Consider the following 227626-nt stretch of genomic DNA (forward strand, 5'->3'; position numbering starts at 1 on the left):
CCCAAATAAGTCTTGCTTGGAGGTGCCCATGCTGCTTGTTTTAGTGAAACATCAAGCTGTTTGACCTGTGAGGATGAAGCAGAGGCTTGTGAACAAAATCTCTTGGAGATTTTACTAATATGGTCTGAATAATAAGCAGAAATCACATCACCATACAGCTTTCCTTTATATTAGCCCAGCATCTCTGCTTTTAAGCTTTGTATCAGGTTTTTCTCCATCACGGCAAAGCTCCAGTTTGCCTTTCCAGGGGATGTGGCACTCCATGGGGTGCAGACAGGTTGCTTCCTCGGGGAACAACTCCTCCTCCATCTTGCCATGGGTTACTGCATTCCCTCGCTCCTCCTCAGCATCCTTTCTCTTGCAGCACGGCTGCTGACAGAGAGGATGTGCAATGCATGCCTGCTCGCTTGCTACTGAGTGAACTTCCTGTGGTTTTTACAAAAATGTGTATCTATTTATGGGTAATCCAGGAAGATCTTTCCTGCTTTGCCTTCTCTGTAGTTACCTACAGAGCATCAGCTCCCCTGCAGAGAGGACCAGATGGAAATCACTTCATTTTGCCCCTCCTGCTTATGTTAATTTTGATAAGGCTGGCTATATGGGTTATCCTTTACAAGGTGGTGCCTGCAGGTCGCTGCTCCCCTCTGCCCTGGGACCTATGGTCCTGGCCTTGCAGGACACCCCAGGGAGCATTCTGGGAGCTGCACTGACCCTGCCTGCAGCATAGCACCTAACAGTGTCTCCATGCAGGGCTGGGTCCTCCTCCTTCCCAGCTTGTACTTATAATTTATTGCAGACTCTTTCATCTACAGAAATCAGTGAAATTCACGGTTGCGTGGGCAAACTATCTGCTGCTAAGTCCAGCTTTCCCCAGCTCTTCTGCATGGAACTGCAGAAACTGGAGCTTCATTTTGCACCTAAAAAATTACATTTGTCATTGCAGCTGCCAAGGAAAAGTAAGAAAAGTGAGAAAAAGAAGTAGGAAAGACAGACATCTTTAACAGGGGGCACAATCAATCACTGCAACAACTTCCCTACGGCAGTGGTAGAGTCCCCATTGGTGGAGGTTTTCAAGAGACAGTGGGATAGGGTGCTAGATAATCTCATCTAGGCTCTTTCCCTAGATCAGGCGATATTTCCAGGTCCCCTCTAGCCTGGGCTGTTCTATGGACCTATAACCTCCTAAGCACAAATTGTCTAAACTGAGTCCTTGCCTCTTATAATCAGCCTCCAGCAGAGCTCCAGTCAAGTATTCACAAGCCACACTCTTGGCAAGCCACAATTTACATTAATGCTATACTAATATGAGGTTTGCATCAATTTAACTGTATTAGCTGTGCTAATGCCAAAGTCCTCTGTCCAGGTAAGGTCTGCTCAGCAGTGCTGATGGTCTGAAACAGTGGCTTTGTCAAAACTTTGAGTCATCCCCATTTAATTGTGCAGCCGAACAGCTCTAAACCCAGCAACTCAAGTCAGTACTATCAGCCAATTTAGCGGATAACATAGTATTAACTTCAGGAAAGGAGAGAAGATTAAAGAATTTCAGCAAAAGCAATAAAGCTCAGTGAAAGTAGCAGAAAGCAAAGAACTGTGTCTGAAGGAGCACTTGAAGTGCTGTGTTTCTGCAAGGAAACAAAATGGATTTGGGCATGAAAAGCTGAAAGCAGCTTTTATACAATAAGCCACCTGCTGCCAAGTTTTCTGTATCTCTTTTCACTTATCACCCATTGATTTGGATCTTAGGGATAATATTTTATCTCCTGAACCTGCTCCCAGCAATTTTATGTTTGATAAAGATCCTACAGGCTTTGGTCGGAGAGAATCAGACCTTCCAGGAGAAAACACTGTTATTTTACGTTCTTCTAAGGCACTGTGTCAGCATACACCCATTAAACAAAGAAAAGCAATACATAGGATCACCAAGAGAAGGAAAATTGAATGTCATCTTCCTCTGACCTTCAGTTCCATCTTCAAGTTACCTGTATATTTGGAAATGCTGCTACAATCAGGTGGTGAAGATATTGGTGCAGTCTGCCTGTGTATGCTTACAGAGGAGGTTTGAGGCAAACCAGGCTCTCTGCCTCCCTTGCTGGCTTGTTTCCACTCAGAATTCAGCAACTGGAGAACTATTATTGGATATTTCATACATAGCAGATGGCTTTGCATTTGCTGAATCCTAAATGAAAATCACTAAGCCAGCAAGAAAATACTATTCAATTTTTCACTGTCCTTGGACTTGCTCTGGTCTCTCTGGGAAGAAAGCAGAGCTTCCCCAGGGAGGCCAACCACACAATTCGGAAAGTGCTGTGACTACAAGAACAAAAGGGATGGAAGAAATAGTAAATATTTCTCTGACGTGAAATGTTAGATTAATTTGTCATCTGCATGGGCAGAGAGAGCGCTGCATGGCTGTAGCAGCAGTAGTTCTCTGATGTAGAAGATCAAGTACAAAGATGAGAAACCAAACCTCTAAGGGAACAAGGAGGTAGAGTTAAAAAAACCAAGAAACCAACAAAAAAGAACCTGAGACATGCCAGGAAGAAATCCTGACACAGAGAAAAATCTCTTCCCTGAGCTATAAAGCAACATTCTGATGTCAGGATCTTAAAGCACTATGTAAATACAAATAAAACTTGTAATCTGGTACTTCAGTAGGTGTTGTTATCCTCAGTTCCATCAGTGAGGACACAGACACAGGCAAGCTCAGCGACTTTCTCAGACTTCTAAGTCACGTCTGCAGTGTAGCTGTGTCTGCAGTTCCCATCCACAGCTCCCAGCTCCGTCCTTCCAACACAAAACATACCTGGCTTCTGCAAGTGGGTTCCTCAGCTCTTAACAGCAAGAAAATACCAGGAGGCTCCTCCCAGGGCAACCTCTGCCCTCCTTTGCTGAGCAAAACATGAAGGACCTCTTCCCCCCCCGCCCCCAGCATACACACACACATGTAAATGGTTATGAGAAAAACCTGGAGACCCAAACTCTGCAATCTTAATGTAGGGAATATCCTCTACCATAATTCTCTAGCACCAGAATTTCCCAAATTATCCAAAACTGTGTTTATTAAGATGGTTTCAATGGTTGCACAAAACTTTGGGGCAAAGAGACACTCAATAGATGGACACTTCCAATGGTACAGTGCTGGTTTTATAATCTGTATTTTATATTTTCTAGTCTATTCATAGAATCATTTAGATTGGAAAACACCTTTAAGATCACTGTGTCTAGACATATTTAATTTTGCAGCCATCAAGGTGTACTTTCCCACATGGAGGTGTCACATGAGTAATGGAAGTGCATCAGCCTTCATCTACGCTAATTTCTCTGTCTTTTCAGCAAGGTAAACCCTGCAAAACTGGCCAGCAGAGAGTAAGGTTATGCTTTCTAAGAAGTCAATCAACAACTAGAAACCAGCATCCATGGCCCTTGGCAGATCTTCCCAGCAGTGGGGTTAACGGAGCCAGCTTTTCAGAAGGAGAAAGAGAATGATGTGCCACTTCCAAGAGCATCTCACCTCCTCCCAGTCTGCTGTTGGTAGTGCTGCTTGATTTGTTTGCAATGGCAGAGCCAAAACCACTAATAAAACTTGCATTAAAAAAACTGAATAAAGAAGTGGAAAGTCTCCATAAAATAAAGAATCACTTTATGGTCCCTTTGGGTTTTCTTTCTTTTTGCCTTTCACTTCTTTGTGGAGAATGTTCTCCATGAGATGTCGTTCTTTTCTGACTGACCTTTAATTCTTCTGATTTCTCACTATTCCTTTTCTCTGCTCTCTTTCACTTCTGTCCTCCTCCATGTGTCTACCAACACAGTGCCTGAATGCCTCCCAGTCATTTCTGTATCCATCCTTACAACAACATCCCTATGGAAAAAAAATTCTCTTGCCACAGTTTGCAGGTGTACAACTTGGAGGAACTGAGGCAGGGATTTGTGTCCTGTGGTGTGGAGATACCTGGTGGTGGCCTGAAAATTAGAGACTTGGCTGCACGTTTCCCTGGGAACCTGTGGGAAGACCCCAATGTGGCAGCTTGTCCAGGGCCTCTTGGCATTGAAGGTGGATGGGACAACTTCTTAGGAAGCCTTGGTGCCACAGTGAGTGCTAAAATGGGATGGAATGGATCTGGGCATATGCAACTACTCCAGGTCACACACAGTTTCTGCTTTTAAATGAACACACAGAATAATAGGATCACTGGCAAATGCTCTGACCGCACCACCCAAGTCCTGGAAGGCAGACGCAGGGACTGTGAGAATGAAGACCCTAGGCCCACTGCAGGAGAGGATCTGGTCTGAGACCATCTTAAAAACCTAAATGTACACAAGTCCATGGGACCTGATGAAATCCATCTACGGGTCCTGAAGGAGCTGGCAAATGAAGTTGCTAAACCACTGTCCATCATTATTTGAAAAATCATGGCAGTCAGGTGAAGTTCCCAACGACTGGAAAAAGGGAAATGTAACCCCATCTTCAAGAGATGACCCAGGGAATTACAGACCAGTCAGTCTCACCTCTGTGCCTGGCAAAATCTTGGAGCAGATTCTCCTGGAAGGCATGCTAAGGCACATGAAAAACAACAAGGTGCTTGGTGACAGCCAGCACGGCTTCACCAAGGGGAAATCCTGCCTGACCAATTTGGTGGCCTTCTATGATGGGGCTACAGAACTGATGGACAGCGGTAGAGCAGTTGATGTCATCTACCTGGACTTCTACAAGGCGTTCGACACTGTCCCACACGACATCCTTGTCTCTAAATTGGAGAGACATCAATTTGATGGATGGACCACTCGGTGGATAAAGAACTGGCTGGATGGCCGCACACAAAGAGTTGTGGCCAATGGCTCAATGTCCAGCTGGAGACCAGTTACGAGTGGTGAACCTCAAGGATCAGTGTTGGGACTGGTCTTGTTCAACAACTTTGTCGCTGACATGGACAGTGGGATTGAGTGCACCCTCAGCAAGTTTGCCGATGACACCAAGCTGTGTGGTTTGGTTGATACGCTGGAGGGAAGGAATGCCATCCAGAGGCACCTTGACACGCTTGTGAGGTGGGCTGATGCCAACCTCATGGAGTTTAACCATGCCAAGTGTAAGGTCCTACACCTGGGTCGGAGCAATCCCAGGCACAGCTACAGGTTGGGCAGGGAAGAGATTCAGAGCAGCCCTGTGGAGAAGGACTTCGGGGTGCTGGTCAATGAGAAAATGAACATGAGCCGGCTTCAGTGTGCGCTCACAGCCCAGAAAGCCAACTGTATCCTGGGCTGCATCAAAAGGAGCATGACCAGCAGGTCAAAGAAGGTGATCCTGCCCCTCTACTCTGCTCTTGTGAGACCTCACCTGGAGTATTGTGTGCAGTTGTGGTGTTCTCAACATAAAAAGGACATGGAACTCTTGGAACAAGTCCAGAGGAGGGCCACGAGGATGATCAGGGGGATGGAGCACCTCTCGTATGAAGATAGGCTGAGAAAGTTGGGGCTGTTCAGCCTGGAGAAGAGAAGGCTGCGTGGAGACCTCATAGCAGCCTTCCAGTATCTGGAGGGGGCCTATAGGGATGTTGGGGAGGGACTCTTCATTAGGGACTGTAGGGAAGTTTAGATTGGATATAAAAATGAAATTCTTTCCTGTTAGGGTGGTGAGGCACTGGAATGGGTTGCCCAGGGAGGTTGTGAATGCTCCATCCCTGGTGGTGTTCAAGGCCAGATTGGATGAAGCCTTCGGTGGCATGGTTTAGTGTGAGGTATCCCTGTCCATGGCAGGGGGGTTGGAACTAGATGATCTTAAGGTCCTTTCCAACCCTAACTATTCTGTGATTGTATGATCATGGAATGGTTTGGACTGGGAGGAACCTTAAGGACCATCGAGTTCCAAGCCCCACGCCATGGGCAAGGACACCTTCCAGTGGAACAGGTTGCTTAACAGGATCTCCAGTTTCTCCTATCCCTCCTTATTCCTATGGTTCCTCCAATCTGACTTCATTTCTTTCTTTAGCTTCCTTTCTGTTGCAGTCATTCTCCTTCAATAAGGACATCACCTGCCTCTTTCTGAATTCCCATTTCCTTGTCTTTACCTTTCTCTTGCTCTCCCACCTGTTCACTGGCACGTTTGCATCACAGGACAGCACTGGCTCCCTGAACCCAGCAGTGAAGCAACAGCCAGAGAGCTGGAGTCTTGCATTGAAACTGTTAGGAAAGTAAAAGCAAAGAGTAAAAATAAATAGTCGTTTTTCATCTTGACTACAAAGCTAACATCACTGCTACTTAGAGCTCTGCAGTGTCTAGTTGTTAAGGCATTTATTAAAAGCCTGATTGGGAGATGTGCAGTAAAGACAGGATTTGCAGCTGAGGCTTGGTTTGGCAGTGTCTAGAGAAAACACAGACATTTCTCAAAGGAAAAGATGCAAATCAAAGCAGCAACATGGTGGCATGTTGCATTGGTAAGAACTGCAGTGGAGAATGCACTGGGGGGAAAACTACTCCTCAGCTACATCTTTCAGGAAAAGGACAAGCACATCATTGTAGACAGATCTGTGAAGAGCTCTGCGTTGAAAGTGATTTAGAAAACAAGCAAGCAAATTCTTCGGTTACAGAAAAGATAGCATGTAGGGGAATTATATATAGCAGCTTTGTGGAAATTCACAGCTGTGCGTCTTTAATCCTAGCTCAATCAGGGTATTGCAGAAAGGAAGGGGATTGAGAGCTGCTCACGGCAATGAGCGTGATCCTCCTAACAATATTAAATAGCATGTTAGGGCAAACTGATGCTATTTCATTACGAGATGAGGAGAACAAAAGCTGACATTTAGGCCCAAATAGGACAATTATATGATGCAAAGCTAACTGCAGGCGGCTTTGGGTGACCAACTCATAAACTAACTTCATAGAAAGATTTTTTTGCTGACTGCCAGTTTGTTAAGCTTTGGTTCCTCACTGTACTTGTTGCCACTCAGTTTAAGTTTACACAAGGGATACCATACTGTACAGTCTTGACTGAACCAGAAGGTGAACACTGCATGTGTTTTACCCCTTTATCTGCATTAGAGACACTATGCACACATTTCACTCTGGGGTGTCAGCTATATGGTAGGACCCCTACCAAAGTGGATGCAGAGAAACAACATAAAGATAGCTCCCATCTCCTCTGTCATGTGTCTGAGAACCATTAAATACTAGATGGTGCCATGCACATGTAGTTATTCCCTCAGTGGGAGCACAAGATCTTTCAGACTGCATTTAGTAGGACCTATTTAACTCCATTTTCACAGTGTGTTTCTAAATCTGTTAGTATACTGTCACCAAACTATTGAGCTTTAATATTGACTAGCCACAGCAACTGATAAATCATCTGAGGTAATGCGAGCGCAGTTTGCCCAGACATACATTTTCTGGCAGTCAGGTTTTGATTTCTGTTTTGTATGCATAATACCTTAGCACACATCTCTTAATAATGTGGTCCCATTTAATTTCCAGGATTGAAACTTAAATCAACCTGGACATCAGTTTTTATATAATGTATATTTATGGGGATAGGTATTTTTGAGCTAAGAGGCTGTTACTGAGAGAGCCTACTGAACCATCAGTAGTCTCAATGGAAAACAGTTGCACATGGGAAAAAGCTCTAGTTTTTAATGCTAAAAATATTATTCAGTTTTAATGCCTTTTTATTGTAAAATTAGACACATTTCTATTGCTTTTGATCCTACTTATAATCCTAATACAACTTAATTAAATTTTCATTTGATTCCTCAATTTGATATTCCATGTCATAGAACATGATACGTGAACATTGAACATGATGTGCTGTACCCCTGATTTAGGCAGTTCTTGATTAGAGTTTCTATGCCGAAGGAGTTAAAAACTCAGCTTATAAAACACTATCACTCAGCCCTCTCACAATGTTGTATACCATTACACCCAGCCCAGTCATAAGTCCATGCTGTAAATACTTCCTCTACTTAGAGGCTACATTTTTGCTGGGTTTTGCCATTGAAAAAGAAAATAAAAATATTTTTTTTTTGTGATGCAACAGCAGGGCATGCCACTGCCTTGTTATCACTGAGGGGAAGTCTTGTGTTGCTAAACCTACAGGTTTCTTTTGCTCATGAAGGACCCTCAGTTTCAAAAGGAGAAAGCTACGATTCAAATGTGTCTAATTCCTGGATTAGTTATCACTGTATTCTGGGATTTTACACTCATAGATTGTGGTATTCTTCAACCACATCTCAAGTTGCTTAGATATCCAAGCTCTTTGATAATTCCTCTAATTTACACTAATTTTCAACCAGTTGGAACAGGGATAACCTCTCATACTTAGGGTATTACCATCTTTAACCTCAACATTGTACCTTCCATGAACTCAGGACCTGCAGCATCCTAAGTGTTAACAATGTTAGCGAACTATTGCGACAACTTTCCCTTGTCTTCAAAGGTGTGGAAGGGTTACAATTATCCATATGAGGAGGCACCTGCACCAACAGAAACAGAGTTTCCCATGTTTGACACTGGAATTGCTTCAAAATTTTCCCTGCCCTTGCTCTGGGCTTGTTCTTTTCTTGCTTCTAACTCAGCCACAGCAGTTGACAAACAAGGAAAGACATTAAATATACAGAAATGGTGAAAGAAAAGCAAGCAAAGCAGAGGAACCCAGCATTTAATACTCAGTGACTTTTCATTCTTCTTCTGCACTACTTGTGGAGGACAAAGTGGAGAAAATTTTGCTTGGAATCGATAAATTTCAGGTTGTGCCAAGGTTGCTCATCTTCCCTTTGTGTTCTGAACTCACAAAGAACTCATCCCCTTTAACTACAACATGACTACCAGTTTATCCTGCATTCTGTACTCCTGAAGCACCACCTTTACCTCTTTCTTATCTCCTTGACTGCTTCCCAAGGTTTTTCTTGCATTTCTCATCACTTCTGGTGCATCTGTTATCCAGGTTAATGCATCTGCCTCAGCAGGGGTCTCTGGTACAACTGAGAACCTAATTAGCTGCAGAGGATTTCATGGAGTCCAGGAGCATAGCAGACCCCAGGCAGGCTGAGGCATTTTCGAAGATAACAAGGTACCCAGGACCCTCACAGTGAGGGCCAACAACAATTTTTGGGAAAAAAAAAACCAACACAACATATTTTCTCTTCCACCTCATGCTTGAAGGTGCAATACCACTGCTAACAGGAAAGACGTGGTGTTAAACCTCTGTTGACAGGGAGAGATGCAACAGAAACCTGGTGATTGCCATGGTGATTTCCACACCGTTGGTGGGAGGGACCATGGTGGCACCATGCAAGATCCCCAGTTAGCTCTTCCTAATGCACTGAGGGGAGGCAGATGGAAGCAAGGTGTAGGAGCAGGAATAGAGTGTTACATGCTGTTGGAAACAATGGGGTGAAGTAGACAGATTAACAGGTCTGTCTGATGGTAGGTCTTCTGTGCTTCATGGAACTGCTCATGGGTTTAAAAGTAAGCACTTAAATGCCTATTGGCTGCACAAGGGCTTTAGTGCTCTTCAAACTAGTGAAGCAGATGATACTTCAAAGGCATTAAAAGTAGGTTAAGGAAAAGTATTTCACAGACTGAGTAGATATTTGAATAAAATTGACAGCCTTTAAGTGTAGATGAGGAAATGGAGGGGGTTCTCAGTGGGATCATCTCTATAGGGTTAGAGAATAGCTCTGCTTTATTCCCTCTTCAGCACTTGGTCTCCCTGGCGTGACTGCCAAAAAAGGACAAGTTGTACCAACTCTGATGGGAGTTATCATTCCACTTACCAACAGACTGAGACAAGCGATTCTTTTTTACACAGGCCACCTAGAAACCGCCAACAAAAAAAAATACAGCAAAGGAAGAATGAGAAAACACTTTTTTTTTTTCCACTAGTCAGTATTAGCCAGTTAGCTGGGCATGTTCTGAGAGGGCTGAATCGCCGATACAGGCAAACGCAGGCACTGATAACAATGTGATCCAACCCAGCACAGCTGATCTGTGCAAGGGCTTGGCACCTTCACTGGGCTGAAAGGAGCTGGTTAACCCTTACCCCTTCATCATCTAGAAGCAACTCCTTCACATCTGATTTAATGAGTCCACTTTAAAGGGCTCTGAAGCATGGTTAAATGCATTTAATATACATTTTACTTCTGTGATTAGTAATACTTCAGATGACTAAAACTGAAAAATTGTATTTTCTACCCCCCCCTTTTTTAGCCTTTTGCTCAGATGAAGTAACAAAATAAGGTTACATGATTTCCCTTTAGAGTTTATAATCAGCAATGCTATTTTAATAATCTACATTTAGTTCCACTTTCTGTTTCTTAAATGCTAGTACAATGCAGCAGTGCTTTGGTTGCAGGCTCAGGAAGACATTTCGAAAGCCAACAAACGTGATCACCACAATTTGTTTTGGGTTAATATTATTCCTTTTAAATGTCATTAAATATTTCTACCAACACTGGTGTGGTTTAACCCAGCACACAACTAAGTACCACACAGCTGCTCACTCACATCCCACCCCCAGTGGGATAGGGAGGAGAATTGGGGGGGAAGGTAAAACTCCTGGGTTGAGATAAGAACAGTTTAATAATTGAAATAAAGTAAGCACTGTACCAGCTACTAAGAAGAAAATTAACTCTATCCCAACCAAAAGCAGGACAAACAATAAGTTTTGTAAATCTTTTTGAAAGTAATTAGATTTCTGACCTTAAGGTGTCTCATGTCAGGCAATAAAAATCAGCTTTAAGAAAATGCTCTGAATTAGCTTTAACAACTTTTCAACCTGTAAGAGATCAGCAGCTCCATACGATCTGATAGTGTAGTGGTAGCATATTTTTGCAATTCCTGGTATTCCTTGTGGCAGTAAATATGAAGCTTTGACATCACTATTGGAAAACAACAGGTTATGTTATGTAAACATAAGTGTCATCCACACTGAGCATACCTACACGAAACAGGCAGTATTCTTACAGTCAGCACAACTTTATAACCTTATTTTTGAAACCAGCCATGTTATTAACTCACCCAGTGTTATAAGGAATGAAATATTTATCCTATGAAAGGTAGAAATTAATAACAGTAACAATAATAACTTTAAAGTACATAAATATAAATGCATTATTAATCATTAACAGAAATCAGGCCATTAATATTGCTTCAAAGTTCTCTAGGAGAGGAACTGTAGGAAACTGAGGTTTTTCCTCTTTATCTTATACATGGCAACTTGTCCTCTATTAAACAAAAAAGTGATTGCTTAGGAAAAAAATCTGTTGTTATTTTGCATGACTGTCCCTCTTTTGACACCATCTGTGGTCAGATTAAATGCTGACATCTGAAGCAGCATCTCTGTGTTTAATCTCTTGTTGATACTTCTGCAGATTGAGAGGTAAAAAAATAAATAATAAAAAATGATTACATGAGGCTGACCAGTAGTACTAGTATGAGTTATGCCAGTGCCATCCTAATGAATTTCTTAAGTCAAATGTAAATATGACCCTGGAATGTGGAAACATACATTTTTCCTCTCTGAGGTCTAATAAAAATACAAAAGCTTTCTGTGTTGTTCAATATGGCATTAGAAGTGCTTCACAACATATCCCCAGACCCTTTGCAGCTTCTGAGGCTGAAATTAAAGTAAGCTGAGTTTCCTGCAGGACATGAAGTGTTTTCCTTTTAATTGTTTACAATTTGCTCTCTACTGTGCCTGTGCTTGGAGCCGATACCATAAAAAGCCACTGACAAATCTGAAGCGGCTGCTTTGCAGCCAGGAAAGCAGAAGAAACGTGTGCAGGGCCTTTCCTACTGACAGGCAATAACTCCGCGGTAAAAGACCCAGCAAAGTTACAAACCACATACTTTTGTCCTTGCATGGAGCATAAAATAGGTCACAGCAGAGAGACGCTGTGGCTTTAAGTATTGCCCGGCCTGAGCCGGATTATCATTAGGTTACGTAACTGCTGATGAGCTGCTTTTCATTAAGGCTTCCCCGAGTGGTGCTGGGAGCAGGCGCTGCCTCCAACAACCATCCTGGGGAAGGATTTCCTCCAGGCGTGCCGCCGTGCTCCTCCGAGCCCCGCAGTCTGCAGCTAGGCCGAGGTGATTGTGTGAACTGGCACATGCTAAGTCGCTTGTCTGAATGTGAAACAACCCATTCACCTTTATGGGGTTGTGCATTAATTTCAGCTAAAGTGTGTTTGCAAAGTTGTAAAAGTAAGAGGTTCAGAAAAGATGTTAAATCAGTGTGTTAAAAGCATCTTGGCTCCTGGCTTGGGGCTTTTTTTTTTCTTTAGTGAAATGCATCCTCTGATGCATAAAACCCCAGACCTTCATATCTTTTGGTGGTCTTGAACATGAGCAAAAAGACTGTTGCACAGGAAATGACAGAACAACACTGCAGCAAAACCACAGCACATCTACACCTCACACCTGAGGAGGTAAAAAAAAAAGTAGAACACAGATGGTTTTAAGCATAGAATCATGCATGCTTGAAGCACCACACAGTGTCCAGGTAGGACCCTCAGGTGCTGAAATGCTTGTGTCCATCACTGTTTCACCTCAGGATGAGCTGAAGACCAAGTGATGTTCATCCTCAGGTCTCAATTCTTCCATGTGCAGCCTTTCAGCTGTTGTAAGAGCTGACAGTGGTGATTTACCCTCTGGGAAGACCTTCCTCTGGCTCTCACAGGTGGCCAGGCCCCAGGCAGGCAGATGCATACTGCAATCCTGGCAACCTGCTAGTCCAGATGCCATCACCAAATGCCATTCTCGTACCCTTCTCCTACCATTTCCTCCTCCTGGTGCTCTCTCTCCTGGCATTCCTATTGAACCCTCCATTTAGACCAATTCAAACTTTTCTGTTGCATTTTTTGGGGTAAGTTGGTGGTGACAGAGAAGCTCAGCCTGAAACAGACTCAAGCCCATATTCAGCTCTAAAGAACCATACTCATACTAAGTGGAGGCAATACTATCATCAAACCATACTCATACTAAGTGGAGGCAATACTATCATCAAAGAAATTATTTATTACTTACTACAATGCTGAGTTTGGCCAAGAAATTTCAAAGTTCTGTATTATTAATCTTGCCTTCTTAGATTAATGACTGTACTCTGGCTACCTTGTGGTTTACAAGAAACTCAAAACTGGCTGCTTCATAATCTGAACTAAAGCCTGAAAATGGCTTTTAGCCCAAGTAAGTTGTAAGGAAAAAATGGGCTACAAGTGACAGCATCACACAGAGGGCTTATGGCAGGAAAGAGGACAACGAGGAGACCTTGGCACTGTTCTGGTTGGTGATTCCATCACTCGTTGCTTGACCTCTGCTTAAACGTCTTAAACACTGCTTTGTATATGTAAAATAAAGTTAATCATATCATCTTGTTTTACCAAGTGCTCAGGCTAGAAAAGATCTAACAATAGCAAATTATTTGTCAGATGAAGTCAGTTGGAAATTAAAGCTGCTTTCAGATAAAGTCTCACTCACCGCGAAATCACTTACCTGGTAGGAGAGGCCTTTGTTTTAGACTTAATTATAGTTAAGTTTTGAAGTAATTTAATTTTGCTGATGGATTTCATTTTTATTTCGTGTGTGTTTCAATGAGGCATTTAATCTTTTCTATAATACATTTTGAAGTCTCATTCATTTAAGTTGTCAAAGCCTGACAGCTCTGTAATGTGCTTAAACCCGGCATTGTTTATACCTGCATTCCATTTAAAAATTAACTTGTAGATTAAGTAATAAAAATGGTCTTATACTTCTCAGTGCTAATATCAGTGAAAACTTACAATGTCCCTACAGCGGAGATTAGCTCCTATATTACTTTCTCGTGAGGATTTCATGGAGGGGAATATTCTAACATTAAGCTCTGGTCGTGAAGGCTGAGCGTTTTCTGCCTGAATAAAACCAAAGTGGGCATAAACCTGCAGAGGCAGTGGAGAGCTGGCAGCTCAGGAAGACGCTGGGACTTTTACACAGCTTCCTTCCCTCGCTGCTGTCATGAAGTGAACAAGACCAGAAGGAATCTATTAGCACTTCCACCTAGATGTGTTGCAATGAAGGGTCATGCAGCAGCATGCAGTGGCTGTTAATGTTGCCTCAGCCCCTACCAAGAATGCAATTAAAGGAGAATCAGAAGCATTCGTTCCCTACCTTGTGGACAGCGTGAGTTCTGCAGCAGCAGATTTGTTGTGGGTGCGTGATCTCAGGTCACTGATCTCTGTCTTGCAGCTCCACTACTTCCCCGCTCATTCTGATGCTTTTGTTCACACACACAGGCCTGAAACTGTACAAAGAAGTTTACTATTTGTCTAGGTGAAGATGGACACAACATACAGCATTTTATATAGTATGCATACACAGTTAACCTGGCTGCAACTGATATAAAATAGTCCAAGAAAAGTCCTGCAGATCCCAAAATAACTAATAAGCCTGCAATCAGTGTTCCCTAGCCCTTTACCTGCCGAAGGGTTAACTCAGGCTTACCCTGCTCATTCCCTTCACAGGTGCTCCAGAGATAAGGAACCAGTTATGAAATACAGCTTGCGTGGGTTTTTTCTGGGAAGCAGAGAACCTCAGAGGTGACTGTGTGGACCCTAACAAAGGCGCAGATTTCCAAGGAAGACAGAAATTGAGATCAGAGGACAATGTGGGTGACCGCACTGGGTGGGTTTGCAACATTGTGTGTTTGACTAGGCCTTCTGAGGCCAACTTGTTTTGTTGTAACATAGGCACTCTCAAGCCTGAGGAATAAAGAGCCCGCATGGAGGAAAATGAGCCACCTGAAGCTCTGGTCTATTTTAGTTGTTAAACCCATTGAGTTGTTTTGCCTCATGACGCGTGAGGTGTTTGGGGATTTCACAGATCCACGCAGAGGGTGAATAATGTAACCAGATGCAACTTGAATGTGATAAAATAGTTGACAGAACAATTGTGGTCTGTCCATGTGCAGCAGCTTCGTGTGGAAATAGCCAGAAATGACAGTAAAGAAAGCAAACGACGGGTTGAGGTCTGCAGGGGACCATCTATCATCCCGTACTGCTTACTAAACTTTGTTTTGGTGTTCTGAGCTGACCCAAGGCACATTTCACTCTTTTTGATGCCTAGATTTAGAACGACACCAACACAAGACGAAGGCAGTAAGAGTCTTCTGTGAAGCCTTGGAAAACAAAACCCAACAGGTAACTTCCAGGACTGGATGCCTCTGCTCAGTGACAGCAGCTCCTGCCACATGAGCAGGGCAAGACCCTGTCACTTTAGGCTAGCCGAACATGGCCCCACAGCCAGGCGCTGCGATGTTGGGGGAGCCGGGAGAGGCTGCACCATGCCTCAGCCCGGGGAGGTGTGAGGGGTAGGGAGGGCTGGCCCGAAGCTGAGGCCAATATGGGGACAGGAGTGATGGCACCAGCGGGCCGGCGAGGTGGGCTTCCCGGCGGGCAGCGCCTGCCTGCGGCCGCTGCTGCCAGACCCCCCGGGCCACAACGGGCAGGTCCCGGCCGCCCCCCCTACCGCCAAGATGGCGCCCGCTCCCCCTACCCCTTCCCGGGGGGCGGCGGGCCCGCGGCTTCCCCAGCGCCTCCGCCCCGCGGTGCTGCCGCTTGGGTCAGGCCGGGCCGAGCCGATCGGCGGCGAGGGGCCGGTGACGGGAGGGAAGATGGCGGCTGAAACCGACTGAAGAGGAGGAGGAGAGATCCGACCCGGGCCGTGGCTGCCTCCTCCGTCACCGCCCCCCTCGTCCTCGTCCAGCTCCGCCCCGTCCCACCGGGAGGGAAAGCGGCGAGCGAGCCGGAGCCCCGCAGCCGCGCCGCGCTGCCCAGGCAAGGGGCCCCGGGTGCCCGGGAGCCCCGCAGCGGGAACCGGGGCCCCCAGAAGTGCCCGCCGCCGTTAGTGCTCCGGTCACCGCGATCGCCGCGGGGGCTGCTGCGAGCCGGCAGCCCCCCCGGGGCCGCCCCCGCCGCCTGGCCGGGGGAGTCGCTGTCGCGTTGCCCGTTGAGCTCGGCGGCCTCAGCCCCGGCGGGGGGAGGCGGCTGTCACCCAGGCAGCGGCGGCAGGTGAGTGGCGCCCGGCCGCGCCGCAGCTGGCGGCGGGGCGGGAGGACAGGCGGGCGGGCGGGCGGGCGGGCAGGCGGAGGGAAGGGGGGGGGGGCCGGCCCGGGCGCCCCGCCGCGCAGGGCGGGGGTGTGTCTGGCGGGGTCGGCACGCCGCCCCCGGCCCCCGCCGTAGCCCCTGGCCTGCGAGGAGGTGCAGCTGTCACGGGTGGACGGCCCGGCCCCCCGCCCCGGGGCTGCCATGGCGGCGGGCGGAGCGCGGAGGGGCGCCGAGGCCTCCCCCCTCTCCTCTCCCGCCCTCCTTCTCTCACGGGGGGCTGAGAGGGCCGCCCCGGGAGACCCTGCGCGGAGAACCTCTCCCGCTCCGGGCAGCGGAATCCCAGCCCTCCCTTTCCTTTATAACCCCTCACCCCTTATTAATGTAAAGTTTATTGCAAAAGTGAAAAAGCAGTTTTTTCCTCTTCTCGCCCCCCCTCCCCACCCCCAGCCTCTTCCCGGCTGGAAGATGGCTGAGGGGAGGCAGCGGAGCCGCGGCCGGGCCTGCGGGTACCCGCGGACTTCCCCGGGCAGGGAGGACGCTTCGTTTGGTGGCGGTTTAGGTGACAGCTCTTTGTCTGCGTTGTGGCATCGCATGTCCCCCCCCCTCGGTGTGTGTGTCTGTGGTCCCCAAAACCACCCCCAGCCACGGCAGGGCGGTTCTGGTTGTCAGAGGAGGCAAGTTAGTTGAGGGCTAAGGCAGCGGTGCGGCTGTCAGGGCAAGGTGGAGGTGGCCGTGAGGTACCGGGTGCGTCTTGGGGCCATCGAATCAGGGAACAGCCGAGTTGTCAGGCAGGGTGTGTGGGGAATTGGGCTCCCTGAGGGGTGTCTGAGCTTCCAGGTTTGGGGGGACGCTGCAGGAGGCTGGTGGCTAAGCTAGTGTCTGCCTCCCTGCTTCTAGCAGAGTGCTTGCCCTAAATTTGCTTCATTTCTCTTAGAGGCATGGACCAGCACCTGATTGCGAATAATCCTAAATACCTTTGGTGCATATGCAAGTGGTAGCCCTGGTTTGTGCAGTGGTGGGGTTCCAGCAGCTGAAACATGACATTTAGTGGTAGAAAAATCTGTTTGTGGAAGGGCTGTTTCCTTCCAATGTAGGTTGCTAGACATGCTTGAGCCCTCTGGTTTCCGAGGTGCGTTTTGACCTTTCAGTGGCTGAGAACTGGGTCGTGTGTGTTGGGTAATGATCTTCCAGTGTGTTTTGCACCCAAAAGATCATGTTTGCAAAGGTGGAAAGGTGTTTAGCACTGGCTGGGGCTGCTGCTTGCTTCCACTGGAAGCTTAATCAGCGTGCAGTAGATATCAAATGTTCACTACCCACATATGGCATAGCCAAAAAAAAAAGAGTGACACAGCAAAGTGTATTAAAACTGGAAATTTGGACTCATGTGGGTGGTGCTTGTATGTTCTTCACCCTGTCTCATGGCTTGTGTTCTTTGTGTTGCTGGTTTAGACTGAGGGAAAAAAAAAAGACTGGGTTTGTGTGGGCTGGCAGGATATACTTACATATGTGTGTGTGTGAGAGTTGCGTGTGTCTATATATAAGGAGTAATATACCTGCTGAGTTCTAGCAGCAAGATGATAAATGTGTATGAACAAAGAAGATGCTTTGTGTCCTTGTCTGGAAATGCGCTGTCCCACTGCGGTTTGGAGGTTGTGATCTTCTGCTTGCAGAATATTTCAGTAAACGTGTATGTGTTCTGAACTCTCTACGCTGTGCCCATTGGCTTTCTTACACAAGAAAAAGTAAAAAACACATGTATGTATGGAAGTACATGTAATATGTGGTACAGGTGTAGTTATGTACCTGGGCCTCTTGCAATGCAGGAGGGAGAGAAATGTTACAAACCAGGAAAACTTGGATACAAAGCCACAAATTTACAGGGAAGCTTGGAAGGTGATGTAGTTATCTGCAGCTTTGCAGAGCTATTTTGTGAAAATGATTAAAGTTCATGTTGCCACTTAAGGGGACAAACAGCTCTTGATGGTAGATAATAAAACAGTGGTAACTTTGGCAGTACTGCACCTGGCTCCAAGCCGATGGGCATGATGAGATGTTAAATCTCAACTTATTTGCTCAAGATGGGTATCTGTTGTTTGAAACGTGTTGCCAAACAATATGGCAGCACAAATCCTTGCTTCCAAAACAAATAGGCTTCCTGAGATGCGAGTGGAGGTTTGGCTCTTCAGAAGGCAAGCCTTTACTTCGTATTCTCTACGGGCCAACTTTGATTTTTTGTGTGTTTTCCTCAAGCCTTGCCCTCTGATAATGCTACGACACATGCTCACAACTGCATGACTAATTCATACAATTAGTCATACACTTCCACTGTAGATTTATTGGAGCAGTGTCACTGTTGTTCTTGTGTTGTAAAAGTCTGTATTTGGGAACATTGTGCCCGCTGTTGACTTGTCTTGGGTCTCTTGGTGGGGTTGTTGGGTGGGCTGTTATGAACATTTGAAGCCTTGAGGATAATTAAGCTTAATTATAGAAGCATATTTTTCAAGGAACATATCTGCTGGAGATCAGCACCTTGTTGCTTGTTAATCTGAGGGGGGTAATTTGCATGAGACTTTGCAATGATTGTTAGAAATGAAGGTGTGAGTGCTACTGCTAAAAATATCCCGTCTCCTACATAAATAGTTTGCCAGCTGAAAAACAGTATATTTTGTATAAGGAAACTATTTATATGACGAGTTATTCTTGTTTTGCTCGGTTGACTGTTTCTTTGAAGCATGGTTCTTATCTCTTTGATCAAAGGAATTAAAAAAAATAGTTTTTAAAGTTGGATTCTGCCTTTAAAGACAAGATTTTAAGCAGGAAGGGCTTGGACTAACAGATAAATATTTGAAGCAGGTATTCCTGAAAGGCCAACACAGTGTGTAATACCCCATAGCATGTGGCCACCGCTTCTACATAGGATCTTTAATTGCTGGCAGATGCAAACAAGCGATTTTTTTATTGGCGGTTCTATGTTATTTGTATTGCTGCAGCATCCAGGAACCCCAGGCATGGGCTGGGTTTTCAGTGGAGTAGGAGTGAGGCAAAAATGGAGCAAAAGTGCACTCCACTTCTCAAAACTTTCAGCCTAAACCTAGAGGCAGAGGAGCAGAGTTGTGAAGGGGAAGCAGCTGGCTGGTGGTGGTCAGCAGTAGACACAGTATCTGAGCAACCTAAATATGGAGTTTTGGGGTTTAGTTTTAATAATGTTGCAGCGAACAAGTGCTTTATCGTCTTCTGCGAGCTGACTGCCTGCTGTTGTGCTGCTGAAGCTGGGCTGAGCCCACTGCCAGGGCTGATCCAGCCCCTCAGAGCCACGGTGGGTGAGGGAGGATGCACAGGAGCAGCTCTGCTGATCGGTCTGAGAACAGCCAGGAGCTTTAACCTCTTCCCCCAGCACAGCAGGATTTGGAATAGGATGTTTGCCTGTAGCTGCAATATTAAAAATTATGGCTTGCTTGTAAATAGCTTCAACTCTTTGCATACCTAGCCTTGCACATGTGAGTCAGGGTGATGCAGAACAGGTTTTTACCACTATGGCAGCATCTCCATATAAAGTGTGACCATTTGAAATCCTGCGGTTTTGCTGTGGGACAAATTTTAAAGGACTCAGAGGCCTGGTCTAGGTACAAAGGATGTGTCAGCACCATGCACTTTACCTGGGCTCCTGTCATTTACAAAGGAGAAAAAGAAAACCAAAACTGCTGAACTGGTTTGGAGTTTCTTTAAGCCTGAACTAATTTACCAGGCTGGGAATGTAGGTTAGAAACTAGGCTTTGCTTGGCTTTGGGCTAGTGCCAGTATGCTCCGCAGGGAAGACACAGGCTAAATAGCTTCTGCGCTGATAATCCTGCAATACCGTTCCTACTGTTTCCCCTGAAAAGATAGGTAGGTTCTCATGCAGTTGACCTAATTGACTGGGAAGCAACTCCAACACATCTCAGCACAAGGAGCAGCAGGATGTTTCCTTTACATGCCCTTGGGTGAGTGGGGGGAAAAAGTGGAGATGGACTTTTGTGCACAGACCTCACCCAATTGCTCAGGTCCGAGGGATGAGGTTGCAAGGCCTAAACTAGGTAGATTTGTTAACCAACTTAGGTAAATCTGCACATAGATATTCTTAAATCTGTTTAAACCTGCTTACTGGTTTATTATGTTCTGTAAGCTGAGGCAAGCTGTCCTGGCAGTCGTGTTTAAACCAGTGTGTGTCTGCGCAGAGATTTGCTGTGATTTAGTGAAGCTGATGCAAGTTGCTGAGTTACAGGAAGGTGATCTAGGAAAGCAAAACAGGGCAGTGTGTATGTAAGTCAGCAGTTTGCTAGCTTGCCTTGGTTGGTGATCTCTATAGTATTCATATTTTGCTCTAAGGATCCACAAATTGTCAGCTTCTGAAAGCTGATCAGTGGAGGGGCATAGATGGGTTTTTCTGCAGAGAAAAAGCCCTCAAGAGTTAGGTTCTGTTTTAAACAAGCGTCAGAAATGTTCCAGTCAAGACTGATCCTGCAACTAGCTTTTTTGTAACACAAATCACTAAAATATCTATTTTGAGCTATTTATGTTTATTTTTAAGTATCTATAATGAAATATGCCATGAAACAAACTTAAAACGGTGTCTTTTTGGCTTACTTGCTCCCTCTTCCCTTTTTAATGTGACATCTGAAATCCCAAGAGTTCCAATTTTTTGGATTTTCAGAGTGTGAAGACTTCAAAAATAAGGCAATATGCCAGGCAAGGCAAGAAGTAGGCTTGTTTCTTGTATTCGTATGATGAAACTATGAATGAGGAACTGTTTAAAACCCAAACAAATCAGTAGCTTTCCCACAGATGTGGAATTCAGGTCCAGATTGTGAATGGAGGGGTAAGTTTAGATCACAACACTACCCTAGGATCAAATGGTATTAAACGGTGTCACACATACTGACATGGTTAGGTGTTGATAAAGTTATATACTTAAGTGTTTTCTCCTGTGTGTAGCATGTGCGGTCTTTGGAAATAAGGGCCTCAGAAGGGGAGAGAGATTTCAACCCACAGTCTGGCAGTCCTCTGTCCAGAAGGTTTCAGAACAGTATTTGATGTTTCAATAAGAATAATAAAAAAGTAGTAGTATATTTTTTTCAATAAAAGTGCACTGAGAGTTTAACAGTGAAAACTGAATATATTTTTCTCTTTTATTTTCCTTTTCTGTTAACATTGTGTAACTGGTGGATTGAGGAAACAGAAAGGAAAAGCCCTGAGCTTTTCAGACTGTTAAATCAGATTCGTGTGTAAATTGTACAAGAAATCTTCCAGCTTGGACTGTGTATCTTCACTTCCTTCTTATTTCTTGGGAATGCCATGCTTGCTACCTATCCCCCCTCTCTTCTTCTCTCCCCTGCAGCCCTTATTTTGCTCTTAATCTGAGACTTTGCATCTGGTTTTATCAATATACTTCAGAGACCTCGAATAAGTTCAGAGATGAACTCTTCAGTGGAAGCACTAGTCAGCCTCTGTCTTTGAAGTTGTTTTGTTTTTCTTTTTAACAAAAACCTGACTAACCTGAAAAGGATTTTGACACATGCTTGTGACCATTTATTTTAAATCCTACTGGAAAAATCGCGAGTGAAAATAAACAGCCACCTAGAGTTAAACCTGTTGTAGACTGGCTGTGTAAGCTCGATCCCTTTGTCTTTCACGCCTTTCTTAAATGTGATTGCTGACAAGATGAGTTCTGGGTCTTCCCACTAATTCTGTAAACAGCTGGCAGTTATGCTACCTGCTTCTTTTTTATGAGCAGAGATTTCCAAGCAGGGTGTTCACAGGAAAGCTTGGCAGGATGAGTTCACCAGACTTTCCTCCATGCTCCAGTTGCGAATGGCACTCAGCTGAGGGGTGCATACAAGACAAGTATTTTTTTTAATGATTGAAGATGCTGCGGTAGGATTGAAGGAATTATAACTGGACACCTTGGAAACATTTATAACAGAAACCAGTAGATCAGGCTGCATTCTTATACAATTTAGATGTTCAAATTTAATAATCATCACAGAATCACAGGATGGTTTATATTGGAAGGGATCTTAAAGCTCATCCAGTTCCAACCCCCTGCCACAGGCATGGACACCTTCCCCTAGACCAGATTGATCAAAACGAAATGCTGCATGCCTGTTAAGGATATGACATTTTGGCATTTACAGATGTTACAATTTTCTTATATCTCAGCTTTTGTAAAATTTTGTGACAATCTGCAAAATTGAGCACAAAATCCCAATATGTCTTGAAATGTAATTAGGGTGAAGCCTAATTTGCTATTGTATGAATAGTTAGAATTTCTTGGAATGGAACCGATGTGTACAATACATCTGTTTGTGTCGCCAAATGTCATTTTAAGAATGTTGGTTTATGGAATAAGTGAGAGCTGCTGGTGAAGGATCAGGTAAAGCACCATGTTATGTGGGCCTCTGACTCACAGGGTAGGAATAAGGCCTGAAACCAGCTCTGCCTTTGGCAGCACGTAACTCTTGCTTTATTTTAAATTAAGGTTATGAAACCCCAGCATTTTAGAATATGTTTTGTATTTATACTGTTTGCAAGCTTTCTTGGTACGTTTTCAACTATATTCTATTGTCCAACAAATATTTTTCTACAGAGGTAGTTTTTAAACGTTCTTTGTGAAAAAACTGCTAGGTGATTTATTTTTTTCCCCCTGGGTTTCTGAAATCACATTCCCAGATTCGTGTTCTATTGAATAGATATCTACTGAAGGCATAGTGGAAGTTGTAGGATCCCAGCACTTCTCTGACAGCTAGATTAATAGTTACGTCTTTAACCTTTAAAACAGTTCACCCAGACTTGATGGAGTTGGCATAAATTTCTGTGTTTCTGAAGACGCAGTGGTGATAATCCCTTTGAGGGCCCAAAATAAGTGAAAAGAAAAGCTTTAATGAATTTAAAAATGCCATTGAAAATAGCATTTGGCCTGATTTTACTTGGCTTTTATTGTTGTTGGAAATGGAAACAATACTGTATATACAAAGGTCACTGTATGGAAAATAACTGTCTAGTAAATATACTTTAATCTAGTTTGTTTTTCAAGTACAGTGAAAATGGGAAAATAAACTTTCTAAACTATTAATTACATCTGTTTCCATGTGACATAATGTGCTATAGTTTTCTGATGTTGTGGATAAGATGTTTCAATACAGCATAACAAAAAAAGTATGATCTGATATTGCAGACTAGCACTAAAACCTGGGGATTTCCATTAAATCAAAAGCTATTTTGTTTGTAAAGCTGGACATTCAAAAGTTAGAAAAACCAGATGCAACTGTAATTACAATTTTGTAGCCACAGGAGATTTTTCCATAGATTCTCTGACTTATTCACTGTATGGTTTGGACTAACAAAGTAGAACGGATTAAGGTTGCACAGATGATCATAAATCTGTTACTGTGTACTTTTTAGTGCTTGATTTTGCAACCTACTCAATTTTCTTCTAATGTTATTAGGTGATAAGCTGCTTTGTGACATTCATTTTCGATACGAATGGAGTGTCACACAAGTATTGGCTACTTTTTGCAATGCTCCTGCAAGGCAAAGAAATATTATTCCAATTTTTGCACTTTTTTTTCCTTTCAGGTGAATAAAACAGAATCACAGCTATTGGATAATTAGCCCAAGTAGCAGGGTGTTGCTGAAAGGTAAAAGGCATTTGACAGGTTATTCTCAAGTACCTGGTGCATTTGACTGCTCTGTCTGTATATGTGGATTTATTAAATTGGGTGAAACTTTCCTTGAATTTGCCAGCAAACCTCCAGAGGCTTGGCTCCAGTGGTCTCTGCATCACTGACAAGTAGTTCTGATGACAGGCATCTGATGGCTTTCGTTCTTTAGAGCAGAGTTTCCCCAACTGTGGCATGCATATGCTCTCAGTATGCATGCTGCTTTAGAACAGGGTATTTTGCGATGTGAAGGCAATTAAACTCCTGCTGCTGAATGTGGATCGGTTATTGCTCCATGCCTGGCAGTGTTCAGGACCAGTTTAGATGGGGCTTTGAGTGGCCTGGTCTAGTGGAAGGTGTCCCTGCCCATGGCAGGGGGTTGGAACTGGATGACCTTAAGGTACTTTCCAACCCAAACTATTCTGTGATTCTATGATTCTACTGTGGGGCCCTTGATGGAGGTGAGTCCTTGGGGTGGCACTCAGGAGTTGTTGGCAATTGCAAAGAGCCGTCAGATTGGGGTTTGCAGGTGTGCTTGTGCTTCTGATTGAGATTTTAAAGGAGCAAGGATGGAGATGTTGGATGAGGATGTGCAGTGAGTCCTATTTTGGGAAGCTGGGGTAAGCGTGGAAGATGGGGAGCAAAGGTTTTGGCATTTGGTGTTAGGGAGGTGGTGCAGTGTCATGGCTTGGTCAGGTCAGGTCAGCAGGGCTGGGCTGGTGCAGAAAGAGAATAAACATTGTTTTTATGTCCTGGTTCGTGGAGAATGTGGTGTGCTTTTTAGGTGGGGTGGGGACAGCACTGGGGTCCTCATTTTGGGGCGCAGAAAGATTGATGACCAAGTCCTGCCAGGGAGAAGCATTATCCAGTAGAAGGGCAGGAAGAGAGAAGCTGGTTTGGGAGGTCGAGCTTGTGTGCACGTTGCTAAAAAAGCAGTAACACATTGCTGGTGATGGCCTCCAGAAGAACTGCAGCCTTAGTTCCCAAACTTAGCACAGCCCTGCTTGTCACTGCGGTTGTTGACTTGCTTATAGGTGTGCGTGCATGGTGCTACGTGCAAGGAGAGCTGGATTCCTGAATTCCTGCTCTTACCACAGAATGTATGATTACAGAGATACCGCGGACTTCTTGAAAACAGCATTAAATAACTTCTGAAGGCTTTTTAAGGAGGTATTTTAAAAACAAGAAGCACGCTTTTACTGTTGGGTTTCCTCCTGGATGCTGGAATTCATACATTTCACGTGCAACTGGCAAGCTGGAAATAAACTCTTTGGGGTCTGCGAAAGCAGTTTAAACAAATCTAGTAAAACAAGATTTTGATTTCATTGCAGAGTTTTAAAGTGTAAGGGCAAAATACACAGAGCAGCCATTAAAATTTAAAGAAAGCAACAAACCCCCCAAAGAATACTAGCCTGGAAATGTTTTCTTCCCTCTGTGCTACCTATTAGTCTGCTGACAGGGGAAATGTTGATACTAAATCCACTGGAGTTGCTGGAGTTGAGTGTTCGGCAGCATAGCACTGTCAGGGCTATTGCACCACTCCATCTGCCCCTGGAGTCATGGCTTGCTGCAAATTCATGCACCTTTAAGAACTCCTGCTTGTTGGAACAAAGCCCCTCACTGCCCAGAGACTCCTGGGACTTTTCACAAGTGTAAGCACCATCTCTGGGGAATAGGAAAGTATTCCGCTTTCACAGATGGGCACAGGCTTGTCCAGCTCGCCACGGGGAAATTTGGCAATCCAGTATTTGACCCCCTTGTATCTGCATTTACTTTTGAACAGCTGGTCTGCAGTGTTTAGATTTTGGTTTAAATTGTCTAAATTGAATATAGCAATATAATTTTAATTTGTTTACCAAGAGAGTTCTTCAGATAGGCCTCCTGAAGTGCAAGGAATAAGAAACAACTGCTACTTGAAGACAGAAGAGCTGAGTTTGTTTCAAGCTGTTTAAAAGGCTTCAGCTCAGAGATAAGTGCGTATTTTACATCCTGATCAGCAAGTTATAATGAGATTTAGAGCACTAAACGAGTTCTCTCCTAACCCGCAGAATGATGCATGTGGCTCAGCACAGAGCTATTGTTCTCATCAGCCCTCTCTGGTGAAATAATTTAGGAAACTGTGATGCTGCAAACTGGATTTAATCAGTGAGTAGTTTCCACCTTCAGAAGATGTCTTCAGTAGATAGAAGGCATTTCTCAATGTTCATAAAGGTTTCTGCACAAGGAGGGTAGTTCTTGTGTTCCTAGCAGTGAGAAAGGGCTGTCTGGAACTTCAAACACATGAGCAGGCTGTAGGATTAAGTGTTCTCTGTTATGATGAGTGGAAGTTACGTCTTCCAAGTGCTGGAAGTTTCTAAAAGGCTGTTCTGTTTCTCCATCACTAGAAAGATAATAAAAGAGTACAGGCAAGGAAGGGTCATGTTAGAGAATACAAACATGGAGAGCAGGAGAGCTGCTTTTTCCCTATTGAGAAGTGAAAAGGAGATGGTCTTCACAAAAATGCTACTAGGATCCTTGTGGATAGATCCACCCCGTGGCTGGATGGCCATTCACTGGCAGGATGGGGTAGAACTATTTATTGATAATTTTGATACAAACTCAAATTGTTTTGATGCAAACTCGGATCATTTTGATGCTCTGAGGGCTGGAGCACCTCTGCTCTATAGACAGGCTGAGAGAGATGGGATTTGAGGCAGAAGTTCTTCCCTGTGAGGGTGGTGAGGCCCTGGCACAGGTTACCCAGAGAAGCTGTGGCTGCCCCATCCCTGGCAGTGTTCAAGGCCAGGTTGGACGGCGCTTGGAGCAACCTGGTCTAGTGGAAGGTGTCCCTGCTTGTGGCAGGGGTTGGGACTGGTCCCTTCCAACCCAAACCATTCTGTGATTCATATGATTAATGATATTCAAAGAATTTGACTTTTCCTTCAGGTGGTGGCAGAGGTTCCTCTCCTAATCCAGCAGCTACATTCAGCTGGTTCTTGAAATTCTTATAATGTGGTTTTGAGAGCAACATGTGCTGAAGATGGAATAAAAGAATATTGCACGTGGGGGAAGATTGTGCGATGCTGTGCGAGGGGATTAGATCACTTGCATAGAACCATCAGGTACTGGTGGCTATAATATTTATCATCAAGAATCCTTGTCTGAGCCTTGAGCTGTTTCCCTCCCCCTGTTTACAGCAGATTGTCAAAATTGAAGATGGTCTTTCTCCTCTTTTGCAGTCACTTGTGTTTCCAGAGATGGTTATTTTTTTTCTTTCCTTAAGTATCGAAACCAGGCTTTTTTTTGTTCCAGGCTCATTTCCTACTTTGCTGTATAAGGCTGCTACATACTCTGTTCAAGGTCCCTGAAAATGTTATGAATAGTCTTATCTCTGTAAGCTCCTTGAATACATCGCTGGTTTTGTGTACCTGGCTTTTCTGAACCTTATCCTCATTAAAAAGAAAAGAAAAGAAAAAAGCACTTATCTTTCTCTTCTTCTTCTTTTCTTTTTTTTTTTTCCCTTCCTGAAATGACCTATGAGAACTCATTCTCATGTGGGAGTGAATTAGTGTGCATGTACTGGGAGATGTGGCTGGCTGTGGCACAGGCACGGTTTTGCTAAAGCAGCACAGAACTCGGAAGCACAAAAGCCAGTTGGATTGAAATCACTTGCTATTGCTGTCTATAGAATAATTTCACTGGGTTTTTGTCTTTTGGTTTTGTGTTTTGTTGTGTGGGGTTTTTTTTTCCCCGCTGGTGAGTACAGCTCTCAGGCCTCATTTTTAGTACTGATTTCAGTCATTTATGCTACAAAATGGTACAAGAATTATCAAAATGTTGTCTACGAAGTCAGTACAGAAGGGCCTGAATGCACAGGTGATTGTGGGTATGATGCTGTTTGCTAAAGAACTTTTTAGGTTTCCTTGTTTTGAGATGGCTTGAAACAGGGTGGTATTTTTTTTTTTTAGCTTAAGTAATTTGCTCATCCTCCTCCTTGATTTTACACCTATCAAAAATGAACAAGCATGTCACTTCCCTGTATCAAGCATTAATTAGCTGTTTGCAAAGCCCTTTGAACGTAACTGTGAAACTATGAACATAACTTACACCAAAGCCCTCACTCTTTAAAAGGAGAAGAGCGGAACACACCTCTCCCTTCTCCTCTTCCTGAAAGGCTTTGCTTCCAGAGAGTTATCCTCATACTGCTGTGGGCAAAGATTCAGATGAATTATTTTGCACAATGAGTGCATCCTTCGGAAGGATTTCTGGTGTTCCGAATGACTGGAATTCTCCCTGGAACTGTAGTGCTTGTTTGGGAGAAGAAGAAAGTCTGTACAAAGTACTGTCTCTGCACTCACTTTGGAATCGCAACTGCTCCTGCTGGGCTTCTGAGATAGACTTGAAAAGACATCTTGGCTTGCATTATAGGTTAACCCAAATAAACGTTTAGTAAGTAATAGTAGTAATTAGTATTTATAATGAGGTAGTAACAGGCAACCTGAATTAGCCCAAGCTCTCATTGTGCCTGAAACTAAACAAACAAATAAGCTGCTTAGGGAGGGACTGCCATGATTCAAGCCTATTTGTCATTTCTTGTCTTACCTCTGAAATGTCTTGTCATGTGATATTTGGTACACTTTTTTTTAGTCATGCAAGCATAATATTTAATACCTGTGGTCTGCATTTTGCTTACCTTGGTTCCTGTTGTGCTGATACACCCAAGCTGGGTTTAAGTTCTGTCTTCGACTGCCTTTAAATTCAAATAACCTTCACTGCAATTAGTGGCATTACTTATAAGATGTCACGTAAGAACTGTGGGCTGAAGTCTATTGCTGGCATGCTTGTGATTAAGGATTTTCAGACTAAAAGTATATCAGCAGTTTTCATAGTCATGAAGTGTTGAGATAAATATTTGAGTAATGATAGAATCATAGAATAGATAGTAATGATTTAATGTGTATTTACAGTAAAAGAAAATCAGGGGAAAATAGCTGAAAAACCCTCATGCTTGCTCAAGTATGTAATTTTTCTTTTTTACCCTTTTTCAGCCCTAGTTGCACTTTACTGTTTTGGACTATGGGTCTTGTGCAGCTACAATGTTTTACCAAAAGTTTTTAGGAAATAATATTTTAAAATTCAGAGTTTTGTTATGAAAATCACTTTGGGTGAGCTGTCTGTGTTCAAAGGTAGACTCTTAGTGAAGTCAAACATGAGCAGGGCAAATACAGCCATCACTGTAGCAATATAATTGTAAAATGTGACATTTGTATTTGTGTTTTAATGGGAATTTGTTTAGTTACTACCTAGCCACTTCTTTAGTATGTGCTGCATATGTAAGTGGGAAGTATTTAATAGCCTACTTGAGCGTTATTAACTGTTTTTCATGTAAGCCTAATTTATTGAGGATGGTGATATCTATTAAAAAACATTAACTTGCAGCCTGTCCCAGATGAATAGTTTATGTTCATGGCATAGAGGTCTAAATATTTAAGGATGTACATAAAACTGTTGCTAAATGATATTACTACCCTTTCAGTGCAGAAAAGCCAGAATTTTTGGCTCCACTCTTGTACTGCTTTGATGCCTGTAAATACCGTTATGCAGTTTTGCAGCCCAGAAACCAGCCATGTCCTGGGCTGCATCACCAGCAGTGTGACCAGCAGGTTGAGGGAGAGGATTTTCCCCCTCTGCTCTGCTCTGATGAGCCCCCCCCTGAAGTCCTGCATCCAGCTCTGGGGCCCCAGCATAAGAAAGATGTGGAGCTCTTGGAGCGAGTCCAGAGCAGGCCACAAAGGTGCTCCGAGGACTGGAGCACCTCTGGTATGGAGAGAGGCTGAGAGAGCTGGGCTTGTTCAGCCTGGAGAAGAGAAGGGTCCGGGGAGACCTTAGAGCAGTTTCCAGTGTCAACAAAATCTGGAGAGGGGCTTTTGACAAGGGCCTGTAGGGACAGGACAAGGGGAAATGGCTTTGACCTGGCAGAGGGGAGATACTAGATGAGATCTCAGGAAGAAGTTCTTGGCTGTGAGGGTGGTGAGGCCTGGCACAGGTTGCCCAGAGAAGCTGTGGCTGTCCCATCCCTGGCAACATTGAAGGCCAGGTTGGACGGGGTTTGGAGCAACCGGATCTAGTGGAAGGTGTCCCTGCATCTGGCAGGGGGTTTGGAACTGGATGAGCTTTAAGGTCCCTTCCAACCCAAACCATTCTGTGATTCTATGATGATCTATGAATTACATACTGGTTTTGTTGCATCAGGACACTTAGAGCAGAGCGTGGAGTTTGCTTGAGTGGTGGTCAGTGGCTCGATTTTTTTTTTCCTGCCTTCAGCGTTCGTTGTGTGGTCTGATACTTGAGTTGTTGCTCTGAATTTGAAACTGTGTGTATTGCTCTTTTGGTTTTTTTCTATAGCCCTTGCAGCTATGGTAGTTGAGTTTCACAATCACTAAACTCATCTGCATTTATCTTTAGTATTTCTTGTGAGATATAAAAGTGCTACCACTTCTGTTCAATAGATTAAAGGCTCCAGGAGTTCAAGGACAACTCTGGAAACTCAGCTATAGATGTTTTTGTGGCTGTTGGATACACAGGCTTTCTGGGGCTGTTAGGTATTTGGTGTGAGGTTTTTCCTCCCCTCCCAGGGACTTCTTCAACTGAAAAGGGAAAAAAGTCCAAATCAGTGTTAGAGGCAGCAGTTTCAGCCATCAAACCTGAGCATATTTTCCTGAGAAAGCTGAATTACAGGAGAGTGATGAGAAGATGCTAGAATGGAAATACTTCACCCCTGTAAATATGATTTATAATTGTTTCTTAAGGAAAAAAGAAAGGAGAAAAGTCAGGTTGTCTAGAGGAGTGAACTCTAGGAATGAACTGTTTCATACATGAATTCATTTGGGAGTAATTATGCTGTATTTCGATGGTATAAGTAGTGCAATTCACCCTTATTACAGAATCACTCTCACATTCTCAAGGAAAAGTGTTTTTTTCTGGTTTGTCTTAACTGGACTCACTCAAGATCTATGTGGATGTTTATGGCAGAGCTTTAAACGGATCTAAGGTTTTTCTGGTGTATGACTCTTGTGTTTTAACCTTCAAAAGATCCTTTCTAGTCAGCAGTGATACTGGATCTTTTAATCCGAAGTTACAAACCTGTGGAGTGAGTTGTGACAGAGTAGCAAAATGTCCTTGCTGTTTTGTAGCACTTCCCCAAGAAAATGGATACTTACATGTTGAAAAAAATCTCTGCTGCTTGTTGATGTGTGTGTATTTAATAATGATACTTTGAAAAATGAAATATTGTAGTCTTTGGGTTGTGCTATGGCAGTATCTAAAGATACTTTTTAAATAAAAGAAACTGATGTTTATTTTCCTTGATGTACTGGCATGATTTCTGGTGTTGATGGAGAGCTCTACTTTCTAATGAGGCCATTAAGATGCTTCCGACAGTTAGCATCTTTGAAAATCTGGGTTTGCATTTGAATATCAGTTTATCAACAGGCACATTGAGAGAAGAGGCTGCTGGGTTCACTTCGGGAACCAGGGTGGAGAGGAAGGAGTTATTCTCAAGTGCAGCATAAGTAAAGTTGATCAGCTGATAAATTCTTCAAGGAGTGCGGATTGAGAAACTCCCCCGTGGTTGTGCACATGGAGTAGTAATTAATGTTTTCACCTTGCTCATAGCAGATGCTTTATGACATAGAAATATTGATTATGGCTGATGGAATTGTACCAGGGAAGAACTTCTAAGAACTTCTTCCTCAGATCTCATTTAAGTCTCCCCTCTGTCAGTTTAAAGACATTCTCTCTTGCCCTGTCCCTACAGGCCCTTGTCAAAAGCCCCTCTTCAGCTTTCTTGTTGCCCCCTTTAGGCACTGGAAGCTGCCCTAAGGTCTCCCTGAAGCTGTCTCTTCTCCAGGCTGAACAAACCCAGCTCTCTCAGCCTGTCTCCATAGTAGGGGTGCTTCATCCCTCAGAGCATCTTCACGGCCTCCTCTGGACCTGCTCCAACAGCTCCATGTCCTTCTTATTTTAGGGGCTCCAAGGTGGCGTTATGTTGCTCTGTCTTGTTTCATGCTGCAAACTTGTTTTGAAATTTATGAAATTTATAGGATGTTATTTCCCATTAGGCTGTATAATCAATCTCTTCATATAATTTGCAACTGCATTTCAATTTAAATTCATTAACGTGACTAGTATCAGATGATGCTGACACTAGACTACAGTGAGACCCAAGTGTCAGATTTGTAGCATGTTCTTGTTTTGGGTTTTATTTTTCCTTTGCTTTAATTGAATAACTGCATCTTAATGTTGAAGTTTGTAGGTGAAGCACCACCCAAGGCTTTATGATACAACACTTGCAGCACTAGACCTTAATAGTCCCCTTATCTCTGGGACTTACTTGAAGCACTGTCTTTGGGACTGTGGCACTGAGGAGATGAGCAATGCTGGATATGATCATGCACTATAACACTGCTCCTCCTGCCCAGTAAGTCCTGTGCCCTGAGTGAAGCATTCTTTTCTCTTGATATTAGAAAACAATTCCTGAAAGAATATCTACTATATATGTATTACAGTTACACGAGTGGGTGGATTACTATTGTAGTTTGTCAATTCTGGTGTAAATGTCTTTGTAAAACCCTTATGTCCTCTTAGTCAAGCTAAAAATATTCAGGGCTTTATTGTTTATGAAGATTTTTATCCTGGGCAAGGTTGTATTTGCTTCCAAGAGATGCACGTGATATCCATCTGTTTGGTTTATGTTTTGGCAACATTTGTTTAGGGTATTATACCCTGCTAGGGTCTCTGGAATTGACTGTAATTTCTCCTGAAATGGTTTAAATGACATTTCTGCTCCAAGTGTATTGGATACGCACATGCTGTGTAAGTACAGCGAATATTTCCCCCCTTTTTTTTTGCCAATTGCAACTCAAAGAATGACGTAAATCATTGATTTTCTTGTATTTGATATTCTGCTGAGAACATGACCTGATGGGTTTTTTTTGTTCTTGGGAAGGGGGGAAGTATTGCTTTGAACTTGCAGTGTAGGGCTGGAGGGAGCTGCATCGTGCTGCTGGGGATGAGTCACTCTGGGGAGCTGAGCGGGTCGTTTCTGGCATGGAGCTCATGAGCAGTTCATGCCTTGCCTCGCACTGCCTATTTGCTTCAAGCAAAACGGGGAATTGCACACAGCCTGAAAGCATGGAGCAATAGAAAAGTTTCCCAGTGGAATTAAAAGAAAAAAAGTTGCCAGCGCTGGCTCCTACCTATTTCAATTTGGATGCTAAAACCATAAGGTGAAGTTTTAGCACTTTCTGCAATGAAAATTTCAGCTGTTGTTGTGTCTGATGTGCAGGTTTCTGTAAGAAATGAGGTTTCTTGTTTCTCATGTAACTTGATGTTTGGGAGAAAAGCTCTTAGAAGCCCCTTTTCAGCTCAGTCTGGCCACGTTACTGCTCACAACTTCTATGAGAAATGTTGAAGAACCTGCTTTAAAAATTGGAATAGCAAAGTATCAACAAATTGACAGAAGAGAATTTCTTGCAAAGCCCAGAACAATTACTTTATAACTCTATATTATAGATTGTATTTTCAGATGTGCATGAGTTACTTTGAGTTTTTGCCTGTTTCCCTGTGATTGTCCCATCCCTGGAAGTGATGTCCCATCCCTGGAAGAGTTCAAGGCCAGGTTGGACAGAGCTTTTTAGACCACAGCTTGGTCTAGTGGAAGGTGTCCCTGCCTCTGGCAGGGGGGTTGGAACTGGATGAGCTTTAGGGTCCCTTCCAACCCAAACCATTCTGTGATTTCTGGGGAGAATATCTCTTCCTAATTTTGTTAATGCAGAAGCTTCTGCCTCCTTCTATTTCAAGGACATTTCAAAGACAAACCCCTACAGCTGCAATAGTCTTATCAACAGAAAAAAACTCAAACCTTATTGGCGAGAGTCACTGCAGCCAAAACGTGCATTAGGCAGGATTATGGATACAATGCGCTTTCACAACTGGAAATTCAAGTGGCAGGGCTGAGCTGCAACGCCCCGTGGCATGCTCCATGAAATTGGTATGTTTTACACCTGGGATTTCTAAAGGCATCACGTGTATCAGGCTGCCAGACTTGTGCCTCCACGATAGCTTGGAGGCAGACTTCTAATATGCCTCATCTGTCAAGAGGAGGCCGGAGTGGCTGACGTGTACAGTAACTTTTAGAGAGAAATTAATTACCAGCGTCATCTGAAAGTATAAAACTTAGCATGTAGTTGCATAGAATACTTTTTTTGCTTATGGTCTGTTGATGTCTATGTTCTGCAGACTTCACTAGCAGATGAGAAGGTAAAGGATGACTTGCTGGGAGAAAAGGGAGTAAGTCTAAGTGTTTTCTTGAATATAACTCTTCACACCCTTCCTTTGTAAAGGTTTTGTGAAATTACATATAACAAAGCTCCAGAAGCAGATAGGTTTAAAAATAATACTGATTCACTGGAATATTAGGTGCAAGTACAACAGATTTCTCAATCTGCCAAATGATTGTGCTATCCCAGGGGAATAACACACCTTGTTCATTGGCTTTGTATAGGAAAAGGGATCATGCTATGGGGTTTACAACACCAAGGATAGGTTCTTTCCAGCTCCCTTGCTTCCATTTTGTGTCAGCCAGCTTATCTCACCATCTGAGGATCACAGATGACATCTCAACTGAGCTCAGCAGCATGCAGCAAGTGATTTCCTGCCTGCTGGGTTGAAACGCTCTTTTCCTTGTTACTAGCCCAGCTTGACTGAGAGTGGCTTCTTCCTCTGAGTTGCTTGGGATTCTCCTTGGCCAGCTAGTTGGAGTGTGCTGCTCCATGGCTTCGGGAGAGATTCGGTGCAGTGGAGAGAGAGAGGCCACTCCTGCCAGTAGCCTGCTGGAGACAATATAGTTAGTGCATCCCTACTGTGACTCTATTAGGGTAATTAGATCCAGCGTGTGTTGTAGTGCAACAGAACATCACCTTCTAGTAAAGAGCAACTCAGCAGAGAGTGTTTGCGTTTGCTGGACTTTTTTTTTTCCAGTAATCTTTCCAAAAGGAGAACAAAGTCATTTATTCAGAGGCCACGTGTATACCTTTGCTGCTCTAGCTGTATCCTGTTCTTGGCAAAATGTTCTGCGTGTTAATACAGTTTACTCCGACTCATCCTCCACCCTGAGTAAAGTACACTCTGCTTGCAGGAATACCCTTTTTACTGCTGTAAGCCACATACAATACCTGGCCCGATGCTGCTAAACACCCCGGGCTGAGCGACGGTATCTCTACAGCCTCTTTGTTCCAAAGATTGCGCTTCGCACGCGTGCGTGGACGTGCTCTTGCAGTGTCACCGAACATTTCATTTTGCAGATGACTAAACGGAGTCACAAGCTTTCAGCAGCATGGCCAAGGACTTGCAGCTGCCTGATTTCAGAACTGGGGCTGGATTGCAGGTGTCCTGACTCAACAGTATTTCGCTTTTACTACGCGATTGACCTTTTTCCCTATAGGAAGGGTGGTATAATGCCTAACCTGGGTAAATGCTGTGAGTGTTTACTAGGTTCTTAGCATTAACTTGAATCATTCTCCTTTTCTGACTTGCTCTTAAGAAAATTAATTCACCCGCTAAGATGACAGTCTAAATGACTGCTTTTCAGTGCGTGAAGAAATGGGTTGACTCTTTTATCAGAGCCTAATTAGAATGAGGTTCAAGCTTTCTCGCAGCTTCTTTCTGAACACTTAAATGTTCATTGAGGAGTGGTTTATTAAAAATAATAAAGGAGGCATATGCTTACAAAGGGAGGCAATGAAGACCCTGAATTTAGTAAATTTTCCTCTTCTGAAAGCAAGACCAGCTTGCTACCTCAAACAGATGTTTACACAGTTTAATCTCAACCTTGGGGGGCAGGGGCAAAACAACTTATTTTCAAGTTGGTTTCTTAAGTATACTGGAAAAACATAACAAACAGGAAACCACAGCTCATAACATGAATTTGTGAGGAGCTGGGAGATGTCAGAGCCTCTGTAACTTTAACCAGTTATTTCCAGAAACCAGTAAAACTGAAATAATAATTTTTGAGAAACTTGCAGCAATAGCCCTGCACTAGCTTTGGAAAAATGAATATTTATAATGTGTTTACTGTCATTCTTTCCAGGGGATGCTGGTTGTGTAGTGTTTACTAGCTGGAGTTGGGCAGAGCAGCTTCACGTCCCTGAAGCAGGGGATGAACAGAGAGAGGAGCTGCTGTTTGTTCTTATTCTCGTGTGCCCAAGTGAAGAGATGCTCTTCGGCAGAGAAGCAAACTTCAGCGGTGTGTTTTCCTAAGCCGTTGTGGTCTGTAGGAGAGAAATTGTTGTTGACATGGTGAATAGCTCATAGCCTGTGTAATTGCTTTAAGGACAAGTGCTGTATGCATCATTGGAGAGAAGCTCTTGTCAGGAGAAGTCTCTGGCTTGTGTCAGCAAGGAAAAAGCAAATGGGAATTGCTTTCATGCAAGACAATGACAGCTGCTATGTCAGTGATGATCCTGTTTGGTTAAACCTGGGGAAAAACCTTGGTGATCTTCAGTGTCAGGGTCTTCTTGCCAGCCTAAGACTTGTGGATATTGGGCTATAAGGGTTACACCTGTACATAGGTAGTGGAGCTCCGGTGCTAATCATGGAAACTCACTTTCCATCTTGCTCACTGCCAGGCAAGTCTAGGCAGGTAGTGGTGCTCATCCCTGGGAGAGCCATCTGGCTTGACCACAGGCTGCCCGTGGTCCTTAACAACATCCTAAGTCCTAGCTTGCTTTTCTTCTTCCCTGTTTTCTGTACATTTTAATTTTTTTCTTTAGACTTTCTTTGCCTTATTAATGCTTTTCAGTCTAAGGCTTGGAGCAGAAGGCTTTTGGTTGCTGTGCAAAAGCAGAAAATGCTCCTGACCCTGTATTTTTACACATGCTAGAGGTGATTCTTCCCCTCTCTTTGGTGAGACACCCCTGCAGTCCTGTGTCCCGCTCTGTGGCTCCCAACAAAAGAAGGATGTGGACCTGTTGGAGCAAGTCCAGAGAAAGCCACAAAGATGCTCCGATGGCTGGAGCATCTGGAGAAAAGAAGGCTTTGGGGAGACCTTAAAGCGGCTTCCAGTGGAAAGCTGGAGAGGGGCTTTTGACAAGGTCCTGTAGGGACAGGACAGAGGGGAATGACTTAAAACTGACAGAGGGGAGATTTAGGTGAGCTCTAAGGAAGAAGTTCTTCCCTGTGAGGGTGCTGAGGCCCTTGCAGAGGTTGCCCAGAGAAGCTGTGGCTGCCCCATCCCTGGCAGTGTTGAAGGTCAGGTTGGATGGGTCTTAGAGCAACCTGGTCTAGTGGAAGGCATCCCTGTGCATGGCAGGGGGTTGGAAATGAATGAGCTTTAAGGTTTCTTCCAACCCAAGCCATTCTATGACATGATGGGTTTATAGTGAAAAATGGCATCAAAGTATCATCTGAGCAGATTTTTGGGGGTAAGCTACAGCTGATTACAGTTCTTTTCCTGCCACTGCTTTTTTCTGTACCTCCATCACAGCTTGAGATGAGATCTTAATTTAAGCCACTTTGAAAGTTCAAGTTTGTTAAAATGTTGACTGAAAACCAGTGTGTCCGAATAAATAAGTTTTTTTAGCCAGCAAAGGCTGTTACCTTTTCCGTGGGCTGTCTTGCTGTAAAACATTATAGTGAAAGATTTTGGGTGATGTTGTGGCTGTAGAAGAGAGCAGAATTCAGGCGCCTAGAAGTATAGAAATGGACATGTCTCAAACCACAGCAAGCAGGTTTTGCAACTGGTGTGTCAGGAATGCTTGTTATCTATACCCTGTCTCCAGTCAGATGCAAATTATATTTATTTAAACTGATTTAGATAAAAAGACCATTGCAGTACATCCACAGGCTTGGTTTTCCAGTTCCCTGTAGACGTGTAGCTAGATTTGGTCTTGAACGTAATCTTCAGCCCAGGAGCACAATGTACTGATACCAGACTGCTCGGAAACTATTGCAAGAGAGGTTAAACTGTTGAAGAACACTTATAGAAAAGTTCAAAAGTAGTTTTACTCTTTAAAGAGTAGCTGTCACTTTAAGTGGGATGTCTATTTAGGTTAAACTCGGTCTTTATTGCACTTAAGTATGAAAGTGCTGTCTGAAATGTGATCCAGCAGGCCTCTGGATGCTTTACTAAGCTCCTTGGCACACCTCAGCTGCAGCAGAAACCTGTTAAATGAATAGCCTGAGTGGCTAATACTATTTACAGCATATTCTCTTTGGTCTGAAATGCTATTTGAGTATCTTTGCTCTGCTCTTTCTACTTTTCAGTGTATAGCATCCTGGTGAAGGAATTTCATATAGGTTGCCTGTGCTGCAATCCGCTTGCTTTGGCATGGATGGAGGTTGGGTATGTTTCCTTTGATCTGAGCCTATTCTTTTTCTAAATAAAGTTTCATGGGTGTTACTAGATTTTTAGAAATATTTTTGGTACCCTGCAAGGTAAATTACTAAACCACCATAGCCTCTGTAATTAGGACCATTAGCAAGAGAAGTAAACAAGTACACAAACACTTTAATGTTGGCCCTCATTTCTTCCATGAGTTTTGGCTGCATTCTTTTTGCATTAGTAATAATGCATTAATAATGTTCAGGGAAAAAAAAAAGATAAACCTTTTTTTCTGTGTATGTGGTGGGCATTCAGAGTTCCTTTCATGTGCCACTGGGCAGGCAGGGTTTCAACAAAGCATTTCTCCTTTAAAAGCCCCTGCTGAAGGGAGCACCTTGCAATCCTGGTTACAGAAACAGAGAGTGAGCAAGAAGAAAAATTATAAAAACCATTGTAGGAATAGAAGGAGGAATATCTATAGAGGACAGATAATGGCTTTGATATTTTAGTATTTCTCTTTGTGGAGGAGAAATGAGGGACAATGAAAAGAAGGGATGAGGAAAACTGGACAGATAAAGGTATTAGAAAAGAAGAGAAGGAAGGTGGCTGGAATGGAAGGCAGAAGGCTAAAGGATAGATGTAAGTACTTATGCATGCTGATTAAGTTACTTAATTTTTGTAGAGAAATCTCTTATTGTTCCTTTCCTGGTGGGAAGGGAGGCTTTGGTACAGCGGTGCAGATTTTTGCCCGTGCTTAGATGTGTTAGGCAGCTAAATAGGACAGGTTTCTTTTGTGTTTGATTGAGTTGCCAAGTCAGCATTGCATTAATTGCTCAGTTTTGAAAGAATATGGTAATAATACAAATGTCTGTCAGAAAAGCAGGGTACTTGGGAAAAGTTTCTAGGCTGATGCAGTCCCATGCAGGTGGGAGGCAGAAATGTCAATCTTCATGTAGTCTGCTGTCATGCAAGTCTTCAGAGCTGGAGTGGGGAGAAGGGACTGATGTGATGCCTGTAGCAGCTGACATCTCTGCACATTTTTACCTCTGGAAGTTTTAATCCTTGAGCAAACTGTTATTTTATTGGAAAATGGTGATTCTCTCCAGTTTAGACAAGCTACTATGTACTTGTGTATAATAGTGGGCTTTGAGTCCTTGGATTTAGCAGCTATATGTGAGTATTTATCTTCCATTTTGGTTTGTTTGAGGAATGAGAACATGGGAGGATGCCTGTGACCTTGATGATTCACCTGATAAGGCAGTCCTTGTTGTTGGTGTCTCGGTAGGAAGAATCTTCTCACTTGTGCAATAGTTTGATGTGTCTGTAGTTAATGAGGAGCCTCACTGAGACTTTTCCTTGGGTAGGAGGCATTATCCTCAAACAAAGGCTGGAATTTCTGGTGGCCTATCTCTGATGCATGAATGGCATTCACTCAAGGCTTTTTGTGTTTTTTGGAATATTTTAGCAAGCTAGTTTCCCTTGAGGGTTGGATGTTTCTTCTGCAGCCTGCTGTAGCCTTGCTTTTAGAATTAGGGAATGTGAAGGGTCTACCTGTTTTAATTACCTTTCTGTAAGGTTTCATTAGGACTATGTAGCAAGACTAAATCGTGACGTAGGAAGCTGTAGTGAATTAAATCCAAGCCTTACTTCGTTACAGGAGGGCAGAATGTATTAATTTATAAATTTATTTTATGAATTATAAGTTTATATAATTTAGCAAGTTTTAGTCCTCTGCATTTTGTCTTCTTTTTGGTAACATCAAACCACTTGCTCATTTTCTAGTAGTTTCAGCCCTTTTTCATATACTTAATTTTATTAAAGGCCTTACTAGTTATTTAAAAATATAGTTAAATCTTACATAGTTTCAGTACAGCAACTGCTTTGAAAATTCTGACAACCTCCCTTGTCCTGCTTTCAGTCATGGTTTGTACTATTATAATTAGTCTTTTATTTGAGCATTTCAGTTAATAGTGATGGTAGAAGTCCTCTTGGATAAAGCAAGTCTGTTTTAAATAAAATAACGTGTGTTGAGGAAGAGCTATGGAATTCTAGGAGCGGTGGAAAGCGTGCAATCCTGACGGCATTGTTTTTCATTTTGTAATAGTTTCTTCTGACTTCACTAGAGACTACAGCGGTGATGTCAGCCAGGATACAGTTTATGTTCTGTCTGTCACCCAAGTGATAGATTGCACTGAGTCTTGCCAGAATCATAAATTGCCTGGGAGATTGTAGTAAGTTGTTGGTGGAATTCTGCAGAGTAGGAGCCAAGACTTGAGAACTTCAGGAGAAGCCTCTTGAAGAGCAATCTGAGAATGAAAATCTTCCTGTTCCCTTTAAGAGTCATGTAGAGTCCCATCTTTGGACATCAGAAGGATGAAACTGCTTATTCACACTGTAATAATTAATACCTCGTCACTGCTTCCAGTTGTGATGCTTTCAAAATGTCTCAACAGGTTGCATAATAAGATGATTTTGACCATTGTAACTATAATAAGGCCATAAAACTGTTAATTTTGGAAAAGATCTCAAAGGGAATCAAAAAAGGGGAAAGCAGATGTGATGCCAGCAGTGAATGGCATTTATTTTGATTTATTTATTGTTTAATAGTTGTAAAAACGGTGAATATGTTGTAAAAACTGTGAAGACATTGCAAAACAAGCACTGATTTATATGGAGGAAGCTACACTGCATGTGAGAAGAATGCAGTGTCCAAAACATGCCCTCACTGCTGATGGCATATTTCTTTTTTTATATAGTTTATAAAGTATAGCCAGTAGTATTTTCTCAGTGTAAGGTATTTCAGTGTGACCAACGCCGCAGAAGTTATTTCATAATTGTTAAATTTGTAAGCACCTGCGTGCTAAGCAGTAAATTACAGTGTGGAGCAGACAACACAAATCACCCGGGAAGTGGTGGATCAGGATGGATGAGGAGGTCTCTAGTAGGCAAACTTTATGGGGAATGAGAGCATTAGCATAGTAAAGAGAGATTTGAGCTATGGAGAGATAGGAGTAGAGGAGATGATCTCAGATGACATAAGTTTAGCCACTGGACTTAGTGAAACTATGATGGTTTGGGCTGATGGAGGGTGCATCCCAAGGAACTACTTCAGGTAGGGATGTGCATAGAGGAAGCTTGTACCTCATTGGGAAATGCTGGAAGAGGTAGGAGAGACCTAATAAATAAGAAGTGCAATGAAATGCTCATGTATCAGGAAGCTGAGGTAATTAGACTCCATGGAAGAACTTATATCCATTTGGAGAGTGGATTATTTAAAACCTGAGAATGATGAAGACCCTTCATCATCAGGATAAGAGCCACTTTGAGGGCAGCCAGCCTGTTCCTTATCCCATGAGTTTTGGAAGCTTGAGATTTCCACTCCCAAACCAGGAGATGCAGCAATAAGGATTTTCCAAGTTACATTGGATCTTGGTGTTGGACCTGGCTGTTTTGGTAGGAGTCGAATTTTCCCTGCAAAAGCACTGAATAATTGCATTTGTCAAGACTTGTGCTCTGAAGCCAAATAAATCCTATCATCATCTCAAGTAGTATTTTTAAAATAGTAAGCCTGGCCTTAAACCATAGAAAGTGTGAACTGTAAAGAAAGTAATACAGTAGGAAAACAAGATGAGGAAAACTAAGAAGATTAAAAGCAAGTATAAGATTTGGGGTAATAAGTATTTTAAAATAATTTTGGTCAGTTTTGGGTATTTGTCTGCAAGAATTTGTGGACTTGCAAGAAAAGAGTTCAGCTTGCATGGAGTAGCCTTCAAAAATGTTTAAATCTACACTTACAGTATATAAAGGAAGGTGGTGGGCACAGTTGCCCAGAGAAGCTGTGGCTGCTTCATCCCTTGCAGTGTTCAAGGCCAGGTTGGATGGGACTTGGAGCAACCTGGTCTAGTGGAAGGTGGCCCTAGCCATGGCAGGGGTTGGAACTGGATGAGCTTTAAGGTCCCTTCCAACCCAAATCATTCTGGGATTTTATGAAATGTCTCCAAATAGGCAGTTGCATTAGTATGGTGGCAGGGGCTTTGTTGCCTCCTTCAGCAAAGCACTTGAAAACAGACTCCAGGACCTGTCCTGCTTTTGGGGTGTGTGAAATGAATTCATGGAAATTTCCACTCTCACATCTGCTTCCTGTGAATTATATATTTCTGCTGTTAAAGAATATATATAAAAAAAAAAAAAAGAAAAGCTGTGAGGAAAGGGAATTGCCAAATCAAATAATTAAAAAAAAGCTTCTTCTTTAGTGTCCATAGCTGACCAACCACAATGGAAAGTCCTGTTGGTCCCCTTCTTCAGCTCGTGTAACACCTCCAATTGGAGGCATGCAAAAATCCCCTCATTTTTTACTGAGAAAAAAAATTCAAACCATCTTATCTCCAGCCAATATACATGTACCAAAGAGGAAACTGGGATTTAATTCTGCACAGTCAACTTCCTGCAATGTGTCTGAACTTCTGCAGCTCCAGCCTGCTGCGTAACCCAGATCTTTTCAGCTTGTTTGTGCTGACCAGACAAAAGAAGGCTCAGTTGCCTTCTTGCTTTCAGAATAAAGATGAGATGCACTGAAAAATGAGCAGCCAGCCAAGATTTTGAAATAAAAAAAAAAAAAAAGGAATAGGAAGCCGGTAAAGGGAATAAATTCAGATGTTATGAATGCTTTTAATTACTACTTCATTGCAATCTCTCTGTAACATTTCCTTTGACTGATTCAGCACTCCCAAAAAACTGATCTGGCTTCCAGCTAAAGGCTGAAATGTCTGCTGCTCGTGTTCAGACCTGAAGGATTCTGGAACAGGAAAAAATCTCCAGAAAGTGAAATGGCTGCTTGGTGGTTTGGTGATTTGACCAGCAAAATGGGGATGGTGTTGCCCAACCATCTTCCACGTCCTGAGGATCATGAGGACTGCACACGTCAGTAGATACCAGAGCTGACTTGTTGTCTCTTGGTTGTCCTATGTGATGCTGAGCACTAAACATATAAATATTTCGTGCTGCAATGATAAAGAGTACTTCACTGTCAACATCATCAAGTGGCTTTGAAAACTGCTTTTAAAAGCAGTTAAATTTTCAAGCTTTCCTACTCAAATCCCAAACACCTGCTTCAGCTACAGCTACTGCCCTGCTTAAAAAGTTCTGTAAGGATATTGTCTGTGGAGCCCCACAACAATCTAAAGGCTGCCAAATGCTGTTCTTGTTGCTAATAAAATAATGAAGACTTCAAGAGGTGGGCTTGTGCAAACCTGATGAAGTTCAACAAGTCCAAATGCAAGGTCCTGCACATGGGTTGGGGAAGTCCCAAGCACAAACATAGGCTGAGGGAGACTGGATTGAGAGCAGCTCTGAGGAGAAGTTGGGGGTGTTGGTTGATGAGAAGCTCCCCATGACCCAGCAGTGTGCGCTTGACCCCAGAAACCAACCGTGTCCTGGGCTGCATCACCAGAAGCATGACCAGCAGGTAGAAAGAGGGGATTCTTCTCCTCTGCTCCAGTCCAGTGAGACCCCCCCCCCCACCCCACCCCACAGTCCTGTGTCCAGCTCTGGGGCTCCAACATGAAGAGGATGCGGAGCTGTTGAAGTGAGTCCAGATGAGGCCAGGAAGACACTCTGAGGGCTGGAGCACCTCTGCTATGGAGACAGGCTGAGAAAGCTGGGCTTGTTCAGCCTGGAGAAGAGAAGGCTCTGGGGAGACCTTAGAGCAGCTTCCAGTGCCTAAAGGGGCTGACAAGAAAGCTGGAGAGGGGCTTTAGACAAGGGCCTGTAGGGACAGGAAAAGGGGGAATGGCTTTAACCTGACAGAGGGGAGATTGAGATGAGATCTTTGGAAATCGTTCCCTGTGAGGGTGCTGAGGCCCTGGCACAGGTTGCCCAGAGAATCTGTGGCTGCCCCATCCCTAGCAGTGTTCAAGGCCAGGTTGTATGGGGCTTGGAGCAACCTGGTCTAGTGGAAGGTGCCCTTGCCCATGGCAGGGTGTTGGAACTGGATGAGCTTCAAGGTTCTTTCAGCCCAAACCATTCCTGCTTCTATGATTCTAGAATAGCACTACTTCTGGTGTATTGGAAGAAAAGGAGTGTTAATCCCAGGCTGTTGCTCGTCCCTTTCAAAATAAAATGAAATAGTTTTTTACTAAGAATGCTGCATAAAAGGAATTAAAATTCCAGCAGAAACATACCCTACAAACAACCCTAGTGAGATAATTTTGTGAAATAATTACAATGTTTATGTCATTCTTAGACAAAAACGAACACTTAGAGCAAGGGTAAGAGTTAAAAAGAGGCAGGATGTATTTGCAGAAGGTCACGTAACCTTAACAAACTTGTTTAACTTGTGTGAGGAAATAAGAAAACCACGGTAAAAGTCTAGAAATAATTGGCTTTAATCTTCAGAAGGCTTCAAATTGTAACCTAAGTAATTCTTACATTGGTGTGATATGCTTAACTGGTTTTAAGAAAGCTCGTTTCTGAGGGATCTGGATGACTGATATTGAGCAGCGAGTGGGGAAACCATTACCACTGCAGCACGCACTACAAAAGGAGGAATTAAGAAGAGAGATGTTTTAAGCGCCTGAAATGTGAAGTTGTAACCAGTTGTTGCCTCAAAACTTCCCTTGACAAAATAAGGGTTTAAATGAGTCTGAACCCTATAGTGCATCGAAAGGAGGTGAAGTAGCACAGTGGCAAAGTCATGTAATCTGTATCAAGAAATACTGGTGCTGGAACTCCCAGCCCCATGAACCCTGAGTTATGTTATGCTGTTCCAGCACCCAGGTGAGGATAAAAAGGGTGAAAAACCCCAAAGAGATAAACGTCTCTTTCTGATAATCTGTGTTGGATAACTCTCAGCATCCAATATTTCTTCTCTCTGCTTTCTCAGTGTTGCAGATTTTTTGATCCACTGCTTGGTTTGCAGGACAGATCCTGCTTTGTGTTTAAAGCAGTCAGGATTATGTGGAGCGCAGCTCATTAGGCTGGGGAGGTCAGATGGGCACTGGAAGAGCAGGTACTGGGTGGATGTTGTAGGGTGCCTGAGGGTGGATGCACCCCTGGGGATGCTGCTGCTTCCACCCAGCTCCCTGCTGTGCTCCGTGCTGGTTTGAAGGAAAACGAGTTTTTCTGTACGTCTTTTTGACACTGCTTTAGCACATTCCTGTAGCTTGAGTGGTAGCATCTTTTCCTGATATCAGGCTTTCTCTGACCTCATTGGAGGATGAGTTTGCTTTCTTGGAGAGCTTTTGTTCCAGAATAGGAAGCTTGTGTTGCTAGGGAGTTGGCATTTATGTGGGGCTTGAACAGCTATAGTTTTCTGAGCTCCTGAAAATTCTGCTCTGCAAAACCTGCTCTTGCATTTGAGGGATGAGCCTGAGTGCTGAGTGATGTTTTACAAGACTCTTGATGAGTAGAAATGAACTTTTTGTCATTTCCAGGAGACTAACTCTCCTTTAATAGCAGCTCCATCTGTATCTGATATCTATGCACGTATGTAAATGCCTGCGTTAAGTCAGAGTGATGAAAATAATGGAGCCAGAAAATCCCCTCCTTCAAATTGGGGAAAAAAGAGTATTTCCCATGCTTCTGCAGCTTCTATTCATAGGGGTCTGGCTGCTCTGCTCCAAAGCAGGAATCAATTAGAAATGCCTGTGACACTGTCTTCTGGAGCTGTGTCTTGAGGGCTACCAGCCTCATAAATCGGTTTGTAGCCCAGTTGCCTGAACCCAGCCGAGGAGGAAGGTTGAGCGTGTGTTTGTGGTTCTTGCTGATAATTATAACCCAGAGGAGCACGAGGATGGAGGAATGCTTCTGGAGGCACGTGGAGCCTCAGCATCTCCTGCTGTAGGGATGGTGCTATAGTCCACACCTTATTTAAAAAAAATACAAATGACCTAGTTTATGAAGTATATGGTCACATCATGGCTCTCTGGGACCGTCTTCGTTCTCTATTCCTCATCTGGACTGGGAATCCATTAGGAAGAGTGTAATGTTGGATATAACCATCCCAAATCAATACTTCACAGGTATGTGCCACTCACCCTGAGAATTTACAGGCTTGTCCCATGAACAAAGGAGATGAGGGGGGTTGAAGTAAGGGTGGGAAGAGGCACACTTCTGTTTTGGCTATCTGTACTGGCCTCCCTCTGATTTGCCTCATCTCAGCCCCTTTGTTCCCTTCTGCTGAAGACCAGGAGATGCGGAATCTGGTGTGCCGGGGGATTTTGGGGGTGGTGGGAGAGGGCTAGCTTGTGCTGGAGATGCTGCAGGAACCTTAACATCGCTGTGAGCTCTGCTTTTGAGCATGCTGAGTCTTGCTCCTTTATTCCTTTAGCCTTATTTCTCTACCAGCTTATACCAAAAATAGATGGTGCTGGGAACGTTGGAGCTGTGCGCGTTTATCCTATCCAAATCGCCATATATGCCCCTCCGAAGCTGACATTTGCTTTTAGAATTTATTCCACTTTTCTTCATGCCAACGACAAACCCTTAATTGTTTGGTGAGCTTGTGTTTTTAATTGTCTGTATGGGTCAGCAGCATGTGGTAGAGCCTTTAAAGTATTGTTTCAAAATAGTGATCCCTTTGGGAAATGTCTGTTTTTCTCTGTTCTGCAATGGATGTCTCTCTCGCAAAGGCTTAGTTTACATAATATCTGAGTGCTAATGTAGAGGCCTTTTGTAAATACACTAAGATGCTTACTAAGCTGGTTGCCTGCTTGTCTACATAACAAAGCCGAGAGTTATGTAGTGGGTGTAGAGAAAGGGTGTGACATGTACTTTAACCTATTAGGCTTGCTAAATCTGGGGAAAAGGGCTTTTGCTTTATTAATTGGGATGGTTATCTGCGTGCTGGAGTTGTCTCCATGTACAAAACACGGAGTGTTTTGCCGGAGCATGGCCTGTGTTGAAGCAAGGTTTTCTCTTCTAAATAAATAGTTATAATGGTCTTTTTGGCTTTTGGAAAAGCTAGTGCCGAAGTCTTTAAGGTTTGGGTTGGTTTTTTTGACATTGCTCTGTGCCTGTTTGCATTATTCGTCCGTATTTGATTTTAAGCGTTTGCCTTCTCAATTTTGTTTTTGATGGTTTAATTTTATTTTTAAACCCCAAATGAGAAGCAGAGGAACTGTAAACCATTGAAAACTTTATGGTGTATCCTCATAGAGCATAACAACATGCGGCAGTAAGTGAGTAAATTGTACGTGGAGAGGGAGGTCTACAAAACTCAGTTTGCTCATATTGACTCGAGACCTTGTGGTAGGTATCTACCTTTAGCTTCAGACTCATAGTGCAAGGCTTTCTTTTTGGTAGCATAATTTGGTGTAAAATGACAACCTTTCAAAAATGACTGCTAACTTTCCCACTTCAACTCTTCCCCTTGTTTTAACTCTGTCTGAGTAATTTCATAGAGGCAAAGCCCGGGTAAAAGTAATTTATTGCTGAAGATTACGTGAAATTAGATCAAGGGTAGCTGCAGAGACGAGGCTTCTGAAATTAAACTCTCCAGTTGCTGAGTCAATTAGGAGGTTGGGGGGTAATTGCTGGAGGTCCTGGCATTTCGAAGGAAGAGCCAGTTTGTTTTGCTGGATGATACTGAGCTAAAAACAACTTACTGACCAAATAGAGTTGCTTGCTGTGCTGTGTTTCTATGTAAGAACCATCATGTGTTCGGTTGGGTTTTTAAAGCATGGGCGGTCTCGTTTTACCTGCTAAACCACTTCTCCTTGTGGCCTTGGGGCTACGCTTGGTATTTTTTAAGTGGATTTGTTCAATGATTTTCAAGATAGAAATATATATTGTGGTGTCCTGTACCTGAGTGCAGTTCTTCTGGTGTCTTTCCCTATAAATACCATGGCTCTGTAAAGGTGCGTATAAGTAATAAACTCACTTCTGGTTTATGTTAACAGCTGAGATCTCTTTTTTAGAACATGATTTAAAATATTCTGTTTCCTAGTAACACAAACTTTACTGGCATGCTGTAAGAAGAAACAAAATTAAAGTAAGTAAAACAACAAAAATAAGGAGACGAGATAAATGTATTTAATGTACCTGGTACAGTAATGAAATAGTCTAATTGCAGAGGCTTTGTTCCAGAGCACAAGTTATATTGACATTTAACTCCCAGGTGACTTTACAAGGCAGGCAGTTAAGAAAAAATAAAACTGACTTGCAGGCTGAGTTGATACTGACATTAGTAATTTTGAACATGAGGTTGCATATTAAATTCCTTTTTCTTCCTATACTGGAGAAAGAGTCATGAGGATTTCTCTCAGGGAAACTCAGAGATCTTTTTTCTTATTGTTGCACTGAGGACTTAGCACCGTGAGTGTTCTTCATAACCACATAAAATGCTCTTGCCATGGAGAGGAAGGGATCTGTTACTACACATACAACAAAGCAAGAAATTATCTCTTCACCAGAGTGATTCCCGTCAATCAGACAAGGGGGAGAAAGAAGTGTGCTGGCATGACAGGAGCTGCAGAGGTATTTGGGCTTCAGGATATCGTGGTGTTGTGATGTGCAGTGGGAAAGCGTAGCTTAGAAATGGGAGGAATAAGAGACTGTTGTGGGGCTTTAAAGCCATGATAGCTGTCTGCGGCATGGTTTGTGTCAAAGCCCCACAGCTGCTGGCACAGCACTGCAATTTTGCATGTGACTTGTTCAGCTAAGACTTTTTTTTTTCCTTCTCTTCTATAAGTGAAGTAATTTGAAACAGTATTTCATGGCCTTGAATGTTTGTTCCGTCAGAAATGAGCTTATTTTTCATTAAGCAGTTTGATCTATTATGTATTAGAAAAACATACCATATTGCTCTGTAGAACCGGTCTGCCATTGTACAAGGTTTTTCTTCCTCCTTTTCCATATGCTGATAAACTGGCAAGTGTAACTTTTGCTGTAGTTAAATTGGGCTGAGGTTTACTTGTATTTGCATGCTTTAGCCGTAATAGTAAGATGGTGTACGGGAAGTAGATGGGCATAGCATTTTTGTTCTCGAATAGCCTTGGTGGCTATGTCCTTTTGTTTTGTGAAATGATTTTGCTGTGATTTCCCTTTCTTGTTTCTTTGCTCAATGGCTCCGTTTTTGGGAAGACCAGTACATGTTGTGGTCCACAATTGAAGAGGCTCTCCCGCAGCCTGTAGCACTAGTGGTGGGGCTGGTCCATTCTGACTTTACCTAAAACCTCTGCTTTTTTGAGACAAGGTCAGTATTTTGGATCTTAGCATTGTCCCTGGTCTGGGAGTATCTCCTTGACATGTAACTTTGAGGTAGGACCTCAGTAGTCTACAAAAGGACTCTTAAAGTTTTCAGTGGCATAAGACAACCTGATGAGGCTGTGATGGGCTAATGGTGTGTGATGCATCGGAGGCAAAATATTGGATGGCTGGTTATGAATGTGAAAGTGCAATTCTGCAAAAATAAAAAGTGTAAGCAGCAGATTGAAACTGTGCAACTGGGAGAGCAGACATGGCTTTGCTATCCTTTGGAGTTATATGGCCTTTTATGTGTGTGTTTCTTTGTTTTAAGTGAAATGTGTTTGTTGCTGATGTTTTCCAGTGACTAGTTGTAGGGGTTTAAGTGTTCTAAAGGAAAAGGATGAAAATACTGAATTGAGGTTGAGGTGAGACTTGTAGATTGCTTCTCTTTTCCCATCTAAAAAGGCAGGTGAGTGTATGATGAAGAGAATTTAATGTATATGAATAACTAGAAGAAGTCAGGCTGGAGAAGGTCCAGAGAAGGGCCACAAAGATGATCCAAGGATTGGGCAGCCATTTGAAGCCTGAAAGAGCTGGGCTTGTTCAGCCTAGAGAAAAGAAGGCTCAGGAGAGACCTTATCCCCATGTTCCACTATTTAAAGGGTGGATGAAAACAGAGACTCCCTTTTTACAAGGAATCACATGAAAAAGACATGGGGTAATGGGCACAAGTTGCTCCTGGGGAGGTTCTGGTTGGATGCAAGGGGAAAATTTTTCACTGTGAGAACAACCAGCCATTGGAATAATCTCCCTAGGGAAGTGGTGAACTTCTTAGTGTTGGACACTGTTGAGATCTGGCTGGGAAGGGTGCTGGGCCATCTACTCTAGGTCATGCTTTGCCTAGAAAAGTTGGACCAGATGATCATTGAGGTCCTTCCTATCTGATGTTCTGTGATTCTACGATTAAGTCCTGAGGAAAGGATGACCTCAGAAATTTAGCATGTGTGGAAAATTTCAGGGTGTATTCTCATAGTGGGGAATCATTGCCTTCACCCCTGAGACCCCTCGCTGGTTGCGATAGCCAGAATCTCAGCACAGAGGCTGCTGGTAGCAGTGATCCTGGTTTCTCCCCTGCTGTCATTTGTTATAGCAACCTCAAACTGCTTCTCCTGCTTGACTACACGTAGTTGACCATAGAATACATCTATACAGAATTAAGTCAAAGGAGAAATTAGAGAGTGTTCCTGCTGTTGTCTTGCTTTTTCAGTTTTACAGTTCCATTAGATCTGCATTACTACATGTCCCTGTTAAACAGACCTGCTAGGTTGATATCATATTCTTTTATAGATAACAGTCTTTGAACAAGCCTAGGATTACTCATGATGTCAGATTGCATTTCGTTATACTTAGTATATACTTTTTCCTGCTCCCTGCAACTCAAAAAGGCAGAAAAGGGTCGAGCTGAAGCATTCAGTGATCTGGAGTTATTTGTATATTTGGAATGCAGAAGAATGCAATCATAAAATATTAATACTGCTTTATAAAATTACCCTCCCTCCCCCTTTGCAGTGGATTTAAAGCCCGATGGAGCAATCACGGTGTTCAGGCAGCTCCAGTTTGTTGGGAGCTGCTCTAGGCCAGAATTGCTTCTGCTCAGCTTTTACTGTTTAGCACTGAACAAATATTTGTGCTAGCGTTTATCTTTGTATTAGAAAATTCACGGTGGTTCTGTATCATCAGTAATAGTGCTTTTAAGTAGATTATGTTATTAGTGTTTACCTAGCGTATTTGTCCTAGAGAATTGGTTCTAGCTTGGGTAGCCTTTGGAGCAGTGTGCTGCTTGGCATCTCGTCCTTCTGACTTTAGAGACTCCAACACAAGTGCCAAGCTTGTCATGGAAACGGGTGCTTGCTCAAGGTACGGGGCTTCCCGTTTTATTTGGAGGAGGAGGAAGAGAGGCTGAATGGGCTGTGGGCCCTTTCCTTCCAAGAAATGGTAACAAGTAAGCTTTGTTGGGTTTTCTTTACCAGCTTTTTTAAAGGAGGAGAAGGCATTTTCAGTACAAAATCATGAAGGGACAAATAATCTTCAGCACCTGTCATGGCTTTTTAGGGAGAAGACCTGTTAGGACTGGAAGTCCCAGGAGTTTAGGAGTCCAGAATCCCCAGGTTCTGATAAATGGTGTAATTCTTTGCTTCATGCCAGAACTATTGGAAGCATAATACTAAAAAAATAATAATTTCCATATAGTAATCTATGCTTTGCATCCAATCCTTCTTTCCCCTTTCCCCGGCTCTTGGAGGGAGTTGTTCTCAGCTCTTGGAAGGGTCTGTTTAGGGACAGATCATTGAAATGGAAGAACTTGCCAAGTAGGGAGGGTCAGGTTCAGGCTGAGTTCCTCCATTAGAGCCCTTATTTTATATTCAGATTTGTAAGCTGTTTCTTGTGCTTAGAACCTAAAGTGACAAGTACTCATTCCTGTGCTTGTCTGCACAGAGAAAAAAATTGCAAGTTCTTGCTTAGAAAAAACTAATGTGTTGCAAACAGCTTGGAATTGCTGTTTTAGGGGTCAGTTTGGATGGTCTTACAGGCTGTTTGTGTCACAGGAAGGTTTAAGATTTGGAAGCTGGAGGCCACTGTTTGCAAGGTAGTGACATTTAGTCTTCCACTTACCTTAGTGGAAGACTAAACTTACACTGTTTGCAAGGTAGTGACATTTAGTCTTCCACTTTCCAGTGTCCACGAGGGCCTCTGTGGCCCTCATGGACACTGGAAATACAACATGAAAATAGCTCAGAGGTCAGCAGAAATCCCTTTGAAAGTAAATTCTTAATATATTCATGCTATATTTTTCTATAATTTATATTTTTATATATTATTAATTCAGAAATTCTAAATCCTTAACATGTTTTCCTCCCTCTCTTATACATCATGAAGATGACGCACCCAAAAGGCTTTATGTGAACGGGAAGGGAAATGCCTGTTTCACCAGCTTTGTGGAATAGTAGCACTTTTTGGGGAAAAATGTGTCTTGAGCACAGCAACAGCCTCCAGCAGCACTTCTTGTACTTGGAAGTCTGCTCCCGGTGTTTGCTGCGGGGGGTGTGAGTTAACCTGGGCTGTGGAGGACTGGACCTGAGGCTTGTCCAGTCCCCTGTGGCCATGTATTTAGCATAGAGAAGGGCCAAACTTGATATATGAATTAAGCAAAACGGTTTAAGGGCAGGAAGCTCAATGAATGGTCATTGAAAATGACATATTAATTGGAAAATAAATTTGCTGTAGTCATCTGAACCCTGAACACAGCTAAGAGAATGCAGTATGCCAAGAAGAGCTGAAGAATCACAGAATCATTGAATCACAGAATGGTTTGATAGGAAGGGAGCTTAAAGCTCATCCAGTTCCAACCCCTGCCATGGACAGGGACACCTTCCACTAGACCAGATTGCTCCAAGCTCCATCCAACTTGGCCTTGAACACTGCCAGGGATGGGGCAGCCACAGCTTCCCCGGGCAACCTGTGCCAGGGCCTCACCCACCCTCACAGGGAAGGGCTTCTTCCTAAGATCTCATCTACTAGCTTCCCCTGTCAGTTTAAATCCTTTGTTGTACAAAGAATGTGGCAAGGCAAAGCATTCATCTTGGGTAGGTTCCTTGTTGGTCAAGAATGAAACAGGCATTGCTGCATGGTCCTGGGCAGGTGGTGGATGCTGCCACACATACCCCACTCCTTGGTGGTGAAGCAGAAACATCTCCACTGACTCAGCTTCAGATCTGCTGGTCCAATAAAATGGTCAGGTCTTTTACACAAAATTAACTCTTTGTCTCACCCTGCATGCAGAATCCCTAAATACTCCTGAAAACATACTTTGGTGAGGGGCAGCACTTTCCAGTAGAGTATAAATGTTATTACTCAAATGGATTCTTTTTCCTCACATTCAGAAGGTTCATAAACTGGGAAGCATTAATGGGGTTACTTCAGTGAATTTTGCTACACACAAATACTAGCATTACAAAATCTCAGGCTCATGTTTCTGAGTGCATTTGTTAGATGTTATTTCTTACTGATGTCAATTTGTTATCTGTGTAATAAAAAAGTTCTTAGTTGCTGACCTCTGCTCCCATAAGAGAGGTCTCTATCTTTGCTTGCTCTTAGCTTAATTTTCACATAATTAATGAAATATCCATTTAAGCCTCGGACGAATATCCTTTGTCATCAGTTTACTGAAGTTCTTGGCTACAGGAGAGTTAACAAGTTACAGGTGTTTGTGTTGGGTTGTCCTGGTTTTGGCTGGGATAGAGTTAATTTTCTTCCTAGTAACTGGTACAGTGCTGTGTTTTGGCTTTAGTCTGAGAATAATGCTGATAACACACTGATGTTTTAGTTGTTGTTAAGTAGTGATTACTCTAAATCAAGGACTTTTCCGTTTCCCAGGTTCATGCCAGTAAGCAGGTGCTCAAGAACCTAGGAGGGAGCACAGCCAGGAGAGTTGACCCGAACTAGCCAAAGGGGTATTCCATACCACAGAGTGTCAGGATCAGTATAATAACTGGAGGATTTGGCCTGAAGCCACTGGTCACTGCTTGGGGATGGGTTGGGCATTGGTCAACAGGTGGTGAGCAATTGTATTGTGCAACGCTTGTCTGTCTTGGGGGTTATTCCTTGCTTTCCTTTTTTCCTTTTCATTACTATTGTTATTATTATCTTTTATTTTATATCATAGGTTCATAGAATGGTTGGGTTGGAAGAGACCTTAAGGCTCGTCCAGTTCCAACCTCCTGCCATGGGCAGGGACACCTTTCACTAGACCAGGTTGCTCCAAGCCCTGTCCAACCTGGCCTTCAACACTGCCAGGGATGGGGCAGCCACAGCTTCTCTGGGCAACCTGTGCCAGGGCCTCACCACCCTCCCAGGGAAAAACTTCTCCCTCAGATCTCATCTCAATCTCCCCTCTGTCAGGTTAAAGCCGTTCCCCATTGTCCTGTCCCTACAGGCCCATTTCAATTATTAAACTGTTCTTATCTCAGCCCACGGATTTTACCTTTTTTCTGTTCTCCTCCCCATCCCACTGGGAAGGCACATGATTGGCTCCATGGTGCTTAGTTACCACCTGGGGTGAAACTATGACATGGGTCCATCATTTGCAAACTTTGCATTACTACCATGTGTCCCATATGTATCCTTATCCTCTTCTTCCAAGTAACAAGTGATAGAACAGGAGGTAACGGCCTCAAGCTGCACAGGGGAAGTTTACACTGGATATTAGGAAAAATTTCTTCACAGAGGGTGGTCAGGCATTGGAACAGGCTGCCCAAGGAAGCAGTGGAGTCAGCATCCCTGGAAATACTAAAAAAATGTGTGGATGAGGCCCTCAATGACATGGTTTGCTGGTGTACTTGGCAGTGCTGGGGTAATGGTCGGACTTGATGATCTTAAAGGTCTTTTCCAACCTATCTGATTCTATGATTCTGTGTATGTCCATCATCCAGTGTGTATGTCTGTCATCCAGTGTGTATGTCCATTATCCACTATATGTCCCTTACCCCAGTTTGTCTGATAGAGTTGCATATTTTTGGAGAGTCAAACAAGTGTATCCGTTACCAAATCCCAAGCATGTAAAGGTGAAGCCAGATTATGTTTTTGATACATTAAAAGTTTTAGCATTCTTATGAGGCAAACTGGAAAAGATAACATCATCTCCCAATCTGTTATTTCCTATGCTGGGAATAAAGAGAAGAAACTACTGTTTCTCTAATCACATCCATAGGGACTAAAATCAGCACAGAGGAGTTTTGTGAGCTGTTTCCCATCTCTTTTCCTTAGAGGATAAAGTCCTGCTCCTGCAGAGCCAAGAGAGCTTTAAGAGGAAGTCTCAGATATTTGCCAGATGGACAGGATCTCAATCCTCTTTTTTAGTAAATAGCATTCATTCGCCTGAACCTAGCTTCTGGATTTTGATGTAGTTTGTCTGGCCCACCCTCCAGTGGGTTTTGCCTTTGGATTCCTATGGATGATCTCCATGTAGCCCCACTACGTGGGAGAAAATGCGTCAGGTTCATTATTACGGTATTTCTTCAAGGTGAATTTAGCTTGCTTCCCCAGCTTTGCCTACACAGTTGGATAGCTTCGCAGTTGATCAACTGGATCATCACATCCCTACATGGAAAATGAACTCAGAGATCACATTCTTACATGAAAAAAAAAATTTCCTTTAATTTTCTCATTTCAGGAAATGAGTACATTTTGTGTATAACCAAATCCTCCTACCTGGTACTTTTTTTTTTTTCCTGCGAGCAGATATTTGTAAGCATGTTAAAGCTTACTACCACTTGATCAACTTTTAAATACTTATTTATATTAAAGCACTCTCAAGGCATATTAAGTTCAATTTCTGTCTGCTGGGGCAGTCTCTGATCTCTGGTTTCTCCATGTTTTTACCCTTTATATCGCGCATCCTTAAGGACTGTGAAATAAAACTTCAGAGGGGAGTGATGTGGGCTTGGAGATCAAGACCTGGATTAGGACCACAAGGATATCTCCTAGATGCCAAGACCATCAAGTTTGTGGAGGACTTTTGGGCTAATTTCTGTGCATTTTGGGATCTTCTGGGGAGAGCTAAGGGGAAGAGAAAGGCCATTTGCTGCTGCTGAGCTGCACAGTGGTGTGGGTTACATTGAAAAGTGAGAAGACCACTCTAAAATATAAAACTACCTGACATGAAGAGTTGGTGGCCTCTGGTACTGGGTGTTTTGTGTTTAAGAGAGTGTGAATTTTTAACAGGCAGATGTAGTGAAAACTTCAGAAGAGGAGGGTGTGTACTGGCAAGAGAGAGGCAGATAACTGAGGGCTGGAAAGGGAGAAATGCACATTGCAGTTTTGCTAGCACCTTGCATCTTTTTATACGTCTGAGGCCTGGACTAACTTGCTGATGCTGTATTGAACCCTTCTAGGAGAACCAAATTAAGACAATAAATCCTTTTCCTGGAGGTGCTATCAATATTATGCTGATACCTGTGGGCTTGTACCTTCATCAGCAAAGCTCTTCTCTTTGTGTGGATGTTCTGCATGGACCCACCCTGAGTGCCCAGCAAAGCTTTGAACATTTCCAGGTGCTCAGAAATCAAGTGCCTCCTTGAGAGGCCTCACTTTGTTCAGGCTTAATAAAAGCATCATGTTTTCGAACGATGTGCTGAATCACCAGGGAACTTTCCCTTTCAGCCTGGCTTAACAAAGTGGGAAAAACACATATCCAAGATAATTTTACCTGGCTCACTCTAGGAAGCAGTTTTGAAATGGTGTTTGTCAGTTTTTCTGGGTTTTTTTGTTGTTGTTGTTCAAAAGCTTCCATGGTCTTCTGCTAAACAAGTTCTTCTGGAGAGAGTTTTCTAAAGCTGGGGAGGAAAACAGTTCTTTAGGCTTCTCTTCAGAAATGTAAACAGCCACGGTACTACAGTGGCACTTCGGAGCATCGCTTCTTGAAGCAAGAGCACGTTGGGCTGGCACAAGCAGCTACTTGTAGGGAGAACAGGAGGTAATTACCATGGAGCGAGTTCACTTCAGACTTCAAACACTGGGGAGTTAATTTGCTCTAGCATGACTGAAAACACAAAATGTTTGTAGATGGGCTGCTCCCAAGATGAAGAATTTCAGCAACTATTAACGTGCTTTAAAGCCATTTCTTTTAAAACACAATGTCCCTGTGCAGGTGTAGATTTGCATGGGTAATGTTTGGATTGTCTTACCCTTCGATAACACTGAGCCTGGCTTTGAGAAGCCGAGCAAAACTCCACCTGGAGATAGCAGAGGACGCGCATCTCTCATCTTGTGGTGTAAATGGTCTGGATCTTCTCGGTGGTTTGTGTCCTGCTACCTGGCCCACCCTGAATGGCGCTTGGGAACCTCTAAAGAAAGGAAAAGAAGGGGAGTAGATCCCTTTAACAAATAATCTAGGGCTGCTTCTTTGTTTAATTTTTTTTTTTTTCTGGTTAGATATCTTTAGATTCTTGTATGGTTTTGACCATGCTCTTGTTGAAAACTGATCTAAAAAAATTAATTCCTTTTTGAAAGCATAGTTTACATATGTTATTGCTTTGCAATATCTTTGGGGATAAAATAGTTGCCTTTAGCCTGCATGCTACTGTTCAGTAGAGTAGTTCTAAAAATCACTACTTATCTGTATCTCCTTCTCAAAGTGTACTGAGGTAAAGAAATTACATTTTACAGTGTCCAAACTAAAAGACAGACACTTTTAAAACTTCATGGAAAGCTGTTTTAACTTAAGGGAGCGGTTCCGTGGTTGAAACCTCCGGCTGTATGAGGTCCTGGCAATCTGTTGAAGCTTTTCTTGAGTGAGTGATAAGACCATGAAAAGAAGCCATTTAGTGACAAGTATCTTCATATCATATCCATGGATTCTGTGGCACAAGTCACAAAGAAGATGATGTCTTTATCGTATTATCCCAGATTTGCAATTTTCCTACTGCTCCTCCAGAAATCAAATCATCTTTACTGTTTCTTGGCAACATGCCCAGCAATGGCAGAGCTAAAATAGCAGATCTTAAGGGAGGATGGGGATGAATGGACTGGCTGATCCAGCACAAAGTCACACGTTCCCAAACGTATCTCCTCTCAGCGTTTGGGTATTGTTTTTCAACGACAGCTGTGGGGCACATCTGCCTGTCTCCGTGCTGTCCTCTCATTACGATGCCATGTGAAGCCAATGGAAATCCAGTGTGAAACAGGAGCTAGTTGGTTTTGTTGCAGGAGGCACAGGGCGGCCTGGCTTTGGCCAGTGTTGGGGTCAACCTTGGTTTGGTAAGCCAAACCCATGCTGCCAGCATGCCTGGAGTCCAAGCCAGGTGGGATGGCTTTGAAAATTGCTTCCCTTTCATTTTTAAGAAAGGATTCTCTTGAAACTGGGGATTAGGATGCCTCTGGCAGTTTGAGGAAAGATAAGTAGGACTGCAAATAACAGGGGTGTGTAACTCATTTTCTGTATCTTAATTCCATTATAACACACCCATAGCTCCAGTCAGATAGGACCAAGACCTTTTAAATGAATTATTTGTCTGCTCTGCCTTACATTTTTGGGGATTATTTTTATGCCCAAGAAAGGACAGACAAGACGTGAGTATTTGAGTGGGGGTAGAACAGAAGCTGGGTGTGGGATACAAAGCAAGGCTGGCTGTTGGATGGATATAAAATCCACCATGTAAATCTAGTTGTCATTTTGTCATATTTGGGCAGTGCAGGTCATGAAAGACAAGACCCATTTTGCTGATTTGAATGTCTATTTCTTATGGACCAGTTGGCTTTCCAGCTGGGAACTTCTGTCATGTGTTGGCATCCTGTGTGAAACAGTACTTACCTTTTTTGGGATAACATTGAAAATAAGTCTCACAGATGCTTATAAAAGTCCGTATCTCAGAAGTTTCAGTTGAAGGAAATGCTGGGATAGGTAGGTTTTGTATTTGTTGCTCAACTAGCTGGGTGACTGAGCTTGGTGTAGAGTATGTAGATCTGCAGCTAAATACTCTCATGTAGATCTGCATGTAGGTCTGCGTGCTCCTAGACTTGCTGTACTTTGGTTGTAGGTGGCCTTCTAGCAGTCGTGTCCTACAGCCTTGAATGTTTTGCTAAAAATACAAATCAAGAGATTCCTTCCAGATTCTTCCATAAGTGATGCTGAGCAGAAAAAGCTCTAATTAGATAATCTTATGGATTTTATTCTTTGGACTAAAAATGCCACCACTTTAGCTTGAGCTCCTTCAGTCAGGACACCAATCATTAATATAATGGTTTAAACACAGTTGCGTAGGTGTTAGTCATGGTTATCGATGCGAGCATGGCCCCTGACTTCTCTTCGAATGTCTGGAAAAAACAGTTTGATCCAACAGCTGTTTCATCTGGTAGAATGATAAAATACTATATTGTAGCCTTTAATTCACACTAGGATTTTGCTGCCTGTCAAGATTAGCTCGGCATTTTCTATAAACATATATCTTCTTATCGTACCTATCTCTAATGCAGTTCCTGTAAACTGTAAAATACTAAATGAAGTTTTGGTTGAGGCTTAATGCATAGTGTATATGATCAGAAAAACAGTGGCTAATGGTATGAAATACTTTGAGGCAAGAATGGAAAAAAATCTCTTAAATGCTTACAAATGGCTTTGGAAAAAATAAGTAGTTAGACCCATCTAATCCATAGTAACTTGCATGGAGGTAACCATGGAAATTTTATATATAAAGCTCATCTCCAAAAAAGCTTATTTTAACACCATCTCCTGCCGCAGTCCAGTGCTCAACAACACTCTGCTGGCATGTTGGGGAGGTTTTGGTGCTATGCCTTCCAATTTGGTGTGTTTGGGGAAAAAAACACCAAGAAGAAACTTCCAGAACGCTACTCTAGCCCACAGCTGGGGTTATGTGATAGTCCAGCGATTTTGGCTGCTGATATATGAGAATCTTGCCCCCAAAATGGAATAGGTTCCATTCTTTGTACCCGTTTGCGTTTTGGGAATGTGACCAGAATGCGTGCTGCTGAGCTTATTATTGCCTGTGTCGCCTTGGGAGAATCATAGAATCACAGAATGGTTTGGGTTGGGAGGGACCTTAAAACCCATCCAGTTCTAAGCCCTGCCACAGGCAGGGACACCTTCCGCTAGACCAGGTTGCTCCAAGCCCTGTCCAACCTGGCCTTGAACACTGCCAGGGATGGGGCAGCCACAGCTTCTTCTGGCAACCCTCTCTGAGGGGAAGTGCCTGCAGAAGCAATGAAAGACCCCAGAAGACCTATAATGACGTACATGGTTTTAAGGCTCAACTACTAAAAGTCAAGAATGCTGAGATGAGCAGGGTGATGCTTGAGGTGCTAAGTCCAGTTTGACCTAAACTATTATTTTGACTTAAGCCACTGGTGTTTGTATTATTTCTATGATTGATTTTTGCTAAAGAAAAGTCTATTTTCTCTGGCTGCAGAACCAGAAGCTAACTTTTTGATTAACCATTTGTTTGGATTCATGTAATTTCCTTTTCCAGGTCTGTGACACTTTTTCAAAGCTGATTGCGCAGGAGACATTGATGCTTTACAGGGTGCAGTAAGCAAAGCCCATAACACTAAACAAAAGGTGTCTGCATCAATAATTCCCATTTTACACCTGCAGGAACCAAAGAAGTAGGAAGCTTGCCCAGGTTTTCCAAAGTTTCCTTCTCCCTTCTGCTTTATGCTGTCTTGTTGAGTTGTTTGCTACTGCAATTAGTTATAACCATGTCATTGCTCAGGTGAGAACGAGGATTCATTTCTTTCCACCCTCTTGTATAGCTCAGGGTGGCACTGAAATTGAGAGGCCATCCTAATGGGTTAGAAGATAGTTTTGGTTAATACATGTAACAGACAGTGGTTTGTTTGGGGTTTTTTTTTGCTGGATTTGCAATGTTCTCTCCCTTCTGGCTGTGTTTCTATACAGCAAATCGCAGCTGGAGTGCTCTTGTGTGGAGTATAAACATTGCTGGAGCAATCTGGGGATTATTTATAAGGGATGCTTCAGTTGAGATCCGTATTTTCCTATAAGTTCTCTTTCTAGTTACCTGAATGAAGTATAATTGGAGATGATCAGAATTTCTGGGCTCAATAGAGGAATTAGTGTGCCAGGTACAGGACCTGTGGACTGCTGGAGACCTCAGGATGGTGCTTTTCCACCCTGGTATCTTCTGCCCAAATACGCCTTGGTTCTTACTATGGTGATTGCCTCTGCTTTTAGACATGGGTCTGCAATTTAAAAAGGCCCTGGCAGCCAAGGTCTGGTGGTCCTGTGGTGTGGGTATGGCATCTGCCAGGAGGGTCCAGCACCATGGGGTGGGCCAGAGGAGCATCCCTTTGGGGTGTGGAGAGCTCAGCTTCACTCGTGTTTTGGGCGCGTTGTTCATGCCCACCTGAAGTGTCTACAGCCCCTGGTTTCCTTAAGGTGACTTTACCCATAAAAAGTGCTGTTCTTTGATAGATCAAAGTGATTTGGAGCCTGCATGTTGTACAGGTTCTGAATGGATATTGGAGGTGACACTTCTGAATCCTTTGCTTTGCTGCTAGCTTGTTTGTCAGAAAAGAGTAGATCAAATTCTTCCCTTAAATGGAGACATGAAGGACTTATTTCAGGAGATTTGATCTTTGCTGAAGTTTCTACAATGGAGTGCATCTTTGTACCACCTCCAGTGTAGCTGTTTCTCATTTCCAGCCCCTTTTGGTTAATGATTCAAAGGAATATTGTCTCAGAAATTGCCAAATGCGCTGTGGTTACCAAGTTGCTATTGGAAAAGGAGAAGGAAATTCCCCACTACTGCAAACCAATAAACAGATTGGAGTTTGGAGTATGAATGTGAAAACAATATATTTCAGCTGGATAATGAAGAGAGATGTTGAATCTCAGCAAGAGTTTAGATAACTGTCCTTTGATTTGTTTACCATCTGCTTTTAATTCCGAAAAGGAAAGGCAGTGGTTTGGGATTGGTTTGAGGAGCTTCACAGAAAATGGCTTGTTCACGTTGCCACTAGCCACAGGTGGAAATTCTCAGCCAAATCCACTGTTGTTGGAGCTGGTTCCCCTGGAAGGATCAGAGCAGTGGTGAGCTTGGTCTCTGGACTGATGGATGTGAGAAGGTTGAATGTTAAGGGCTTGGTTTGCCTGCAGGATCTGAAGTTCTGCAAGAGGCATATTTTGCAGGAAGCACATTTCGATGGATTGACTTCAAGCAGTTTATAAACAATTCCCCACCACCCCTACTCCCCTCTTTTATAACATTATATCAAACTTGCGTGGCTATAGTCAACTTCTGAAAAGCCTCTTTCCTTCCCTGCCTTTTTTGATGGCAAACCGCACACAAAACAAGCAAGATGATGTATTTTCAGGGTTGCTCTGAACTGCCAGTAGAACACGATGGATGTGAGAGCAGAGGAGTGGGAGGATGTATATTAGCCCTGACACTTTGCTAGTCTGAGTGTGCAGCTGGAATCCCTTTTCTCTAGAATTACTGGAAAACAGGCTTAAAGGAGCGTAGCTGTGTGGTAGGAGATTTCACAAGCTAATTGAGGCTGCAGCAGAGAAAGGGAAAAGCTTTGGTTAACCCTTGACTTTTCTGTTTGAGTAGTTATTGTTTCTTTTATACAGTTGTCTGCCCACTGTCTGGAGCTGCTTTTTCACCCAGTGCCCAGTCAAGGCCAGTTTATAGCACAGAATAGGCATTATATGTGAAATTATGATGACAAAGTCTGATCTGGCAGCAAGTGCTAGTAGCTGTGAAGTGTGAAGAGGTTGTCTTGTTGTCTCGGTCCTGCAAGGATGGCTGTCTCATCATGGTTGTTGCAGGGGTGGGACATCCACCCTCAGCATCCCCTTGCTTACCTTCTGCAGCACTGTTGGTGAAATGTTTATGCTGAAATAGTACATGAAAGAATGGGGAGAGAATTTTCAATTTCCATTGGGAATCAGTTCAGGCAAAGCATTCAGATAGCTAAAGTTTTAAATACAGATAGGTAGGGCATCTCAGAGGGTTGTTTTGTTTTGGTTTTTTTAGTTGGTTGGTTGGTTTTGGTGTTTATTATTTGTTTTTTTTAAAGCATAAAGACATGAGAGCTTTGAAGCTTTTAAGTTCACTATAGCTCTTCTGTATAAACACAGGCCCTCTACTTCCAGTATTCCTTTATTTCTAAGGCATTATAATGGCTAAGTATTCAGGCTGATAAGCATGTCATCTTAAAAGCTTTGGCTATATATTTCCTTTAATGGTCCTCATCCATGGTGATACAGGTACTTTGGTGGGTGCAGTGGCAGCTTGCGTGTTGGATGCTCTTATATGTGGAATTTCTTTTGCCTGACACCCACCTTTCCCATCTTTGGTGGAACAAGAAAGAAGCATAAGCCATTTCCCATCCTTGGGCCTGACTGATGAAGCGTTCCAGAAGCATTCATACTTCTTCAAGTAATTTGTTGGGGGGGGTGTGTGTGTTTTTTTTTTAGTTTAGGTTATTTAGTTGCTTGCTTTTTTTTCCCGAAAGTCTCACTATTTTTTTTTTTAGTATGATACAGAAATAATTAAAAAAAGATAAAAATGCATTTAAACTCTTTGAACAGTTCTGTATTTTAGTGTGCAGTAACATAGCAGTGTTGAAGGATTTACTTTAGAGGATTTTTTTTTCACTCATTAGAGTCCTCGAAATTACCATTTTACTACTGAATTTTCTTTCTGTAGCTATAGCTACATATTAGTATATTATGCATATATGGATTTACACTGTTCTATAATATATGGAGTTATAACTTCAGCATAATTGTTTTCTTACTATTAATATGCTTTCTGTTATTTAATTGTCAGCCAGGGATTATAATAAGCACAGTACTTCTGTGTTGGTATCCAGTCTGTTTATCTGAGCTATCTGCATTGTATAAAAGTCTCATATAATGATGTGAGTAATGAGGGCAGTGAGGAAACAGTTTTCACCTCTTGAAGTGGTGGTTGTTTCAGAAGGTTGTCTTCATTTCTTTCTTCCCCTTCATTGGCCCAATTGATTTAATCATTAAGACAAGAAGCATCAAAGAACATCCTAAAATTATTTCGTTAGCTTTCCTTTTTAAAGAAACCTATTGAGTCAGCTTCTCAGAAACTTCTAAATTATTTCTAGATATAATGAATTTGGATTCAATAAAGGTGATGAGATACAGATCTGAAATCATAGGGCCTGAGGACAGTGACATTTTTATTAGAGCTGTGTACCTGTGATGATGCAGAATACTTTGCATCTTCATCTTACGCTTGCTGCCAAGCCTAGAATCATAGAATCACAGAATGGTTTGGTTTGGAAGGGACCTTAAAGTTCATCCCGTTCCAACCCTCCTGCCATGGGCAGGGTCGCCTTCCACTAGACCAGCTCAAAGCTCCATGCAGCCTGCCTTGAACACTGCCAGGGATGGGGCAGCCACAGCTTCTCTGGGCAACCTGTGCCAGGGCCTCACCACCCTCACAGGGAACAACTTCTTCCTAAGATCTCATCTCAATCTCCCCTCTGTCAGGTTAAAGCCATTCCCCCTTGTCCTGTCCCTACAGGCCCTTGTCAAAAGCCCCTCTTCAGCTTTCTTGTTGGCCTCTTTAGGCAGTGGAAGCTGCTGTAAGGTCTCCCTGGAGCCTTCTCTTCTCCAGGCTGAACAAGCCCAGCTCTCTCAGCCTGTCTCTATAGCAGAGGTGCTCCAGCCCTCTTGACTCAGCATGACCCAGGCCCTTGTGAAATTATATTTGAGGTCTAATGTAACTGAAATTCCAAGTTCATTGAAATCAAGAGAATTGGGATTTCACAGTGTCTAATGCCTGTCCTGTCATTGTTATGATGCCAGGACATTAGAGCATCTTTAGTGTTAAAAATGTAAGACAAGGATAATTAAGTGCTGGAAGTCCAGACAGGAATTAATATCGAAGTTGGACTCTGGTACACCTTCTCTGTGTTAAAATTTTAATGAGAAGTTTTGAACTCTGTAATTTTATATGCAATATTATTTATATATTTTATTTATTAAATTTTCTCCTATAGTCTTTTTAAATTACATTTTGTTGTGGAGGAAAACAAGACTAGAACATCTGTCCCAAACTGCTGGTGCTTGTTGTTTAGCCCATTTTAATGATGGACAGTAAGAAAGTAAACAGTTTAAAGTACCATACCACGTACTTGTAATCCAGTGTGCAGCTGTTCAAGTGATCGTGAAGGGTTTGAGGCCACCAGTGTCTGTGCATCGCTTGCTGCATGAGCATTTTTGTGCATCACTTATGGTTTACTTGGACAGCAGCTTGTTTCATGGTGGTACCTATACAGACCCATTTGTCATTGTTTAATCATTGTCACTGGCATTGAGTAGAGAGGAAAAAAAAGTAGGAAAGAATTAATAGTCAGTCTCTTGTTCCTAAAATCAAGATTGTTCTTTGCAGGAGGTCTCAGATTAGGGGTTTATTTTTAAAGTGTTGTAGGAGCTGAGTTTGTTGGAATAGGGAACCTGTGACAGCTTAAATTCCACCTTCAAAGATGCGTCTTCTTTCCAGCCTGAAGAATTAGCATTTGCACAGCTCTTCAAACCAGTTACTGTCTTCTGTTCGAGATCATCTCTCCTAGATTACTCAGAGATAGCTTCAAGTATAGTCCTTTGGAAACATCATGCAATTTCAGCCTTTCCAAGGAGCTGACATCGAGCAAGCAAGCGGTTATCACCCTTCGGCATCAGCCTGACAAAATAGTTTGCAAATGATGGTAGACACTTCTTAAGATAACTGTGAGGTGCTGGAAGGAACCTGAGCACTGCAGGAGTACTGAGCTGTGTAAATAATTATTTATATGTTGTTTAGCTTGAAACCAAATTTACCCTGATGAGAGAAACCGAATATTCTGAGAATGTGGGTTCTGTTCCAGAAATTAGTGTGTTTGTGCAGTTCACGTTCAGCCAGTGAGGGAGGAAAAAATGTTGGATCTAATCTATATCAGGAAGTTATTAAAAACTAATATAATGTGTGCAGTTAAGGTTGTTAATGACTTGAGAGTTTCTGGACGTAAATCTAATGATTCCTTTGGCTAGGAACAAGCTATGGAGTAATTTGGCAAAATGTAGTTAGTGGGTACCTGGGGAGCTGGGTTGTGTGGGGATAGAAAAATGTTTCAGGTTTTGATTTGGGATTTTTTTTTCTCCCCTTAAAGTACACTTCTGCTTTCGGGATGCAAACCAGGAGTCCTGCTTGCATGTGCTGTGGTGGGATAGCTACAGCTCTCTTGGAAAGTGTCATCTGCTAAAGAGCTTTCAGGTTTATTCTCCTTGTGGGAGTCTGCATCACTTCAGTGTTCCCCAGAGCTGATGATGGCCAAGTCATGGCAAGGGAGAGATTTTGGCTTGTGTGATTTCCACAGCCTGAAGCTCCTTAAGTGGTCCAGCTGAGAACTTCTGCCAGCAAAGTGCTATTCTGATTGCATAAATATCAAAATTGGGACCTCTGGGCTTTGTGTTGTGATGATACAGGGGAATGAAGAACAGGCAGTGATGTTGTAGGAGACCTGTGGCAGGTTGAGCATTCATGGCCATATGAGATTGTTTTGGAGACCTACTGAAAGAAGTTCTCTTGTATGTGGTATTACATACATAAATACAGCTTTTCCTTTCCATTGGGCTCTTCTCTTCCTGTGTGTCATCTGGAGATAGTTGGGTTTTAGGGACCTAACAGCCCTCCATCTCAGCTTCTCCTCATTGCTTATCTCTCAACTGGGAAAAACTAAATTATGTGGCAGTGAAACTCAGCCTGGTCTCTTCAGTCCTTCAGATATTCCTGAGGATGACTGCTGAACAATCTGTCAAGACCAGAAGACTTGAGTGGTAGTCCCTAAAATGCTTTTGCAGCTGCTTTGCTCCAGCCTTGGCGTTATTTCTGCACCTCTCCTTGCCTTCGATGACTGCAGCAGCACTCCCTACGAGCCTCTGTTAGCACCCAGAGCTGCCCTTGCCTCGAGTTAGCAAGCCTGGTAGGGCTCCTGGGCTCCATAATGAGCCTTTCCAGTCTGATGGGAGTACCTTGGGCTGTGGGAGCTGGCAGGTTAATTCCCTGGCCTTGGTCAGTAGTGGTAGGAGCAATTTGCAGATGTGACTTTAGTATCAGCGTTGTCTGTTGCTATCGATCAGGTAACTGAACAAACCCAATCAATTTCTCCTTCAGATGTTTTTTAAAACATATTTGACACTTTCTGCTTTTCAGTTAAAGCCCTGCAGCTTCATCTACGATGAGTGAGATCCCTGCAATACCTGGCACATGTTCAAAACCTTAGAAGTACAGAAAGCTGTTTATTAAACTTCCTCATGGGTAGATAAGACAACTCGCTTTACTGGAACAAAGTTAATACTTCTTTTTTTTTTTTTTTTTCTGTTGAGGTCTTAGTTGTGTAAAATTATTCTTTCCAAATACAGTGATTGTTTTTCTGACCTTTTAATTTGCATCAGTTAACTGGCAAACGGATTTAGCCCTCTTGCAAAATGGCTTTTCTCTTTGTATCTCCAGCAACTCTTATTTGGTATTGGGTATAAATCAGACAGTAGTACATGAAAAAGTAGTTAAGGAGAAGAACAGGCTTTCCAGATGGCCAAAATTGTGTGTAAGTTATTAAACAAAATCAAATTTAAAGGGAAAATGGAGTGAGAATTAGTATTGCCTTTAAAGAGTTGCCTGAATCATAGACTCACAGAATGATCTGGGTTGAAAGTGACCTTAAATATCATCCATTTCCAACTTGCCTGCCACAGGAAAGGACACCTTCCACTAGACCAGGTTGTTTCAAGCCCTGTCCAATCTGGCCTTGAATACTTTCAGGGATGGGGCAGCCACAGCTTCTCTGGGCAACCTGTTCCAATGGAACAAAGTGTTGTGGTGGAGAGACAGGAGAGGAACCTATGGTTGCAGCATGGAATGAAGTTGGACAAACCCAGAGCCATGTTGTCTTCATGTTGTAGGTCTGGATCCCACTCAAATGAGGAAAGCAGGGCTGCTTTCTCGTCCTGCCTTCATGGTGGACGCTTGTTCATGTGTTTTGTTATTCAGCAGTCACTGATGAAGTATTTAGAGCCTTAAGTAAAATAGAACAAGGGACGTATTGAAAGATGGTTGTTTCACATGCTAAATGATGACCACTTCAAAGGTGCTGTGGTGTTAGTTTGTCACAGGCTGTGTGAGAACTCACTTGCAAAGCCCTGTAGATCCATGGCTGAAGATGCAGTAGAAAACACATGACCTCAACGGACTGGAAAATCTTGTAGGCTAAAGATGAAAGGTTTTGGGTGAGATTTAGCTTGGATGAAGGAGGACAGCAAGTTGTTTCTTTTGGTTTCTGGAATGTCTGAAATGGTTTAGTGGATATATTTTACTGAAAAATGTACTAGCAGTTGACCTTGAGAAGAAATTCTTCACTATGACAGTACTGAGGCCCTGGCACAGGTTGTCCCAGAGAAGCTGTGGCTGTCCCATCCCTGGCAGTGTTCAAGGCCAGGTTGGACGGGGCTTGGAGCAACCTGATCTAGTGGAAGGTGTCCCTGTCCATGGCAGGCGGTTGGAACTGCATGATATTTAAGGTCCCTTCCAACCCAAACTATTCCATAATTCTATGAAACACCATGCTAGATTTTAGCTTTTTTATACTCTCCACTCATTTTTCAACTGATTAGTAGACTTTCAAAGCAGGTGTTCGGATGGAAAGGCTGATGGATTCAGCAAGGCTCTCCTGTGTGTGTTTGAATACATTTTTATAAGATAAAGAGAACTTTTGATGCACTGAATCTGCTCTACTTAATGCAGAATGGTTTAGATGGAAGGGGTGTCAGGAGGTCATCTGGTATGAACTTTGCTCAGAGCAGCTTCAGAGGATATGCTTACCAGGACTGTGGATAACCCATTCTTGGCCTTAGCTTCAACTGTTTAAAACCAGGATCCAATCTATTGACTTGGATGGGATATTTCTTCTTTGCGCTTTGCTGAGTTGAACAGAGCAACCCAGATGTGATGGGTTTGGAGGGAAAAACATGGATACACCTAAACCAAATCACTTCAAACCATTCAGTGAAAGCTGTCAGTAATTTAAGCAAAAACTGGTGAATACATGGTTTGGGGATAAAAAAAGAAAAAAGTCACCAGTCAGTGCAAGTTTTATTGAAAGGGCTTGGGTTTTTTTATGTTGGATGTTTTTAAGTGCATTTTCCTACTAATTAGAGGGCTTTCTTATGAAAGGGAAAAATACCGTTGGCTGTTGGTATATATAATCTATGGATACTTAATTCTTTTACCTGTCTTCCATATCTCTTTACATCTTAAACTGAAAGCTTGTGCACTTGTAAAGCATCTTTTATTATTGCCTCAAGGTACTATATTTTGGAAAGAAGGGCCAAGATCCAGCTCCTTTAGCTGGTAGTGGTCAGCAGACCAATTGCATAGTAACGACCTGGGAAAGCTTAGCAAAGTCTTCATATAGTTGGGAACAAGAAAGCATGTGAGGCATGGAAGAACATGTTTGAATGGAATGGTTCTGTCAGGGAATTATGTCTGGAATCATAGAATGGTTTGGGTTGGAAAGAACCTTAAAGCTCATCTGGTTCCAACTCTTTCCTAGGCTGAACAATCCCAGATTTCTCAGCCTGTCTCCATAGCAGAGGTGCTGCAGCTTTTGAAGCACCTTAGTGGCCTACTCTGGGTTCACTCCAACACCTCCACACCCTTTTCATGTTGGGGCCTCAGAGATGGACGTGGGACTGCAGTGGGGGTTCTCACAAGACGGGGGTAGAGGGGGGAGAATCCCCTCCCTCAGCCTGCTGGTCACGCTGCTGGTGATGCAGCCCAGGACATGGTTGGTTTCTGGGCTCAATCACACACTGCTGGGTCATAGTGAGCTTCTTGTCAACCAACACTCCCAAGTCCTTCTCCTCAGGGCTACTCTCAATCCAGTCTCTACCCAGCCTGTGTTTGTGCTTGAGATGATGATGATGATGGTGATGATGATGATTAAGATCTTTGGTGCTGTCTAAATGAGGTACGTTTCTCTCTGCCTTTCAAACTTGCTTTCTTCTGATGATCTCTGATGATCGTAGGTCATCGACCTGTGTGTCAATGTTTGGGATGATCTGTGCTCAGATCATCCGATGACCCTTGGATGGCATCACCACACTACTTCTCGTGTGACGGCGCTGCAGTCCAGGTTGACTCTGGGGCTGCCTGTGGTTCAGAAGCCACAGCTTCATCGTCTGTGGAAGAGGAGAGGTTGTTATTAGTACCTGATATGGTCACTTGCACTGCTCTAGGACCTCCTTGAGTTGTATTTGAAATAGTGTTGAGCTTCCAACACTCAGGAATTTTTTTTCATGCACGTGGACCCTGTAGTGCTGATGCCAAAGGAAGCTGCATGGGGAAGCCATGTGTAGTTGGTGGTCCATCACCACTGAGGTCTTTTCCACAGTACAGTATCCTCTTCACTTTGAGAATATAAACATAGTGGTGATGGATCTGTGCCCTGTGGAGCCTCCAGAAAGATGTGAGAACTGGGCAGACACCTTCCCAACTTTTCCACCCTCTGATCTTTCAACATCTCCAGGACTTTCCCAGCTAGAGATGATGTGCATTTTATTAGTAACCATTGTGGGTATCTGCTCTGTGACATGGCAAGTCTTCCCTTGAGCTCGCACAGATGTTTAGAGTGCACAACATCCTGCAGCAAGGGCTAAACCGCTTAAAGGAGTCATATGTGAAGAAACTGCTGTCTCTGGTTTGGTTTTGGACTCACCACCTGCTACTTTCATTTCTTGCCCCCTTGTTCTTTCACTGAGCAGGCTGCCGCTGGCTTCACAGGCTGCTGGTGTGTCACATCTCATCTGGATTGGGGAGGGTTCCTCTTCTCAAATTCAAGTTTGCGTTTGGTGGTAAAAACATGCAAGGTCTTTGCTTGTAGTCATGTTGGTAAGGGGTCTGTATCTCATGTCCTTCACTAACTGCAGCTTTAGGAGTCAGCCTGATTCTGAGTTGCAGTGGCTTTTGCTCAGGGGTTGCAGGGGGATGAGTAATGTAGGCACGAGAGCTGTTCCTTCTGGGATTTCTGTAAGAGCACGTGATTAATGATGGTCTAGTTGTGTTTTGTGACTTGTTGCTTGGCCAATTATTAATCTGTTTAATATATTCCACCTTATGTAATGTAATTCCAGTTACTTGAGAAATCATACTTTGCAAAGTTAAATGATTTACTGAGTTCTGAGTATGTTGCATCAGGGCTCTTACAGTTTGCAGCCAATCTTGTAGCATTAATAAAAAACACGTACAATTGATTTAAGACCTACATGTCGATAGTCATCAGTTATTTACTTCATAGAATTCCTAATTAGGTTTTATACCAGCATTTTCCTTTTCTTCCTGGGCTGTGAGCTCGACTGATAGCTTGTTGTTAGCTTGGTCATCCTGCTCATGCATTTAAAATATTGACACAGCAGCGTGTCCTCCAATGCTCTCAAACCTCCCAAGTTAACCCTTGCAGGAAGCTGTGATAAATGATCCAGAGTTTTTCCTGTCCAGCTCTTTTAAAGCCCCTGGGATGCAGTTGTAGATCTCTGGACTTAAAAAGGACCAGCTCTGTTAGCTGTTAGTTCACATCTGCCTGCATTGCTGTTTGGAATAGAAAATGTTTCCTGTGGCACGACTACACCATCTGGTTTCTTTCTTAATTAATGAACAGAAATATTTGTTGCATTCTTCTGCCATTCCTATAATACTGCTGGTGGTTGCTCTGTTTCTGTGCAGTAACAGCTCGGCCATTGCTGGAATTTGCTGTTCCTAGGTAATTTTTATAACCTGATGCTCTCAAACCTGTGAGTATTGTGGTTCTTCTCATTGTATGTTGCTTCTCTTGCTGTTTCACGTGATTTCCAATGCATTTTAATATACCAACAGTTTACTTTGTCTTCTCTTTGCTGTATATACATTTTCTTCTGATTGTTGCTTTCGCTTTCGTGAGAGCCAGGTTGAGGAGAGAGATTTTATTTTTTTAAAGCAGGAGCATCTTTCCCTTTTAGTTTTGGGAGCTTAAACCCTCCCAGACACACCTTGCCCTGGGAATCTGGAAACATATTCTTAAAGTTTCCAGTATTATTTATGTGGTTTTGGTTTTAATGCTCCTCAGCATTATTTGGTCTATTTACTGTATGGGTAATGAAAGCAGCTGGTCCTGCTTTTTTATAGAGATTATATGTATTGAATATATATACTTATGTATGTTACATATATATAACGTATATATTATTTAGAAATTAAAGGATTGTCTGCTACTGGTAAAATGCAACTTTCAGGCTGGAAGCTGGAGCAATACAGAAGTTTGTGCATCTTTTGTGTTCATTTATGTGCATGTGTGTATAATAAAGGGATGCTTAATGAGGCAGGCATTCTGTCTCCTGTAGGGATGTGCTCTAGTCATACCTTTTGGTTCAGATGTGGATCCATAAACTTCCACAGTTGTTCTTTGCCAGTGCCTTGGAGACAATGCTGCTGTCTCTGTTTCTTTCCTTCCTTTTGCCTGTGTGATTTTTTCATGAGTAAATTGCAAAGACTGATTTGTAAGAGTCTTGTGTAGCTAGTGACAGATACAATAGTAAGACAGTATACTAATGACCGTATCCATGTAAGTAATTTCTTTTATAATAGTATGAGCAGCAATAGGGACAAGCAGGTTTTGAATTCATGGTGCTACTCCTCTCATCTAACTTCAGATGCTGGAATTTAGCAGTATAAATTTAACCCAATAATCCTAGTAACCTGTGAGGGAGAGGGGAGTGCAATCTGGTCTAGTGGAAGGTGAGTTCCTGCCCGTGGCAGGACTGTGGAATTGCATTGTCTTTAAGGTCCTTTCCAACACAAACCATTATATGATTCTATGATACTGCAGTCTTGGTGTCTTTTTATGGCATATGTGTTTTGGGAGAGAGATAGTTACGCTTATCTCAGGTTCAGAGCTTACCTGTTTATCAAAGGTAATACAGAGAGTCTGTGGAAAAGGAGGAACTGGAGAAATCCCCTTGATCAGGTTCTAGCTTAATGCTTAGTAACAACGGCAATTTACTATCCATGCCTTTGTGAGGCAGGGAAGGATCTCGTTATCTTTGAGTTTTATGAGTTCAGTGGTGGTCTGCAGCCTGTTGGCTGTAAACACTGACTGTAATTTTCTGGTGCTAGTTTTTATCTCCTGTGTTGCGTAGATGCTGTTTCGCTATGGCAGATTTGCTGCACGATCTGTGCTGTGTTTTTCTGGAGGGTAATCTTTATTTCTTAGGAGTGGCATTGGCAAAGGGGGAGGGAAGAATTTGTTAAAAAACCAGTATTAAGCTTTCATTTACTTTATTTCCCCAGGTAGCTTAAAGCTTGAGGAACCTTGATGAGTTCTTTTCCAATGAAATAAAAAGATACCTTGCAATTGATAGTATTGAGAAGGGCAGCAAGCTATGAATGCTGCTGCTGTGAATTAATAGTTGACCTCAATTTTGATGTTTTTCTACTTAAACCACTGAAAATTCCATCGTGTGAATGAGAATTCAGAAACTGAAATGAAAGATTATGCAAGCAAACTGTCTTCTTCTCCGCAGGACTCAGTAATTGATGCTGGTCCCCTATCAGAAGAGTTCATGTGACGACTGCCCATGGAAGGTTGATGCTGGTGTTTGCTGAGGCTCTAGGATTCTGATGGTTTGCTGTTTAATTAACTGAAGAGTCCAGTTTTTCCCATGAACCATCTTTCACCTCGGGAAGACAGAGGTAAGGTTGTAGGTCTCTCTTTCTTCTTTCCTCTGGCAGAAAATGTTTAAACCTGTCATGGAGGTGGTTTTTTACTGGAGCACCTCTTCATGCGGAATTAATTATTGAGACTGCTGAAAGCACAGGCCACTGTTTTTCTCTGTCCTTGGCATTCTTTGGGTTGTTTTCGTTTGAGATGTGCAGTCAGTCTGCATTGCATATGTAGCTACAAGAGTTGTTTTAAAAGCTCATAAAGATGAAATTATTGCCTGAATCAACTGCTCTTTCCCAATATGTTTTGCAAAATTGAGTAGTTAATTGCTGCAGTGGCAGAATGGTATGCAAGGGATTTGTGTTAAAGAATAATACGTGGTTTTGGTAAGTCAGTGTTATGCTGTAAACTGGCTCATGGTGTTATCAGCTGAATTGAGTCCATAACTAGAGAATTTTAAAAGTCACAAACTCAGGAAATCAAAATATTTTATGGTAAGGGCTACTACAATTTCCAGAGCAAGAAGTGTGTACTCAGCATCCTGGTAGCTCTTACTAGCTGATGCATGTAACAACTTGAACACTTCTGTGGTTTGCCCACAGCCAGTCTTCTGAAAGGAAGATTCTTGTAATGGAGTGGTAACTCAGGAAGACAGTAGAATATATTTAGAAATGAATAAAATAGTAAAACAGGGAGCATCTGGGTGATGTGTTTGCTGCAGCTACTGCACAGCTGTGAGATTTGCAGCCTCTCCCCATCAGGACCAGGAGTACTTCTTGATGTGGACCTTGAAGACACAGGAGAGGGGAGGACATGTACCCCTGCTAATTCCACTGGAAAACCAACTTGAAGCTGACATGCCATAATTACATGTACAGCTGATTTGGTCTGATGAAATTTTATATGGCTTGTATCACAATTCCCTGTGTGAGATTGCTGGTGTTGCAAGAAACTTGTGTGTCGGAACTGGTTTTGGCTATAGTGCAATGGAAAATAGGATATTTCCCTCAGGATTGAGTGTCACTTCCTTCTATGCTGCTCTTCAGTTTGGTGTAAATACTGATCCCATTAAGATACTGGTGCTGTATGTCCTCCATAGGCTGCTTTGGCCACTGGGTTGTGTCCTTCAGTTGACTGCTTCCCTAAATTGTGATGGGAAGATTGCTGTGGTGGCTTGGAGATGTTGGTGCCCCTGTTCTACATGTCCTCTCCTCATCTGTTTGGTGGGTAGAAGGTAGATAATCAGGCACCTAAGATGGTGGTAGCTAGAGAGCCACCCCCTGCCACCAAACCCCCCCCCCCCCGTGCCCTGCTCTGTTTGTCTAGTGTTTGCCCTGTGTTTTTGGGCAAGGCTCTTTGCTCTCTGCCTTGGTATCTTTCATTTCTAGCACAAATGATGGCAGTAATGGGGCATGGTTGTAAAATCTGGAAATAATACCACTTCTGTGTTGCTGTGTGCTGTCCTGAGTGTTAGCTTGGAGTTGTCCAGGCAGAGAGGAGCTGGGGGGGGCTGCCTGTCAGTAGTAAGAAACCAGGAGAGCCCCAGTCCAGTGCTGGGAGTGCTGCTCAGAGTTAATTATTAAACTGTGCTTTGCTTTATAAATGGGATTCAGGGTTTTTCACTGCAAAAAGATCACCTTTCCCTCTGGATATAACAGCTACACTTTGATTGGAAGCGGGTAAGCCATATCACATGCAAACAAAATTATCTTAGCTCCTGCAAATCTTAAAATGTCTTTAGTTTTTTCTCTGGTATCTGACCAGCTTCAGCTTCTGAAGAGGTGACCTCGCAGGGTGGTGGTGGTTTCTCCCTGCTGCTGACCTTCTGCTTTCCAGGTGGGATGAATACCTGCCCAGGTTGGAGTCTGCAAAGCCAGGGTCTTGGGCTGGAGCATGCAGCAGGCTGGGCTATACACAGCATTTCTTCTTTATTTAGGTCTTCCCCCGTGTCCTCTCCAAAACAATCAGTACAAATCCTGCACTGGCCAGGCTTTACATGAGACATCTCTTAATGTCAGGCAGCTTGACGTTTGCAAGCAAAGGGTTAAATTCTTAACTATGAAATTGGATATCATTGCGAGGGGGAAGAGTGAGTTCTAGATTAATTTCAAGGGTGAGGTGCCTCCTTGGCTGCTCTGGATTTCCCCTAATTTAGGGGACTGATGAGTTAGCCCCTGAAGTTGTGTAGGGGAAGTTGGGGGGAGCCCTGCCTTCATCCCACCTGGCACCTAGCAGCATTTCCTTATTTTTTTCCCCACCTGCCTTATCAAGTTTCATTCTTTCCTCCAGCAAATGGACTTTTTGGCTTGGCATGTGGTTCAGTTGCTGTGATTGAGTTCCCATCCCCTTTATCCTGTGATAGGGCTTTGAGATGAAAAAATGTAAATGCAACCGCTGAGACGCTCCCTCCCCCACCCTAGCCCTAGGTCTTTGCTGAGCTGAAACTCCCTCTTTATGCCTTAATGATCATATTCCTTCCACTTTAAATACATTTCCTGCTGTTAACAGTGTTTTCAAGTGTTGCAACACTTTATAAATGATATCTCGTGAGATGTATTTACCATAGGTGAGTTTCCTTGAAGTAGTAACCTCTGCCTTGCCGTTCCCTTTTCCCGGGGGCTGCTGGCGGCTTAGGAAGGACACAGTTGATGGGCTTGGCAGTCACCATACTTCTAAATCATTCCACCTCTTTTGTTAGTTTTAGAGAGGGATGTTGTTTCTGCCGTGTGTTTGAAATGGAGTCCTGCTGATCAAGACAAAGATGCATACAGCACTTTTGGGGCCTTATGAAGAAGAAATCCTAGACTTGTTGTGCCGTGTATGAATTAAAGTCATTGGGGCACTCCTGAAGCCTTGCTTTTAAAAAGCAAAGAGCACAAAGAAACCAGGAACCCCCACCATGCCCACTGGAAAAGGCTCTCTAGGTTGCATGGTTGAGAGTGGACAGGACAGCTGCCATGGACCACGTGCAGGGAGATTTCTGAAGCTTCAGCTGCTTTGCAGAGGACACCCACCAGCATTATCACATCCTCAAGTCAGGCATCTTGTAATTCTGCTGGCCAGCCTGCAGCCACAAGAGCAGGAGATGTATTTCTCTTTTTAGGTTGCCAAATACAAACGCTGAAGAATTGAGTCTTTATGGCTTTTGGGGGTTTGTTTTTGGTTGGGTGGTTTTTTTTAGTCAAAAATTTAGAGTGAGCATGTGGAGGCCTGTGTTTCTTTCCATATTCATCAGGAAGATGTTAGAGCCAGCCATCAGGAGCAAAACAAGTCTCTATTACAAGCATTCACCCTGTTGAAGGTGTTCAAGTCTACCCTGTTTTGTTTTCATTTGGTGGTTTGATTCTGCTGCAGTTCTTGTTTGTGTGATGTTGAAATGCCTATTTATGTTAGATGTTTATATGTTGTGGCACCTGCACAGTGCTAAAAACAAGGTTTCAAGCATATTTTGAGAAGAAAACAGTCGATGGGATTTCAAATGTCTGCTGGTGACTCTGTTTTTTCTGTGTAAAATTAAGGCAGAACTGTTGTGATACGGGAGCTGGTTGTAGTTTCACATCTGAGAACTCTTTCTGTTCCTTTTTTCCAAAAATACCATTAAATGCTCGTTTCCATATGTAAGTCCTATAGTTGGACACTTAGATTGTGAGGCTTGTTTATACAGGAAGTATCTGAGACACGTGCCTCTTCCATTGCATAGAACTTCTGGTGCTTATCTCCTTCAAAAAATTGAAGTGTCTAAGTAAAGATTTGCTCATCTTCCATTAAACGTTGCTTTGATTTGATCTATTTTGGCTACTTTGGTTTAATACCCAGATTGCAGTTTTGCTTATCTTTTGGAGCAAGCCATCCATTTGCCTCACTCCTCCTAGAAATTTCAACAGAATTCACCTTTTCTTTAGGCTTTCACATTTCTATGCAAATACAGCCCAATTATTTGACTGTGATCACACACCAGCTGCAGAAAGCTGACAGGGTCTGAGATCATAGAATCCTAGAATCCCAGGTTCGAAGGAACCTCAAGGATCATCTTGTCCAGCCTTTCTAGACAAAGCATGACCTAGACTAGATTGTTGAGCACCCTGTCAAGTCAAATCTTAACAGTGTCCAACAGTGGGGAGTCACCACTTCCCTGGGGAGATTATTCCAGTGGCTGATTATTCTCATGGTGAAAAATTTTCCTCTTGCATCCAACCAGAGTCTCTCCTGGAGCAACTTGTGCCCATCACCCCTCGTCTTTTCCATGTGACTCCTTGTGAAAAGGGGATCTCTGTTTTCTTTCTATCCACCCTTTAAATACTGGAACATGGGGTTGTCTCCACTGAGCCTTCTCTTCTCCGGGCTGAACAAGCCCAGCTCTCAGCCAGCCCAGTGCTTGGATCATCTTTGTGGTCCTTCTCTGAACCCTCTCCATATCTCTTTTGTACAGCAGAGACTGTAAACAGTATTCCAGGTGTTGCCTGACAAGCTCTGAGTACAGTGGGATAATGACATCTTTATTTCTTCTGGTGATGCCTGTGCTGATGTAACCCAATGTAATCATCCCTCCACCATTGGTCACAACCTACATGGCAAAGATAGTGGCTTCCATGGGTCACCCAGCAGTGCAGTCAAGTCCTTCAGGCTGGGCTGAGACCTCTCCAGCAGCTCTTCAACCCAAGCTTCTTATGCTGAAGCAAGTGAGAAATGCTCATGTGAAAATGTGGCTGCAAGTGTGGGATTCTCCACAGACAACCTGGGAATGGGGACATCTTAATCTGCCACAGCCACTTTTGCAGCGATCATTTTAACATCGCCTTTAGTTTACAACATTAATGCAGGTTATACCCATTAACTCACATCTTTGGCATTTATTGAACAGTGGAAGTTTAATTCATTGTTTACTCCAGCCCCACCATGTAGGTAGTTTTTGCTCTGCTGAGGAGATGTGGTAGAAATGTGTTTGTATCTTGTCTGAGCAGGATTGTAATCAGCATCCAATGGGACAATAAAAGATCCCTGATGTGTTCATGGCTTTTTAGTCTGCTGGGTTCTTTGCTGCCCTCGAGGAATTTCTGCTTCCTGGGTCACAAAGATGGTGTATTGTTTAATTGAAAACCACACTTAAGTGAGTCTGTCGGTTTTTGGGACTTAATGATTTGGTGTTCTTTACCTAATGTAATATTTGCTGTAGAAGCCCTTCCTGTGGATGTAAGTGTGTAAACCGGTGCCTATTTACTTTCTTCTATTGTTTTAGCTATTTTGGTGCCTCTTTGTCAGTTTGTATTAGCTACTGCTCTGACCTTCTCAAGGGCACCTCTTCGGTGTCAGGCTTGCCATTGGCTGTCAGCTCTCTGGAGGTGAAACACTGGCAATTGCTGATTCTCCCTGCAAGCCATGGCTGTGGTCGCTGCCTCTGTAAGCCAGAGAAGTATGAGAAATTCTGCCTTTTTTTGTTGTTGTTGTTCATAGAAGATGATCTAGAGGTTACCAGGATTGGAGTCAGAGAATCACAGAATACTTTAGGTCAGGAGGAACCTTTAAAGCTCATCCATTTCCAACCCCACTGCCATGAGCAGGGACACCTTCCACTAGACCAGCTTGCTCAGAGCCCTGTCCAACTTGAACTTGGTCACTTCCAGGAATGTGTGGAGCATTCACAGCTTTGCTGGGTGACCTGTTCCAGTGTCTCTCCACTCTCATCGTAAAAAGTATCTTTTTTTATTTCCAGTCTAAACCTCCCCTCCTTCAATTTAAAGCCTTGGGCAGACCTGCTCTTCACAGCAGCTTCTGGGAAAACCGTAGCACAGCGTGATATCTGAAAAGGAGGTCCTTTGATTTTCTAAAAACAACAAATAAACCTGCTCAGAAGTGCCTTTTTGTTTGTTTCCCTACCTTTAATCTTGTCTTTGAAAGAGGAAGAATTTAAATGGCTCAAACCCTTAGTAAGAATCGTTTGCGTTTTTAGATAGGGAAGGCTTTTTTATCTTCCAGTTATCACTAAAACCATTTTTTAGAGCTGGTGGGAGTTGTGTGACCACTTGTCGATAACTCAGGAGAGTGGTAAGATCTGTTTCTGTTAAACTTGCAAGAGATAAACGCGAAACCCCAAAGCTAGCACTTGACTGACAAGAAAGGAGAAGAATTTTTCTGGTGATTTTCTACTCCTGTGCTAAGTTGTTGTGAATACCTTTCAATGGTGCCAGGGAGGTTTTGCTAAGTACATGGCTCTGCTTCTCACAAAGAAAACTATCGCTACCCGGTTCCTGTGGTTTGAAAGTTAAGGTATATGTGTTAAAATACATGCACACATGACTGCTGCCATCAGGAAAGGACAAAATTTAAAGTATTGCCTGGCAGTTCTGCCCAAATACTGGTTTAAATTATTTCCTATTAAGTCAGTGTTGTGAGCTAGGGACAGCAGCGTCATTTGCAATAGTAGAAATATTGGCAAATAATTTCCATTACAAGAAAGTTTTAGAAGCACAACAGCCATGAAATCCTCGTGGTTTGGAATGCAAATCTTAATTTTGCTCATCCTTGATCAGCATTCTGCTGTGGCATTCTGTCCTCATCTTCCCTGACATGCCAGCATCTCAAGACACCTCAAATGATGCTTAGAACTTCAGGGTACGTTGCTGGTAAGAATTATCAGCTCCAGGTGAAATTCAGCATCTGCAGAGAAATTGTCTGTGTCACCCTGTGTCCCACTGGAGTAAGGAGAGGGTGCAGAGAGGCTCTGCCCAGGTATGTGGCAGCAAGGTAGCTAATACATGTGAACAAAAGTGTCTCTCTGGGTGAAAAGGTAAATGATGTTTTCCCATAAAATGAGATTTTTCTGCCATATATTTATAACATTTCCTTTCCTCCTTGAATTTACTTACCTCCTGGAGTTGCAAGTTAGGAAAGAGGTAGCTGCTGCAAAGAGGATGAGGCAGTAGGAATATATAGGCCTAAATATGCAGGAGTATATAGCAAACTCCTCATAGATGCTTTTTTTCTTTTATTTTCATAAAGACCTTAGACTCCCCTTGCAGATTTCAAAGAAGCCTCATGAGGTTAATAAAGCCTCAGCTTTAATGTTCTTTCCCTCTCCACCCCTGCTTCCTCCACCTTGTTATCCCAGAGTTTCTTTATACAATGAAAGGCATACATTTGTTTAATGGAGCTGTCACCAATCCCAGCTACAGATGAACTGCAGAATGTATATTAAAATATATTTGGTGAAGTTAAAATGAAATTCAAAATCAAAGGAAAAATTGCCCCGTTGCTTGTTACAGTTCGTATCAAAATGTCACCTGGGAGAAAGCATATTCCTTTTAGAAGCGTGAATGGGTTGTTAAGAAGGGACCAATTTTATCTGTAGGGAAATTCTCTACTGTCTTAAGCCCAAGTATGAAGAGGGAAAGGCAAACTAATTAGCCAATTTTAATAACAAAGTAACGGCATATCAGATGGATGGTATGTCTTTTAGCACTGGATTTATACAGCTGAGTGGTTTCTGCATATCTCTGAATGTGTAGCAAATGAAGGGAAAGTCTTTTATTAAGATATTGGAATAAAATTCTGATGTAAGCAGCCTTAAATTTATGGCAACCCGAATAGTAAATAGTCCAGAGAGTTGACAGTAAGTGAAACTGCATACTTGAAGTGGAAAGTCTAATGAAAAATACTCAACAAACATTCCTGAATAAAGGCAGTAAAAATCTGAATGGGCAATTCAAACCCCATAATTGCACAAATGAAAGAACAGCAAAGGAAATGGTCGTTCTTGTACAAGGGAAGGTCATCCCAGATCTTGACAAACATGAAAACAGAATCCAGTGGTGTTACTGACAGCTTCATATACAAGAGTTGTAAACTATGGGAATTCTGCTCAGTGGAGGTGGAACAAGGGCGATTCAGGTGGATCCAAGGAAAAACTTCTTAACCATGAGGAGATGCCCAGAGCTAACCCAGAGAAGGTTGGACCAGAGATGTCCCAAGGCTCAATTTCAATTTTCCTGCTCTTGGCAGTTAGTGGACAACAGAAATGGAAGTTTACTAAAATTTGTAAGAAGTCCAGTCCAGGTCCATGAATGACTGTTGTCACAGAATCACAGTTTGGAAGAGACCTTAAAGGTATCTAGTGCCAGCTCCCCTGAGGAATGCCACTCCTCACTGATCTCCACTTGGACATTGAGCCATTTACCACAACTCTCTGAGTGCAGCCATCCAGCCAGTTCCTTTAATTGAGTGGTCCATCTGTCAAATCTGTGCCTTTCCAGTTTAGAGACAAGGATATTGTGCAGTATGGTGTCAAATGCCTTGCACAAGTCCAGGTAGATTATGTCAGTTGCTCTTGCCTTATCCACTAACACTGTCACTCTGCCGTAGAAGGCCACTGAATCTGTCAGGCATGATTTGCCCTTACCTAAGGCAGGGAGAAATTCCTTAGGGTGCACTTCGGAAACAAATAAAGGTATCGCTAGTGGTCATGTACATGGTCAGCAGTTGAATTTAATGACATTAATTTCTAGTAGAAATCCCTTTGTCTATACCATACCACATGGGAGCGTGTGGCTTTACTGTGCGTTTTTCATTTGGCATCCACTTTTAAGCTATTTAGAAATTGGAGGCCATTTAAAGTTGGTTGTGTTGCAGCTTGTGCCTTGCATGGCACTGAGTGAAGCTCTGCACACACATCTGAAGTGTAAAATGCTCATTAGGGTTTTCATGCGTCTTTATAACTTCAGAGCATTAATATTTCTCCCTGCTTTGATCCCTGCAGCAGAAGGGGAAGCGAAGCTGCCGAGTGTTGCGGAGTCTCAGCTCGCTCGAATGGGAGACTCCTCCAAATTTCTTATATTTGTTGTCTCCTCACATTCTGCAGTCTCGTCTTTAATCCTTCTCTCCTGTGTCTTTAATTCATGAAAGTAAGTAATTAGAGACCCAAGCACATGTCACAGTGATGATATACAGATACAGCTGCAGTGGTTTTTCCTTAAATATAATAGTATAATGTCACAAATGAGCTCCCTTTGCTCTATATTTCTCTGGACTCCATCTATCTTTAGAGGGAAAACGCAGCTGCACAGCAGTCTCCTGACTGAGGTAAAAATGGGAGGAAGCTTTTCCACTTTGTGTAAGTGTATTATTTATGAATATCCCTTGAAGAATGGCATTGCTGCATAACACAATGGTAATTCTATCTCATCCTCATTTCTCCAGCAGATGAAAATACTTCATTACAATTAGATGTTGTTTGCTTGTTGTTTCCTGCGAGGGTCTGCAGTTAACCTGAAGACCTTTTCCACCCTGCTGTTATTAATGTGAGTGTTGATAGTGAAGTATTTCATTAGTCATTTACTGTACAGTGTGTCTGGGCTTGGGATGCTGCAGTGGTCTTTGGAACTGATGGAGTAATAATGGGTGAATGACAGGGTAGAAGCAATCTAGCAACTCTTTTACATGTTAAATATGAAGGACAGATAAATTTTACAGCTGTTAGCAATGATTAGAGCATTTGCAGACAAGTGGGTAAGTCATTAAAAAAAATAAAATCACTCATATACCACTTACCCGTCTATTGTCAACACCATGACTGTACATGGAGTAAATAATTCCAGTAAGTACTGAAATCTTATTAAAATTTTTAATTAACTCATCAGCAGACTAATAAATATTTCATGACAGCTAACTAAATGTCTGCTCACTGTGTAAGAACGGCATCTTCCTTGACAGGAGACCTGGTGAGAGCCATTTGTCTTCCTCGTGAGCGTTGCAGGTGGTTGCAGTGAACTTTCCGTTGTGGGGAGGTGTCCACCCCTGACGTGTTCTCATTTGAAAGCTGTGGTTTTAAAGAGAAGAATAAAAATTAAAAGTGTTAATAACAACCTCATTCTTTATTATTTCTAATAGTGATTTAGGGAAGGGAAAGACTGATTGCGTTGACACAAGCATAATGTGGATGAGACTTGTCAATTAAATTATCAGTTCACTCCATGATATTTGGTCTTGGTGGTGCAGCATTTCTCAAAAATAGTTCCCTCCTTCTGTTTGTAAGAGGTATATGACTTCATAAAACACACCAGAAGCCCATAAGAGATCTTTTTTGTGTGCCCATATTACCACACTCTCCATCAGAGGATGGCTGTCACCTTCCATGTTGACTGCCCAGGCTGGCATTGCCCTTTGCTGAGGCAGCTATTATGTTCTGCTCTGGCATCTTCAACACCATCCTGTAGCTCTAGGAGAGGAATAGCCTCTTTTCTTAAAAGCCCTCAAGGTCAAGCATTTTTGATATTAATACAATTACTGTGATTCATCTGTGATTACCCAAGTGTCACATAGTTGCCATCTCCTAAAAGCAGCATCCCCAGCCTCAGCTTTCCCAGCACTGCTGTAGCCGTACAGCAGCTGAGGCTTTTCATTGCTTTATTTTCACAGGCTTTAATTAGGGAGGGGAAAATCAAGCTGTTACTTATATCACAGTGTGATGGCATGGGTATAAAATAAGCTGTATCCTTGCACCACTCTGAACTTCACGCTGAAGTGCTGGAGCTGTCTTCTTTGCCTGTATTGTTTGTGCAGCTGCAGGAATTGCACACACATCTGTTTTGCGGTCCTGAAACTTAGCCCCATGCACATTCACAGATCATTGTGAACTGGCAAATTTTTCCCTCTTTCTTAATGGTTTAATAAATGCCAGTTACTTTTTTTTTCAGTTGCTCTTACACTGGGTTTCATCTTCCCTTTTCCAACAAAACATTGCTGGCAGCTTCAGCACATTGCTGCAGAAATGTTTTTGCAACGCCGAATTTACAGTTGCACAGAGGATGTGTTTGTTATGTGCACAAGTCTTGTTACGTAAACTGGCCTTCAGTTCTAACAATTTGTGCTGCTAGATACTTGATCTTATACCAAATTCCAGGGATTTATAGGCAGGTAGGTTCCCCACACCCTCCTTTATTTCCCAGATGATGTTTTCTTTAAAAGACTGAGTCTTCTGCTTGTGTTTTCTTGTACTTTTGGGAACTGTTGAATTCATTCCTGATCCAGTGGCCAAAGCAAGAAGTTGTTTCTCTAGAGCATTTTTGCAGTGACAAATTTTGGGGGAGAATTCAACAGAAGTGACACTGGGTTACTTATGGCTCGTAGCCTTTTGTCACCTCAGTTTGATCTTTCAAAGGATGTTGCTATTTTTCAAACACATTATATGGAGCAGCCCAGCCATTTTGCTGTATTTTCTCAGGCACTTGCTTATTGTAGAAACAACCTTAAAGAGTGTTGAGTATCATCTATAAAGGATTTTAGTGTGGTTGCTTCTCCACAATGCTTCATGAAATGGCTTGAGCATCTCTTGCCCTCCATTTTAACAGACCAGATACTTGTGGTTCTCTTCCACTATTAATATCTGTGATTTAATAGCATCGGTTGGGACTTATTTCTTCAGTGCTTTCCTCCTGAAACTCTCCAAGGGCTGTGCATTTTAATTAGTTTGGCCTCACATTCCCTCCATGAGGGAGCTGGACTGCCCTGATCCCCTCCTGGTTTCCCCCTTTCCTCCATGCATTTGTCTATGTGCACTTGTGCTCCTACTGTTTACAACAGACATTCATTTTAACTTGATTGAGGCATGTTTACACCCCTTTCCATGCTGTGAGCTTACTGTTTTTCCCCATTTAAATATATCTGATCACCAGTCTGATGATTTTTTTTTTTAAGGCATACACTGTATTTAGGGCAGGGGATGCATAATTTTCCAGCAGTTCCTTGAAATATGGTATGGTTTGTGATGCTGCCCCATCCCATTTCTTTGGGCTTAATTACAAATCTTTCTATTTATTTTTCTTTCCCAAGCATATTTTTTAATGCCTTAACCCTTATTCTGCTAGTTTTTATTAATGTTTTTTGGGATTTTTTTGCAAACCTAAGGATGAGCAGCTAGGGAGGCAGCTTGCATCTCTGCCTGCAACACTTGTGCTTGCAGAGGATGCGGCTCTGGTCCTGCTGCCTGGCACTGGGCAAAGCAGGTGCAAAACAATGTTGATTTAGCTTTATTTAAGCTTAGCTCTAGCTTTAGCTTTAACTTAGCGAGGGGGCTCTCTGCACTTCAGCCTGCGGCAATTTCATCACATCAGTCATTCACATGCACGTGAAACAAAATGGCTTGTGGTGTTTCCATACAGCTTGGAGGTGATGCGAAGGAAAGGCGGTATGAAACAAAGCTCTAGCTCATTTTTCTCTGCAAATCAATATGGTTTTGGGGAATATTTCCCAGCGGGTCCTCCTGAACTTTTACAAGCTTCTTAAGGCAGCTCTGCCTTTGTTGCAGAGCTCCTGAGCTCTCTGCAGACTGCTTCAAGGAGAAACCCTAAAGGAGAATGTAAGTAGAAATTATATAACGAAGCAGCAGATCAGTCTTGCTGCAGTAAAGCAAAAAAAGAAAAGGAGAAATTGTGTATTAGATAAATGTATTGCTAAAAGGCTGCCCGAGCACATTTGCTGGGTACTTTCTCTCCCTAGGGAGCAGGTGCAAAATGGTATAAGCTTTTCCTTCAAAACCAGAAAGTGGTGTTTAGAAGTATACATGGTTTTGGGTCTGGGTTTGGAGCTGACTCTAGGGGCAGGTCTCTAAGGAAAAGGAACGAAATCCAATAGACCTGTAAAATCCTTATGTACCTGAAATGCATTGCTTGGTGAATCTGTCCAGATGGAAATGCGGTGCACTGGATGAATCAAGAAGGGGATAAACAGTCAAGAAAACGTGAGACGTTTCTATATTTGCGTGAATAGAATAATATTTGGAAAACCCGTTCATGAAGCAGGGTCTGAAACAACATTAAATCCAGGGTTTTAATTATATTTCAAAAGGCCAGTGTCCCTTCTATGCTGATCTACTGTACCGTAAGCACAGCTCGGATGCAGCACTTCCATGTGAAGTAAATGACAATGTTAGCCCAGGTAGCCTGGACTATCAGAGCATCCTGCTGGGTACCAGCAGTGCTCCATGCTGGCAACCTTAGAAAACACACTTCCTGTAGCTATGCTTGAAAGTTCAGTAACTTGAATAGCTTGAAAACAAAAGCAGTTGTTACATTGAGCAGTCTCTCCTTTTTTTTGGTGCTGCTGTTGTTTAGTTTTTACAAAGCGTGTACCTGAGGAAGTGTCTTTATTAAGGATTCATAGAATCATAGAATAGTTAGGGTTGGAAAATTCATGTGAGGCTGTTGGTTTCCATCTTTGGGATCACCTGTCTCATCCGCTTGGCAATTTGCACTGCACGAAACTGAAGTAAATCTTGGCTAGGGCACCGGGCGTTTACCCCGAGTAACCCCCAGCCAGTGCTGCTGGAATGACACCGCTGGAGAAGCTGGGAGAGGAGGAGCCTATCTTTGCATGTGCTGTGTTTGCTGATGTAATATTTGCTCTGCTTACGCGCATTTCTGTGTAGAGTGGTAAAACAGTATCAATAGTGGCAGGTCTTAATATCAACAATGGATTAATAACCCAAGATATTAGTGTCTTAAGCTTGCTCTTCACCATGGAGCTCCAAAGCATGTTGCAAATAGTGGTAAGGACTTCTCTGCTTTTGGTGGTAGGGGACATGTTTTAAGGCTGCAAATGTGATCAGAGGCCTTGGGCACCTCTGCTATGTAGACAAGCTGAGAGAGCTGGGCTTGTTCAGCCTGGAGAAGAGAAGGCTCCGAGGAGACCTTAGAGCAGCTTCCAGTGCCTAAAGGGGCCAACAAGAAATCTGGAGAGGGGCTTTTGACAAGGGCCTGTAGGGACAGGACAAGGGGGAATGGCTTTAACCTGACAGAGGGGAGACTGGGATGAGCTCTTAGGCAGAAGTTCTTCCCTGTGAGGATGGTGAGGCCCCGGCCCAGGTTGCCCAGAGAAGCTGTGGCTGCCCCATCCCTGGCAGTGTTCAAGGCTAAGTTGGATGGAGCTTGGAGCAACCTGGTCTAGTGGAAGGTGTCCCTGCCCATGGCAGGGGATTGAAACTGGATGAACTTTAAGGTCCCTTCCAACCCAAACCATTCCGTGATTCTATTACTGTAAGGGTAGATTTTTGGCTGGAGTCTTGGCTTCTCATAATGGTGACTAAATAAGAACATTTTGAGTTTCTTTCTGAAGGCAGAGTGTATTAATAGTTTCTTGCGCAGCCCTTTGGAGATTGGGAAGCTGAGCATCTTTGTGTCTTAGGCTCAGGAGATGCAGGTGGTACTTGGAAATTACTCAGTTGGGCATGTAAGCCCAACCTGTTCCTCCTCAGGGCAATATGTGATAGAGCTTCTGTGACATTCCTGTAAAACAAGAGCAGTTCTGCTTCTTGGTCATAAGAAACTGTAATTAATACTACATTAAAGTGATAAGTTTTTTCCTTCCTGCTGTGATTCATTTTCATTCTTTGAGCATTTATATGATGCTTGAGAGTATGTTGACAATTCTTGTTCCTAGCAGACTGGCATTTAAAAGCAGGATATTGCTCTGTGCAATCACATGGGGAGTCAGATGTTATCTAGAGATTAGATTGTCGTAATGTTGGGTCAGAAATTTGCTTTACCCCTGACAATACTTGATGTTGGGCAAGGAGCCTAAATTGTCTCACTGTGTTTTTTTGCTCTGAAAGGCTATGTTCTATCAGAATAGCAGAGATTTATTTGAATAGGAGTATGGGATTACTACTTCCAGGCCAATGTGTTTGTATGTGAGGGAGGCTGCTTCCCATCATGACCAACTTTATTTCGTTTATCATATCCCCTTTTAGGTCTTTCCATCCTAATTTTAAGTTGTCCACTTGTTTTGTGGTGAACGGGCATGAGCCAGAAGATGGCTTGTGTGGAGTTTCACTCTATCCTGGTCATCTTTCAGTCTGCAGAGCACTTTAAAACAGCCCCATTAACTTACTTTGAGATGTGCTCTTTGAGGTTGTGTTTTAGCACCTATTCCATGTTCTGGGAAGCAGAGTCCTCCTTGTAGCCCCAGCATGGGCAAAGCAACCTCCATATTTTTTAGGAGAAGGATTTATCTTCCAGTTCCCTTCTGGAATCTGCAAAGGTTGGGTTGTTAGGAAGATGCATCCCTCCCAGAGGTGTCATCAGCACTCTAGAGTTTGAGATTTCTCTATTGAACAGCTTGGGAAGGAGGAGTTGTCTTCTTTGCTCTGGGAATTTCTGGAGAAGGAATGAAGCCCCTTACACCAAAAAAAACCCCACCAGACTGCAGTAATTTCTTATTTGCTTTGTTTTCATTTACTGTTGGAGAAGGAAATACATGGGTTGAGGATTGCTGAGTTATCTGCCATTAACCTGAACACTATGTTCTGCTTCTAAAACGCAGGTTGTTGATTAGGAAAGTACATTCAGGTTCTTCCCTGTGTTTCTTGGCAGCTGTTGGCAAGCTAATCTCTTTATGAAATTCTTTTTCGGTACTCTTTCTGAAAGTAACACCTACTGGATAGGTGTGCTGTGAAGTTCAACACTCCTAAAATACTTCAACATGGTCACTAAGCCTATGAAGATGCAAAATGTGGCAGTGAACTTGCTTTTGGAGCTACAGCCAGGGAGATGAGGATGTGAATTTAAATGGTTAGAAATGACTTTGCTGGTTTTCTTCATTTAAGCATTGCTCCATGATACCTGCTGAAGACAGTTATGCTCTGTGGAGCAGCAGGGTGAGCCCTTGAAACGAAAGTACTTTGTCCTTGTCGGCTGATTGCCTGTCATTAAAACCCCTGACCTGCAGGATCTAGCCAGGGCAGCAGACCTGGAGCAGCCTCCCAGGAGAGCCAGCTGCTTTCCGAGCCTTCCAAATCCAGGCTTCAAAATCGGTTAGTTTGAAATGTGCTGGGTTTTGTGTTGCTTTGCTCTGGATCTGCAGCAAGCCCCACTCTGCGGGTGGATTTTTCCCAGGTCTCTACTGCCAGGCACAGCCACGCAGATGCAGAATTCAGGCTAAATGCAAGATCCTTGGACACAGCCCCTCATCAACCATGATTTTAGGACTGGCAGAGTGTATGTATTTAATGTGAATTCAGTTGAGAAAGAAACCAAGCTCACTTTATGAAAATGATAAAACCTGAACTGGGTCTCTATAGTTTGGAGAAGAGGAGATTGAGGGGTGACCTTATTAGTGTATATAAATATATAAAGGGGGAGTGTCACGAGGATGGAGCCAGGCTCTTCTCAGTGGCAAACAATGATAGGGCAAGGGGCAATGGGTACAAACTGGAACACAAGAGGTTCCACTTAAACCTGAGAAGAAACTTCTTCTCAGTGAGGATGACAGAACACTGGAACAGGCTGCCCAGGGGGGTTGTGGAGTCTCCTTCTCTGGAGACATTCAAAACCCGCCTGGACACGTTCCTGTGTAACTTTATCTAGGTGTTCCTGCTCCGGCAGGGGGATTGGACTAGATGATCTTTTGAGGTCCCTTCCAATCTCTAACATACTGTGATACTGTGAACAAACCATAAATCTCTTACCCACCGTACTCCTATCTCCTGAAATCCTCTTACTGCTCTTTCCTAGCACAGGTGATTTTTCTCCCCACAACCTCAGGTGTATGGCCTGTGTACCTGCAATGCTGAGCCTTTTTGGTTGCTTTAAATGTGATGTGGGATGTTTCCCAGAGTCAGGGGAATGCCAGGGGATTTTTGGTGTTTAGTGGAGGAGCTTCACTGAATGCTCTGCATCTTTTCCTACCTGCTGAGGGGGAACATTTGGCACAGAAGATGAGTGCAGTTCTGCTTAATATTTCTATTTCCAAGGTGCTGCTGAACCTCCTGGGAAGAATTGTTATCTCTTGGAGTATGGAATAATGCCTTGAAAAGTTTGGTTTATGCCAGGAGAGGGAACCTGCCATAGTCATTTGAAACCAACTTTGTTTCCACCGAGGGATCTATGGCTGTTTCCATTAGCAAATGCTTTTTGTCTGCTTTTTTTTTGTGTGTGAATGGTTGACCTTCCCTTATTAAATGGACTTTTAATCAGTTACTGTGGCTGAGTAGCAGCAAGCTTTCCTCTGCGGAAGACATTTGGGGATGTCCAGAAGTGCTAAGTGTCAGTGCTGGGAGAAGTGGCCCAAGAAACCCCCATGGGTTTCCATCGAGGCTTTGACATTTAGCTCTGGAAACTACTCTGCTGGATTCTGATGTCTGCACCAGATGGTGATTGACACCTCCTCCTACCACTCATCCAGGGCCGAGGGACTTGAGGGGGATGCAGCTGGGATGAGATGAGGTGGGATGGGATGTTACCTATTTTTACTTTGCAGCAAGACCTTCCTCAAAGTTACAGGCTAGCCCATATTTAATTGACAACATGAAAGGGGGATTTTTTGCATATTCCAAGGCCTAAGGCAACTCTCCCATTTTTTCAGTATCTGCTCCCATGAAATGCTGTTTATCTTACAGTATCAGTGGCAAATGGGGTATGTGCAGATCTCCTTTGGCTATCATCTTTGAACTCTGTTCTTCCTGGTGTGTGGCAGAGTGAGCACTCGGCATATGGAGGTCCCACTGGGCACAGGGTTGTCCTGTTTTGGCACAAGAAAGCAGTGAGGAATCAGATGTATTTTTGTTGTGTCAGAGTACATTATTTTTACTCTCTAATGATTTTACTGCTTGTGGTTTCTTTTAAGAGGTAGCACGGGCAGTCTTCCTGGTTGTGTTTTGAAGGCAGTGAGGTACATGTACAGCATCTAGCTTTGCTCTGCTTTGAGGAGCAGTGAACATGTCCTGGAATTTCACAAAGCTTTGCTCTCTGCCAAATCTGAAATTTCTTCAGGATTTAGCCCATCCCTCTTCAACTCAATTAAGGCAGCCTTTTAACCTTAACACCCACTAGCTAATTATTCAGATGTTAAAGGCTTAGTTCATGGGAGTGGTGCCTTCTGCCTGTGCGTGTTGGACGGGACTCTGCTCTGTGAGGAATGCATTCAGTAGTTCTCTGGCAAGAGTGAGTCTTTGCATGGGTCCAGATCTGGCCCTGGCAGAAAGATATCCTCATCTTCCTTGTAGTGCCCAAGAGAGCCACAGTCAAGCACTTGAACACAGTGTCCAACTCACAATGGAGAGTTCTTCAAAAAGTATTCAGTAGTATAATCCCAGTGCCAGGGTGAAATACAGAGTGGGAATTTGAAAGGATCATGATCCTAAACTGTAGCTCCTTCCCTGGCCTAAATAGATGGGCAAGACCAAAGGCTTGATGTTTTAAATATTACCCAGACTGCAGGTTAGAGAGGGGTTTCCACCATCAAATTAAGTGAGAACATCATTTTGAGTGAGTGATGGAAAAAAGATATTCCTGAAATTCCCATTAGATAGGGATTTTTTTTCTTTTTTGTCCCCTCTCCTTTTCTCCTCCCTTCCCTGCTCTCACCCCTTTCCTGGCTGTTTCTTTTCCTTCCCTCCCCTTTGCCTCCCCTTTCTCCCCTCTTTTCTCCCTTTTCGCTGCTTTTCCCCCAAATTTCACTCTACTCTTTACCCTTTTCCCCTCTTCCTGCCCCTTTCCACTTCTTTCTCCTCCTTTCCATGACTTTCCCACCTCTTTTCCCCTTGCTTATTCTCATTTCCCCCAGTTTTCCTTTTTTTCTGTTTTTCCCCATTTTTTCTCTTCCCACTTTTTTCCTTTTATCTCTTTCTTCCTCCTTTTCCTCTTACTTCCTTCTTTTCCCACTTTTCCCTCCTTTTTCTTTTCCCCTCCTTTTCCCTCTTTTTTCTTCCCTTTTCACTACCTTCCCCTACCCCTTTTCTCCCTTTTTTCCCTTTCCCTCCCCCCTCCCCTTTTTTTTGTGTCCTCTCCCCCTTGTTTTCCCGCTCCCCACCTTTTTTCTTTCTCCTCTTTTTTTTTTCTCTATTTACACCTCTCAACAACAGCCACTCTAATTTGCTCCACTGTAGATGTAAAATCCTTTACCCCACATCTTCCAGCACCTACGTGACCATTGCAGCTGGGAGACCATCACCTAGCCACAGGCAAACAACAGGTTACATCCCTCCTCTCCTTTGCTTGTCACTTCTCCTTCCCATGTCCCCACTGGTGTGTTGTGTCCATGAGTTCATGGCATACAGTATTTTCTAGTGCTGTTAGATCAGTGGATGCTTGGGGGAGTACTTACTAGTCATGGTCCCAAGGTGTAATTCCTCTTTGCAAATTTCTCTTGCTTTCACCATGTTGACAGCATGCTTGGATTAAGGAGAGGAGGAGGGAGATAAGGGGTTTGCCCAGCTCTTCATCAATGACTGAGCAATAAAACTTCACCTAATAACTATATTTTGCAATGGTGTGTGCTCTCCTTCAAATATGTTTGACTTAGGGTATTCCTCCTTAACCGATGTCGACAGTTTGCATTTTTGCTATGCTGCTGATTTAGTTAAATTTGTCTAAATTTATGGATCTGTTGGTGGCTAACATCAAAATTGTCGTGTGAATGGTGGACTTCATTGGGCAATCTCAATAAATAGTTAAGGCTATTGCTTTGGATAGGCTAGTGTTGGGGAAAAAACAAATCCTGACTTCCATTGTTGGGATTTTAATGTATGATATATAATAAAACCCCTTAAACAAACCCTAACTGATAAGAACAGGAACCTTCCAAAGTCTATAGAGAAAAAACAGCATTTTAGAAGAAGACTGTTTATTGTTTGAAACCTCCACCGCCTCTGAGAACTGGCTGATGATCAGTCAGTGAGGGATTTAATTTCTGTATGAGAACAAAGACTCAAAATGTATTTTAAAGTATTTGACAGATACTAAGGTAAATCCCCATGAAAGTTGATACTTATATTTTATTTCTATAATTTTTAATTTATTACATAGCAGGACCCCTGGTAGCTCCAGGGCAGGAGTGCTTTTCTGGTTCCTCTTAGATGTGTTTAGATGCTTGGAAATAATAGTTACAAACAGGGACAAGACCCAGGTTAAGTTAAAATCAGAGCTGTAGCCTCTACTGCTGCATTTCTCCCTGACAGCGTAGGAGAGTGCTGGAATTTAGCATCTGCTTTCTTCCTTCTTCATCCATCCAGCCAGCCAGCCAGCCAGCCAGCCAGCCAGCCAGCCAGCCAGCCAGCCAGCCAGCCATCCATCCATCCATCCATCCATCCATCCATCCATCCATCCATCCATCCATCCGTGTTCACATGTGAGTTCTGAAGCTCATTATGTTTAGGTGTACTTCAGAAAGAAGACTCATGTCAGGTTAGGTACTGAAATCCCCTGGTGTCTTAAAAAAAATAAATTGGTAAATGTGCTTTACAGTTTCTAAGGAAACTTTTCACTTTGCAGCATCAGCCCCTGTGGGCTCTTCTTCCACCATTAAACTTCCCTGGACTGGCCTCAATAGTAATAAAAGCCCCCAGTAAAAATAAAACTAAGAAGTGTACCTAGTGGGGTGTAAGAATTTGTCACCAAAATCAGGACCAGAAGGTGGCATCGGCCTGTCTGGTCTCTGCGTTTTGCCGTTTGTGCCAACACCATGTGTTGAATTTACATCCTTTGGATGTGCTAGATGTCTTGGTTGGCCAATTCCAAGCATGTGTCTGGTCAACAGTGGACAAGACCATGGTTCTTTGACCACCATTCCATGGTCAAACATCAATATTAAGCCCAAATGAACCAAATGTGCTCTGATGCTCCAGCACGTTATGATTACAGAGAAGAATATAACCAGAGTCATTGCTGGATGGAGCCTTAAGCAACCTGGTCTAGTTGAAGGTGTCCCTGCCAGTGGCAGGGAGTTGGAACTGGATGAGCTTTAAGGTCCCTTCCAACCCAAACCATCCTGTGATTTTATGATTGTAGAAGATTCATATCTTGAAATGTAAGAAGCCTTACAACAAACACTGAAAATCTAGATGATCTTTAAGGTCCCTTCCAACCCAAACTGTCCTGATTCCATGAGAATTTTCTGGTTAGAAAAGAAGATTTTCAGTTGAAAAAGGGATCTATGATGATCTTCTTGCTGCAGACCGCCAGACTAGCAACAGCCACTCTGTGCAGAGGACGTTTAGTAAACCTAGGTCAAGTTAAGCGAGAGCTCCTCTGTGCTCCCCAAAATAATGTAATTTCATGTTGGAAGGTGTTAAAAAGGCAGAGTGGAAAAGATGAGAAATAGGGAAGGAGAACAAAGTAAAAATGAAAGTGAAGGAAATGTGTTGAAATGAAGGTTCTAACTTGAGAAACTGGGTGACGGAAATAGGTCATTAAAAAAAAATATTGAGGGAATTGGAAGGATAGAGGATGGGTGAAAGAATGTGGCTAAAAGGTGTGGGGGGGGGTACACCAAAAATAGAGACTTATAAACGCCTCAAAGTTTTGATTTCTCTCCCCTTTTTAAAAACTATTTTTAAATAAGAGGTGTGTGTTCAAGTGCAAGGTCCTACACCTGGGTCGGAGCAATCCCAGGCACAGCTACAGGCTGGGCAGAGAAGAGATTCAGAGCAGCCCTGCGGAGAAGGACTTGGGGGTGCTGGTCGATGAGAAAATGAACATGAGCCGGCTTCAGTGTGTGCTTGCAGCCCAGAAAGCCAACTGTATCCTGGGCTGCATCAAAAGGAGCGTGACCAGCAGGTCAAAGGAGGTGATCTGCCCCTTTATTCTGCTCTCGTGAGACCTCACCTGGAGTATTGTGTGCAGTTCTGGTGTCCTCAACATAAAAAGGACATGGATCTGTTGGAACAAGTCCAGAGGAGGCCACGAGAATGATCAGGGGACTGGAGCACCTCCCATATGAAGACAGGCTGAGAAAGTTGGGGCTGTTCAGCCTGGAGAAGAGAAGGCTGCGTGGAGACCTCATAGCAGCCTTCCAGTATCTGAAGGGGGCCTATAGGGATGCTGCGGAGGGACTGTTCATTAGGGACTGTAGTGATAGGACAAGGGGTAATGGGTTAAAACTTAAACAGGGGAAGTTTAGATTGGATATTAGGAGGAAATTCTTTCCTGTTAGGGTGGTGAGGCACTGGAATAGGTTGTCCTGGGAGGTTGTGAATGCTTCATCCCTGGCAGTGTTCAAGGCCAGGTTGGATGAGGCCTTGGGTAATACGGTTTAGAGCGAGGTGTCCCTGCCCATGGCAGGGGGGTTGGAACTTGATGATCTTAAGGTCCTTTCCAACCCTAACTATTCTATGATTCTGTGATTCTATGAGGCTGCTGTGTGCACACATCATATATATTGTATATAACACTGTGTCACTGTACATAACAATGAATTATATACTTGGGTTTATATGTTTATACATGCTTGATACATCAGTCTATGTATTTATATATGAGTTGTATACATGAGTTTATATGCTTATGTATTATTTATACATTTATATATAATGACCTATGTACATGGGTTTATATATGAATGTATTGATACATGAGTCTCTAGGTTTATCATGAGTTATGTACAGTAATTTATTGATATATGATTAATATATATTTATATAGACACTTATACACCTAAGTTTACGTATTTATATGTTATTACGCATAACTCATTGTTACATACAATTATAAAGTGTTTGAGATGTGATGTCCCCCCAGTGACATCCAGCCTGAGGAGATCGGCACACTTTCCAGAGTAATTGTAGCTGAAGCCATCAAAAGCTGCTCAGAGAGATGATTGCTACACCTAATTTACATTAAGGAAGGAAGGTGCTGCCTTCCCAGGGTTGTCCCAGGATTGTGCTGTGGTTTTGAAACTCTCATGAAAAATTTAACTTCATTGTAAATCCCTTGCTCCAGTGGGTGGTAATGCATTAGGTATTTATCGTGCCACAGCATCAGTAGTTACCTGGCGTTTAGGGATATTGATTACAGTGTGAAAATGTTTAATTTGTTACATAATTATCCACTGTAATTTCAGTTTTTGCCTGAATAAACTGTTTAATTAGGACACGAGCTTCTAATATTTCAGGATGTACTGAACAGCAATATAATTGATTATACGCCTTGCCAGTGGAGCGGTCTTGAAGTTATTATGTAAGGACACATAACTGCATTTAATCAAACATTGGCTAACGCCAGCTGCTGGGTGCCGAGGTTTTTTGGCACAAAGTAAGTAGCAATTTAACAATTACCGAGCGCTGCTGAAAATAGCCCTGTAGTAGGGTGGACTTTCTCCTGTGCATGTCAACGCGGGCAAGGCTTGCCTGCAGGGGACCTGCACACTTGTGATGGGGTCTTGATTACAGAAGAGGGTTGCTTAACAAATCCATATATCCAAGTGATGTAATGGGTTGTGTTCAGCTGGGGTTCTGCAAGTTCTCCAGCCTATTTTTAGTGCCACCATCAGCTGGGGAGGGAAAGAGGCTCAGTGGCACTGGGGGAAGGGTGAAGACCTTTGAGCAGATGAAGGTTCACCAGCATCGTAGCGGCAGTATGGAGCACCCAACCAGCGTGCAACAAGTCCTGCAACTGCTGCTTCTCACCTGCACCATGCTCATACAGGTTGTCCATGTGCACCAATGTGCTCTTCTTGCTCTCTTAAAAGTTTTTGGAAAGCTGAGTTCACCTTTTGCTGATGGTTTTTTAGTTATTATTATTTTTCTTAACAAATGCATTTCTGGCAACTTGCTTGTACTGGAGAAAATTCAGAATTGCAAATGGGAGAAATTTTGCTGTCATGCAGGTGTTCCACAGGTTATGATGACCTTAGAGGGCGTTCCTCGCCTTGGAAGGAGCGGGAATAAAACTGAACCTCTGCTAAGAGTTGACTGTTGTTTGTTTGTGCTGACTTTGGATTAATTGCTGCAGAAATAAATAAGCTATATTAGTTTCCTCTATCCCTAGATGGAGAGAAATGCTTCTTCCTACAATGGACTCCTACAACAGCATTAAGAAAGGCAGCCACGGGGCTTACAGCTTGGCCAACCCAACCCTTATACCTCCCTAAATTGACATTACCGATAAATTACATTTTAAAGGTCAGAAAGTGGCCTGATTCAGCACATTGGCAGTGCTGGAAACCAATCAGTGAAATGTCTCATCCCAGGGGAAGCCTGGGGCAGAGGTGCCAGTAGTTACACTGTCTTGGGCTGCTGCACTGGTCGGTGCACTACAACTGCAAAACTATATGTTTTCATAATCATTTAGCAGTATCTTCTTTACAAGCCTGGCAGGGTGTGCTGCATGGGGAAAGCCTCACTTCTATGGTCCCAGTCGTATCAGATTCACCAACCACGATAAAGGTTCTGGTGTGCTTTTCAGTGCAGAGTCATGGCTGAGGCTCAGCTTGCTCAAGCATAACAACTCCAGGGGTAGGATGGTAATTCGGAAAATATCCAAAGGCCACAAAATTTGCATAGAAGCTTACAGACTCTTACATAAGCAAAGGTTATAAGTATTCACAGGTATGTTTGCTTGAACTTGTACCTTCCTTCTTAGAAGGAGCGTTGCTGCATGTTTAATTCCTGGGTAATGAATGCCATTCCTGAAGAATTAAGCCACTCATTCTCCCTCACCTATGTGTCCCATCTGAATCAATTGTGACCATGTCTTTCCACCACCTTCCCATCCTGTGCACCCTTCTACATGAAATGGAGATCCTGACCTGATGCAAGACTGCCCCAGCTGTTCTTTTGAGAACTAGATGATCTTTAAGGTCCCTCACGACCCAAACCGTTCTATGATTTGATGATTTGGCGTGGGCTCAGGAGTCTGCCTGTGGCAGCCTGCTTGGAGCTGAGGTTAACACAATGTGTTCTGTAAGGTTAGCAGCCTTTATCTTCACAGCTGTGTGAGATATCCAGCAGGAGTATCCAGAACATGCTGGTTTTCCAACTGGGCATTGATCAGGAAGATGAGAGTCATGTCTCTGAAGGTTCATGATGCCTGTTGTTGCTGGGGACCTACAATGATTATCTAGTCTAAATGTGACTAAAGGTGAGCTGTTTAAGGTTGCAAGAGCAATGGCCTGTTTCAGATGTTCACCTGTATAAGCAGGTGGACATTTGAAAACCATATCCTGGAGGGACTTGTTCCTTTCCAGGATTTATACAGGGTATCTTGGGTGAGGAGCTGCTGTGGGGATGCTTCAACTGAGTAAAGATGAGCCCCAGCTACAGTGCTTGGAAGGAGCCTTTGGTTAGGCAGTGCTTGGTTCTTCTAGTTGTTACCACCACAATGTACTCAATAGGTTGCAGACAGAAACTGAGCAGGCTGTTTTATAAGCATGTTTGTTATCTTTACAATGCTGGTTAGTATTCACAGTGGTGTTACATTGTGACTGACTGATTTCTTTTTGTGGAGGAAGAAATGTGGATGCCAGATTTCTACTGCCAATGTAATTGCAATTTGATTACTAGGTATGAAAACCACCTTATCCACCTTTCCCATCCCTCTAATTTAGATCTGTGCTGTCATAAAGGTGCACAGGAGGGAGAGAGCTCCAGTTCTTGGTCTGAATGATGTTTCTTGCAGACAAACAAAATAGTACCTTGCTTGTAAACTAAAGTATTGATTTGAAAGTGCTCCATGAGGCTCAGGGCTTAAGATGTGTTTTCCATTAAGTGTGTTTGTTGCAGAGGATGGATGACAATTCTGTAATCACTGTGAATTAGGGGTATCCCTCTACAGCCTTTTGATGCTGCAATTGCAATTCTCTTGCACCTCACATTAGAAGAGACCCTGGAGACCCTGAAATGAAGTTTGATCTCTCTAAGCTCAGATCTAAGTCCTGCTCAGGCTGTCCATAGCTCTGGGGTTTGCTGGGGCACCTGATGCTATAAAATTGATTACAGGGACACCTACAGAAGGACTCCATAGAAATCCCAGAAAAAAAAGTTTTGTTGCCAGATTTCTGCTGGAGCAGAAGATGTATCTATATAATCGTGTAATATTTCTAATTATAGGGCAAAAAGTCAAGAGGTGAGACAGTAAAACCTCCATTTCTTGGTATTATTCATTAGCTTTTAAGTCTTCCTTCCTCTCAGCTCAGTCTCTCCTTCTCGGTGTTGCAGGAAGATAACATCTGTCGATAACCAGCTGTGGGTTTTGCTGTGCCTCCGCTCTGCCCTGCTCATCCATCCGACTCGCGATCCCTTTGTCCTCGCTAAGCATAGTCCAAGGGCGCTTTATCATCCCCGGGCATCCTGACACCCAACAGGCAACTTGAACAGCCTTGCTAATGCACACTGAAAAGACACTGCAGTTTCTAACCCCTGTCTGGATTAGCAAAAAAGATGTTACACAATGACTTTACAGCCCAAAATTTGCAGATCACACTTTTTTCATGTGCAAAGCTTAATGCTGTGGCTAGTGCTTCACCCCTGTGCTGGAAAAGAAGTCAGAAGGGAAGGAGATGGAAAGGTCTTCCCTTGCCTCCTGCCCCAGCAATCCTTGCACAGCTCTACTATGGTTCTATTAATTGAGAAGATTTGAAGAATTAGATGGGAATGGAGGAGAGGTTTTTTTCTTAAAGGGGTGCTATTGGTTAAAAATAGCTTGTTTGAAGTAGGCCACATGTGGACATTTACAGTATTGACTGCAGTGTGTAGTGCTGGGGAGTGATTGCGGGTCAGTGTGCTGTTTACCAGATCCAAGGTTGTGGCAAAACACTGTTTATTTTTCCTTCTTTCTTTGAATGAGAAAAATCAACCCCATTTCTGATCCAGCTGCTTGTGTGGCCAGGACCTGCTGGTGCCTTGCCCACCAAGAGCTGGAACAAGGTGATGCTGGAGAAGTGCCTTGATGGCTACCTTGCTGCTGAGCCTGAGTAGCCTCACGTGCCTCATGCCTGCTCCCGGGACCATGGCCAAGGTGTGCAGTGACATCATGACCTATTGGAGTGAGTCCAGAGGAGGCCACAAAGATGCTCCGAGGGCTGGAGCACCTCTGCCATAGAGACAGGCTGAGAGAGCTGGGCTTGTTCAGCCTGGAGAAGAGAAGGCTCCGAGGAGACCTTAGAGCAGCTTCCAGTGCCTAAAGGGGCTGACAAGAAAGCTGGAGAGGGGCTTTTGACGAGGGCCTGTAGAAATAGGAGAAGGAGGAATGGCTTTAACCTGACAGAGGAGAGACTGAGATGAGACATTAGGAAGAATTTCTTGGGTGTGAGGGTGCTGAGGCCCTGGCCCAGGTTGCCCAGAGAAGCTGTGGCTGCCCCATCCCTGGCAGTGTTCAAGGCCAGGCTGGACGGGGCTTGGAGCAACCTGGTCTAGTGGAAGGTGTCCCTGCCTGTGGCAGGGGGTTAGAACCAGATGAGATTTAAGGTCCATTCCAACCCAGACCATTCCGTGATTCTGTGGCTTGTCATCGTGATGTTATCACCCAGCTCTGGAAGCCCCCCCCCCCAGTGATGTCCATGCAGGTGAGGATGCTTTGGCTCACCAGTGGCTTGGAGGGGCAATACACCAGCACTGGGGAGCTGAGCCCATGGGTCTGCTCTTCATCTGAAGCTTTTTCCTGATTTCCTCGAAACATGGGGAAAGAAGTGATGTCTCCTCCTCAGCGCTGTGTTGGCACGAGCTGTGGTGTTGAAATAATAACGCAGAGGGGAAATCATTTTCCGGGTTTGTAAATCTTGTGCAGGGAGTGGCTGTTTGCAGTAAAATAACTCTTCTGCTGGCGTGGGTTGTATCTTGATCACAGCCTGGGCTGGTTCAGCCATGCTGGAAGGAGCCCTTTAAGAGCTCTGACCACTTTTAATACTATTTTTTCCACTTTTAATACTATTTTTTTAGGTAAGGGCTTGAACATGTAGTGAAAATCAGGACTGCTTCTCTTGGTCACAGGAAGTGGGATGGTGAGGTGCTGTGTTGGCTGTCAGATAGGATACCTGCTTTTCCAAATATTAAGTGAAAACATACCTTGTGCTTCTCATGTGTGAACCTTGGAGTCCCCCAAATCTTCACTTGGCTCTTTACTGTGAGGGTGCTGAGACCCTGGCACAGGTTGCCCAGGGAAGCTGTGGCTGCCCCATCCCTGGCAGCGTTCAAGGCCAGGTTGGACGGGGCTTGAAGCAACCTGGTCTAGTGGAAGGTGTCCCTGCCCGTGGCAGGGGGTTGAATCTTTAATGTTCTTTCCAACCCAAACCATCCTGTGATTCCTTAAAAGTTTGTCTGTGTTGGAAATGTCATTGGAGCAGTGTGTGATTGCTAAAATCTATCAACAGACCTGTTTGAAGGGTCCAGCTTAAGCTAAAACCAGCCCCAATCTTACTAACTTGTAATACAAATGTACTTATATTTTTGTATATATAAGAATTAGTATGATATGGCTGGAAACAAACCCCTGCTGAGCTAAATTTAAGCAATTATGAGCCTGCTGTAATTCCATTGGTAGGATTTTTCCCTGTCCTGGTCAAGGAAGGAATTGTGTTGATCTGAAAACCAAAGCTATGCAGTTTGTGTCTGCTGTAGAAACTCCTGTACACTTGTGACTTTTGGTCAGAATGCAGAGATTTTATAGTGCAGCAACTGCTTGGGAGCCATTAAGAATATTTTGGGAAAAGGCTTCATCCTTTTTTTTTTAGTTTTTGTAGGACAGTAAGCACTTTGAAGTAGAGAAGCTCTTAAACATACTTTTAAATTTGAGCACGGCTTTGCTTCCCAGCTCACTTTTGGTTTCAGTTTCAAAACCTCGTGAGAAACGTGGTATTTTTGGACTTTAGCATTCCAGCACTCCTTACAGATGGGTTCGGTTTGGTTTTCTTCATGAGATTGGTCACGCTGCATTCCCACTTCTGTCGGCTTAATAAAGTTTCTAGAGATGAGCTAAATGCAGTTTATAAATGTGGTATAACTACACCAAGCAAGGAGATGGGCTGTACAACCTGGGGAGGGCACAGATGGCGTTGGTCAGTGGGGAACCAGAGTTCATCGGTGTCCAGCACCATGCAGCATTGCCAGGAACCTGCAAGAAACCATCAGAGGGAATGATGGAATAGCTTCTCTCCAGAGAAAATGTCTTTCTAATCCCTGGTAATTAATAGCTGATACATCCCTGAAGCAGGAGGGTTTGCTCTTCTTCCAAGTTGTTGGGATGAAGTAGGTTTGCTCCCTATGTGTGAGCAACTGGGAGATGCTTGGCCTTCAATAACTTTTTCCAGGTGCTCTTTAGCTCCAGCTTTGGTCGGTCAGACTGGACCCTGGATCTCAGGTGGGTCTCCAGTACTGCTGGGTTGTGCTTGGAGAAGTCCCTGCCAGTGGCTCCATCACTCTGCATTTCCATGCATTTTGGGGTGGCATTTTGAGGTGGCGTTTGGTTCTTCAGGTGAACAAAAACACCCAATGAAAGGCACAGTCCTTTGTTACCATAGTAGGTGCATCTTCCTTGTCCGTATCTTCCAAAGCAGTTTTCACTCGCAGTTGCTGGTTCCCAGCCTTTGCTGAGGAGTCTGAGCCTTGTGTGACTGAGTATATTTGTTCTTGCAGATACTGTGGTTATAACAATCTCCAACATGAGACCCGTGTTTTGGGAAAGCAGCTTTCAGTTTGTGATTGTTTTGACTGTGTGATTACAAAGGGCATTTCTAGGGAGAGTTCTTTATCATCTGGAAAGCACATGTTGGCTGAGAAATGCTGTCAAGGTCGTCATGGGGCTGTGAACAGTGCTGCTCCAATGTACCTATCCTAATGGCCAGTCCTTTCATACATAGGTTCGAAAACATAGCCTACATCTTTCTTCTCCAAGCCCTGGAGACTGCTTGGAGCACAGGACCACCATGCCTACACCCCTCGTGCAATGTGCTGTTTCTTTGCCAGGAGACTTGGCCCCCGAGCAATCTTGCTCAGCCTGGGGAAAATGTTGCAGGACCTGCTCTGCAAGTGAATGTGACTGAGCAGAGAGAATATCAAATTCTGAAGAGCTTAAGTTTAAACCAGACTTAAGTTTAATGCCCAGATCATTGCACAGGCCCCCTGAGAAGTGCTTCTCCAAGGGCTTCTCTCCTTCAACATCAGACTTTTGTGGTTGTGCATTCTGTAAGAGATTCCAGGGCAAAGGATCCTGCTCTCACTCAGTTGTATTGTTCCAATACGTACAGTTTGAACATGATGCCCTGTGTTTGTGGGCAGCATGGGGCTAACATAGGGCGCAATGACCTCATTCTGGCAGGACTGATATGAAAGAGCAGGGAGATACCTTCCCCATGGGGATTGTCATCCCTCTGCTTCAGTAGCTGTTAAAGCATCATCTCCTATACCTGGTGTTTAATCTATCTGTACCAAAATTGGCTAATCGTGCAGTTCCATGGACAAAAGATGCTTTTTCTCTCTAAACTGCCAGGATTTTTGCTGAGCTAACTGAGCTGTGGTTGGTGATGCTGGACCCCTTTTCTTGCCCTGAGTGCCTGAGGTACCACTCTCACTAGCGTGCTGCCTTTCGTGCTTGCTTTCACTCAGAAGTGATGCTCATTTTTTCCTGCACTTGCTCAGAGGCCTTTTCTGGTGTGTCCCCTGTCTGGAATGGGCTGTAGTTTCCCCAGAAGTCGTATGTAGTCACATCACCTGCCTTTATTTTCTGTTACATCAGCTGGAAAGCGCCGTGTTGCGTAGTCAGTAAATCAATGACCCATTTACACCCACGAGTTTCCTGAGACTGAGATCTGCCACATGCTTGATGACGTGGAGAACCCAGGGCAGGGACAAAAAAGAGGCACTGGTCTGTCTTCTTCTGGGGAGCGGGATCTGCACTGTGCTCTTCTCCAGCACAAGCAAGATGTCCTACTTCTTAGCAAAGGTGTGAGTTGTAAAATGGTAATTGTCTTTTTGGATTGGGGTTTAACATTTGAATTTTGGTTTATCAACATGACCATACAGTCACAGGGTGGTTTGGGTTGGAAGGGACCTTTGAAGGTTATCTGATCCCACCCCCTTGCCATGGGCAGAGTCACCCTCCACTAGACCGGGTTGCTCCAAGCCCTGTCCAACCTGGCCTTGAACACTGCCAGGGATGGGGCAGCCACAGCTTCTCTGGGCAGCCTGTGTCAGGGCCTCACCACCCTCACAAGGAAGAACTTCTGCCTAAGAGCTCCTGTAAATCTCCTCTCTGTCAGTTTAAAGCCATCCCTCCGTGTCCTGTCCTCACAGGCCCTTTTCTCCAGCTTTCTTGTCCCCCCCTTTAGGCACTGGAAGCTTCTCTAAGGTCTCCCTGGAGCACACTGTTCCACTAGACCAGGTTGCTCAGAGCTTTCTCCAACCTGACTGTGAGCACTTCCAGTGATGGCCATCTGCAGCTTCTCTGCACAACCTGCTCCAACATCTCACCACCCTTCAGATGTGGAGGTGCTGCTGAAATGCAGTCTGGTCTAAGTTTGGAGGTTGCCATGACTGCTTACATGAAAACTAAATTTTAAGCAGGAAACAAGAGTGCATGGCTTTCATCTTCTCAGCTGCCTGGTCACCAGACGGGTTCATAGACCCAGTGTGAAGTGGGTGAGGGAGAACCAAAGCATTTGGTTGTGGAGATCAGCTTTCCTGTGCAGTTTGGGCTGGCACAGCTCTGTTTTCCTTAGGGCTGTTGGCAAGACACTGAAATCTCTGGCTGGAGCTCCTGCTTATAAAATGGAGATGGACATTTATTTTTTTCTTTTCACTTAGTCTAATCTGTTCAGGTTTGACATCTGGGGCAGGGACAATCTAATTCTGTATATTTGCATGGTGCCAATCATAATAACGCTTTGCTCTCAGATCCTCTGGGTCCTGTTGTAATACATGGCTCGAGTGGGTTTGGAGCAGAGGTCTTGCTGATCTGATATCCCCTCTCTGATGGCAGCAGCTTAAAGAGGTGAAAAAATCCCTGGAGTGGCAGCTACAGTTTATCCTGCCCTGGGAAGTTCTTTTCTCCTAATCTCTGGTGGTGGAGGCGCACACTGATGTTCTGAAGAGGAAAGATGAAGATGCTGACTTTTCTGGTCCATCACTGACTTCAGTGGGAAGGCTCTGCAAGAAAACTAAGCAGGGGTTGATTCTGAGGGATTATACTGAACTCAAAAGGTCTCCTGGGCATAAAAAGGCAGCTGCCGGGCTACAGATAGTAGCTACTTGTAGGGAACAAGTGGTCTTTCATCCTTTCGCTACTAGCATGTCAGGAAGAGGCAGTCATCTATAGTTTTCCCACTTTGCAGCCTTTTAAACCATAGCAATTTGAGAATTAATATTTTTTGTCTGTTTGTTTGCTGAGAAACAGTTCTTATAAATAGGGCAGCCATGAGCTCTTTGGTGCTGGGTGTTTGGAGGTCATTCCATTGCCCCATCTCCTGAGCAACCCCCTGTCACACCAGCCGGATCCTGCCTCTGAGAGGGCAGAGGATCAGGATCCTGCTGTGGTTTGGAAGTTGGGGGCAGCATGTTTCAGAGCAAAGGCTTTGCTGAGCAGCAGGATTGCTGTAAAAAAGAAGAGGTTCCTGGTTCCTGCTGTGTCCATCATTCAGTGAGACCTGGTTGTCCCTGCTGCCTTTTTTTGTCTGGCCTCATTTTATGCTTTGCCTGGTGGAGCCTCAACGCTCAGTGCAGTGCCAAAAATGGTCAGGGCTTTTTCTTTCTATGCACAAATGAAAAGATGAAGCTTATGCACATTTGAATCTTTGGAACATAATGAGATTGAAATCCCTAAGGGTTAAGGATTTCAACATTTCCTGTGAGTTTTGTCCCTTTTTGCACGTGCCGCCTTCAGCAATCTCAGGGTACGCTCTTCTGTAATGCAGCTATTTTATCAAATTGCTTTGCTAGTAGTATATAATTTTGCTCTAACTGCTGCTGATGGCAGTGTGGAGATGATGATAGGCTCACAGATCTTCCTTTTAAAATAATTCATAATAGACCAGGCTGGGTTCTTCACATCCTTATGGTAATGGATGGGTGGAGGCTGGCGCTGATTTCCTTGCACCTTCAGAGATGGCTGCGCTGCTGGAGAAGAACTTTCTGCACAATGTTTGGGTCCATGGCTATTGATGACATGTGTGGTGGGAACTGAGACCACCATGTACCTTGTTGGAGACCAACTGGGATCTGTCTTGCATCCCCCTATTTCAGACACTGTACATACAATGAGTTTCTGAGCATGTTAGTAGTCAGACTGGGATTATTTTAGTTGTGATACTCATTTCCTTGTGCTGCCCCACAGTTCTGGTGGCACCATAGAAATGCCTTGTGATTCCAGCTGAGGATCTGGAGAATAAGATCAGCATTATAACTTAGTTTCCCCTCTGTGGTTAGTTGAAGACTCTTTTCTCCTGCTTTTCATGCTTGAAAGAGAGGAAGATTGGAGGTTACCACATGAAAAGTGTCCCATCCCTTTCCTGACAATCCATGGTTGATGATTCCTGATTCTGAGCCTTAACCCCAAACCCATCTTTTCCCTAAGTTTTCTAGGTACAAACTCTGTTGAAGAAGAAGGAAGTGGCATTGCATTAAAGCAATATTGTCATCATCGGTGCTTTCATTCAAAAACATAATGATCTTTTTGGGAGCTATGGCTTCCCAGTCCCTGGCAGTGTTCAAGGCCAGGTTAGACAGGGCTTGGAGCAACCTGTTCTACTGGAAGGTGCCCCTGCCCATGGCAGGGGGTTGGAACTGGATGAGCTTTAAGGTCACTTTCATCCCAAACCATTCTGTGATTCTGTGTTTGTTCCCATTTGGGAACAGGTAGGGTGCTCTGGATGATCCCGGCTCAGCAGAGCTGATTTTGTTGACAGGCATTGCTGGTACCGGGGCCGCTGTGTGCACTACAGACGCAGCTGGCTCACAATTAAAGTTGGTTACCTAACCCATTACAATTAGGTAAGAATAACAAAGGCAAAACGTTTATAAAAGTGAGGCTGAACCCAGGGTGTCTCTTGATTGTTTTCTCTTGTCATGTAATTGAACCCTTAGGACCTCTCTGCTCCATGGGAGGTCAGCTATTTTCATAACTGGTTTATAATTACTCCTGTTATTGAACCTCTTATGAGGCATTAAAGCTACAGGAAGAAGAGTGAAGAGGCAAGGGGAGGGTCTGCATGTAGCACTCTGCTCCCAGCCATGGTGTTTATGAAGCATTTTGGGGCTAGAAAGTACCTCAGAGTGCAAAGAACTACATCTTTCTGGCATTAGAAAAGCAAAGGTTGAAGAAGTGTTTCATTGATTCAGAAGGGATCACACAGCAGGACAACCAGCTTGGGGCCAATGCCATTAGCACACTGGTGCACCCCTCAGGGGTGGTCTCTGCTCATACTGGGCTGCAGGTTAATTGTGGGGCACCTTAATAGGCTCCTTTCCTTTGGGGGTATGTCCTAAGGTGCAGTTACATACATGCCACATTCGCTTCCACAGCAGCTGATTTAAGCAAGCAGCTCATGCCTTGTCCTGGGGATGGTCCATTCACAGACCATTTGAGGACATCTGTGCTGTTTGTGCAGCCTCCACCCACCATAGTGGAAGGAGCAGAGACTTCCCCAGATGCCCCCACAGCAACAAGACCATGGCTGCTATTGAAATCCTCATGTTCTGAAGCCTGCCAGTTACACAGAAGGGGAGAGAACCAGTGCAGTGTGTATGAGGATTCCGAGCAAGGTAAGGATGATCCAAGTTCTGCACAGCTCTGAGTAGGTTGCTGGAGTTCTGGGGACAAAACAGTGGGAGGTGTATCTGTATATATCCCCAATAAGGCAGGGAATTATAGAGTCACGGAATGGTTTGGGTTGGAATGGACCTTAAAGCTCATCCAGTTGTAACCCCCCTGCCACGGGCAGGGACACCTTCCACTAGACCGGGTTGCTCCAAGCCTTGTCCAACCTGGCCTTGAACACTGCCAGGGATGGGGCAGCCACAGCTTCTCTGGGCACCCTCACAGGGAAGAACTTCTGCCTAAGATCTCATCTAATATCTCCCCTCTGTCAGGTTAAACCCCTTTCCCTTTGTCCTGTCCCTTCAGGCCCTCGTCAAAAGCCCCTCTCCAGATTTCTTGTTGGCCCCTTTAGGCACTGGAAGCTGCTCTAAGGTCTGTCCAGCTCTCTCAGCCTGTCTCCATAGCAGAGCTTCTCCAGCCCTTGGAGCATCTCTGTGGTCTCCTCTGGACTCACTCCAACAGCTCCATGTCCTCCTTCTCCTATGTTTTATATACATTTTGCTGTCAGAGCTTCAGCTGCCATGAATTTGCAACAGCCACACGCATGCATAGACACATCCCTAAGCTTTGAAGCTGCTGATGCAGAGCGGGGACTAGGCAACCTCAAAGCCTCTCTCAGGTGAGCAAGGTTGGCTGAGTTGTGTTTTGTCACCAGTTTCTTCTTCAATATATCCAGTCTCTGGGCTGGAAGGGACTTCAGGCTTTTATACATCACAATAATGTGTCAGAGGCTGTAGCTCAGAGGCTAGAAAAAGCAAAGGTTGAAGAAGTGTTTCATCGATTCGGAAGGGATCTTGCTCCCCATTGTAGCTGGTATGCCTGAAAGTATGGGACATGCTTAATTTTATTTAAAGTTTGCTCTTTTGGACTGGAGTAAATAGAAACATTAAGTACTGACAGTTGCTTAATCTAGACATTTACCATGAACTTCATTTTGTAGATACAGAAGTCATAACCCATCCACTTTTCCAGTTTCCTATAACTTGTTTTAAGGGATGGAAGGAGCTGGGCTTGGAAAATGCTGATTTTGCTGGCTTTGGCAGCAAAAACGGCTTGAACGTGCAGCGTGGTTTTGTTGCTCTTTTAAACAAAACAAAGCTGTTTTGTTCCTCCTTTCCCACTTGTATCTTTACCTCGGATGCTCCTCTTTTGCTGTTTGCTACCTGGAGAGAGTAAGAAACCATTCTGGAACTTGGCTGTCATAGAATGTTAATGCAATCGTGTCGATTTAATCATCTTGGCAAAGTGCTGAGCCTGCCGTGTTTGTGCTGTATTTATTCTGCTCAGCTCCTGCACTGGTCCCTGGGCATGTGCAGGTGGGCCAAAGAGATGCTGTCAAAGAAAAGGAGGGCATCTGTTTATGGGGAGAAGCTGCAGGTTACTGGAGAAATTGTTGGCTGCTAGAGCATCAAGAAAATCTCATGGTGGAATGTTTGTCTCTATAAATAATTAGTAGATGATAAAGACTGGTGTTGATTGGGTAAGATATTTGTAGCTAGTCAATATATGGTGATTTGTAGGGTTTGTATGTAAAGCACAAGGCACAGAGTAGTGGAGGTAACTGATAGTATCTGATCTGCTCTTGTTGCCATGTCAGCTCTCTCGGTCAATAGAGGCTTTTGCAGGCTTTTCCAAGAGAGCCCTCATGGGATGTAGGTGAGGCTGGGAGTTATTTGAGCAGTTGTAAAACCTGAAGAACATTTTCCATTCCTTCACAGAATCATAGAATCCCAGGTTGGAAAGGACCTCAAGGGTCGTCTGGTCCAACCTTTCCAGGCAAAGCATGACCTAGAGTAGATGGCCCAGCATCCTGTCCAGCCGAATCTTAAAACTGTCTAATGTTGGGGAGTCACCACTTCCCTGGGGAAATGATTCCAGTGGCTGATTGTTCTCATGGTAAAAACTTTTCCTCTAATTTCCAACCAGAATCCCCCCAGGTGCAACTTGTGCCCATCGCCCCTTGTCTTTTCAATGTGAATCCTTTTCAAAAGAGAGTCTCCATCTTCTTTGTAGCCACCCTGTAAATACTGGAGCAATGTTTCATTCATCATGAAAATAATCTTCATTCCGAAGTTCTCCTCCTGGAGTGTCATCTGCTCACTGTGAGGCAGCTGTGTCTCAGATAAACTAAACCTCATTTTCCCTCCCTAACCTGGAATGACATCCATTGAGATGCTGGCTTTTAAAGGTCACTGTCGATTGCTCATTTTACCTGTGTTGCAAATACGCAGGGTACTGTGCTAGGGCTTGTCTTACTCCACATTCCTGTATATTACTTCTCCATCTCTTTGTACTCATTTAAATCAGGAAACTCTGAATGGTGGGAGTGGGGAATTCAGATTTGTCAGCATTTTATAACTCTGTTACATGCTGTTGCCCACAGCTGCACAAGATCAGGCTTGAGGTCTTCTGAAGGGACTCAAATTATACTATCACAGAATGGTTTGGGTTGGAAGGGACCTTAAAGCTCATCCAGTTCCAACCCCCTGCCCCAGGCAGGGGCACCTTTCACTAGACCAGGTTGCTCCAAGCCCCGTCCAACCTGGCCTTGAAAACTTCCAGTGATGAGGCATCCACAACTCTTTTGCCTGTCATCATGAAACCTCAGATCTGTCATGCCTGGAAATGCCAAGCAGCCAGGCCATTGTGTCCCATCCCTGTGTGATCTGTGCTTCTTCATTTCATCCTTGTGGTCAACAGTTGTTTTAAATTTCAATTTTGGAAGAGCTTTTGGAAGACACCCTGCGTGCCAGTGCTGTTGATATAAGATGGAAAGCAAAGAACTACGGTCTGTTTGGGGCTGCACGTGCCGCCTCTTCTTTCAAAGGCAAGCATAAAAGTCAACATTAAAGAAAGGAAAATCTGGGCTCGGAGTGCCCTGTGTCAAATATCACTACATAGGGATATTTGACAAGAACAGCCTTAATTTCTTTTTCATTCCTTTTCTTCAAATCTTGGTCCTTGAGTTGGAGATTTAATAGCAAGGTGGTGCCTTGTGATAGGCTTGGCATGATTTAGGTTATGCCAGCAGGTTTAGAGGGTAGAAGAACTTGGGAGGAAGGATCATTGACTTTAAAACTCGTTCTGAGCTGATTTGCTTGAAGTGAACCATTTGGAGCCTTTTAGCTCAAACCCTTGATTTAGGAGGAAACTTAAAAAGAACCAGTATTTGTATAATCATGTCATTGCAGAATTGAGACTGAGATGCTCAGTGGTGCAATCTGATGGTGTCATTGAATTGTCACAAGGTATGGTATGGTTTATTTTATTTTATTTTATTTATTTTATTTTTCATTTTCACCTTTTCCTTCCCTTCTCTTCCCTTCCTTTTCTTTTCTTTCCCCTCCCTTTTAACTTATTTTAAACTATGTAGAAAAGTTCTCAGTTTCTGGTGTTCTATTAGCAAATATCTTGGAGAAAGAAAACCATCTTGAAGTAGGTGGTTCTGTGTGTGGTGGTTCTTGTCGGTGGGAATGGCTGAAGGTCAGGCAGAGTTCCCAGCTCGCTGGCAGGCTGTAGCAGGGCGTGTGGTTGGGTTGTGGGCAGCAGACGTGTCCCTTGGAGAAGGTTTGCCAGTGGTTCGGGTGATGGATGAGCCACGTGCAAAGCTGGGGCTCAGTGCTGCCGGCAGGGAATCGTCTCCCCTCTGCTCTCATGTTTTCTGCAGCCTTTGTAATTAATCACTGTGCCCAGGAGAATGGGCAAGAAAATCAAAGTTGGGCTCCTTGCAGGAGCTCTGTAGCTTCTGCAGATTCTTTGTATTCCAAATTCTTTGTCTTATTTAACTCTGCACTGGGAAGTCAGGTTTACTAGTTTAATTTCCCTTTTTACAGTGATATTGCATCAGCTCTGCTCCTCCAATTCTTTCAAATCTCCTTGAAAGTGAAGAGATGGAGTGAAAAATACACCAAAGGCAGAACTGGGGTGTTAGACCCAGGTTAATGCTGATGTTCTCATGAAAGGCAGATGCAGCCAGGACAAAGGCATCTATTAATCACTCATTTAACACAGCAGCTGGAATCAGATCCATTGCTGGAGCCGGGCCATTCCAGCAAGGGTGATTTTTTGCTGCTGAAGGCATAAAAATTTGAACAGCTGAAGGGGTGGAATTTGTTGGTGAACTCTTGAAACTTCCCATATTTGTCGTTTTATTTTTATTTTATATTATGCACTTCCCGATTCATAGAATCATAGAACGGTTTGGGTTGGAAGGAACCTTAAAGCTCTAACATGAAAAAACATGAAAATGCTACTATCCCTGGACAAAAAGTCATAACATCATGGAATGGTTTGGCTTGGAAGGGACCTTAGGTCATCTTAGTCCACCCCCCTGCAATGAGCAGGGAAGATGCTACCTGGATATTAGTCTTTAATTCAATTATCCTGCAGCTGTATCTATATAGGTTTCAGTTCTTTGTGACTTCCTTCCATGTCTACCTCCAGCTCTTTTTTTCCTACCCCTTTTCCTCTCTTTTTTTTTTTTTTTATGTATTTAGGCTTTTATTCCTTGGTTATATTCCTTGATATTAATATAACACTGCTGCAGTGGCCCCAAGTGTTTTCTCCTTTGCTACCTTTTTCTGGAGCATCATTTGTACATCTCTCCAACAGCACACGCTGTTTCAAGTTTCTGGTTGAAGTTTCCTCCCTCCATGGCTTTTGAAGCACTTTCTCCTCCTGTTCTTTGATGTCTGTAGCTGTGCTGTGCAAATCCCATGATGGAAATGGTTTTGATGAAGAGAATTAGAGAACTGAAGTTCCTCTGAGCAGGGCAGCGGAGGAAGGACCTTCTTCAGGGTTCTTAAAATCAGATGTTCAGGTGCCACACTAATGGCAAAATCAGAAATATCTGGATCTGGATCAAAAGAGCCATTTTACAACCCAAACACCTTAAGGTTCCTGTTTACTTTTATTTATACTGTTCAAAAAAAGAATAACATCCAGACCTTGATGGTGCCTGTGATGTGACTCTTGGGATGAAGATACAGTGAGTCCCCATCCTCCTGCCTGGGCATTAGAGTGGTTGGGACCAAGTTCCCCTCTGGAGGCAGGTCCCATTGCTGGAAGGCAGAAGGGTGACTATAATTTGGGGACTTTTTCCCCTGAATTGGGTTCCCCTCCCCCAGCTCCATGGTTGAAAGCAGCTGATCTTTAAGGCCCCTTCCAACCCAAACCAGTCTGTGATTCTGTGCACATTTTAGCTGCATATACTGTCAGTGGTGCACATCAGTGCTGGGGAGAAGACCAGGGTGGGGTCCTTATCACCTCCAGGACGATGCACAGCCTGACCCTGCATTTATCCCATGGTCACCAGTTTCCAAGCCGAAACTGACATTCAGAGCAGCCCCTTTCCCAAGCTGAAGAATAAAAAAGCTGCTGCTTTTAAATGCAAAAATGTCCCTTTTTCTGGAGGCTGGGACGCGGGAGGTGCAAGAGGGCTGGTATGACTGAGGGAAAGGAATTTCTTTTGTACCTTAGCTTTTCCTCCTGTGAAATAATAATTATTCTATGGTGTAGAAGAGTGCTGTGAGGTTAAGTTTAATAACATCTGTGGCACATTCAGCAGGGATGGCACTTTATAGGAACACACGGATTAAAACCCTGTGTTGTGTCTGAATAATTAAATAAAAAAAGCAAAATTGCTTTTCATTTCATGAGGTGTATTATTTACTTTTTCAATGTAAGAGTCCTTGGGATGGGACCGGTTCTGTTTGCAGCCACAGCAAGCTGCAAGCATTGCTGCTCTCACTCACTCCCTTGCTGTTGGAGCTGCCTGGCAGGTGTCTTCAGTGCTCGCTCAGCGCCGGCACCGCGCGTTGTGTTTCATTAGCAAGCAGCCAGAGTGGGAATCGAGTGGGAGAAGCTGGTGGCAAGTCCTTTTTCCCGCGATGGCAGCAGCACCGTGTGCCGGCGGGCGCTGAAGGGATCTCCAACCCCACAGGGAGCACATGGGGGGAGCACACGGGAGCGAGCGGGAGCCGGTGAGCTTCACGGCAGCATGTTCGTCATCGAGGGGCTGTGCAGCCGGTGCCCAGGCTGGTGGAGCTGGGGAGCTCTCAGGTAAGGGCCGATGGCTCCTTCCCCCTGGGGTTGGCAGTGGTTTGGGGGATGATTTTGGTGGTGGGTTTGGAAGTGAGCAGTGGGGCTCCTGCTGTGACCCGGCTGGGATGTTGGATAGTGGTGGGGGGATGGACGGACCTTCGCTGTCACTTTATTCAGCATTTCTACAACAGCGCAAAGACAAGCCAGCAGCATCAGGGTAATGAATGGTATTTGCATTTTCTAAGGCTGCCTTCCCTCAGGCATTTTACTTTGGATTTCTTTTATGGATTGAACTTTGCTGAGGGTGTTTTTCGGTGCTGTGCCCTTACGTGCAGCGTTCCCAGCATTGAATACAGCCGCGCGCTTGGAGGAGAATGTGCTAAGTAGAAAATGACGTGTTTCAGCAGTGACCTTGAAAATCAATGTGTAAATGTTTAAGCAGGGTAGAGCTGGCAGGAATCCTCACGGCGACTTGTAGAAGTAAGGACATTAGTTTTCTAAAAAAAAAGAAAAAAGTAAATGCTTATTGCTTAATGTTCGTTAATCATTGATGAAAGAAGTAAAAGCAGCAGATGGAGTTAATGATTTCACATGTGTACGGGTTCCCTTTAGCAAAGCATTGCACAACTTGAAGGAGCTCTCCCCTTTTGAAGTTCATGTGGGGTTGCTGTGTCAGTGGGCTCCCACACGAGGTGTTATGCTTGAATTTCTCCTGCCCTAAACTTGCTCCTTAGGTCCGGGATGGTTCCTGCCTGCATGGGAGCTGCCTTGGAGTTGCTGGATGAATATAAATACAGGTGCTGCCTTGAGCCCTGTGCGTGGGGGAAGGTGTTGTAGGGCTTTCCATAGTAAATCCAACATTGAAAGTGTCTTCACTGGGACGTGAATCACTGTAACAAGCTGGAGTGAAGGAGAAGATTGTTTAGGATTTATGTAAACCTTTGAAACGCTGCATAAATTGTAGCTGGAGGCAGCACTGCACCTCTCTTGAGTGGCACGAGCAAATTCCTATTTCCAAACCTGCCTCTGTCATTTTTTTCTTCACTTCTTTTTGTCACTGGTGTCATCAACGCATCACTAAATAGTGCAAGAAAAAGATCCAAGCGTTGGGTATTGTGATGCTGCTTTTGAGTCTTCTGTCTCCATCTACATTATCAGAGCTCTATTGTTCACCCCTTTTAATTTTTTCGTGTTAACTGATGTAGGTCTTCCATCAAAAAGGGGCACTGTGGCACTAAAAGAACCTCTTTTCAGTTAAAAACTTGCCTCAGACTTAGGACCAGGTAAAGTAGCAGAAGGCATTGTGTGTCTTGAAGATGGGCAAATTGGTTGTAAAGATGGCACGGAGGGATGATGATTTGCCAAAAGGGTTGAGAAGAGCTGGGACCTGAAATCTCAGGCTGACAGCTGTCACAAGTTTGTGGTTTCTCTGTGATATTTGCTTTTTAGTTTTCTTCTCTGTGCTCTCTTACACCATCCTCTAGCAGTTTTATGGATGTGTTGACAATGGTGGTGACCAGGGTGAAATCTCGGTGAACAACATATTGTGGGAAATCATGCTTCAGCATTGCATCAGCGATGAAGCAAGTCTTTATGCAAGACCTTAAAGCAGGGGAAGGTGATTTTACTTTGAAATAAATCCAATCCAAAATGGATTTTAAGATCCATGCTTACATTCTCATATCCAGGGAGGTGTGGGACCAAGACGTGTGGTGGACACAAGCTGCTTATGTCTAGGTAGGATGGAGATGGCAGCTCCTGTGCTCCTCACATCTCTTGGCTTCTGAGGGTTTGCATGTGCCTCTTCATACCTTGGAGGAGCAGACAGTGATCAGTCCATCCACCCTGTCCCATCCCAGGATTTACCTGCTGGTTTTTGTCTCCACTACTGAGTCTCTTGACATACTGCAGGTAGATGTGTGCTAAAATCTTGATGATCTCTTACCTTGGGTACCATCGACATCTGCCATTTTTTAGCCCTTCTTCTGCTCTTTCTTCCTTCTAGTGCTTCCATAACCATCATCCACATTCACTCACACCAGTCTGAATAGTCACTCCATGGTTCCCAGGTTCTTTCCCAGCTTTGGTATGAGATGAAAGGACTTGACTGTCTTTGCTGTTGTTGTTGGTCCTATCTGGAAACACATGGGAAGAAACTTTTGTTTTGTCCCTCGTGAGTGGACAAACCCAGATAAGCTCTGATATTTGGAGACGTCACCCTGGACTTAGGGGGGTGAACCAAGCAAATTGTTTAGTTCATGAGCATGTGCTTTGCTTGGTGGCCAAGAGGACACAGGATCTATATCGCTGCCAGCTGAAGTAGATCATCTGTCGTAGCTTGGGCTTGCCATGATGTTGCCAGCCACAGTAGCAATGGTGATGTTGCTCCAGCACCACCAGCCCATTGCTGCCAACACAAATACAGGGCATCCACGTGTGCTGGCTCCCAGTGCTCCAGGTTTTCTGTGCTTGATGGTGATATTGAGACACTCTAGTTGACTTTAGATAACCCCATCAGCAGAGAAAAGAGGTAGTGAAGGACAAAACCCCTTCCTGCAGCTGGCCAGAGCTCCATCTGGGCAGTTTTGGGGTGGGAGGGTCAGGAATAAAAAATACGGAGCCAACTCATTGGTAGGTACCAGCACACTTAGGGTGTCCATGGTTTGGTGTCTGCTGGTTGTCCAGGACATCTTCCTGTGGCTGTTCAGGTAGCTGTGACAGCAGCATTGGGTTAATTCCAAGAAAAGCAGCTAGATGCCTGTTATCAAGGTGAGAGATGTTTTCAAAATTGATGGTTTCCACCATACCCTATTTTTGAGCGCTGATTTAATGCTTAAAATGAAGAAATTACATGTAATCAAATCAGCTTTTGCATCAGGGTTGCTCCCAGAGTGATAGCAGGAAAGCAGAGCTGGGAGCTGAGCACTTCCTAATAACTTGCCAGCCTTTAAAATGTTCACACTTTGTACTGTGGGCATGTTCGTTGCTTAATTAGTTTGACTTTCGTTATTCTTCCTGGCAAAAGCCGTCAGGATCCAAAGGTTGTTCAAAGGGCATGAAATGATGCAATTTTTTTTGCTCCTTTTGTACTTTTCCTAGCAGGTTTATGTCTGGAAATTAGGACTTGGGGGAGTGTGATGTCAAAACATCTTCGTGTACCTTGGTTTTGCTAGCAGTTGTTTTGGTGAAGTTTTAGCCTGGCTTGTCATGAAAATGTTGGTTATGATGCCGAGCATGGTGATTTAGGATTTTTTTAAGCATGCTGATCATCACCCACCTCTTTTACTGCCACTTGGTGTTTCCAGTGCAGCTACATAAGCTTAAAAAAAAGACGTCATTTCTAATGATGCTGCTCCTTGCAGTGATCCCTGGCTGTGTACAAGGCTCAGCCCCATCCCCAAGTGCTGCTCCGTCACCCTAGGCCTTAGTGAGTAGCGGTGAATTCCCCCTGGTCTCCTTGCATGGACTGATTCAACCCGTCAAGGCACTGAGAAGCTCCAGCCCTATTTCTTCCTCTCTCCATCCCTAGGAAATGAAGATCTCTGTAGCCAGTGAGGCTGCAGAAGAGGGGATTGCTTGGAAACCTTAATTAGCAAGACTGCATTTAATTAAATGGGTAGCTTCAACCATGGAAGTAAAATACTTGCGATTCAGGCTGTGGGATGTGATGTTACCTCCCAGATCTTCCCAGGTTAGATGTGGAATGTGTAGCACTGTGCAGAGGTAGTCCTTGTTGCAGTCAAGGTCTGCACTGGGTTCTCTGCAAGAGAGGCTGCTGGGCTCCCCATGGGGTCCCATGATGGTCCTTCATTTTGCAGGGCTCTGACTGCTCCTGTCCTCCTCTGGTCTTCACAGAGGAGCCCGCTCTTCTCCAGGCTTTATGCCAGCCAAGAAGCAGTTATCCAAGATAGTCTTGAAAAGGTTGTCTTCTTAGAAAAGGCTCTTGATGATGGATGTGCAGATGGATGGGTGGGAGAGCTCACTATAATCAGCCTCAGCTCCCATTTCTCTTTGTGGTGGTTTCCAGCCAGGGTGAGATCCAGCCTCAAACTGGAACAGGGTTGCATCTACATCATGAATTTCCTCTTCTCAAACCTGATCAGTGTGATGTGCAGCAGCGTCTTCTCACATCCCTTGCCTGAAGCTCCTGAATTACCCAGGTAGCTGTCAGCAGCTTTTAGGATCCCTTTCTGTGGCGATTTTATCTATGTTGCTCTCTGGACCTGTCTGGGTTCGCACACACACGCGACATGAAGTGTGCATCCATGTCTGAAATTAATAGGAATTATCTACTATGGAATGTTGTTCATGGGCTTGGGTCTGTAGTCAGAGGACTGGGAAGGGCACCAGTTAGCTGCTGGTCAGCATTACCTCCTACCATTGCACAGCCTGAAGGGAGGAGTGGACGTAGCAGCAGAGCAGTGCTCACAACTGCTAGATACTTGTCCTTGCGCAGCGTGATCTCCAGTAGCATTTTCTACCCGTTGCATTTTCACCCATGTCTGCTATCCTTCAGTTTGTCGATATTTGTCTGCATTATTGCAAAGCAAGTGCCTTTCTGTCTGCTCAGGCAGCTCCTGAAGTAGTTCCCTACCGGCTGAGTTTTGAGGGGCTGTTTTTTTGTGGGACTACAGACTCACAGAATGGTTTGGGTTGGAAGGGACCATAAAGCTTATCCAGTTCCAACACCCTGCCATGGGCAGGGACACCTTCCACTGGACCAGGTTGCTCAAAACCTCATTCAACCTGGCCTTGAACACATTTCCAGAAGGGCAGTAGGGTTTGTGATTAAGTTTCGTCCTCCTCTCATAACCCGTTTGCTTTTTAAGACCTGGAAAATATATTTTCAAAGTACTACTTGATGCTGCACTGGCAAAAACCTTAGTCCTGGAGGGTGATGTGGAAATAGGGAGGGTAACTAAAGTCATGTTGTGACTTCTGAACATGAGCAGAAAGGATGTCCAAGAAGGACAAGAGACATCGAGCAGGAGTAGGGATGCTACTTCGCTGCTCTTTGAGCCATTTTGAGCTATGCTGCCTGCTTGCTCCCATGGAGTGATTGTCTGAGCGAAAAGGGATGCTGACTGTAATGGAGGGGATGGAGACAGGAAGCTGGAGAGAAACAGGATGTCTGTGGGGTGTTTGGGCAGTGCTGGAAGAGCCAAGGTACTATCCCACTTGGCAGCATCATTAAGTAGGAAAGTGGTGGGTAAATGAGACTGGTGCTGGGGCTGTTCAGAGGTTATAACACCAGATGGCTTCCCAAAAATGAGCCCAATGGTTTGTGGGCACAACACAAGTAATGTAAAATAGGGGTAACCTCTGCAAAGCTGCTGAAGTTAATTGTGTCTTTCCCCCCCTCCTCCTCCCAGTACATTCCCCACTGCCTTATTTACCTCTTAATTATATCACATCTAACTGACTCTGTAAATACCTCAGGGCAGGGATCCTCATGTTTTGGAGACGTCTGCTGCAGCTGTGAGTGAAGGTAATAAGGGATTAATAATGATGCAACAAGCTACAGCTTTGCCTCTTGTGTGCTACCGTTGCTGGGTGGGTTGGTTTTATTTTTTGACCTCTTCCTCGATGTGGTTAGTCTAAAACATCAGCTGAGAAGAGAGGGAGGTGTTTTGAAATCTAACCCTGACACAAATTAAGATAATTGAAAATCAGAGAAAAAACTAATCTGCATTCCCTGCAGTTTGCCCAGTTCCTCTCTAAGAGGGGTCTCTTCAGCCTTGCGTTTCACCCTTCCTCGTTCTACTTGTCCCCCTTGTGCCTTTTCCTCCTGCTTCGCCTTAGCCCATCATTGTGTGTTGGGATAACTGTGACCTGTGCAACTTGGAGACAGAGAAAGAAAAACCTCAAGGAGGACTCTGAAGAGCCAGGTAAGCCTCTGCCACCAGACAGAGGATGATACCACCACAGGCTGTCAGCATGGTGATGTGGTACCCTCAAGGATGGTCCTGATCTGATTTGGTCAGGTTTAGACCACAGAGTTTAATTTTTGAGCATGACTTGAATATTGGTTGGTGTCTCAGAGGCAGGTCCTGGCTTGCTGTGTGATTTCAAGCTCACCATTTCACAACCCACGGGCAGTTTAACTATATAATGTGTTTTCCTTTGGAAATACTTCCAGGTAGCAGCATCCTCCCCATAGAGACTCCAGTAACGGGTCTCTACTCTTGATCAGAATCTCTAGGTGTTAATATAATGCAAATAAATAGTAAAAAATCCAGACATGTCTTACAGTGTTACCTGTCATTCATTGTTTCATGCATAGCTCTCTAGGAACCCCTCTGTTTTTTTTTTTTTGTACTTTACTTCTGAATGCCTGGGTATTTGTAATAAGCAGGAGCAAATGGCAGCTTCTTGGAATCTTGCTTGGGTAGAGAATCATAGAATCACAGAATCACAGAAAGGTTTGGGTTAGAAGGGACCTTAAATCTCATCCAGTTCCAAACCCCCTGCCATGGGCAGGGACACCTTCCACTAGACCAGGTTGCTTCAAGCCCAGTCCAACCTGGCCTTGAACACTGCCAGGGATGGGGCAGCCACAGCTTCTCTGGGCAACCTGTGGCAGGGCCTCACCACCCTCACAGGGAACAACTTCTGCCTAAGTTCTCATCTAATATCTCCCCTCTGTCAGGTTAAAACCCTTTCCCTTTGTCCTGTCCCTACAGGCCCTTGTCAAAAGCCTCTCTCCAGCTTTCTTGTTGGCCCCTTTAGGCACTGGAAGCTGCTCTAAGGTCTCTGTGGAGCCTTCTCTTCTCCAGGCTGAACAAGCCCAGCTCTCTCAGCTTGTCTCCATAGTTAGAGGCGCTCCAGCCCTCTCCCACATCAGTGGCAACTCTTGGGTCCCCTTGCTTCAGAGTGGCACAAGGTAAACTCAGCATGAGTTTGAAGGTAATGAAACCATAGTTCATGGCATTTGGTGTTGGCTGAAGTGATCCATGGTGCAATGCTGGTGGCATCCAAGGCGGATAGTCCTGCTTCCAGCCTGGGCACGACAGGGGGCTGCAGGTCAGGATGTTGTGGAGGTGTTTTGGGTCTTCTGCTGTAACACTAGTCAGCATTGCCGATGGTGGTGAAGTGGTTGATTTCTGAAGGAAACTATTCTGCATTTGCATTCATGAAAGTAAAAATAAACCTTTTGCTACCTATTCCATTCCTCTTCCTAAAGCAGCTCCGTTCCTTTTCCTGAAGGATCCTGCTGTAATTATTCTAAATAATTCCTGTACCTCTCTTTCCATCCTTCTTGGGAAGCTCCTTGATGATCTTGCTCTTCCAAATCAAGACTCATCATCCCAGGTTATTTCAATTTGAAAATCCCTCTGCTTTGCATTCACTGTATGGATCACATAGGGACCACACAGACAGGGGGGTACTGTATGCAATCCAGACCTGCTGTGTTCAAGCAGCTTCTCCTTTTTGCTAGGGTTTGGTCATACTACACCCACTTTGTTGTTTTAATCTTGTATTTCATATAATCTTATGTTTTAATCTTATAATTCCCTTTAATTACTTTGTCATTCATTCTGTTCTTTTAGGACCAATTGTAGCTATCTGTCTGCTGAGAAGGTGATCTCAGCTGTGTATAATCCTCTGTTTGCTCAGCTAATTACGTACAGATAGCTACCAATGCCTTCTAAAACCCCAAACCCTTCATTCTCCATGCTCTGCTGACCGTGTCCAAATATCCACGAGCACTGCTATATCATTGCTGCATTCTGCAAAGCTGCCATCCAGTATCTTGCTAAGTATTATCTGACTACTGTTAAATGCTAAAAAAAAACCCCTGTAACACCACCCCAACCCAGTAAATGACAGTAGGAGCCAATTCTCCCTGGGGCTGAGGTTATTTCCCTCTGTGGTTATTGATTAAAGTTGTGTTTGACCGAGTTTCATTTTGTTTCCTGCCTGTATTTTTCAACTCCCTGGGATGCTTCATAATCCGTTTTTGTTCTCAGCAATGGTTATATCTCTTCAAAATCTTGTATGCAAATTTCAGTAGCTGCCTGATCCCTAATTAAGTTAATAAATAGGGAAAGGCTTAGCAGATATCCTCTGAGCACCATCAGCTACCTCACCCCCACACCACTGAGTGGTTTAGGAGGTCCTTAGTGATGCTCTGCAAACCTTCTGTAGCTGTGGAAGAAGAGCTCATGCTGGTAGCACTCTCTTTGTATCTCAGTTATCATCTGCTTGAGAGCAAGATCTGGTGTGATACACTGCTTATTTTTTATACTTTCTGAAAACCCCACACCACTACATGTGCTCAGGAAACATCAAGGATGCAGCCATGTTTCTGTAAAGCAGTATCATCAGTAGGTGACAACAACCTTCATCCCTTTTAGCAGCAAAACGTCCTCTGGAGACGGGAGGCTTTTCTTCATCCCTCAAGGAGGAGGATGGTGTACCTTGTACCACCTTCTGCAAGCGAGAATGTGGTCTCTGCCCTGACTCAGCTGTGATGCAGAAGCCGGTGGAGATTCTCAGCTCACAAATGGTCTGTGTAGCTCTGAAACCTGCACAGGTGAAAAAAGCATACATGTGGCTTTGGTCACGCATCACCTTAACTTGGGTAGAGGACAAGGCAGCTTGAGGATGTTTCTTTAACACCAGTAATCCAATTACTCTCTGCTTAGATTTTCATTTGATTTTATAAGGGTTTGGCTTCATTTAGAAGAGGTTGGTAATGCTTTATTTTTTAAGCTGCATTTTTCTTTCTGTGTGGTTTTATTTTTTTTTAATATCACTCTATACAGGCTTTCAAAAGATTTATTTTTGGCAGAAAAGAAACCCAATTCTGTGTTTCGGGTTTTTTTTTTTCATTCTATCTTACTAATGGCTTTCCTTCTCTATTTAAAAAGCTGCAGCACAGCACTTAGCTTGTCTTCTGATATGGTTGGTTACCTGAGGGTAGGACATTAATTGTGAAGGTGAAGCACTCGCTTGCTTTGATGGATTGTTTGCTTTGGTCAGGAGTAAATTAATGGTCCCGGTGAGCAAAACCTTCTGCTTGTGACACCACATTCGCCATCCCTGTGAGCGATGGTAGGACCTTTCGAAATAGCAAAATAGAGGTTTATGTCTTCTCAAGTCTTTGAAATGCACTGAGAAAAAAAATGCCTTTCAGAAGAGCAATTAGTAACTTGTTTAAATAGTTGGGGTGTGCGGCTCGGAGAAGAGTTGGGTTGTGTTTTGGAGCTGGGCTGAAACCCCAAGCTCTCAGTGGTCACTGAAGCATGGCCAGGATGAATGTTTTGCACCAATGATGTGTCCATGCAGCATCCCACATGGTGGGGGGCTGTAAAATTGAGGGACTATTTTTAGCAAGAGAACACTGTTTCCAGTTAAACAGTCCCCTTGTGGCGTCCCAGTGGAAATGATGCTCTGCTCCCAGTGCTCTTGGAAGGATCCTCTGGATTGGAAGGTGTGGGGAGCTCTGGTTGACACCTCTGTCCCTGCTCTACACCCAGCCCAGTGTATAGTGCATCTCCACACCTCTTTCATCCTTTTTGTTGGGTTCCTGGGTGTCTGTGTGGTTTTGAGGGGAGAATTGGACCCAGAACCTTTTGGGATTGTCATGGTTTAAGTCCAGTCAGTAACTCAGAACCATGCAGCCGCTCGCTCACTCCCCCCCCGCCCCTTTCTCCCCCTGACTCCCAGAGGGATGGGGAGGAGAATCGAAAGAATGTAACTCCCATGGGTAAGAGCATGAGGTAAGAGCAGTCCAGTAACTAAGGTATCACACAAACCACTACTGCTGCCACCAATAATAACAATGGTAAGGGAAATAACAAGGGAAGAGAATACAACTGCTCAGCACCTGCCAACCGGTACCCAGCCTGACCCGAGCAGTGATCTAACCCTTCCAGGTAACTGCCCCCAGTTTATATAGTGGGCATGATGTGCTGTGGTATGGAATACCTCTTTGGTCAGTTTGGGTCAGGTGTCCTGTCTCTGCTTCCTCCTGGCTTCTCCTCCTCCCTGGCAGAGCATGAGGCTCAGAAAGTCCTTGGTCAGAGTAAACATTTGAGCACTAACTAAAAACATCGGTGCTATCAGCACTGTTCCCAGGCTGAAAGTCAAAACCACAGCACTGCACCAGCTACTAAGAAGGAGAAAAATGACTGCTACTGCTGAACCCAGGACAGGGATACACCTAAAATGTGGGTAGCTGGTAAAAGACTTTCAGGAAGCAGATGGATGCATGCAAGGTGCTAATGTAGGCGTTTTATGTTAAGTTTTTCTGAAGCTTTTTGTCTTCAGCAATCAGGTGTTTATTTATTTTTAATTCCATGAAAAAAATGTGTATGTGTTTAACCTGTAACAAAATCCTAGTGGTAGCCAACACTTTACCATGGATGGTTAAACCCATGATAACCCTGCCCTGTCTGTTAATCCTCAGCTGGTTAGATACCAGGCAACCTAAGTAGAATTTTATGATGAGATGGTGATCAAGGGGTTAAAAAATACACTCTCTTGTATTTTTATTTTTGGTGTGCTCATTGAATCCTGGTTAGCTCTTCCGAGCTGTCACCTTCCAGACTTCCTCCATGGCAGCCAGCCGGCAGCTTGCATCTTCAGCACTAGAGCCGTCAGTCAGGAATTTAGCATCAAGTCTAATAAAATTGATTAATTTATTCACAGAGAAACCATGGCAATCTTTTCAAACAAGCTCCATAATGCTGTGCTTTGCTAAGTGAAGAATTCTCTTCAGCGGATAAAATGTCATCTGGGGACAATGCCAGAACGGCTTTCCTCTGACTCTTGCTTTTCATGAGAGCTCAGAGATGTTTGGGTTCTTGCAGCCCAGGATGTCACTGTACCCATGCACAAACCTGAAGGGTCTCCTGGAGTTTTTCAGCCTCATGTTGCACGTGCCTCTGTGGTTTGACCTTGTCTCTGTGTGAGATCTCAGTAGACGGCACCAGAAGACAGCAGACTGTCTTCAGGAGGCTTGTCCAGTTGGAGAGGATATTGCAGCTTTGGCTTTTCCTCCCCCTAGAAAGCACCCATAGCTGATGAGTTCAGTAGGGCAGTGAGAGCTTCTCCAGACCATCATTCTCCTCTGAGATGTGCTGTTGGTGGAAAATTATGATGTCCCATCCCTGGCAGTGTTCAAGGCTAGGTTGGACAAGGATTGGAGCAACCTGATCTAGTGAAAGTGTCCTTATGCCCATGGCAGGGGATTGGACTAGGTAGTCTTCAAAGGTTCCCTTCCAACCCAAACCTTTCTATGATGGTATGACAAATTCACACCCCACTAAGATGAAAGGGTGTCACTCCTCTCAGTCCTGCCCTGGCTTGATTGACCTTGCCTTGTCTTTTTCTTTCCCAGTGAAGAGTGTTATTGAGGGTTTCTTCTCTCATCTCTCCTTTTCCGCCCACTTGAGTCTTTTCACATTCTCACAGCTCCCATTTGTGATCCTCAACATTTTGACTTTCCTCTCACAAACAAATTGAAGGTGGAGAGTCTGAGGGAATAAAATAAACCTATACTGCAGTGTGAGCACCAGAAGTCTTACGGAGAGCTTAGGAGAAGCAGACCAGAGATGGACAGTGGAAACCAGAGGTCCCAGATAGTGGTGAGAGGAGCAGAGGGGCATCTGTCCTGCCACTTGCGGCGACTTCTGTTGTACCTGCAGATATTACTGGTGGAGGAACCGTGCATGAGAAAGCAGAAATATTCCAAAACATTTGACTAAAAGGAGGAAGGATGTGAGTAAACAAAATAAAGCAAGAAATAGCAAAAGAAAAATGGGAAGATTTAAAACTGGTTGATGCAATAGCCCTCTTTTAGGTATCTTCAAAGCATGGCTAGAAGTTTAGTCATTAGATCTGCAGTCTCAGCCTTCCCACCAATTCACCTTCTTGGCATTTTGGGGTTTCTTAACGGGTGTATTTTATATTGAGTCAGCATAAGGTGTCTTCTCTCTGATCCACCACGACACTTGAGTTTGTTCAGGCTCCTCAAACAAAAACGTACAGCTTAATCCAAGAGTTTCCCCTCCCTGTAGCTCCTCCCCAATCTGGAATATCAGTGGGTCTTGCTGGGCTTATGATTGAAGCTGAACAGAAATGCAGACAGGAGGGATGGTCTCAGCTGCTGGATTTTAAGGACTAAATTTTAAACTAATTTTAGTTTGCCTCGCTGCATCATAGATGCTAATTAAGTATGCTTTGTGCTCAAAAAGTGGGGAACTGGTATGGCTCTCTGGGAGCTGTTAGGTCTGCCTTTTCACACCATGCCTTCCCTGAAACATGTTATTTGGATGCATGTCTGGAAGATGGGGTTGCTGGTTGTCCGTTACTGGCATTACTGAGGCTGGAGAATTTGCTCTGCAGCTGCAGGCCAGCACTGGAGGTTTGTTCTTTAATCCATGTGTTTGAGGTATCCAAGATATAATGCAAGTACATAAGAACATAACATAAGAAGGACATGGAGCTGTTGGAGTGGGTCCAGATAGAGCCACGGAGATGTTCTGAGGGCTGGAGCACCTCTGCTACGGAGACAGGCTGAGAGAGCTGGGCTTGTTCAGCCTGGAGAAGGGAAGGCTCCAGGGAGACCTTAGAGCAGCTTCCAGTGCCTAAAGGGGCTGACAAGAAACTTGGAGAGGGGCTTTTGACAAGGGCTTGCAGGGACAGGACAAGGGGGAATGGCTTTAAACTGACAGAGGGAGATTTAGGTTAGACATTAGGCAGAAATTCTTGGCTGTGAGGGTGGTGAGGCCCTGGCACAGGTTGCCCAGAGAAGCTGTGGCTGCCCCATCCCTGGCAGTGTTCAAGGCCAAGTTGGAATGGGGCTTGGAGCAATCTGGTCTAGTGGAAGGTGTCCCTGCCTGTGGCAGGGGTTGGAACTGGATGAGCTTTAAGGTCCCTTCCATCCCAAACCATCCTGTGATTCATATGATTCTATGAAATGTGTTAGGGTTGTGTCTGTATATATAGATAAATAAGTCCTGCAAATCTGTGAAAGAAGCACTTGTAGCCCAGCATCTCCCTTATAGCAAGACCATAACCAAACACAACACAGCAGGTTTACAGGGTACAGACCCTGATGCCACTCCTGAAAAGTCTTTTATCTCCACTCCATCCTGCTTCCTGCCTTCTGGTCAAAGGTGCTGGGGGTGGCTTTGCCAGGGAAAGATGGGGCTTGCCAAGTACAATCTCTACTGATGGGGTTCCCGTGCCATGGTCCAATGTAGGATGCACTGATGTCTTTGCTGCTTGTGAGTTACAGTGATTTTTATGAAGCCACATGTGCTTGTGCTGCAGTTTAATTTGTGCTACATGAGAACCTGATGTATTTGTACATTGTGCCAAATACTTTCTTCTCCCCATGGAGAAAATGGTGTAATTGCAATGTGTAATTCACGAGCGTAATATGAAACTAAGTGTGTAATGTTCTGTGACTGCGAGGGAATTAGCCTTATTTTTCCCTCTCAGAAGCTGTATAAATTAACCCACTTTTCCTATCAGTTACTGGGAGAAAAGGTTATGCTTCTTGCAGTTCTATTTTGTGTCTTATCTCTGCTGTAAGCACTGCCAAGCGATCCTTGTTGGCGTTGAGAGACGAGCAGCTCCATGAGGAAGACTGCTCAAGGATAGCAGCTAGATTACATATCTATTTCTGGGTTCACCCCAGTTTGTGTTTGTAACATATTCCCATTATTAGTGCAAAGTGATTGGAAAATAAAAGGAGTAGTAAGTTTTTGCATTGAAAGAACAAGGTTCCTGCTCGCTGTGTGATGAAAATCATCTTCTCCCAGAGATGGGACGGAGCTTTCGTAGTGAGTAAGGGTTGACCCCCATGCAGAGCCCACCACGAGCACTTGCTCTCATGTAAGCAGAGGATGGCCATTTTTACTATCCCCTAGCTAAAGTTCCCTCACTGTCGCTGGTCAGGGTGTGCTTGGTGGCCCTAAAAGGGGGTGGGCAACAAGAAAAACAATAATTTATTATTAAAATTATGCATACTGAATCTTGAATTGTCTTTTCAGCACATTTGCTGAAACAGCACATCACTGCTCTTTGTTTTCTTTTCGACACTGTATGTTCATCTATGTCACCTTGCTACCAGCCTTGCTGCCTCCAAATATATTAACCATGTATGAAAGTGGGGAGACTGAGATGAGATCTGAGGCAGAAGTTCTTCCCTGTGAGGGTGCTGAGGCCCTGGCACAGGTTGCCCAGAGAAGCTGTGGCTGCCCCATCCCTGGCAGTGTTCAAGGCCAGGTTGGACGGGGCTTGGAGCAACCTGATCTAGTGGAAGGTGTCCCTGTCCAGGACAGGGGTTGGAACTGGGTGAACTTGAAGGTCCCTTCCAACACAAACCTTTCTGTGATTCTATGAAATCTAAGCAGGATGGCACTTAAGCCTGGATTTTAGAATGAGACTTAAACCTCACTGCATCCATCACTATAGAAATTACTGCAACCAGCCCATCACCTGGCTGATGGTTCTTGTTCAGCCTAGGTGGGTTTGGTTTTCCCCTCCCATGGACAGCTCTCTAGCTGAATGCCTTTATTCTGGTTGTTGGATATGCAGAAATACATGGATGCGAACACTTGCAGAGTGCATGCTGGCATTCATGAGCAACCCTATAATAAGGCAGTTGGCGTGCTTTGGGAAAACATCTGGTGTAAGAAGAAATTTGAATTTCTATTGGGCTTCTAATGAGGATAAAAACCAAAGTGGTTTTAATACTCTGAGATCTTTACATGGTCTTAAAATACCTGATCAGAGTAATTTTCAAGGGAAAATGTGTTGTCATCTTTTTAAGTGGAGTTTTCCTATGGGTGTAGCAAGTGGTGGTGGTAGAATAACTCAGCTGAAATGAAGTCATGACCCATACAAACTGAAAATATGTAGTGGGTTCCCATTTTACCTGTCACCAAGGTATCTGTCTCTTCAATGTCTCTCATTGGCTTGTTGTGCGGCTGAAATGAATTGGGGCTTAATTTTGTCTAGGATCTTGGGAGAAGGATTGAAATGGAGAGGGGAAAGAGCCACAGCTGACAGAGGGTGGGAACCTATATTGGAAGGGAGCCTGGCTTCTCATGAAGAGGAACGTTCACCCCCTGCTTGCTCGTAGCTCAGTCTGCTGAACTCTGGTGAGGCTCAGGGCCTCCCCATCCTGTGCACTTGAAGATGGAGCTGAGTTCAAATAGTGAGGACATAGGGTAGTTGCCCCAAGGGTGTTCTTCCAGGGACATTGATAGTCCCATGGCAGCAGCATGATCCTACCCTAGTTCCTGCTAGCTGGTAGCAAATGTAGACACAGATCAGGCAGGAGCATCCTCAGGAGAAGGGGATGAACAAGTATCAAAGCAACACACAGACGAGTTTTGCCAGCAGTGCTGATCTCTTGAGCCAGGAGCTGTCTCGTAAGTGGACACCTTCTGGGGAAGGCTTAGAAGAAGCTGTAGGACAGTGTGTTTTAGCTGGAAGAGCTAATGCTTGAAGTTGCAGTAATTTAGCAGAAGCATTTCAGTGCTCCATAAATTAATGTGGAGCGATGAGGTGCAATATGGCACCTTCTGGAGGCTTTGCTGGAGCTGGTGGGCTCTATTCCCCTCACGCTTGGGCAGCAACATCAAGAATGGTGACATGAAGCAAGTCATCCTTCTTAGTTTTTCTATATTTTTTCTACTTGAGTGGGAGAAGTTAGTTTCCCTGTTTTCATCTTTCTTTCATGTTTGGTTTGCATTTGGCGTGGTGCCCTGATGCTCTTCCAAACACCCCCAGAGCAGCTCAGAAGGTGAATCCTAGAAAGTTAGGACAGGTTGCAGAAGCCGTGGGTGATCATTTACTCCTGAAAACCCTCCATGGTCCAAGTGTGATTCTTATAAGCTTATTTGCTTTACTTTTGGGGTGGGTTTGGGATCTTTTTTGGCTTCTTACTTTCTAGCTGTCATCTCTGCATTTGGAGGAGTGTCACTTGGCCATGCAAGTGCCATGGGGTAGGGTAGAGATGTTTGGATGGAAGTAGGATGCCAGGGGCTTAGAAAATCACATGCTGTGACAGTCCCTGCCCCTCCGAGCCCACAATCTAATTAAGACAGACAACAGATGGCTACAACAAACAGATGTGGGTGAGCACCAGGTAACCAGGGGATGATTGCAATTAGTGTAATAAGCAGCACATCAGTTATCTCCTGTCTGTTGTATTTTAGCTGAGGTGAGTTTTAAAGAGAGCTTGGGAAAATAACAGAGTGGTGTGGTGGATTTTCAGAGGTCTCCTTAGGCATCAAATATTGATTTCCCACAGCTGGATTATTCATTTTCATCGTACTAAGGCAAAACTCTTCCCCGTATTTTCCCTTTCATTTGTAAAACAAATTGGCTGCTGGAATTATCCCTGGGCTAAAGGGTAATGACTGCTGTGGGTCTGAGAGTTGCAAGTATGATAGAGATGATGGTTGTGTTAAAATTCACACCTTCTCTTTGGACCATCGCCTCACTAAGGAGGATATATAGTCCACAGGACATTGATTTAGGTACCCCTTTCCCTTCTTTTTTGTGTTTCCTAGGGATCATGTAGAGAGCAGGTGCTTTCCAGTGCTTTCATCCTTAAAGAATTCACTTGGATGCATGACTTTTTATTATCACGTGCAAAATTTCCTTAGCTGAAGAGGTTTGATTTTGTGGGTTGTACAACCTATGGTACCTTTCCAAAGCAACTGATTCTTTGTGGGCCCAAGGTGATGGAGAAGCCCAGATTTGGAGAGCAAAGCTTATCTTCTCTGTTGTGAGTATGCAGCAGTCTCTGGTGCTCAGAGTTAAACTTATAGCAATAATGGGGCCCCGGATGGTGGGATTAGCATCCTGTTTCTGTACCATGACACATCAGTATGAATTCACTCCTTCCCATGGCTGCTCTGCAGAGGACATGGATCTATAGGACCTCTAGGTGAAAGAGTTGATTTTTGGTGCTGGCTGACCCACCATGGGCAAACACCATGGGTGTTGTGAAGCCAAGGGCTGCTCTTACTTCCCACAGACACACCAGCCCACACAAGACGGGAATAGATCAGCTCTGTCACTATCTCCTTCTTTTAGTCCTGTAGAGAAAAGAGCCCCTGGGAGATCTAGTGTCAGGTCATGGACCACTGCTGGGTGTTCCATAGCTGGGTGCTAGCTGCTTGCCGGGGCTTGGCACTTCCAGGGTGCCCTTTGCAAGAAGGTTCAGAGTGGTTTGTAAGTAATAAGCCAATTAATTCCCGGGGTTTGCCAGCACCCAGAGAGCTGCTTGTTCAATAGTCAGTTTTCCATCCTTGCATATAAAAGAGGAAACTGTGTTGTTGGAGTCTGACCCAGTAAACAGCTTGGAAGAAATTAAACTTTGACTTGTTCCCTCCATCACATCCACAAAATCCACAGCCTGAGCATGTCCCCTTGCCAGGAGTGCTGGTGCTATGCTCCCCAAGCTGCAGCTGCTTTCCCTGTCATGAGAGGGTCTGGATCTGCAAGACTGATTTGTGCCTCTGCTTATCTCTGCAACCTGGGATGAGTCCCCCATCCCCCTGCTGCAACCCCCTGAGGGGTGGGATTAATGAGGCAGAGAAGTGAAATTCATCTTCAGAAACATTTTTAGCTGTCAGAATGTTAGATCTTTCATACCGTTAATCTTTTGCAGATCAGTTGAGTTCTTGATCAGTGGTTTTTAACCCACATTGCATCAGCAGTGTTTTAACTTATCTCCCTTGCAACACAGCAAAAGTGCAGTATTTGATCTTATGGTCCTTTCCAACCCTAACTATTCTATGATTCTATAGGAATGACCTGCCTGGGCCACCTGACCTACCAAGGTCCTGTCTCCTCCATGCTGGTGGCAGTGGAAAACCTGTCCTGAAGGGTGTAGGCATCGCATGCGTCCTCTCTTTTCCCTGCCCTGCAGGACCAGGAGGAGGGTGCAGATGCAGAGAATTGAGATGGCAGGCTTTCGCTCCACCGCATCCCCAAGCTGACAGCTTTTATTAGCCTGCTGCCTCCGCAGAGCCAGTGATAATTAAGATTTCTGCATGTCCCACTCATCTCCTGAGAAGGAAAGCAAACACCTTTCCTCCAGGCTGGATGGACATGGGGACATCTACTTCCCCCCCTCCCCAAAGTAAATCTTTATTCATCAGCTCCCTCCTCTTAAAGCTCTAATGGCTGCAGAGATGTAGGCTCAAGATGGGGTTGCTGCAAGCCCCCCTGGTGACCTTGAGTGTGTCCTATCCAGCCTTGACTCAAGGTTCATTGTTATTACCATAATGATGGAAGCATTGCTTTATGTCAAAAGGGAATGTTGAGGCCAAGACAAGTAATGGAAACAAGAGAAACCCAGTTGTCCATGCTTCCTGGGCTGTGCAATACTTGTTGGGTTGGACGTCCCAGAGGGTCCGTCTGAAAGCATCTGCACAAGGCTCAGGCAGAAGGTGACTGTTGATCCATGATCATTAGCTGTGATCGTATGGCGATTAGTACTTTGCATTATGATTCTAAGACAGAGGTCTCTCAGATTAGGTAAGAGGCAGAAGAAAACAAAGCAGGGAAACTGGGGTAAGGTACCAAGAAAAGAGGAAGGCAGACATCTCTGCAGGCTGAAGCAATGGGTTATGGGTACAGGGATATCCCCTCCACACCTAAGGAGTGTGGCACAAAGCATGTGATGTGGTTTTGGCAACTTCAGCCACAAAAAAAAACCCAACCTTTAACCAGAACTTTACATCTCCCTCCTTTTTTTTTTGTGTTGGGGATACAGTCAGAAAAAGCAGGTCTTTTTAAATAAACCCGCCCCCAAATTAACACCACAAACAGTAGGTTAACAAGTGACTCACTCTTTGTCACCCATTGCCTCTTCTCTATCCACATCACAGCTTCAGTGTTTCTTCTGTAATCTGTGGAAGTTTAAAAAGAATCCTGACCCTGGTGATGAGAGGAGCAGCTGATGATGCACTTGTGAGGAGAACAATGTAGACGTGTCCTTGCAACACTCCAAGTATGCTCTTAATTACCTCTAATTGAGACTGCGTGAGCACAGATGGGTTATATTTTGATGATAAATAGCTGTAATATGAGGGACTTTTCCAACATTGTTGTTTTCTTAAAAACAGCCAACTAATTGTGTTTTTCTCCAATAGATGTTATTTTGTAAGTGTTTTTTGGGGTCAAATTCCTCCAAAATGTGGGAAATACATTTTAGAAATGGGCAGTTCTGTTAGATGTAAGTATTTGGTGGCCAGCTCCATCTTCCACACTGTCAATTCAAATCACTCCGGCTATTTGTATCTGCTAGAGGTAGTGATGGCTGTCTTTGGGAAGATATTGGAAATCCACTGGTATTATTAGGAGAGCAGAAGCATTAAACCACAACAATTCACATCCTTTTCCTGGTTTTTGTTATTTTTTTATTAATGTGGAAATTGCATTCATATAATGATCATATTCATTGTGTTAGAATACCGATGGTGAGTGGTGCTTCATCCTCCATGTCAAGGCTCTGGTCTCTGCTAGGATATTCATTAGCATCCCAAGAAGCAGCATCTTCTTCAGGCAGACTTCAGACAGACACTACAGTATGGCACGTTGCAGGACTGATGGTAAGGGAGAGAGTATAGGGTCGGGAATCGGAGGTAGTTTCATCTGCCTGGCCATGGGCAGGTCACTTCAGCTTCTTATCCATTCCCCCTCTCCTTTGTTTTTTCCTTCTGATTAGTCTCTGGTGAGCAGATGCAGTGGTGCACCAGGGTGGTAGTAACAGCAGGGGCCAGGGACTAGTGTTCTCAAGTAAGAACCAGGTGAACACAATGATGTGGATATGGAGAACTACCTTTGAGAAGCTCCAAACCTGGGGATCTGGGGGTATTGGTTGACAGACAGCTGAACATGAGCCAGCTTGTGCCTAGGTGGCCAGTAAGGCAAGCAACATCTTGGTTTATATGAGCAATAGCGTGGCCAGCAGGATGTGGGCAGTGATTGTTCCCTTGTACTGGGCACTTGTGAGGCTGCACCTTGAATCCTGTTTAGTTCTGGGCCCCTCACTACAAGAGAGACACTGAGGTGAGAGAGCAGGTCCAGAAAAGGGCAACGAAGTTGATGAAGGGTCTGGAGCAGAAGTGTGATGGGGAACAGCTGAGGGAACTGAGGGTGTTCAGTCTGGAGAAAATGAGGCTCAGGGAAGACCTTATCGCTCTCTGTAACTACCTGAAAGGAGGTTGTAGCGAGCTGGAGGTTGGTCTCTCCTCCCAAGTAACAAGCAATAGGACAAGAGGAAACGGCCTCAAGTTGCATCAGGGCAGTTTAGATTGGATGTTAGGAAATATTTCTCCCCCAAAAGGGCTGTCAAGCACTGGAACAGGCTGCCCAGGGATGTGGTGGAGTCACCATCCCTGGAGGGGTTTAAAAGAAGTGTAGAGGTGGTGCCTGGGGACATGGGTGAGTGGTGGACTTGGCAGTGCTAGGTTAATGGCTGGACTAGATGATTTTGAAGGTCTTTTCCAACCTGAACGATTCTATTATTACCATCCACCATCTTTTATCTGCTTCTGTTTGCTTTCTTAAGCCAACAGAATATTAATGTTTCTACAAGAAGCCAGTGTTTAGAAATCAGGTTTCCGCTGAAATGGCCCTGAGCACGGGCAGCAGCAGGCAGGGCTGCCTGTCACCGGCAGCCCAACCCTTGCCCTCCACAGGGGACATCAACCCCTGGTCTTGCCCTGACTCAACAGGGCTTTTGAACTGAGTCATTCCCTTTATTTTTAGACTAAATGACATTTTTTGGCTTGTCAGCTGTGCCAAGTTTTGCCATAAAATAAACTATTTTACAATAAAAAGAAACACTGGATGTATTACATCAAGGGCTTAACTCAAGCCAAGGATTTCAGCTAAGGCTGCAGTGTTGTCCTTAGTTCACCTCTCTAGGGCATATGGTCACTGTTGCCAAGCCACAGTCCTGCAGTGGAGCATCTCAGTGGGACAGTTGACTTTACCTGCTGTATCCCTCCTCATTTTCACTTTTAATTCAGTTGCTGAGTTGAAAGATCAAGACCTGTAAGAGCAACACCACTTATGGAGACTCAGTGTTTTGGTGATCCAATGTTTTTGTTTCAAGAAGGTTTTAAACCCCAGGAAGCTTGTCTGAACCCTCAGCGAGCCCTTCTCACCCAGAGCAGATGATGCAGTGCTTTTAGTTTTCCAATCTCCAATTTTTTTCAAGAGTTTGCTTTTTTTCCCCTTCCTTATATTCCCTTTGGCATCATTCCCATTTGCAAGCATGCCAAAGACGTGGGGGATGAACTCGAATCCCTGGTCATGGTTAGCTTGCTGGCATCTGCTCAGAGTTTCTGACTTTGGTGGACAAGCCCTCATGCCCGCAGCATCAATCAGCTGTGCTAACATTGCTAAAATGATTTCAGGAACCTTGTTGGCCTTAGCACTGATGACAGAAGCGTTAGCAGAAATGCCTGTGTGCTGCTGAAAGACAGGCTCTTTCCCTGTAGCACTGTGTGCAGCGCATATATGTCACTTTTTTTGCTGTAGAGGTTTTCAAAGCTGAGCATAGAGGTGGATCACTGGGGAGGTGGTGAGCTGAAATGTGTAACACCCCCCTAGTCGTAGGGGATAATAAAGCTGATGACACTGGTTTTCATAGAATTATAAAATCACAGAATGTTTTGGGATTGAAAGGACCTTAAAGCTCATCCAGTTCTGACCCCTGCCACAGGCAGAGACACCTTCCACTAGACCAGGTTGCTCCAAGCCCCTGTGTCCAACCTGGCCTTGAACACTGCCAGGGATGGGGCAGCCACAGCTTCTCTGGGCACCCTGTGCCAGGGCCTCACCACCCTCACAGGGAAGAACTTCTGCCTAAGAGCTCATCTCAATCTCCCCTCTGTCAGGTTAAAGCCATTCCCCCTTGTCCTGTCCCTACAGGCCCTTGTCAAAAGCCCCTCTCCAGATTTCTTGTCAGCCCCTTTAGGCACTGGAAGCTGCTCTAAGGTCTCCAGGAGCCTTCTCTTCTCCAGGCTGAACAAGCCCAGCTCTCTCAACCTGTCTCCATAGCAGAGTGCTCCAGCCCTTGGAGCATCTTCCAGGCCTCCTCTGGACTTGTTCCAACAGACTCACGTCCTTCTTGTGTTGGGTGCCTCAGAGTTGGATGCAGGACTGCGGGGGGGGGTCTCATGAGAGCAAAGCAGAGGGGGAGAATCCTCTCCCTCAGTGTGCTGTTTGCACTGCTAGTGATGCACTCCAGCATGCAGTTGGGTTTCTGGGTTTTAATACAAGCACTGGGGTCTTCAAGCAACCAGGGAGTGGAGTTGATGCTCATAGGTGTGTCCATTCCTCTGCACTGAGGTTAGATGAAGCCTCTCTGTAGATGTTGTTTGAGATTCAGAGGACTTTCAAAAGCTGGTGAGGATTTAATCGTCACCTATCTGAGCACAAAAATTAGCCAGTGCTCACAGCTTTTGATAAGTGTGCCAGGCTGGGCAGTGGATGGGAGATGCTGGACCACTGAAGGTATCTCACCATGCTTTCAGGTAGGCTGAATAAAACATGGGGGTGTGGAGATCTGGCTGTGGGAACTGTGGACATGTCTTCTAGGGTTCATTTTATCACAATCCATCAGCATTTTAATGCTCATTAACATACCAATTTTTAGAAAGTAATAGAAGAAATGAAGAGAATTAATCTGAAGGACTTGGTCCTTCTACTCTCTAAACTACTAAGTTCTTGCCCAGGGTCCTGTTACTTTATTTCTGAGGAGTTCTGTCTTCTCACAATCATAAATAGTTTTAAAAATTAAAGGAAGAGTTTGGAGGGTGGCATTATCCAGTGTTGAACTGTTGTGGTTACTGGAAAAAATCACTGAATGGCTCTTGCAAAGCAAGGGAAGTTACATGCACGGCTGGGTTCTTTTCTGGAGAAGCTCTGTCCCTTGTTTTAACATGTTGTATGAGGTTATGACTATGCCCTTTAGATGTATGTAGTGCCATTTAGGTTGTTGGAGTGGACTGTCTAAGTTCTCAGGTCTAAGAGTGCCATGGTCTATGGCTAAAACCTTTTAACGTGCTTCAGGGTGAAGTTTCCAGAAAGAAGCCTTAATTGGCTTTCTTGCCCGTGTTGGGCTTACACAGCATTTTATTCAGTTAAATGTGAAAAATAAAATTCATTATTAAGGAGCATTAGCAATGTTACAATCCTCATGACTTCTGGACCTCCTTTGGTTGCTCAGGCCTCTCATGTGATATAACATGGACTGGTTCACCCAACATCTGTTGGTGAAACACTCAAGAAATAATGGTGAAATGTCCATATGTTGGAGAGAGCTGGGACCCCAGAGGTGCCTATTTCTGGGACCAGCCAAGGACTAGCTATGGTGGGAAGCTCTCTGCCAGAAGGTTGAGGCTGGGAGGACCATGGGTGGGAGGCAGACTCAGCGAGAGGTTGGGGAAGGGGTTTGTGGGAGGGTGTCACATCCCATTAAGAGATGAGTCAGTTTGCAGCTCTAATTAAAGCCCAGGCCATGTGTTGAGGGGAAAGGAGGTGGTGGGGGAGCAGGAATGAAGACACAATGCAAGGGGTGGAACATCTTCTGCCAGCCGTGAGTCAGAGGAATTGGGGAGAGATGGCAGAAGAGCCGAAGATGGTCTGAAGGAGCAGGCTTGCAGGAGAAGGGGATTAACCAAAAACAAAGCATAAACAAAGCATTGAAACAGGCTGTGTTTAGGTAGCTGCTAAAATGGTGAAAGGCCAGGAAGTCAAAATCTGTAGGGATATGTGGAAGAGCTCAGTCTGTGGTATAAGGATGATGGTGCTGATGGTGAGGGCTTGGCCAAATGCACACCAGAAGGAGAGTAACAAGATTGCATGTTGTCTTCCTTTTGCACTATTTCCTTCACAAACAAGGTGTTGATTCAGTCAGAAAGGCTTGCATTGGGTTAGTTACCTCTTCAGAGGTCACTTGGTCCATGTTTTCTGGCTCCGCTGTGTAGGAACCGTTCCTCCTGCAGCTGCAAAAAGCTTTAACCTGTCTTTCTCCTGTTCTAGGTGCAAAGTAGGTTAACCAACATGAGTGGCCTTGGGGACAGTTCAACGGACCCTGCCAACCCTGACTCTCGAAAGAGGAAAGGCTCGCCCTGCGACACAGCCCAGAGGTATGTGCACCACTCCCAATCCATTCCCTGCCATGGCTACTTTGTCATTCCCACTGCGTCGCTCCGTCCCGTCTGCTCGAGCAGATGGAGCCAGGTTTCAGCCACTCGGAAACGTTCACACTTCCCACCAGAACTTCGCTTTGCTTTTAGCGGTGGCTGTGGTGGAAGATGGAGCATGATGGAAATGCGGCTCCCCATCTGCTCTGCTTGTTGTTAGGTGGCAAATGATGATTAGAGGCTTGTTATCAAAGTTAATGTATTGATTTTGCAAATTGAGAGCACTCAGAGCATCAGGAAAGCTTTCTCAGGGTAAATTTGGGGCAGATACTTCTGCAAGGTCTGCAGGTCATCCTAAGCCTTCTGCCTCTTCACGCCAGATTCCTAAGAAATCCATGTTTTTGTAATATTCAGAAACTCCAGTGGAGACCCTCATGCTCCATGATGCAATCACAAAACAGAAAATGTTTCTGTCTGAAATATCTTCACTTCTGTGTTTGCTTCAAAGTTCAGCTCATTGCGAAAGGCACCTTTAGCTTATGACTGAGCTTTCCTATCCCAGCTACTTTGCCATCTGATTTAGGCTATAAAGTCCTGGATAGAGGCAGTTGTAATCTTCCACGAGCTTTTCTAGGCTCCCTGTGAATCCTGGGCATCTCTTTTCATGGCAATGCATTCTGTTGGTAAGGATGAACGTATGGTGCTGACTCCAAGTCTTTGCTGCCTGGGATGCTGTTTCGGTCATCATCGCAGGATATTAATGCACTGAGCAAAGCCCAAGTGTATTTTCTAGCACTTACCGCTCATACATGATATTCTAGACAATAAATGTAAAGGCTGCAGTGTTCCAGTAGAGAGATGTTCGAGGATTTCTGTTTATTCTGTTCAGTTCTTGGTTGCAGCATCTCCCTTCTGTAGTGTTCCCACACCTTACAAAGTGGTTCATAGCTTACCTGTGCCATTGAATTGCAGAAGACATTTTGATAGCACTTCTAGCTGTCTTATTCCTACCAGATACTCTGTAATTATGTGAAATGTTTCCCCTTCCTGGTTGAGTCATTTGAGTCAGAGCTCTTGCAGCCTTTGCTGCTGTCTAGTGGCTGGTCTTAGGGCTGGTCCTTGCTCAGGAGGTGAGCTTGGGTGAAACCATGGATCCTGGAGTCCCCATGACAGAGCCATGGGTAGCAAGGTGAGCTTGGACACCTCTTCTTGAGGGAACTGGTCTCCAGCTGAATGAACACACACCTAGCTTTGCTTCATCTGGTTTGCCTTTGGAAAATGAATCTCTTGTGGTTTGTTTCCTATCCCCTCAGCACCCCAAGAAAGCCTTCTACAGCTGACACCAGGGGTCTTTCAAAATGTATAGGACAAGAAATGAACAGATTGATACACTGGAGGGAAGGAATGCCATCCAGGGGGACCTTGACACACTTGGGAGGTGGACCAATGCCAACCTCATGAAGTTCAACAAAATGAAGTGCAAGGTCCTACACCTGGGTCGGAGCAATCCCAGGCACAGCTACAGCTTGGGCAGAGAATAGATTCAGAGCAGCCCTGTGGAGAAGGACTTGGGGGTGTTAGTCGATGAGAAACTGAACACGAGCCGGCTGCAGTGTGCGTTTGCAGTCCAACCAACCGTGTGCTGGGCTGCATCTAAAGAAGAGTGACCAGCAGGTCGAGGGATGTGATCCTGCCTCTGATTCCTCTCTGGTGAGACCCCCCTGCAGTCCTGCATCCAGCTCTGGGTCGCCAGCATAAGAAGAACATGGAGTTGTTGGAGCAATTCCAGAGGAGGCCACGAGGACGATCAGGGGGTTCAAGCACCTCCCATATGAAGGCAGACTGACAAAGGTGGGGAGAAGCCTGGAAAAGAGAAGGCTGTGTGGAGACCTCATAGCAGCCTTCCAGTATGGGAAGGGGGCCTACAGGGGTGCAGGAGAAGGACCCTTCATTAGGGACTGTAGTGACAGGACAAGGGGTAATGGGTTCAGACTTAAACAGGGGAAGTTCAGGTTGGCTATAAGGAAGAAGTTCTTTACTGTGAGGGCAGTGAGGCACTGAAATAGGTTGCCCAAAGAAGTGGTGAGTGCTCCGTCCCTGGCAGTGGTCAAGGCCAGGCTGGACAGAGCCTTGGGCAACATGGTCTTGTGTGAGGTGTTCCTGCACATGGCAGGGGGGATGGAACTTGATGATCTTAAGGTCCTTTCCAACCCAAACCATTCTGATTGTGGAGAAGCAGAAACTTCTGGATGAAGGATTCTCCTTTGTCCAAGCACGAGTTTTTACATTTACAAAGCACCTCCAAGCAATTTTAGAAGAGTTGACTCGAATACTTGTTATTGGGTTGGCCATCCAACCCCAAACACTGGAGCTAAAACGTGTTACCAAAATCCAAGAGAAGTCCTCACCAGTGCAGCATCTTCTTTCTCTCAGACTGTCTCCCAGCTCTCAGATGCAGTGGGGAGGGACCTTGTCCTCCTCCCTGGGCTGGCCAGAGTCCTCCATGATGTACTCCACAGCAAAGTGAACTTCAAAACTCCTTTCTTAAAACCTAGAAGGTTTAACTATTGCTTTTGATGATACTTAGGAGTCATAAAGAACAGCCTACTGCCGTAATATTCTCATGATGCTTTTATGTAAGGAAAATTGGCCAATTCTCCCTCCTACAATTTGAAAGTTGCCACAGCAACAGCAACATTAAGAGTTTTCATGAAATGAGCTCACCGACAACAGAGGGATTTTTTTTCCTCTCCCCTCTGCTATTGCTTTCTGCTTCACAGGGAGAGATAGGAATTAATTTAACCTTAACTTAAATACTCACTCAGCTCCTTTGACAAGCATTTGCCTGCCCATTGCTGGGGAGTGCGCCAGTGCTGGCATCACCAATACCTATGCAAAAGGAGGCTGAGGTCCATGGCTAGACCCTGCACTTCTGCAGCAGATGGACATGCAACCTACCTCTGTGAAGCTGTTCTTGCTGCCTGTGACCCCTTAGTTCTCATTGGGAGATGCCTGCTGGGGAAGTGAGGGCTCTTAGACTCACCCAAACCCATTGCAGAGGCGTTTCTAGGTCACACCATATGTATGCCATGGAAGGTCTCACTCATGGACTTCACGGTGGCCCAAACAGAAACGCAGCTTATGTTCTTCACAGCCCAGATGGGTTTGTCTTTAGTTTTTAACTTTTTTGATTCTAACTGTTCTATGATTCTATGATTCTGCTGCTCTGCAGAGTCATCCCTGTTGCTCCTCTGGGCAGTCACGACATCTGTAGAGACATGAGCAGGAGGAGAAGCAAGGTCATGGAGAGTGAGCTTGGGAGGCAAAGGGAGGTTCACCGTGGAGTAGTCACGATGAGAGCAAGTTTGAGCAGCAGAAAAATGCCCAAGAGACAATATCTACCTGGATATTGAGCTAATAAAGTGGAATTAGGAAAAAAATCAGGAAACATCTGTGCAGCCTACCTAAGGAGCTCCTTAGAGGGGAGTACTGGTGGTGTCTCATCTCCCTGTGGACAGATACGGTTTCTGAGAGTACCTCTGTAACCTTGCTGTTATCAAAGTATATTCATGCTTTGGGTGGCTTGCACTCTCAGCAGAGAAAATAAACCAAACCTCTTCTTAAAGACTTCAGCTGTTAGCAGAGCTTGTTTTACCACTTAGCACAACGCAACAGCATCTACGGTGGGACACAAATCACCTACTGAGCCAGACTCCAGCTTTTGTAACCAGTGTTTTCCCAGCCCATCTGTGAGTGGTCGGCCTCTTTGAGGACAGGAACATCTCACCATGCCTACAGGCATCTCAGCAACTTCTTGGTATCTAGTAAATGTTGGGGATTTTCAGGCAGTAATTCTTCACTAGAGTGCTGGGCATCCTGTGCAGGTTCCAACAAAATATTAGGTGGCTTATTGAAAACCAGCCTGATAAAAGGCATCGCAGGTAATGCAGAGCCATATTGGGCATTTTGTGATGTTCTCATTTCAGCCTGAAGTTGATGTAGAAGAAGGTTTTCGGGGAAAATGTGTCTCTCTCAAATGCACCTTTCATTTTGGTGGTTCTGATGCTTGCTACATCGTTGGTAAAGGAAGATGTCACAGTGTGGCTTCAATGATGGCTGTGCCGTAGCACATAAATAATATATTCTCAATTCCCAAAATTTACAAAGAGTTGATGGGAGAGCATTGGGCTTCTGCAGCTAAAAGAAAATCTGCTTTCGCTGGGATGAAAAGGTTGATCTCATGAATATTTTTCATTTTCCTCTTGTCACTGTTGATTCCAATTTTATCTTTCGTGAACTTTGGTGGATGCTGTTAGCTTTTATGCATGAATTTAGAATTGGCAACAGCTGGAATAGTGGCTGTAGGAGAATGGGAGGCTGTATGTAACTCTTTTATATTTATATATATGATTTATAACTATATTTGAGAGGAAGACAAGAGTCCTGAATGTTAGAGGTCTGATTTTGTTAGGAGTGTCTGGCTAGCCCTATGAATTAATTTTGAATATATGCATAAAAATAGACAAAGGCCTGAATGAACTCCCCAGTATTTTGAGATATTTGGATTATAGTGTGGTCATTGCTCCAGCCAGTGCTTGTATTTTTGGGTTCTTATCCAGTGCCCAGGTGTGACCAGATTGGGAAGTGGGAAAAAGTCATTAATGTGACTTTGAATTCTTTCCCCCTTCTCTAACAGCAATGAAAAGCGGCGACGGGAACAGGAGAACAAATATTTAGAGGAGCTGGCGGAGCTGCTATCTGCAAACATCGGGGACATCGACACTCTGAGTGTCAAACCTGACAAATGCAAGATCCTAAAGAAGACAGTTGATCAGATCCAGCAGATGAAGAGGTTGGAGCAAGGTAAGGCAGCAATTCCTGCCTTGGCTTGTCAGAAACCTTCAGAGTTAGAGCATTCTCCTGGTACCCTTCAGACACTAAACTGTAGTGAATAATCATGACTTAATTGACGGAGAATCATGACATAATCAGTCCATTGGCAGTAATGTGGAAGCAGTAATATGGAAGGGTGTGCTTTGCCTCCATTGCTTGGCTTGTTTGAGATGCCACCTTTATTTCTGGGTCAAGGTGGCATTTTACTCTGTGTTTATGATTCATCCTGAAATTACTCCATAGATTAAAATAATCAGAAGTGCTTGTTAAGCTTTCAGAATCAGGCCCATTAAGGGTTTATCAGTAATACTGCTGTTAACTGTGTGCCAAAACCCCATTTTATGGCTGGGTAAGTTGAAGTACTGATAGCTTGGCCACATGATATGCAAGAATTGATGAAGAACCATGTCCCCCGTTCTCCTGCCAACCAGATTAGAGAGCACATTAATCCACCTCCAGTCTGTGAATAGAGAAGAGATGTTTGAGAAGCTGTATAAAGGTTAAAATTCACCCCAAGTATCAACTCATAGACTGAAATGCGGAAGTCCAAAGGGCTCAAGCAATGCACAGGAAAAAAGGGGTGAGGTGTAGTGAGGAGGGAGTGGGATTTGTTCAGGTCCTTGCAATCCCAGCATCTGTCCTGGATCTGCTGCAGCTGGGCACGAGCTTGCCATGCATCACACCTGCTAAGGGCTGCCCTATGCACTCAAATACTTTGTCTTTTGTGGAAATACTTTTTCCTTTGTGCAAAACATTGTTCTTCATGAACAAGGCAAATCCCACTCAGTATTAGTGCTGAGAGCGTGTCATCCGTCAAGTGCTGCCTTTGCCAAAGCTCCCACCACACACTGTGTAGAACAGTGTTGCCTGATAAAAGATGTTAAATTTTCACTCAAGCCCGTGGCTAGGACATGGGTGCACAAGTACAGGCACTCCAGAGGATCACAGAATGGTTTGGTCTGGAAGGGACCTAAAAGCTCAACCAGTCCCAATCCCCCTGCCATGGGCTGAGACACCTTCCACTAGACCAGATTGCTCCAAGCCCCATCTGACCTGGCCTTGAACACTGCCAGGGATGGGGCAGCCACAGCTTCTCTGGGCAACCTGTGCCAGGGCCTCACCACCCTCACAGGGAAAAACCTTCTTAGGAAGAAGTTCTTCCTAAGATCTCATTCAAATCTCCCCTCTGTCCCTTTAATCTGTTTAAAGCCATTCTCCCTGTCCTGTCACAAGCCACACGCTGCCATAGGGCCTCCCAGCTCACTGTTATTTTAGACACCAAATTTTGGGTCAAAGCATTCAGTTCACGTTGGAAAGGCAGCCCAGGCTTCCCGATGAACGAGGACAACCGCTTTTAGATTTCATTCACGTTGTGCCTGGGCTCTGAAAGGAGTTTGGTAGTGGGTGAGTACACCCAGGTTCCTGCTCGCTGCCACTTCACTGTTCATTAGTTTTCTTGACATTGCACAGCAGGGCTGAACATTAACTAGGACAAGCACTACTTAAAAATATTATGCCTTGAGCTTTGCTCTGTGTTGCTGGCTTATCTAGTGCAGTGCCAAATCACCAAAGAAAAGAAAACTTCACCTGTATTTTTCTTAGCAGTTTACCATGAGAACATTTCACGTGAGGAAGCAGAAAAGCCATGGCAAAAAGTCAGAATACTTGTGGCTAGAGACAATTGTCTGTCCTTGTAGTTATATCAAGTGATAGATGTTGTGTTTCCCTTCCCATGTCCTTCCTCCTCCTCCTCTCTGTTTCACAGCCATAAAGCTGATTAATATTTGCTAACTGCTGAGGATGTAGTTTTGTTGCTAAAGTATTGTGAACGGCAACATGATCCTTCAGCGCGTGGCTGTGCTCCTTCTAATGCTCTATAGGAAATCCACCTGGAGATGGGATTTCATGTAACAGACTGGAGCTGGGGAGTTTGAACTTTGCAGTGGTGTGTTCCAGTGGGCTCAGGACATCCCAACAAATCACAGAATCATAGAAATGCCAGCAAATGATGCTGCTCAGCCCAGTAATAGTGGGAAAAATAATGCTAAACCTCGTAGCAGAGCAGATTGCAATGAAAAAAAGCAGGCAAGTCCTGTTATTAAGGTAATTTATGATGTGCCCGACATGGAGCCAGGGGGTGTTGGAAGGGGCAGGTGCAGGTGGCAGTGCCAGAGGAGAGGGGAGCATCCTCCCCACTGCCAACCCTGGATGGTTTAGAGGTTACATCCTGCTGGCTCTCTCCCCTTGCCTGCCCGTCCTGCATGGATCATCCTCAGTTTTAACCCGCAAAGGGGTGGAGGAGCCGGCAGAAGATTGCAGATGGATCACACGCAGGGGCCGAGCCCTCCCTCCCATCCCCCTGCCTGCTGGGCTGCTATTTAAAGTATGAAGCAAATGCATTTAGAAAAGATTCCTAGGTCTGGACACCTTCCAATGTTAGCAATGTACAGTTGGCAGAACAAGCGGTTGCGGCTGTGGCAGCAACCTGAAATTCATCTGCCAAGACAGCAATAAACGCAGCGGAGGAAGAGGCCAGACAGTTAATTTTTCAGCCTTTGACCGTCCCAGGAAAGTTCTTTTGGGTTTTTGAGTCAGTTGGGTTTAGTGTTGGACACCTGGGCTGTGCCCACACACGGTCACTTGCCACGGAAGAGGAGAAAAGGCCCTTAACGTCTCCTGGTGTGGAGGTCAGCAAGGAGATCTCTCTGAGCATCCTGCCTATGCTCTGCAGGGCAACAGTCCACCCGTGTGGACCTCGCTCCCCTTTGCATTCAGATTGGCATCATTCCCAGCACATGGATGCGGGAAGTCCTCTCCTGGGGTTGGTCCTCTGCTGAGGAGCCATGCCGTGAGACTGAGCTGATGTCCATCCATCATGCGGAGGTGAGGTCATCCAAGGTTGCTTTAATTCAGAGCAGTGCTGCTGCGATCAAAACCCAGTGGGTGGAGGGAAGCTGGACAGCTTTGCTGCTTGACTTGCGTCACTGGCTTATAGGGTAAGCAGAGGTGATGTAAAGATTGGTAGAAGGAGCCATCAGGGCAGCGTGGTGGAGCTGGGATGGAGTCAGGAGGCTGCAGGACTCAGTTGCCTTGGGGAAGGTGGATAATGTGTGGTTGCAAGCACACAAAAAAAAAAGGGATCTTGGTCATACAAGAGTGCAGAAATGAGCAGAGATAATGGAAAAGCTGCACTGATGCACAGATCACACTTGTTTTGTTCCTTTTCTGTAAAATGATGTCATAGAATGAATTATAAAATGGTTTGGGTTGGAAGAGACCTTAGAGCTCACCTAGTTCCAGCACTCCTGCCATGGACAGGGACACCTTCCACTAGACCAGGTTGCTCCAAACCCCTTCCAACCTGGCCTTGAACACTGCCAGGGATGGGGCAGCCACAGCTTCTCTGGGCAACCTGTGCCAGGGCCTCATCACCCTCACAGGGAAGAACTTCTGCCTAAGATCTCATCTCAATCTCCCCTCTGTCAGGTTAAAGCCAGACCCCCTTGTCCTATCCCTACTGGCCCTTGTCAAAAGCCCCTCTCCAGCTTTCTTGTTGGCCCCTTTAGGTACTGGAAGCTGCTCTAAGGTCTCTGCAGCGCCTTCTCTTCTCCAGGCTGAACAAGCCCAGCTCTCTCAGCCTGTCTCCATAGCAGAGGTGCTCCAGCCCTCGGGGCATCTTTGTGGCCTCCTCTGGACTCAATCCAGCAGGTCCACATCCTTCTTTTTTTTTTTCTTTTTAATCAAATGCCCCAGTTTTGGGAAGGTAAAAACCTTTGGTTTATGGAAGCGATGCAGACATCTGACAAGTGGGAGCTGGCAGAGGAGTCATCTCATCTCCCTTGTAGAGCTCCCAACCTTGTCAGTGTCCTTTTTCAGATGAAGCCACCAAGTCTTTTCCCAAAAGCCCTCTCCATTGATAGGCTGCTTAATTTCTTTCCTGAGCAGGAGTATAAATGCAGCACCTTAATAGAATAAATCAAATAGTATTGAGCTTTTCATTACGCCGCCTACAAACTCAAGCAGCTGCCGAGAGTTGCCCTTGAAACACCTCGTAAGACATCGCAAGTGACTCTACCACTGCTGGCATCCAAGGGACTTCCTTCCCCCATCCTTCCTGCGTTTGCTCATCGCCACTCGTTGGCAGTCACTCCCGCTGTGCCGCCGTATGTTCGGCTTCTGCGGGAATCGGTGCGCAGAGCCAGCAGCTACCTGGTCCAGCAGCACGGCTCCCAGCCCCTCCAGGACGCATAGGGTGATGCTCATGAATTTCTGGTCCTGCGAGGTCCAAAAGCCCCAGCAGATTTACTCTGCAGTTGCCAAAGTAAAGGATTTATTCTGTATTTGCTTGGATTTGTGCAGCTTAGCTCATCTCGTGAAGGACCCTGAGTCACTGCTTGTCTTTGCAGTGCAAGGTTTCTTATGGCAATGGAGGGTCAAATGATCCCATCAATGACAACTTCAGCCCCACTCCAGCCTGGCTTTTCAGTGGTGGAGCTGCTGAATTTATTCTTATAGATGTGTAAGGAAAAAGAAATTTAGTTCTTTATTAATGCAGTTTTATTCTGTAGCCATGCTACAGAATAATGACCTGATTTGGGGATGTTTTAAAAGGGCACTGGGCAAACAATTAGCTTTCTTTCCTGAATGTTATTGTGTTAACCTGCAAAGATGACCTTCAGTTTTTAAGCTGGGTTACTTTGGGCAGGGAGGGGGAGAAGGCTATTTCTTGAAGCTTTTACTTTGATAATTTTCTGGGGGTTTAGGGATAAGAGTATTTCTGTCTCTTTTTGGGGTACACAAGAATTCCACAACTTGATGGAGGTGTTCTGAGTCCAACAAAACCATGGAGTAGTTGTGTCCTCCTGACATCTTATTATTTCTTTGTGGGTTTTTTCCTGAAGTATGGCCATAATAAGATGGGTTCCTTCAGGGAAGTTTGTCTTCCCTTGTGACTAGGGCACACCCAAAAAGAAGAGGATCCTTCACTTAATACCACCTCCCATTTGAAAGTTAACCTACTTGGTGAAGTCATTTTCCTTTTGGGTAAAAACAGTAGGTTAATTAAGTGAAGTATATGAAATAGTTATTGATTTTGGCTGCTCTGTTGCATATGATCAGTGGGCTGTCAGTGGCTTTCTTTTAATTAAGTTCCTCTGCTGTCTCGTCATATGCATAAATTCAGCCCTGAATTTATTCTGTGATATACATGTACAGCTTCTAGTGGGGGGATGTCCTGAGTCTTCATCGGGATGTATGGAAGCTTCTTCAGGATGAATGCTGAGTTTCTTCTTGGGTTTGGGAATGCCAACATGTGGTGAGCTTTAAAAAGGAAAAGAAAAAAAGCCTTGGCTTTGTATTTAGTGGTGGTCAAAAAATGGTGAAGTGGTGGCCTGGGAAGAGGCTTCTCCCACAGCCTGCAACAGCAGCATGAGGTTTTGGGAGGAGAGGAGACCTTGTCCTTGGGCACTCAGTCAAGAGCCCCTTCCTGTCCCAGCAGCTGAGTGATGTGGTACGCTATTAAAGATCATAAAATTACTCCCATAAAACCACAAAGTGAGTAATTGCATGCAGTGTGTGGAAGCAAGTTGCAGAGATGAGGTCCCTTGACGAGCTTTACCCCAAGGCAGAGGACCCCAGTGCAGAACAATTAGGGTCTTTCAGCTGGTTTCTTCTGCCCAGGTCCAGGCTCCCATGTTAACGTCAGTCCACATGGGTTTGTGTCTGCAGCCCCTGGGGATGGAGCTCTACATGGGCTTTCATTTGCTTTGAGGAAATATCTAGCCGATGTCCATGTTACTGAGTCTGCAAAGGAGCTGGACATATCCAGTGCAGGAGCAGAAGGAGCCTTTGGGAATTTCTCCCTTGCTTGGCTTTGTTTTACCAGGATAATGTAGTTAAAGCCTTAAGGCTTTTCTTTTTTTTTCTGTTTCAAATTCTCTTAAATTGTCTGCATATCCTTCTTTCACAAGCTCTAATTTGAATGCATCTTTCTAGACATGCATTGAAGCACAGGCAGTATTTCCAGTTTCTGATTAAACTTCCAAGGTCCTTGGAGCTGCTGCCTCCACACCGCCAAGGGAAAGTACCTTCTGCATAATGTACTCTGCCTTGTTTATGTTTGCATTATTTCTTGCATTTTATATTTTGAATACTCTCTCATTTCAGCCCCTCCCATACCCCATATTGTAATCCAGTATCCTCTTGGAGAAGTCTCACATTTTACCTGTCAATCTCTCTGCCCGGCTGGAACCATCTGATTTCCATTTCTGATAGCGGTGATGTTTGACAAATGGCTTCAAAGCAGGGGCAGCTCTGGGATCAGCCCAGGTTTCTGAGGGCTTTACCCAGTTGGGCTTTGGTAGACCCCAAGAATGGAGAGGCACAAGTGATGTAGGCAACTTGCTCCAGCACTTGGCTGGCCTCATGGTGAACAAGATTTTTTTCCTGTCCCACCTGAACGTCTCTTGCTTCACTTGTACTCATTGCTTTCCACCTTCTCACCATCTGTCCCTGTGAAGAACCTGGCTCCATCACCTCTGTAAATTCTGGTAGGCATGGACAGGCTGCTGTCAGCTGTCCCACAGCCATCTCTGCTCCAGGCTAAGCAACCCCTTCCCTTGGTTTCTGGTCACAGGATCAGTGCTTCAGCCCTGAGCATCTTGGTGGCCTCCGCTGATCTTACTCCAGTTTGTCTTACACTGGGGTCCCAAAACTGGGTGCAGTACGTGGTAGTCACCTAGATGTGGTACCCAAGCTGGCCATGCAGATGGAGCAGATTGAAGAAATGAGCCAGTAGCCACTCTACCAAGTACAAGTAGCCATCAGGAGAGCCAATAGAGAGAGAGATCCCAAGGACTCTGGATGTTGGGGGTGTCCTACTACATTCCCACATCACATCTGAGCTCCTCCCTTGGTGGCTTGGAGAGCTGCCCAAGGTAGGTGTTGCTGCCAGGAGGGCAGGTGACAGCATGCTTGACTTGGCTTGGTGGCCAAGAGGACATAGAATTTGCATTGATGCCAGCTAAAGGTGGAGCGTCCATCATGGCTTTGGCTTCCTATGATGTTTCTAATCACAGTAGCAATGGTGATGTTGCCTGGCATGCAGAAATCAAGGTAAACTTAAAACCATTAGGATTCAGAGAATTCAAGTATAATTTTTGGTAGCTTTTATGTGTTGGGTCAACACAGAGATCCTTCAGTGGACCCAAAAGAAGACACTTTCATGTAGCAGAAGAACAAGTTGCAGAGTTTTTGCATAGTCAGAGAAGAGATGGAAATCCCATTACTCAGAAAGCCATTAAAGTGAAGGCTAGAGAAATAGCCTAAGCTCAAAGCAGCCCAGCCTTCAAGGCCAAGGATGTATTATAAACAGAAGTTTAGGTCTAACATTTGAGGTTTGACTGAAGAACAAAAGCAAGCAGCAGAATGGCATCTGGGGGAGCAATGTAAGTGGAAATGTCTCCTGGAAATGGGGTAAATGAAAATTGCTTTAAGGGGTTTACATTAATTAAAGGATTTTTTTAATTAATTAATTAAAACCACATTAAGGTTTGTGTCAAATCTAAAATTAGATTGGAATCTCTTCAGGCTACAACTGTCAGCCTGGTGCTGTAGTCTCCTCTTTAAATGCATTGACTTTATTGGTGTTATCCTGATTTTGTTTGCTTCAAGGGAGGTCAGAAAAGGGCTTTTGCCTTAGAGCGGTGTTTTGCTGACTCTGGGTTCCTCCACCTTCATTCCTGAGGTCAGGAAGGACCTTCTTGGCCAGGTGCTTGAGAGAAAGGCTCTTTCTTCATCCCAGATTTGGTGTTTGGGTTAACCCAGATGGAGCTGCTCCAGTTACTAGAGGGAGGGGATGCACACCGCTTTCATCCCATCCCCATGGCCAATTTATTGTTGTATCTTGGAGAAAGAAAACCAACCAAACCCTGGAGGCCAGATCAAACATCAGCGGGGAGGGGGAATTCCTCCTTGGCTTCGTAGGTGCCCGCTGAAGGCCCTCAAGTTTGAGGCTGATCCAAGGTAAACAGAGTACAAACAGATACAGTCCTTTTAACTGTTTAACTTCATCCTTCCAGGAATCTTTATGATATCCTGAAGACGATGAAACCACTTGCTCGTTTTCAGTGGAAATGAGTTTCAGATCATTCCTGTGCCAATATTGCCCTTTAATTTGGTTTGTTCTTCCTTCTGTTTGGCAATTCCACCCTTCCTTAGTGTAGTTTTATGAAGCTGTTGCTCTTGTTCTCTATCTTCACTTGATTTGTCCAACAAACCAAGCTCTCCTGGGATCTTGGTGTGTGATAGCTATGTTTTTTCCTTTAATCAACCCCATAGCTCCTCTCTGTACTTCTTCCAACTGAACTTCATTTTTCCTGAGTGAATTGATTCAAATTGTCATGATTTTTTCTTACCAGATCTTACCAGTAGCATTTGGTTGTTGCCAGTACCGCTCCTGGTATGCTGGAGGTAATGGTTTTTGTCTCCTCTTGTCACCTCCATTAAACCACCCCCACCTTGTAGCCAAAGCTCATGTTCTTGAATGGTGAGTGCATGACCTTAAAGTAGTAGAAGGTGGAAAAATTAGCAGTTTAGGAGAGCAATTGGGTAGGTTCTATACCATTTGGTCCTCTTCCATGTGAATGGGTCAACCCACCCTCTGGTTTGTATTTTCTCCCTGCATGAGTACCTTATCTCGGGTGCTAGAGGAAACACCACTGGTTACCTCTCCTTACACCTTTATCCTCCAAATTGAGTGTCTTCTATGGTTGGTATGATCCTTCTGGACGGATTGTACAGAAGGATCTTGACACAATCATAGAAGGATCTTCATATATACCCTTTCATACAGAAGATCTGAAAGGATCTTCATAGAAGGATCTTGGAAGTCTCTGCTAGATCTCAGTACTACTCTGCATCTTGGGTGATGTTGTGTGTGCATGGAGTTGGTAGGACAAAACTGGAGCTCAGGCATGGTATCCATGATGGAAGGAGATTGCAAAATCCAGAGACGCAGAGAGGAGAGCCACAGAAATGAGCCAGGGGCTGGAGAAAATGTCTTGCAGCTTGGAAGGCTGAAGAGCTCTGTTGAGTGTATCCGAGGGTTGTCAAAAAAAGGGAGTGGGTACATGGTGATGACACTATAAACACTAACAAGGATGGAAAATGCTGGCTACTAAAGAGGTTTTTAAATCAGCATAACAGAGAATGACTCAAAGCTGAAGCCAGACAAAAACAAATTAGGACTCAGGCCCAGAGTTACAACTGGGAGGGTGATTGCTCTGGGGACCAGCTGCCAAGGGAAGCGGTGGGTTGTGTCAGGTTTTAGCCAAACAGAAGTTCAAGACTCATGATGGTGGAATTGGGTGAACTTTGATGGCTCTGTGATATTCAAGAGGTCAGACTGGAGAATCTACTCTCCTGGCCTTCATCTCATAAATCTAAATATCTTGAGAAATGCCTCGAGAGCTGGGTCCCTTGTCTGCAGCAACTTCTGCCAGTGCAAAGCTGGGGTGAGAGTCCTCACTTTGCTTCCTGAGCATCCTTGTGGGTCGCCTGCCCCACACTGCATCCTGAGCCCTTCCTGGGATTAAAACCTCCCCATTATCAAAGTAATTAATTGTACCTCACACACAAGAGGTGAAGAGTTTGTTGGAGCGGATTTGGGGAATTTCACACCCTCTCCTTCTCTGCAGTTTGGTTTCAACATGAAATGTTAAACGGATTGCATCCCTGCCCACACTCCCTGCAGACATTTGTGAAGTCTGTCTCTCCGTATCCTCTGGAATCTGTTTTATATCAGGGATTGATTTCAGATACAAACTCCCCCAGGTCACTACTATAAAAATCTCTGCCTGTGCAGCCACACCAGGGAGCATCCTCTGTATATGTTTATTTTATGGAGCCGTACCACCTAAAGAGCATGTCAATAAAATTCTCATCCCTGCTCTGACAGGTTTAATCTAGCTGGCAACTTAAATATAACCAAGGGGAAGGGGAGGCTACTAAGAATTGCACAGACCTCTCCAAACGGTGCCTTGATTTTAACAAGTGAACATTTGGTTATTACATCCTCAAGCTTTTAAACATCTCACACTGTCAAGAACTAATAAATCCTTTAGCACCTCACTGTAAGAGGATTTGATAGGATGTAATAGGCGTGTGGATCATGCAGAGAGTCATAAACCACCTGTAGAAATCGCTCTTCATCACTCCTCCTCTTGCCTTCTGCTGTGCTGGATTAGCTTTTTTTTTTTTGCCTTTTTTTTACCTTCTTGAGTCAATCTTATTTTTAAGAGAGGCAGGAAAGGAGGAGCGAAAAAATACCCGCTTTCTTTAAAGCCTTTAACCTGGCCTTCTTTATCCTTCATAGAGATGGACAAAACCTGTTTTAAGATTCTTCCTCCCCTGGCATGGCACCCTGTCAGGATTTTGCTTGTCCTCCCTCTGCTCTGGACCCTAGCTCATTTGGTGGTTGATCAGAAAGGTTCATCTGTGCCCGGCAGCCCTTTGAGTGCAGGAGCAGGATGGCAAGGGTTCATCGCACCTCTCTTTAACAGCTGCGACTCATCTGAGCTAGTCATCAAGCGACCGTAAGACACTGGGTTCAAAGGGAAGCTCATCCCAACACATCTCCGCAAGTGCTCATCTGAGTTATTAACCCATCAGAGCACCCATCAGTGCAAGCAATTCCATGCCTAAAAAGCAAGAAGTAATACAATAAACCTCTTTCTTAGGATAAAAAAAAACCCAACAAACCAAACTTGGAGCCAGGCATGCAAGTCCTTCCATTTTCATTTCAGATTTTCCCCTGAACAGACGTTTATAGACCTTAATCCTCCTAACGCTCCTGCAAGCATAGGAAATAAAAGGAGATTTGTACAATGAGATAATAGCTTTTATTATGCCAAGCTGTATGGTTGGGCAAAGCAAATAAACTTGCTGGGACATGAGCATGAGAGATGCAGGAGTGGTTTTGCTCCCTCTGGGGCTACATTATTCCCCGGTGCCCAGCTGCTGAGCTACTCATCTGGCTTCTTCTGCTTCCGCCAAGCTCCAGGATTTCATCATGGGGTGTTTGGTGGCACTTAAAGCCTCACCAGAGCCTTGGGTAGGGAGCAAATGACACTGTTTGGCTGGTTTTGAATGATATTTCTCACTGTTTCTTCTGCCCTTGCTGTTTAGGAAGTCCACTCTCCAAGACAGGTTTTCATTAATTAAACCTCCAGTCTCAGCTAACTACACTTTAAATCGTTAAGTCCATATTGTGATGAGCGGAGCAGATGAACACTGGAATGGTGGATCAGGTTCCCTAGGCTAAAATTTGTCCTAGGTCTGGTTCACGGGATTTGCTGAGACAGTGAATTACATAGGTGGATGGTTTGTTACAGGAGCAGGGAACAGTTTGGACCACTCCAAATTTCTGAAATAATGGATATGGTTCTTACAGAAGTAGTTGCACCCTTTGTGCCTTCGTGTACCCACTATGAGCATCCAGCGTCTGGTGCTGCTCCCACAGTTCTGCAGGTAGTGGTTGCACTGGAAGAGTTAAAGTTCATTTTGGAGGTGAAGTCCTCCTGAGCACGCTCTGTGCAGATCAAGAAGAAGGCAGTCTTCACCTGCATGTCTTGGTATGTCTTCTCTGTGTGGAATCCTATGGCGTGAGCCTCCATATTCTCTGGTGGCTTCCTGCACCACATGGCTCCACCTTCTCTGGGTAGATTCCCATACCAGGAGGCTCCATCTTCTTTGGGTGCCTTCCCAAACCATGCTGCTCCTTCTTCTTTAGTTAGCTTTGCATACCACATAGCTTGCTCCTGCCAATGCATGTCCCCCTAGGGGCACCTCATGAGCCAGAGCTGCACTTGCACCTACTGACCACTCTCATAAGCACATGTTACAGTGCCCCTCAATTCATTCACACTGCCCCACGAAGTCTGCCTATACCTTGAACAGATCCCTTTGGCGCAGCAGAAAAAGCAAGTCGATCCCCTCAAGAGCTGTGATTGACAGCTCTCCCTTTGCAGCCGAGGAGAGACAGATGGGAGGCGCGAGAAAGCCGGGTTTGGAGGAGCGGGGCTGGGAGGGGAGTGCTGCTCTGTGCATGGGAAGCGTCAGCTCCCCCCTCGCCGCGCTCGAGCTTTGCATTGTCTGCACGCTTTGGCAGGCGTCTTCCTGCCGGTGCAGTTCACATATTTGACGTGCCTGTGCAACTTGAGCATAAAGCTGGTTTAACGGTTGACACGAGTGAATTTTTAATAGTAACTTCTCATGGACTTCAGCATGCCGTGGAGCAGGGTTTCGAGGTGCTACGCCTTGAGAAAAGACAGTCTCATTCTTTGCAAAATTAATTAAGTTTGATCATTAAAATCGTGTTGCAATGTGTTTTATGCCTGCAGGAGGAGAATGAAGGCTATGCCAGGGCTGAATTAAAGTCTGGGGAGGACACGACATGGAGCCCTTTCTCATCTCTGCAGATTTGGCCGTGCAGAGTTGACACAGTTTTTGAAAGAATTAAATTCTTCAGATTCGAGATGAAAGTTTTTTTCTCCCTTTATTCCTTCCCCCAGCAAGATGGAGATGTTCTACCTGCTTGATCTCAGCATCGACTATAAAAAAGTCTCTGCTCCTTATGCCTGTTCTCTCCTGTCAGCATTCAGTGCTCATTAATTTTGCATTCACTCAGCACCGTATAATTTTTCCTGACATTGTTCAGACAACCAGCCTTTTTTACTTAAGACATCTCGACACCATTAATGTTTAACTCTAAAAGGTGTGAAGACAGAGAGAAATACCCTTTTCTTTCTGTTCTAGTGGCAGCATGCTTTGCTCTGTGCTCTTTGCCATTGCACAAGGATTTTATCTGAAGCAGAATAACAGAGTTTTCCATATAAACTTTGCTAAAGAAAGCGATGGTTTTTGGTCGGACCAGGGACTGGTGTCTTGGATCTTCATCTGTACACCAGGTGCTGTCGTACACTGACAGTGCATGATGCTCTTTGCCTTGGGGCATGGACAGATGTGCTCTCACAGGTCCATCTGGAGTCCTTCAAGAGAGAATCCCCAGCTGGTGAACCACTATAGTGTGTGAAAGCAGTAGTGGTTAAAGCTAGCCCCGGTGGCTTTTGGGTTGTGATCACTTATATGGCATGTAACAGTATCTCAGTTCAGAAGATGTCAGTTAACTTAATCCACTCCAGCAAGAGCTGCAGAAGTGTGTGTCATTGTGCATGAGGCTTCTTCAGCTGGAAAATGGGAGTGTTAATGGCGAGTACTGTTTTAAGCTCATTAAAGGAAAGTGTGTGACTTGTCCATCATCCCTCACTTGGAAGGATGTCACAGGTTGATTATGTAGCAGTTGGTTAGGACAAGGGCAATGCTGGAATATGTTCTTTGCCATTTATAGAAAGGGGCAAATGGGTTAAAGCAAGACTGTTAATTTATTTGCACTGTATAGTCCTGAGGAACTTGGTTGTGCCTGTTGCTGGGTTTAAAAAGTAAGAAAGGAAGTTTAAAAAAAACCCAAACCAGAATTCGTGTCCTCAAAATCCTTATCCTCTATGTTGGAAAAGAGGGGAAATACCAGTTGGAGAAGCAGCCAAAACTGGGGAGCAGCCCATAGACACGTGCAGAATTAATGTTGCTTGATCACCAGTCTGAAGACCTGGTACAGAGACGGGTTGTTGCCTATACTGGACACAGGAGTGTCTTGTTTCCTGGGGTTGGTTGTAGACATGGTGGAGGTGGCTGTAGCCCTCAAGTCTCCTGCTGACAGGGCCTGCCACAGTTCCATGTGTGAAATTGCATTGGAACATTGTGGGATGTTGTGCTGGTTTTGTAATACCCATGTTGAAAGGTTTTTTAGGCAAGTGGAAGGAGAAGTTAAGCTGCTGTGTTAATCTAGACGCTGGCCTGTGGTAGCTTTTCCTCATACAATTTAAAAGGTACCTTGAAATCACTAACCTTGACATAAATCCTGTGTCCCACCAGCAAATCTGTGCTGCTGTATGAATAACTCTGCATGGTTTCATCCTTTTATGGTTTGGTGGTTTATGCAGTCATTGGAGATGTTTGTATCTGCTGGGACTGGCCTTGGGCTTTAGTGTAAATTCCCAGTGCTGCTGTGGGTTGTTAAGGATGGGCTCTTGGGCTGCAGGTAGTATGAAAAATAGCTGTAAGAGCATTAGATAGAGCCATCATCAATCCCAGTAGAGCAACAATGTAAAACTGTTTTCTGACTGCTTTTCTAGCCGGGTCACGAAGTAACAAGCTCAGATGAGACATGAAGAACAGCAGGGCATCCCCACTGTCCTGCTCTCCATTGATCTGTCTCCACTGTTGGCACTACTGGTGCAGCTGGAGTGGCCACCAGCTTCAGTGTTCAGTCCTCACCAATGGGCACTAGAGTTGGTTCTGTACACCCCAAGGGCTTAGTTTCCTTCCCTGGCTGTCTGCCTGGTGAGATGTGTCCTCCTGACATGTACCTTTGCAAAGTGTGTCTGAAGAACCACTTGGGGCTGTGTTGGTGAGGACATTCTATGGATGGCATAGAAATACTCAGGGCTGGAGCAAGCAATGTGTTGCCAACTCTGGAGGTGCATGGGTTGTTTTTTTAGGGCCAACGATGGAGTTTGATGGTGAAGTCAGGCATTCAGTTCTCACTGAAAAAAAGAGAAAGAGAGCAAAACCTGTTTGACTGCTGGTTGTAGAGGAAGGCTAATGGATAACAACACCCCCCAAAAGACCCCAGATTAGAATCTATCTTAAAATAAGATTGTAAAATGGATCTGGTGAATCTCCTTTAAAAATGCCTTTTTCTCTGCTTTGGCTGTAAAGCAAGCATGAGACAAAGTAGCTCAGGTGGAAGCATCTCCATCCAATGGTCCATCAGAGGGATCTCAGCATCCTGGCACTCCCACCTGGCATTACAGCAGATGGTTGGGGAGCACCCTGGGGCTTGTCACTGATAGATCATTGTGATGGGTGGCGTAAAGCAGGCGAGTACAGGGTTGTGAAGGAGCTGTGCTGATTTCTGAAAGCCAAGATCTGCTCTGCTATTTCTTGCACTGGTATTTTCAAGCTCTGAATCTCACAGATTGTATTTTTCCACAGTTTTTAAATTCATAGATCAGATAATTTCCTTCCTCCTACTAGAATAAAAAGTTATACAACCTAAGAGCTGCTGATTTCCATACAGTGTTTGAGAGGAATCTGGTATTTGTGGAAGTGAAGAAGAGAGGACTCTGGGCTGGGTTTTCAGCATCTGCCTCTGTGTGAATATGCTGACGTTGAACAGGGGGGCGTTGGGCAAATCTCAGCTTCCACAGCTTGAATTTTGATTTAGAGTTCCTCCAAAGAAGCCATCGTTGCTGTAGTCCACGTGTGTGCCCTGGAGGCTATGTAGGATGGTCTTCCTTGGAAATTGGCTTCATCCCCCAGTTGAGGTTGGATCTTCCTCTACCTGTTGATCCCTAGGAATGGGGAGGAGAGTGCTCAGGCTTGCTGAGACTGAAGGGAGGCTGGAAGTGAGCTCAGGACCTCAAGTCTCCCTGGATAGCTGGGACATCGCCACTAGCAGCAGCCAGTGGTCCTCGAAGGCTTTTCCCTAACATGTCCCTATAGCCCTAGACATGTCTTCCTCCTAGAGACCTGTTTAAAAAGACAAGTGTTCCCATTTCTGTGGTCTAGATCCTCTCACCTGCTGCTTTCTTATATCAATACTATTGTCTTTTTCACCTCTCCTGGCTTGTTTAAACCATTTTTTCCCCTGCCCCACTAGAAGGTGCACTCAGTGCACAGCTTCTGCCAAGGAGTTTATTTTATGGTAGGCTTTTTTGCATGTTGGTTTTACTGGACTGATGAACCTCATAGCAGGCACTAATTAGTGACACAGTTTTCTGTCACGCTCTCAATCCATGAGTGCACCAAGTCTGTTCCATCTGATTTTAATTAACTCAAAATCAAAGCTCCTCATTTGGGAAATTACAGATGTGGATCTGTTTTTTCTTCTTCTCACTCATCTTTTAAGAAGCAGATAGAGCAGATCCTGTCTGAGATCTGGGGGGTTCAGCCAGCATGGCCCTCAGGGAGCCTGCGGATCTGTGCTGTATGGGAGAGGGATGAGGAGCTGTTGTGCTTGGTGCTCCCTTGTGTTTTCTAGGCATTGCATCACCTTCTTCATCTTATCACAGACTGGTTTGGGCTGGAAGAGACATTAAAGCTCATCCAGTTCCAACCCCCTGCCAAGGGCAGGGACACCTTCCACTAGACCAGGTGGCTCCAAGCCCCATCCAACCTGGCCTTGAACACTGCCAGGGATGGGGCAGCCACAGCTTCTATGGGCACCCTGTGCCAAGGCCTCACCACCCTCACAGGGAACAACTTCTGCCTAAGAGCTTGTCTAAAGGTTGGCCAATGTGATGCCTCTCTACAAAAAGGGCATGAAGGAAGACCCCGAAAACTACAGGCCTGTCAGCCTGACCTTAGTGCCAGGGAAGGTCATGGAGCAGATGATCCTAAGTGAGATCATAAAGGACACGTGGGAAATGGAGGGATCAGGCCCAGTCAGCATGGGTTCACAAAGGGCAGGTCCTGCTTGACCAAACTTACCTCCTTCTAAAATAAACTGAACCACCTGATTGATGAGGGAGAGGCTGTGGACTGGGGCAGTGATCATCCCCTTGTACTGGGCATTAGTGAGGCTGCACCTCGAATTCTGCGTTCAGTTCTGGGCCCCTCTCTATAAGGAGGACACTGAAGTGCTGAAGGGAGTCCAGAGACGGGCAATGGAACTGGTGAAGGGTCTGGAGCAGAAGTGCAATGGGGAACGGCTGCGGGACCTGGGGGTGTTTAGTCCAGAGAAGAGAAGGCTCAGGGGGACCTTATCGCTCTCTACAATTGCCTGACAGGAGGTAGTTAGGAAGAATTTAGGAATTTTTTGCCCCAGAAAGATTAGGAAAAATTTTTTCACCAAGGTGGTGCTCAGGCATTGGAACAGGCTGCCCAGGGAAGTGGTGGAATCACCATCCCTGGAAGTGTCCAAAAACTGTGCAGGTGAGGCCCTCAGTGACATGGTTCAGTGGTGGTCTTGGCAGTGCTTGGGTAATGGTTGAACTTGATGATCTTAAAGGTCTTTTCCAACCTAGTTGATTCTATGATTTTAAATCTCATCTCTCAGCCTGTCTCTATAGCAAAGGTGCTCCAGCCCTTGGAGTATCTTCACAGCCTCCTCTGGAGTCACTCCAGCAGCTCCATGTCCTTCTTATGTTGTTGCCCCAGAGCTGGACTCAGGACTGCAGGGGGGTCTCACCAGAGCAGAGCAGAGGCAGAGAATCCCCTCCCTCGACCTGCTGGTCACACTGCTGGTGATGCAGCCTAGGACACGGTTGGTTTCTGGACTCAAGCGCACACTGCTGGGTCATGGGGAGCTTCTCATCAGCCAACACCCCCAAGTCCTTCTCCTCAGGGCTGCTCTCAATCCAGTCTCCACCCAGTCTGTGTTTGTGCTTGGGACTGCCCCAACCCAGATGCAAGACCTTTCCCTGCTCTCTCATCCTTGGTACCCACAGGGCTACCCAACACACTCTGGGAAAGGCTGCAAGTCCTCCTCAGTTGGGCTTTTTGCCTTTAAGCTGTTGAATTTTTAATACAAAAGTCAAAACCCAAAGACTTTTCATGTTTCTATCATAAGAAATGAAAAACGAATGTTGACCATAGAAATCTTGGGTTGAAAAGGAGCCTTGGCGAACATGGAGCAGTGTTTGGGTCCTGGCCATCATGCCTGCAACCATGGGGGCCTCTCCATGAGGCTTCCTTGGGGAGCAGCAGCAAGCTTCTCACAACTCAAAACGCAATATATTACAAAGTTTTGTGCTGGGCAAGTGGAAACAATTGTTCTGGTCTTCTGTGTTCATGATGTTTCTCAACAAAATCCTGTTTTGAATTTTTTATTTCCTGGTTTAGGAGCCCCACATGCAACATATTATTTTTCAGATACTCCTTTCTCCTTTATGGGGCAAAAATAAAGGCATTTTAGCTGCAAAAATTGAAAAGAAGAGCAGAATCAGATAGCTTGTATTATTTTAATTTAATAGTGCAGATTTAAGGGATGGGGAGGCAGGACCCTGGATGCTATAGATGGAGCTCCATGCAATGGTGCCTGCAGGGCCGGTGCTGACTTCCCAAGACACTGCAAATGGACATCAATGGTGGACATCTTCCCACCTCCACTCCCTGCACCCTGATTTGGAGTGACTCTGAGAGGTGTCCTCTAAACTCCCTTCCCTGTGGTCCTGCCATTGCTCTGGTGCCACATCCTTGCTTCTCTGACCCCTTGGGGTGTGGGTGCTGTCCTGGACATGGGACTTTGTTGTGTTTGGGGTAAAAAGTGATGAGTTAAGTCCTTTGGGGGGACTTTTCCTATTGTTTGGATCTGGGTCTCATCCTCAAGGCCTCAGCATTGCTCCAGATAAGGTCTCCAGCTGTGGCTGAGGTCACAGCTCCTCAACAACACTTGTCTTTTCCCTCCCTTGAATGCCTGATTTTCTCCAGGTACAGTTCTTCAGGTACAGAGATCTGGAAGTGGAAGGAGGCAAGTGCAGGATCCTGGGGATGATTTTGGTGTGCCTTATGCCACTGAAAATGGTGGTAGAGAAAGAGTGGAAGACCTGCCAAAGGGATGGAGCAGCCAAGGTGAACTAGGGAGGTTGGAAAATTAAATTACAATGCAAAGAGAGAAAAGAGGCAAAGAAAGGGGAAACCACCACTGACCCTGCACCAGTGTGGGCACGGGGGTGGTGGTACCCACTTGCTGAAGCCACATCCTTCAGCTTTGCTCCATGCAATGCAGTCTTGAGGTAGAGGATCTGAGCCAGTTTTTAGAGGAGGGTTACATACTTCACTGTCACTTTGTGGGGGGAACTAAAAACACCCTGGATGAGCCAGCTGCCTTTCCTGTGTGTGCTCTTGGCTTTGGGCTTTTATCAACAAAAGATTTGGGACTTTCTGCATTGATGGCTTCTAAAATCAGGGGGCAAACTGCTCTGAATGGGTCAGCTACCCATCTGCATCCCCCCATTTCAGCAGCTTGCCAGGGGTGTTAACTCTTTCCTCTGCTCAGCTCCCACCCCTTCCCCCCCCCCCAGCATTGCTCCATGCCTCCCTTTCATCATGCTGAGCCTGGAAGGGGCTGCACAGTGAGGGCAGCCTGGCCAGCAGCCCCATCCACATCTGGGTACCACCAGGGTGAGGGACCAGGAAAGCAGCTCTCAGTGATGCAGAATCTGTACCCATAACCTCGTGCATCTGGCCACCATGTCCAGCATCAGGCCATCCAAGCGTTTCATTAATTTTCCAGTCCTGGAGTGCTTTAGCAGCGTCCTCCATCTCTTACCAGCCTTGTGCCTTCCCCATCCCTTCTAATCCCGCAAAGAATCAGTGGCTTCTAGCCAGGAGGTTCGTGTGGCTGTGAAATAGCAGGGCTGAGCTGGGACTGTCACCTCTGCCTGTGCCAAGCTTGGCTGCACGGGGTTGGCACAGGACAAGACTGTTTTCAAAGTGACCACGGTGTTCCCAGGCATCACAGTGGGTGTTTGGGTCCTGTGCCCGCTGCAGTTATCAGTGGTGTTGGGTGACCTGTTTGTAACACACTTACCTTGCAGTTCAAGCCCTAATATTTTTTGGGTGCTGAGTATTTTGCAGCTTCTATAGACACTGGAGGTACTCAGACATCTCCCTGGATGTCAGAAAATTGGGGCATAATTTGAGGAATGCCTTTAAAATAGCTCCTCTCTATGCTGCAAGGAAAAAAAAACACAACCTGCTTTAATTATGTTTGCAGCAATTAGATTCCAATCGGGGCCGTTGGCGTGCAGGGCTTTTATTGTCTGATGGGGATTTACAGTGCCCAAGGCTGCCAAAGCCCCCGCAGCTGGATCCCGACAGCCTCAAACAGCAGCAGTGCTGGGGTTCATGTTGCTCCTGATGGTTTATTTTCATGTGAATCTGTCTGTCCAGCTTTATAATGAGATTATGAGCTTGGAGAACCAGGAATTTGCTCTGTCCTTGGTTGTGTTGAACACAGGGGATGCCTGGCCCATGATCAGTGCTTTCCGAGAGCATCATCCCATCACCAGCACAGAGTCACCACTGCAATTAATGCTGGAAATAAAGGAAATAGAAATTAATGAGTTAATGTATTCCTCACATGCTCAGGATGGAAAAGCTGAAGAGCTGTGTTTAAGCACATTAACTGAAGTGCTTAGCAGAGATCACTGACACTTTGAAGGAGTTTTGCATCGCTGGGATGTGCCACCACAGAGGAGTTGAGCAGGAGCCTTAAGGGATTTGATGCAGCATAATAAACTGTGCATCCCATGTGCTGCAAAACAGCAAATGCTTCCAGACAAGTCAGGGCACCAGCTTCCTTGACTCTGAGATGACCAGAAACAAAGAGCAGTGTCAACAGAGATAAGAAGGAAACCTTCAGCAGTCCTAGAAACCTTCAGCAGTGCTAGAAACCTCTTGTCTTGCTCCCTTGGCATGCATGCCACCGGGCTTAATGGATATTTATCATGGCAAAACATCTCCTGCCCTCTGGGCTGGACCGACATAGGCTGAACAGAGCTCTTTGATCAGCCTGGTGTGTTGATATGTGTATATGCATGTTGATACATGTCAATGCATTTGATAAACAAGTGGCTGTATCCCCTGAACTGTCCCCTGGATCACCACTGCATCCCAGCCCCAGCATCTTTATACCAAGTAACAGACAGAAAGAACACGGCTTAATTTTCAGCTGTAAAGCCAAATTTGTGGTGCTGGTAGCTAGGAAAATCTTGTAAATGGTGTAAAATTAATAGAGGACCATATTTTAAGTCGTTTTTCGTCTAGCCACAGACAGTCTTTTTAATTTTTAATCAAAATCTGCATTGAAGCTGCCCTGTGAGCCTGGACCAAAGATGATTCCAGACTCCTGGCCTCTTCTGCATCCTGCACGACTGCTAATTTCCTTTGCTAGTGCTAATGGGCACTGACATGCAGTGGGTAATACCCTGCCCCTCTGGCTGTCCCCACAAGAGCTTGCATTTTTACATTTCAGAGCAAAACATCACTGAGGCAAAAAGCATCTGCAACCAGAGACATCCCTGCTTTTCCCTTGCTAACTGATGCCCGATCAATGAAGCAGGTGTCCTCTCCATCAAGTTTTAGCTCCCATTTGCCTCTTTCTGCACTTATTTCACCCAAACCATGTGATGAAACAGTAATCAAACACCTTTTTTGCAAATACATCTATAGCCCCAGAAGTGCCCAGCCCAGGCTTGTGCTGCCAGTCTCCCAAGTCACTCCTAGCCATCAGGGTTTATTCTCAACTGCATCCTGGGGAGACAGGGATGCTGTTCTCCCCATCCTTCCTGGATCATATCCAGAGAGACTAAGGGACTCTCCCAGCTTTCCCAGTGGAAAACAGTCATGGATATGGAGGAGCAAAAACAAACAGCCCTGAAGCAGCAGTGACATCATGGCTTACTGGCCCGTGATCTCTGGCTTCCTCACATCCCACTTGCCACCCGCATTTTGCTACTGGATTTATCCCGAAATCCTTGGCGCAGCTGTACAACATGGCTAGCACCTTTTGGGGGAGTGCAAGATAAATAACAGGGCCTTCTCTCTGTGTTTTTTGAGGTTTTTTTCCTAAAGGGATTATTCAGCAACACATTATGAGAGTTTCTGGCAGGGCTGGGGCTGGGCTCCTCCAACATCCTCACCCGCTCCATGTCAGATACTCTCTTCCTATCCCATTCCCACTGGCTCCCAGCTGACCGGCATCTGGGATGCTTCCTGCACATCAGTGGTAGGAGCTGCTTTTTTTCTCCAGCAGGTTTCCTTTGGCACAGCCCATTCTCTCTGAATTCTTCCCAGCAGTTATTTCTTAAAGCATTGTCCGAAAAATTCCAGATTAAATAGTGTAGCTCATGCTAAACTGGATACACCGTTTCCCTCTCAAAATGTTGATTTTGGATGCCTCTTTCTGCAGGCTTCTCCTTAAGATGGGTTTTTCCTTCTTGCTAGCAGTAGGTTGTGATCAATAAGTGCCTTTATTTTTTAATAATTAATAAATAATTAGAAATTACGTTATACTTACACAGGACTGAGGGATGAAATGAAAATGCTGGAGTCTTTCGGTGCACATCCTGCATTGCCTGGAGGACAAGCAGTCAATATTCTGTTTATTATTGGTAATGATTCAGTAGTACACTGACAATTTTTTAGGCTGAAATGTCCCATTTCCTTTGCTACAGAGAAGGCAGCTGATGATGAAGTCCAGAAGTCTGACATCTCATCCAGTAGCCAAGGGGTGATTGAGAAGGAGTCTCTGGGACCTCTTCTTCTGGAGGTAGGTGCTATGATGTTACTGAAGCTGCTGGACTTCTGTTACTGCTCTAAACAAAGCAGCACATCAAGAAAGTGAAATACAGAGGAGGAAGGCAGTGGGGCCACAGCTGGGATGCTCTAAGCCCAAGCACATCCCTGGCATGTGTTGCAGGTAAACTGATGTTAGACCTTTGCTTCAGCAGGTGGTTTGGAAAGCGAGTCTTAACCAGAACCACAGAATCACAGAATGGTTAGAGTTTGAAGAGACCTTAAAGCTCACCCAGTTCCAAACCCCCTGCCATGGGCAGGGACACCTTCCACTAGACCAGGTTGCTCCAAGCCCCGTCCAACCTGGCCTTGAACACTGCCAGGGATGGGGCAGCCACAGCTTCTCTGGGCACCCTGTGCCAGGGCCTCACCACCCTCACAGGGAACAACTTCTGCCTAAGATCTCATCTCAGTCTCCCCTCTGTCAGGTTAAAGCCATTCCCCCTTGTCCTGTCCCTACAGGCCCTTGTCAGAAGCCCCTCTCCAGCTTTCTTGTCAGCCCCTTTAGGCACTGGAAGCTGCTCTAAGGTCTCCTGGAGCCTTCTCTTCTCCAGGCTGAACAAGCCCAGCTCTCTCATCCTGTCTCCATAGCAGAGGTGCTCCAGTCCTCGGAACATCTTCTTGGCCGTCTCTGGACTCACTCTGGATGGGAAGCCCCTACCACCCTTAGTTTATTTGCCATGCAGCTTGAACTCAAGAAGCCATTAGTGGTTTCACTGGTTCCTAAGCAGTCTTCAACCTCCCATCCCTAAAAACGTTCCCCAAATAACTTCCAGCTTCTTTCGGATGCCCTGGGCTCAGGTGAGGTTTTCAAACCCAGAAAAGTGAAGGTGAAAAGAGCTATTAAAATGCACCTCATTAATTTTAGGAAGGATTTCTGTCTCTTGACCTCTTATTTGAGCTTGACTTCTCTAAGAAATTCAGCTGATAAGGTGATCTAATATTTAAACCATGGATAAATGTCTGGTGTTTCTGCTGGAGGAATGGGGGCTCAAGGGGAGGTGTGCAAGCTGGGTCCCCACCGGCTGCTCTGTCTGTGAGCTCCCCTGCCCCTTCGCACTCCCCCAGCCCCTCAAAAGCAGCATTCCTTGGGGAGAAGGGTCCAGGTAGGGTTTGCCATCCAGTCTGGATCTGGTTTTTTGGGAATCCGAAGTGCAAAGGCTGGTTGTCTTGGCAACAGCTGGGAATAAGGAAAATTGCAGCCAATCTGCCAGAACCATTTTGACAAAAGATTTCTTTCTTATCTGTGTTTTTTTTTCTTTTCTAAATGCTTCTTGTTTCTTGTACTTAATGTTGCTCTACAGCAAATCTTGATTTTTAGAAACTGCACTGAATAAGCCCTGGATGCTGTCCACCAGAGAAACTTTTCTGGCATGGGCAAGTTGGAGGATGGGGAGGAGGAGAAGGGGATACTGCAGGTACCACGGTTTGGGTATCATGAGTTTCTCCTGTACCTGCATCACCTCCTACTCCAGGATAAGCTACTCATGACCCAGCAGCATGTGCTCACAGCCCAGAAAGACAACCATGTCCTGGGCTGCATCACCAACAGCATGGGAGCAACTTAAGATATATATATCTGGAACACCCAATATAAAAAGGATGTGGAGTTGTGGAGTGAGTCCAGAGGAGGCCACAAAGATGCTCTGAGGGCTGGAGCATCTCTGCTATGGAGACAGGCTGAGAGAACTGGGCTTGTTCAGCCTGGAGAAGAGATTCTGTGATTCTGTGGTTCTGTGGTTCTATGATTCTATGATATGGCTAGATCTGCTTGCAGGATCATGATCCGTCAGAGCTTTCTGTTGATGAGCAAGCTAAATAGGATTTACACTCCAGGAAAACCACATCCTGCCTAGATGAAGCATTTTAGGTAATGCGTGCCTGGAAGAGTATAAATCAACAATCAGCCTTCTCAATAGCTCCTCACACAAGCACTGGGCTCTGCAGCTCTGAGCTTGTTTCTCAGCACCAGAAAGCATTACCTCTCCTGTTCCCACAGCCATGAATTAAAAACCTTGATGGTGTCCTCATTAAAATCAGCAAAAGATCTCCCTGTGTTGTATGATTGGGTCTGGGTCATGCTTGTCCTCCTCCAGTTAATTGCAGGGCTGAATTTGCCACTTGCATCCTAAATACATGAAAAAAACCTGTTATTCTACACAGTGCAAAGGCTCTCTCAATTAAGCAAATCAGGCATGTGCTTAATTTCAGTGACTTGCCAAATTAGCCTTTCTGACTGCTCTAACCCTTGGAAGAGGTTTTTTTCTCCTCGGTTGGCACTATCCTTAGTGGTCCTTAGCAGAGGAGGTTACAGACCTGAATAAGTGTTTAAGCAAATGTGCTGTATTTGATCACTGCTGTAACATATAGCAGGGATGAAGCCAAGGTGTGAGAGGCAGAGGAATGTTGCCCACAGTCAAGGAGTATCCTGATCTGCTCCAGGACTTTTTGCCCACACACTAACCAAGTTTATTCCCATTGCAGGCATTGGATGGCTTCTTCTTTGTTGTGAACCGTGAAGGCAGGATTGTCTTCGTCTCTGAGAATGTGACCAGCTACCTGGGTTATAACCAGGAGGAGCTCATGAACACGAGTGTCTACAGCATCCTGCACGTGGGGGATCATGCTGAGTTTGTCAAGAACTTGTTGCCAAAGTCTCTAGGTAAGAAAATCCTTCAGGTGGGTTTTTTTATTAGCTGGTGCTTGGAGGGAGCTGTCAAAAATGCTGTTGTGCTGGCCTTACAATGTTTTTTATATGAATTATTTTTATATATTATTAATTTCTAGACTGTTTACTGTTAAATTCAGAGATATTCAAGCCAGGTAATAAAATCTCTAAACTTTTGCCCTAGTGAATGCATCCTACCAGTGAGAATTTGCCACTTAATTTTAGACTTTTTAATATTAGATTAATTAGTATTGGATTTTTCAATAAATACCTGGTGGATGACAATATTCAAGTCATGTTCCCTTTGTCTTTCTCTACTACAAAAACTTTTGCCTTCAACTTTGGCTTGTGTGTGGGAAGAATCAACTCAGCTGCTCGAAGTGAGGATCATTATAGAAGCTTTAGGGAAATGAGGAGGAAGATTCTGAGGTCTTGATGTGGGGCGTCTGAGCCTCTTGGCTTATCCCGGTTCATTCAGGATGTCCTCCTAGCTGGAGGGTGGTTGTTCCCAGCTAGTTTTAGAGCCTGTCAGTATTTTCCAAGCATATGGCATGGGGATCTGCTGCACCTTGGGGTGTGAGAAAAGGTCACAGTGCAAACGTTGAGCTCGCAGTGGTTCCCTGCACCAGGAAATGAACAGTTGTGAGGGTGGGAGGAAGCGTCGTGTGTTGAAGGCACTGGGGGGTGTTGGAAGCAAGTGAAGCAGAAGGCTTTATTTGTTGACTGGAGGCGAGCATTCTCTTGGTGACTGACATGGGTGAGACATCACTTATCCCTCATCCACTCACACCTTTGAAGGGACACAAAAGGAAGATGAGCCTTTTCCAAGTAGCTTGGGGTAGTTTGGTTGGGGTTTTTAAATTCACATTTATCTTCTTTCTGGGTAAATACAACAGTGTCTTAAACCACCTCAATCTATGGGCACTCATCACATTGAGCCTGTTGAGGTCCAGGCATCCTTTCCCTGTGATTACCCATTTTAAGGCTGCATATTTTGTCTTTTCGTGGATGTTACAAGCCCCTCAGCACTTCTTGTAGATCAGTTTTCATGGAAGCTTCGTAATCTGCTGGTGGCAAAATCCTTTGGGTTACACATGGATATCTACAAATATGTTGTAGAGGGTTAGAAAAATCAGCCAACTGGTGTCCACAGGTTTCTGGAAAGAGCCAGGTTATAGGAAAAAAAATCAAAAGGGAAGGTTTTTGCTGCTGCTGTGCCAGAAGAACTTATAACGAGCTACCCCAGAAATGAGAAGGAAGCAAAGGGAAACTTCATTTCTGTGGAGATGCTCAGCTGGACTTGCTGGAGAAGTCCCAGGATCATCACTTTAGAGGGATTTCAAGTAGAACACCAAGAGGCAGGAGTCTTCCCAAGCTCTGGAAATGACTCAGAGCCCCACTGCCTCATTTTCCCTGCCAGTAAGATGGAGATAGTATCACTAACCAGCGATGTAAGGAGCAATTAATAAATGTCAGCTCGATGAGTCTCACAACAGTGTGCTGATCTCATTTGGGATTGAAGGTGCTCTTAGGGCCCATTTGGGAGTGTGGGCCTGAGCATGGGATCTTCAGCAGGTGTGAAGGAGCCCCAGGGGCTGGCAAGGAGGGCTCTACCCCAGCTCTGCTCTTAGCTCACCCCTGACCTGGACAATGAGCTGCTTTCTTCCCCCATGCCATCGCTTTTCCTTCTGTCCTGTTATCCAAGGGCTCCTTGGGAAGTCAGGGAGGACGTGTGCACGATGCAGCTCCTAACAACTCCTTTTCTCTTTCCTTTCTTCATCCCCCAGTAAATGGAGTTCCTTGGCCTCAAGAAACAACCAGGCGCAGCAGCCATACCTTCAGCTGCAGGATGCTGGTCCGACCACCCGACGACACAGGCGTGGAGAATCAGGAGGCTCGTCAGCGCTATGAGGTGATGCAGTGCTTCACTGTCTCACAGCCCAAGTCCTTCAAGGAGGAAGGAGAAGGTAAGGGAGAGCATCCTTTGCTTCTGACCCTGTGCTCAGTATGGGGATGGCAGTGCAGGAGGAGGAGCAGGATGGGGACAGTAGTGCAGGCAGGACGAGAGCCAGCCAGCATCCCACAGGGCTGCCTGGTGGGGCTGGTTATTCCTGTCCCAGAACAAATGATGCCCAGCATGGTGGTGATACTGGTGGAGATGCCTGAAGTTCATTGTTGGCTTCTCACTCTCCCTTTCCCTCTGAGCAAACGTCCTGCAGCCATCCTGGCTTTTCTGCCTCTCCAGAGCCACCTCTGGGGCTGCTTGCAGTTGGTATTCCTTAAGGAAGGAACAGTATTTCATTACCCACAAAGCCAGCGGGCTGCAGGACCTTCTCAGCAAGTCACTTGGGTGCCTGACGCCCCACTTTGTGCCTTCACCACTGCTGGACCACAGTGCTGCCCACACAGTTTCGGGGTTGAATCGGCTGCCTGCAGGCAGATCTCCCTGGGGACTCAGGAGAGGCAGGGTTCCCTCAGCACTGTGAGGGCCATTGTTTTCCTGCAAGTGCCTTAACTCTCCTTTCAGTGTCCTGGCTATTCTTTTCCAGTGCATTAGCTGGATTAATCCATTGCGGTTTACACAGGAGATCATGACTGGAAGGAATAAATTATGGTATTTTATGACCAAATGCTTTGCCTGAAGCCGACAGTTGCTGGCTTTTAGTGCTGACTTTTATTGTACAATACTGCCAGATCCAAGAAGCCTTTACAATTAATTTCTCCAAGCACTGGAAGCCTCTTTTCCAGCAAATTGTGTAGAGTTTAGACAGAGCCTGTTTGGTTTGAAGGGCCAGAGGATTGCTCAGGGTCAACACTTCCAGGGCAGGACACAGCAATCGAGCCCAGCAGTGGTATTGTGATTAAAACCTTAAATTGCAGGTGGTGATTGTAATGTCTGGTGTTCATGTTGTTGGTCCCTTCTCCCACTGTGGCAGATTTCCAGTCGTGTCTGATATGCATCGCAAGGCGATTACCTCGACCGGCAGCTGTCGCCCCTTCCGAATCCTTTGTGACCAAGCAGGACACCACAGGTAACATCCTGGTGATGCTGGGGAACCCTGGTTCTGGAGGAGTTGTTTGCTGGGGAGAAGAGGCCAATGGCACAGTGCAGGACCCCATAGCATGAGCACAGTCCTGTGCTTTCCAAATGGCAGTGCTGCCTGCTAGGACCAATGTGGTTGACACCTCAACTGGAGGCACCTCAGCTGAGTTTACACCTCAACTAATGCAACACATTCAGCCCCTCTCTGCACCCTTGAATTTCAGGGGCTGTTAAGGTTGCTGATTGATGGGAATGAAACAGTCATCACCTTTTGGAGCTTTCTAACTATTCTGGTGACCTTCTTTCTGGTAGTTAATCATCACTGTGGACTTGCCTGCAGCCTTACAACCCTTAATGAATGTTTTCTCTGCTCACTGCTCCCTGCCTGTGGCTGTAACCAGCCAACAAAACTGCCTAGCGTTTCATGTTGAGGGAAAAAACAGGTAGCAGGGCCTGCTTGGTGACTCCCCAGGTGTGGGCAGGGTGGCTGGCAAGGTGTCCTGACACTTGGGAACACATCAAGTCTGGGGACCCCAGTCCTGGGGTGGCAAGAATCCTATTGCACCAAAGTGCTTCTTGTTAGGTTTCACGCCCGCTTCGGCTGACCAAGGTGTGCGTAAAGGTCAGTGCATGCTCCAGAGCAAACTTCTTGAACCTCCACTTCCTTTTGTGCTCCTGCCCCTGCTGCCTGATGACAAATAGGACGTGGCTTCATTTTCCACATTTATGGACCTATTTGTGCTGAGAGACTTCTCATATGGTCCCTGAGTAACATGGCTTCTCTCTCTCTCTGCCCAGGTAAAATCATCTCCATTGACACCAGTTCCCTGAGAGCCGCCGGCAGGACAGGCTGGGAAGATTTGGTGCGGAAATGCATCTATGCTTTCTTCCAGCCACAGGGCAGGGAGCCATCTTATGCCAAACAGCTCTTTCAAGAGGGTAAGGAGCTTCTCTTCCCGGCTGGCATGTCTTGCCAAGCAGCAGGATCTGCAAGGAGAAGATGGGGCATGATCCTCCTTGCTGGATAAGTGCTTTCTGGAAAAGCAAACGCTGCAATAATAATTATGAAGTGCCAGAGAGAGAGGGGAAAGGGCTGAGTAACGCTGGAGGAGCTCCACCAGCCGGGAGGTTCCCCCTCACCTTTCAGGAAATACTGAATTGAGACGAACAGGAGCTAAATATGATTTATTTTTTCCTTTGCCATCTTCAAACACCATCCCCCAGTGTCTAAGCGGGAGAAGTGAAAGCTCCTTCATGAGCATCTTTGCTGTGTCAGCGAGGATGCTCACAACAGGGGTGTGAGGACGGCAGGAATGTAGGAGCAGGAGGTCTCTCGGCCTCTGTAACCCTCCAAGCCTGCTGACTTCATCAGCTTGTGTGTTATAGGCTGGTGGTTGAGTTTCTAAGGGGACTGATGTGTTTCTGGTTGTCTCCTTCAGTGATAACACGTGGCACAGCCTTCAGCCCCTCATACCGATTCACCCTGAGCGACGGGACAGTGCTTAGTGCCCACACCAAGTGTAAGCTCTGCTATCCCTCCAGCCCAGAGATGCAACCCTTCATCATGGGCATCCATGTCATCGACAGGTACGTTCCCAACATGCTGCTACTGAGCTCTGCTTGAGTGGATGATGCAGGAATCAAAGTTCCTGTTCCATACAGTGGAAGAATGATCCACTGGTGATCTGTGGTCCTGGTTTGGAGATGTGATCCCCATGGGAAACCTGAGGCTGAAAACCAGCATGAAAGCAGCTCTGTTGCTCTTGTTTATTCTTGTTTTGCAAAGGGGTGGTCCCAGGAGTTCAGGTGGAGGTTTATAGACATGCTTCACATTTCTGCCTTGCCCTGGAGAACTTAAAATATCCGGGGAGGGAGAGGCTCTGACAAACTGGCAGGACAGGAGAGGTGAGGCTGTGGACCTGGGTGGTGCTGCAGAAACGTGAGGAGGCTGGGGCAGAAAGAAGTGCTGTTGGAGCATGGTTATCCTATAGCCATGTGGGAAAGTAAGAGCCAGAGAAGGTGATGCCTTCGGGGTTTAGCCAGTGAGTGGCTGCAGTTCTGAGCAGCGTCACATTTCTGGAGACGTTGAAGCTGCTGCACTCTGTCCATGCTACTGAAATAGATCCAAAAGTGCTGGTGGAGTAGAAAAGGCAAAGACCACCAGAGCTCCTGTTCTCCAAGCTTCAGAGCTCTGCAGCATGGATGGGCAGCAGGAGCTGCCTGAGTGATGCTGAAGGCTTGGACAAAGCCTCTTGTGACTTTTCCTCTCCCTTTTGTCTCCTGCAGGGATCATGGCATGCTCTCACCCCAGGAGAACACTAACTCAGCAATGTCCCTTCCCCGGGTCAGCCCCTCGCTGAACCCCAGCATCTCCCCAGGGCAAGGCATGGCCCTGCCGCCTTCCATTCCTCCCTCCAACGGCAGCATGTTGGCCACCAACGTGAACCAGCAGCCAGGCGCCGGCCTCCACAACAGCAACTCCAGCACCAGCCAAACCAGCTTTGGATGTTCACCTGGGAACCAGATAGGAGCCAATGTTGCCTTAAGCCAGGGACAAGCTGGTCCCCAGAACAGTAACCACACATTGAACCTCAATAGCTCCCCCATGAATAGTCCAGGGATTACCCCACCACAATTCATGTCTCCAAGGCATCGGGTCAGCCCAGGGCTGGTGCCCAGGCCCAGAGTGCCCAGCAATCCCTTCTCACCCACCATGCCCACCATGCACTCTCCTGTGGGCATGGCCAACAGTGGCAGTGGGGGCAGCTGTGGGACCGGTGGTAACAGACCCTTTCCCAATGCCCCCATAAACTCTATGCAGGGGCTGACCGAAGGTCCCAGCACGCCGGTGGGCTACTCCACACCACCCCCTGTGCTGAGACAGCTCAGCTCCCAGAGCTCGCCCGGCCGCCTTGCCATGCAATCCATGAAAGCAGAGTCAAAAGACAGCAAAGAGATTGCCTCCATCCTGAGCGAGATGATCCAGTCGGACGGTGCTTCAGGGGATGGCAAACCGCTGGACTCGGGCATGCTGCACACAGGCGACAGGCTCTCGGAGGGGGACAACAAGTGCTCCCAAGCCACCAGCCATAAGCTGGTCCAGCTCCTGGCCACCACAGCGGAGCAGCAGCTTCGACATGCTGATGCGGACACGAGCTGCAAAGATTCGTTAGTGTGCGCGGGTACCGGGGCCACCTTGGCCTCCAGCAACCCTCCCAGCAGCACCTGCCCTTCCTCGCACAGCTCGCTGACCGAGCGGCACAAGATTTTGCATAGACTCCTTCAGGAGGGCAGCCCTTCTGATCTTACCAGCCTGGCCATGGAGCACGAGAAGAAGGAGAACACCTCAAACCCCACCACCACCCCCACGGCTCATAACCAGCTGCCAGGCAACCCGGACATCAAACTGGAGCCAGACACGCTGAAGAAGAAAGATGTCAAGGATCACCAGCTCCTGCGCTATCTGCTGGACAAGGATGAGAAGGAGCTTGCTGCAGCCCCATCACTGAGCCTGGATGATGTGAAGGTGAAGGTGGAGAAGACAGAGCAGATGGAGCCCTGTAACACGGCCCCGGTGCCACTCGCGAAGCCTCCTGCTGCAGAGGAGGTCAAGCTGGAGACACAGGGCCAGGTGAGTTGACCCATGTGAATCTGCATCTGTGCTGGTGGGATGCTCTTGACAAGTTGTGTTTTGCGAGCAGTTTCCCCCAAACCTGCTAGCGTGCTCCCTCCACAGCAAGGCGGTGGAGCTGGGAGAAGTGTGGGGAAATGTCCTGCAACCTTCTGTGCTGATGCCGCCTTCTCTGGCACCGGTGCTATCCCCTTTTGTACAGATGTTTCATGTTTTGGCTGCACAGTTCTGCAAGGGAAGGAAGAAGCTTCACTAAGGTGTATAAAAATGAGGAAGAAACGCAGCTCATCACTGCAGGTGGTGAGCTTGAGTGAAGAGAAGACCATGTGCATGTTGCCATGTGAAAAGGTTCTTAATTCTGCACCTCTGGGCCCATTCAGACCTCGTGTCCCAGGGAATTTTCAAACCATTGCCCTCTTGTTGCCTGAGATAAGCAATTATATGGGCCTTTTAGTTACCCTAAAAGTATAATTAAATTGAATAATCCAGTGACAAATCTCTGCAATAGAGATTTGGATGCATAAATATTCATTACCCACAGCTATGAATAGAAGAGATTTCTTATTTTTGAAAGCCAGGGGAGATGGTAACATGGATAAAGCTGCTTAATCCTTTTTAAGCAAAGAGAAGAGAGTGGCTGACATGAAGAGCAGGGCTGATCACCTGCTTATAGACTGCGGCAAATGAGGCTGCCTGCTTTTGGAGACCCAGGCTGAGGAACAGAGCGCTCAGAGCACCTCGAACAACAACAGCACAATAAGTTTCTTAATAAGGTTAAGGGCTTGGGCTGGCTTGGGAGCCACTGTCAGTTATCCTACAGGCGAGCGGGAATCACACTCCTCATCTCCATCTGTAGTGTACTTTCCCAGTGTCATCTGCTTGCTGGGTAGTATGTCCTCCCTGGACATAGTAGTATTCTCCTCCTGGAGAAGAGAAGGCTCCAGGGAGACCTTAGAGCAGCTTCCAGTGCCTAAAGGGGCCAACAAGAAATCTGGAGAGGGGCTTTGGACAAGGGCCTGTAGGGACAGGACAAGGGGGAATGGATTTAAAGTGACAGAGGGGAGACTGGGATGATCTCTTAGGCAGAAGTTGTTCCCTGTGAGGGTGGTGAGGCCCTGGCACAGGTTGCCCAGAGAAGCTGTGGCTGCCACATCCCTGGCAGTGTTCAAGGCCAGGTTGGACGGGGCTTGGAGCAACCTGGTCTAGTGGAAGGTGTCCCTGCCCATAGCAGGGGGCTGGAACTGGATGAGCTTTAAGGTCCCTTCCAACCCAAACGACTCTGTGATTCTGTCATCTCCCATTTGAGATCCATCATGAAGACTAATGTGCCTTTAGATGAGGAAAATCCAAAGCATGAAAAGCATGACGTGCTTATTATGGGAGCTTGCAGGTGGGCAGTGAAGCAGGTACCCGCAGGTACCCACCGGTGACTCGGGTCCCCACTGCTGTGCTCCTGCAGAAGGCACAGCATCCTCCTGGGAGATGCATGGGCTCTTGGACAGAGCCACCCCAACTTGAATTCACATAGCTGGGTGTACATTGGGGATCATGGTTATAGCTGAAATAAGGCAAAATGCTGGGACATTGGAAGAGCTTTCATTGCCTGGTCTCCCAGACATCTGTGTGCAGGGTTCACTTGCAGGCAGGCTCTTTGCTGACCACCAGTGATGGTTTCAGGTAGTCCATCCCTTGGAGAGGGCAAAAAGCCCTATCAATTAATTGAGCTCGTGCTAGCTAATTGTGCTCAGCTCTTGAACAAGCACACACAGCTTGGCTGACTTGAGCCCGGATGTGTTTATAAGCCCCACTCCTGCACTTTTAGAAGCAGCCAAACATTTTTAGGCTCCTTTGTGGCTTTTCTGTTCCAAGTTTCCCTCCCCAGGCAGCTGGAGAGCATCAGGATTATACATTGGACCGTACCGAATGCTTCCAAAGAGTTAATAAAAGAGGCTGGAGTGGAGTCTTAAAATGCATTTTCTGAGGAGTGAACAACCCTTCACTGCTCAGAAGCTAAGGAGAGGCTTCCATTTCCACGTGTTTTCTGTTACAGGCTGCTTTGGTGCGGTGTGGGGAGGAGGAGCTGCCATTCCAAATCAAATCTAGCACTTGCTAGATTTTTGTTTTCATGTGTGATTATTTGAAGAATCAAAATGTCAATGAGGAGCAAAATAATTGTGGGACAGGCTCTGCAGCTTGCCTTCAGCTTCGAAGGAATTATTTCCTTTCCAGATTTATGCTATGGAGGTGCCCTTGGGCTTGCTCAGAGCTCCTGATTGTAGGGTGAAAAAAAAAAGATACTTGGGTTGGGCTTGGAAAAGAGCTAATAGGAATTAAGTGTAAAAAATGGAAGGAAAAGAATAAGGAAGGTTTTGGGAGGGCTTCTCATCCTTGTGCTTCAAGACATGAGCTGAGCTTCAGCTCTGTGAAAAGGAAACTTCTCCTTGGGTCAGATTGTCTTCTATCTGCCATTGAGCATGGTACCGGGGAGCCTCAGCCTGGTGGTGCTCCATCACGTGTGGACAGTGGAGTCCAGAGAGAAGCTGTGGCTGCCCCAACCCTGGCAGTGTTCAAGGCCAGCTTGGATGAGGCTTGGAGCAACCTGGTCTAGTGGAAAGTGTCCCAGGTTTGCTGGGTGGGGACCACCTGGATGCATCTCTGTTCTCCTCACCAAGCTGATTTCCTGCAGGGGCATCCTAGGAACCAGCTGTGTGAAGGTTGAAGGCAAGAAGTGAGATGCTCTCCCTTGGTTTGCCTTTTGGTTGGCTCTGGTTTTGGAACCTTGTTTCTACTGGGAGCTGGAGTTTGGGGGAAGAAGAAGCTGTTCAGAAATATTCAGCCACCTTGAGCCTCTGTTCCCCATCTGGGGACAGAAATAGGTCGTGGAGATCTGAGTCTTCTCAGAGCAATTCTGGATGGCCTGAGCTGCCCCAGCACCGTGTGTTTTCTAGATGTGGAGGAGAAATAGAATATCCATTAAAGTGGGCACAAATTCCAGGTGCAAGTTCAGGTGCTCCAGAAAACAACTAATGAGCACCCTGCTCCCACCACATGTCCTTCATTCCCAACTCCCCATCTTTCAACCTCTTCATGATACCCAGTGAGCAATGCAAGAACATCGCTGCTCCTGTTTTATCTCCACTTAACATTTGTTTTGGATGCCCACAGCTGCCTCTGTGCCTTTCTTCTCCCTCTGCTTCCAAACCTTCCTCCCTGCAGGAGGAGGAGGAGTTGAGATGTATTTCTGCTGTGTTGTGGATGTCTCCAACTTGTTTCAGTTCTCTTTGTTTTGCAGACTTGAGCTTTAAAGAATTTTTGCTTGGTCGAGAAATTACATTACTTGGAAGAGCTGAGACATGCAAACTTCCACTGCAGGACTTGAATTTGCTGCATTTAATTCTCTCTGTGAGCCTGGGTTTAGGAGGATATTCTGCTTGTCAGGGCTCTGGGGATAGGATATGATAGAAGGATAAGGGGGGGAAAAGAAAACGACTGGTTAGTCCATTATAAGTTGTAACATTGATGCCTGCTGCTCGCAGTGCACTTTTCATCATCAGTGTCATCTAAACATCATTTAATTCACAAAATGCTACTGTAAAGGGAAAACAAGCACGTGCCCTGTCATGTATATTAAAAATACCAATCCATCTACCCATGTGCTATCATGAGGCTGTGGGAAAGGGGAGCAAAGAGCAGTGAAGCTCAATAAGGAAATCTCTGCCATGGTAGGGAGCGTGACCAGGGTCTTTCAGGTCTTGGGTGCTAGTCTGGGCTTGTGGTTTCAATGGAGCCACCATTATTAGAGGGCCTATCTCAAGATGGAGCTTCCTGTAGACACCAGATCTGAGATACTAGATATTTCCAGCTAGGATTTAGGTGAAAACTTCCCTTGATTACTTCTGGCAAGGGGCAAATCTGTTGCCTTGGTGAGGGATCTTTAGTGTCACTCCATCAGCCAGGAAAGTGTATAGGTATCCCTGGGATGCTCAGAGCCAGTGGCCTCCCAGCTGTTTATCACAGGCAGAGGCTGTCGCCTGCAGCCTCGTGTCTTGGCTGATGTCAGAGCCACTTGTTGAGCCAGCATCCCAATTCCTGCCAGATTTCTCCATCCTCTCCAGACCAGAGCATCATCAATAGTCAAGGGAGGGGATTCTCCCCTTCTACTCTGCTCTCATGAGAACTCTCCCTGCAGCTCCGGAGCCCCAACATAATTAAGGATATGGAGCTGTTGGAGAAAGTCCAGAGAAGGTCACGAAGATGCTCCAAGGGCTGGAGCACCTCTGCTATGGAGACAGGCTGAGAGAGCTGGGCTTGTTCAGCCTGGGGAAGAGAAGGCTTCTGGGAGAACTTAGAGCAGCTCCTGGTGCCTCAAGGGGCCAGCAGGAAAGCTGGAGAGGGGCTTTTGACAAGGGCCTGTAGGGACAGGACAAGGGGGAATGGCTTTAACCTGACACAGGGGAGATTTAGGTGAGCCATTAGGAAGAAGTTGTTCCCTGTGAGGGTGCTGAGGCCCTAGCACAGGTTGCCCAGAGAAGCTGTGGCTGCCCCATCCCTGGCAGTGTCCAAGGCCAGGCTAGACTGGGCTTGGAGCAACCTGCTCTAGTGGAAGGGGTTGGAACTGGGTGAGCTTTAAGGTCCCTTCCAACCCAAACCATTCTGTGATTCTGTCAAATGCAAAGATTTTCCCCAGTGCCATCAAGTTTTCTATTAATTACCCTATGCTAATGGCCAGGCTTTCCGTAGTGCTCTTCTGGAAGCAGTGTGCATCCTTGGATTTTGAAGCATTTAGTTTCCCTTGAGATATTTTTCTTTTTATCTAGAACTCATTTATCTTAACTCCTTTAATCCCAACCTGCTGCTTTACAGCACTGCTATTAAAGCCACTGCTGCAAATTCCTTGCCCAGTAACTTTCCCATTTATTTGAGTCCGTGGGCTAAACTTTTCCACTGTTAGCCATGATGAAGGCTGGAAAAGCTGAATGATATTTTACTACCCCATTGAGAGTAATTACATGCCCGGGGCCGGTGTCAGTTTTGGACACTTGTTCCAAAAAGTCACTTCTGTTTCTTAGAAAAGACCATTTTTTAATTACTATCATTTCAGCCTAAGCATATGTATATTAACAAAGCAAATTATCTCCTGTTTTAAATAGCTGGAGGTTAAATACACTGTTAATAATTATGCTAATTGCAGTGTGCGAGCATCTCAAAGCTGCTGCCGAGGACCAGGCTCTGGGGTGAGGACCTGTGTGCGGGTTGGGAACAATCCTTGTCCCCGCTGGCTCTGCCAGCCAGAGGGATGTGGGGCTGGTTCTCTATCCTTTCAAGATGCTTGGCATTTTAGCAAGCAAAGGGATGGGGGGAGCAGCACCTGGGGGGGTACGTGCATGTGAAATAGCACTCGGTCTCACTGATGCTGTATTTAGGCTGAATCACGACCTCTGATGGTTTTCTTTCCTTCCCCAGTTCGCTGCCGAGCTGGAGCAGTTGGACCAGCTCCTGCCCTCACTGGAGAAGGCGGCTCAGCTGCCTGGCTTGTGCGGACCAGAGAGGAACGAGAGCAGCGTGGCCAGCGTCGCTGTCAAACCGGAGATGCTGGCAGCTCCCCTGCAGCCCAGCACTGCTGCCAGAGCCCCCGCAGGACTCAACCGTATGTGTCCACCCAAAACTGGGTCCCTTACAGGGGCTGGGAGGGGAGGGTCTTCCCTGTCACCAGCTTAGTTGCAGGTGGGTAGGGTATAACCAACCTGGATGCTGCCATGGGGATGCTCTGGGGGACCTGGTGCAAGACCAGTGATGGTGAACCCCTTGGTGCACCTGCAAATAGCCGTGGTGCAAGAGGAGAGGGACACGGTCCTTCCAAGACATGTATACTTGATCACAAGGGAGCAGGCAGGCTCAGGATGAGGTGTCAGGAGCTACTGGAGAGGGTCCAGTGGAGGGCCACAAGGATGATCAGGGGTCTGGAGCATCTCTGTTATGAGGAGAGATTGCAGGAGCTGGGCCTGATTAGTGTAGAGAAGAGAAGACTGAGAGGGGATATGATTAATGCATTTAAATATCTCAAAGGTCCCTTCCAACACCAATGATTCTGTGATTCTGTGTTTGGGGTTTCAAAGCATCGCTGGCACTTCAGACAGGGTTTTGAGACTCAATATACCCAGATACAGCATCAGGACCTTTTTCTAGGCACCCAAAAAAAATAAAAAGACCTGATTTTTCTCCAAAGCGAGCAGTTTAAAATATTAATGACAATAAGTAGGATTTCTTTCCTGAAGGAGCCCACAGGCAAGTAATAAATTCCGGGTGTTTTATAGCAAAACCATGTCTGGAGGCTCAAGGTGGGGCTCTTTGGGGTGGGCTTCCCCAGGGTGGGCAATAACGGAGGCACAGCTTTTCCCACCAAACCACCCCCATCTGCTATGGGGAAAGCAAGCTTTTACTGATTACAGCATAAATTTGCACAAATAACAGGTCCTGCCATGGTGGTGTGCTTGATCAGAGCCTACGCTGCTCACTTGCTGTGATGGACATTGCCATGCCAGCCCCAAGCCCAGCGGTGCAACGGATGCTTCTCTGTTCCCTTTGGTACTGCAGCATCCCCAGGGCAGTGTGCCAGAGCCAGTCCTGGCCCCACGGGGCTTTTCCCATCCTGCACTTGACTTTTCATGGGGATAAATCTGTCGCATCCCCCCTATAGCTCCCTACAAGTACTTGAAAGGAGGTTGTAGTGAGGTGGGGATCAGTCTGTTCTCCCGAGGATCAAGTGACAGGACAAGAGGTAACGGCCTCAAGCTGTGCCAGGGGAGGTTTAGACTGGATATTAGGAAATATTTCTTCACAGAAAGGGTGCTCAGGCATTGGAACAGGCTGCCCAGGGAAGCAGTGGAGTCACTGTCCCTGGAAGTGTTCACAAAACACGTAGGTGAGGCCCTCAGTGATATGCTTTAGGGGTTGTCTTGGCAGTGCTGGGGTAAAGGTTGGACTTGATGGTCTTGTCCAAATGGTTCTATGATATCATTGTTGCTGCAAATCACACTGAGTCTTGAATGCTGAAGTGCAGCTTCTAGAGCAGAAGGAAGGAGGACGGGTGAGCAGCGGGGCCTGGTATAAACCAGTTAGCTGCTGGTCCACATCCTACCGACAGTGGGATAATTGCCCTGTTACTTATTCAGCAAATGGAGATGAGGAGGTTTTGGGTTCCAGCCCAGCACAAAGCCCGCAAGGCAGCTCTGGCAGGCAGGGCTGGGATATTTTCGGAGGACTCGGGTTGCAGAAGCAGAGCCTTTAAAAGGGTAGGAGCATCGCAGCAGAAGGGGAACCAATGTGATGGTGTGAGCATGGCCCAAACACTGCTGTGAAGTGGGCTGGAGCCCCCCAGGGAGGCTGAGTTGGCAGTGGGGTATCGGGGACCATCCAAGGGCAGCGCAGCATCGGACCACAATGCATTGGTTTGCAGGTCTCTAACCCCAAGAGAAACCACTCTGTGAGCAATAGGCATGCTCTGGAGCAAAGTGCTATGGGCTGAAACATCACCCTGCCTGCCATACAGGGAAAGAGTTTGGGGTCTCATAAATTGGAGTATCAGCTACCAGAAGATGTACAGGGTAGGGTGTGAGAGATGGATGCTGGAAGGGCGATGAGTGACAGCTGTGTTGAGCCCAGGGGCATCAGGAAGCCATGCTATGCCTCCCCTCCATCAGGGAAATGTCTGGGAGGGGAAAAAGATCTGTCATCACTGTAGCAGTGGCTGTGTACTGGTTCACCTCTGAGCTGAATTCACCATTAAGCTTATTGCTCAAGCCTAATAGTGCCTTGCAAAGGACCCTCTTGTCCCAGGGCTGAGACACTTGGTAGCTTCAGCAGCAGGGACACTCATAGTGCTCTGACATAAATAAGAGTGGTGCTTACTGCCTTTGGAGGGAAGGGAATCCTGCATCCAAGTTAGAGTAGGGAGGAGGGTGAGCATGTCTGTAGCAGGGGCTGCAGTTGCGAGAGCTTGAAATGCCAACTGCTGCCCTCCTGGGTTACAGTGTCCAAAATAGCAGTTACCACCCAGGAGTTCCACCACAAGCCTCGCTGAAGGCACTGCATTGAGTTTAACTTATGTGAGAAAGCCATGGGGCACCCCTAAGCAGATCCCTGAGGACTTAGAGGTGCTGTTTACTGGGCTATGGCTCACGGCCACCCACTTACAAGGCTGCCTTTTGCATTCATTTTTCAGTTCAATGTAAGCATTTGAGATGTGCTCCCTGATGGCAAACAGCAGCTGAACTTGCAAAAACTCATCTAAATAAAGATTAGGATAATGCAAGGTCTAACAACATCATTTTAGTTGATTTAAAGCCAGCAGGTGATAGATGAGCGCTGCACAGGCAGGAAGCTGGCATGGGGAGCAGCACTGCTGGGGCTCCCCTCCAGCTGCCAGGCATAAGGGGGGGCATGGTTCAAGCACTGGGGTCACCCCCAGAGGGAGCAGAGCCTGGTTGATGTGGCTATATCGAGCAAGAGAGCTGTGCTTCAGTGTCTCTAATTCACTGTGGTCCTGATACACTCCATTCAGCAGCGTTCAGACTCTGTCAATATATATTAGACAGATGCAACCTCCAGCCCCCTGCCCTTCTTATATAGATTCATAGAATCATAGAATAGTTAGGGTTGGAAAGGACCTTAAGATCATGAAGTTCCAACCCCCCTGCCATGGGCAGGGACACCTCGCTCTAAACCATATCACCCAAGGCCTTGTCCAACCTGGCCTTGAACACTGCCAGGGATGGAGCATTCACAACCTCCCTGGGCAACCCATTCCAGTGCCTCACCACCCTAACAGGAAAGAATTTCCTCCTTATATCCAATCTAAACTTCCTCTGTTTAAGTTTTAACCCATTACCCCTTGTCCTATCACTACAGTCCCTAATGAAGAGTCCATATTGTTAATTTCATGCCCAGCTGATTATTTCAAGCTCCAGCTACTCCCTTTTGGGTGCCAGCCCAGCTCCTCGGTCCCCTTGCCTACACAGTGTGGCACAGCCTGCAGGGAGGGACTCCAGTGCTTCCTGGGGCTATTGTCACCTGTGGTGGTTGCCACAGGGTGGCTGCAAGTGACCAAGCCACACGTGGGACTGAGTATTCAGCTTTAGATGAGGTGGCATCCCACCACAACATCCTTCTTCCAAGCTTACCAATGCCAGTGCTCTCCCTGATGGGGGTAGGATTGATCAGAGGGGCAGAGCACCTCACCTATGAGGAAAGGCTGACAGAGTTATTCAGCCTGGAGAAGACTCTGGGGAGACATTATTACAGCCTTTCAGTTCTTAAAAGAGGCCTATAAGAAAGATGGGGAGAGACTTTTTGGCAGGGCCTGTTCTGACAGGATGAGGGGTGATGGGTTTATATTAAAAGAGGGGAGATTCAGGCTGGGTGAGAGGAAACGTTTCTTTACGATGAGGATGGTAAGATACTGGCACAGGTTGCCCAGAGTGGTGGTGGATGCACCATCCCTGGTGGCATTCAAGGCCAGGTTGGATGTGGTTCTGCGCAACCTGATCTAGATGAAGATGTCCCTGCTCATTGCAGGGGTGTTGGACTAGATAACCTTTGAAGGTCCCTTCCAACCCAAACTAATCTATGATTCTATGACTTTGCCAAGCACCTGTGATACTGCAAGGAGCCTTGGGAAGAGATGTGACTTGTGCTGGTTTTTCTTTGTTTATTTTTATGATTTAATGACTCTCCAGCGATGAACAGTGGGCAGAGCGTGCAGCCCGGTCGGACCCCATTTGAGTTCTGCGACCCCATGGAGCCAGCACAGATGAGGCCAGTTCCTTGTCCTGCAAGCAACGGCACCAGCCCGCACACCCGTGGGCCAGCCCAGCAGGGCAGGGGCACCGTGACTGCACCAAACCCCTACCCAGCCGACACAGGTATGGACAGCTGCAGGCACCCACTCCTCTCCACCTTCTTCAGGTCACGCTAAGGTTTCCCAGGGAGTCCCATGGGAGAAAAGGCATTATAGGTGGAAGCTTGAGCATCACTGCTCACCAGCAGCTCTTCCCAAGCAGCGAGCTTCCAAGCTGTGCTTATTCTTTCCTCTGTGTTCATATTATTAGAGTCTCAGACAAAAGAAAGACCTTTCTGTCCATCCCAGTTCCTGGGGAGACAGGAGGAGGAAGCTGCATCCCCTTGCCTGGATGGGTGGTGGTGGCTTAGGTTCCCCAGGCTCTGGTGGATGTTTGATTTCCATTGGACCCAGTGCACAGCTGGTGTGTCAGGAGAAGAGCTGCAGTAGCAGCAGTCTTATCTCACCCTGCTGAAATTGCCGATGGTGAACCACCACAGACCTCGCTGTGAGCCAGCTTGGGCCCCAGAGGGTTGTGGATGCTGCTTCTCTGCCCTCCTCTACTTCCCTTGGTGCTTCCCTTGATGCATCAAGCAATGCTGAACATGATCTGGAAGAGAAATCTTCCTTGTCACCATTGTCACAATGGCTTGACTGCATGTACAGAAAGCAACACAGATCTCATCTTCTCGTGGCAGTACTGTGGAACTAGAAAAGTTGCTGCAGTCATCACAGAAGGGTTTGGGCTGGAAGGGACCTTAAAGCTCATCCAGCTCCAACCCCTTGGTATGGGCAGGGACACCTTCTAATAGACCAGGTTGCTCCAAGCCCAGTCCATCCTGGCCTTGAACACTGCCAGGGATGGGGCAGACACAGCTTCTCTGGGCAACCTGTGCCAGGGCCTCACCACCCTCACAGGGAAGAACTTGTTCCTAAGATCTCATCTCAATCTCCCATCTGTCAGGTTAAAGCCATTCCCCCTTGTCCTGTCCCTACAGGCCCTTGTCAAAAGCCCCTCTCCAGCTTTCTTGTAGCCCCTTTAGGCACTGGAAGCTGCTCTAAGGTCTCCCTGGAGCCTTCTCTTCCCCAGGCTGAACAAGCCCAGCTCTCTCAGCCTGTCTCCATAGGAAATGATTTGCCCTTAATGAAGCCATGTTGGCTGTAACCATTTACCTCCTTACTGTCTGTGTGCCTTAGCATGGTTTACAGGAGCATCTGCTCCGTGGTCATGCTGGACACCGAGGTGAGACTGTCCAGCCTGTAGTTCCCTGGGTTTTCCTTTCTTCCCTTTTTGAAAATGGGGATTATATTTCCCCTTTCCAGTCAGTGGGAACTTCACCAGACTGCCACGACTTCTCAACGGGATGGATAGTGGCTTGGCCACTTCATCCGCCAGTTCCCTCAGGACCCCAGCTGCATCTGATCTATTCCCATGCATTTGTGCATGAAATCAATAAGCCAGAAATCAATGAGCCTGGGGACTGTCTCTGGTCAGGGTTGAGGCAGGATTGGGGACAGGAGGCTGCACCACAACTGTGCCGTGAGCCCCTGGGCCTGGCTGCCATTGGTGCTGCTGGGCTCTGCCTGTTGCCAAGCAACCTTAAGGCTTTTTAAAAGAAATTTCGGGAAACAGAGGAGTGCTTGGCAGGAGCTGCTCTGCCGATGCCTGCGCTGGGATCTGAGCATCCCTGAGCTGGACTTCCCTCCTCTGCCTCCCCTTAGGGATCTTATTTTCACTTCCTTGAAACAGCCCCCATGGCCTGGGTGGCTCATAAAGCTCCTTGTGACAACAGCGAGGACATCAGGCATTGGGTAACCACAGACATTTTTAATCAAATAATGTGTTTTATTGGGAAAAGAATCAGCACAGCTGAGCTTGGTTAAAAGAAAAGAGATTTTCATCTTTAGCAACCACCTCCAGCAGCATTTCTCTTGGAAACTCGGGGGTTTTGGCATAGGGGTTGCACTGATAGCACATCTCAATGTGATGGAGATGCCATCCCAGCCAGAAATGTGTTTACCCCTGCGGCTTCCATCTCCCTGAACCTCCGTGGGCTGGTCCAGCTGAGATGCTGTTTGATCTTCAGTCCCAGTTCCTATTTCTAATGGGATGACGTAAAGCCTCCAGCCTTATAAATCTCTCTGTCCTGGGCTTGGGCTCCAAGTTCTGCTGCAACTTAACATAATTGCATTGGCTTCTTTCCCTGTGCAAATTAACTTTTTCTCCAAGAGGCAAGAGATGCTCATGGGTGTGGGCTATTTTTTAAGAAAGAATCGTCAGTAGTAACAATTTCCTTCAATAAGAAACCCTTTAACTTGACTAAATTTTGAAACTCTCACTAGAAATGTGCTGAAAAGGGAAACTTTTTACTGTCATTGTACATATGGATTACACAGGGTGATGTGTATCTGCTCTGTGTATAGCATTGGCCTAGATTTTCACCCAGAATTTCATGCTTGTAATTAATGGTTAGGAAACCACACCTGATACCTGTAATTTAGGGTTCGAAAGAGCCGTAACTGGTGAATCTTGGCATCCCTTTTAGGGATGTTTTAAGACACCATCAGCATCCTGAGCTCGCCAGGTCCCCATGGCAGCACCCAAGTCCTGGCCACAAGCTAACCTTTCCTCCCTGCATCGTTCTTTTCTCCCCAGGAATGCCTGAGCTGGAGATGGGAGTGCCGGATCACCAGTTCGGACAGCCAGGAATGGGGGAGCAGATGCCCTGGACAGATAACAGTATGGCAGCCATGAATCGAGCCACTCTGAATAAACCTGAAGAGTAAGTGCCATTAGGGCTGGTGGCTTCCCCCAGGGATGCTCCATCTCTGGAAGTGTTCAAGACCAGCTAGGATGGGGCTTTGAGCAACCTGCTCTAGTGGAAGGTGTCCCTCTCCATGGCAGGAGATTGGAACTGGATGAGCTTTAAGGTCCCTTCCAACCCAAACCATTCTGTGATGATTCTAAGCTGCAGGTCCCCATGATCCCTTGCCGGTGCCAATATTTGGGCTGGTTTTCTCCAGCATCCCTTCTCACCAGGGGCAGTGGGATCTGGCGAACCGCAGAACAGTTTTGTGTTTCCATGCAATTGCAGCTCTTTGCAGTCCCCATGTGCTTGGCTGGCTTCAGCTAAAATTATTACAGCTCTAATCCAAGGTCAAATAACCCCCTCCTGTCCTCTAACCACCTTTTTTGGGTCCATGTCCAACGGAGCAGGCAAGGGGTCATCACTGCCCAAAGTACAACATCTCTGTCACCAAATTCCAGTATCAACTCCTTGGTTATAAAAGGGTTGGAGGAGGCCATAGGTCATATTATTTTGGGATGAGAGGTCAGAAGCAGGCCAGGCTGTGCTGATGGAGTGCAGCGGTCCCAGCTCTGCTGAGCAAGGGGACTCCAAAGTTCTCTCTGAAGCAGCAGCACTGGCAGAAGTGCTCCTGGAGATAGATTTGATAGAGACAGAGATTGACTCCTCCCCCTGGCCTGATGAGAGCTTCAGGTACCTAACCCTAACCTGTTTTAAGAGCCAGCACTGGTGAGCTCCTCGTGGATCCTCTTGCCAAAGCCAGCCCTGCTTTTTGGAGAGGCAGAATTTCCTCTACTAATTAAAGTCTTTAGCAGATGAGCACAATCTCTGTTTTCCAGTCACAAAGAAGATACATATAAGAGCTGTATTTGAGCAAGACAGTAGCCAAACATCTTTTTTTCCCAGGGCTAAATTCGGATTAACTTCTCAAAGCTCTTCACTCAGCCCAATAAGAGAGTTGCAGAGTGGTTTCCAGTGCTGCAATCAGATCTTGGACTTCTGCTGGAAAGACTTAGCCTCTTGTTGCTTGAAAGAGCTGTGAGATAAAACAAATCCTGGTTTATACGAGCATTTACATCAGCTCAAGCCCTTGCTGCAAGGGAGTAGCTTTCCTTTTAAGTCTTGATGGTGTCATTATTTGATCTGTGGGGCACACCTGGCAAAGGGCAGAGCTGCCAGAAACATCAATCTGTGTTTTAAGCTATGAATGTTCCTTAAAACGCTGCATATGGGGTAAAAATGACCTTACCTTACTCAGCAGCCTTGTGCTCCATGCACTGAGTCGGTCTGGCTGCGTGAAGACGCTTTTGTCTCCTCGAGCTGGTGCAGCTGGAAGGGAGATGGATTTTCTTCTGGCTCGCCCTTTGCAGCAGGATTATTGAGTGAGGACCCAGGCCGGTGTGGAAGGCTTGGGACCTGCACGGGTATCAAGGAGGGAAGCGTTTGGCAGCAGCACCCTGTGAGTCCTCAGGTGGGGAAAACACCACGGGTGGTTCTCAGAGCAGAGCCCTGTGCCGAAGACAAGGTCGGAGCAATGGAGCGGCTGCATCTGCCCAAAGCCTGGTGAGACGTGGAAGTAACAAGTCTCACAGAGTCCCTGCCTCGGAGAGCAGTGGTTTCAGCCACACTTCGAAATTGCAGCCTGGTTAGGGTTTTACAAGGTACTAATTTTCTCATCATTGAAGTTGGAGAAAGCAAGGAAAACCATGCTGTGTGGTTTTCCCACCCATGGCTCCATCAGCTCCCTACAGCAAAGTTGGTCTCTCCACACAGTGGCGCCTCCAGCAGAGCCAGGGCCACGAGATGACAGCAAGATGAGAGGTAGAGCTCCTCCTGGCAAGCCTCTGTTCCTCCTGAAGTAGTGTTTCCAGGCAGTGGTGGTTCCTACCAGAGGTGGTGGGCAGAGGCAACACTGGTTCCCAGCTCAGTTCCTTCTCATATCTTCAGTAGCTGTAGGTCTGATGAAGCATCATGGCTGAAACCTGCCGTGGCAGCACCTTGGTGGGCTCTAAACACTCCCACTAATGGCACAGGGATCAGCTACAAAATCCCACTAACTGCAGCCAAGAGAAGAGGTTCTGCTAGGGAAAGCCTCTGGACTTTGGTCCTCAAGACCTGCAGATGTGCTCCAGCTCGGGAGGACACACTCATCCTGGGACATGTCAATGATCCCAGCAGCTGCCCATCCACATGATGGAGACCACAGCTGGAGCAATCAGACAGAGCCTTTGTCCTGCAGATATTACAGGACCAAGAAATATGTTTAGCTAATATCAAACCAGCAGAGCTTTTGCTTTGGGGGTTGTAAAGGTTTCCCAGCTGGGAGGTTTATGTTAGCTGGAGGTAGGCTAAGGTCTTGTTTAAGGAGCTGATGGTACCCAGATCTCCCAGTCTGACGTGCCCTGGGTAATGGGAGCATCCTTTTCAAATTCTCCTGTTCCCCAAATCCTCACATGCCTTTGCCTCTTGACCAAGTGGGACAACTACAACATCCCCTCTCTCGTGTCCCAAGCATACCTGCTGCTGTTTCTTCTTGGGAAGAGGGACACCTTGGACCAGATCCAAAGCTCCTCAAAGCAAGTCCAGGTCACCGTTCTCTCACACATTCCTCTAATTCCCCAAGGTCAAATGTGCCACCCAGGGCCCGATTCGGTTGCCTTATGCTGTGTGATCTGAGATGCCTGAGGTTTCCAGGCCATCTGTGCAGGGCTGGAGAGCTGCAGCCTTTTGGAACAGCGCTTGAAAGCCGTGCCAGGGAGATGTTTTACAGGACCTCAAGCAACATCTGATACCATCTCTGCAAGCAGATGAATTTCTCCTCCTTGCCGCATGCAGAATCAGAGTTTTCACCTTAAAGAAAGCCTGAAGGGTTGTGGTGGATAGAAAACCTTTGCAACTCCAAGCCAGTAGGACTGAGGACAGGATGCACAGGGTTCAGGATCTCCTCTGCATGCCTGTCACCTGCCTGGAGCCTCATCTGAACCCATGGAGCTGGAGGAGAGGAGTGAGGAAAGCTCTGCAAGCTGGATTGGGCTGCAAAGCAGGACGTGCTGAAGATTTATTTATTACATAAAGGTATTATCCCCACAATCTCTTTATAAACCAACTTTTTGCCCTCCATGCAGTAGTCCAGCATGGGCTGCAGAGATGGTGCCAACCTGAATTTTAACTCTAGCTGCCTGTTAACGTGGAGCAGAAGCCTGTCCCTTCTTTCCTCATCAAGAATGATGTCTGTGCAACAAACTTTGTCCTTGGTCTTGGCACTGGAAAACTGGGTTTGATAAAAGCAGCAAGTACCAGGGACCTTGGCTATGGAGTGAAGCTAGTCCTGCTTTTCACCTCTGTCTCCCCATTTCCCTCTCTGCTCGTGCTCTGCAATTTAAGAAGTCCCAGTGCTGAGTTTTCTTTTCCCTGGATTAGGCTGCGTGTGTTGGCTGCAGCGGTCTCGGTCAGATTGGCTTCAGTTCCTTACTGTACATCTGGTCCTCATCTGGAGCTAAAAGGATAAACATGTCTGCTGCTTGGGAACTGCTGGCACGTTCGAGCCCTCGCTTTGGTGCCTCTCTGCAAGCGTGATGTGCCACGGCTCTTCATCCTGACAGACCCGGCAAATCCGATTGACTCCAATTAGTCACATCATTGGAATGTCTCTCATTACATATTAATCTTATTCCCAAAGAATATTGAGCGAGCTTTGCAGAAATCGTGTTTTTGCAGCCCAAAGGTTCCCCTTTGCCTTCAGCTGCTTTGCTTCCAGCTGCTGCAGCTCCATCCAAGCCTCCCTGCTTTCGTGCCGGCAGAAGTTTTGCTCTGCCTCCTGCTGTCCTGCCCAAAATGCCTGTGGGAGCAAAGCCTGCAAAAGTACCAAACTTCTCTTCCCAAACCTCACCGAAACACTGCCCAAAACAGTTTTGTGGAGAGGTTCATCCCTACAAGCAGGTTTTGACACAGGGCTTGACCTTCAGTGAGCTCAGCTGGTGTCAGAGCCAGGGGATGGGGCTGCATCCCATAGGGTTTGCATGGTGCAGCAGAGTGGGAGCGAGTCCCCACGGCTGCAGGGGCTGTGTTGCTCGAGCATCTCCCAGCTCAACCTCCTCCCTGCTTCATAAACCTTAACGTGCCTCCTCTTGACTTCTCTCTGCAGCCAGTGCATCACCTCGCAGCTGGATGAGCTCCTGTGTCCTCCCACCACACCGGAGGGACGGAACGATGAGAAAGCCCTGCTGGAGCAGCTTGTCTCCTTCCTCAGTGGCAAGGATGAGACGGAGCTGGCTGAGCTGGATCGAGCTCTAGGGATTGACAAACTGGTCCAGGTAAAGAGAGACCCACTCATGGGACCTCCTGGAGGTCATATATGGGGCCAGATGCTGGGGCTTGACATGAGCGTGGAGGAGGATTTCCAACATCTGGTAAGGCCAGATGTGAGTGGGAACACACGAGTGCATCAGATTCAGAGATGATACTTAACACCACGCTGTTCTCTCCCCCCGCGCCAAAAAAGCTGGAAAGTAGCCCCATGAAATACAATATCTCACTTCTCTGCTTTTCAAACTCCATCCCCCATGAGAACCAGCAGCCTGGCAGAGAGGCGGCCGAGCAGTTTCAGCCCCGGGTGGCTCATGTAACAGGGAGAGCTGGCAGGCTGTCCCGCTTCCCCACCTTACCAGGGGGATTAGGGCACGGAGGAGCCTTCCAGCTGGAATCCCACAGCCTGGGATTCCTGAGCCTGGGTTGTGCTGCCTAATAATATATCTAATGGCCTCGCTGGTATGAAACCGTGCAGCCCTTACTGTCAAGATTGGCTTACAGTGCAGCTGCCCTTCTGTCTTGGGTTGAACCGCAGGGAAAATCTGCAAAGATGAGGTTTGCTTTTACTCATATAGTGCTGGGGCCCCGGTTCCTGCAGCTGAGCTCCAGTGGAGGCTCCCTCTTTGCAGATACCCACTGGGGAAGATGCCTTGGAAGGGTCCAGGGTTTCATAAACAACAGGGCATGGCAGGGGGAGGAAGCTGGCTGCAGAGGAGCTTGTAAGGGACATGGAAAATGAGACGGATCGCTTGGGATTTGTCTTTGAGTGGTTTCTTTTTCCGTGCCCCGTAGCACCCGCACGCATGCTTCTTCCAAAACAAGGAACAGAATCGAAAGCCTGTTGATAAATGGGGTGTCCTAAGAAAGAAGCTTCTCAGAGCAAATCCCTCCAACTGCTCTGGGCCTGATCCTGCATCATTTCAGCCCAGAGGTGGCAAACCTCCTCCTGTAGCCCCAGTGGGATGCCCTGTGCTGCACTGCTGTGAGGGTTTATCTTTTCATTGGCCATTTGAGGGACCTGTCAGCGAACTGATGCCTTAGTGGGGTATTTCCCACATCCCTGTTCTCAAGACTGTGCCTCCAAAATCAGTTAGGGGTAGGGAGTTCAGCCTCGGATCAGAGATGCTTTTGCCAAAGATGCAGCTGCAACAGCTCAGTGTTTTCACAAGGGTTTTGCAGACTCAGCTGGCACAGCTCCCCAGCAACCCATTCCTGCACCAGACAGGCTCCAGCAGCACCGGACCAATGGATTAAGATGCCCTCGGATGGCACCTGATGCTGCCACGCATCCCCACATCAATCTGGCACTTCCCTTGCCAAGGAACACCCAGCTCAGGGGGATTATCTCATGTTTGGACCCTGACCCAGCTTTTCTCCCATCCAGGGATCATTTCATTAATGGGAATCTTGGGCTTTTTCCATGGCTTCAGCTGAACCTCAGAAATATCTTAAATAGTTCTATGAAATATTTGCTTGAAATACATCTTTAGAGAAACAACATGTCAGCATAAAGGCATCTTTGGGAAGAAAACATGTTGGTAGTTCCCCTCCAGACTGTGTTCTTGGCAGGTAGGGGTTCACATTGCCTGACTTCACCAAACCCACTGTCTTCTCTGTGCTCCCATGGTGGGATGGGTTGATCCACACCCAGATTAACCAAGAGGCAACTGGAAACTGGGTAGTTTGGGGAGAAAAGAGTAAAAAATCCTCATTTCAACAGGTCTGTCATTTCTGAGCATTGCATGGTGCTGGTTTATGTCCTAGTATCCAGTCCTTGAACTGTGTAAGCTCTATCAAATTGATCCTAAGCAATAGATTTTTCCTCGCCACCATTCGCATAGCCTCATCCCTGCCTTCAAGCCTCAGTGCTCTGATGGGCACCATCTACCTAAATACTAAAGGCAGTGGGATTTGGGGATGTGCTGTTTGTGGTTTCTCTTAACACAGCTTTCTCTTCAGGCTTCTGGCTCCAAGTTGTTACTTCTCCATGGGTTCATAGCTCAAACAGCACATTTCTGTGCCTGAGCCAAGCTAGAGCAGTGCAGAATGTCTGCTGGTGTGGAAATTGTCCCTTGCCTGTAAAATGGATCATTTGTATAGGAATGGCTGTCCCATAGACCAAAAGGTCCTGTCTCCCATGAGATACTAGCAAGGGGTGTCTGTGAGCAGGGCAGGAGTAAAGCCGTGCCTCCTGTGAGTGCTCCCAGTCCTGGGGGTTCATGACTCCCACCCTTTGACATGGCTGTGTCTGAGGTACCCATGGGGCAGGTGGAACCCTCTGCTCCAGCTGAGCCTCTGAACTGCACAAAAACAGGAAAGGAGAGAGAGCACTAACTATTTCCCATGGCCACCAATATGGTCAGAGGGCTGGAGCATCTCTGCTCTGGAGACAGGCTGGGAGAGCTGGGCTTGTTCAGCCTGGGGAAGAGAAGGCTGTGGGAAGACCTTAGAGCAGCTTCCAGTGCTTAAAGGGGCCAACAAGAAAGTTGGAGAGGGGCTTTTGACAAGGGCCTGTAGGGACAGGACAAGGGGGAATGGCTTTAACCTGACAGAGGGGAGACTGAGATGAGCTCTTAGGCAGAAGTTCTTCCATGTGAGGGTGGTCCATGGGAGAGGGTTGGAACTGGACGAGCTCTAAGGTCCCTTCCAACCCAAACTATCCTGTGACTCTGTGATTCAGGTCAATCCTCCAAGCCTTAGGGTCTGTCCAACCAGGCCTGCTGCTGTTTGGAGCCCAAATGAATAGCTCAGTGCGAGCAGACCCTGCAGAAAGGCAGAGGAAGGCAGCATCACCTACTGCTACCCTGCTGCCCCCCACCAGCACAGGGGGATGAGTGCTGAACTCTTTCAAAACGCTTGGCTTTGGGTTTTGCTCCCAAACATGATGAAAGAAATTATTTCCATCCCTCCAAGGTTTGCTAAGCCCCAGGGAGCGGGTGTTTAATGCCCTCCTTGAATCACTTGGGCTGGAGCCTGGCGCAGGGGATGAGGGTTCCTGGCAGCAGCATCCTTACAAGCTGTCTGCTCCATGCTGGACACATCCTCATCCCCTCTAAGCTCTCCCAGGAGAGTCCAGTGTCTGGTGGAGCTCCGAAGTGATATCTTCTTCCCCTTTGCCTTCACCAGGGCGGTGGGCTGGAAGCCCTGACAGAGCGGTTCCAGCCCCAGCAAGCCACCCCACCACTCATGATGGAGCAGAAACCCGGCATGTACCCCCAGCCTTACTCCTCCGCTTCTCCCACCACCAACCTCCCCGGCGCCTTCCCCGGCATGGTGAGGCAGAAGCCATCCTTCGGACCCATGCCGGTGCAGGTACCACCGCCCCGCGGCGCCTTCCCCACCAACATGGCCATGCAGCCCCGGCAGACGCTCAACAGGCCCCCGACGGCCCCCAACCAGCTGCGACTTCAGCTGCAGCAGCGGCTGCAGGGGCAGCAGCAGGTAATTCTTCCCCCCCCTTCCATATCCCTTCCATATCCCAGGGCTGCAGGCAGGGGGATGGAGGGACCCTTGGTCCTGCCTGCAGCCCACGCAGCCCAGTCGAAGGGGGTTGGATAGGTGGGAATCTCCTGCGCTGGAGTGTTGAAGATGTCCCTGGGTTTTCTTTCTCCCCTCCAGCTGATCCATCAAAACAGGCAGGCCATCCTCAACCAGTTTGCAGCCAATTCCCCAGTGGGCATCAACATGCGGGCAGGGATGCAGCAGCAGATCACACCGCAGGTAAGTGGGATGGTCCTCCAGCTGGGTTAATCCCATGCCCACCCTGTTAGCACAGCCTGGCTCGCTCCTCTCTTTTGTTAATGGGAGAGAGAAATTCTCCTGCATGCTACAAAACAAGCTGCTGTAGGTTGGGTTTATCTTCACCCTTATTCCTGCTCCTCCACCTGCTTAAGGTATAAATACTTCATTCATGCTTAGAGAAGGATGTGCTAATGTGTTTCATTGACAATGATCTTTATGAAATAGGTGCCATCCTTTAAATAGCAGAATCTCTGGTGAACCTTCTTAATGATCCTGCAAATCCCCAGGCCATAAATTCTTGTTTGGCTTCTAATAAAGTGGATAAAACAGCTGCTGGGTATGAGGAGACATTGAAGAGCACAAACAAGTTCTGGTGAATTTATTCCATTTCTTGGAGAAGCCTCTGCCTTTGGGGAAGTGGTGTGGCATCCCTAATGTGCTGCGGGGAGCATTAGCGGTAGGGAAGGGGTCCGAATGGTTCCTGTCATATCTCCGATTTCAGCTGTTGATGTCAGGCTTCTTAAGATGATCAATTCCAACACATCTGGCTCAGCCATAGTGGGAATGAGCCCATAGTGATGGAGAAGCTCCTGGAATGGTGGGGGGTTTTGACATCTCACAACCAAAAGAGTTAAGTGAGGGATTCCAGCCTTTGGTGTGTGGGAGCATCTCAGTGAGGGAGGGCATAAGGGGGTCCTGCAGCAGAGAGGGGAGGTAGGTGGCAGCCAGCTGACTGAGAGCCTGTTTTCCTGGCAACCCCTAGAGTGTTGCCACTTGACACGCGCAGAGGCTGATCTCTAACACCTCCAACGTGCTCTGCCCCGCAAATGAGCCAATCCTGAGCATCCTGGGGTTCTTCCAGCCTTCCTTGCAAAAGGAGGACAGGCGCCCTGAGCCGGAGAAGGGGAGCACCTGCGGCTGGGGGTGTTCTGAGCTGCCTGCCAGAACCGGAGGGTGATAACCAGGGCATCCCCCTTCCTTCTCCACAGCCTCCCCTCAACGCCCAGATGCTGGCCCAGCGACAGCGCGAGCTCTACAGCCAGCAGCACCGGCAGCGGCAGCTCATGCAGCAGCGAGCCATCCTCATGAGACAGCAAAGCTTCGGAAACAACCTCCCACCCTCCGCCGGGCTCCCGGTACAGATCGGAGCCGCTCGCTTGCCCCAGGCACCCCCACAGCAGTTCCCTTACCCCCCAAACTACGGTACGACCCCGGGAAACCCTCCCACCTCCACCAGCCCCTTCTCGCCGTTGGCATCCAACCCCGAGGCCGCCGCGCTGGCTAACCGCAGCAGCATGGTGAACAGGGGGATGATGGGTGGCGTCGGAGGGCAGTTCGGCGCCGGGATGACCCCACAGATGCAGCAGAACATCTTCCAGTATTCAGGATCAGGTAGGTTGAGCAGTTGGTTGCACTGGAAAGCTGTCTGGCTTCATCCAGCCATCTCACCCAGCCTATGTGCTGGTCTGGTCTCTGGTTTCCACTTCCCAAGGGGCCTATTCTGGTCAAATCTCAATGAAAAAAAAGAAGTTATTGTTTGGGAAAATAATTCCACAACTTCTTCCTTGCTAATGGCACTGCAAGGCAGTTCTCTACGTTTCCCTTCCTTAAATATCTGTGCTCTAAAAAAAGCCAAAGCCTTGCTGGGATGGCTGAAATTAGCTGCAGGCATCTTATGCCTCTTGTGTGGGCACCAAGCTCCCGAGAGATAAACCAGTGCAGATGGGCACTGTCTTGAACATCTTCACATTCAAGCATCACTTGTGAGTAGACAAAACTACTCAGTGGTTGCAATAGCCCCACAGGAGCCCCCTTTGGCATCATCTCATCGTTACCCTGGCTAGTTTCCAGCCAGGTGTGATGCTAAAGCGGAACACCTGCTGATGGAAACCACTTGAGGGGGGTTTCCCTGCTCCTTCATCCCTGAAATATTTGCATTTGAGCCATACAGCTGCTCAAAAGGAAAACCAGAGACTCTGAGACCGAAAGCCATGGCTGATGCTTCTGGTCTGATGCCAGCAGTTGCAAGGGAGGAGGAGGGAATCGGGGCTGATGGCAGGGGTCTGGCCACCGCTGACACTGTCTGTCCTTCCCCAGGCATGGGCCAGCAAAGCGAACCCGCCTTTGCTCCATCACTGAGCCCCAGCAGCCCCCTGATGTCACCCCAGCTCCCACCTTCGCAAAGCCCTATGCTGCAGGCGGCTCCACCGACACCGGGCTACCAGTCGCCTGACATGAAAACCTGGCAGCAAGGAGCCATGGGGAATAGCAAGTAAGATCCTGGTGGGGGTAGCCTGGAGCACACAGGTGACACACACACAGAGCAGGTGGCACACTGACACCGAGGTGATGATCCCCTGGTAAGGGGCAGTGGTGCCTGTAGGGGACACCTGGCTGAGGACCCTTGCTGGCTCAGGCCATGTTCTCCTACCGTGATGTGCTCCAGAAGTCACCATAAACCCGGGCCCATGTCTTTGCCTCAGCTTGGAGGCAGCCAAAAGCCCACAGTGTTTAAATGAATGAGTGTTTGTGTTGAAGAAGACATGAAGCATGTCTTTCATTTTTAATTAAACAAGTGGCTTAATTATGTTTCATGAAAGTGGCCTTAGAAAACACAATAAAGCAAGTCCAGACCAGCAGTCCCAGGTCACTGCATGACCCTCCTAAGATGTGTCCAGCTTTAACTTACGAAAGAGTCACCAGACTTGTTGCCTTTTTTGCATGAGTCAGGTTTGAGCATCAGATCTCCAGACATGGGGCAGAGGGAGAAACACAATGGGGTGCCTTGCTTTTGCCTTGGATCTGTCCAGTTAACCCAGCTAGCCTATCCTGGTCGAGCAGCAGAGAGCAGGAGGTTTACTGGGCTGGGTGGAATGAGATGGGAGCTCTGTTGGAGCTGGGATGGTTCATGCCTTGTGATGGAGAGCTGTCCCTCTGCCTGGAGCAGCTTTGGGATCAGTTGGGTGTTGAGGAGGGCACGGGAAGGAGCGTCAAGGGGTGAACTCAGTTTCACATCAACTGGGGCCTTGCATCCGCCTGACCCTTAATGCAGCATGAAGCCCTGTAACAATCCCTCTCTTGGCACTGGTGTTCCACCAGCCCCTATCACACTGAGCAGCCTCCTGCTCCAGCAGGAGCAGAGGGTGGATGACTCTGCAGCAGCCACCTCCCTTCCTGCAGCCTCCATGCTGGCTCAGCCTTGCTGCAGGCAGCACCTCTGATGTCCCCCTGACACTCCCACTGTCCCCCAAGGACCAGCAGGGCTCCTACCTGCTCTGCTGTGCCACAGTCAGTTTCGGCATTCACAAAACACAGGCCTGCTACTGTGGCAGCTCAGGCTACCCCAGGGCCTCGGCCCAGACCTCAAGGTGCTTCTCCCCACCACGTACACCCGGGTGATGCTTTTTTCTCCCTCCCTCAGCGTATTCAGCCAAGCGGGACAGAGCCAGCCAGCGCCTGCTCAGCAGGGCATGTACAACAACATGAGCATCACTGTCTCCATGGCGGGCGGAAACACCAATGTCCAGAACATGAACCCCATGGCTGGACAGATGCAGATGAACTCGCTGCAGATGCCTGGGATGAACTCCATGTGCTCAGAGCAGGTCAGTTCCATGTCATCCCTGCCCCTGGGATGCTCACCCAGCTCACAGGGATTTAGCATTCACTCCTTTGGCCCTGGGGTTACCAGTGTCCAAAAGGAGAACACCAAAGGTCTGCCTGTCTCCGCTGGCATTGCCACTGTGCTGGAGCCTAAGACCACTAGTCTGTCCCCTGTGTCCTCAAGGAATGTAGGGCTGTGCTGAGCATCTCCCACACCTGCAGTGGGCTAGCAGCAGGTGCATTTGTAGTCATGCAGAAGCTGTGAAAACTGGGAATGAGAAATGGTTGGATACAGGACCTTTTGCCAGACTGAGATGCCTCCAACTATTTTAGCTGCTGGGATTTGTCTCGGCATCATTAAACTCCTGGCCTACTGGTTTTATGCTGGACATTGCGGGCTCCAGTTTGCAGTCTCCCTGGGGAGAAGCTGAAGGGCTTAGCAAGGAAAGGGGCTGGTCCCTCCTGTAAGTTGGCCACAGTGTACAGGCTGAGCTGCAGGCATTTGCCCCTCTTGCCAAGCGTTTGGGTGGCATTTCACAGTCCCTGGGGGTGAGATGCCCCCGGAGCCAGCAGTGGCACCAGGCAGAGGTTCAGGAGGTGAGGAGAAGGGTGAAACAGGTCCACTAGGATCCCCCCACTGGCGCCCCAAAACCCTGCAGGTCACAGTGCAGGGAGGATGCTGGCAGCACAGTCCCCGGGCACTGCCCCATCCTGAGCATCCCTTCCCCAAATCCCCCTAAAACTCAGCTCGAGAGGGCAGCTAGTGATCCTCCTGGCTGAGCCTGGATCTTGCTTTTGACAGGTAAATGACCCGGCGCTGAGACCCACGGGCCTTTACTGCAACCAGCTTTCCTCCACTGACCTTTTGAAAACAGAAGCAGATGGGGCGCAGGTCAGTAAGAAACTGCTAAGCACATCTCAGGTACCCCAAGGAGTTTGACGGGTCGCCAGCCATGCTGGCTCAGCACGCTTGGTTTCTGCTGGGGCTGCCCCCAGTTGAGTTGAAGCCACCGTGGTCCCACCAGCATCGGGTGACAGCAGCCCTTGGGGATGCCAGCACTGCTCACCAACTCTCTTTACACCAAAATTCACACTGTTGCCGTGAGCGCTTTCAGCCTCCTCGCTGGTGTGGAAGAGCAGTGATGCCGCAGCTGAGCTGGAAAAACAACTGAGTGTTGGTGTTAAATGCCCCTCACCCCGGCTCCCGGCTGACAGCAAAGGGGGGTAGTTTCTTTCCTAGGCTCGGCCATCACCGGAGCGGGACCGGGGTGCAGTCAGGCCACCACGTTAAAAGAGTGGTGGAGTGAGGGAATTTGGATGGGGGAGGCGCTGGGGGCTGCATCCACCCCTGCCGGATGCTGCCCGTCCCTCTGAGCACCACCAAAGTGTGCCCAGCCACCCACCGGCACCGATGCCTCCAGCTCCTGGGCACAATCTGGTTCCATCCCCATCTCTTCCAACATCCACCAGTGTCCTGGCGTTGCCTCTCCCTTCCCAGCTGCTCAGCCATAGGGACACACCGGCAGCGCCACTGAGACACACCAAAGCTCTTAATTTCAATCAAACAGCCGCGCTGGACCTCGTTCACCACTACTACCACCCCACATCGTGGCACGACCACTGGCATGCCACCATACTGCGGCTCCCCTCCACCCAGGGGATGCCAGGCTGGGCTGTTTTTTTGGGGGTATTTTTTTCCCCAAAAATCCCATTTTTTTCCCTTTTTCTTTTTTGGATGAGCAACGTTATGAACCTCGCAGAGCCGAATGAGTTGCAGCGGTTTTCTTTTTATAGGACAAGAAGACAGAAGAGTTCTTCTCTGGGGTGGCTCCAGACTAGAGGAAGTCTCTAGTGAGTTTCCACTTCACGTAGTACCCAGATCCGCCGCCGCCGGCCCCTGCCCCGGCCCCGCTAAGTCCTCTCTTCTCTTTTGTGTCCCAGCAGGTACAACAGGTTCAGGTCTTTGCTGACGTACAGTGTACAGTGAATCTGGTAGGAGATCCCTACCTCAACCCGCCGGCTTCCTTGGGCACCCCGAAGAACGCCACCGGGCCGCCGCCGCCACCGGGCCAGCAGAAGAGCCTTCTTCAGCAGCTACTGACTGAATAACCGCTTTTCGAGGAATGTGAAATTTAAATAAGAAGACGTACAGAGATATATAAATATATATATTATATATTTTTCTGAGATTTTTGATATCTCAACCCGCAGCCATTCTTCAGCTCGTAGTGTTTGGAGCAAAACGGGGGGGGGTGTTTTATTGAGGGGGGTGGGGGGCTTCCCCTTATCTTTTTTTTCCCTCTTTTTCTTCCCTTTTCCTCCCCTTTTTTCCTTCCTCTTCGCCTTTTCCTCTCCCTTCTTCGCTTTTTGCCTCCCCTTCCACTTTTCCCCCTTTTCTCCCCTCCTTCCTCTTTCTCCCTCCCTTCTATTTTCCCCTATAAATTCCCGCCTTTCCCCCCCCCTCCACCTTTTATTTCTCTTGTTATTTGACAAAGCGTTGGATGTGGGCGAAGCGACGAGGCGGGACGGTCGGTTTCTCGAGCCAAAATTACAGATGATTCTTATTTTTGTAATCATTTTGCTGGCTTCTTAATCCGGAGGAAGGTTTCTCGGGGAGGCGGGGAGGGGGAGAAGGCAGCTGGAGGGCTGCGGCGGCGGCAGGAGGAGGAGGAGGAGGAAGAGCAATCTCAGTTTCAGCTGGATCTGTCACTGATCACGTCTCGGCGCGGGGCACGGAAGGGGATCGGCGCTGGACTTGTGCGGGGAAAAGTCGTTTTTGTTATTCACGCTTCAAACAAAAGCCCTTCTCTCCCCTCCGCCCCAGCCCGCTTGTGCGTACAATCAGCTTTTTCTAGCAATCAATCGTGAGTTTGTCGGTTTTAAAGAAAAAAAGAAAAAAAAAAAAACAGAAAACCAACCAAAAAAAAAAAAAACAAAACCCAGAGTATTTTGACCCACCATTTTTTCCATGTTTTATGCTGGTTTCAGGCCTCCAAGTGAAATGGGGGGGGGGGGGAGGGGGTTATAATGTGTATATTGCAACAGGAGGAGGAAAAAAAAACCAACAAAAGACAAAAAAAAAAAGGACAAGAACAGTTTGGGGAAAAAACTGCAATAATTTTTAGGGGGAAGGATGGGGGGAGGGGTCTGTCAATTATTGTAGATAAAATTTTCTGATTAAATATGAAATAAAATTAAGCAGTCGGTTGTTTCTGCTTTGATTGTGTTTAACAGCTGAGGTAGCTTAAACTATTTAAAATAATAATAATAATAAAATAATAATAATAATTGAATTCTCTGCTGGGAGACAGCTTATTTTTTTTCCCCCTCAAGCCTGTCACTGTAAATAGCTCTGAGCTCTGTATAAATTTGGTTTCTTCTCTTTTAATCGGGGTTGCTTTTAATATTTACTGCTGACTTTTATTGGAGGGTGGTTATGGAGGGACTTTTTCCCCCCAGTCCCCTCTAAAATCGCGCTGGTGTGTGGAAAAATGTGTGGCTTTATCGATTGACATTTGCAAGAGTTATAAGAAAAGAAACAAAACAAAGAACCCGAGTTTCCAGCCAACGTTTTGGTGTTTCTGTGCCGATGGGGATGCCGGAGCAGTGCCGATGGTGTTGGCACCGGGGGGGGGTCTGTCACCCAGTCCTCACACTGGGAACTCCTCTGTCACCACGGTTCGTGGCACTGGGAAGCTGTAAATCAGTCACTGCGCAGAGTTTTGGAGGCCTCTTACATCCCAGAGTGCTGTAGAGAACATACATGGCATACTCGTGGTTAGTCCTGCCAGCGCACAGCCTCCAGCCCTGAGTTCAAGGCAGTGAGGAGCTGCTCCACATTCATCTTTAGCGGTGGAAAAGGGGGAAATTGGGGGTTACAAATGACATTAACAGCACGCTCAGGACGGGGAGAGTTGGGGCACACGCGTTTCTAGCTGACAACGCACTTTCTGTGTTAACCAAGCCGCTCATGGCAAACGTTTTTACTGTACGGGCAACGCGGGGGATGCAGCGGGTCCCGGCTCGGCGGGCGCTGCTGCCCTCTGCTGTTCGCACGGCTCCTGGCAGGGGTTCATTGAGAATGGAAACACGGATAAACCGACCCCGCCGGGGCGAGGAACAGGGTATGCGGCATGGAGCCACAGCCGTGGAGGTGGGAGGCACCGGGAACACTGCCCAGAATCCCTGGGGAGGACTGGGACACCGTGCCTGCAGCTTGTGGAGCACGGGCACAGGGAAAGCAGCCCTGAGGATCATAGAATGTTTCAGGTTGGAAAAGACCTTTAGATCATCCCGTTCCAACGCCCCTGCCACGGGCAGGGACACCTCACACTAAACCATGATACCTAAGGGTCTGTCCAGCACTGCCAGGGATGGGGCATTTACCACTTCTTTAGGCAACAGGGAAGCCCAAAGGGCTGCTCAAGGGAAAGCCCAGCCCTAAAAAGCAGCAGTGAGATTTTCAGATGGAGCTGGACCTAAAAACTGCACCTGCTCACACTGCAGGGTGGAGATGTAAAAGCATACTGATAGCTCACAGCACGTTAATATAACACAGTCACATTCTGCACAGAATAACATTTAATCCTCCCCACCAAAGAGATGTTTCACACTGTGAATGCTATCACCGTGCAAGATGACTCCCTGCTGCTGAGCATTAGCACTCCTGAGGCACAGCAGCTTTCCTCCTAGCTCCCACCTGGGAGTGAGCTTGGCTTTGGCCCAGGACAGCTGCCAGTGCCCAGTTACTTCAATAGCTTAAATTTTTTGAGGTGCTGGTGCACTTGGTCCTTCGGGTAGGGCCTGAGCGCCAGGCAGGTGGCCGTGTCCTCAGGCTGCTCAGTCCACACTTCGTGGTCAATGCTGTGCTGCTTCAGGGTCTCTGCCAGTGCCACCAGCGCAGCCTCGTCCGGAGCCTGGGGAAAGACAAACCGTGCTGTGAGGGACCCAGAGTCTGGGGTGGGAGCCACGGGGAAGAGGAAACCCAAGGCAGGTTGTGCTGAGGCCAGGCCAGGGATGCAGCCAGCTGCCTGCATAGTTAATATAGACAATCCCCATACTTTCTCTCTTACCCCAGAAGCGTGTTGCTCTCGCAGATCCTGGCTGCACTGCAGCCTCTGCGAGCGCTGGAGTAGGAAAGAGGGGTTGTGAGCCAGCCCAGGCTGTAAGCCCTCAAACCCGCAGGTTCTTCCCTGGCAGGCTGGCCTGGCTCAGGAAACAACTCTGCACACCCCTACATCCCCACCACCACCCCGACCTCGCCCTCACACAGGGGCTGCCGTGCGGCCCCGAAGGGCATGAGGCCGCGGTTCATTCCCCGGGTGAGACGGAAGGAAGGGACGCCTGGAACCGCGAGGAGAACCCGGGGTAAGGCGAGTCACAGCCGACCTCCCCCTTCCCGCTGTGCCCGGCTGAGGCCGCGAATGCACCACAGTGCTGCGTCGAGGGCCCCCAGCACCCACCACCCCCTGAGGCGGCGTTCCCAGCATGCCCCGCGGCTCCCGGCGTGCCCCACGCACCTCCAGCACGACAGTACGCATGGCGCCGCCCAGCTCCAGATAGGCACGGGTGTCAGGGTGCTGGCGGTGTCTGTGTGCGGCTGCCAGAGCAGCGTGACAGCCCTGAGCCACCACCGCGCCCAGCGGCCACGAGCGCGGCGGCCGGGCCAGATCCCCCCGCAGTACCACATACTGCACCAGCGCCGCTGCTGCCGCTCCGGACGCCGCCATGCTGCCGTACGGCGCCGAAAAGCCTACTGGGAGGCAGGGTGATACTTTCAGAGAGGCATAGCCGCCGCCGCCATTTTGTTGTACGGCGAACGGATGGGCGTACTGGTGACGCATTTCCGGCGGAGCAGAGGCGCGCAGTTCGAGCGCCAGCCGTTGCGGTGAGTGCGGGAGCTGCTGCGGGGCCGAGCCGGGTCCCCTCGGCTGGGACACCCCAGGGCTCTGGCGCGGAGGTCCCCAGCTCCCCCTTTGTCCTTCGGTGGGGTCCCCGGTGGTCGCGGCCCGACCAACCCCGTCCGTGAGGGGAGGGCCCCGGCACCCCAAAGTGCTGTGGCGGCTCTCCCGTGGCCCACGAATCGCGTCCGTCCCTGCACGGCCGGGTGCAGTTTCCCTGAGGGGGCTGGTTTGAAATAACGTGTTAAACTGTCTCGTTTCAGCCATCGGGCCCTGGGTCGTACCTGCTAGACCCCGGCGCTTCACGGGGGTCTCATTGCAGCAGCAGGAGGAAGGTTCCCTGAGGAAGAGCGCCTTCTGCATCCGTGTCGCCACTTCCCAAGGGGTGGAGTGTGGCCAAGGAACGCTGACATCTGTCTTGTCACTCACAGAAGAGCAACTAGGGAAGATGGACAAAGGGAATGTGAACGCATGGGGTGGTGAGCAGGCTGGGGCGGGACATCCAATGCCAGCGCCTCACCACCCTCTTAAGATCTCATCCCAGTCTCCCCTCTGTCAGGTTAAAGCCATTCCCCCTTCTCCTGTCCCTATAGGCCCTTGTCAAAAGCCCCTCTCCAGCTTTCTTGTCAGTCCCCTTAGGCACTGGAAGCTGCTCTAAGGTCTCCCCAGAGCCTTCTCTTCCCCAGGCTGAACAAGCCCAGCTCTCTCAGCCTGTCTCCATAGCAGAGGTGCTCCAGCCCTTGAAGCATCTTTGTGGCCTCCTCTGGACTCACCCCAACAGCTCCATGTCCTTCTTATGTTGGAGGCCCAGAGCTGGATGCAGGACTGCAGGGGGGGTCTCACCAGAGCAAAGCAGGGGAGAATCCCCTCCCTCGACCTGCTGGTCACACTGCTGGTGATGCAGCCCAGGACACGGTTGGTTTCTGGGCTCAAGCGCACACTGCTGGGTCATGGGGAGCTTCTCATTGACCAACACCCACAAGTCCTTCTCCTCAGGGCTGCTCTCAACCCAGTCTCCACCAGCCTGTGTTTGTGCTTGTGATTGTTCTGGCCATGTGCAGGACCTTGCCCTTGGCCTTGTTGAGCTGTAAAAGGTTTGCACTGTCCCACCTCTCCAGCCTGTCCAGGTCCCCCTGGATCTCATCCATTCTCTCCAGCATGCCCACTGCATCACACAGCTCAGTCCCAACACCGAGCCCTGAGAAATGCGACTGGCTTTCACTTGGACATCAAGCCATTGCCCACAACCCTGCCATCCCACATTCCCCAAAGCCTCTTCACCAAATGTTTCCCTGCCTCTCTCCCTCTGAACAGTTGTTGTGAGTACTTTCTCTATGCACCTGCACTTGATCTACTTTGTTTTGGATACCACAGTGCAGACCACTGTTAATCCTAGCCTGGAATTTTTGAGCTTGTTATGCTTTTCCTTACAGGAGTGCTTGCTCACCTGGAAGCGCTGGAGGTGCATGTTCATGAGGCAGCCGTGAAGCAACAGAAAAAGAAGCTGCAAGAAGAGAAGCTCGCCAGGCTGAAAGCGAGAGTGAAGGAGCTGAGACTCCAGAGGGATGAGCTACAGGCTAAAGTGGATCTGCAGGAAAAGAAGGTGATAAAGAGATCTCATTGCAGAGTTCTGGTGGAGGGCTCTGGTTTGTTCCTGCTCTCAGGGGGTGGATTCACTGAGATCACTCGTATAGACTCATATCATTTTTTTATTTTCCCTTTTTAAGTGACACACAGTCCTGGTGTCCCCTGTTTTCAGTGCCATGTAGTCCAGAACTCTTGTGTCTACTTGCCTGCAGGTTGTGGGGCTGTTTCTGAACTCAAGAAAGAGTTCTTCCCTCCTCTTCTGTTTCATTTCTCCCCTTTTCTGTTTGAAATGCTGTCTTGCTTCTCTCAGAGCCAGGTTATTATTTCTCTGCATCCTGTTCCCTGCGGGTGACACATTTGTGTCAGTGATTTCTGATCTCTTTTTCTATTCTGGCTTTTGTAGCAACTTGAGACAGAAGGAGCCACATCACATGCAGCACAGGCCAGTCCTAAGGCTGTTTTACAGTGGAAGATAAAAAGCCTCCAGGCCATGCTGCAGGTTTTTAACCTCACAGGTAACACCCTGAGATCTGTGTGTGTTCTGTGAATGGAATGGCTGCATTTCTGGGGTGCTAAGTTTTGGAAACGGAGCCTGATGGGAAGTGTAACTGCCCTGGGAACACTGCTGCTCTTGTGCTTGAAGCCTTCAGAGTCTGAAACCACTGGAAGAGCAGTAGCTTTGTAGCTTTCTGCCCTTCACAGGAGGCCTCTGGGATGTTGCAGGAACTGTTATTTACTGACCCACATCATTTCGACTAAGAACTAGATCCTGGAAAATGTGTGACTACCTTAGGAATGAAATCTTTGGGAATTAGGCAGTTTAAGTATCCAGTACTCTGGGTCTTCCAAGCAAGCCTGTGAGGTCAGCACCCTCTTTTTATCTGCTTCTGGGCTTTTAAAAATATTGGTTTCCAAAAAGAGTCACCTTTGTTGTGGACAGTGCGAGGATGTGAGTCCTGCCTGATGCAGGTGGGCTGAGCCCCACCATAAGTACTCCTGTTGTTATCCCTGGGGCATCCAGGCACTGCCTTCCTCACGCAGCACACACTGCTCTCCCTGTTATGTTGGAGGCAGGACTGTGTTTGGAATTGGCAACATAACTTGGTTATTGGGAATTTAAGCTACCATTAAGCTGCTTGAATACATTAGAGGTCCCTTATTTATGAAGTTGCTGTGTTTTATGTCTTTAAACTCTTGCAAGTCCTCCTAGGATGCTCCCTGAGTGAGCCTAGGAAGAGGACCCAGCACCTCATACAGCCTTTGTTGCTCCAGCAAAGATGTCCTGTGGCAATGAGTTAAAGCACTGCTCAGTAAAGCTCTCTCTCTCTCTGGACCCAAGGGATCAGTGGGAAGCTGACCAGGCAGGGAGTGTGCTTCTGCATCAGCACGGCTTACGAGGGCACTTACTTGGATTCTTACTACCTGGACCTGCTGCTCACCAACTCAGAAGTGCAGATTTACCACCACTCTGTCCCCTGCTTCATCCCGCTGGAGCAGATTGCCAAGCAGTACTTGCAGACGGACATCAGGCGCTTCTTATCTGTCTTGTCCAACCACCTGAATGCCTACGTTGGGAGGAGGTACCAAGCAGAACAGTTACAGGTACCAGTGGCTGCAGCAATACTCTTCACCCATCCTTTTCCCTGTGGTATACCAAGTGTTAGGAGTCTGAAGTGCTGGGGGGGATCTTGACAGTTTTCTTTATGTGAAGCGCTCATGGTTCTGGTTTTCAGAACTTCGTTAGGTTACCTTTTGGCTGTAAACTCAGTTCCATCCACTGTCACCTACTTGGGTATTGTCTGGTCGGTCAGTTAACATTTACTGCCAAGCTCCAGAGGCCCCTAAGCAGAAATAGCTGTGATCTTGTAAAAAGCTGCTGGAGGGCATCACTTAGAGGCTTATTAAAGTCTTGAGAACACTGGTTTACTTAAGTCTTTTCCATGCAAACACTGCTCAAAGGGCATGCCAGGCTGGTGCTTGGAGCGCTGCACCTGCCAAACTCCCAGCCCTGTGCTGATGGACTTCCTTCCTAGCTTCCCATTTCAGAAGTTGTCTTTGTCCCTTCAGGAACACTTTTCAGATCAGATAAACGGAACCTTGCAGAGAAACTCCTTGTATAACTTGCTGGTCTTTAATTACAACGTGTCAAGTAAAAGCAAGACCTTTCCATTCAACGTGAGGCTGCGTTATGGTGATCTCTGTCACAGCCTCCCCACTGAAGTCATCGTTTCCTGCACACGTAAGCGGACCCTGCAGGGGTCTGTCTGGGGGTGATGGGGTGGGCAGAGCATACTGTGGTTCTGCAGATGAATGGGGGGGTCTTTCTTATTGAGTTTAAGGACAAAATGAGCAAGCTGTTGTATTTCTGAGGGAGAAAAGATTATAGAAGGAATTGTGTGTAGTCAATGCTGGGTTTTGAAGCAGTTGTAATTCATCCCTAGCACAGATCTCTTGCAACACTGGCAAGATGGGATGGCTGGAGGGAGGGAAATATAATGGGGCTGGGAAGGAAAAGTTTGAGTGCAAGCTTGGATCACTTCAGATGTACAGGCTGCTCATTCCTAGTTTTCACTTACTCAAAGTGCAGAGCCTGGTATGGTCCCAGCTGGATCAGGACACTGGTTCCACAAGTCCCACAGATAGAGGCCAGCCTGTACTGGTGTGCTCTGTGCACGTGGGAGAGTCTGGCAAGCAAATCTAGCCAGAAACTTGAAAGCTGTCAAGTCTTAATCATAGAATGGTTTGGACCATTCAAAGACAAGCCCAGCTCCCTCAGCTTCTCCTCCTCTGTAGAAGTGCTTCAGGCCTTGGAGCATCCTTGTGGCCTCCTGGACTAAATCCAATGAGTGTCTTCTGAGATAAGAGAGCAGTGAGGTGGCCCAGGCTCCTGCATTGCTGTCCTCACCCTTTGGCAGTGGGTGCTGCTTAAGCACTTGCTTTCTGCAGCCATCAAATCCCATGGGGGAGCTGCAGCATTCTGAAGGATCAGGAAGGAGGGTGAAGGGTTATGAGAATTAAAACTGTTGCGAGGGAGAGCAAGAGACTCCCTCAGGACAGGAGAAGAATGAGAAGCAAATAGTTTTCTGTTGGCAATGTGGTGTTCCTTTCCCTGCTGATCCAGCCTTCTCCCTGCCAGCGGACGCTCCCGCATCACTAACAGAGACTGCCACAGCTCACTCGGACCTGTTCCGCCGCATGCCCCTGCACAAAGCCTTCCGCTCCTTCAGCAATGCAGGAGAAAGCCTGAATGGGACACCCTAAGCTTCCCTGGTCCCCCAGCTGCCCTGCCTGCGGGAGCTGATCGCAAAACACTGGTGTTTTCCATGGACTTCTGCTGGGAACCCCCCAAGTGAGTGAATCTTGAGAGCGCTGTTTCCTCAAGGCTTTCAAGCTCTGTTGTTGCAGGTAATCTTCCCCTAGCACTGTGCCGTCGTGTGTCTGAATGCTGACTGCTGTGGTTGGCACCACAGATCTTCATGGCTGCAGGAAACATCTCACAGCTGGGATTAGACATTGTATTAAAACTCCAGGATCTCGGTGGTTTGGGGGCATTGTCCTGCGGAGCATCATCACTGCGCACCCCACAAAGAGGGGAGCGAGTGGCAAAATTGGTGTTCTGCTTATTATAGCCAGGAAAGGACTTTGTGTTAGAAGCTGGAAGGGGCTGAGGGGCAGCAGCAGCCCCTGGCCTCACCAGGGCTGCGTTAAGCCCCAACCCCTGAGCCTCAACACTGAATTTACCAGACATTTCATACCAGTAGTGCCTTTACACCTGCTGTTTCCTGTGCTTCAGGCACGGGGCAGCTTCACTGGTGCCCTGTTGTGCTTCAAGTCTGGGTCAGACCTTTAAAACTTGCCTTTTAACAGTACTTTAACGTCTTGTTAATAAAAGTTCTGTGCTACCAAAATTGTCCTGTTTAGAAAAAAATTATCTGTTGATTTCCTTTAGCTTTATAATGTGGTTTAATAGAATAAAATGGGAGAAAATACTGTCATTTAAATCCCATCTCTCATTTCTTAAGACTGCATCTGAGAGGCAGCTGTGAGTTCACAAAGGCTGCTGCTCTAACCTTGTGCACCGTCCTGTTGAGGGGAGGCAGAGATGTGGGGTGAAGGGCTGGGCTGTGTTTTAGGGGCAAGTCAGTGGGAGCCAGGCCTTTAAGCTGCTGGGTGAAGTGCCACATCTTGTCACTGAGGCCACTGTGGTAAAGCCAGGCTTAACTGCAGTCTTGAGCATAACATCCTGTGTGTGTGGGACAGAGGGAGGCAGGTCCATGCTGTAAGACCCATCTCGCCTCTGGGCTTGTATCCCAGTGTACAAGCACTGTTGGGAGGGATGTGCTGGGTGGTGTGGGTGCCTTCCTCTCTCCAGCATCGCTCTTTGTCCCTGTGGGTGCTGTTTGTCCCTGTGAGGACAGGGCTGTGGATGTGGATTTCCTTCTGCCTGACAGGGTGGGGATTAAACTCCTGTGTCATTCCTATTGCCGTTCCCAATGTTGAGGTAGAGGTGCTCTGCTGCCAGAGCCACCGGAGCCCCAAGGAGGCAGAGGAGTGAATGCCACTGGTGCAAGGTGCTCAGCCTCCCCTTTGAGGATCCCTCCAAAGCCCTCAGAAAGGCAACCAAGCCCTTCCCACTATATCCAAAACCCCACAACAAAGCAGGCGCAGAATCAGGCTTTGAAGTTCAGCTGCTTCTATTCAAGAAACTAGCGGTGTAATTACACTCTGTGTGTGCCTTCCTTCTCCCCCAACCCCTGGCAGCACCAGCTTTAACACACCGGTCCCCTCCTCAGCTGGTCCCTTGTCCTCTTTTCCATCAAGCAATAGCAAAGTGACTGCAGCATCCACGGGGCAGTGTCCAAGGCAAGTGCAAACGCTGCTGCAGGGAGGGAACAGGCACAGTTAAAAATATAAATGTCAGTCTGTACTCATATATATTTATATATCTGAAATACACAATATTGGTTCCTTTTTCTTCTTTCCCAAGTCAAAGGCAGCAGTGTGCTCTCCAGTTCCATCTCTTAGCTATGGTGGTTTGTGACAAGGATGAACTTGGTACAAACTAACAGCACGTCCTGGGTGCTTTCGGTTTGTAGCTGCTGCTCCCCGCACACAGAAGAGATGTGGTGTCTTCCCATCCGGCCCTGAGTTTGGATCTCCTCGTGCTGAGTGTGTGGCAGCCAGGGCCCGTGGTGCTATTTTAATGTCATGTTGTCCCCTTGCATGGCTGGTGGTGCAGCTGCATGTCCCCGGGCCCGTGCCTGCCAGGGGCTGAGATCTGGTGTGCGCTTGCACAGGAGGAGCCTGTGTCTCCCTCCTGCTCAGCTGCAGGCACAGTAGGGCAAAGCCCCCACCAGGAACATCCAAGCAGGGGCTTGGAAAGGGCTGTGCCAAGGGGGTGGTTTCTCAAGTTTGGTTTCAGATCTGGACAGCGGTGGGGTGGACGTGTCCAGGTCCTTCCCTGAGCCTCCCTGCTCGACGCTGGGAGGCAGTGGCTGTGGTGGTGGGTAGGCACTGGACCCTCATGAGCTGTCCACAACCTGATGGGGCAGGGTGACGGAGGAGCCGCTGATGAAGGAGCCCTGCTTCTCCCGGCCCTTGAGGAAGAAGGTGAGCAGCTCTCCTTTGCCCTTGACATAGATGGCTCCCCGGCGCACAAAGCGGAAGCCGTACTCCTTCAGGATGAGGTGGGTCTCCTCCACCACCTGCAGGGACATGTTGGGAGGCTGAGAGGTCCTTGTATGGCACGTGGCATGGGGAGCAGGGACCCCCAGGGCCTAGCTCCCATCCCATTGTCCTGGGGTGCCCTTTGAGCATCACCTTGCCCTGTGTCCAGCTCAGAGGAGCCAGCCCTAACCCTCCCATGTGCTCCCAGCAGCACTTCTCCCCTCCCACCCACAGCCTGGGGTGTTTTGAGGGCTGCACCCCTCCATGGGTAGCCAGTTTGTCCCCTCATCATCATCGCACCTGTATGTTCCCCATCACGCCGGTGGACTCCATCCTGCTGGCCACATTCACCGTGTTGCCCCAGATGTCATAGTGTGGCTTGCGGGCACCGATGACACCTGCCAGCACGGCCCCCTTGTTCATGCCTGCAAAAGACAGGGAGCAGAGGTTGTCTCTATGCCTGGTGACATGGATGGGACATCCTAATCAGAAGGAGAGGCTGTCCCAGGGAAGCCGTGGGGACAATGAGGCTCCCCCCAGCCCTGCTGCCTTCGGCTGCTGAACTGCAGCTGCTGCCCGGTGTGCCATCACTGTTGGGGAAGGAGGGACAAGGGGGGTTGAGGCAGACCCTGCCCCGTGCTACCGGACTTGCCTATACGGAGCATGAAGTTGTTGAAGGACTGGTAGTTGATGTTCATCAGCGTCACCTTCATGGCTAAGGCAAAGTCGGCCAAGTCAGCCAAGTGCTGCCAGCGCTCCTTATCCGAGAGGGTTTCCTTCTGCAAGAATAGCACAGATCAGGCCTGCCCACCCCTTGCCCCTACTGTCCCGCATCCCCATGGGGACCCCTCACCTTGGTGCTGTAGCCATTGGCATTGGCATCAGGGGTCACTCCAGAAGCGGCCATGTAGGTGCTGCCAATGGTTTTGATTTTGGTGATGCAGCGGAACTGGGGTTCATCCAGGAGCTGAGTTGTGGAGACAAGACCCTCAGGCACCCCAGGGCCAGGGCAGGTCCTTCTGCCCTTAGATAGGGCAGGAAGGGGAGGTCTAGCCAAGCCCTGCACCATCCCCATAGCCGGTTCCATCCTAACTCACTGCATCAAAGTCAGAGATGATCTCGTTGAGGAACCGCAGACACTCAATGCCCCCGTTGTTGATGCTCTCCTCTGTGTAGAAGTCGGCAAAGTTGGGGAGGGAGGCAAACATGACACCAATCTCATCGTAGGACTGGCTGTACAGCTCCTGGGGACAGGATGGGATGGTGGTTGTAGGCCAGGGACATAGAATCATGGAATGATTTGGGGTGGAAAAGAACTTAAGCTCATCCAGTTCCAACCCCCTGCCACAGGCAGGGATACCTCACACAAGACCATGTTGCCCAAAGCCCCATCCAACCTGGCCTTTAAAACTGCTAGGGGTGGAGCATTCACCACTTTGGGCAACCAAACAAGTGCCCATGCAGGACACCAGCACCTCCATCAAATCTAAACCCTCCCATGAAACCATGCATCACCTTCAACCAACCAAAGCCTATCCCATCCACTCCCAAAATGGGAGCAAATACCGCCTCCTGGGTGCCCCTCACCTCGTCCCGCTTCTTGGAGCCCAGGAAGTGCCGGGCCACATGCTCGGGCAGCATGTTGGTGACAAGGGCCTCATTCCAGCGTCGCATCTCATAGACCCGCTCCTTCTGGTCATGGACATCTATCTTCCAGAGGAAGAGGGTCCTGGCCAGCTTCTCCACCTGGGGGTGGGGAATAAGGCTCACCCCCACTTGCCACCAACCAATGGGTCCCTTCCAGTGCTGGAAGCATCCTGTGGGGCTGGTGTGAGCTTGGAAGAAGGCTCTGGCACAAGGTGAAGCCCTAACTGGGGAACTGAGACCTGCTTTAAGGTGCAAACAGAATCCTCGTGAGGCAGGCGTGAGCCTTAGGGCCACCATATTGCTGCCCACTCCAAACCGTGGGGGTGAGATGGAAGTGATGTGGTCCTGGAGAGCCCTTAGGTGGGCTTCCTTAGAGTAGAGCTGGAGATGTTGCCTTGGAGCTTACAAGCAATATGGGCAGGGGCTGAGTATGAAGGTGCAGAGGGGAGGGGAACGAGTCACTCACGTGGCGAGAGAAGTAGTAAAAGCTGAGCATCACGATGAAGATCATCACTGTCATGGAGTACTTGGAGGGGACCATCAAGGACCTGTGGCAGGGGTGACACAGCATGGATGTGCGGTGGGTATGGCTGTGCCCCCCAACCCATGCCCACCCCCCTGCCACCCCTTACGTGCTTTGCTGGCCACGGCGGCGGTCGTACTGGTCAAAGATGTGCTCCCAGGCGTAGATGTTGACAGCACCAGTGGCCCCAGTGATCAGCACCATGAGGGTCAGCTTAACCATGTGGCTGACCTGCACCAGCATGATGGTGGCCACCAAGGCCAGCAGGGCAATGTAGCTGTAGTACTTGGGCTGCTCCCCACAGCCGCCTGCCTGGGGTGGCCCTGCTGTCCCGTTGCCCATCCCGCTGTGGTCCTGCTGGCAGCTGAGCTGGGGGCATAAGGGCAGGGTGAGGAGGGGGTCAAGGTGCACCTCTCCATGGGCTCCATGGCCACCCAAAGGGACAGGGTGCTTCGCAGAGCAGAAGGAGGACACCCAACCTAAATTCCCCGCCCCTACAGTGCAGCACTGCTAATTGCTTTAACTATCAACTATGCATCATTATGGACTGCTTGGATGGAGGCTGGAGCAGGCTCAGCCCTGCTGGCACCCAGGCTGGTGGCTCACCATGTCCACGATATCCGCCATGGTGACGATGACGATGGCAGCCATGGCCCAGGTGTTGCGTGCCCAGCGGGTCCTGTCGATCCAGGTGGAGAAGGCCACAAGCTTTTTGGGGAAGACCTGAGGGGAGGGGAAAGTTGCTCAGGTGGGACACAGTGATGGGACATCATGGACATCACGGTGTCCCATCACCATGAACAATGTCCTGTCTCACCCGGGGAAAGATGGCAGCCAATGAGCAGAGGGTGAGGATGAGCAGCAGGATCTCCCCCACCACAAAGGTCACGTAGTTGGCCACCAACCTGCCAAAAACCCCAAAGGGGGATGGGTTTGAAGCCCAGTGGCTTGAGGCCACCCATCCCCACTATCTCCCTGCCATACCAGGGGTCAATGAAGATCTCCACTAAGGCGGTGAAGAAAAGGACAACACAGGAGCAGCTGAATGCTGCCCCGCTCTGCTTCTCCTTCTCCACTGAGTAGCGTGTCTCCATCTCGGGGTCAATGAAGCGCATGGAGAGCCGGAAGGTGCTCTTCCCCTTCAGCCTGCCGACAACAGCGCCCATCAGTGCCTGCCAGCGCTGGGATGGGCTAAGCTGCACTGGGCTCTGCTGCTGGCCGGGGTGACTCACGCCTGGACGGACTCGCGCTCCAGCAAGGCTTCGTTGAGCAGCTTGTTGAGCTCCTGCTCGTTCTGCGAGGCGTCGATCACCCGCTCAGCCAGGTCCCGCAGCCGCAGCCGCCGCCGAGGGTTGGGGAAGGAGGGGTTCACCGCCTGTGTGGCCAGACCATGCCAGCATCGGTGGGATGTTCAACCACCACGGCGTGGCTAACAGGTGCCCCTCGAGCTGCTGGAAGGGGCATGCTTTCCATGGGCTGTACCTCTCCATCATCCTCTCCACACTCCAGGGTGCCCCTCACCCTGGAGTCAGGCTCCTCAGGCTCCTCAGGGCTGATGTAGGCCAGGCTGAGGCTGCCGTTGCACTCCTTAGTGTTGACCAACGGTGGGGAGCCGCCATGGGATGAGGCCAGTGACAGCTTCTGCAAGGTGAAGGTGGTGGGTCACACTGGGGTGTCCCCCTACCCTGGCTTGCCACGGCTCTGCTGCCTCCACTCACCACCCCGTTGACGCCATTGCGCAGGGGCTGCTTGGGGACCACGACGAGGTAGGTGACAATGCCCTTCTCTTTCAGGTACTCGCAGCGTGAACCTCCTTCACCGGGCTCCACCTCAAACTCACCCTTCAGGCAATCCATAGTGCTCTGCGAGATGTGCACCCTCCTGCCGGCACCGGGCACCAGTGTCACCCATGGGTGCAGGGCACCCGGTTCCCCACCACCCCCTGCAGATGCTCACCCGGGGATGCCGCCCGCCTCCATCTTGTTGGCCACGGTGACATCAGTGGACCACACATCGTACTGCCAGCGCTTCTGCCCCAGCACCCCCCCCAGCACTGTCCCGCTGTGCACACCCACCCGCATGTCCACCGCTGTCTTGGTCTTCTCCCGTACATAACTAGAGAGGGGAGACAAGGTCAATATGGGGGGGGGGGTCCCCAACACATCCCCACCCCATAGCCCATCCCCATCCTGACTCCCCATCATTAGTTACCACCCCTCAGTGTATAATGACTTTTAGATTCATAGAACAGTTTGGGTTGGAAGGGACCTTAAAGCTCACCCAGTTCCAACCCCTGCCACAAGCAGGGACACCTTCCACTAGACCAGGTTGCTCCAAGCCCCGTCCAGCCTGGCCTTGAACACTGCCAGGGATGGGGCAGCCACAGCTTCTCTGGGCACCCTGTAACAGGGTCTCACCACCCTCACAGGGAACAACTGCTTCAGATCTCATCTCAATCTCCCCTCTGTCAGGCCCTTGTCAAAAGCTCCTCTCCAGCTTTCTTGCTCCAGCTTGGGGCGTCCCCATGGCCTCCTCTGGACTTGCTCCAACAGCTCCACGTCCTTCTCATGTTGGTGCCCCAGAGCTGGATGCAGGACTGCAGGAGGGGTCTCACCAGAGAAGAGCAGAGGGGTGGAATCCCCCCCCTTGCCCTGCTGTTCACGCTGCTGGCGATGCAGCCCAGGACACAGCTGGTGTTTGCAGAAGCTGCACCTCAGCACACCAGTTCCCCCTGCCCACCCTGGCACCCACCCCAAAGAGAAAGCCCTTACGAAATGGCCTCCACCATGGCCAGCCCCATCATGATGGAGCAGACGGCATGGTCCTCCCGGTACTCGGGCAGCCCGCAGATGCAGTAGTAGCAGTCGCCCAGGATCTTGATGCGCAGCTGGTGGTACTTCTGGGGATGGGGGCACATTGTCAGCCCCACAACCATCAGCTGTGACACCCCCAACTCCTTCACTGCCCCCATCCCTCTCCCAGGCTGTCCTTGGCCCACACAGGGATCCTGCGCCCAACAGGGACATAAATCATTGGATTTTCCATTCCCACCCCACTTCCCCGTCAGGGCTCAGTGTGACCCCGGCTGCTCCCTGCCTGGGGGAGGCCCCCCTGCTTCCCAGCTCTATTTTTACAACAGAGGGCAGGGCATCTCCAGCATCCCGGAGCAGTAAATGTTTAACCTCCGCATCCCCACCCTGGGATGCAGCATTCGGCTGGGGCAGGAGCAGGACGATGGCTGAGACCTGCCCCACTCGTTACATGTCAGGATGGCGGGGTACACTCACGGCTGCCAGCTTGTCGAAGCGGGCGAAGAGCTCGTTGAGGAGCTTCACCAGCTCCTGGGCGCTGCAGTAGGAGGAGAGCTGGGTGAAGCCCACGATGTCTGCAAAGAGGATGCTGTGGGGAGCAATGGTGAGCAGATCAGCCCGGTGTGTGTGTCCTGGGACATCCCTTCCTTTGCACTAGGGCACCCATGCAAAAGCAAAGGCTGGTTTGGGATGACGCTGGCTTTAGCTGCAAACCACACAAATGTTTTCCCCTGATTCTAGCCAGAACAGTAAAACACACGTTTTTGCAGAAGAAAAATAGAAGGTTTTTCCCCCCCCAAGGATGGCACAGGGGGAGGCAGGACAGTCCCACCTGACGTTCTCGTGACGGTACATGTACATGGTGTTGAACTGCTGCATCTCCTTCTGGCTCGGGTCCTTCTTCATGTCCTTCAGCATCTCATCAGCCACATGCTTGGGCAGGATGGAGAGCATCAGCCGCTCCTGGGAACGGGATAGGGGACAGAGTTTGCCATGACACGAAGCCAAGCGCGGCAACTCATGGCTCAAACACACAGTGCCAATGTGCAGTGCAAAGGCACAGTCCAAACACATGGTGCCAGTTCCAAGCTCCTGGGCCCTCACTGCTGGGCCTAACTATTCCCAGATGGATCCCAGAGCCCATCCAGGTCTTCAGCCCAAGCTCTCATCCACATGTGGGGAAGAAGCCGTGGGCGAAACAGGAGCTTTTCCTCCAGGCAGAAGGAGTGAGGTTGGAGCAGGGTGTCCCAGGGCACCGGGAGCCATCAACCCAACCCCAAACCTACACATACAGATGGAGAGGACACACCCATGGGTGGTGGGTCCCCCTTGGCCATGCCTTCGTGGTGGTGCCAACCTCTGCTTCTAGCCATTTCCTCCCTGTTTTACAAGTTCTCAGTGAGGTTGGGAATAGATTGGCAAGTGGGAATAAATCCCAGCCAGGGGAGGATGGGAGGGTAGAAGGGCAAGGGCACTGCAGCCTGTCCCTGGAGCTGTGGGAAGGAGGGACAGTCCCACACACTTATTTGCACTCCAGCTGATGAGCTGCAAGTGTCCTTGTGCTCCCCACATCCCTCCTGCAGGCACCATACAGAGCCCAGTCCCTCTGGGAGCTTGAGAATTAAAACGATTCAGGTTGGGCAAGCTTTTATCAGCCCAAATAAACCTGGGACATGGGGCTGGAGCCACCTTGGGGCTGCACCAATGTCCACATGGTCCCTCTGAGCTGCCCCAGCTTGGCCCTCATTGGGTCAGGGCTGGTTGTAGGGACTGGGGTTAAACCACACCAGGGAGGATTTAACAGTTTAAAAGCATGGTGAGTGCCCCATATCCAGGCATAGGACTCCAGCAGCTTGATCCCAGGAGGATCAAGCCCACTTGGTGACATGGAACCCACTGCTGGCCCAGCAGCCCCAGAGCTGGAGGAGGGATAGATGTGCGTGGCTGTGCGTGGGGATTCGTACTAAATGTAAGTAACTTGGTTAACAAAGTGGGTTTTCCCCCAGGACTGGGGGTGTCTGTGCGCAGCCGCAGCAGGGCTGTTGCTGGAGGAACGGCACTGTGTCCCCATCCCCGTCCCCATCCCCAGGGAGTGCAGGTGGGGAGGAGTGCAGGAGCTTCTCAGCTCCTCTCAGCTCCATTAACCCTTAGCTCTGCCTGTGGGGCTGTCTTTTCAACCATCACCGGTGACCTGGAAGGAGCCATCTGGCAATGACCACTGCTCCTTGCTCCATGGCCCCGCTGCCCCGAGCCACTCAGCCTCTTGCTAGCAGCCTTTCCTGCAAGATCACAGGCTATTTTTAGCTCAGCTCCCTAAGGAAACAGCTTATGTGATAATAAACCCATGTTCCTTCCTATACTCCTCCAAACCTGCAAGCTGGAGCCTCCAAAGTGCTCTCACTATGAGCATCCCCCATCCTCAGGATTTGCCCCCTTCGCCTAAACCTCTCCCTTTACCTAACCCCTTATTAGACATCAGAGCATCCACACAGGTTTTGCAGCAAAGAGGATGCCAGTGGCGCTGGCCTGGCCCTGCCACGTGTCTCTTGCTGCCGTTGGGAGCAAATTGCTGGCAGCGCATCAACCAGATAAGAGATGGGAGATGGAGACAGAGGCCCCAGATAAGGTTCTAAAATTAGCCCAGCTCATCACTGGACGGCGGCTGGAGACAGCAGAGCTTTGAAACAGCCGGCTGGCACCACACTGCCTGCTGCCCTCTGACCGCTGCTCTTGCCTGGTCACCGCAGCACAGTGCCGGCACAGCCGTGTGCATGGAGCATCACCCCTGGGATGAGCACAGACTGGATGGCTGTGCTTGCTGTCAGCTCGCCCTCCCCGTCATGGTCTGCTGCAGGAGAAGCCCATGAGATGGATGGGGACCTGATGTACGGTCATGCTCAGCAATGGGGACCTGCCATGCGGCTGTGCCTGGAGACAGGGACGTGCTGTGTGACTGTGCATGGGGTTGGGGACCTGTCCTGTGGTTGTGCTTGAGGACAGGGACCTGTTGTGCAGCTGTGCCCAGTGCCACATGGCCCTGCCCGGACATGAGGACCTGCTTGTCACCATGCCCAGGGATGGGGATAGCTTGGTGGTGGCTATGGCAGGAGCTGGCAGACCCTGGAAGAGGATGCTGACATGGAGAGTCCCCAAACTGGGCACAGGGTGCAAAGCTGCAAATGTATGTCCCACCATGGGTCCTCCTGTTCCCTTCACCACCCACCACAGTCTCTCAGCACCATGCAGGGTGCAGTCTGAGGGTGCTTTACCTATATCTCAAAGCCACACCAGTGTCCCATCACCATCCCCTGCCCTGTCCCCATGCTGTCACCTCATGCAGCCGTGGCTCCTACCTGTTGCTGGCTCTGCTCCTCCAGGTTGAGCTTGACCTCGAGGGACTGGCGCGCTTCAAGGAAGGCTTTGCGGTGCTTGCGGTCAGCCATGTAGTAGGACATGGTGCCCACGGTGATGGCACAAAGGTAGATGGCAACATTGGACAGGATCTTTGGGGACAGAGAAAAGGAGATGAGGGTGAGTGGAGCCACGAGGAAGTCCATGCATGGCCCAGGGATGGTACTGGTACCACCGCACAGCACTGTTTGGGCAGCACAGCCTGACAGGTTAGACTGGAAAAATGATGGAGGAGGACATAAAATACACCCTGGAGATCAGTCACCAAATCACAGCCACTGTGAACTGCTGGTGGGGTCATGGGGGACCTGATGGTGGCTCTGTGGGAGGGATCTGCAGCAAAGACCCCTCATGGATCATGCCCTGAGCATCCCTGGAGACCGTGTGCTCCCCGCGGGTTGATGCCACTTCATTAGACCTTGCAGAGGTGTTTTGGAGAAAGGCAGCAGGTTGGCAGGGGCTGGGTGCAGCCCTGGGGATGGTGCTGCTGAAGGCAAGTGTTTCTCACGTGCCACCCGCTCTTTCCATAGGAACCACAGCCCTCTGTGCAGAAACCTGAATGAAACCGCAGCCAAACTCACAAACAGTGTGTTTACTGATGCTCCTGCCCCTCTGCATCCCTCCCAGTGGCCCTGAGGCTGGACCTGTCCTGTCCCACAGGCTAGGCCCCGGCTCCATGGGCTGGACCCCATCCTCCAGGCTGGACCCTGTCCCCACGGATTGGGCTCCATGTCCCTGCAGCCCAGGAAGGGACACAGCAGGTTTGGAGATGGGAGCAAAGAGTCCTTTATGGAAAATCTGACTGATGAGGGAAAGTTGAATGTGTTTGGTTTGTTTAGTCTAGAAAGGGGACGAGGGATGGGGAGGATGTGATAACAGGCTCCAGCTATGCCAAAGTGGCAATGGGGACGTGGGCCATGGGCTGTGTCACAGCCAGTGTGGAGGAGGGAGTGGGAAGAGCACGAAGCTGCTCCCAGGCTCATTTCCATTGGGGATGTGCTGCCATGCTCCACATCCTTCTGATCCCAACTCCCCCGTACCAATCTTTTCCCATCCCTGGTCCCCCATAGCCCAGCTTGGTCAGAGGAAAGTCCTAATGTGATCCTGGTCCTTTCCTTGCAGGTTTTATCACCTGACAGCATTGAGTCCTGAGCAGCTCAGCCTCATCATAGGGAGACAGGGAGGAGCTGCTGACCCCTTCCACACAGGGGGAAACTGAGGCACAGACAAACAGGCCACATGCAGCAGTAAATACGGTGCCTGTCACTGTGTGCTGGCTCAGCACCACACTGGGGTTAAGACGATTTGCAGCAAGGAAAGAGTCACTTCTTTGGGGAGGAAAAGAGCATGGGGAGCAGGGGAGAGCACCCATGACCCTCATCTGGTGCCCCAGGGCCGGATCCTGCCCCAGATCCCACTGCTGCAGCTGGGGATCCCTGGGAAGCCCCTGCACCCATGGCACAGCAGAGTGTGAGCAAAGAGCAACCTGGAGGTGGGCACCGAAAGAAACCCCAAAACCAAGCAGCCACTTGCTATTTTTAACCGGCCTCTTGGATTGCCATGACAAAGGGATGCTCTACCCAGGCTGGATGGGCATGGGGCGGCTTGTCACTGTTCAGCACAGCTCAGCACACTGGGGCTGCCAGAAACTCTAGGGATCTGCTCGCCCTATAGAGCCAAAGCCCATGCTGAGCATCTTCTATCTGCATCCTGCAGCCATGCAATGAATGCTCAGCCCCCAAAAAGCCTCCAGCAGCAAGTGCTCTGAAATGCAAAACACATCTCAAGACCCCAGATGCTGCAGGGAAATCCCCAACACAAAGGAGACCCCACTCCTGGCACAGTCACTGGTTATCATTTGCACTTAGTAATTTGGGGGCAGAGAAAGCAGGACATGCAGAGGAGGGTGCAGAGCCAGTGGAACAAGCCTTCCCATCCAACCCCATCCATGTCCTGGAGGGAAGATCCTGGTAGGATGCGCAAGGGCCATCCAAATGGGGACCAGGTCATTGGCCAAGCCTGGGTATGCTTTGCAGCTGATTTGCACCCAACCGTGGCAGACACAGCCTCAAACCCCACCAAATCCTGACCCCTGCCATGATTCCAGCCTTCAGGCTCCTCCTTGACAGCCGGCAGCGGGGCAGAAGCTGTCGGCATCTCTCATGAACCCTGTCAGGCTGTGCCGGCCCCACTCAAGCAACATCCTCTGGTTCATCCTATTAATAGCAATGCCCTCCGGGAGCTGCACCACCAGCTATAATAATAAAGCATATGATGTTTATTTCTGGACATAATGTTCCTCCTTTTGCAGCAGGCAGAGGCAGAGGCATGCCGCGTTGCCAAGGTTTTACCGGCCCTGGGCTCTCCGTGCCATGGCAATGATTAACAGAGCAGCTCATGCCTGCTGCCAGCCGGGGGGATGCCCACATGGCCCCTCACCTCCTGCATCCCAGGGAGGTGGCAGCAAGGGTTTTCCTTGTGTACCCCAGAGAAGGAGCAAAACCTGGGAAAGCTGCCGGTGCACTGGGATTTCTCCTGCTTGGTGCAGTGCTTCCGCCCCAGCATCACTGGGAGGGCACCCATGCTGCCGCCCCAGCACCCAGCCTAGCAAGCTCCAGAAATGATGCTCAAAACAGTGCTTTTCTTTGCAAAGCCCTGTGTGCCAGCAGATGATGTCCCATGCCAGGGGACCAGCTCCAAAACACCCACCCAGAGACAGGAAAAACCCAGTAGCTTTGGGCTTTTTGGAGAGCAGGCTCCATTTTCCAAACCCCCAGAGTGATCACAGGCTCAACACTTCCCAAACCTCATAAAAAGCAAATAAATACGCCCCTCTCCCCCCTTCCTATGTAGGCTGGGAACAACTGGACGTCTCTGAGGACCTAACCCAGAGCATCCCATATTCCCATAGCATCCTCCCACGGAGCCCACACCATTAGGGGCAGAACAGATACTTCCAGTGGGGTTTTCCCCACTGCCATCAGCAGCCACTGGCACACAAGTTTTCAGTTCTGGCTTGGTTTTTTCCCCCTCCACCCCATCTGTGGCCATGCCATGAAACCCACTGATTTAAGGAATAAAAACAATCTCTAGCTGCTCCAGGGGGGACATTTCCCAAGAAATATTGAGAATATGATGGGTCGGGGATCGCTGTCCCCAATCTGAGCCCCACGTCCCCCCCTTTACTGCATACACGAATTAGTTAGCCCATCTTTATGGCCATGTTTGGGTTTGGAGACTCTGTTTCTCCAGGTTGGCAAGCAAGCCTGGGCTCTGCCACAGGCACAGGGCTCAGCGATGGCCACTGCCCAAGAGCCACACTGGGTCCAAGTGGCTGCCCAGCTCCTTCCTCCTGGGAAAGCTCCAGTGGCTGTTTGTGAGCCCGGAAGCTGAGCTCCTGCCACCTTTCTGCCCAAAATGGCCATGTGGGGACATTTTTAGCCATGTTTGCAATTCAAAGGGAATTGGCACAAGCAAGGCCTCCAGGCAGGGAGCTTGCAGTCTATGCCGTGCCTCAGTTTCCCCAGCAGCCTAACTCCATGAATCCATGCACCCCGGGTGGCTCCTGGGGTTGGATCTGTGCTTGCAAGGTCAGGTCTGTGGCTGTGTGCCTCAGCACAGGTGGGTGCTCCTGCACACCCCAATACCCCAGATATGTTATGGGGAGTCCCCAGCTCCCAGCAAACACCACGATCAGCTCACAGGGTTTGGATCCAACCTAGCTTTAGGGTCAGGGCATAGGGGCGGAGATGGACCCCATGTAACTCATAGGAGCACCAAACAGGGATGATTTGCCCATCACCCCCCACCACAGCAGGGAACCCCATGTCCCCTCGCTGGCCCTGTACCTGTCTGAGCAGCGTGCCTTCATCCAGGGCATCCTGGTGCTGCTGGGCGACGGTGACACCGAGCACCAGCGTGTGGATGCCGCAGGAGATGGCGGTGATGAGCACGATGGGCGCCAAGCGCAGCGGCAGCGTGATGAAGAAGGAGAAGACGAAGAAAGCCTGCCAGCCCACCGTGTCGCTGGCCTCGGGCGAGCGGGAGAAGTTGAGACCCAGGTAGCAGAAGATCTGGGCCAAGATGAGGACCCAGAGGACGTAGGGCAGGAACCTGCGGGCCACCCGCTCGGGGAGCAGCTTATACTTGCAAAGGATGAAGAGCAGCACGTGGGTGACCAGCCCGGCCACCGCCGCCAGCACTGGGGCCAGTTTGTCAGGGGCATAGACCACGGCGCACATGATGAGGACGTAGCAATCGAAGAGGGCGGCAAAGACCACAAGCACCAGGAGGGTCTCATGGCGTTGGCGACGGAAATAGGTCTGGTAGAGGTTCTCCAGGGACTCGGGAGTGAAGGTGAGGCGCATGAAGCGAGGCAGGCAGAGGCAGGGTCCCGAGCTCCGCACCGTCACCTCATGGGTCCGCCCCACGCCATGCTCAGGGTCCGACGGCAGGCTCACCGAATAGTCGGCGGAGTACTCAGCCGAGCACTCGGGCTCTGAGAAAGCCCTGTTCCTGGGCATCGTGGTGCTTTCCCCTGCTCCGACCCCGCAGAAATGCCGCGGTCCCCCGCGCCCCGATGCTCACTGGGGTGATGCCCGCAGCATCCCCGTCCCACCGGCCACCTAACAGCGAGGCCTTTCCCTTTCTCCCGCAGCCCTAATCCTCAATCCCGCTGCGAGCTGAAGAGCGGACGACGGAGGGAAAGGGGGATGAGTATAAATAACCGGCGGTGCGGTGCTCGGAGGCCGGGAGCTGAAGGAGCTTTCCTGCCCAGCTCCCCGCCAGCTCTCTCCCCAGCCCTTGCGCACTGCCAGGTTGCAACCGAAGCGACGCGGAGCGGAAAGATGTCGCGATGCCTCCCTGCTCCTCCTTCGAGGGCAACCGCTTCGGGGGGCGATCCCCGGCGCTCCTCCTGTCTTTGCCCCTTTCCGAGATCCTTCGTTCCACGGGGATGGACGGACGGATGGGTGGAGGGATGGAGAGGATGGACAGACCGAGGAACGGAGGGCCAGGAGCCGCAGCCCGGGCAGCGCAGGTGCCGCCCCGCTGCCGAGAGCGATCCGATCCGATCCGATCCGCTGCGCTTCGCCTCTCCCGGCCGCAGCCGCATCCTCCGGCGGCCCCGCCGCCCGCCTCCGCCGCCCCCTACGCCCGGGGCCGCCCTGCCCCGCCGCCCGCTCGGTCTCCGCGGGGCCGGGGACGAGGCAGCGGAGGCGGCGGCAGGGGCATGGCAGCGGCTCCGGGGATGGAGGGGCCGGGCAGGGGCTTCCCCGGGGCCGGGGCGGGCTCCCACCGCCGGCCGTGCCGGTACCGGTGCGCCCCGGTGCGTCTCAGCCTTCAGTAACTCTGTCGGTGCTGGCTGCGGGGCGGCCCTGCTGCCGCCGGGGACCGGGAACCCAGCCTGTTTCTGGGTGGATTTGCCCCCAGCCGTGTCCCTCCCTCGCTCCTGCAGCTTTGCTGCTGCCAACTCCATCCTCTTCATCATCACCTGCTTCCAACAGCTTGCACGGCCACAGGGACGCACACGTCCTGAACCAACTCGCTAGGCACCAGGCACCCCAACCCTGGGGGATGAGCAGGGTGCCAGGCCATACATCCTAAAACCTGACAGGTTGTCCATGGCCCGACTCTGCTTCCCCCACCCGCACCTCCGGGGTCACAGACCCCTTACAACAGCTTCCCCTCCACAGAGGAGCAGGGAAACACCAGGACTTCCCCCTGCACATCCTCCTTTGCCTACACTGCCCAAATCACCCCCAAAACTGACGACACCCCCCCGAAACCTCTTCAGAAAGCTACCCTTCTTCTTCCTCATGTTTCAGCTCTCTTCTTGCACCCTGGAACACTGGCTGCAGTTCAGAGCTGATGGAGGTGCCCTGAATCACTCCTGTCACCATGCTGCAACAAGTCCTCCCTGACCTACTGGAGAACCACACCTGGCCCCATCAAGCTGTGGCCACTCCACTCCCGCATGTCCTCACCCCAGCAGCTCTAAGAGGCCATCTTGGCTGGTTTGCCAGGGAAGTAATTGCTTCTGTGCAGTAATTAATACAAAATGATAAGCCAATGCCACAGCTCCCCTGAGGTTTGGGGCATGCTCAGTGTTACTCCCATCCTGCTGCAGCTGAAGAGGAGTGCGGGCAAGCGGGGTGCGTGCAGGGGCTTCTGCTGCCCAGCCTTGCCCATGCCTTGGCCAGCACTAGACAGGGACAGGAGTCCTGGTCACCTACCCTGGGATATGTTCTACCATGGGGAGGCCAGGCCAACCCATTCCAGGCTGGCCATGGACGGGGCACGCTGGTTGGGAAGGTTAACTGGTCCGAAGGCCAGCAAGGAGACCTTGATGGTTCATGAAGCAGGATGAGTGTAGCCTTGTTCCAGAGGAGGGCTCATTCCTGGACACATTACAGGGTGCACGACCCTGGAGTGGCAGCAAGGAGCAGACAGCAGCTGCTGGGCATGGGCCAGACCAGAAATCCTTGTGTCCTCCCTGCCTGTCCGCTCCATTGAGTGCTGAGGGGCAGGCAGAGCACAGGCAGGGCAGCACCTCTAGGTGCATTGAGGGAGTTTTCTTATTCCACAGATCTTCAGGGGTGGCTCCTGGCTGCATTTCTGGATGCTGAATGGGAAGCGCCTTCATCTGGATTCATAGCCTGGTGTTTTCACAGCAGGACACATGCTTCAGAAGCAGGACTTGCTCTTTGCATGAGTCAGGACACAGGACTCTTGGGCCTGATGCAGAGCCTGGATGGTGGCAGCTTTGCTGGAGGGATCTTGAGCTTGGGGTCCTGATGGAGCTGGCATGGAGTAAGCAGCTACAGGGGCTGCTGGTGCAGAGATGTGTGTGCATG

General features: G+C 46.9%; 4 protein-coding genes and 1 long non-coding RNA gene across 14 annotated transcripts; 2 read left to right on the plus strand and 3 right to left on the minus strand.

Annotated features, from left to right (window-relative positions):
• Positions 1-12979: 12979 nt before the first annotated feature.
• On the minus strand, positions 12980-15128 carry LOC133210612 (uncharacterized). Its single transcript, XR_009724972.1, has 2 exons — positions 14125-15128; positions 12980-13373 (listed from the first exon to the last, which is right to left on the minus strand). It is a non-coding gene; the product is annotated as an uncharacterized LOC133210612 (long non-coding RNA).
• Positions 15129-15488: 360 nt separating this feature from the next.
• NCOA1 (nuclear receptor coactivator 1) lies at positions 15489-201414 on the plus strand. 10 transcript variants are annotated; one of them, XM_061350148.1, is made up of 23 exons: positions 15489-16022; positions 73456-73624; positions 138176-138282; positions 142976-143142; positions 165471-165565; positions 168076-168253; positions 170047-170226; positions 171196-171291; positions 172101-172241; positions 172742-172889; positions 173589-174933; positions 180397-180580; positions 184668-184853; positions 187425-187551; positions 191720-191888; positions 195010-195324; positions 195502-195603; positions 196614-197016; positions 197722-197896; positions 199046-199229; positions 200030-200119; positions 201022-201078; positions 201172-201311. In XM_061350148.1, exons 3-22 carry the CDS (start codon positions 138197-138199, stop codon positions 201064-201066), a joined length of 4416 nt encoding a protein of 1471 aa, XP_061206132.1. In that variant the 5' UTR covers positions 15489-16022; positions 73456-73624; positions 138176-138196; the 3' UTR covers positions 201067-201078; positions 201172-201311. The 10 variants fall into 10 exon arrangements, with proteins under 10 accessions (XP_061206132.1, XP_061206131.1, XP_061206125.1 ...); XM_061350147.1 differs by having other exon boundaries at positions 201169-201309; XM_061350141.1 differs by lacking the exon at positions 201022-201078 and having other exon boundaries at positions 201169-201414.
• A 2376-nt stretch (positions 201415-203790) lies between these two features.
• On the minus strand, positions 203791-205025 carry PTRHD1 (peptidyl-tRNA hydrolase domain containing 1). Its single transcript, XM_061350139.1, has 2 exons — positions 204747-205025; positions 203791-204143 (listed from the first exon to the last, which is right to left on the minus strand). Exons 1-2 carry the CDS (start codon positions 204954-204956, stop codon positions 203973-203975), a joined length of 381 nt encoding a protein of 126 aa, XP_061206123.1. The 5' UTR covers positions 204957-205025; the 3' UTR covers positions 203791-203972.
• Positions 205026-205427: 402 nt separating this feature from the next.
• Positions 205428-210371, plus strand: CENPO (centromere protein O). The gene is made up of 6 exons (XM_061350140.1): positions 205428-205606; positions 206561-206730; positions 207118-207229; positions 208054-208316; positions 208782-208953; positions 209851-210371. Exons 1-6 carry the CDS (start codon positions 205576-205578, stop codon positions 209973-209975), a joined length of 873 nt encoding a protein of 290 aa, XP_061206124.1. The 5' UTR covers positions 205428-205575; the 3' UTR covers positions 209976-210371.
• A 1645-nt stretch (positions 210372-212016) lies between these two features.
• On the minus strand, positions 212017-225975 carry ADCY3 (adenylate cyclase 3). Its single transcript, XM_061350153.1, has 20 exons — positions 224621-225975; positions 220715-220864; positions 218194-218324; positions 217839-217950; positions 217323-217450; positions 216508-216666; positions 216270-216432; positions 216034-216192; positions 215784-215926; positions 215536-215697; positions 215369-215456; positions 215158-215274; positions 214661-214920; positions 214495-214576; positions 213969-214127; positions 213479-213625; positions 213235-213348; positions 213034-213160; positions 212682-212806; positions 212017-212419 (listed from the first exon to the last, which is right to left on the minus strand). The coding sequence occupies exons 1-20, from the start codon at positions 225293-225295 to the stop codon at positions 212237-212239; spliced, it is 3384 nt and encodes a 1127-aa protein (XP_061206137.1). The 5' UTR covers positions 225296-225975; the 3' UTR covers positions 212017-212236.
• Positions 225976-227626: the final 1651 nt, after the last annotated feature.

The sequence above is a fragment of the Neopsephotus bourkii genome, unplaced genomic scaffold, assembly GCF_033783945.1.
Source record: "Neopsephotus bourkii isolate Nb327-2 ecotype Australia unplaced genomic scaffold, CSIRO-AGI_Nbou_v1 NB_481, whole genome shotgun sequence".
Lineage (NCBI taxonomy): Eukaryota > Metazoa > Chordata > Aves > Psittaciformes > Psittacidae > Neopsephotus > Neopsephotus bourkii.

Coding starts and splice junctions, on each gene's coding strand:
- PTRHD1 (XM_061350139.1), bottom strand. CDS start 204,956: ATGGCGGCGTCCGGAGCGGCAGCAGCGGCGCTGGTGCAGTATGTGGTA. Junction 204,144..204,746: donor TGCGTACTGTCGTGCTGGAG/GTGCGTGGGGCA, acceptor GTCTTTCCCCAG/GCTCCGGACGAGGCTGCGCT.
- ADCY3 (XM_061350153.1), bottom strand. CDS start 225,295: ATGCCCAGGAACAGGGCTTTCTCAGAGCCCGAGTGCTCGGCTGAGTAC. Junction 216,667..217,322: donor GCCATGGTGGAGGCCATTTC/GTAAGGGCTTTC, acceptor TCCCCTCTCTAG/TTATGTACGGGAGAAGACCA. Junction 215,275..215,368: donor TGGCTGCCATCTTTCCCCGG/GTGAGACAGGAC, acceptor CCCTCCCCTCAG/GTCTTCCCCAAAAAGCTTGT.
- NCOA1 (XM_061350141.1), top strand. CDS start 138,197: ATGAGTGGCCTTGGGGACAGTTCAACGGACCCTGCCAACCCTGACTCT. Junction 174,934..180,396: donor AGCTGGAGACACAGGGCCAG/GTGAGTTGACCC, acceptor TTCCTTCCCCAG/TTCGCTGCCGAGCTGGAGCA. Junction 187,552..191,719: donor ACTCTGAATAAACCTGAAGA/GTAAGTGCCATT, acceptor TTCTCTCTGCAG/CCAGTGCATCACCTCGCAGC.
- CENPO (XM_061350140.1), top strand. CDS start 205,576: ATGGACAAAGGGAATGTGAACGCATGGGGTG. Junction 207,230..208,053: donor GCAGGTTTTTAACCTCACAG/GTAACACCCTGA, acceptor TCTGGACCCAAG/GGATCAGTGGGAAGCTGACC. Junction 208,317..208,781: donor ACCAAGCAGAACAGTTACAG/GTACCAGTGGCT, acceptor TTGTCCCTTCAG/GAACACTTTTCAGATCAGAT.